Source organism: Mesoplodon bidens, assembly GCF_964165515.1.
Source record: "Mesoplodon bidens genome assembly, chromosome: 8".
NCBI classification, from domain to species: domain Eukaryota; kingdom Metazoa; phylum Chordata; class Mammalia; order Artiodactyla; family Ziphiidae; genus Mesoplodon; species Mesoplodon bidens.
In genome coordinates this window covers 85,932,484-86,220,841 of record NC_138165.1, presented here as the reverse complement: position 1 = coordinate 86,220,841, position 288,358 = coordinate 85,932,484, and the positions used below count along the sequence as shown (strand labels likewise).

The following is a 288,358-nucleotide window of genomic DNA, read 5'->3' as shown; positions in this document are numbered from 1 at the left end:
AGAAAGGGACTGAGAAAATATTTGAAGAGATTATAGTTGAAATCTTCCCTAATATGGGAAAGGAAATAGTCAAGTCCAGGAAGCACAGAGAGTCCCATACAGGATAAATCCAAGGAGAAACACGCCAAGACACATAATGATCAAACTATCGAAAATTAACTTCAAAGAAAAAGTATTAAAAGCAGCAAGGGAAAAACAACAAATCACATACAAGGAAATCCCCATAAGGTTAACAGCTGATCTTTCAGCAGAAACTCTGCAAGCCAGAAGGGAGTGGCAAGTCATACTTAAAGTGATGAAAGGGAAAAACCTACAACCAAGATGACTCTACCCAGCAAGGATCTCATTCAAATTTGACAGAGAAATTAAAACCTTTACAGATAAGCAAAAGTGGCGAGAATTCAGCAGCACCAAACCAGCTTTACAACAAATGCTAAAGGAAATTCTCTAGGCAGGAAGCACAAGAGAAGGAAAAGACCTTCAATAACCAACCCAAAACAATTGAGAAAATGGTCATAGGAACATACCTAATGATAACATCCTTAAATGTAAATGAATTAATTGCTCCAACCAAAAGACATAGACTGGCTGAATGGATACAAAGACAAGATCCATATATATGCTGTCAACAAGAGACCCACTTCACACCTAGGGACACATACAGACTGAAAGTGAGGGGATGGAAAGAGATATTCCATGCAAATAGAAATCAAAAGACAGCTGGAGTAGCACTTCTCATTTCAGACAAAATAGACTTTAAAATAAATATTATTACAAAGAAGGACACTGCAAAATGATCAAGGGATCAAAGAAAAAATATAACAATTGTTAATATTTATGCACCCAACATAGGAGCACCTCAATACATAAGGTAAATGCTAACAGCCTTAAAAGGGGAAAACAACAGTAACACAATAATATTAGGGGACTTTAATACCCCACTTTCACCAATGGACAGATCATCCAAAATGAAAATAAACAAGGAAACACAAGCTTTAAATGATACATTAAACAAGACGGACTTAATATTTATAGGACATTGCAACCAAAAACAACAGAATACACTTTCTTCTCCAATGCAGATGGAACATTCTCCAGAATAGATCATATCTTGGGTCACAAATCAAGCCTTGGTAAATTTAAGAAAATTGAAATTGTATCAAGTTTCTTTTCTGATCAAACGCTATGAGACTAGATATCAATTACTGGAAAAAATGTAAAAAATACAAACAAATGGATGCTAAACAATACGCTAGTAAATAACCAAGAGACCACTGAAGAAATCAAAGAGGAAATCAAAAAATACCTAGAAACAAATGACAATGAAAACAGGACTACCCAAAACCTATGGGATGCAGCAAAAGCAGTTCTAAGAGGGAAGTTTATAGCAGTACAATCCTACCTGAAAAAAACAAGAAAAATCTCAAATAAACAACCTAACCTCACATCTAAAGCAATTAGAGAAAGAAAAACAAACAAAAAAAAACCCCCAAAGTTAGCAGAAGGAAAGAAATCATAAATATCAGATCAGAAATAAATGAAAAAGAAATAAAGGAAACAATAGCAAAGACCAGTAAAACTGAAAACTGGTTCTTTGAGAAGATAAACAAAATTGATAAACCATTAGCCAGACTCATCAAGAAAAAAGGGAAAAGACTCAAATCAACAGAATTAGAAATGAGAAAGTAGAAGTAACAACTGACAGTGCAGAAATACAAAGGCTCACAAGAGACTACTACAAGCAACTATATGCCAATAAAATGGACAACCTGGAATAAATGGACAAATTCTTAAAAAAGTACAACCTTCTGAGACTGAATCAGGAAGAAATACAAAATACAAACAGACCAATCACATGCACTGAAAATGAAACAGTGATTAAAAATTTTCCAACAAACAAAAGCCCAGGACCAGATGGCTTCTCAGCAGAATTCTGTCAAACATTTAGAGAAGATCTAACACCTATCCTTCTCAAACTCTTCCAAATATAGCAGAGGGAGGAACACTCCCAAACTCATTCTACGAGGCCACAATCACCCTGATACCAAAACCAGACCAAGATGTCACAAAAAAAAGAAAACTACAGGCCAGTATCACTGAAGGACATAGATGCAAAAATCCTCAAAAAATACTAGCAAACAGAATCCAACAGCACATGAAAAGGTTCGTACACCATAATCAAGTGGGGTTTATCCCAGGAATGCAAGGATTCTTCAATATACAGAAATCAATCAGTGTGATGCACCATATTAACAAACTGAAGGATAAAAACCATATAATCATCTCAATAGATGCAGAAAAAGCTTTCAACAAAATTCAACACCAATTTATTATAAAATCCTTCCAGAAAGTAGGAACAGAGGGAACTTACCACAGCATAATAAAGACCATATATGACAAGGCAACAGTCAACATCATTCTCAGTGGTGAAAAACTGAAACTATTTCCACTTAGATCAGGAGCAAGACAAGGTTGCCCACTCTCTCCACTATTATTCAAAATAGTTTTGGAGGTTTTAGCCACAGCAATCAGAGAAGAAAAAGAAATAAAATAAAATCAGAAAAGAGGAAGGCAAACGGTCACTGTTTGCAGATGACATGATACTATACATAGAGAATCCTAAATATTCTACCAGAAAACTACTAGAGCTTACCAATGAATTTGGTAAAGTAGCAGGATACAAAATAAATGCACAGAAATCTCTTGAATTCCTATACACTAATGATGAAAAATCTGGATGAGAAATTAAGAAACACTCCCATTTACCATTGCAACAAAAAGAATAAAATACGTAGGAATAAACCTACCTAAGGAGACAAAAGACCTGTATTCAGAAAACTATAAGACACTGATGAAAGAAATTAAAGATGATACAAACAGATGGAGAGATATACCATGTTCTTGGATTGGAAGAATCAACATTGTGAAAATGACTATACTATCCGAATCAATCTACAGATTCAATGCAATCCCTGTCAAACTTCCACTGGCATTTTTCACAGAACGAGAACAAAAAATTTCACAATTTGTATGGAAACACAAAAGACCCTGAATAGTGAAAACAATCTTGAGAAAGAGAAACAGAGCTGGAGGAATCAGGCTCCCTGACTTCAGACTTTACTACAAAGCTACAGTAATCAAGACAGTATGGTACTGGTGCAAAAACAGAAATAGATATCAATGGAACCGGATACAAAGCCCAGAGATAAACCCCCACACATATTGTCACCTTATCTTTGATAAAGGAGTCAAGAATATACAATGGAGAAAGGGCAGCCTCTTTAATAAGTGGTGCTGGGGAAACTAGACAGCTACATGTAAAAAAATGAAATTAGAACACTCCCTAACACCATACACAAAAATAAACTCAAAATGGATTAAAGACCTAATGTAAGGCCAGACACTGTCAAGCTCTTAAAGGAAATCATAGGCAGAACACTCTATGACATAAATCACAGCAAAATCCTTTTTGACCCACCTCCTAGAGAAATGGAAACAAAAACAAAAAGAAACAAATGGGTCCTAATGAAACTTCAAAGCTTTTGCACAGCAAAGGAAACCATAAACAAGACTAAAAGACAACCCTCAGAATGGGAGAAAATATTTGCAAATGAAGCAACTGACAAAGGCTTAACCTCCAAAATTTATAAGCAGCTCATGCAACTCAATATCAAAAAACCAAACACCCAATCCTAAAGTGGGCAGACACCTAAATAGACATTTCTCCAAAGATATATATATTGCCAACAAACACATGAAAGAATGCTGAACATCACTAATCATTAGAGAAATGCAAATCAAAACTACAATGAGGTATCACCTCACATCTATCAGAATGGCCATCATCAAAAAATCTACAGAGAAAGAATGCTGGAGTGGGTGTGGAGAAAAGGGAACCGTCTTGCACTGTTGGTGGAATGTAAATTGATACTGCCGCTATGGAAATTAGTATGGAGGTTCCTTAAAAAACTAAAAATAGAACTACCATATGACCCGGCTATCCCATTCCTATGCACATACCCTGAGAAAACCATAATTCAAAAAGAATCATGTATGATAATGTTCATTGTAGCAATATTTACAATAGCCAGGACATGGAAGCAACCTAAGTGTCCATTGACAGATGAATGTATAAAGATGATGTGGCACATATATACAATGGTATATTACTCAGCCATAAAAAGAAATGGAATTGAGTTATTGTGTAGTGAGGTGCATGGACCTAGACTCTGTCATACAGAGTGAAGTAAGTCAGAAAGAGCAAAGCAAATACTGTGTGCTGACACATATGTATGAAACAATAAAAGGTTCTGAGGAACTTTGGGACAGGACAGGAATAAAGACGCGGACATAGAGAATGGACTTGAGGACCCGGGGAGGGGGAAGTGTAAGCTGGGATGAAGTGAGAGAGTGGCATTGACATATATACACTGTCAAATGTAAAATAGGTAGCTAGTGGGAAGCAGCCACATAGAACAGGAAGATCAGCTCCGTGCTTTGTAACCACCTAGAGGGGTGGGATAGGGAGGGTCGGAGGGAGACCCAAGAGGGATGGGATATGGGGATATGTGTATACGTATGGTTGATTCAGTTAGTTATACAGCAGAAACTAACACAACATTGTAAAGAAATTATACTCCAATAAAGATGTTAAAAAAAGAGAATTATCCTAGAACTGTATTATATTTCTTCCCTCAATATAGTTAAATGTTTTATTCACTCAAATAACTTTAGTGGTCCTCCTTTCTCTTAATACTTGCCACTTAGTGTTTTTGTCTGCCTGTCTGTCTCTCTCCTCTCTCTTTCCATATATAAATATCTGTATATACCTATAGCTATATCTAAAGAAATTAACATACTGATTTCTTACAAGGAAGGTGGTTGAGAAAATTAATGAATCAACCTCCTATTAACATATCTCCCGCTAAAGATAGTCATAAATTAACCCAAAGCTTTCTTGTGGGTAGGAAAAACACTTAGGAGTCTCTTGTGAGAGTCCATGCAAGAGATATTGATGAATAGGAGCCTTGTGTTCATGAGGAAAATACAGATAAATGCATGGATTCCAGTTTCGTTGGAAGCTGGCACATGATAAGTTTGTAATAAATAATTATTAAATGAATAAATGAGTAAATGAATGTAGAAATTACTAAAATAAAATCTTTTCCCTCCAGTAGCACATAATCTAATGTTGATGACACATCTACAGAATTATAATCAGAATTATTTTTAAAAATCATTTTTGTTGAGTGACTCGAACAGAATAAGCAAAGGGTTTCACTCAATCCATTAATCCCATATTCTTTTGGAAATATTAATAAATAAATTTTTTTTAATGTTAAAGAGAATCAAGATTAATATGAAGTTTCTACAACGGAGTTCCAATAGATAGGATCTAAGAGTAAAACAGATAGTAAGCATGTCTTAATACTGCAGTATTACTTTATATGTATTTTAACTTCAGTTCTTTTACTATTGCAAAGTGTCTTTTCAAAAAATAGTAATGGATCAAATTACCATGAGCACAGAAATATAAAAGTTAACAAAATAAAGAGTACATAGGGTTATGCTCTTTAGACTTAAAAACATGATAACTTTTATTTTACTATTACTCTGTGTCAGACCCTGGGCCAAGCACTTACTATACATGACATCAGTTAGTAATATTTAATAAATAAATAACACATCATTTAATAAACTTTGACTACTAATTTGAACTATTTTAAAAGTGTAATTTAAATTCTAAGCAAAACTGTTTAACAAATGCTAAATTTTTTATCAGTGAATTTGTCCAAGTGTATATTGATACATAATGTTAAAGAGTTTCATTCCAGAATAATAGTTTTTGAATCATCAGGCAAACACACAAGCATGATTCAAAGGTTGATGAAACTTTAATCCAGTCATTTCCTTTTGTAACATTAAAGCATTTATATTTCTTTACAAGTGCTAGCAAAGATGCTGAGGCAGAAATTTCAAAGTAATTATAAAGTCTAAGTAGAATAGTATGACTCTTCCTTTCCTGATATTTCTTAATATTTGTGGAGTAAGTGAGTGATGAGATTTAAGGAATGATCTATTTTGGTCATGAGCAAAATGGCAGGGGGTGGGGGGGAGAGTAACTTACTGAAGTAAGAATAGCTGCTGTTTTTCTACAAGATTCAGACTGCCATGCAAGTGAACCGCCTAGCACAAAGGCCATTGCAGTAGTCCTCCCTTATCCATGGATTCGCTTTCCATGATTTCAGTTACCCCCGGTAAACCATAGTCTGAAAATGTTGAATGGAAAATTCTAGAAATGAACAATTCATTAATTTTAACTTGCACATCGTTATGAGTAGCTTGATGAAATCTGGTGCTGTCCTGTATGGTATGTGTATCAACCCTTTGTCCGGCATATGACCCCGTTAGTCACTTAGCAGATCTCAGATCATCTGCCATGCTTGTGTTCAGCTAACCTTTATTCTACTTAATAATGGCCTCAAAGCACAAGAATAGTGATGCTGGCAATTCAGATATGCCCAAGAGGAGCCGCAAAGTGCTTCCTTTAAGTGAAAAGGTGAAAGTTCTCTACTTAATAAGGAAAGAAAAAAATCAGACGCTGAGGTTGCTAAGATCTACAGAAAGAATGAATCTTCTAGTTGTGAAATTGTGAAGAAGGAAAAAAGAAATTCTTACTAGTTTTGCTGTTGACCTCAAACTGCAAAAATTACAGTGATGGGGCCTCCCTGGTGGCGCAGTGGTTGAGAGTCCGCCTGCCGATGCAGGGGATACGGGTTCGTGCCCCGGTCTGGGAGGATCCCATATGCCGCGGAGCGGCTGGGCCCGTGAGCCATGGCCGCTGGGCCTGCGCATCCGGAGCCTGTGCTCCGCAACGGGAGAGGCCACAACAGTGAGAGGCCCGCATACCGCAAAAAGAAAAAAAAAAAAAAAAAATTACAGTGATGGTGCATGGTAAGTGATTAATTAAGACAGAAAAGACATTAAATTTGTACAATAAGATATTTTGAGACAGAGAGACCACATTCACATAACTTTTATTACAGTATATTGCTATAATTGTCCTATTTCATTATTAGTTATTACTGTTAATCTCTTACAGGCCTAATTTTTAAATTAAATTATCATAGGTATATATGTATAGGAAAAAGCATAGTACAGTTGACCCTTCAACAACATGGGTTTGAACTGTGCACATCCGCTTATACGTGGGTTTTTTTTTTTCAATAAATATATACTGCAGTACTACATGGTTAGCAGAATCCTTGCTTGGTTGAATCCACGGATGCAGAACCATGGATACGGAGGGTCAACTGTAAGTTTATAGGTGGATTTTCAACTGTGCAGGGGTTGGCGCCCCAGATCCCTGAGTTCAAGGGTCAACTGTATAAATAGGGTTCAGTACAATATGCAGTTTCAGGCATCCACTGGGGGTCTTGGAAAGTATCCCCCATGGATTAGGGGAGACTACTATATTTCAGAGAAATCTGAAATCCTGGCCTCAGACACGGTCAGAGGAGTGCTGGGAAAAGTCTTTCCTATCCCCCAACTCTAAAACAATTTCCCTGCCTTGCTCTGCAGTAGTGTCTGTAAAATCCCAATTGACCATCTTTTGTGGTCAATTTATGGGAGTTATTGGACAATATAGAAAAACTTAGTTTGTTAGCAAGAGAAACAGATTTGGAGTAAGCTGGTTTGCCTTGAATAAGCTGGTTTATTCCCCTGTTGCAAAATGGGAAGAATATCTTCCTCAAAGGTTGTTTTGTGAGAATTCAGTGTGATTATGTAAGTATGTGTGTATTAGAGAAGGCTATGTAGGGTGATGCTAATTCATTTAATGTTTCCCATAGTGGATGGCTCACAGGCTTTGAGAGATGAGAGCACCAGTTGCCTGGTAAGGATTCAGGTAATTCTATGAGTAACACTGCACTGCAGAGAAAAGCAAGCAAGTCACATGTTGATGATTTCAGTGTTTTGCATGAGGCTGGCCATCAGTGAATACATTGAAAGTTTGATAAGCATGTGGTGAGATAGAACTATATTAAATGATATGGAAATTCAGCCCTGTCCTTCAGATTTCAAGATGGCATTGTTCCCAGACAAGTTACTCATTCAGTTCCTAAAAGCTTCAGAGAAAGAGCTTTCTGCCTTAGTAAAGCACCCCAGGGTTTGTTAGCTACAAGGTAGAAATCCTCTTCCAAATATCTCACCGCATTCCTGCTGCAGTTGGTCTGACTGTTCCCTTATTGGAGATGGAAAAATACAGACGGGACGCTCTTAAAAGAAATCCATTATGTATATATATATATATATATCCCCCCAAAAAAGATGATGCTGATGATTTGCTTTGCAAAAACTTAAAAAAAACGTTTTTACATAGAAAATTTATTGTTAAACAAAACACTACCTTTGAACTATTTATAAAATAATCAAGTACCAAAATTAAACAGATAATAAAAATGATTAAATAAAAATACAAATATTGCTGTGGTTGATGGTTTTATAGAATATAGTTCTCCTTTGGGTTCCTAACACTTGCAGTCACCCAAGGCCTAGATTGCTAAAGTCACTTTTGAACCATTTTAATTAGTCTTAGTGAATGGAGACTTTAGAAGATGGGGACAATAAGGAGGGAATGAGGGAGAGGAAGAAGGAAGAAAACAAGGGGACCAGAAGGTCTAGTAAAATTGAAATTCACTTGTGAACTGAAATGTAAAAATCTCGTGGCTAAATTACAGTGAGATATACAGAGAAAATGACTCTGGATAGACTGAAAAATAAGTTTGTTTAAAGAAAACATGAAAAGGGCTTATTTTTACTGCTTATTAAATATTAAACAACATAAATGTTAACAGTGGTTTGCCAACATTTCCAAAGAATGAAATTTAATAAACTTTCTACATTCATTATATGCATTAGTTTCTCCTGGTAATTTCTAACATGATAATAATAATGCTTCATAATAAACTTTTTTTTACCATCTTTATTGGAGTATAATTGCTTTCCAATATACTCTAGGATATTATCATAAATTTTTTTTAATTTTTATTTTATTTTTACTGAAGATTTATTTTTTATATTTTATTTTATTTTTTAAAATTATTTATTTATTTATTTTTAACATCTTTATTGGAGTATAACTGCTTTACAATGGTGTGCTAGTTTCTGCTTTATAACAAAGTGAATCAGCTATACATATATATATATATATATATGTTCACATATCTCATACCTCTTGCATCTCCCTCCCTCCCACAATCCCTATCCCAGCCTTCTAGCTGGTCACAAAGCACAGAGCTGATCTCCCTGTGCTATGTGGCTGCTTCCCACTAGCTATCTATTTTACGTTTGGTAGTATATATAAGTCCATGCCACTCTCTCACTATGTCCCAGCTTACCCTTCCCCCTCCCCATATCCTCAAGTCCATTCTCTATGTCTGTGTCTTTATTCCTGTCCTGCCCCTAGGTCCTTCAGAACGAGCTTTTTTGTTTTTGTTTTTTGTTTTTAGATCCCATATAAATATTTTAGCATATGGTATTTGGTTTTCTATTTCTGACTTACTTCACTCTGTATGACAGACTCTAGGTCCATCCACCTCACTACAAATAACTCAATTTCATTTCGTTTTATGGCTGAGTAATATTCCATTGTATATATGTGCCACATCTTCTTTATCCATTCATCTGTCGATGGACACTTAGGTTGCTTCCATGTCCTGGTTATTGTAAATAGAGCTGCAGTGAACATTGTGCTACATGACTCTTTTTGAATTATGGTTTTCTCAGGGTAAATGCCCAATAGTGGGATTGCTGGGTTTATGGTAGTTCTATTTTTAATTTTTGAGGAACCTCCATACTGTTCTCCATAATGGCTGTATCAGTTTACATTCCCACAAACAGTGCAAGAGGGTTCCCTTTTCTCCACACCCTCTCCAGCATTTATTGTTTGTAAATTTTTTGATGATGTCCATTCTGATCGGTGTGAGGTGACACCTCATTGTACTTTTGATTTGCATTTCTCTAATGATTAGTGACGTTCAGCATTCTTTCATGTGTTTGTTGGCAATCTGTATATCTTCTTTGGAGAAATGTCTATTTAGGTGTCCACCCATTTTTGGATTGGGTTGTTTGGATTTTTGATATTGAGTTGCATGAGCTGCTTGTAAATTTTGGAGGTTAATCCTTTGTCAGTTGCTTCATTTGCAAATATTTTCTCCCATTCTGAGGGTTGTCTTTTGGTCTTGTTTATGGTTTCCTTTGCTGTGCAAAAGCTTTGAAGTTTCATTAGGACCCATTTGTTTCTTTTTGTTTTTGTTTCCATTTCTCTAGGCAGTGGGTCAAAAAGGATCTTGCTGTGATTCATATCATAGAGTGTTCTGCCTATGATATCCTCAAAGAGTTTGATAGTGTCTGGCCTTACATTTAGGTCTTTAATCCATTTTGAGTTTATTTTTGTGTTTAGTGTTAGGGAGTATTCTAATTCCATTCTTTTACATGTAGCTGTCTAGTTTCCCCAGCACCACTTATTAAAGAGGCTGTCTTTTCTCCATTGTATATTCTTGACCCTTTATCAAAGATAAGGTGACCACATGTGCATGGGTTTATCTCTGGGCATCCTTTCCTGTTCCATTGATCTATCTTTCTGTTTTTGTGCCAGTATCATACTGTCTTGATTACTGTAGCTTTGTAGTATAGTCTGAAGTCAGGGAGCCTGATTCCTCCAGCTCCGTTTTTCTTTCTCAAAATTGCTTTCGCTATTCAGGGTCTTTTGTGTTTCCATACAAATTGTGAAATTTTTTGTTCTAGTTCTGAGAAAAATGCCATTGATAGCTTGATAGGGATTGCATTGAATTTGTAGATTGCTTTGGGTAATAGAGTCATTTTCACAATGTTGATTCTTCCAATCCAAGAACTTGGTATATCTCTCCATCTGTTTGTATCATCTTTAATTTCTTTCATCAGTGTCTTATAGCTTTCTGCATACAGGTCTTTTGTCTCCTTAGGTAGGTTTATTCCTAGGTATTTTATTCTTTTTGTTTCAGTGGTCAGTGGGAGTGTTTCCTTAATTTCTCTTTCAGATTTTTCATCATTAGTATATAGAGATGCCAGAGACTTCTGTGCATTAATTTTGTATCCTGCTACTTTACAAAATTCATTGTTTAGCTCTGGTAGTTTTCTGGTAGCATCTTTAGGATTCTTTATGTATAGTATCATGTTATCTACAAACAGTGACAGCTTTACTTCTTCTTTTCCGATTTGGATTTCTTTTATTTCTTTTTCTTCTCTGATTGCTGTGGCTAAAACTTCCAAAACTATGTTGAATAATAGTGGTGAGAGTGGACAACCTTGTCTTGTTTCTGATCTTAGTGGAAATGGTTTCAGTTTTCACCATTGAGAATGTTGATGGCTATGCGTTTGTCATATATGACCTTTATTATGTTGGAGTAAGTTTCCTCTATGCCTACATTCTGGAGGGTTTTTATTGTAAATGGGTGTTGAATATTGTTGAAAGCTTTTTCTGCATCTATTTAGATGACTATATTTTTTTTTATCCTTCAGTTTGTTAATATCATGCATCACATTGATTGATTTGTGTATATCAAAGAATCTTTGCATTCCTGGGATAAACCCCACTTGATTACGGTGTATGATCCTTCACATGTGCTGTTGGATTCTGTTTGTTAGTATTTTGTTGAGGACTTTTGCATCTATGTTCTTCAGTGATATTGGCCTCTAGTTTTCTTTTTTGTGACATATTTGTCTGATTTTGGTATCAGGGTGATAGTGGCCTCGTAGAATGAGTTTGGCAGTGTTTCTCCCTCTGCTATATTTTGGAAGAGTTTGAGAAGGAAAGGTGTTAGCTCTTCTCTACATGTTTGATAGAATTCGCCTCTGAAGGCATCTGGTCCTGGGCTTTTGTTCGCTCCTGGGAAGATTTTTAATCACAGTCTCAATTTCAGTGCTTGTATTTGGTCTTTTTATATTTTCTGTTTCTTCCTGGTTCAGTCTCAGAAGGTTGTGCATTTCTAAGAATTTGTCCATTTCTTCCAGGTTGTCCATTTTATTGGCATAGAGTTGCCTGTAGTAATCTCTCACGATCCTTTGTTTTTATGCAGTGTCAGTTGTTACTTCTCCTTTTTCATTTCTAATTCTATTGATTTGAGTCTTCTTCCTTTTTTTCTTGCTGAGTCTGTCTAATGGTTTATCAATTTGACTTATCTTCTCAAAGAACCAGCTTTTAGTTTTATTGATCTTTGCTCTTGTGTCCTTCATTTCTTTTTCATTTATTTCTCATCTGATCTTTAGGATTTCTTTCCTTCTGCTAACTTTGGGGTGTTTTATTCTTCTTTCTCTAATTGCTTTAGGTGTAAGGTTAGGTTGTTTCTTAGAGATGTTTCTTGTTTCTTGAGGTAGGATTGTATTGCTATAAACTTCCCTCTTAGAATTCCTTTTGCTGCATCCCATAGGTTTTGAGTCATCTTGTTTTCTTTGTCATTTGCTTCTAGGTATTTTTTGATTTCCTCTTTCATTTCTTTATTGACCTCTTGGTTATTTAGTAGTGTATTTAGTATTTAGTAGTAGCCTTCATGTGTTTATGTTTTTTTCAGATTTTTTCTGTAATTGATATCTAGTCTCATAGCTTTGTGGGTGGAAACAATGCTTGATACAATTTCAGTGTCTTAAATTTACCAGTGCTTGATTTGTGACCCAAGATATGATCTATCCTGGAGCATGTTCCATGAGCACCTGAGAAGGAAGTGTATTCTGTTGTTTTTGGATGGAATGTCCTATAAATATCAATTAAGTCCCCCTTGTTTAATGTATCACTTAAAGCTTGTGTTTCCTTCTTTATTTTCATTTTGGATGATCTTTCCATTGGTGAAACTGGGGTGTTAAAAGTCCCCTACTATGATTGTGTTACTGTCAATTTCCCCTTTTATGGCTGTTAGCATTTACCTTATGTATTGAGGTGCTCCTTTGTTGGGTGCATTAAATATTTACACTTGTTATATCTTCTTCTTGGATTGTTCCCTTGATCATTATGTAGTGTCCTTCTTTGTCTCTCTAATAGTCTTTATTTTAAGGCCTATTTTGTCTGATATGAGAATTGCTACTCTAGCTTTCTTTTGGTTTCCATTTGCATGGAATATCATTTTCCATCCCCTCACTTTCAGTCTGTATGTGTCCCTAGGTCTGAAGTGGGTCTGTTGTAGACAGCATATATATGGGTCTTGTTTTTGTATCCATTTTTCTAGTCTATGTCTTTTGGTTGGAGCATTTAATCCATTTGCATTTAAGGTAATTATCCATATGTATGTTCCTATTTCCATTTTTTAAATTGTTTTGGGTTTGTTATTGTAGGTCTTTTCCTTCTCTTGTGTTTCCTGACTAGAGACCTTCCTTTAGCATTTGTTGTAAAGCTGGTTTGGTGGTGCTGAATTCTCTTAGCTTTTGCTTGTCTGTAAATGTTTTAATTTCTCCATCAAATCTGAGTGAGATCCTTGCTGGGTAAAGAAATCTTGGTTGTAGGTTTTTCCCTTTGTCACTTTAAATATGACCTGCCACTCCCTCCTGGCTTGCAGAGTTTCTGCTGAAGATCAGCTCTTAAGCTATGGGGATTCCCTTGTATGTTATTGGTTGGTTTTTGCTTGCTGCTTTTCATATTTTTCTTTGTGTTTAATTTTTGATAGTTTGATTAATATGTGTCTTGGTGTGTTTCTCCTTGGATTTATCCTGTATGGGACTCTGCGCTTCCTGGACTTGATGACTATTTCCTTTCTCATATTAGGGAAGTTTTCAACTAGAATGTCTTCAAATATTTTCTCAGTCCCTTTCTTTTTCTCTTCTTCTTCTGGAACCCCTATAATTTGAATGTTGGTGCATTTAATGTTGTCCCAGAGGTCTCTGAGACTGTCATCGCTTCTTTTCATTCTTTTTTCTTTATTGTGTTCTACAGCAGTTATTTCCACTATTTTATCTTCCATGTCACTTATCCATTCTTCTGCCTCAGTTATTCTGCTATTGATTCCTTCTAGAGAATTTTTAATTTCATTTATTGTGTTGTTCATCATTGTTTATTTGCTCTTTAGTTCTTCTAGGTCCTTGTTAAACTTTTCTTGTATTTTCTCCATTCTATTGCCAAGACTTTGGATCATCTTTGCTATCATTACTCTGAATTCTTTTTCTGGTAGACTGCTTATTTCCTCTTCATTAGTTTGGCCTGGTGGCTTTTTACCTTGCTTCTTCATCTGCTGTGTGTTTCTCTTTTTTCTCATTTTACTTAACTTACTATGTTTGGGGTCTCCTTTTCACAGGCTGCAAGTTCATAGTTCCTGTTGTTTTTGGTGTCTGCTGCCAGTGGCTAAGGTTGCTTCAGTGGGTTGCGTAGGCTTCCTGGTGTAGGGGACTAGTGCATGTGTTCTGGTGGGTGAGGCTGGATCTTGTATTTCTGGTGGGCAGGACTTCATCTGGTGGTGTGTTTTGGGGTATCTGTGACCTTATTATGATTTTAGGCAGCCTCTCTGCTAATGGGTGTGGTAGTGTTCCTGTCTTGCTAGTTGCTTGGCACAGGGTGTCCAGCACTGTAGTTTGCTGGTCCTGGAGTAGAACTGGGTCTTAGCGTTAAGATGAAGATCTCTGGGTGAGCTTTCCCGTTTGATATTACTTGGGGCAGGAGGTCTCTGGTGGACCAATGTCCTGAACTCGGCTCTCCCACCTCAGAGGCACAGGTCTGACACACAGCCAGAGCACCAAGACCCTGTCAGTCACACGGCTTTTGGGAAGTCTGAGGTCTTCTGCCAGCATTCAGTAGGTGTTCTGTAGGAGTTGTTCCACGTGTAGATGTATTTCTGATGTATTTGTGGGGAAGAAGGTGATCTCCACATCTTACTCCTCTGCTATCTTGAAGGTCTCTGGACACATTCTTGAACAACTGTTCAGGGCATGCCATCTTACAGGACAGCCATAGAGACTTCTGAGTTCACCCCAGCCTGACCAGAAGAGAAACCATAAGCTTCATTCAGAGTCCTTTGGGTAGGAAGCTCCTTCCTGTGCTCCTTCCTGCACCAGGAGAAAAGTGTGCCCCTGTGCCGATGCTCTTCCACCTGGGCCCAGAGGTAGAAGTCCAAGTCAAATGGAGAAGAACAGCCTCACTGAGCAACCAGGAGTGTCACCTGTACCCAAGGTGATCTCAGCAGCAGCAGCAAGTACCTGTGGTGGATTTTCAGGCAGAACTCCATAATAGACTTTTGTTATTATTAGGCTAGAGTGTGTTAGGCAATTAAGCAATGAAATGCTTACTTTGGAGGCAAATAAACATGTGGGCAACTACACTACTATCAATTAAATGAGCACTTTAGTGCACTGAATGGTACCCTAACGAATGGTTCTGAAATGATAAAGTAATAATAGCTAATATTTATTTAGTGCTTATGATATGTCAGGCACTGTTAAGTGCTTTACAAGTATTGGCTTATTTATTTCTCACAACTCTGTGATAGAAGTACCATTTTTATTCGTATTTTATGTATGTGGAAACTGAGGTTGAAGAGGGTATGGAAGTTGCCTGCAGTCACAGAGCCAGGAAGGGACTGATCCAGCAATGGAAGCCAAATTGTCCGCTCCCAAAGGCCTATCCTCACTGGGCAACACCTTCTCAAATGGTGATTAAAGTCAGTGATGTGAGCAAATGAGCACAGAAGTTCAGAGTTAATGTCATTCCTGCTACATAAAGTTAGAGGATGCACTAGGACACTCTAACCTTCTAACATTTGTCAAAGGAGATTATGAATATGCAGTGATTAGCACTGAAAAGAGCTACATTTTGTAACATGATGAATTACAAAAGCTGATCCTCCTAAATCCCATCAGAGAGGTCTGTACAGGATAAAAACATATCTTTTAGCTTGTTTCAAAATGAAAATATTATACAATGCACAAAAAAATTGTGGTACAGTACTGACCAGTTTCTTAGGACTTCAACTTTGCTCTTATTTGTTCATTTTCTGAGAGAGGAATAAGTTTATATAGAAGTCTTATATGACAGCACATGGCATCACATTTTTCAGTTGATAACTTGAAGATACTTTGAAGTAATCCAGTTCAATCCTGTCATTTTAAAGAAGAAGAACCGAAGACTCAAATATTAATATCAAGCTGTAAGCAGGAGTGATTAAAAACTAGGCCTTTTGAATCCTTGTATTGAATATTTCCAGACAGCTTGCATAAATAGAACCACTGGAGGCAGAATGAATCCATTCCCCAACTCCCATTTCCACCTGCTTTGTACCCTGAATACTCAATTAGCTCTAAGAAAGCAAAATGAAGAGAAAAGCTTTGGGATGGGATTTTATTCCTCTCAAGATGTGTCAGAAAGTCATGAAATCTGGAAAAGAATTACCCCCTCCTGCTGGGCAAGGGATAATCTTTGCTATTGTGGATATGGTGGTCTGACATGACTAGTGGTTCCCTGGGGCTATTTGATATTTCTTAAATAAAGAGTCTTTGGATTGCCTTGCCAAGGATAGGTTGCCATGGAAACAGTGAAGTCAGCGGTTGCAGCCCTTAGTAAAAGATTTCATCTATTTGCGTACCTAGCTGGTGCAAAACATAGCTGGTGCAGATTTTCAAACAGCAGCCTTGCTTCTAGAGCATGTGACACTGACCGTTAACTCTGATTCAGGACGTCATACGTTAAATGTCATTCTGCAAACAATGATGCTAAAGCAGTCTGGAGAAAAATACCATAAGGATTGCCAGGCTGACAGTAGTCTCGCAATAGAACTTGAAGTGGCAAAGCCTGGGTTATAAAGCCTGCAAAGCATCGTTAGCTCCCTGTCCCTTGCCCCAACTCTCCACCCTAGCAAAATCATCCATGAGTATCTCTTTTCCATGTCAGTGATGGAGGGTAAAGAAGAAACAACGTGAGGGAGGAAGGGAGAGTGGGGAGGAAAGAAGGCAGTAGAGACAGAAAGAAGAGATGGGTCCAGGATGACTTGCAAAATTGAAATGCACAATAACAAATGCGAACAAGGAAGGGACCAGTGTGAATTCTTAGGCACTGCTGGTGGTAACCTTTTTGGAAAAAAATTAACACTCTTAGTAGATTTGAAAATGTACATAGTTGATGACCCTGCAGTTGCACTCCTTGGAACAGAGTCTCAAGGCATCCTCACACATGTGCAGCAGAACAGTGAAGAATGTTCCTGGCATCCCTGGGTGTAATAGCAAAAATGCTGGAGACTTTACAGAATTCTCTACACACATCAGCATGGATGATTCTCACAACCTAATGTTGAGTGAAGAAGTAAGCCATACAAGGATAAACGCAGTAAGAAAGTAAAATATTCACCAACTAAACAGTAGGTCATTTAAGGAAGCATACACAAGTGACACAGTTATAAAGAAGAATGAGAGAATTATTAACACAAAATCCAGCATTGCATTTATGTTTGGAGAGGAAAGAGGAACATTTTGGTTGGGAGAATAGCATGAGTACTATGAATATTCTCTTGCTTTTAAAAATTTTTTTTAAAACTATGTATATCTCTATAGACACTTAAAATTACTTTTAAAATACTAAAAATTGAAAAATAGAAATTCACTTACCATCTTATATCATTTTAGTCATTATTTTTATCTTTCTCAACAAAGAACATTATAGATGGACATTGTTATTATCAAACATAATAATAGCTTTTACATAGAATTCTATAATTTATGAAGACTGTTCCCAACACTTTAAGGTGGATTTGATTATCTCTGAATCACAACCAAATAATAGAGGCTCAGATGTGACATATACAAGGAAACAGAGCTAGAAAAGGAATAAAGTGAAACTCTGGTCTTGTGACTCAGTAGCCTGATAATCATTCTACTGTAATCGTACCAAAACCTCACACCCATTCTTGCTGTCCTCCTTACGCGGTACACTCTTTGATTAGAATCTTTTGACTGTTGTCTGTACCTCAAACTCCACGCTCTTATTGCTCACAATTCCTTTAAAATCTTGTATTCTCTCACATGCCCAAGTCTTTGCACATCTTTGTACATTTCCTCGGCTTGTGGTGCTCTGTCAAATCACAACTCCCTCCAGCCCTCTTAGCTTGCTCATTCTTATTCATCCTTCACTTCTGAGCTTAGATGTCATTCAGTCCAGGGCACCTGAGTCCCCAGAATCAAGTTAGATGTCTCATAGTATCCGTGACAGCAATTTTTTTCTAATTACTAGTTTGTATCATCTACTACATTGTAAATCCCTTGAAAAGAAGGGTTGTGTCTTGTTTACTGTCTTATTCCCAGCACCTGGATCAATGTATCTGTTGGCTGTTTTCACAATGAGACTACAAAACAAAGCACTTCAAAACTCAGTGTCTTAAAGAGACAATTGTTTATTCCTGCTTGTGCATTTGCAGGTCTGCAGGGGTTTGGCTAGTCTGGGTTTGGCTCCAAGATGTGGATTGAATCCACCTCTGCTTCACATGGCTCTTTAATCTTCCCTGGACCTGTGCACTAGCTCGATTATGCTCTACTCATAGCTATTGCAGAAAGGCAATAGAATGTGCAAGCATATTTGAGTCCTGTCTGCTAGTATTCTTTGGGATAATCACATGATGAAGCCCAAAGTCAATGGCAGGAAAGGACACTCTGCCATTAGTAAAGGGAACTTCAATGGCATGTGGAAAAGAGGATGGATATAAGGAAGCATGAAAAATCAGGTCTAATAATTCAAGATATCACACCCAGTGCATGGCATACACAGGAGGGCTTTTAGATGTCAGTGTATGGCTTTGTTGATCGCTTGCTTTCTCTTTCATGGGCCCCTTCCCCAATCACAGAGTCCTTTCTGTCTCACTCTGCCTCTTCAACCAGTATCTAACTGCACCTTTATTTACTTCTCCCCAAAACTATTTCCTACGAAAGCATGTCCTCTTGTTCAGCTTTGTGCACTTTCATGGAAGACTAGGTCATCAAAATGCCTCAGAATCCAGGATAATGGATTTTAATAGCTTAGGTAGGTGATGGGAAAGATTTGGCGGATCCAGTAACCTTGCCTGAAACTCCTTAAATTCTTCATCAGGTCCCAGGAATATGCTTTATGGATAGTAGAGCTGAGCCACCAACATTCCCTTACCTCTGTCTCTTAGGGCACCTGTTATTTTATCACTATTGTGAATGTCACTCGTTTCCTCCTTAATAGTAAAGAATTTTCTATCTTTCTATACATCCTTTCTTGTTCAAATGGATAAAGAGGAACTGGGAGAGGAAGGAATAAGTAATGAGTGTTTTTAAAATGCAATCTATATTTAGTCTCTGCCTCAAATATATTTTATTTGGGAATAGAAGATGTTTTATAGGTTTTTAGGAGCCAGCATAAATATATAAAAGTCATTTTATAGCATTCATAAAACCTTTTACTATCTTCTATGTGAATAGCATAGTGTATATGTAGAACTGAAACGAAGTTTAATTATGGAATTTTAGTGAAAAACTTGAAAGTAAAGGCAGTAGCAATAATTTTACCCTATATTCATCATCATTCATTCAGTAATGCTTTTGTTAGGAAAGCTTTTTACATTACTGGAAAAAAATTACAAGTCTGTAAACTGTTTTCTTGACATCATATTATTGGGATATAATCAAGTTTTATTTGTTTCTGTTCAACAGTTAATAGAAAACAAAAAAAAAAGATTTAATTTAAAACCTTACCTTGGCATCACATACTGAGAAATGTATGAATGTAATGTGAATGTGAGCCTAAGTGTTTTGATTATTTGATTTGTAGTGTTCTCTGTGATTTTAAACAAGCCTGCAAGTTGTTTGGTCCTTTCCCCATTGAGATCTGTTTATGGAGACTGCAAACTTATTACAAGAGGTCCCGGAATTTCTGAAGTGTGATCAGCACTAGTGTAATGACTTTAGCTTAGATATTTGCCACTTAAGAAAGGGTAACTAATTTTTCTGTTTAATATGTATTTTAATTTGATTGTGAACCCTAAACTATGTGGAAGTATCAATATCATATTAAACTGTTTTTTGTTTTTTTTTTTGTGGTACACGGGCCTCTCACTGCTGTGGCCTCTCTCATTGCGGAGCACAGGCTCCGGATGTGCAGGCTCAGCGGCCATGGTTCACGGGCCCAGCCACACCATGGCATGTGGGATCTTGCCGGACCGGGGCATGAACCCGTGTCCCCTGCATTGGCAGGTGGACTCTCAACCACTGCGCCACCAGGGAAGCCCCATATTCAACTCTTGAGAGATGGCCTCTTCTAAAGATGAAAGCCAGCTCACCTTGTATTGTGGATTCCAATTAATTTGGAACTTCTGGGTCCTAACTGTGTGTGAATTTGTCATAAATAGGCCACCATTTCTAACAAAGCAGCAGGTTCTTTGTCATTTTTGAACATTAAGGATTAAAGCAAAGAATAATATGACTCTGTGACTAATATTTTACTTTTGCAATATTGAGGTCTCTAACATTAGTCTCATGGCATTTAGCTATGTGTTTATTTTAATGCTAAAAAAGCTTAATTAAGCTATTCATGTCACATCTCTTACTTTCTTCCATAATTATGTTTATGAAAAAAAAAAGTAATCCGAGCTATAAGCTTCTAGTTCCCAGGTAGTTGAGCTCAGAGTTGTGTTTGACTTGTGAGACAATAATAAGACCTTGAAGAAAAAACAAACAAATAATACAACCCCTTAAAAATGGGAAATATTAAAAAATAGGTATTTTCTACATATTCAGGATCATTTGCTAGGGAACTCTGCTGCTTTCCTTATCCCAAAGCAAGGAGGTTGTCTAATCTTAGAAAAGTTCTCTTACAGTATGAAACTCTCTGACTCAGTGGTTATGACTCAGCATGCTTGACAGCCAGGTCTAGCCTTGAAGCATCAGATGCAATTTACTGGAAGCTGTTGTCAAATCTATTTACAAAGCCAAGCAGAAAAAGTTTCATCAGGAACTCAATTGTACTGTCTTGGGTATCTATAGAAGCTCCTTTATCTGCAGCGAGGCAATAGAAATTACATGGAAGAGGGTGAACGGTGTACCTGTGGCAGTACACTGAAAAAGAGAACAATGAGTTTTATTGCTTTTCTCATTCCTCCACTTCCGACACATGAACATTAAAAAAAATTACAAAACGCGTGCATGCGTGCACCTGTGGAAGAAGGGGGAGTATGAGAAGGGAGGAAAGACAGAAGGTTGCCGTTTCAATGAAGACATTTCAATGAAGGCAAGGTGTCAGAATAAAGCCTTTGGGGAAGAGATTATAAGAGCTAGAAGAACTGGTTTGTTTCTCCACTGGTGAGGTGAAGAAAGAGTGTGAGAGTGAGAAGAGCATCAGAGAGAAGAGATTTGGAGAAAGGTATAGGAGAGGTGTACTGTACTTCTCCAGTCCACCCTCCTCATTATGGGGGTTGGTGGTACTTGACTCCTCTTCTCATGCAATTGGATGCCCCTAAGTTATTTGCCTGTGAAATTTGGGGATGAGTCTTTAATTAGGGAACTGGTGACTATTTTTTGACTGGAGTTTGTGGAATAACAGAATTTGGGGGCAAAGAAAGAAGAGGGCTAGAATGGTATTTCTAAGAGAGAAAGGGCAGAGCCCATCCCCATGTCCCATTTGGGAGTGACAGTCATTTCTAAATTTCTCATATAGGCTGAGAGAAAGCCAGAGAACCTAGTTTGAATCAGGAGCCAGATCACTAGTTCCCCAAGAAATTGCTCAGTCATGTAAGAATACTCTTCAACAGTTTGTGAGGTAGATGGTTGTAGTTAGGCATACAAAGATCAAGTGGTAGACAGACTGGGACTTCAGACTCCCATGGGTCTATACATCTGTCAACAGCTGGTCGTCCTCGACACCTGGCTGAGAAGCAGACAAGGTGGAGAGAAGGTGGTGGTACACCAACTCAATCCTCACAACCCTAACTTCTGCCAGCTCACTGGGTGGCTTAAACAATAAAAAATCATTCTGTTACAGTTCTGGAGGCTAGAAGTCCTAGATCAGGGTGCCAGTATGGTCAAGTTCTGGTGAGGGTCACTTCCTGGCTTGCCATCTTCTTGCTGTGTGCTCACGTGGCCTTTCCTTGATATGCGTGCTTGGAAAGAGAAAGACCTCTCTTTCTTTCTCTTCTTATAAAGTGGCTTTAGAAGATTTTATCAGATTAGGACTCCACCCTCATGACCTCATTTAACCTTAATTACCTCCTAAAAGCCCCATCTCCAGATACAGTCACATTGGGGGTTCAGGTTTCAACATATGAGTGTGGAGTGGAGTACATAATTCAGTTCCCAGCAATACTATTCTCCAGCCAATTACAATATTATTTAGGTTTTAAGAGGTGCCTGCTGAACTTTTCATAATTAATCAATCTGAGATCATGGGGCAGGTGTTTTAAGCATCCAACTTTTAGTTACCTCAAATGATTTTTAGGATTAAAAGAGATGAGTATCATCAGAAACTGTTGAAGAATTAAAATAATGAAAAGTATTGATAGAACCAAAGAGGGAAGGCCATAATCCTGACTAACATGCCCCTTCTGGATACACATCCTTGAAATCTGAGCTTAGAATGAGAGGTCAGAAGCAGAGGACACTCAGTTTTATGTGATGAGTCTTGTTTTCATTCATTCTACTTCCTTCTTTTAAGAACTCAAAGTTGTAAATCTTTTATTTTATTATTATTATTATTATTATTATTATTATTATTATTATCAGCGAACCACATGGCTTATGGGATCTTAGTTCCCTGACCAGGGATTGAACCTGCAACCCCTGCACTGGAATCACAGAGTCCTAAACACTGGACTGCCAGGGAATTCCCAAAGCTGTAAATCTTATATGTCTCATTTTAGCAAGAAGGCCTCATTTATTTTGGCATAAGGAACTTGATAAAGAGAAGTGATTCTTTTTTTTTTTTTTTTTTTTTTTTTTTTGGTACGCGGGCCTCTCACTGTTGTGGCCTCTCCCATTGCGGAGCACAGGCTCCAGACGCGCAGGTTCAGTGGCCATGGCTCATGGGCCCAGCCACTCCGCGGCATGTGGGATCTTCCTGGACCGGGGCATGAACCTGTGTCCTCTGCATCGGCAGGCGGACTCTCAACCACTGCGCCACCAGGGAAGCCCGAGAAGTGATTCTTAAAAGGAAGCAAGAGAAGCTCCAGGTACCACACAGAGATCAGATTAGAGAGTGAATTGGCCTTTTATAAATATTAAGAGCCACAGTAACTGCTCTAGTACAGCTCCTAGGTTTTGTTTTGCAATGTCCTGCCTCAATGTTCCACTGTGTAAGCTCCCATTACAGAGCTACAGACCTTATTGACTCATTACTGGGGTCAGTCAGGTGTGGAATGGGTTAGGAATTGCTATGATATCCCATTACGTTGCTGTTGTACCCCATTATTCGAGCTAACGCAGGGCAGTGCACTGGATATAATGCTGTTTTTCAGTACAGAAAGAGACAGCTTAATTCAGAGACTGTAACAGCTCTAACAGACCTTTTTTTTAAAAAATAAACTTATTTATTTATTTATTTTTGGCTGTGTTGGGTCTACGTTTCTGTGCAAGGGCTTTCTCTAGTTGCGGCAAGCAGGGGCCACTCTTCATCACGGTGCGCAGGCCTCTCACTGTCACGGCCTCTCTTGTTGTGGAGCACAGGCTCCAGACGTGCAGGCTCAGTAGTTGTGGCTCACGGGCCCAGCTGCTCCGCGGCATGTGGGATCTTCCCGGACCAGGGCTCGAACCCGTGTCCCCTGCATTGGCAGGCAGATTCTCAACCACTGCGCCACCAGGGAAGCTCTAACAGGCCATTTTAAACAGACTTTTAACATGGAGAATATTCTAAAAATCAAGGCACCTATACAAACAAATGAAGAAGTCTCAGCTCCTACACACTTGCTATCTACAAATGCTAAGACAGTTCCAGTATTCAAGTTCAAATGCTGAGAGAGTGGTAAGGAGATTCCTGTGGTCATAGTGACCATTTTGAAGAACAGTGCCGTTGAGATCAACCTGCGGATTTCATTTCACTACAGGTTCAGGAGAAGAAGTCCCTTTGTTCTTGGTCAGGGTTGTCCAGGACCTGACACCAGACCTCTTAATTCCCTGGGCGATTGAGCCAGGCCACATGGCAGGGTCCACAGTTCTCTTATTCCTGACTCAACCTCTCAGGCTACTTTCCTGAAATTTGGTTTACTATTCCCTTATGGTAACACTACCCACAATTCTATCTCCCTTCAATGCAGAGTCTTAAAGTGCACTGGGAAGCCCTTAGAACTGTAAAAATCCAGGGCAAAGGCAGCAGGCAATCCCATTTGGGTATAAGGGTATAGAACATTAATTGAAATTAGATTCTTTTTACATTAAAAATAATACAGCTATTTTGGAAAAATTAGCGGCTGTTTTGTACATATTGGGTATTATGGTAACTAAATATTTACATTCATTTTAGTACTACTCACACTTGAAATTAAATGTTTGTTTGGGAACTTATTTGTTTCATGACTGTCTTCCTCAGAGATGGTTAAGTCCTTGAAGGAAAGAATCTAGTCTCTCTTGACTGTCATGTCATCCCTAGACTTAGTAGGGATGATACATAATAGATTATCCATAAATTATGGTTGTAAAAATGGGCAAGCCCATGGTTTCCCTAACCATGGTGATTTGGTGACAAAGACTATTTTAGCCCCTTTTCTCATCTTTCTGCTACTGCTGTTTAGTGTCATTCAGGTTGGCTACTACTTTTACTTCTTTGCAAGTGCAGCTTGAGTGTATCTAAGTGTATTCTTGTGACCTAGGGCAGGGTCCATCAGGAAGTGGCATACTCATGTTTCATAGAGCCTCTTTAGATACTTAAATAATGATGACATCAGAGGAAGCCACAGGGTATAAATGGGGGATCACTAGACTGGAAGCCAAAGGTATCTTAGTTTGCTAAACTATTTTAGGATGCTATTTAATTTCTCTGAACCTCAGTTTCCTCCTTGAAAAGAGATGGAACGAAACACCTATTATATTTGTTTTTTGTTTGTTTGTTTTGTTTTTTTAATCTGAAATGGGAAAACAGTCTGGCATATAGTACACATTCAATTCATGTTAAATCTGATTTCCACAAATCTAAGCAGTTGTCAGTTACAGTTTATATGCAAAAGATAACAAGTGGCCTTCTCCAATCCTGACCTCAAGAGCAAGTTCCCCAGCCTTTCAGTTGGACCACTTATTGCTTAACTACCTCCCTGCTCCCACAACTACAGTGCACTGTCATGACGTATTTGCCCTTAGACTATCGTAGCAGCTTATAACCTTGGGAATGCTTAAGTCACCTTGCAGAAGTCTTAGTAGAAATAGCAAAATGTGAAGTAAATAATCTGCAAGGTGTGGGTGCTAGGAAGTCTGTAATCTAAGGACGTAAAGGACTTTAGAATTCCCTAACTTTCTGCTCAGACTATCCTTCTTAATCCAGAAAACTTACAGAAACCACCCTATAAGATTTCTAGGTCATGGTATGCAAGATTTTTCAGAGAGAACTGAGTACCTGTCGTCCTCAAGCTTCCACAGGGGTAACTAGGTAGCGAACCATGGGCAGAAGCCAGAAGGATACAATTACAGAAATCACAAGAAAATAACCATGATATCTTTTAAAATATCGGTCTTTCAAATATCATTAAGACAAAACATCTTTCTCAATTATAAAAAAGCAGATAAGGGAGATTCTGGAATTCTCTAATTTGACCATTGTCCCTTCTGCAATCCCTAAGGATTTATTAGTTTTCACATCTTGAACTACGAAACAGAATAAAAGGATGGTGACAGGTGGACTCACATGGTGCCTTTTAAGTGAATTAGTCATTTTGATTGTATAGAGTATAGCAATATCCCTCAAAATTTGTTCATACCACCAGGATTCAAGTGTTGTTCAAAGCATTTTCTCTTCGGTGAACTATTGCCATAGGCCAGCAGCCCCCAACCTTTTTGGCACCAGGGACTGGTTTCGTGGAAGACAGTTTTTCCACGGAAGGTGGGGTGGGGAGGTGGAGGGTGGGAATGGTTCAGGCTGTAATGGGAGGGATGGGAAGAGGCAGATGAAGCTTCAGCTCTCCTGCTGCACACCGCCTGCTGTGTGGCCCGGTTCCTAACAGGCCACTGACTGCTAGCAGTCCGCGGCTGGCAGAGGGGGGTTATGGGCCCCTGCCATAGGCTGTTAAAAGTTCCAGTGATTTTCAGTTGCAGAATACGCACCCCACATTCATTTTCAGTAGATGCCTGGTTGCTTGAGGTCTGCTATATAATGCCTTCATTTTAGGTCCTTCGTTAATTGTTTTATTTTCCTTCACTATTTTTTCTACTAACTGCTATTTAGCCTTAATTAAGGAGATTGAGAACCTGCCCACCACCTTCTTCTACTGCAGCTGGCCTTATGGCTGTCCTTTTTTTTTTTTGCGGTACGTGGGCCTCTCACTGCTGTGGCCTCTCCCGCTGCGGAGCACAGGCTCCAGATGCACAGGCCCAGCAGCCACGGCACACGGGCCCAGCCGCTCCGCGGCACACGGGATCCTCCCAGACCGGGGCACGAACCCACATCCCTTGCATTGGCAGGCGGACTCTCAACCACTGCGCCACCAGGGAAGCCCTGGCTGTCCTTTGAATAATAGTCATTAACATCTGTGCAAAGTGATTTTTATTCACAGAGTCCTGAGGCATTAATTAGTGTCATAACAACCCTAAGAGGTAAGTAATTATAATTTTCACACTTTTTACACAGGAGAAACTGAGACACAGCTGGGTTAAGTCATATGCCCAAACTCATGCATAAGAAGGTGGAGAATAGACCAGGACCTGAGGTACACAAGAGCTTCCCTATGCCTGACACTGGTGAGCAATCTAGACAGATTGCATACAGCATCACACTGCAGAGTCTCCTGGATGGGTAAAAAATCTTGTTTTGATTCTTATAATGGGGACCTTGAGTAGAATCTCATAAGGATGGAAAGTTTCTGAGACATCAAACTAGAAAATAAACATAGGTTTTCCCCATGGGGAACTCTAGGGGAAATATGCAGTCCCCTTATGAAGACATGTGACATGCATTGAAGGTACATATGATGCTAGTCAGCCATCCCTTTTTCTGTTATTGTCATTGCATCTAATGTCTTCGCGAACATTACTCTTCCCCAAGACTTCTACCTCAAACTCTAATGTAGCACTGAGGAGAAAAAACATCACTGTCCTACATTTCTATATCAAACCTCAAACCATAATGGATTTTAATACAAGAGTATTAAAAATAGACTATTTCAATATTATTTGGCTGATCTGTGAGTTAATAGCTTCCCATATGATGCATAAGGTTTGGGCATGATCCCATTAATAACAGTGGGTATCTCTTTGGCCAAGCCTAATTTTGAAGCTAACATTTATTGATAAGACTTAGGGGGGTTGCCATTTTGTGTGCACGTGCTTGAATATTTGCTCAATAATCAGAGGCATAATTTCTTAAAAGCATTCTATTTTTCATTATTTTGTAGCTTATTTTTAACATTCTTCTATTTTATATAAGATAAAATGAAAATTATATATTTGTCTTCTCCAAATTTTTGCCCCTAGAGCAAGAATTGTTCATTTAAAACAAAAAGGGAAAGGCTTTTGGAAAATTATGGAGTGATGAACTGGCGTCTCTAGATGCTTTTATGGAACCACAAACTTAGGAGCAATTCATATCCTTCCTGACTCCTCACACTGTTCCCTTCTGTCTGAAGTAAGGCAGAAATGAGAACCCATAGGCTGCACCTGACTAGTTCCCTCTGCAGATCCATTGGTCAGTCAGTCTTGGTCTGAGTTTAATTTAGGAGAGAAGTAAATATGATTGTGTACATTTGACTTAACCCTAGACTCCAAGTTAAGAGGTAGGCACTATTGTCACTTTAGATAGGAGTATCTTCAGATAAAACACTGAGTTGTGTGATTTCTAAACCTATACTCAGTCCATTTGGTAATGCAGCAATCCAGAGAGCTGGGTTATATACTATTCTATACTACCTTATCCCCCAAATAATCTAAGAATGACTTGGGGAGGAAAAGCTTGGCACACTTTGAGAAGCCACTAGGAAGGAAAGCCATCAATTATATTTAAAGGCACCGAGTGTTGTTAATTCTGCTCTAAAATAAGAATGAAACTGCCACCATCTCTTCATTTTCAGTGCAACAACTTAATCCTGGTCTTCCTTCCCTTCAGTTTATTCTCTTTATTGTTCAAATTAATGAATGTAACGAGTACTTACTGACAGAAAATCTAAAATGCAATAGATCATGTCATTCACTCCCCTATGTAAACTTCCTTAGCTTTAAATTTTAGATTTAAAATTCCATAGGTGGGATAAAGACTATTCATCATGTGGTTTCTGTACGTTCTGCAATTTTCTACTGAAACCTTGGGGTTCATTCAGACTTACTGCACTGCTGTGATTTTATTTGTCTGAAAGAGGCATTATGTACCTTGATATGTAATGTTTCTCTTATAAGAATGGCCGTCTCCTGTTTGTCTGCTAAGTGAGATCTTACTCCTTGAGAGACTCCATTAAAGTTATTTTAGGAACAAATTTCCAACAACTCCTACCCACCCACAAACAACAGTCAGTGTTCCTACTCCTGTGCTTCAACTGTGCTTTGAACAAATCTCTCTTCACACATATCACCCTGTACTGTAATCACATTACATGCAGAAATGATTTCTTTTTCTCCTTCACTTGTAATGCACATAATAAGGGCTCAATAACTATTTATTGAACTATCATTTCATCTGCCCTATGCCATTTTCCCTCTATAAATAATAGTGTTGTATTGTTTCAAGAATGTCCTGTTTTATTAGATACTTTATTTAACCAAGTCTCAGTTGTGTCATGGAAAAAAAACCTGTGAAAATTATAATTATTCACTTCATAAGGATATTATGTAGATTAATTAGTAGACTCAAAGTGCTCAGAAAATGTAGGACTTATTGTTTAGGTGTTAAGTTCTATTATCTAAGATCAGCAGTGAGGCTTTCTAAATGTCAGGAGTAAAGTTTGAGAACCTGCTGCCACAGAAAATCTGTAAGAAGGTGCAAGCTAGGTGTGAAGTTTCTCTTTAACTAATTTTGGTTCTGAAATGTCTCATTGTTGGCTGGAAATTGCGCTTATAAGAATAAGATTAAGGGGGAAGTGGAGTGTTCGGTGTTCTGTAGACGGATGTGTGGCTGTGTATTTATAGGCATATATATGTTATATATATACCACGGGTACACAAATATATATGCTATAGGTGTACAAAATCATGATGCACATATCATATATGTAAATATTCTATACACACACATACGCAGAGAGTGAGGGGAGAGAGGGTAAGAGAAGAGTGAGTTAGCTAGTTAGTTATTCCTGGTAAAGCCACTGCGGTTGAGGTTAAGGAAGGCTCTCTGGGTTACACTTCCAATTTATGAGCGTTGGAATTTTGTGTCCTTTCAGGTGGCAGTATGTATCCTCATGGCTTCAGAACCAACTATACACTAATCAGTTCATGGGTGCTCAGGGAAATCTTCATTACTGAATTTGCGATTTATTGGTAAAAACAGACATAGGTACACTTAACTAAAATTTCTATAAAGCTTGAAGACCTGTAAAGTTCTTTCATATATATTTGTGATAAAGCCCTGTTTTCTGACATTATCAGGTTCAATGATTGGTTGGTTAGTTGAAAAAAATATCATTTCATTGAGGAAGCTTAAAAATAATACATACTTTATTTTTATTTAAGTGGTTCTAAAATTAATATCAATTTGTCAATATTTTTATGTTGTGCCAGGTCTTTTCCTTTATTCTGGATTCCCTGCTTTGAATTTCATCTTCTTGCCTAATCCACATATAAAATTCATCATATACAATTTTCAGATTTGGTTTCCTTAAAGAGGAGGGAGAATTTAAAGATATTTGTGAAGACAGTAGAGTACAAATTTCTTTGACATATTTTATGTTTTTCCCTTTAAATTTTTAGTTTTCTTGATATACCTGAATTGATAAAGATTTTTGATAGATTTACATTTATGGAGTCCTTCCAAAGCATTCAACTTAGTTTTTATAGAAATGACTCTCCTTTTACATGTATATTTACATTAATTTATATAATGATTGAAATATGTAGTTACCATACACACCTAAGTTGTAAATACCTAAGTCCATATTCCATGAATTTTTGTCCAGAACTTTTCATTCACTGAATACATATATTTTTCTTAAATGCTTACTAGTGCCAGACACTGTGCACTATTTATGTTTCCATAAGAATGTATGCTTCTCATTCTGCATGTGACATTTGCTATGAAAATTAATTCAATATTGATGTTATTGTCATAGCTGTCAGGGCCTATGGAGAACCCCCAGACTCTCTCACACCTTGTGGCTTATGGACTTATGAGTCTGACAAAGTATACAAAGGGACAGATTCAAGTGAGTAGAATTACATGGGTAGATGCTAAATGTAAGGATGCTAATTCATGTATGTGTAAACATGAGAGGTCCAAATCATTGAGCACCTGTGAAAGTATTTCAACCTTTGAACCATCTGCCTGGACTCAGGTAGCTCTCATTCTTCTAAATGAAGAGCATCTCCACCCATTCCACTCTTTAGCACCCTCCATCTTGACATATACTACTCCAAAAATTTTGAGAAAGACCATAAATTCTTCCGTAGTAACACAGTCTGCCAGATGACTGCTTTTTGTCCATAATTTATACTGTACTTGTCATTATTGTACAACATTTTATTACCAGTCAGATCAATTAAAAAGTAATTTGTTTCAGATAGTAATACATTTTCTACCATCTTCATGATGTATAAAGAAAAAAGGAATACAGAATAGTAATGTGTCCTGCCAAGACTTTCAAACAAACAAGCAAACAAAAAAAAGATGGTGTTAGATTGTTTATGGCTATGTCTTGAGGTGGAAGAAGGATTAGCAGTCTTCTCTGACAAATGCTTGTATTTCTTTGCAGCAGGACTGTTTTCCTTCTTAATAAGGGCAACAGTTAGGTCCATAGAGTTTGCTTTACTCTATAGTTGCTTTGTCTTCACAATAGACTAAGATAATTGATGTTTCACTTTTTAAAAAGCACACCCTATAGTAGTTGCAACACTTGTCTGGAATACTCAGCTCTAATGTTTTTAATATAATGTTATACTCATAGATGAGGCTACAGGAAGTTCAGAAATACATGTTATAAATGTGGTTTTTGCTCTGATTCAAGAAAGAAGTGTCTCAGGAAATTAATTGCTAGAAAAATGTTCTAGCCACGACTTGTTGTCAACATGAAGCCATAGCTCTGGTTCATGAGTCTATAATGCCATTGTTATCAATAAGACTTCTGGTTTCAGTACCAGTTGTTGGTTTCATTCCAGCGCCATGAGTCAATGAGCTGAGGTGGCTTTGCCTCAGCCAACAGGTGTAAGAGGTGAGAATTCATGACAAAGCTCCAATCAGATAAGAAGCAGTCTAACCAACTAGTGATGCCAAGTCACCTGAGAATGCTGCTCTTGTCTGGAATTAGAACTACTTTATTATGATTAACATATAAACCCGTTTGAAGATTTGAATTTTACTCTAGGCAACAAGAAGAACAAAAATTTTCTTGTTAAATGCTTGAAATACAGTTTCAAATACATAAGCTGGTCTCCTCTTGAGGACTGGTATTTTACATGACCGATTGAGATATTCTTTTCTCTTATGTATGCAAGATCCAGGGGTTGCATGAAGCTTTATTGAATATTGAAAGCCACAGAGTACTTAGGCATACACGAACCTTCAGCAAAATTGCAAAGGGATGAAGCTAGTGTTTGGGCTTTACTATCTCTCTTTTTCTGTGATCCTTTTATTGCACCCCTCTCTTGGTTTCTAATAAGTCAGTGGTGGGGTGGAAAGATCACTGAGCTTGGAGTTAGAGGAGTTAAGTTCTCATCTCACCACTCAAAATAACAATTAGACTTACCCTAGTAGAGCATATGTAACAAAAATAGCAAACCCTTATATAGTCAGTCAAATACTGTTTTAAGTGAATTCAAGCATTAACTCATTTAATCCTTAAAACCACGCATGATGTAGGTACTATTCTTATCCCCATTTTATAGATGGAGGAACTGAGACAGAGTGGATAAATAACTTGCCCATGTTCACATAGCTAGTAGTAGCTGGAGCTTGGTATGGATTCAGGGAGTCTTGCTCATTGTTTTCATTTTGTGAGTTGGACTCTGCAAACCTCTCCTCTCCCCATCCACTAGTTCTAATAAAAAATGAACTACTTGTAGTTCAACAACATGCCATCCTGTTCTTACAAATGTATGCCTTTAAACATACTGTGACTTCTCTCTGGAATGTCCTTGTCCCCCTGTCTACCAAGTAAACACCTTTGTCTTTCAATTCCCAGTTCAGATATCACTCTTTTCTCCAACTCAGATAAAGTTAACCTATCCCTTGTGTGTGTGTATAATATGTGTATTTAATTGAAAATATATTAAATTTTAAAAAATTTTGAAGTTTTTTAAGAAATGTATACAATATGGTACAAATAAATTTATGGGAAGAAGCATTCAAAAGATAAGTAAGAAATTAGAATAAAAATAAAGCACAGCCAAATGCAGGAATACAAGGTATCTTATTTTAAAATATTTAATAGCATAGCTAAAGTTGGCTGCAAATACAGTTCTAAGCTTCTAAGTAGCCAGAGTGAGAAAGAGATTTTTGAGATGCAGAATATCCATAGGATACATTTTTTAAAAGCCAGATGCTTAAGAACTATATAACTTTATATCATTCTGAAAGAAATTTCTGCCAACAGTCTTCATAAATAAGCTATTGGCTGATATACTAATAAATATTTTCAACTGCATTCAGGATTGCTATTCAGCGAGTATGCATTAGTATGGCCATCCTGGTTATTAAAATGCTGAAGTACTTCCTTACTGATTGGTAAATAGACATTGCCTTGAATGCCTTTTCTCCATCCCTCAGTATTCTCTGCTCATCTGCATCATCCAGCAACCAGAGATGAAATTTGGCAAAGCAGGATGCTTTAAGAACTGCTCCAGCACTCTGGAGGTGTTCCTCCTGGTGGGCCAGTGTCCATGCCTCACAGGTTGTTAAAATATGTTGGCTATCATCTCTCAATTAAAACAATACACCTCCTCAGACTTAGAAACTCCATTCCCTACATTACATAGCCACTTGGATTTCTTACGGATTCCTCAGTGTTAACACGTCATAAATCAAGTTTCAAGAAGTTGAATAAATGAGTAGATACAATATTGAGTTTTATGTTTTCCCTAATAGTTTTCTCAACTCAATGATCTAATGCCAAAGTACAATTTAGTAAAAGAAAATCTAAGAGGACTGAAGAATTTATACTTCTGGATGAACAGAATAACTACTCATACTAACAATACTCCAAATAAAATTATTTATCACAGTCACAATTTTAATGAGAGTTAGCAACAGGGTGCTCCAGGGTTTCATTTTTGGTGAGACCTGCAAGGCAGCTATTTTGTGTTGCTAACTAAAGACAGATCCACAGGCTTTGATAATGTGCCAGATTGAGGAGCAGAATCAAAATTTTCCGTGAAACTAAAGAAGCCAGTCAGAACAGTTGTCTGGAGAGATGGCCCCTCCATCTCAGCACAGAGGTGGCAGAGGATTTTTCCACAGAAAATAGTTGTGGGGCCATGCCAAATATGACAAAATGGGCCCCAGAGCCCATTTATACACCAAAATCATGGCCAGGTTATGCGGCCAGGAGAAATTAACAAAGCATATAAATTAAATCTTCTGGTGATCATTTTTTCTTAATTTTCAATTAACTTTATTGAGATATAATTGACATACAATAAAATGAACCCATTTTAAATGTATGATTTGATAAGTTTTGAAAAATGTAATTATCCATGGAAGCCATCCCAGATCAAATTATGAAATATTTTCATCATCCTCCAAAGTTCCCTCCTCTCTCCTTTCAGTCAATATGTTACTCCTACCACCAGCCCCAGGCAATCACTTATGTGCTTTCTGCCATCATAGCTTAGTTTTTCTTATTCTAAACTTTCACAGTGATAGAATTACTTGATAGTTACTTTTTGACGACTGTCTCATTTGCTCAGCATAAAGTTTGCGACAGTGATCCTTGCTGTAGCTGTTTTCAATGGTGAATAATATTCCATTGTATAAATGTCACAACATGTTTATTCACTCAACTGTTCATGGATGTTAGGGTTGTTTCTAGTTTTGTTTTTTTTTTAATAGAATTAAGAGCAATGCTGCTGTGAACATTTGTTTATAAACCTTTCTGTGAGCATATTTTATATTTGCTTTTGGATTTCATTTTAACTTTTTTGGAAAAAAATTAGACTTACAGAATAATTGCAATAGTATGAAGAATTTTCATTTACTCTTCACTCTAATTCCCCTAATGTTAACATTTTACATAACAGTGGTAAAATTATCAAAACTAACAAGTAAATATTGGCACAAAACTAGAGACTTTGTTCAAAGTTCCCCAGTTTTTCTACTAATGTACTTCTTGTGTTCCAGAACTCAATCCAGTACACTGCATTGCATTTAGTTGTCATGTCTCCTGAGTTTCCTCCAACCTAAGGCAGTTTCTCAGTCTTTCCTTGACTTTCCAGTCAGGTGTAGAATGTACCTCAGTTGGATTCATTTGATGTTTTCTAATGATTAGAATGAGAATATGAATTTTGAGGAAGAAAATCACAGAGGAGATGTGCCCGTTTTAGTGTGTTGTATCAGAGCTAAGTGATATCAATATGTCTTACAACTGGTGATGTTAATCTTGGTCGTCAGTTCAGGTGGTCCCTGTCAGATTTCTCCATGATAAAACCACTATCCTTCTCTTCCTATACTCTGTGTTATTTATTCATCTATTTATCTATGTGTATAGATTTAAATATACATATATGTATTAAAATATATACCTTAAAATAAGATGAACTCTTATATATATTCCAATTCCAAGCCACCCTCACAGGATTCATTCTAACATGCCCCTTGTGCATAGTTGTAACTTTACATTGCTGAGTAGAATTCTCTAACAGTGAGGAACTCTCATCATTTACAGTATACTTACTTATTTGTTTAGTTCCAGTACACATATAAAATAATTCCAGATTGCTGACATGTACCTCTGTAAGAAACAGACTTACCATTTAGAGTACAGTGTTTTGTACAATTCTTTTTTTGTCTCTATAACTAGAGTATCAAGTCAAAACACTATTACTAAGTTACTTTAGTCAGCTTCCTTCTTTCCATAGCACCATTGCCAGTCACAGCTCTGCTATGTACTAGTTCTGGGGCAATGGAAAAATTACCTGACTTCTTTGCCTTAAGTTTGTCATCTATAAAATGGAGAATGTAATGGTAAGGATGTTCTTTATTGTGAGTAGATGCCTGGCACATAATATTTGCTAGATAAGTATTTGCTATTATTATTGCCTATTAGTCATTATCAAGGCAATAAATTGACTTGCAATTATGACACACATACCTGCATTATAATCTAGTTTTGTCTTTTTCCTCTTTAGGTTGTGAGCTTTTTGAGAATAGGAATTAGGTCTTTATTTCTTTACACATGTGTCTTGCATGATAAGTTCTCAAAACATATTTGTTGATGTTATTGAGTACTAAGTACATGCTATATATTAATAAAACCAAATAATATGATATGGTAAGTGCATATTAATGTGCTAATAAATAACTGTTTAGTATCTTTTCCTAGTCACAAGTTTGTGTTTTTGACATAATCTTTCCTGAAAAAGACCTATTCACATATGCACATATTTCTCTTTTAGAAACTGATAGAATGGTGTCTAAAATTCCCTCTATTTGATCTATCCTTTGGGTTAACAGTTTATTTAAACTACTTTGGAGGGAAGATCCAACATAATCTGTCATAAGAGCTAATGAGATTTCTTTCATCTTTCTATTTCAAAAGAAAAGATTTGACCAAGATGGCACAAAAGGAAGAGGAATCAGGGAATGTGAAGGTAAGAACAAGAATATTGCCGTTACTCTGAAACAAGGATGAATATTTAGCAAGGATTAAAATGTAAACATTCAATCATGATTTCTCTCTAGGGGGAAGCTATAACATTTGCTTTCATAATGACAAATTTTATTCTTCTGGTAGTAATCTCTTCTGATTGTTGTGTTCCCTTTAATTCCCACAAGTATTTTGCATGGAAAAGCATTACAGAGATATAGGGGAAATTTTTATCTGCCTTTATTTTAAATTTATAATTAGGAACTCTTTTGCTAGAAAAATGTCAGATATAAATGAAATAAATACATGTTTCATATTCTTTTATTAAACATCTGGGGAATGTGGAGAAATCATGTTTTAGAGAATCAGGAAGTAAATATTACCCTTAATATAATAATTTGGAATCATACAAAATTAATTAAATAAGTAAATACCTTTGAAATGGTTAACTTGGTGCTTTAGCAATAATAGCACTTGACAATGTTTAAACAGCTAACAAAGAGGGAATTTAATTTGCCTAAAAAATATTATTTTACCAAAATGATTAGTATAATTTCTGGTATCTGGGAAATTTTTATAATGTAATATCAGAAAAGAAAAGAAAAGAGTCATCCAGAAGCTTTAGACAGGTACGTTTTAACAACTTCGAATAAATTGGAGGTCAGATTAACCTCCTTGTCTCAAAAATTCTCTGATCTGTTCTGCAATGACTGTCAGGTTTAACTGTCAGATTTCTCAGTGTCAAAACAAACTTCAGCTTTATCTACTTGTAGGTTTACTTTTCTTGGGTTGGTTCTGTAAGGCAGTTGACTATTGCTTTACAAGAAGATATCTAAATATGGTAATGCTGCTAGGGATGACTATTTACCTCATTTATAGCTAATATGTACCTCATAGATCTAGGGCCATTTCTTCTGCTTTTACCAAATCTTTTTGTTTCATAAATGCCAGATGTGGGTTAAAATGGAGTTTAGAAAAATGAAACAAGAAAGAGGAAAATGTTTTGCTTCCCATTGTTTATATGTACAAATCTACTACACACACGTATATTTTTAAGGAATGATGTGGCTTAACCTACGAAAACATGGGTAAGTTTGTTGCTCCAGCCCAATGGATGTTTGAGTCCAGATGGAGACTCTACATTATTTAAGCAGACTTGGCAACAGTTCTCTGAACAATAGCTACCTGAACTGGACTGGTGTGTTCATTCTCCCAGAAAAAAAGTCCCGTAGAATCTTAATCACTTCCAGTGAATCTATAGCTAAGAGTCTCAGGAGAAAGAATTGTTCTGCTTCAATAGAAGCAGAAAAAATATTTATATTGCTTTGAAAGAAGCTGTTTCTATTTTTCAAAATTTATTGCTTTTCAAATTATGAAAGCAATAATGTTCATTGTAATAAATCCCAACAATATAGAATAAAATGTTACCAAGCTTCATCCCTTTCCTACCAGTCTTCCCCTCCTCAGGGATGATCATTGTTGGGTATCTTTTAAGATTTTAGTGCATGCAAACATTCTCAACATGTGTACATTCCTACGTATGTTAAATGGACTATATCATGTATAACCATCCAGCCTATCACATAGAGATCTACCCATTCTTCAACAATGCTGCAGAATATCTCATTATGGGACATACCATTGTTTACTCCACAGCTCCCTTATTGTCAGTTCCATAGGTTGTTTCATTTTCTGTTTTCCTTAACAAATCGTGCAGTCATAAATACTTCTATGTAGAAATATTTCTAAATTTTTACTTTATTTTTGTAGGAATTTTAGAAGTAAAATCATTGCTACAAAGGGTTGTGTGTAATATCTTGATAGATAATAGAAAATTGTTTACAAAAATGAAATTGTGTTCTTTGATATCCCCACCAAGTTAGGCATGATTCTCTATACTTTCACAAATGCTGGTATTTTTTAAAAATTTTATTTTGTACATTTAAATTTTTCATTACTTGGAATTTGTTGCATGTATAGTGTGAGGTAAGACTCAAATATAGCTTTTTCCCAAATGAATATCAAGACCCAGAATCATTTATGCATTGAGTATCCTTTCTCTGGCACTTTTATTATGAACTATATTCTCAAGTGTAATCCATATGTTGGTTAAAGATCTTAGTTGCCCAGGAACCCGTCACCAGAATTTGAAAATTGTGGGATCTGCTGAGCTTGACAGCTAATGGTGTGCTGAGAATTGTCCCTCTAAAGAGGCCTTTCCATTCCTTTGGGAGACTCTGGGCAAACAGCAAATCTACTTGGGCTCGTCTCTGCATAAAAGAAATTTGTTTCCAGATGTTATATAGCTCAGAGAATAATCAAGTTGCTGAAAAAAACAAATTAGAATCAAGTTTCTGGGATGCTTCTTGAACCCCTGTCTGGCACAATCAGCCCAGAAAGCAGCCACATCAGCTACCAGTCAAGCTACCAAAAATGGCATCCTGTTTATTCACATAGGTCAGATCTCACATAGGTGTGTTTTATTGCAGGAAGCTGGCCCACATGCCTGTCCTCTAGGTCCAAAGAAGGCTTGAAATACCAGATTCATTAAATCTAAGATGCTATCAATTGTAAGATACATGATTATTTTATGTACCACTAATAAAAACAAAACACTGACCACTAAACTCTGACATAATGTTTTCACTTAGAATATTTATTTTATGATTATTGAAAAGGAGAATATTTTAAATTTATTTAGACAGATTTTTATTGCATGTTCTTATGCATACATTAAAAAGGAAATTATAGGCAGAATGATTTGGTTAAGCAATTCTAAAACTTCAATGAAGGAGTCATCCTCCAAATATTGCTAATTTCAAACAGGGAAATAGAGGCAATGACAGATTCCCTAATTATTTTTCTGAGAATATAAATAGAAGCCTCAAGGGAGATTAGGAGGCACACCACTCTATCCAAAGTCACAACTGAAAATAGGATTCCACCCAAGTGGGGAAAGGGGCAAAAGGTTCCCTCTTCTTTGCTCCTATGTTTCCAATCATTCTATTAGAAAAGACTTACATTGTGGCAATATTCCATTAAGTGGCATTAACAAAAATTGTTCTGTTCAGAATATAGAAAGAGTGTTTACCATACTTTGGAGACACAACCATGAGTCCAGTTTAGGATCACCATTCCTAAGAGGGCTGCCCTCTCTGACTCAGCTAACACTCTGAAACAGAAAGTACAGAACTTCACATTTATAATCTCTTTGTGAAATAATACTATTAGACAAAAAAAGAGCTTGTCATAGATATGAAAAAAAGTTTGCAGAATATATGTATGCTAATAAAAAGAAAATGCTCCAGAAAGAAATCCATCAAATAAATAGCAGTGAATACCTCTGAGGATGATACCGAGAGGAGGGAAAGTTGGTGAGGGTTTGATTAGAGACCTTCACTTTTTACTTTTCAGTTTCTGTTTAGGTTTTTTTAACAATGAAAAAGAATGCATGCAATCCTTTATGTAGCTAAAATATTGATTAACCCTTCTATAAGGATATAGATTAATATTATCAAGATATTAGCTGGGTCATTCCTGCCCAATGAAATCTAGGTAGGATTGCCATAAAACTCCAGCTCCATGGCTTAAGGAATCCCTAATCTCCAGATTCCAGGAATTTACTCTTTCATGGACCTTTGTGCTTCTTCCTCCATCCTTATGTGCTGTATGTATTGTAGTAGGTGGGCTGAGACATATAGCTTGACAATCCCTAGGTTCCCTCTTAAATATCCATATGAAAGCTCTGAAGGCAATGCAGACCTTTATGAAGACTTTACGTGGGGAGTGAGGGAGGACTAGACACCACACAATCTAAACATGCTTATTTACACTTCTGTTTTCCAAAGTTGCTTTTCACTGCTTTCCTGCTCCAATTTACCCTTTCTCCTTTCTCCGTCCACACAGCTCGGAGGCTCCTTGGATTTTCTGTCTCCCTTCCAAATTTTCAATTCCTATCCTTCTATTTGCCTTAGTTATTTAGCTCCTACTGCCAATTTTCACACAAAAACATTTCAAGGTGCTCTACAGAACACAGCAATGACTTTATTATTGTGAGTGCCAATTATTATTATCTGTCATTGTTATACCTTCCTCCCTTGAAAGAAAAAAAAATATTTGTAATTCTTAAACTGTTTCCAATTCAAGGCTTGTTGTCTTTCCTTGTGCTTGGAGTTTTCTTGCCTGGTGCTTTCTACCTAACACAGGGAGTATCTTTCACCTTCTTCTCCAAGGTGAAAGAAACTTCTCCATTCACCACCTATTCACCACTCTGGCCTCTACTCCAACTGGTTCAGGAAAGGGCTTTGCTTCTCATTATTTCTGCATCTGGGCTGGGTCGTACTTGCATGAACTCAAGTTCCCCAGTTGCTTCCAGTCCTAAGAAGATGGTTCAATTTTGTTCTGTGGGGGATGCTGAAGTCATTTTCCTGTCTTCCTCATCCCAAATTTTCTCCATGTACTATGATAATTTATGGAGACACTCAGTGCTCTCAGACACAGTGTGCTTCCCTAAAATATTCTGCACCAAATTGCCTCTTCTGTGACTTACCACAACCAAACCAGATTTTTCAAACTGAGTTCAATGGCACCTACTTTTATGGCTCATTGGAATCATCTTTGATTTGAAAGTATATGCAAAGGACTCTTCAGATAAACATGACCTACAGTTGTGCAAAAAGAATCCTGGACTAAAACCAAATGTTAATCAGTACTGGAATAAATATGTGCATGTTTCAAGGCATATACGTTGGGATATGGAGTGGGATGAAGTGATGAAGAATCAATGATTGAGAGGTGTCTGCAGCCACCTGAATGAATCTCATGATAAAAATACTGAGTGGAAAACAACTTACATATGAATGCTGGTAGTATAATTCCATTTTTATGAAATTCAAAGGCACATAGGTTCAAACAAAAAACAAAACATAAATACAGGTGGTAAGCCTATAAATAAAAGTAGGAGGATGATAACCCCCAAATTCAGGATACTGTTTGTTTCTGAAAAGAGGTACAGGAATGGAGAGGCACAGTCATGGCACTTCAGAGACATTTGTAATAATATACTTCTTAAACTTGATGGTAGTCGTGCAGAGGTTTTTGCATCATTATTTTTTATGCCTTATATAAAGTTATACATATTTTGTATATGTTTCCAAGCCCAATATTTAAAATAATAACTAAAAGCTCTTGTGCTCTATTAGTCTAATTTGAGATTGGTTTTAGTTTTTGAAACATGTTGTTTGGAATATGTTTGGGGACTAAGGTTCACTACGTCTCAGAGGTAACTAAAGAAACAGGGTTGAGAGAAGTGCTAGATACTGGAGCAAGAAACTAAGTTTCCTGCCATTTCTGGTGAAATAACCTGTTTCTGTAAACCTGTTTTTCTGTAATTTTAGAAAGAGAAACTATTTTGTTAGCTAAATATGTTAGTTGCAGACTGGTACAACAGATTAATGAGGTACCTTGACCCTGAGAAATCCGTAAGAGATTAGGCACACGTAGATGAGAACATTGAATGAAAACACCCAGGAGACTGAACCGCAAGAAGAATTAGATGAATGTCACGAGATAACGTCAGGTAGAATTTCCTCCTGGAGTTTCCTGTGAAGTGGGAAGTAGATTTTTACAATGTCTTCCTCAGTTTTCTAGGGCAATCTAGCCTGATAATTAAGAACAAGTGTTTGAGGAGAAACTGGCAACTAAAGAAAGAAGCTGAGAACACAGCTATGCAACCTTAAAACAAGTTTCCAGATCTCTCTCAGGAGAGGCACCTTTATACTAACACGTGCTCCTGTGATTGCCCGAGAAGCATCAACCAGCAGCAACTAAGTGCTGCTCCCCAGAAATGGCATGTCCCTTTTACTCCCACTCCAGTCGCCAAAGCAAGTCCAGTGGTAATACCTAACTGTAAGGGGGGGGGGAGATGCAATTCACCAGAAGTAGAGAAGTATTTGCACATACACACGCAGTAATAACATCTATTACCCAGACCAGGCACCAAAAGCGTTTCATTTTGCATTTTAATTTATCGATGTGTAAATGTTTCTACAAGAAAAAAAGGAAAACATTATATCCAAAAACTAATCAGTTTTCAGCAAAAACACTAACTGTAAACCTAGAAACTATTAAGATATCTCTTGTCAAATCTGTCTGCCTTCATCTCCTCATTAGAAGAGATGAAATTAATGTAAAACTGACCAGTAAAGGGAAAATGCTCATTCATTATATGAACATTTATCACACAGCTTACAGGGAGGACCCTGCACAGCATATAGAAAAACAGAGTTTTTGCCCTTTCAAGAGCTTCCTCTTGGAGCAAAAGATAAACTCCCATACATCATTTCAACAGACTCTACATAGATCACAGGCTGCTTGGGTTAAAAAAAAATAAGGAAAATATGTTAGAAAAGAGAAAAATGTGTGAGAAACGGCAGAATATTATTTAAAACAGAACAAGAGATTAATTTTGAACAATTTTGCCTAACTACTTCGCCATCTTTTCTGTAGTTAGGCATGTTAATCAGTTTTTCAAAATTAAAGTTTTCAATTTCATAAATGAAAATTGTGGCTCTCATACTGCTGTGACAAAAATTAGGGGAACATTTAGCTGGAAGGGACATTAGAATCTGTCTTACGCTTCTCTCTGCTTTTGAGAAATCCACCTTAGAACAAAGTCAGATGTATTCTAAAGTCGCATTTTGTATGTTTATTTTTACTAGCCATTTTTTTTTCCTTCAGATCTTAAATGCCCTTGGGTATAAAGAAGGTGAAATGTCCTTCCACTAAATCAGTGATTCTCAAAGGTCTGCATGCTTAAGATCCAAGTAGAGTGGTTGTTTTAAAAAAAAATCCTTAGTCCTGGGCTTCCCTGGTGGCGCAGTGGTTGAGAGTCCGCCTGCCGTTGCAGGGGACAGGGGTTCATGCCCTGGTCCGGGAAGATCCCACATGCCGCGGAGCGGCTGGGCCCGTGAGCCATGGCCGCTGAGCCTGCGCATCCGGAGCCTGTGCTCCGCAACGGGAGAGGCCACAACAGTGAGAGGCCCGCGTACTACCAAAAAAAAAAAAAAAAAAAATCCTTATTCCTGGATGATATTGCTAGAGATACTGATTCAGTAAATCTCAGACAGGGTTCAGCAGGCTCCGTTTTAAAGCAGAGCCCCTGTTGGTTCTGATATCGGAATCTGAATACCACCCTTTGAGAACCACTGTTATGAAGTGATCAACACAGATCAATCCATTCAAGTATTTTTTCAAAACCTGCTGTGAGAAACCAGGAGACTGGCTGGGTACCATCCATGGTGCCACTCCAAGGAAGTTGTGTGTGTTTTATAGCACTGATTCTCTATGGAATCATTGACATTTTCTATCCTCTGACCTCCATCAAACTACTAGTGAGTTCCATCATGAACAAGACACTAATTTAGTCCCTGTGGAGAGGCAAGATAAATAAGACATTGGCAAGGACCTCAAGGAGCTTACAGGTTTTTAGGGGAGTAAAGCCAGGAAGACCAGGTACAAAGCAGAAATAGATGGAGGTGGCATTTGGTGCAAGGAGGTGGCATTTGGCTGGGTCTTGAAGGAGGAGTAACATTTTAACAGGAGTCTAAGTGGATCAAATACACTCTCGTTAGTGGGAACACTATGGACCCAGGCTTAGGCAGAGAGATGTGCAATTGTATGTTATATGAGGAGGTGGCTAGTGATCCAGGTTAACTAGAATGCAGTGATGTGACGATTTTCTCAATGATTTATTTGCAGTCTAAACATTTTTAAGGGAATAATTTTGTGCATGCGGGAGAGGAGGGCAGGGTAAAGGAGAGAGGGAAAAACAGCTGACATTATTCCTCCTGATAGTAACCATAATAAACTCTGTAAAATTTAATCATATTTAATTCTCAGGTTAATCCTTTAGTGAAAGGACAAGGGAGTAAAATTATGTAAAAGCAGACAGCAGGAGGGAGGGAGGAGAAGGGAGAGAAGCAGAACGGAATGAGAGCTAGATGGCTGCAGTGTGCTGTGAAAGAACATTACCCCATCTCTGGGGTTGCTGTGATTCTGTCTGATTAAGATTGGCATAAAAAAAGCTACTTAGGAGCTGGCAGCCACACAGAGGAAGGCAAAAGAGATAGACCTGATTTTAAAACACAGTCGGCTCAAAAAGCTCCCAAGAAATGACTCAATATACTCAAGCAAGTGTAATATGTGATTTGCGTAAGAATAGTATACATAAACAGCATTTCTATTTGTGATAATAGGTCAAGTTCAAGAACAATACTTTGCTCCTAATTAGAATGACTCTTAGAGAAATAAATATCAGTTTGCCTGAGGAATTTATTCCGTCCTATACATGTTTATTCCATTGTATGCCCCATCTCTAATAAGAAATGTAATTATGATGCATCACTCTTATTTTTAATTTATTTTTGACACTATTTTTTAAAGGATTTCTGAAATCAGAAAATGAATTACTTTTCCTTTTGCCAAGAATAGGCTGCATTGCAGTAGGTCCTAGAGAAACCTACTTACAATGCTTTGATCAGAAGGAAGGTTTCCCAAATTGCAATAACGAGCTCTGCGAAATAGAAAATAAATTTGAATTGCTATTTTTTGTGAAGACAATATCTCTGAATGGAGATAACATAATTTTACACATAAAATTATTAATATAATTAATAATTAATTGATCTGTGCCATGTCATCAAATTGGAGTCTAGAATAAGTTAAGTTTGCTTTTAAGTTCCATTAATTATCTAGAGTTCTTCCAGTTTAAGATATGGTAAACAAAATTCCAACTTTTGAGGTTTTCTAAAAATGTCTTCATATTTGATAGAACGCATTATTCTCTACCCAAAAAAACAAAAAAGAATGAGATTTTTTCAAAGCATTTAAATTGCAATTTAACAAAAAAATCAATTTCCACATAACTTCTAGGAATCTATGTACTTCATAAAGCAAGGCAATCTTTAACATGGTAGCAGATATAAAGGGAGAAGATGGGAATGTCAGATGTATGTATATATAATAGCATGAGGTTGCAGGGATGCAGGAGCAGCATTTATCCTGAACAGATAATGTGGGTAGACTGAAATGCTCTAGCAATGGGGATGCACCCATTTTGAACAACTTGTATAGGAAAGTGGGAAAAGTACCAGAGCAATCTGTCTACATTAAACAAATTGCTTGGCTTTGAACCAGTCACCGAACTTCTCTGGACCTCACTTTATTCATCTGCATTATTAATGGAGTTGGACCAGATGCTTGTTATTGGAAGCTTTAAAAATGCAGAATACTGGGTTCCACCCAAATCTACTGAAACAGAATTCGTATTTAACATGAACTATGGGTGCTTCCTGTGTACATCAGGTTTGAAAAGCACTGTCCTAGATGGTCTTTATGTTACCCTAAGTTGTACTTTTCTTTGAGGCTCTCTCTCTTCTCTACAAGTTCTCCCTTCTGCAAGGAAGGCAACAGGCTTTGGAAAAAGGTCAATGTTTTCCTGAGTTTGGGAGTCAGACAAACCTGGGTTGGAATCCTGGCTCAGCAGTTAGTTCCTTTGTGACTCTGGATAAAACTGACTTCACTTTACTTAATCACAGTTTTCCTAAACTGTGATTGAGTAAATAACACTGTGATTAAGTAAATATCTTCAATATTGCATATTAATGCGTTCATCACACGTTTTGTGTTTATTAATATTTGTCAAGTCTCTGACACATATTTGAGGCTTAATAACTGGTAGCTGTAATTACTGCTACTATTCTTATTATTTTTACAACCCTGAATTTCCCTCCTTAACTCGTGTTAACTAAGGGATAAATCTAGCTAATAATGCCTTAAGGATTAATCTCTCCATCTCTTTCTGTGCTTCCTTTCGAAAGATTCTAAGAGGCTATTGGTCATGGAAGGACATTGTCAATATGGCCTGCAGCTCACCTCTCTTCTCAGTTGCCTCTGGACTGTGACTAGATTCTGGATAAGCATCCACATCCTATCATCTACACTAGAATTATAGGGAAGAGTGATGATTCAATCCTATGATCAAATGCTTGTCTCTGTGGCAGACCCTAGACCCACTTCCTCTACTGTTCATGAGGAAGTAAGAAGTTTCCTGTCCTAGAAAGATTGCTGAACTCTGAGTTAAAGCTTGAAAAATATCTACCATCAGGTATTGTTATGTTCTAGATGAGCTGAAAGTAGAGTCCAAATATCCTCAGTGCTTGCCACATACACAGCCGCTTTTGGAAGAAATTGGCCTAGCCGGGTCTCTCACCATTTTGGTAGCCATTGCTACCAAGGGGAAGTAACCAGCCACTGACCTGGCCATATCCAGTTTTATCTTGACTGTTGCCTGACCCCAGAGCAGGCTGGTTCCTAACATTTGGCATCCTGTGTCAAGAAAACAAATGGAAACCCACATACCATTATCTCCAAAGTATTTGAAGTTATAAATTGAAACTTAGCATTATTTTGATGTCTAGAATTTTTAAGTAAAATTTAAAATTTTAAGTACATTTAAAATTTTCTTTTATAAAGAAAATAATTATCTAGAGTTCTAGTGTTCAGTATCTTACGAGTTACCAATGAAAAGACTAGTATTACACTTCATCTCTCTTTCTCATTATTTACTATATATATTAAGTTATTTAATGTCACAAAATATTCTTCAGTAGCCTTTTGCAACTGTTGAAAATACCCCACTAATTTGTGAATTTCTACAAACAGATATAAAAGGAAGTAATAAAATGGACCATCATTATTCCTGGGAAACAATATTTAACAACGTAAGAATCAGAAACATGATATCTGAGAAGAATGTTGCCACATTACTTAATTAGTTTTTTCAGTTACTTAAGGGCTTAAACTGCTCAAACTTCTCCCACACTCTGAAGCATTATATTTTTCCAACATAGCCAGCATAGTAAAACCCATAAACTTTCATGAAATTTGTGTGCATGTTTTTCTTTTGATAGCATAGAGCAAAAGATGTTGAGAAGCTTTTTTCTGGAGCTTGAAGGGTGTTCATCAAAAGAGAGGATGCTCAGGTTACAGGTCATCTGCCTCAAGAAGACATCCTTGTGCTCTTCAACACACTCATTATTTTGCAAAAGCATGATGTGCGGAGCCCTCTAAATAGAGTGTGGAAGTCCCTTTTGCTTGGGTTTAAGGACAGTAGGTTTCTGATCACACCAAGATAGTTGGCTAAAACTGCCTAATAGAACTACAACACACCAAATGATATCCAAGCCATCCCAAGCAAACTCTTCCGTTTGGAAAATGGGTGGTTTGTGTGGCCATAATTTCTGTCTTGAGAATTGTCAAGCAAATTTTCTGTGTGCTTATGACTCCTCTATAGCATGGAATAAGACTCCCCTATATCATGGAATCTGGATAATTGAACCTGAGTTAATGTGTTGCATAAATTGATTTCTGCTCCTACCTCATGCACCATCATCTTTGCAATAAATATACATAATAATGGATAAGCTGGGATTTTTATTTCTTGAGATTCTGGATGGCCTAAATAGCAGGTCTAATACACATTCTTTATAAATAACTTCACTTTAATGACACGTTATCTTGTACAAGCCATTAATATCCCAGAGCTTCAATGATCTATTAATATAAAATGAGGAAAATTATATCTGTCACTGAAGGATGCTTCAAGGACTAAATATGTTCATATGCTTAAAAGGTGCTCAGTTAATTAAATATGAATGTAAGGCAGACATGAAAGCACCCAAAATGTCCATCAACAGAGGAATGGATAGAGAAGATGTGGTACATATATACAATGGAATATTACTCAGCCATGAAAAGGAACAAAATTGGGTCATTTGTAGAGACGAGGATGGACATAGAGACTGACATACAGAGTGAAGTAAGTCAGAGCAAAACAAATATCGTATATTAATGTATATATGTGGAATCTGGGAAAATGGTATAGATGAACTTATCTGCAAAGCAGAAATAGAGACAAAGATGTAGAGAACAAACGTATGGATACCAAGAGGGGGAGTGGGGGGTTGGGATGGATTGCAAGACTGGGATTAACATATATACACTACTATGTATAAAACAGATAACTAATGAGAACAGACTGTATAACACAGGGAACTCTACTCAATTCTGTGTGGTGACCTAAATGGGAAGGAAATCCAAGGAAGAGGGGATATATGTATAAGTGTGGCTGATTCACTTTGCTGTACAACAGAAACTAACACAACATTGTAAAACAACTATACCCCAATAAAAAAATAAATTTTATATATATATATATATATATATATATATATATATATATATATGGCAAAAAAAAGACAAGACCAAAACCCAGAAATACTTTTGCCAGTAATGCATTTACATTTCATGGTAAGGCCATTGAGGTATTATTTCCTTTTTGCCATAGTGTTGTTGTTGTTGTTGTCAAATACCTCTGAGAGTCACTTCGATGCAGGTAGTTAGTGCACTTAACTCGAGAGCCACTGGTTCCCTACACTGAAAAAGGTTGAGGAAAGAGACACCAGGGAGCTGCAGCTGGTTGTTGAGTCAGGCTTCTACCTGAGTGAGGACTGCCATGTTCGGATAAGCCTGCAGATCTTCCTGGCTCAGACAGAGGAAATGAGCTTTTAGTCAGCAGGAGCCCGAGGGCATGAGTAAAATGTCATTTGCTACATTTCTGAGATGTATTGCATAGAAAACAACTGAAACATTGATTGTCTCCAGCTGCTGCTTACTCCAGTTTTGTTTGTACTTTACTAGTCTAATCATTGGTGGACATTATTGCTCCTACCCAAACTCTCATGCTTAGATTTCCTTAAAGCTACTCTTGTGTTGTGACTTTTGAGGTTTCCTAGAAACATGTTGTGGTATATGTATGGTTCAGAGTTACTTTGCAGAGTTGATATACAATATCTAACATTGGATAACAATGGGAAATACAGCATAAAAGCATTCAAATGCATGTATTTAAATATGATTTTCTAATTGTTTAAATGTTTTGTGTTTTGTAGTTCGTCTGTTTTCTAAAAGGATTTGGAATAACTAGTGGTACTGATATGCATCCAAAATAAACACTTGAAATAAAAATTTTAAATTCAGACCAAGATCCATGGGAAAAGAGAGTGAATGCTGAATCAGAAAGGATTAGGTAGCTACTCTTACTGCATTCAAAATTTAAATCTGTGTCCCAAAATCTAAGAGGAGAAAGTGTTCACATTGAATGAAATAACTATCACACTCCTCACATGAGAAGAAAATGTCCAAATTTACCTGGAGACACAAAACTACTAAATATGTATCCTGTCCTCCAGTAGACTGCATGCTCCTTGTATCGTTTGTCTTTCTAAGCCTAACACTCAGCACGAAGCCTGGCTCATAGTAGACCCTCACAGATGTTTGTAAAATAAATTAATTTACTGCATGGATTCTTGTATCATGGTAAATATGAAACATAATAAAAATGTAGTCAACGTTTTGCAAGAGATTCTAAATATAAAATTGGAGCCTAGTTCTTGTAGAGATTTTTCTGTGCAAGGTTATTCTTAGTTTAATTTTGTTTTCAACTTTGTTCCTTACCCTAGTCCTGCCATAGTATTTGTTGATTTATCCTGGATATATAGATATCCTTATATAATATGCAATTTTTTTGCATTTATGTATTTTCAATATATATAAATGGTATATTGCTATAGAGCTTATTATTCTCAATTTTTTTTCATTTGACACCAGGCAAGTTGCTGTATTTGTGTTAATTAGATTTAATTGCAGAGTATTTCATGGTGCTTAATCATCCCATTTTGTCTGTACATTTGCTTATCAGACATCAAGATTGTCTCTGACCCCTGTTGCCTCAGAAACAAACACAGGTCAGCCTGAACAGTTTTTTCTCTGGGGTACATTCCTAAAGCTGGATCACTGAGTCATAGTCTGCCTGGGTTTGGCATCATCAATATGCCAGATTGTTCTTTAAATAACTGTTTTACTTCTACCTGCTGGGCAGGTAGAAGTAAAACAGTTATTTCCCTACCTACTTTCCAACATTTGATATACTCTGATTTCAAACTTATGCTGATTTGATGTATTTACAGTATTATTTTAATATGCATTTCTCTAATTACTGATGAAGCTGAGTATTACTTTACATACTTGTTCACAATCAAATTTCCCATTTTGTCTTTCTAAAATGTCCTTTGATCATTTCTTCTATCAATTCATTTCTTGTTGATTTTTAGGAATTCCTTCTATATTCTATGTATTAATCCTCATTGAGTTTTAGATGTTACAAATGTCTTTTCCCAGTCTGTCATTAGTTAACTTTGTTTATGGTTTAATTCACTGATCAGACATTCCTTTTTTTCTTTTTTTTTTTTTAATTTTTATTTTTTTGCGGTACGCGGGCCTCTCACTGTTGTGGTCTCTCCCGTTGCGGAGCACAGCCTCCGGACACGCAGGCTCAGCGGCCATGGTTCACGGGCTCAGCCACTTCGCGGCACGTGGGATCCTCCCAGACCGGGGCACGAACCCGTGTCCCCTGCATCGGCAGGCGGACTCCCAACCACTGCGCCACCCGGGAAGCCCAGACATTCTTAATATTGATGTGGAGGACTTCCCTGGTGGCACAGTGGTTGAGTGTCCACCTGCCGATGCAGGGAGCACGGGTTCGATCCCTGGTCCAGGAAGATCCCACATGCCATAGAGCAGCTGAGCCCGTGGGCCACAGCTCCTGAGCCCATGTGCCACAACTGCTGAGGCCTGTGCGCCTGGTGCCCGTGCTCCACAGTGGGAGAGGCCACTGCAAGGAAAAGCCCACGCACCGCAGCGAAGAGTAGCCCCTGCGTGCCACAGCTGGAGAGGGCCCGCACGCAGCAACGAAGACCCAAAGCAGCCAAAAATATATTTTTTTAAAAAATTGATGTGTTAAAATCTAGTTATTTTGGCCTTATGGTTTGTATTTTGGGGGTAGTAAGAAGTCCTTTTTCACCTCAAAGTTCCCAAAATAACAATCTATACTTTCTTCTGTAAGCATTTTACTTTTATTTTCATGTATGTTTAAAACTCCTATCAGTTTCTATCACACCTTTGTATTTTTTTAAATTTTATTTTATATTATTTATAGGACACGCCAACATCAGAAATAATGTCATATATTCCTTTCCTTATTTTTGGTCTATCTTTGTGTACTGGAAAGTAGGCTCCATGAAAAAGAACTTTGTCGGTTTTGTTCTCCACTTTATTTCCAGTGCCCAGAACATGCCTGGCACAGTTTCTACATAAATTCATTATTAAAATGTTCCACTTCAACATTAAAAAATGACCCCCAGATAACACAAATTTTAGCTCTACAATAGTTTAATCAAATATGGCATTTTTAGGGATTCCCTGGTGGCGCAGTGGTTGAGAGTCCGCCTGCCGATGCAGGGGACGCGGGTTCGTGCCCCGATCCGGGAAGATCCCACATGCTGCGGAGCAGCTGAGCCCATGAGCCATGGCCTCTGGGCCAGTGCATCCGGAGCCTGTGCTCCGCAACGGGAGAGACCATGACAGTGGGAGGCCCGCGTACCACAAAAAAAAAAAAAAAAAAAGACATTTTTAGAAACATTTAATCAGCAGGTTAAGTTTCTTAAGGCTTCTTAATTTGTGGATACTAAACAAAGACATCACCATAGAGAAGAATGTTTATTTTTATATATGTGGAGCTCATTAATTTAATGAATTTACCAAGTTGTTTAAATATATTCAAAATGGAGGTATGAAGATAGCTTCTTTTATGCTACTTAGGATTGGAATTTTATCTGTCAAATTACCCTTGTGAATTCTGGCTATCATGTAAGGTATGGCGACAACTGAAAAAAAACGTAATTAATAACCTCGGATCTATACACAGATTATACAAAAATGCATCCTGAATCTGGGATTCAGATTTGTTGGATAATTGCATCAGGTAATGTTGGCGCCCCATTCCCAGCCCCTAATGCCTTGGTACATTTCTGTACCTTCCTTCCCTGCCTGCTTCCCCAGACACCTTTTCACTCCTTGGCTTTCAGTATGTTTTCAATAGCCAGACCTAAGGCTCTCCTTCAGCCCACTGCCTTAGGCCTAGATTATGTGGCCCAGCACTCCACGTGGGAATATTATATTTCAGTTCCCTCATCCCTGCTGGGGACATCTCTGAGGAGCACCTCCTACTCCAGGGTTCCTCTGCAGGATCAGTGGGAACGACCCTCGAGACCGCGCCTTCATCTCTAGCATGACTCACTCTCGGGGAGCACTTCCTGAATAAATTACTTGCACACAGATCCTCTTTGTAAGATCAACCCAATCTAGCACAATAATTGATGAACTCTAAAAGACTCTTAAGCCTTCTCTCTTGGAGCTGATACAGAACAATAAAGTTTAGGTATACCTCAACTCGATTTGTTTTTCTGAGTTGAGGAACCCAATCTTCCAGTGTTAAAAAGAAAGTATGTTTAGAAATTTTAAGAAATATAGCAAACTCGTTTGTATTTTTTTTTTTTTTTAATTCTGAAGATAGGACAGGTTTCTCTTTCACTTCATCCCAGGAGAAACATGACCAAAGAGCAAAGAGCTAATTAAAAGAAATGGATATGATAAGAGTAATTCTGCAGTGGAAGAGACTCTGTCTTAGAACTTTTAACATCCTAGATAATTAATGGAATGTTTTAAAATAGATCCTGATCCTGGATTCTACCTAGGAAAACAATTAAATCTATAAACTGTAGGCAAATCATCCTAAAGATGTGAATTCTTCTGAACTGACCCAGCAGGCATATGGTTTCTCTCACCAAAACTTTGCCAGAGGCAAAAGGGTTTCCAAATCTGCTTTTTTATTGACCTCAGGAGCTGTCATCAAGCTTCATTATATCCAATTTAGTTTCCTCTGGTACACTGTTATAATTAAAATTTTTTGAACAGGTGTATTTATATGGTTCAAAACAAGTCCCACATTTCTGTTATAATTGGCCTGTTCCCCACCTTCATTCCCACAGATAATCACTATTATCAGTATATTATGTATTCTTCTAGAGTTTCTTTATGTAAATATAAATATGATTTCTTATCCTTTCCAGTGCCCTGGTGCCCAGGTATAGAGCAGTTCAACTGGGTTGCAGCCTAGATGGCAACCTAGGTTGCAACAATAGATGTTGCTATGAGGTTGTAGAGATAGCTCTTCCAAGAGTGCTGATCAGGATGCTGAGAGTTCTTTAGACCTCAACCTCATCTTCCTGATCAATTTCTCTTGCGATAGTAACAACAGCGGAATATTTGTATGGGCATCTTTTGTCAGACTCTGCTGTACAGGAAACCAACCTAAAATTCTGTGGCTTAACATAGCCAATGTTTGTTATTTTCATGCATCATCCACATGATTATTCTGTGGTCAGCTGGCAATTTGGCTGGATTGCCTAGAATAGCTTCATTCATATGTCTGGTCATTGGTTAGATGTTAGCTGGAGTGATGGTGAGGACATCTCTCATCTTTAGTAGGCTAGCCAACACTGTTCACATGGTAGTGGTCACAGGGAGGACCAAAAATGTCGAAGAGTTAATTTCCCTTAATGCCTCTCAACTACTTTACATGTTTTTCTTTGTATGAGTGTTGTATGTTAATTGCAAATTTTATTCCTCATTTATATTTTTGTTAATATTACTGTCAACAATAACATAATGACATTAACATCTACTTTTTCATATTTACTAGCAATTTATTGTGGAATTAATAGTCAATATTTAGAAATTTCTTGGATGAGTATAAAAAATAAAATGCATCAATCAATTTTCAATTTATTGAATATGATATATATCTGTAAGACCTGCTTAGTTATTTTTTATTTGGATTCTCTGTTTTAGATCTACTTTTTTGCCCACAGAGATGAGAGTGTCACCGACTATTGTTTTTATATATTACCATTTACATTTCTTGCAGTTTTATTTTAATGATCTGTAATTTGATGTATAAATATTATTGACAGGTAGTTAATGTCTCATTTATGATGATAAAATATCTTTATTTTTCTCAGTTCAGGATTGTTGCCTTGAACTCAAGCTTATAAGTCCCCATTTACATTATTTTAATAATAGTTTTTCCAAACTTAGTGAGAGTTTGGTAATTCATACTTTTTCATAATTCAGACAAAAATTGAGCTAAATTTATATTTAGTTAATGAATTATTTTTTCATAGACCATTTAAATTATTTACCAAATTACAAATTTATTAAATTATTAATCAAATTCATCAAATTATTTATCAAATTACAAGGATTAATCTTCCAAAATTTTAAGAGAATATTTTTTTTTAGTATTTTGGAAGTTATATTTTATTTGCGAATGGATGTTTAAACAGCTACACTCTGCACTTGCCCTAAGAATATTTTCTTCTTTGAAAGTGAATCTTGGGGCCAAAGATTTTGCTAGAAACCATATAAAATAGTTCAAATATTAGAGTAGTGACACATATTAATGATTTTTGTCCTCCCTGCAACAAGCACCACACAAAAACTGCTAATATACTACTTACAAATCAATAATATCTATTCAGTTATATAACCATTATTTTCTCAGCCCTTATTCTGTGCACTTAACATTGTGCTAAGCATTTCTGCACATTATCTAGTTTAATCCTCACAGTGTTATGTGAAGCAAGTATTTTTATTTTTATTTACAAATGAGAGGATTGAGGCTCAGAGATGTAAAGTGACTTCTCATGGTCACACAGCTAATAAGTGGCAGAAATAGGATTTGGATCCAGGTCAGTTTGATGCCAAAGAACATGCACTTCATCAGCTTTGCTCCTACATTTAATAAACCCTTCCTAGGAAACAACCTGAGTGCATAAAAAGATGTTAGCTTAATAAGTAAGAAATGTATTTACAGAAAACAATATAACAGTATTTAAGTATATGATTTGGGGTTTTTGCTAGCTCAGGTAGACAGGTCTTTTGGCTAGGGCGAACTAATGATGTTTCACTATTAGCATTTTTGTATTATTACATTATTACATTACTGGGCACTGAATGATTTTAGAGCTTGAAGTGCATCCCGATCTTCTAAAAATGTTGATTTTCTCTAAAAATAAAAAGTAATGATCTAAAACAGTTTGCAAAGTTTTCAATATAACTACATTATGCAAATATATGATTTGGGGGCCAAACTGAAAACTCTGCTGTGAAAGACTTAGAAGATACTCAAATCTCTAGGAGAGGAAGTGGTAGCGCTGGCTTTCAGTGACCGCCCTCCCCCAATCCACAGGCAGTGCACAGGGCAAGGGGGGGTTTTCCTTCCAAGGTGTCGTATGAGAAGCACTGAATTCTGCGGTCTGGGCCACTGGTGCCCTCTGCAGGACAGATGGATGCTCTACAGCCCTAAAAAGTTCTCCTAGCAATGGAAGCGTTGAGTCAAATTGCCTTCTACAGTGGTGTTCTTTGGCTGTTCGTTGACTAGATATTAGCTGGGGTGATGGCGATGACATGTCTCTAATCCTTCAGCAGGCTAGCCTGGGCTGTTCACATGGTAGTGGTCATAGGGAGAATTGAAAATTTCAAAGAATATGTTTTCCTAATGACCCTCAATTGCTTTTAAATTTTTTTCCTGCATACATGTGTTATATAACTATAATGCAACACTCATATAACAACTTTTTAAGTTGTTCGGTTAAGTCAGGATGATGATTTTTTTAAAAAAGGGAGTGGAGACACAGAGCTGGAGATGACAAGAGTAGACTTTTCTTTAAAATGTACATTAAAGGTTTTGCGAGGCTGTGTGGCATACTGCAAAGAACACTGTCTGAAATGAGAGGACAGTGAGCAGATCCTGGCTTTCTCATTCACTGGCTCATGACTTTGAATGTGTTATTGAACATCTCTGAGCTTTACTTTTCTTATATTTGAATATCTTCCTTATTGGTTTATTATAAGAATTAAATAAGTTCTGTAAAGTACATGGCATTCAGGACCTCTGAAAGCATTTATTATTACTTGATCTATTAAGTTTTAAAATTTTATGTGAGAAGCAAGCTAGGGTGAGGATGGAAGGGTTGGGGGTTGCGGAAGAAAGTAGGCAACATGGAGGAAGGCTCTACATAGTCGTCACTGAAAATATATCTCAGTAAATACATCATATATAAAAAATAGAAGAAAGGACACAAAATATAAACACATGTTTCAAGTATAATAAAAAAAAGCCATGTAAGGTCATTATTATGCACACTTTTTCTAAATTAGAAACCTAATTTAGGTTTGGCTCAGGGTCAGACTTTAACAATTGGTTATTTACAAGCTTTTTCTTGACGATTTTCTGACAAAGACTAATTTGGAATTCCCTGACTTTGGTAAAGAGACAATCTCTGGCTTTGTCCTCTTATCTGTTGTATGGAGAATAACAGCATCCTAACTCCACTAAGCCTTTTGTTTTGTTTTTTAGGCTAAATATGAAATTTGTATAAAAACACCTAAGACTTATTATCCTGAGCATAGTTATAAGTTCTTCACATATAATAACTTATTTGACTCTCACAACAATCTTCCAACGAAGGGACTGTTACTTTCCTCATTTTTGAAAAGAGGAAACCAAAGTAGAAAGAATTTTAATAAATTGCCAAAGTTGACACAATTTATGTGTTGGACCCAAATCCATCTTAGGCAAACTGGTTCTGGTTATCTGTGTGCTTTCCTGTATATTCAACCTTGAAAGGTTTTTATAAAATGCTATTTAAGTTAAGGCATTTTTATTAGGATTAATATTAATCAGGTCATTATTTCTCACACTCAACTAAACTGCTTCATATTGCCAAACTTTCTAAAATTACATAATTGTTAGTATCAGTCTAGAATGAGTGGCAATTCTAGCTGAGGCGATTTTTTTCTTCTTACCTGATGACAGCTGATTTTAAGGGTACTTAATGACTGTTTTTGCTTAGAACTTCCTGTACCTGGCACCTTTAGCTAACTCAATTCAATAAAGGCTTAATAAGGTACTTTATTTTTAGTTGGCCTGACTCTTGCCCTGTGCTTGCTATACTTTAAGCTTTTCATACTCTTCAAAGACAGAGCAGGGAGGAGCTGGAGGATTTTTACTGAGCAAATTTCAAAATATTAGACCAAGCTTATAGCTAATTCAGTTTTCCTTTTCCAACAAGAGATTCTTATTTTTAAAAAAGAGTTCTCTTTTAAACTCTCTTAAATGAATAATTTATTTAGCAATATTTTATTTCATCATATTGCAGTTAAATTTTTGCCAGAGCTATTGGTAACTCTAAGTTGTCATTTTTATTTTTCAAAACTTAAAATATAAGTTTGAACTAATTTACCCAAGAGAAAATATAAAATAACTTACACATATAAAATCATAATTTTCTATTCATGACAATAAGTAACAAGGCGCAGTGAAATATTTCTGTGTGTTTGGACACTTTTTTTCATCTGTAGAATTACAAAGGACATTATACAATGTGTTACTTCACTAACATACCTGAGGTTATATGAAAATGAGGGTTTTGTTAGTCTGCCAACACTATGGGCTTTAAATTTTGAAAAGTAAAGACTGCAAGCCTAGACTAAAACTCCTTTTCAACTGATGCTTCATAAGGAAATTAAAATTCTAAATCTGTTATAATTTTTCTCTAATATTATTACCTATAAAGTCTTATTGAGGTTGCATTTTCAGATTTAATGCTTTTTCACATTATAAATTGATAAAAACTCAAAGCAGGAGGAGACCCAAACTCAACCAACAAACTACAATCAGGTAAATGAAGGCATTGAGAGTTTAAATGCCTTCCTCAAATAGGTGCACAACTAATTACTGGCAGCCTTGGTGATATTTAAGAAATTTTTAATATGTTGTAGTTTCATTTTCATTCAGGTCAAAATATTTAAATTTTTTCTTATACCTTGTTTGACATCTGTTTATTTAGAAATATTATTTAATTTGTAAACATTTGGGAATTTTGCAGATATCTTTCCTTTGTTGGTTTGTGATTTAATTCCACTTTGGTCAGAGGAAATACTTTGCATGATTTCATTTCCTTCCAATATACTGAGAGTTTATTTATGGCACAGAATATAATCTATTTTAGTAAGAGTTCTTTGTACACTTCAAGAGAGCACATTTTTTGCTCTTGTTGGAAGTCACCCACTGAGGGTGTTGCTGAACTTGCTGAGAAGCTGCTGTGCAGCCTGCAGAACTTTCTGGGAAGATGTCCATGGGTGTGTCATGGAAACTCACTGGGAGTGAGCTCATCTGGGTGTCCCACTCGCCAGCTGAACACTGTAGAAGCAAGAAGGAAAAAAAATAATGCACACCAGAACCGGAAAGAGAAGGCCCTTCCTCCTTCTGCTGTGTCCATGAGGGTCCCTCTACTGGCAAAACTTACCATCTTGCCAGCTGGAAAGAGAGAAATATTTATAAGATTCAGCTCCAGTATCACAAGCAAGACAATCAAGAATGGATTTGGAGCTCAGAAGCAATAACTTGATAACTGGCACACTTATAACCCTCGCTAACTTGTATTAAAATAGATCTTATTTTCTCTATTACATTGTATCAATAACAAATAGATTAGGAATTAAAATCTTTGGAATAGCCACAAAATAAATAGTATCATAGTTCTTGTAATTTTCATTTTAATTTTCAATGAAATAAAATTAAGCTGTCTTATAAATAAATGGATTTCTCAGTAGATGGTGCTATTTGCCTTATATTTTAATTTTTCCCAGACAGCTTAGCAATATTTGTATTTCCCTTTATTTAACTGATATATACCTTTAAAAAGTTACAGAATACAACTTATATTTAAGCAGTTTACAAAAATACGTAAAACTTAAGTCACCTTTGATAAACTAGGCCCACTTTCGCAGAGCAATAAAAAAATGCAAAACAGTGAAGTTTTCAGACAAGTACACATTCTGACAGCCATTGTTACTAGTTCTTAATTCTAAGTTCCTCAGTATAAAAAAATAAAGTAAAATTGATGGATAATACTAAAAATCACTCACAATACCTTTGTTGAATTGATTTTCAGGTGAGTGATGTCAGGAAAGTGGATGGAGCACTGAAAACAACTTTCTCCAATATACTTACCTAATGGAACATGTGAGTTTTAGTATAATAGAAGCAATTCAATTGTAGAAATAGAAAACGGTGTTGCCTGGAGTTTTGACGAAGGGTAAGTAGTCAACTGACTGCTAAAGATGAGAGTCGGACATATTGCTAATGATGGGAATTGAAAATGTTTTACCACTGAAAGGAAATAAGAATGGGATTGAGAAGTAAGTCATATGTAAACTTTCATCAGCTTAAAAACTTCAAAGATAAATACTTTATTGAATACTATATTTGTATTTTACTCAAAATACATAGTTTCTCATATTAGGAAAAGGTATAACATTTTGCTTTGGAGAGTGCATACAATTTATGTGCTAAAAGTTGATTTTAAGATTTGACTGATAAGGTTTTGCAAAAACCTGTGGACTCAGAATACTGTGATACATTATTCTTTCTGACAGCATTGTCCTAGTTATTTTGGGAGGGTTTTCAGTGGAACATATTTGATTGTTTGTCCTCCAGTTTACAAACACTCAATTTGTGTATAAGTAACCTTTACATATAAACTTGTGCCTCTACAACACTTCACTTCTACTTGAGTCTTCCACTTGAGTCTCTGTTATTGTTGCTGTGAGAATTGTGGAAACAAATCAATTGTGTGTTTTCTTTTCTTCTTCCATTTCCTTTCATTCCTAAATATTTTTCCAGAGCAATTTAGTCCTAAAGCTTTAGGTAGGGCAGAGAAGTGCAGGGAGGGGCGAAGGAAAGAGAGAGACAGAGACAGAGACAGAGGGAGAGAGAGAGAGAGAGACTGAAGAATACGAGGCTGTCTGCCTTGAAGGGCAGCTTGGTGCAGAGCCTCATCAAAAACAGAAGGAAGCTGACCTGAGAGGGCACTCAGCTAGTGGTATCAGAGGAGGGTGAGGAGGGCATCTGGGCAGGGAACAGATCTGATGTGGGGAGTCAGAGCCCACTCAGGGTTAGGGAGAAATACATGTTGTGGGAAGGAGGCACAGTATGGAAGTATGAATGTGCTGAGCAGGGTGCCCATGCACATGCAGTGTGGAGTGTCTGAACCTGAGGACCATGGTGAATGGCATCCCCACAGTGGAGTAGCACAACCTTGAGTGTCCAAGCCCAAGTAGAGTGAGGAGGGCATGCACATGGCAGTGGGTGATGGCCTGGTGTGCAGAATCACAGTCTGAAAAACATATATCTGAGCATCTGAAGTAGTCCTGTGAGGGGTATTGGACATCAAAATGGGCATCAGCACACTTGGATTTAAAACAGTAGACTGAATGCACTAAAAATCAAATTTGCACACTAGGATGAAATACTTGCCCTTATTATGATACAAAGTCATCCTATGATGTTAATAATTGTCTTCAGTCACCGGATTTTATGAAGCTCCACATTTTACAGTATCTCAACTCAGGATGTGTCAATGAGAAAGCAAGGGATGTTCTTGGAATAGGTGCCCTGATCTCCTTGGCTTCTTAGACAAACACTGACCAGCATTTCCCACCAGGGGAGTCTAGGACATCCTCATCGGGTCTTAGCATGTTGAAAAATTATGGAACGTCCCACAGACTTCTTCCTGTTTGCCCTTACTGGTAAGTAAGACAGAGGGGCCATTTGTCTACCTAACAAGATACATTGGAATGCACTTAACCCTTAAATGAGCACCCTTAGCTGTTCGTGGTTTGGGAATCACCGATATCCCACTCACGTTTCTACACCTCAAATATAAAAATTCAAATATATAATAGTGGTTTCAGGACCAACTTTACTCTCTTATCCTACTATTGAACAGAATCCTCTGCCCTACCAAACTCCCAAGGAGAGTCTGATTTTTCTGAATGGATATCCCTTATGACAGAAAACTCATTACTCATCAGATTTCCCATTCTGTTTTCAGTTAGAATGATGTGTTTTGCCTTGAAACAAAACTGTCTCCCTGTATCTTTGGCCCATCAGAACTTATTCTGACCTTACAGCCACATGAAATGAAGTGTAACTCATGTTTCCCAAGACAGCCGTTCAGACACTTAAAGCCGCACTCCCTGCCCTAATACCATATCTTCTTCACAATAACCAGCCCCGGTTCCTTCTGCAGCTCATTGGATGGAATGGTTTTCTGATCTCATATACCTATTTGAAATTTATTCTTCTTAACACGTTCCCATTTTTCCTATTCCTCCTGACCTACATGTGCAGAACTGAACATGATACCCCAAATAATTTCATCCCCACAATTTTGGTATTGATGTAAGTAATTTCATATTTCTGTCTATGAAAATTAGCTCTGCTTACTATCTTTGCAATTTTTCTGTAAATCTAAAACTGTTCTAAATAAAAAGTTCAATTAAAATTTCCTGATTTTTAAATAAAAATATTACTACTTAAATATTTAATTCAATATATTAAACATGTACACACTCATATACCTAAATGCACCTTCATTTTTTTATAGAAAAATTCTAAAATTCCACTACTAAACTTACTGTGGAAGTTTAGTAAGTCATTTAATTTTAGAAGACAAGTTTCCTTATCCAGAAAATAAAAATTTGAATTAGGTATTCTCTAACTTTTATAAATTTTTAAATTCAAAGCATGGGACTTCTTTTACACATTATTTTCAGTAGAATTTAGAAGTTAGATCAAAGCATTCCAGATTCTCAGTAACGGTACTTCAATAAACTTTTCTGACAGTTTCTGTAGTATTCCACGAGATGGTGCAATGATACTACAAGAATATATTCACAAAGCTTGTCGCTAATCATCCCTATATTTCATCTGTTAAGTTGCATCTATTCTTTCAAAAACTACTGGAGAAAATAAACATAATAATCAATCTAACAAAGAACGTAACTTGTGCTAAAATCCACTATTTAAATCAGAGGTGGGCAAACTTTCAGAAAGGGCCAGATAATAAATATATTAGGATGCGTTATATTGTAGCCTCTATTGCAATTACTCAAATATGCCATTGTAGCACAAAAGCAGCCATAGACAATTCATGAATAAATGTGTGTGGCTTTGTGCCATTAAAACTTTATTTACAAAAGCAAGTGGCTGGCTCATGGGCCAGGAGTTTGATAACTCCTGATATAAATCACAGATGAAATTGAGCCACCCTTTTTGTTGCTTAGCAAAATGGCTCCCATATATGGAAGGCAAGGAGACTGAAAAAAGAGGCAGACCACTCCAGATTGGTAGGTGACAGGTTTAATAAGCAAAGGAACTTACATAGGCTTGTCTTGGGTGGCTGCAAGATGAATAGATCTCCTCACCTGCCTACCAGAATCTTATAAGTTTATGGAGAGAGCATAACTGGGTTCAGTCATGCATTCAGTCCATATGGTCTCAACAGCACCTTACTTTCTTAAGGCTACGTCCATGGAATAGTTCCCACTGTGAGAATGGTGGGCGGAATATACATCCCAAAGACAGGGGAGAGGGTGAGGAGCCTCTGGTTGCCCAGGTCCAGCTCTCAGGTGAACCAGCAGTCATGTCCTCTAGATGAGCTCCCCAACAATTTATTAGTGACCATGTTTACTGAGCCAAAATTGGTACTTCTAGAGGTGGACAGACTCCAGGGTGGCTCCTCCCTGATCCTTCTGGCGTTTATGCTTTTTGATGATTCCCTCCCCTTGAGTGAGGGCAGAAGATGAGACTTCCTTTTAACCCATAGAATATTGCAAAGGTGATGCGATGTCACTCCTGTATTTATGTTTTATTACATAAGACTCCATCTTGCTAGTAGACTTGCTCTGGAGACTCTCCTTGCTGGTGTGATAAATAAATGGCCATATTGGGGAAGGCTACTTAGAGAGAAGCTGAGGGTCACCTCCAGCAGATAGTCAGTAAGAAACTGCATCCCTTAGTCCTACAGCCACAGTGAGTTTTGCTGGCAAATGAGCTTGAAATTGAGCCCTTCCCCAGTCAAACTTCTAGGGGAGAATTCAGCCATGGCTGACACTTTAATTGCAGTCTTGCAGAGGACTCATTTAGGCTGTGCCTAGACTCTGGACCCACAAAACTATGAGATAAATAATATGTGTTGTTGTAAATTGCTATTAGTTATGCAGCTATAGAAAACTAATCTACCATAGTTTTCAAAACTATGGATGGCTAGACCTCTATACATACTTATTTATCTATATGTATTATATTTATAGTTAAATATTTCTTTACATCTCTGCCCTACATGCAAAATTCATTTGGTTTGACATATACCAATTTATTTATCTATACATATACATATTTACTTATCTATATGTATTATATTTATATTTAAATATTTCTTGACATCTCTGCCCTACTTGCAAAATTCATTTGGTTTGACTGTGGTTTTTGCATTGCTTTAAAGAAGTTATAAGACAAAAGAACAAAACCAGAGAAGACAGGATTTTTAAAAATGGAATTATAGTTTTAAAAGTCTCTACTCTTATGAGAACAGAAAAGACTCATGGAAAAAAACAGTGGTCAATATTTGGTAGGTCATAGCCCAAATCTGGTTCCTGTCATTTTACTTTGGTGAAATGTTCTCAAAGAATTTGAATGCTATCCAACTGGCATCTTTGCATTGTTATTACATGCCTGAAAGCCTTTGAGTTTGAATTCCATGATGCAGACAAAAAAGGAAAACAAAAACAAACAAACACAAAACAAAAAAATAGGAATGAAGAAAAGAAGGAAGGAAGCATTGTCAGTAAAATATCACATCTAGCTCAAAATGAGTTGCCTTCTTTGAGAGACAGAAGAGGTCTCAGGGAAAGCAGTGCAAGTATAAATGTTGATGCATCTTAAGGTAAAGGATTCTGTTCTGTAATCCTCATGCTGAACTTAGGGAAGTAGAAAAACAAACAAACAAACAAAAAAAACCCAAGATTTGAAAACTGCAGGGATCCCACAGCTGATTTCCTTCCCTGAGACATCAGTGTCCATTTAACCTCTTCTCTCATGACCACACAAGTACAGAGTGTCATTTTCTGGGACTCTGAAAGCTGTGCTTTAGAGTCATGAGATTTCTGCTGTGTTGTTGCCATGCGGGTAGTGTTGATGTCTTTTCTATGACCATTTTTAAAGGTTAATGAAATTGGTGCTGGGTAAAGCCCACTGTGTCACAGGAGTTTTATTTTTAACCTACTTCCAAGAGTACTGCTGCTGGTTGAGCAAACTGGGAATTATACTGACTGTTCGGAAATGAAAAATAACAGAACAGAGGAGTCTGGACTTCAGTGTCATGTAAAACCAATGAATAAAAAACTTCCAAAACAAGGAAATAGATAAAAAAGGAGTCAAGTATATATCTCTATCCTAATGTTTCCTTTAAAAATGAGAGTATTTCCTGGTGCTCTGAGGCCACAGATGCTGCTCACTTTAAGTAGTGACTACACACTCCCCATAGAAAGTATGAGCAGAATGGAAATTCTCTCGTCTTCACAAAGGTTCTTCTGACATCTTTGGCATGATCATTTGAGAATGTTTCCTAATTTATACTGTAATGTTCTATCTAGAAAAACAGTGTGGATGCTTTTTACTTGAAGAATTTCAAAAAAGAATTATCTTTGTCTTTAAAAATAAGCTACACATATTATAGTTATTTGTGGTTTCCAAAACTCCATCATATATTTTTATCAGTATTTGAGCAACCATAATTCTTTTGCTGTTAGAAACAAAAATGTTTCATAATCCCTGATTTATAGCAAATACTAACTACTCTGATGCATTATTGTAAAAATAACATCCACACTTACGGGTATCATTCAAATGCTGATTTTTATCTCTAAGCTGCTATTACTCACAGAGAGTCAGTGAGAAATGTGTTTTCTTTGGATTTTGCAGAAGTTATGAAAGATTTATACTAGGCATTTGAGTTTTTGACCAATGTCATCCATTTAAAGAAAAATACTTATTCTTTTGTGCTGTGGAGTCAAGACATTATCAATATTGTACAATTACTCTGTGCATATATTTTTTGCTTTTTGCTTTTGGTTTTCATTTTCTTCTTTGGTAAACTTGAAGTAGGGTAAAAGGTAGCTGCTTTAGAGAATGCCAAATTCTAGACGAGGACATTTAAGAGAAGTGAGATTTATTTTCCTCCCTGTAGAGCTGGTAGGCTCTTTATAGTTCCATGTGACAGAGTGGATGGCCATCAATGGATCATTGTAGAGCAATGGTTGTCTTCACGTTGTAGTACCTTGGCCCAAGCTTTCTACATTGACAATTTCCTTTTCTTCAGAAAACAGCATTATAATAACCTACTGTCTAAGGGAAATGGAGGTGGATGATGAAACGCTACTTCTCCATTAAATTGTGGGTAATAATAGCATCTGAAACTTTGTCGCTCATTGCCTAGATAGACTAACTAGCAAAAATGAAGTATGCATACATATATGTATTTTTTCTTATTCTGGATTTTTATTTTTTTCTGTTCATAGACAGATGGAAATTTAGAAAGTCACTGGAATTATCTGCATCAGGCAATGTAATTTGATATCATGCTGTTACTATCTGTAAAAGATGACTGCACATAATTGGATAATTGGAATGTGGAGATTTTTTTCAAAAGCAGTAGCATCTATTCACATTGAATCACTGAGCTGGATTGTTTCAAGGAATTTAGAAGTGCAAAGAACAATCAGTTTCAGAATTTGTTTGCATTAAATATGAGTCAGGTGATTCAGTTTATCTCACAAGTGATGGGACTTATGCAAAATAATGAGAGGTTCAATAATTCAGTCAGGGTTTACGCTCAAATTAACCCTCAGCAGTCCTAAAATGGTTACAACTATCCATAATGCATTTTCTGTGTGATTGTGACTCCTAAGGTCCTAAAGTAACACAAATTAATACTACAGACACTGTGGGGTCATAGAATCTCAGAAGATGTGCCATCCTTCAAGTTGTGAGTATGACTTTTCAGTCAATACTGACTTAGAGAAGGAGGCAGGCTTTCACAGAGATCTCATCAACTTCAAAGTTGCCACAGGCTTACTGTCATCTTCTAACTGTTCTTTATTCTTCCTAATGCTATTGGTCAACCGGTCAACCATCTCTTTTTCTGTAACCACAGGGAGACAAAGAAAGAAACCATTACCCAAAGAGCTTACAACCTGTGGGACTTAGGGAGTGAGGTGTGGTGTTCTGGAGGCTCCTACAAAATCTACTCCAAGAATATAGTAGTAGTGGTAAAGTGATCCAAATACATACATAGTTATTTAAAGCATGGGAGGAATGTACCTACATTTTATTAAGTTATCCTCTTTTGAAGAGTTTCTTGCAAAGGCCATAGAGTAAGTAGGAAATTGGGATTTGAACCTAGACAGAGTCAGAGTGTGTGCTCTTAACCACCAGGGTGAAGTGTGTCTTCTGACACACTACAGAGTTAAACCCATTGACCATCAGCCCACATAGCTTCTCAAGATCCCTTGTAGATGAAACACTCCAGAATCTCTTTCCAAACCCAGAGGTGTGTGATACAAAGGATGCAGGTTTTTGCACTAATTTCCAAGTCCAGAACTAGGTCATAGTAAACAGTTGATCCAGAGAATAATGTATCCCTCACTGAGTAGAATGTTAAACATTGATTGGTGATACTCTTTGAATGCAACTTAGTTCAAATAATTGCAGGGTAAGAATAGAAATAGTAATGAAGGAATTCTCTCCTTGAAGTCAGTGGAAAATTGAAAGATTCAATTTACTTCAATTTTAATTCTATTTTTTCCTCTTAATAAATAATAGTGGAAGTATTTGAGGAAGGAGCATTAAATATACTATGTTATGTATATTTAATTGGAAATAGAATTTTCAACTTATTATGCACACTGTATGTGATATGCATAGAGAAGATAAAAATGTAAGTTCCTCCCATAGGTGGTAAAATTGCAGGCCTTATATATCACATGCTGAGTGCTGTATGAATACCAATAATACTTCCTTGTCTTCTGTCCCCACATATGAAATCAACAAGGGGCCCAAATATGTTGGGAGTGTGTCACTTAATACTAGTTGGGATTTCAAGTTCTTAGCTGAGAAGTATTAATGAAATCAACTTCCATCATTTTCCAGGAAACTCAGCATTGTACACTCCACAGAGCAGCTTATCCATATGTGAGGAAATGATTTTTGCTGTTATACTTTGATGGAACTGTTACCACCTAAGAAGGGCCTTATGAAGGGACTAGAACAAGTGCTTAAATGCTGACAGATGGGTTAAACACAGACTATGTCATCTAAAACAAACATTTATTATTCTTATGAATAATGAAGAAACTTGATATATAGGCATGTGTGGGGGTAGGGGTTTGCATATGAAAATCTAGACACACTGACTGAGATAGCATTTTATGTGAAAAAACACTAAATGTCCTATAAACACAATAACTCATGATAAATCTTTCTCCTTTTTAACTTTGAATTTTCTGTAACCTTATATGTAAGGTGTGTCTCTTTTTTTTTTTTTTTTTTTTTTCCGGTATGCGGGCCTCTCACTATTGTGGCCTCTCCCATTGCGGGGCACAGGCTCCGGACTCGCAGGCTCAGCAGCCATGGCTCACAGGCCCAGTCACTCCGCAGCATGTGGGATCTTCCCAGACCGGGGCACGAACCCGTCTCCCCTGCATCGGCAGGCGGACACTTAACCACTGCGCCACCAGGGAAGCCCGTAAGGTGTGTCTCTTTTATGCAGTGTCTTTGTTTGCTTTTCAATCCAGCCTGAAATATTTCTTCTCAATTGAAATGTTTAGTCTATTTACAGCTAGTATAACGAGCTTATATCTACGTCTTATTGTTTGTTTTCTATCTGTTACACCCACTCTATATACATTTCTTTCTCCCTTCTTCCACCTCTTTTTGATTAGCTTTTTTGTTGTTGTTATTTCCACTCCATGAACTTCTTAGTTTTACATCCTGATTCTTCTTTTAGTGATTACCTTGGATATTATAATATGCATTCTAGCCTTGTTAAAATTTAATATAAATTAAATTTACCATTTACCACTTCCCTCAAAATTAAAGAACTTTAAAATAGTTTAACTTAACTTGCCTCTCTCTTGCCCTTTGAAAACCATTTGGACATTTTTACATATATTTCAAACCGTCAAAATATTACTATTGTTGCTTTGTACAGGCAATATTTGCTTTATATTTATTATACATTTACTCTTTTTGGCTCTTCATTTTTTCCTGAATCCCTGTGCTTCCATCTGAACATCTAAATTCATTTTCTTTATGGCTGAAGAACTCTTTTTAGTAAAACCTGCTGCTTCTGATTTCTATTATCTTGTTTTTCTGACAGTATCTTTATTTCATGTTGAAGGATATTTTTTCCTCTGTATCTAATTCTAAACTGAATGTTATTTTGTTTTAGTTGCATTTTAAAGATGTCATTTTATTTTACTTATTTAATTTTTTGGCTTCCATTGATTCTAGTGAGATATTATCTTTTGGTCTCATTGTTGCATCTTTGGAAGTAATGTGAAAGATTTTCTTTTGTATTTGGTTTACAGTAGTTTTACTTATTTTTACTATGACATTCTTAGATATGACTTGCTTTGCATTTGTCATGCTTGGAGTTCAGCGTGCTTCTTGAATCTGTGACTTTCATCCTTGGAAATATGAAATATTGCTTTTACCTCATTTTTTTTCTCTTCCCTATTAGTCCTATTCACCATTTCCTACAATGCTCTTATGATCTTTGGTGTGTTTTCCATACCTTTTACTTTCTATACTTCACTCTGTATATTTTCTCTCTTCCAGTTCAAGTAAGGTACTGTTAAATATATGTATTAAGTTCCTAATTTTAATTAGTTGTAGCTTTTAGCTCTAGACATTTCACTTAATTTTTTTAATTAGTGATTTTATTGTATGTAAATTATACCTCAGCAAAGGTGATTTTGTTTTGTCTTGTTGTTTTTCCTATTTTTAATTAATTTTTTTAAAATTTAATAAATTTTTAAATGTTATACTCCATTTATAGTTATTACAAAATATTGGCTATATCCCCCATGTTGTACAATACATCCTTGTAGCCTCGTTTGTACGTCCCACTCCCTCACCCCTATATTGCCCCTCCCCACCCCCCCACGAGAAACCACTAGTTTGTTCTCTGTATCTGAGTCTGCTTCTTTTTTTGATATATTCACCAGTTTGTTGTATTTTTTAGATTCCACATATAAGTGATATCATACAGTATTTGTTCTTCTCTGACTTATTTCACTTAGCATAATGCCTTCCAAGTCCATCCATGTTGCTACAAATGGCAAAATTTTGTTCTTTTTTATGGCTGAGTAGTATCCCATTATACATATATCCACATCTTCTTTTTCCATTCATCTGTTGATGAACACTTAGGTTGCTTCCATATCTTGGCTATTGTAAATAATGCTGCTGTGAACATTGGGGTGCGTGTATCTTTTTGAATAGTGTTTTTGTTACTTTCAGATATATACCCAGGAGTGGAATTGCTGGGTCATATGGTGGTTCTATTTTTAGTGTTTTGAAAACCTCCATGCTGTTTTCCACAGTGGCTGCACCAATTTACATCCCCACCAAAGTGTAGGAGGGTTCCCTTTTCTCCACATCCTCGCCAACATTTGTTATTTGTGTTCTTTTTGATGACAGACATTCTGACAGGTGTGAGGTGATATCTCATTGTAGTTTTGAGTTGTGGTTTATAATTTGATTTTATATTTTCTGGCTCTGTGCTCAAATTCTCCATTTTGTCATTTAAATTCTTGAAAATACTAGTCAAAGTTAGTATGGGGTCCATGTGTAATAACCCCAATATCTAGATGTCACATGGGTCTGTTTTGGTTGTCTGTTTTTATCTCAGGTTTTGTTCAACTTAAATTCTTGTCATTTTTCTTGCCTGGAGAGTTTTGATTGAATGATTGGTATTATGTGTGAAAATTTTAGAGGTAATTTGAGGCTGGTGATGATGTTATCTCTTTATGGAGAAGGTTTATAATTATTTCTGGCAATTAACTATGGTAGGCCCAGGGATGCCATCAGAACCTGAGGTGTTTCCAGAGATCCTCCTCCTCCAGGGGTCCTAAACATACCCAGGAGGTTTCTAAAGGCTCTGCTTGCCTTCTAAGCTAATGCTTTTGAAACAGCAAATGTTTTGAGTATAAAGGTAGTGGTGTCATATAATTTTATAAAGAATGTTTTGTTCATATTTTCTAATTGTTTTTTTCTGTGATGGCAGAACTTAAATAAGCTATTCTGTCATTATCTGAAATAAATACCTATTTTTAATATATTGAGACATGCTTCAATTTCCTCAAGGTCAGTGTTATCCTTTTTTATTTTTGCTGTATTAAATCTATAAATGTGAACTTGGCTTTAATTTTAATATTGGTGCCATTTTTTGTCAGTTTTTTTCCAGTAATAAAGCAGTATTCTACTTATACTGATTAAAAATGAAATAGATTGCATCCCATTTTGTAATTAGGCCAGTTTAAAGTATACAATAATTATTTATAAAATATCTTTATGAAGTTGTGAAACATGTTTTTTATCCTTCAACCCAGGAAAATATTTCAATTAGCTGCCTCTTTTTATTTTTCTCTGAGCTTTCATATGTTTCAGTCATAAGTATTTGTTTTTATTATCTAAACTTCATTTCTAGAACCTGGCATTTTAAAAATATTTGCCCCTTTTCTTGACATTCTACTCCATTTTGTGCTCCAAAGATTTGCTTTTTTGTACTATGTTAATTTTATTGGTGTTAATTTTTAATAATCCTCACTTATCTCAGTTTTGTCCTATTTCATCTCATCCCTTTTTCCTGTTTTAAGCAGGAAAATATTTTAAATACTTTAATATTTTTCAATTCTGTATTTTGTCAACTCATCTATGATGACATATTGTTTTCTCCTTTTTTCTGTAGATGACGAATTGTACACGCCTTTGACAATAACAATACTATATGGATGTATGTATGTATTACCAAGCATTTCTGTTTTTAATTTTGGATATTGCTACCCACATATATTAATTCTTAGGAACATTGTTTTCAAAATCCAGACTCTTAGCAATATATATAAACTTTTCCTTCTCAGAGATAAGAGAAAGTTAAGGTAGTGGCAGGTTTAGTTATCTGTCTTCATTCTTTATTTCTCAATAGCCATATATGGCATCTTCGCCTTTGCCATAGCCTCATGGCAAACATGAGGTAGACCTTTCCCATCCCATTAATGTAGATCTTGGTCACATGACTTCTTTTTGGCCAGTGGGATGTCAGGGGGTATGATACAAGCAGAGCATTGAAAAGTGCTTGATCTCTTGCATTTCTGTCATTGACAAGAGAAAATCATATTGTGCATAGCTCGTAGGCCTCTGAAGAACGAAAGGTACATGGAGTAGACATCTGCAGTCTGAATGCAAGCCCTCTTGATGTTCTCTGAAAGCAGCTAAGCTCTCAGAACTTGTGAATAAGAAATAAATACTTCCTGTCATACACTGCTGAGTTTTGGGGTTGTTTGATATGCACAGTTTTGTGGAAACAGCTTACTGATACACATCTATAAATAATTTGTTAGTATTTACTGGTTTTAAAATAACTGATAATAAAGTAACTCTTCATTCTTTCTTTATTCTTTATTATGATTCGCAACTTCAGGACAGAGACTTAGGGGAAATATAATTCTAAGTAAATTCCAAATCAATTCTTCTTGGTTCTAAATTGGTTCATTTGTCTGTATTTCTTAGATTTTTTTTCTCTCTTCTGTTGATTTGGACTTATATATATCATGTTTTTCTTAGAAAAGCTCTGCAAAGTAATTTTCAATGTAATGTCTTTGAACCTGACAAGTAATATATTCAGCAGAATACAAGGGAAAGGTATTTTATCATACTGAATGACTCATTTGGCAGTTTCTTATCCTACCATTGATTATTTTCCAAAATAAGTCCTTATATTTTTTTAAAAGAATAATTTCCAGTTCCATAGTAATCACACTAGTTAGAATTTTCCAAGCAGGTATATTCTTAGAATTTATTTTATAACAGTACAATAATCTGAAACTCATGGCACACACTGTTGCACCTTAAGTATTTTTGATCCTTAAAATGAACAGTTCAGTGCATTATCTGCTGAGAAATAGTATTATAATAACCACAAGAATCATTAGAACATAGCTAATTTGCTACCATGGGGTGGTTTCAGTACATACAAAAAATTGAATTCTAAATAATAAGAGCAAGACCACAATGTTAAAGTGTTGGCTAGGTAATTTTTTGAATCATAGAATTTGAGACCTAATTCTTTTTCAAGACACATGCAGATTCCCATTTATAAGCTCATCACATTGAAATGTTATTTTTTCAGATCTTTAGGATACCTCAGTATCCCTCAGTCTCTACACACAGTCTGACTTTGATAATCCTTTGGTTGTCCTAAAGCAACTCAATATTTACTCATAGGGCTAATAAAGCAAGTAATCCTAAGTGGGACTGAATGAGAGAAAGAGATAAAAACCACTCTAAATTGGTTTGCTCTAAACTGAAAACAGTGAGATGACTTGTGAATGCTTTATTCTCCTCTACTTAACCCAGGCTCGGGTTATTCTCTTTGGAGGAACACACTCTGAACCACACCTCAATATCTTCATCAGGTAAATCTTCTCATAAGAAGTAACATAATTATTTTTGTGAAACATCTAACAGTCCCACACAGACGTAAATGCTTTGCCACTCTGCTTCCCTTCCTGTTAGCTACTCTACTGTTTATTAATTGGCTCTGTGTTACTCTTTCCCTTAGATAGTGAACTCTTTGAGAGCAGAGAGCATGACTCATGCTAATATAATGTTGGGAACTTTGTTGATCCCCAAAATATATCTGTAGAATTAAAGGATAATCTCAGACAGAGAACTAAGAACAGAATCTAGTTTTTCCCTTCTTTTACTCTTGACATTGGGAAACTAAATTACACATCTTAATTGAAAATCTTTTCTTAACCACATATATTAGTGTTAAAACAGTTACTATTTTTTACTTCTAGTTTATTTGATATTAAGTTGACATAGAAAACAAAAATTTGGCTTTGTTGTTTGGGCACATGAATGTCTCATGTACACTTAACAATTTTTAGAATTATCTGGGGGACCTGCAGGTACAGGTTTTCCCCATTTACTGAGCTATCTAATTGAATCAAAATACTGTTTTTCAGTGAACTAAAATTAGGTTGTCTTTTAAAACATTTTCAAAACCACAGTATGCAATATCATTTTCCCACTTCCCTATCTCTTTATAAACTTTTCTAAACTTTTTTCTTAGGAATTTCTAGTTCCCACTTGCTCCCACATGGTTTTCATGCTTTGTCAAAAATCATCCTAATTTCTGTTCCTCTCAGCAGTTTGAGTTATTTTGGTTGACATAAACTATTACTTACTCCTTTCTGTGGAAAATTTAAGTGCTGTTTGATACTGAATAGCAGTAAACTGAAGGCGGCAAGGAACAGTAGCTTTTCTGCAACAATCCTTTTTTATGACAGATATCCTTCAACTAGTTCCACATTAAATAATTACAGTATGCAACAGTGAGAACTGGAAAGAGTTAAAAAATATTACACGGAAACTGTCCCTGCACAGGTAACCGGAGATGGACTGTTGAGGCCATCAGCTGACAGGAGATGGAGTGATGCAAAGCCTCACGTTAATACTTTAGGAAGCCTCAGAATTAAGCTAATCGATATACTTAAAATTTTATTTTTGGCAACTGTGAAAGTTGAAGAAGTCTAGTAGTTCTATGTCAGACTTTTCTTAAGGAAAACTAATATTTATGAACTTACTCATAAGAAAGAATTGTCCATTCTCTTACAAGTCAGTAAGCTGCTAACAGATTCTTATAAGGGACTGATGTGCTGTTGATGGTGAGAGCGACTGTTTCTGGAGGTTCTGTTTACCGTTATGGCTGCAACTCAGTATGTATTTATATGGCATCATGGTCCTTTACAAAGAGAAGTGTGGGTTTGGGTGATATTAGGAGACAGTTGGTTAATACAGCACATAATGGAAAGAAACTTCACTGAAGAAATATATTTACATATTTTTAGACATTGATATATGTTCCAGTAACCTGTGAATAAATCACTGGGACAAGTATGGAACAAATGGCACTGACATTCCAGTGCTCATGAGGTGCTATGTCTGGACATGTTTGCTGTAACTCCACATGAGTCATCACACACTTCTGAACCACTTCATGTCACAAGCAGAGTATGCTACTTTCTCTAATCACACTGAAATTTGCCCTTTTAAATCTTTTAATGCATTAGTGATTTGGGAGTACATGATAAAATCCAGGTGATTTAGTCTTTTCAGAGAAAAAGAAGAATTTGATAGTTCTTCTCTTAAGAAACGTACTCAAGTGAAAAGAGTCTCATTTAAAGGAAAGGATTTAACTGACTTTTTAAAAATATAATTGCTTGTTTCTTTAGTTTTGTGTTCAGGTAATGATGGGAATCATTTAACAGCCAAAACTGCAAAGAAAAGAAAGGTGCTGATTTTTGATTTTTGAGGTGTATTCTTTTGTTCAATCAAGTAATTTTACCATATGAGAAGAAATGAGCTATAGATTCTGAAGACACAAACTGAGGATTTAACATCAGAGGACAATGCAAAGTTAATTTACCTGACTGCCCTTCAAAAGAAACTTTTAAACTAGTCTTAGCAGATTAAGTAGCGTTATATCACAACAATTTATCTTACTGTAAGTAAGTATTAAATTTACCCAGGTACTGGGAACTTTAAAAAAGGCTCCATCTTTACATAACCATTTAATTATTTTCATAATTATTTAACTACAATTTTTGAGAAAGCATAAGATGTTATTTTGGGTATTCAGTTCACTGAAAGGATGTATGAAATATGTGAGCTTATTTTTTCAATGTTATATTGAACTGATATATGCTAAGGCTTACAAAATGCTAACCTATTGGATATAACTTCTTAAAACAAATCATTTTTTTACTTATTCTTGTTTAAAACTTGGTGACATCATGAACTCGTTGGGGGAGCTGGCCATCTGTCATTATCACTCTTATGAAACTGACTTGAGACACTTAGCAACAATGAGACATTTCTCTACGAGAATTCTAGATCCTGTAACCAGTTACAATTACTTTCCTTTTTCATATTTGCCTTAAAAGTTTGCAGATAGAAGTTGGAAATTTACAGGGAATTTGTACTCCTGTTTTTTATCCTTCTAAATTCTTCTGTCATTCTCCTGCATTTATGAAGTGCATGGGAGTTGGCTTCTAGAGGATGGTAATTTTGGACACAGACATAATTCTTTTTTTAAAAACTTTTATATTGGAGTACAGCTGATGAACAATGTTGTGTTAGTTTCAGGTGTACAGCAAAGTGAATCAGTTATACATATACATGTATCTGTTCTTTTTCAAATTCTTTTCCCATTTAGGTTATTACACAATATTGAGCAGAGTTCCCTGGGCTATACAGAGTTCCCTGTGCTATATCTCTTTTGGTTATCTATTTTAAATATAGCAGTATGTACATGTCAATCCCAAACTCCCAATCTATCCCTCCCTCAATACTTCACCCCTGGTAACCATAAATTTGTTCTCTAAGTCTGTGAGTCTGTTTCTGTTTTGAAAATGATTTCATTTTTTTTTTAGATTCCGCATATAAGTGATATCATATGACATTTGTCTTTCTCTTTCTGGTTTACTTCACTTAGTATGATCAACTCCAAGTCCATCCATGTCACTGCAAATGGCATTATTTCATTCTTTTTAATGACTAATATTCCACTGTATATATGTACCACATCTTCTTTATCCATTCATCTGTCAATGGACATTTAGGTTGTTTTCATGTCTTGGCTATTTTAAACAGCACTGCAATGAACATTGGGGTGCATGTATCCTTTCAAACCATGTTTTTCTCCAGTTATATCCCAGGAGTGGGGTTGCTGGATCATATGGTAGCTCTATTCTTAGTTTTTTAAGGAACCTCCATACTCTTCTTCATGTGGCTGTACCAATTTACATCCCCACCAACAGTGTAGTAGTGTTCCCTTTTCTCCACACCCTCTCCAGCATTTATTGTTTGTAGACTTTTTGATGATGGCCATTATGACTGGTGTGAGGTGATATCTCATTGTAGTTTTGATTTGCGTTTCTCTAATAATTAGCAATGTTGAGCATCTTTTCATGTGCCTCTTGGCCATCTGTATGTCTTCTTTGGAGAAATGTCTATTTAGGTCTTCTGCCCATTTTTTTGACTGGGTTAGATGTTTTTATGATATTCAGTTGCATGTGCAGTTTGTAAATTTTGGCGACTAATCCCTTGTCTGTTGCACTGTTTGCAACTTTTTTCCCCCATTCTATGGGTTGTCTTTTCATTTTGTTTATGGTTTCCTGTGCTGTGCAAAAGCTTTTGAGTTTAGTTAGGTCCCATTTGTTTATTTATGTTTTTATTTTCATTACTCTAGGAGATGGCTCAAAAAAGATATTGCTGCAATTTATGTCAGAGTGTTCTGCATATGTTTTCCTCTAAGAGTTTTATAGTATCTGGTCTTACGTTTAGGTCTTTAATCCATTTGAGTTTATTTTTGTGTATGGTGTTAAAGATGTTACAATTTCATTTTTTTACATGTAGCTGTCCAGTTTTCCCAGCATCATTTATTGAAGAGACTTTTTCTCCACTGTAGAGTCTTGCCTCCTTTGTTACATATTAATTGACCATAGGTGCATGGGTTTATTTCTGGGCTTCCTATCCTGTTCCATTGACCTATATTTCTGTTTTTGTGCCAGTACCATACAGTTTTGATGACTGTAGCTTTGTAGCAGAGTCTGAAGTCAGGGAGTCTGATTCCTCCAGCTCTGTTTTTTTTTTCCTCAAGATTGCTTTGGCTATTTGGAGATTGATCACATGCTAGGCTACAAAGTGAGCTTCCGTAAATTTAAGAATATTGAAATCATATCAAGCATTTTTTCTGACCACAACACTATGAGAATAGAAATAAACTGCAAGAAAAAAACTGTAAAAAACACAAACATGTGGAGGCTAAACAATATGCTACTAAACAACCAATGGATCACTGAAGAAATCAAAGAGGAAATCAAAAAAATACCTAGAGACAAATGAAAATGAAAGCATGACAATTCAAAACCTATGGGACATGGCAAAAGCAGTTCTAAGATGGAAGTTTATAGTAATACAATCTTACCTCAGGAAACAATAAAAATCACAAATAAACAACCTACCTTACACCTAAAGCAACTAGAGAAAGAAGAACAAACAAAACCCAAAGTTAAGAGAAGGAAAGTAATCATAAAGATCAGAGCAGAAATAAATGATATAGAAACCAAAAAAACAATAGAAAAGACCAATGAAGGTAATAGCTGATTCTTTGAAAAGATAAACAAAATTGATAAACCTTTAACCAGACTCATCAAGAAAAAAAAAAGGGAGAGGGTTCAAATCAATAAAATTGTAAATGAAAAAGTTGAAGTTACAATGGACACCACCGAAATACAATGGACACCACAGAAGTACAAAGGATCATAAGAGACTACTACAAGCAACTATATGTCAATTAAATGGACAACCCAGAAGAAATGGACAAATTCTTAGAAAGGTACAATCTCCTGAGACTGAACCAGGCAGAAATAGAAAATATGAACAGACCAATCACAATACTGAAATTGAAACTGTGATTTAAAAACTCCCAACAAACAAAGTCCAGGACCTGATGACTTCAAAGGCAAATTCTATCAAACATTTAGAGAAGAGCTAACACCTATCCTTCTGAAACTATTCCAAAAAATTGCAGGGGAAGGAATACTCCCACACTCATTCATGAGGCCACCATCACCCTGATACCCAAACCAGACAAAGATACCACACAAAAAAAGAAAATTAAAGGCCAATATCACCAATGAACATAAATGCAAAAATCCTCAACAAAATACTAGCAATCCGAATCCAACAATACATTAAAAGGATCATACACCATGATCAAATGGGATTTATCCTAGGTATGCAAGGATTTTTCAATATCCACAAATCAATCAGTGTGATACACCACATCAACAAACTGAAGAATAAAAACCAAATGATCATCTCAGTAGATGCAGAAAAAGCTTTTGACAAAACTCAACACCAATTTATGATTAAAAAAAAAACTCTCCAGAAAGTGGGCATAGAGGGAACATACATCCACAGACATTACTCTTTGCTCACCTAACTAGTTAATCCCAGCTTCTCAGCCCTCTCTTGCCTTTAGAAGGCTGTTGTAGTCTTGGAGGCATCACCATCAGCCAGCTGCCATTTACCCTCCCAGGAAAATAGCTAAAGCATATTTAGCTGTCTTCTTCCCTGAAATTGAAACTCATGGGCCAATTGCACATATACTGAATCTTGAGATGCATGTCCCAAGTATTAAAGGATGAGGCCAGAGTGTGGTTCAAACTACATTCATATTTTTTACACATATCATTAGCTTAAACCATGTACTTAGACCTTAGCTTCCTTGGACCCCTCCTGATTAGCCCAGGAAATTGAATGTATAAGGCTATTCATGTCCTTTCTTTTGCTTCCCTGGTGTAGTCTGAACTTGCCTATGTCTTTACATTTGTCTGATATCTGAATCTTAACTTTGGCTTTGTGTAATGGTGACATATTCTATTTCTAAAAGAATTATCCCTTTTATCATAATCAGTAGCTTTCACATTGGCCTGTATGTTTTACTTTCCTCTTGCCCTCACCTATTTGTAATCTTCATGACCCTGTCTAAACCGTGACTGAAATAACCACGTGGCACAGACTTTCCAGAATCATTTGATTTACACTATGTGTCCTATCATCAGTCCATGTGGCAGAAAATGTTTGCCCACTTTTGATTTAGAAAACAGTGTCTAAGTTTGGTCATATCCTACTGTTAGATACCTCATAGGAAGTGAAAGGAATGTCATATTAGCCTCAGTCTGAATGATCATGTATTCCAAATTAGGGTGTCTTACGGAAACGTTAAATATTTGTGTACTAAAGACTCTCATATTTGAATACCTGTAGATATAAAACAGCTTAGTAGTTTTATCTGCTGTAGCATTTTGTAGGCGATAATATATTTAATATTCCATTTTAATATAGGGTTCTTAGATGTGTAAGAGATGACTCAAGAAATATACTGTTCTTTTTAGGTTCTTCATATGATAAATATGACTTGAAAGATCTAGGTACTTGTTTTTCTTATTTTCTCACTTCCTATTAGTTCTTCCTCTCAGTCAAATTTGTTTTCTGCTTCCATCACTTTACCAAAGCTACTTTTGTTAAAATTACCAATGTATTAACTTGCTAAGACTGCCATAACAATAAGTACCACAGACCGACTGGCTTAAACAGTAGAAGTTTATTTTCTCACAGTCCTGGAGGCTAAATGTCTGAATTCAAGGTGTCGACCGGGTTGGTTCCTTCTGAAGCCTCTCTCTTCAGTTTGAAGATGGTCATCTTCTCCCTATGTCTTCACATTTTCTCTCCTTAATGTATGTTTGTGTCCAAATTTCCTTTTTTTATAAGGACAGCAGTCATATGGAATTAGATTAAGATTCACCTAATGATCTCATTTTAACTAAATTACCTATTTAAAAATTCTATCTCCAGATATAGTCCGTGGCTAAACATATGGCCATCTACAAACCAAAGAGATTATGGTGTGTATTAGCTATTCACCATTTTATGAAATAGTTTAATTGAAAAAAAAAACTTACAAGATTGACCCTCTCTTCCTTCCCACAAAAAGAAAATTGCAGGAATTTTCAGATAACATTTTGCAGAATGTAGGAAATCTAGTTAATCCTGAGTGCATTATGTTTCCAAATTCATTTGTTCTGAAGATGTATTTCACAGAACATCTTTTAAAGTTCTACCTGGGATCATCTCCACCAGCAAAAAATGACAACTCGCTGAAGGCTCAGATGATGGTGAGCCTTTTTTAGCAATGAAGTATTTTTAAATTAAGGTATGTTTTTTCTTAGACATGATGCTATTGCACATTTAATAGACTATAGTGTAATGTATAATGTAAGGATTGGGTCATTAGTCCTTTTCTGACTTGATATTAAGAGAAAAGGAGGTTTAAAAGGCAAGCTCCCACTTTCACTGTAACAGTGAGAGTAGGAGCATTCAGAGGCATGTTTCTGGCAGACAGGACTGTGGTGGGAAGGGCAAGAGAGCAGAGTGAAGACTCAACCCTGACCTGGGAATGGAGGCTGCTGTGGTGCAAATCCTGCTTATGCAAATTATAATTTGAGACTAAACAAGACCTCTATGTGATTCTCTAAAACAAATATTCCATAATTCAGGAAGGGTCAGAAATATCACAAAAATCAGCAGCCATATTCATCTTGAGTGAGATCTCTGAGCCAGGCAAGTGCCCTCAGCTGGGGGTGAAAAAAGGGGAAAGCACACCTGGTACCACTCGTATGATTTCCTTGTCCACAAAATCTCACCCAGTTCTTCACTATTTTCTTTTTTCTCTTTTTAAAATGCTGGATGGTAGGATTTAAGCCAAGCTGAGGGTAAGAATGATTTGAATGAGGTACTCCAGAGACTGTCCAGTGTGACCCTGATTGGTTCATCCAAGTCCATGAATCTGAACCAGGAATGTTGAGTCCTGTGGTCAAAGCTGGGAGATGAGTAAATAAACTCCTGTCCTTCGTTAGGAATAAAAGATGTTTTATTCAACAAAACAGCATTCATATTCTCTCAACTTTCTAAGCTTTCAATGAGAGAGTAGTTCCAAAGGGCATAAGAAAACTTGAAACATAAAATACAAAGCAAAGAAAACACCCTTGCCCACATTTATTGAGTAAAAACCTTACTCTTTCAAGGTTGTCATTCCGTTACCTTTTATAAACTTATCCTTATTATAATAATTTGACCAGGATGAAGTATTTTGACTGAGATCAATTTATTATCCTCCATTCCTGTTGAGAAGAAAAAAAAAAACCCTAAAACTGAAATACAACTTCAAAGTCACTGAAGTCTCTCTTAACCACAGTAGAAAGATTACATTAAAGCCAGAAGCATTTTTTCATCTGTGTCAAAGATGTGATTATTGGATTGTTTGAGCAAGATATTAAACCAAATGAAATTCTGCTCAAGTGTCAACGCACAAGCTCTACAGATTTTTTTTTTTTTTTTTTTTTTGGACAATGGAGACACATTGCAGGTTGACAGCAAATAGAAAAGATAGGTTTTGAAATCGTGTTAGTTTGGTGAGGTCTCTCCTACCAATTCCTCCATCAAAATGTGCTATCCCATTATTAAGAACTTCCACTCTGCTTTTATGGACTTCATATTCATTGTATTCCTGTTCTAGATGATATGAATTCTGTTCAGATAAGAACTCTTATCTTTACTCCATTATCTAGACTATCTCAAAAGAATCAAAGTATTTCTGCAGCCTATTTTTATGAGACCATTGAAGCCAATTCTTCAACCTGCCTCTCCATTACAATCCCTCTAGCAATTTAACATTTTCATAACAATTTTGAACGATTATTTTCAAATGTTACATATTTTATTGGGTTAATGTCATTCATTTTCTAATTAGTAGAAAATCTTTAGTATTGGCATGTAAATTTATAAGGATCCATTAGGTCATTCATATTTAATGGACTTTTTCCAATAATCATATCTACTTTCTTTCCACTTAAGATTCTGTTAATCAATCTGTTCTCTCACCTACTTACCCCCTAAAAAGCCACAAAAATCTTTTGACATGTTCAATTACAAGGAGCTATTTTGAAAAAGCTCTATGTATGTTGATAGTTTTAACTTATGTTTTTGCCTGAAGTGAATAAAAATAAATACAGATAAATTAAAATATTCATACAAAATAGTTTATCTTATAGTCATAAAAATTCTTGAGAAGTTCACTTGGTCTTTTTCTTCTGTCTTCACTGTAGCCACTTATTAAGCCATTTTAATGTATTTATTAGATTCATCCATGTAGTCCATGTGATTTATACTTTAAGAGAAGTATTTTTCCCCAAAACTTAGCAAACTAAGAATGGAAGAAAAACTTCCTTAAAGTAATAAATGGTATCTGTTCCTATAATCAACTTTTGTGTAAACAAACCACCTCAAAACTAGTGGCTTTAAAAACAATTTATTATTATCTCTCATGTTACTTTGGGTTGACTGGGACCAGGTGGAAAGTTGTCACTTGGAGTTTTGTGGCTGAAGGACTGAACTTCATAGTCATGAAAGATGGTTCACTCACAGGCTGGCAGTTGATGCTGATGTTCGCTGAGAGGTACCCGGGCCTTTTACCCAGAGAGCCTACACATGGCCTTTTCATCTTGCTTGAGTTTCTCACAGTATGGCCATTCCTGGGTAGCTGTAATTCTTACATGGCTGCTCAGTGGTCTCAGAGTGAAAGTTCCGAGAGACAAGAGGTAGAAGCTGCTAATCTATAAGGGTCCAGGCCAAGGAACCTGATGTTTTCTACTATTCAAAGTTTCACAAATCCCATCCAAATTAAACAGGAGGGGATTTAGAACCCATCTCTTAATGGGAAGAGGATGTAGGAATGTGAGGCAGTCTTTAATCCACCATAGCATTTAAGAAAAATCTATGACACACAAAAAAAACATTTAGAAGTAGTTTAGTTAAATTCAAAAATAAGTCAAAAATTCTCTCAACAGTATTATTGCTAATAATTAGTTAGGAGGTCCTAACTAATGCAATAAGCAAAGGGAATTAAATATGAGACATAAATATTGAAAAGAAAAATACTGCCATATTTTACAGGCCAAAAAATCATTTCCCTAGAAAATAAAAAACTTGAAAATTCAAACCAATGTTAAAATTCATAAAGATGATAAAATAGAATATTGACATACAAAATAGTCTGCTTTTATAACATTTGCAAAATCCAGTTTAGAAATTTAAGGGGAAGAGACACACGATAACAAAAGAAAAGAAAAGAAAAGAAGAAAAACCAAAAAAATCCCAAGGCTACAAAATACTTAGTAAAATGCATAACAGGAAATTTCTAAGAACTTTATTCAAAGGCATGAAAGAAAATGAATGGAGATTTATGATATTACTGGAGTACAGTACTGGAGTACTGTTTTTACTCAAACTAGTCTATAATACAATGCAATCCTAATGAGTAACTTAACAGCATTTTAATTAAATTTATGATGTTTAGATAATTTTTGTAAAATTTGATGTTTATTTTAAAATGCATCAAATGAAAAAGGCAATAATAGCCATAAAAGTTTTTTAAGTTTATGGATGCTTACTTATATCTAAATATTCCAAGGTCTATATAAGTATGACATTGTTTTATGAATGCAGAAAAAAGGGAAAACAATGAAGAATTAAAAAATAAAAGAACAAAAAAGCTGACTTATGCACATATGGAAATGTAACACATAGCAATCAGTGGTAATAAGTGAGACTATTCAATAAACAAATCTCAAACAGATTTGAGTATTAAATATGAAAAAGCTGATTAGAAATGAGTGTGGGAAAATATATTTGTTAAACGAACAAAAAAAGTAGGAACTCATATGGTCATAGATGACAAATAATTAAAATCTTGGTTCACATAGAATCCAAGGTCAAAGTTAAATGACAATTATTAGAGTAAATGAAATTAGTTACATAGTATGTAATAGACAAATTGTTAATATTCTGAATACATAGTAATTTTAATATAAACACAAAATCTCAAACTCTTAATTTATCCCTCCCCACCCTTCCCCCTTTGGTAATGGTGTTTGTTTTAGTCTGTGAGTCTATTTCTGTCTTGTAAATAAACAGAAATTGTATCATTTTTTAAGATTCCACATATAAGTGATATCATATGATATTTGTCTTTTTCTGTCTGATTTACAGACAGAGAAATTACAAGTTTGGGATTAACATGTATACACTACTATATATAAAATAAATAAACAAGAAGGACCAACTGTAAAGCACAGGGAACTACATTCAATATCTTTTAATGACCTATAATGGAAAAGAATCTGAAAAAGAATATATATATGTGTGTGTATATGTATAACTGAATCACTTTGCTGTATACCTGAAGCTAATGCAACATTGTAAATCAACTATACTATAAAAAATATCAACACAAAATCACATTTGAATGTAGGGTCTTCTAAATAGAAGAAACATAAATAGCCAATAAGCTTATAAAGATTTTTGCTGCCATTTAGACATATATATTAAATCAATAATACAAATAAGTACAAAACATTCTATTTTCCTTAGAGACTAAATATCTTCAAATGCTGATAAATATCTTATTATGACATCATGAGGAAAGTTACTCTCATACACTGTCAGTGGGATTATAAATCAACCCAAGTCCTTTTTTGATAATGACAATTACTATTTTTTGGCCATGCCAAGCAGCATGCGGTATCTTAATTCCCCTACCAAGGATTGAACCCGTGCCTCCCTGCAGTGGAAGTGCAGAGTCTTAACCACTGGACCACCAGGGAAGTCCCAATAATGACTACTGGAATTAAAAATCTACATATTGTTTGAGTCAGCAAGTGGATTTTTTGTGTCTTTCCTAGAAAGATAAGTTGGAGAGTCAATATCCTTAGAAGTATAGAAAATTTGAGGAAAAAAATGCTATTGGTAGGGAAATTGGTGAGTAAATTATAGTCCATTCACACTATGAAATACTATGAAGCAGTTAAAAATGCTTAACTAGGGCTTCCCTGGTGGTGCAGTGGTTGAGAGTCTGCCTGCCGATGCAGGGGACACGGGTTTGTGCCCCGGTCCGGGAAGATCCCACATGCCGCAGAGCAGCTGGGCCTGTGAACCATGGCCGCTGAGCCTGCGCATCCGGAGCCTGTGCTCCGCAACGGAAGAGGTCACAACAGTGAGAGGCCCGTGTACCGCAAAAAAAAAAAAAAAAATGCTTAGCTAAATTCTTATAATATGATGTGAAACATGAAAGATGTAGACTGATACATAAAATTGGTCTCTTTTGGTTTTAAAGGTAACACTTTCAATTTAATAAAAAGAAAAGGAAGAAAGGGAGGAAGAAGGAGAGGAAGGGAGGGAAGGAAGTAGGGAGGGAGCTGTGGAAGAAGGAAGAGGTGAAGGAGAGAGAAAGAGAGAGATTAGATGAGAGAACTGGAAATTCAAAAAGCATAATTGAATTTCCCAAAATTACAGTGAAATGAAAGAACTGAAACTTCAAGCACAACTTCCTTCATATGCAGTATCTCTCCACCATATACCAATGAGTCAATTGAAAGGAAATAAGAACGGGCATAGCCTACATCAGTAGCATCTGGGAAAGGGCATGATACATCCAGTGGAACTACAGGGTTAGTCCTGGCTTTGGATCCCAACTCTGCCTCTCACTGTGTGTTCTCATAAATGTCACTTGCAATTCTCTGCATCTTGCCTTAACCTACCCCAATTTGATCATGCTCAATATTTAGTTCGTTTGTCTGTTGTTTGTTTGTATTTAATCATTTTCCCCTATTGTATTAGAAAAAACCTGCCCAAAAGTTTAAACTGAGTGGTACTTAGTTAACCTCCCTCCCCAACACTGCCAACTCTCTAAGAAGTAATAATGAAAGTTCAGTCCAAATTTTGCTATACTTACAAGGATTAATTCAGTAAATATTTATTAGCAATCAGGTATACCATGTGTATGATTTATTCTGCAAGCCAATGAAACACATATCTTACTATTTATCCTGAAATATATAAATTATGAACACTTTTGCACTGTCTCTGTTTCCTCATGTTTAAAAGAGTAATATTAGTATGCGCCTCAGAATATTAAAATGAATTCACACTAAATAAGATACACTTTGTGAATTGGAAAGCACCATTCAAATATTATTGGTATTATACAACATGAACTTTACCTCATGTCTTGCTATTCTTAAATCAAAATCAGAAAATATTTCTCATTTTTATTACTCCAGAGTCATATTTTTGTCTTCCCAAACCTTCTAAGGCTACCCTACACCTTTTATTTTATTTTTTCCATTTAAAATATTGCAACAATCCCTTCAACAAATGTGTGGGAACAAAATCAATCTCACCTTAGTTCAAATGTTAATTCAACCCTAAGACCTTATTTGATACCATCCAACATGATGTTTTCTTATATTTAATGAAACTACAGCCTTTGCCAAAGAGATTATCTGGACTTTGCTCTAAGGGCAAGTTTTCTTTGCTTTTAGTGATTTCTGCCTTTCTCAAGACTTCAAGGCAAACAAAATATAAAATAACTCATCTAAAGTCCTTCCTTCTTTAATCTTCTCATTTTATTTTTATTTAAAACAAAAAATTGGATATGCTGAATTTTATAAATGTAACCTTTAGGTTATCCTACACAATTCTTTTTGAATTTTATAATTCCCTACTGATACTGCTTAAACACAATCCTTTCGCTATTCCTTCATATCCAGTTATCTATTATTAAAGAAATAACTCTCTTATTCTTCCATCTACTAAAAATATTGTCATTTTGTAAAGACCTTACAAAAAAAATCCAACCAATAGGAAGATTAAACCCAGCCTCATCAAGGTAAATAGACAAGCATCAAATTAAAATTTGCACTAAAATTGTTAAATTTGTCTTATTTCTCATCCCTTTGTCATGGAATTGCTTGTATTTGTTTTCTCTTATATATCACCTGATAGCTGAAGTATTTCCTATTTTTCTTCACTAGCTTTTCCCCCATTCTTCAGCATAACTGCTTAAAATAAACACCTTCTTCCTACATCATACTTGTTGTATGAAGGAAGTCAACCTGAGATGGGATTTTTATTTTTATTTGAAGTAAGTTTAATCACAGTTCATATTCTCTGGGGGGGAAAAGTCTCAGAAAAGACTAGCTTCTTTTAAAACAATCTCACTCAGTTGTATGGCAGTAAATCTAATAACTGTCAGGACAAAATGTCTTACTACATAAACTTCAAAATTTCAGATTAAGCACTTTTCCTTATGAAATATATTGCTCATAATTTTTCTATAACATTGGTTTATTAAGGTTTAAAAAGTTATTATCTAAAATTTCTATTATACTTAAAAATCTAAGAAAAAAATATTTCAGCTGGATTTTACAACAGTCCTATAAGATATACTGTTATATAATTTTTATTTTTTCTGTCACTTTAGGGATCTCAAGCCTAGCAAAATTAATAAGTTGTTCAGCATTTTGATCAAGTTAACAACATGGCAGGATTTAAGGTAAAGTTAAACCTTAAACTATGGTATTTGTCTTTCACAACTATAGTGTGTGTGTGTGTATATATATATATATATATATATATATATATATATATATATATATACACACACACACACACACACACAGTTATACATATACAAAGTTATAAACTGATATATATATATGTATGCATATGTTTATGATGAACAAAAAAATAGAGTTAGAGCTCCCAAATGCCAAAGTTAGAAAAACTGGGGTAACAAAGTACACTCTTTTAGATTTTTAAAAACACACACACTATTTTTTCTATCTAATTGTTCTATATATTCTTATGAACATAGAAATCTACTTTCTCATGATATAGATATATCTAACCTCATGATCAGAAGTCACTCTGTGTTATTATGAACACACATGAGAAGGTCCTGATTATTTTATGGAGAAAAAAGATTCCTTTTTTCCTCACAGCTGTATCAATTGGAAGATTATCTTCTGCATATGAAATAAATTTTATTCATTTATTTCATTCTCATATTTAGTCAAAATGTGTTTTTTACTTCTAAGTTTGGCATAGTATTCATGATCTTGATGTTCATGAAATGTGTCTAAATCTGAATTAAATGTTTCCTCACATACTACCTTATTTATCTAGACATTACATAAGATCTTAATTAGAATATTATTATTATAGAGTAAAAGCACTATAGTTATACTCAAAGATTTAAAATACAAAAATTAAAATATTGAAAAATGTCATCAACTGCAAATAAATCAAGATCTTCAACTTCATCACATCAGCCTAAGTCCCCTTTGCCACATGAGATGACATATTCACAGGTCTGGGGAATTAGGACATGGACAAAACTTACCACACTCTTATAAAAAGGTTAGATTTCTCTGAGCATTTTGATGGTTAAGGTTAAGCTTTTTCTTTCAGTTTTGAGGGACTGGGAAAAATATTCATTAGGATACAAATGCATTACCTAAAAATAACTGTTTTAAAGTCATATGTAAAGGAGTTAGATGAAGGATAACTCAAGAAAATAAATAAATAAAATGCCATATTTAAAATTCACATTAAAAGTAGAATTGATTTGACACAACCAAATCATTTATGCAGAGGAGAAATTCTAGGCACTCACCCTGAAATCAGAGTTTTCACTCTGATTTCAAACAGGAAAAGAAAAGAAAAATTTGATACAGAAAATGTACAGATTTCAAGATCAAATAAAGGGGCTTAAACACTGTTGTCATTAATATTAATGTAGTGAGATTAAAAAATCCACAATTAGGGCTTCCCTGGTGGTGCAGTGTTTAAGAATCCGCCTGCCAAGACGGGGGACACAGGTTTGAGCCCTGGCCCAGGAAGATCCCACATGCCGCAGAGCAACTAAGCCCGTGCGCCACAACTATTGAGCCTGTGCTCTAGAGACCGTGAGCCACAACTACTGAGCCTGCGTGCCACAACTACTGAAGCCTACGCACTAGAGCCGGTGCTCTGCAACAAGAGAAGCCACGGCAATGAGAAGCCCGCACACCGTTATGAAGAGTAGCCCCCGCTCGTTGCAACGAAAGAAAGCCCACGCGCAGCAAAGACCCAATGCAGCCAAAAATAAAATAAATAAATGTTTATTTTTTAAAAAAATCTGCAATTACTGTTAAGTCTCTGATTTTGCATTCCAAAATCATGCTCACTAAACATAATAATCTTGTGTAGAGTTTGTGATTTTCAATATCCACATTTAGACTTTTTTCCTAAAAATATATATCACTATTTCAGTTACATGCACACACATATCATGTCTTGACATATGCTGTTCTTACTGTTTCTAATTTCCATCTTCTATATTCAGCAGTGTGCTATACATTTTTTCACATGATTTACAAATATGTGTTCCTTACCTTATCATGCTATTCATACTTTATATCTAGTATAAAGAATAAATGACTGTGTAATTCATATAAAATTAAAAATTACTCTTAATAGGTATATTACTTCTTGGACACAACTATGAAGTCTGAAACTTGACGTAGTCTGAAATATATATACGGTTCATCATATGTAAGAGTTTTATATTTATGTGTTATTTTAGACTCATGGTAAAATAATATTACTATAGCATGAATGTTTTAAATTTTGTTTTACTTTAAATAAAATATTCCCCCCTATTATGTCATCTTTGCAATGGACATTGTTTTTAAATAATCCATTGTGGATCAAAGATCAAAGCTATGATAGAAACTTGAATATAATTTCTATTTGTAGTTGCAAAAGTGCTCACCAAAGGTCATTCAAAAATAATTTGCAATTGCTTCTTCAGCCACCAGTCTTTAAAAGCAAGTTGATTTCACAAAAGGTGAACATTTTTCATGTTTTTTAGTACTGTGCTTTTCCCTGTCCTTCAATCATATGCAACATCTTGTTCAGAAAGAATGACTTGTGATTTGAATAAAATACCATGTTTTATAATGATAAGGTTCTGGTGAGAAAAGAAGAAAAAATGTTAACAGGTAATAACTCCCCCCAAAATCCATTTAAACAAGACATGACTCAGCCCAGTGTGGAGTGGCGTGCTATGCTGCTTCTTGCTAGCTTGCTTCACCACCTCCCCAGGAAGGTGAACAATTACAGTTAGAAAAAGTGAACATAAAATTATTGTGGGGAAAAGTTAGATTCATAGTTGTGTAAAAATTCTTTAAGCCTCTGTCAAAGTGGTATGTTTCCTTAAAGTGAACAAAGGAAACCATAGGGCTTATGGCTTTAAATAGTTCTTTTACTTCTACAAAGCTACTTCAGACCTTTCAATCTATACAGAAATTCTGTAAACAAGTAGACTATTCTTATACAGGCTCAATTCAGCAAATATTTTCCAGAGATAGTTACTGAAATAAAAGTTCAAAGGGCTGTTAATTTTTTGTTTATAAACATTGAGAGCTGGTATGTTTAATGGTCAAATAAGTTTAAGAAACAATGAATTAAATGAAGTCAATTAGCTGTATTATGAACCCCAAGAGTGGGAAAAGTATATCTATCTATTTCTGTACCTTTCATCACAAATGTCTTAGAATATGCTCCTCTCTCAAATTCTTAAGATGTTTCATATTGCTAATGTGAACCTTTTATTTTTTATTTTTATTTATTTTTGTGGTACGCGGGCCTCTCACTGTTGTGGCCTCTCCCGTTGCGGAGCACAGGCTCCGGACGCGCAGGCTCAGCAGCCATGGCTCACAGGCCCAGCCACTCCACGGCATGTGGGATCTTCCCGGACCGGGGCACAAACCCGTGTCCCCTGAACCGGCAGGCGGACTCTAAACCACTGCGCCACCAGGGAAGCCCAACCTTTTATTTTTGTGCATTTTAAATCTACACAAATGTCACTAGGACAGAAAAGTCTAAGAATCACATTTCCTTGGAAATGTTAGTTAACATTAAATGACATGAAAGTTGTCAGTGAACTATGTCTTGACAGTCTGTCCTACTCTAAAGTGTAATGGCATTACACAAGAGATACTGAAGTTTTTAAAGTAAATATTTTGAGCAGAACAGTGCATTCTTTTAAAAAGTAGTTATATGAGACAAGACTGCTTAGCTACAAATATTTATGTTGGAGTTTGTAGATGTGATAATGGTATTATTTCTTCTTTGTGTTTGAGATCAACCAAGAGCTATTTGGACAAATAAATTTGGCTTGGGTCTGGGGCCACCCTCCGGCCCCTAATGCTTCCTTCACAGGTGTTCTTTGAGAAATCCCATCCAAAACTCAATTGCAGAACAGATTTACCAGAAAATCATGACGGGAATTACTGCGTTACCTCATACCTACTAGTCCCATTAACCCATACAGAGAATGACAGGACTTCAGATTTGCTGATGAAGAAACACTTGGGTCTTCTCCAGCTCAAACTGCTGGGTAGAAGGTGGAGCAGGGCAGAGCCCACATGATCTTGGAACAGATAACTCCCAAAGGATCTGAGCCAGGCAAAACTCACTTTCTTTTCCCAGCTTCACTAAATAAGTCAAGGAAAATTTTAATCCTCTAAAGATAAATAAATAAATAAATATATATATATATATATATATATATATATATATATATATATAAATAGATTGGGTGATGGGAGAAGAAGGACAGCGGTCTCTTTGTATAACAGTTTAAAATTTTGTGTATTCTTTCAAATATTTGTAAATATCTAGAGTTTTAATTTTAGCCAAAGTGTTTAGATACTCATCTATAATTTTGGATATTAATGAACATCATATCATCTTTTTTATGGAAAAATTGAATAGCTAGCTAGGTATTTTGGTGGAGATCACTTAACAAATGGGGCGGGGGATTCTTGGATACTTGAACTCTGTGGCATATGACGCTGAAGCTACGTTTCACACTGGTTTGAGAAAAATGTTCTACTACAATTAAACTAATGCGTAACACATGAAAACTTTATCTAGAAAGTTGTTTATTAATCATGAGATCAAATTAGGAGATGTGGCAAAACCAACAACTACAGAAATGTGACTATTCTTATGGAGAACACGATTGTCTATGAATAATAAATGTATATGACTCAATACATAAGAAATAAGAATTTTTAGTAAAAGATGGAAGCATTGCAAACATTGAAAATTATTTTAGTAAAGTCTTTATAAAAAAATAAGATGGATATAACACATGCTCTGAAATTTCTTATCTCCACATACAAATTCCTGCTGATTAACCAAGATCAGGTTAATTGACTCCTGATTTAATTACTGGTAGCCAGGGAGTGGATTCATATTGTGTGAACATATGCCTGGGCTTGGGGAGGCGGGGGAGTGTGTGTTGGCTGAGCAGACAATTTTATCTCTGGGTTGTGAGAGTGCAGATGATTTTTGCTCTTCTTCCATTTGTATATGCATTTTTAAATGTTCTTAATAATTAAATGAATAACTAAATTACAAAAAGATTTTAAAATTTAAAATATGATTATTTAAATATCCTCTTTAAATTCAATTAATTTTCTGTACTTTGTTAAAAAAGTATGTTTAGTTCCATGGACTCATGGAACATGCATTTGTATAATTTCTTCAGTGGGTTTATAGCTAAACTGAAATATCTGGCCCTGCTTACATTTTATGATAATCCATATCCTGATGAAATTTCTGGTTGAAGGCAGAAGTCTTACTTTCACTGTGACAGGAGTGCTAATGTGAGACGTGGCAAGTATATTCACAGTGTGAACTTTGTATGCCTTAAACTTCAAACCATGGATACACTTGTTCAGTGACATTTTTGAAGTGTTTGGGTTTAGTCTACTCTGATTTGTTTTTTTCTGGACAATTTTAAGGAACTTTAAGAGAATTCGTTCCAAAGTACTTTGAGAAATTAAGTCACTTTGAGAAATGAATTTCTGCAGTTACTTTAAAATGGAAGTTAGGTAATGAACATATATGTGCTTTCTGCTCAGTTTTGCTGTGAACCTAAAACCACTCTAAAAAATAAATTCTATTTAAAAATGAATAGAATACTAGTAAATAAGAGTTTCAAATTTAGTTGTAATTTCACTGTTTTCCACTGTGGTAACAAATGATGTCTATCTTTGTGAAAATAAGCAAGCCCTTTGACCAAATAAAGAAATATATTTTTCCAAACAGCAGCAAAACACAATGAATTAATTTGTTGTTCTGTTTATAGAGAAAATAAAGTCAAACCAAAGATATCACTTAGAGGATTAGAGTTGTAACTAGGTTAAGCACTTATGTTGGATTTTTGAAACAAGTTTTCCCAATGGAAATAAAAAGTATTTCTTCATCTATTATTACTTCAAATGAGTTTGAAAAATCCAACCACAACTTCCTCCTTAAAACTGAAGTTATCAATCCTTGATTTGCTACAAATCAGATACTATAATTAGGATAGACCTAGCCATGTTAGTTAATTCAGCCTGCAAGAATAGGTGATGAGGGTCCGTGTTCTGTAGGGCCACCAGCTGTAGTGACACATATACTCAGATGCAGCACCATCTTCAGGACAGACCACATTCCTGGGAGCAAGCCACCCTGAACCACACTCCTAGAGTTGCCACCATCTTTGCCTACCAGACTCTCAACTTAATGAATGTACTCATGAATATATGCTTGTAACCTCCAACTTGTTCAACAATGAATGACTCTTTGATTAATAGCTGCATGGCTGGATGTACCACAGTCCTACAACCTAGGAGATGACTCTTATCCAGTAAGAATGCTCTGTGTTGCATAGTGATTAAAGAATCTATTTTGATCCTGTTTCTTGGGACATTTTGAGTTATTGAGAGGGCCGTAGAAGTAAGAACTGTAAGTATAAGCGCAGCATATTGAGGGAGAAGCTGACAAGGAACTAGTTTGTAAGTAGGGTAGAGTCACTAGAGTGGGAAGCATGGGAGAGCTAGCTTCTGAGGGGATGATGAGAGGCCCATAACTCCAGCATTTCTTTTGGTTCATCTAACATGCGATTGTATCTTGAATGGTTACAGTCTTCCAATTCTTCGAAGGTTCAGAACAGTTCCTGGGTTTCCTTAATTTCTGGCATTCAGGTAGCAAATCTCTATCAGGTGAACCTGGTATACCCTGCTCCTTGTTAGACGAAAAATCTTAAAGTTTATGCAATGACAAAAATGAAATAAATAAATTAATGCTACTGCTATAGCACACACTCTAACAGCAAGCCAATCTCACACCATACTATTAACATTTAACTTTATGCTCTTTCTAATGGTGTACAGTCACCAATGATTGTGTGTTTTTGCCAAAATCATATGAGTAGTGTTGAATGCTATTGATTGAAATATCAGTTTTCTTTATGACAGCAGACCTTTTTAAAAAAATTATTACAAAGATAACCAACTAGGAAATCTCAAGAAGGGATTTTAGGATCTCAATTATATTAGAATAGTTATTATTTGAATTAAAGTATAATTTTAAAAAATTCTTCTTTGGAAATTTGAATAAACTTAAGGCAGACAAATATGTCATTTTTTCCATGGACTCTGCGTAATTTAAGATTAAATACTTTTGCAAACCTTCAGCCTATTTGCAGTTAAAATTTCATGTCACCACAAGAATTGCTGAACAGAAACACATATAGAATATGCAAAGTGGTCTTGAAAGTTCCTCTGAGTTTTAGTTGTTTTAGGACTGACATTCCAACGCATCCAGGCAATTAAGTAATAGAAGTAATAAAAGGCAATCCTCATCTGAACCATCTGTATATATTGTGGCTATTCTCAGTGATCCAGTGTGCAGTTTCTGTAGCTCACATTAGTTAGCAGAATTCCTTAACTGTATTCAAGTTTAATAAATATGGGTTCTCTTGTCTGCATTTTATTCCCTTTCCCATCTTCCCTACACCATATACTCCTATTCTCATCCCCTTTCCTGGAAAATGCCTTTAATGTATTGAATGTAGAATATGATCACTTACTGTTTTTAGTGACCTGAGGGCACCCCAGGGGCTTGAGAAAAGTACTATCTCTGTGCACATAGAAGCAAAAATTCAAAATAAAATAGATGAACCCATTCAATTATGCAGATGCATTTTGTCTCCTAGACAAAACCGATACCTTTTTTCAGTAACTAAGATTGACTTGAGCTCTAGAAGAATCTAGATCTATTTTTTATAAAAGATGCCAGAAAGATGTTTTAATTTGATTTAGTTTGTTTATAAATTCAACTTAGGGGATATAGAACTCTATTGTTTTTAGACAGAACTGGTAAATACAGGGATTATGACAATATGTATACTTTCCCTACCTTCTACCACTCTGTGGATTTCAAAGCATTTTGCAAATATGACTTTAATTCACACACCCAGCTCTGTTACACATATGTTTTATTGGGCAAAAACAAAACAGACAATAAAAACACTACAAATATATAAAGGTTAGAAATATGCTGGCATTTTCACTATAGAGTGGGGAGTACTCTAAATTCAAGAATTTCATAAAAACAATGAGAAAATTTTAAAATTCAGGAAAGTGAGAAAACAGTCAATAAAGTATTACTGCCAAAAAATGTTTAAGCTCATCCTTCTTTCTTTTAACTCCTGAATATATGGACTAGTATATTTAGCTAGGTTAAAATCATGGAAATGCTATGCATAACCATAATCCTGACTGCTTCACTGTTTGTATATTTTTTTTTATTGACTCAAGTAGTTTTCAAATATTTACTCGGTAAAAAATAATGTCTCATATATAAAAAACATTTACCAGGGGAAATTTTTATTTGCTCCAATAATGTTAAAAATGTTTCTACTTCCTTTTAAATATTTGCAAGGCTGCAATGCCTTCTTGAGATATATGTCCTCAGCTATGCTCTTTTGAATTCTGTCCAGCGGTTATTGAAAGTTGGAACTTGACATCAAACAGAAAATATTGCCTTATTGCCCTGACAGGTTGCTATTTTGTCTACTGAAATTCTACACATATAAATTTTTTTTAATCCTTTAGAACATTCAAGGTATTTATTCTGAAGTGCTGTCAGCTCTCAAGATGTGAAGTATATTCCATCTTCAATCAGAGATAAAAATACTGGCCTTCTATCAGAATCAAATCGTCTACTTTTTCTGGATATTTATGATATCCATATTATGATTAGAGAGAAAAAGATCTTCATAAACTGGAGATATGGTTAAGGGTATGTTTGCTGGAGCATCCAGAAAGTTATGCTACCTAATTAAGTGAAAAATGAACTTTCATCAACATTTTCCAAAGTAAACATCATGTTTAATGTATTGCACCTGCAATAGTGGCTATGTATTCATTTTTGCTCTTATGACATGTACTTATTAGTTTAAACTGTAGATCATTTGACTTTGAGTAAAGTGCTTATCCTTGGGTGCTAAGCCAGAGTTCAATTCTTACTTACTACCATCAGATAAGCTACCTTAGTTCATTTTTAAAATAAGTAAAGTATAAATAATCACGTCATTGCCTTACATCATTGTTGAGATGTTCACATTGGAGCAGAACAAGAAGAAACCTAAGAGCCTTCAGCATCCTGAGATGACAAAGTTGTGGAATGTTAGAGATTTACTCTAGAGCAAGTTCATGAGAATTCAGAAACACTATAAGCATAATATAAGTAGTTTTTTCAAAGTATCTCAAGTGTTATTATATATTTTTGCTGAAATATTGAGTAAATGTAAAGAAAAAAGTGGCCTATCATTCTTGTATAGATTCCATTCCTCATTTTTACATCAAAGAAAAATCATTAAATAAAAATAATAAGAAAAATATTTAAGTTTTATTGAAATGGTATCATGTCCCAGGATTGATGTCCACAATTCCTTTTTCTCCTTGGTATTTATCTTTTCCTTCTTAAGATAAGCACTTTTATATCTAGGTATGTTTGAATCCATAACAGTGATCAATAAGAAAACCCATCATAGGAAATTGGCCAAAGGATTACACAAATTGGCCAAATTTGGAAATTGGCCAAAAGGATTACCTTTTGAAGTAGTTTTGTTGATGCATAAACTATTTACATCTCTTTGAACTTGAAATATGTTTGGCTTTGTGGCCATTTTTCTGTGATACTTATATATCCTTCCATGAAGTAATTGCCTTGAATATTTAATGAGATGTGATGATGGAACTAATAGTTCTGCTAAAGGAATAAAAATGCTTTCTCAGTGACCAGAAAAATAAAATTGCTTTCAGTAGTGAATCAATATATTTTCACTTTACAAGATAAACAGCAAACTGCAGTTCTGAAGTACCACACTTTCAATGAAGAGGAACTTACCTGAAAAGAGATCACATGCTATTTTCTGTATTACCCATACAAGTCTAAAATTGGGCTCATTTTATTTATCATAAATAAATTGCATGTCAAACAAATGCTGAGAATTTTTGATTGATAATCTCCTAGGCAAAATAAGTCTTGGTAGTACCTATAATGACATAGTGGAAACCTTCAATTCTTTTTCTGAGAGGGGCATTGTTCCTTATATTCAAATAATATTTTGACAGTCTGTAATTCAGAATTAGCCAGTAACTGGAAGGTATAACTTTTTGAACATCAAAACACATAGATTTATGGGAAGCTGATTCCAGTTTATAATATCTGACTCTTCCAAGTAGACCGTGTCTGTCATATGTCTGTCATAGCCTTTACCGTCTAATTCATTCTTCTTAAATCACTGTCCCAATGTGCTGCCCTGACTTCTTCTATAAACCTGCATAAATTAACAAGAACTCCAGTTAAAGGGTTGTGAGAAGTCTGCATTATCCGTCAATCTCTAAATGTATAAATGTACATTATGTATTTGGACTTTAGTAATGGAAAATTGGATTTACCCATTAAACCTTTATTTTTAGTGACATTTGAAAAACAGTTGTCTTTTCCTATAGCAATATTTAAAAAAATATTTTCTCTAAGGAAATAAATATATTTCTCAAAAGAAAATAAATCAACAGGTACACCAATCCTAGGGTCTTTGATATGTGTTACTCTTGATGAAATATCTTTTTAAAATAGACTTTATTTTTTAGAGTAAAATTGAATGAAAGGTACAGAAGTATCCCTCTACCCCAACCATTCACAGCCTCTTCCATTATCACCATCCCCTACCAGAGTGGTACATTTTTTACAATTGATGAAACTACAGTGACACATAATTATCACCCCAAATCCAAAGCTTACATTATGGTTCACTCTTGATGTTGTATATTCTATGGGTTTGGACAAATTTATAATGATATATATCCACCATTACAGTATCATACAGAGGAGTTTCTCTGCCCTAAAAAATCCTCTGTACTCCACCTATTTATCCACACACCCACTCCCTGACCCCTGGCAATCACTGATATTTTTATTGTCTTCACAGTTTTACCTTTTCCAACGTGTTATATGTTTGAATCATACAATATGTAACCTTTTCAGATTGGCTTCTTTCATTTAGTAATATGCATGTTTGTTTCCTCCTTGTCTTTTCATGGCTTGATAGCTCATTTCTTTTTAGCACTGAATAACATTCCATTATTTGAATGTACGACAGTTTGTCCATTCACCTACTGAAGGACATCTTTGTTGCTTCCAAGTTTCAGCATTATGAATAAAGTTGCTGTAAACATTTGTGTGCAAGTTTTTGTGTGGACATAAATTTTCAGCTCATTGGGGTAAATACTAAGGAGTGTGACTGATAGAGCATGTTAAAAGTATGTTTAGTTTTGTAAGAAATTGCTTACTTGTCTTCCAAAGTGGCTATACTAGCAATGAATGAGAATTTCTGTTGCTCTGTCATCACCAGTGTTTGGTGTTGTCAATGTTTTGGATTTTGGCCACTCTGTTAGGTGTGTATGGGTATCTCATTGTTGTTTTAATTTGTATTTCCTTCATGACATATGAAGTGAAGTATCTTTTTTTTTTTTTTTTTTGCGGTATGCGGGCCTCTCACTGCTGTGGCCTCTCCCGTTGCGGAGCACAGGCTCCGGACGCGCAGGCTCAGAGGCCATGGCTCACGGGCCTAGCCGCTCCGCGGCATGTGGGATCCTCCCAGACCGGGCACGAACCCGTGTCCCCTGCATCGACAGGCAGACTCTCAACCACTGTGCCACCAGGGACCCCCGTGAAGTATCTTCTTATATGCTTATTTGCCCATCGTATATCTTCTTTGGTGGGGATATGTTAAGTTCTTTGGCTCATTTTCTTAGTTGGGTTGTTTGTTTTCTTATTGTTGAGTTTTAAGAGGTTTTGTATATTTTGGATAACAGTACTCTATCAGGTGTGTCTGTATCTATTACAAAAGTTTTCTCCAAGTCAGTGACTTGTCTTTTCATTCTCTTGACTTTGTCTTCCACAGAACAAAAATTTTTAATTTTAATGAAGTCCAATTTATCAATTCTTTCTTTCACAGATTGTATCTTTGATGTTACACCTACAAAGTCATTGCCAAAGCCAACATCATCTAGATTTTCTCCAGTGTTATCTTCTATGAGTTTTATAGTGTTGGGCTTTACATTTAAGTTAGTGATCCACTTTGAATAAATTTTTATGAGGGGTGTAAAGTAGGTGTTTAGATTCATTTTTCTTTTTTTGCATGTGGATGCCTAGTTATTCTAGCACTATTTGTTGAAAAGACCATCTTTTCTCCACTGTATTACCTTTGCTCCTTTTTCAAAAATCAGTTGACTAAATACATGAGGGTCTATTTCTGGGATTTCTATTCTATTCTACTGATATATTTGTCTATACTTTCTCCAATACCATCTTGTACACTCTTGATTACTATAGCTTTATAGTATGCCTTGAGGTCAGGTAATATCGGTCCTCCAACTTTGTTCTTCTCCTTCAATACTGTGTTGGCTATTCTGGGTCTTTTGCCTTTCCATATAAACTCTAGAATCAGTTTGTCAATATCCACAAAATAAGTTGCTGAAATTTTTATTAAGATTGCATTGAATCTAGAGATTAAGTTGAAAAGAACTGACATCGTGACAATATTGAGTCTTCCTATCCATGAGCATGAAATATCTCTCCATTTATTTACTTCTTTGATTTCTTCATCAGTGTTTTGTAGTTTTCCTCATATAGATCTTATAAATTTTTGATAGATTTATACCTAAGCATTTCATATTTTAGTTGCTAATGTAGACGGTAGTGTGTTTTTAATTTCAAATTCCACATGTTCATTGGAAACATGTTATATAGGAAAGCAATTGACTTTTGTGTATTAACCTTATATTCTGGAACCCTGCTATACTTACTTACTAGTTCCAGGAAGGTTTTTTTCCCTTCTGATTTTCTATGTAGACAATCATGACATGCAAACAAAGGAGGCACTTAGTTTTTTCTTCCCAATCTGTGTACTTATTATTTCCTTTTTTGGTCTTATTGCATTAGCTGGGACTTCCAGTAAAAAACAGAAAAGGAGTGGTGAGAAGGCACATCCTTTGGGGAAGGTGTGGGATAACTTAAGTTTTACTCTAGAACAGTTCTGTCCAAAAGAAATGTAATATGACCCTTATATATAATTTAAAAAGTAAAAATAGTAGGTAATGTGAATTTTAAGAATATATTTAATTTAACCCAATGTATACAAATAATAATGATATAAAATATATTAATGAGATAGTGAATATTCTTTTTACTTTCATACTATCTTTGAAAGTCAGTAATTTATTTTTACAGTACATCTCAATTTAGATATTACATTTGTATCAGAAATGCATTTTCATCTCTGCAAATTTAGTCAATCTCCTAACTCTTGTTTCAATGTGGTATTATTAATATTGAATTCAAAGCAGTATTGCATAAATTGAAAAGCAACTCTAAATTTATTTATTTATTTATTTATTTATTTTTGGTTAACATTTCAAACATGTATAACCAATGAACATGGCCTAGGTTTTTTTTTTTTATTGGTACTCACTTCAGAAACTTGAATCCACAGATATAAGCAGTATATAACCAGAAAGTTACAAGTAAACACAGATTATACATGCAAATTTCTGTTCACAAAGGTCACATATGCAGTATATGAATTAGAAGCATGCGTCTAAGATTATGGCCAAACTGGTTTTAAAATGCAGAAATGTAAAATTACATCTTGAAAATATGAAGAGATGGTCTACACACTTCAAAAATCAAATGTGCTTATACCAGATGTATGACAGCTACAGGATTCAAGTGACAAGCAATATCGCAAGAAATTAACACTGGTCAAAGAGAATGGGAATATTTTTACATTTCACTGAAAAATACAATGACTACTAGAATACGAAATCTAGCAGGAACTTAGGGAAAAAATTACAAAATCTAAAGCCAATTACTTAGTATTTCTTATTACCTAAACAGCATGACATTAAAAAGAAACTGCACCTGCATTTTAATTACCAATCTCACATTAATCAAGTTCTCAAAAATTGAAACAAAACCAAAAAATGCTTCGAACTGCAAATGAAAAGTCTGCAAGGCTCAGATTAAAATGTGGAATGTTTCAGATGAAAGTAGTAAAAATACAATTGGTTTTGTTCTTTATTGAATGGAATCAAAAGTTTTGACATTTCTTTGAAGCTTGGAACTACTAAATTTCATTTCTCTGAATGTTTCTACGTATCTTTCTTAGTGGTGCAAGTGTCTTAAGTAGCATATGAAGTCAGTCTCTAACAAGTATTTCTGTCTGTTACCATTTTGATAAAACAAAAACAATTCTTCATTAACTTAACCATATATGTATTTTTGCTATAACACTTAACACATGAACAGACGTCTATTATTTTTCCACTATAACAAAAGAGTACAATAGTTTTCTTCTAACTATCTGTATTGTATTTAAAAAAGGTTAACATTTAAAAACAAAGAACCATTATTTTCTTTGAATTCATTAAGCTTCTTGCACATCTTAAGCTTCCTTCTTCTGCCTGCGTTCTTCTGCCAATTTATTCAGAAATTTCTTTAATTTCTGATAATGAGGAAGGCTGCTGTAATGAGTATTCTTTGCAACTTCTTCATTTGTATAAAAGAGTGAACACAGCTTACAGTAAAACCCTGTTTTAGGTATCACATAGTCTATACCAACAGGAACATTGGGCTGATATGGTCCAATTCTATACTCATCTGGGATTGTATAGTCCTCCTTGTTTTCATCACTTTGGCCATCTGCGTTTTCACTTGTATCTTTGTTGGGATCATCAGCATTCTCAGCAGACTCAGCACCTGGTTCTGTATTTTCCTCATTTTAAATTCCATTTTCCAACGCTGCTTCGTTTTCTTGGTCAAGTTCCTCGATCTTGTCCACCTTTTTAAGCTTTTTCTTGGCAGTTGCTGAAGCACTCGCATTTGCATCTTTTTTCACAACTTTGTCTGATGGTTCCTTTTTCCCATCAGATGCCACATCCCCTAAATTAGCAAGATCTGTCTCATCTCCCACTGAACTGCCACTTTCTAGCAGTGCTGCTGCTTCTTCTTCATCTACAAGTAGCTCATCTTCAGATTCAAGAAGCATGTTAGGTTCTTGTTCTGCCTGGTCATCCTTTGTATCTTTTTCACCATCTTCTCCTGATTTCTCTTCTTGTTCTTTACCTTCGGTTGTACTTTCAGTCTTCTGGGAACCATCAGTTTTGGATTTCTTATCACTTGGAGATTCTTTGCCATCTGGAGAGTAAGATCTTTTCCGGGACTTATCTTTTTTCAGTAAGTCAATGCCTCTGTTGGGAATCCTGAGTACCAATTTTTTGTATTTTTCAGACAGGTCAACTTTTACACATCTTCCTTGAAACCAAAGGGCCTTTTTCAAACAGTGGTCAACCATTGCCATTGCATCTTCTCTGGTCTCCATCTCAATAAAGGCCTGACTTTTCATCCTCATCAGTATATAATTCTTAATTTTCCCATAAGGCTCAGCAAGCTTGAGGACAGCACTGTCAGAATAGCCAGAATGAGGTAAATTGCTGAGATGTATCACACGTCCAAGTTCTTGTTTTTGATCAAACTTCTGGTCTGGCTTCCCTTCAGGTTTCTTTATTCTTTTATACTTCTGGGATAAATGAACTCTCACTGGCTTGCCAAATACTAATGCTGGTGTGGTTGTATAATAATCCACCGCAGCCTGAGCATCTTCTGTGGTTGCCATTTCAATAAATGCCTCATTAATTTTATTTAGAATCAGATGATTTGAAATAACTCCAAATGGTTCCACCAGCTGTAATAGTTGATATCTCAAGTTTTTCCCTTGCTGGAAATCCATAATGTGAACAACACGGCTAGTTTCCACTCTGCCCTTTTGCATGTGTCTTGGTCCTTGCAGGTTTCCATTTCCAGCACCCAGATTTCCTCTTGGTCCAACTGCCGGTCCCCCAAGATGAAATGAGGGAGGCGGAGGTCCCAGAATTCCTGGTGCTGGGTTTGTAGATTGCTGCAACATGAAGGGATCACCCATTGTGTGTCCTGTATCATTGTCAGGATTCCATTCTGGGTAGATTTCAAGAAGAAGCTGGCATCGACGACTGTGACTTGCTCCATTGATATGTTGACTCCACTCCTTATTAGAATGAACTGGCAAATCACATATAGAGCACAGATGGGGATAACCCTTCGGTAAGATCCATGGAAGTCTTCAATATTGCTACTTGGAGGAGCGCCCCTCTTTTTCTCAAAGAGAGATCTCTCTTGTAAGGGGCCAGGACCACGTCCCATTCTCTCATACTCACTGTCAAATTTATGATAGTTATGCGAGGCCTCACCAAAAAAAGAATCATCCCTACACCTTTCTCCATCTCTTAATCTGTCATCTTCATAATCCATTCTGTCATAATAAACAGATTCTTGAGAACGACTTCCATGGTCATAATCAAGCACTGGGTTGAGACTAGGACCACGATCATCAAAACTATCTCTTCTAAAGTGCCTTTTTTCTTCCCAATCGTCCCTAGGTACTCTGTATGGTGGCTCCCGTGTAGCAGATCTGCCATCTCTACCATAACTCAGTGTAGGGCCTTCTTCAGTTCTCCTCCTTTTAAGCTGTAGAAGGATTTGGGGCAAGTTCTCAGGAGTAATCTTGTCCTCTGGATAACGACTCAGTTCATCTAAGTCTCTAGCAGACAGACCAAAGCTAGCCAAAATGTTACTGGCCTGGTCTGCATCTCCACGGTGTTGAGAAGACAAAGGGAGCGGACCTCTACTTCCAATGTTAAATATAGACTGCAAATTATGGGAAGAAGTACTAGCAGAAGACAGTGCACTATGAGTTCCTTGTTGATTCAATGAAGAACTCATTCCAAGATTCATTAAACTAGCAAGGCGTGCAGTACCCTGGTTCATCCTTCCAAGAGATGCTGGCATACTTAAAGACTGGGTAGCAGCAGCAAGAAGGCCTATTCCTGCTGCAGACAGGTCACGCCCATGACCCTGCGAGTCCCTACCGAGAGATGACTGCTGGAATGACTTGGACATTGTAGAACTATCTCTTGTCTAGTTTACAGATTAAAAAAAAAAATTTAGAAGATGGCCAAAAAGAAAGCTCAAACTAGAAAACTAGGTTAACTTTGCTTCAAAAAATGGTAACGCCAAGAAAAAGGATCAATAAGGACTGTAGAATCTTCTTCAAGCTGAGAACCAGCAGACAACTCTTAAGGAGAGGGAGAGGGCTAAATTTATATATGTATAACAAAGCATTCCTCAAATTCATCTTGTAGATTTTGCAGCAAATTTTCATAATGCTGTTCATTAAAATTAAAACCTTCTGCATATTCAAGTTAGAAAAAGTTTAAAATTATTTTTACTGATTTGTATTGTCCAAAGTTTTAATGTCAACATAAATACCTGTACCTATCTCCCAAGTTAGAAATAAGCTTTTCCTTTCCTTGGAGCTTTGAATTTAGCTTGTTCATAGGCAGTGTGGTAGCAGTGAGAAAAGATAAATTACATCACATTTTTTGTACTTTGAATATTGAATATCTAACAAGCATTTCTTTTGTTTCAAAGAATTTTGTAAAACTATCCTAATACTTAACCAATGAGCATTGGCAAAAAAACAGAAGATCATTAAATAATCTTCTATATCTTTTAGTAGTTTCATAAGCTGGGGATAATTCATACGATTTGCATATATACAGTATACAATTTTAATAACTGTTGCTAACATATTTTGCACAGCTTGCTTCAGAAAAGAAGAATAAATAAAATTTGAGTATGGATCACACAGTGAAATGTTGCAATAAGGGAAACATCAGCGTCTTGTTCTTAAATTTCATTAAATATCTGGAGCATCAACCATCATAATAAAAACTTTTCATATCTAGCTAAAGTACTTCTTTAATAGATATGAGATTAAAAATTACCTGCACCCAAGTTCAGTACTTTAGGCCTCAAATTGACAACATTCTCTGTAAATACTGAAGTCCTGATCTGCTTTGAGAAGGAGGCACTCAGAAAACTTTAGCGCTGTAGAGACTGCTGAGCCCAGAGCCCTGGATGGAGAATGCGCCTGGCCTCGGAAACCTTTAACCACACTGTCCAGATCTCGGTGGCTAGTGGTCAATGCGCGTCTGGACAGGAGGGAACTTTCGGACACTCCCCGACGACCCAGGGCGTCCCTAGAGACAGGGCGTTGGAACCTCGGACAGAGTGGAGGGAGGCACACACTGTGAGAGCTGGGAGTGGTGTCAATAGTGCCCTGAAAACGCCGTGCTTGTGTCCCCTGAGGTACAGGACAACGACTCGGAGGAGGAATGCGAGCGCGTCCCAGCCGCTCCTGCAGCCGCGCGGGGCGCGAGTCAGGGCCGGCACGCCAACAGCTTTCCCCGGAAGTACGGACCAAGCCGCGAGCGGCCGCGCAGCAGGACGGAGACCCGAGACGCGCGGGGCGCCGGCAGCCTGGCCCCGGGCATCCCCGGCGGACGGCCCCAAACCCGACCTCCCAGCTGCACCGCGCTCCCGTTCACAAACTTGCTCCGCATTGGCCAAGTTACGAGTGTGGAGCTTCCCTGGGGCTCCGTGAAGAGCGTCCCTGCCCTCCCTTGGGCTGGTCCAGGCTTAGCTGGAATCCAGGTACTAGCCCATGGCCCACAGTTTCTCTGAGTCTCCGGCCGGGACTCGGCGCCAGGCGCGCTCACGCTAACATATCCACGCACTAACACACCCAGAGGGAGGGAGGGAGGGAGAGAGGGAGAATTGTTAGTGATGGTAGCTGAGAGTGCTGGTTTCCGTAAAGTAAGGGGGAAAAAAAAGTATATATATTATACATATATCAGTTTAGACAATGTGTGGGATTATTTCACAACGGTACCTCTCCGATATGAAAATAACCATTCATCTGCAGATCTATTGAACCAAATAAAATTTAAGATTTGCACTCAGTTTTTTCAATGAGTGAAAAGAAAGAGTGTGTAGTAAGGGACGCTAAAGAAAGTTAGCTCTGTGTATTTCATTTTAGTTACTTTTTATTTTAACCTCTCTGTATGGTAGTGGGCGCGCTGAGACCGTCCAATGAAAGTCTCAGGCGCATGTTTCATTATTGTTTCATATGCTGGTATGATATGAAATAATACAGTACACTTGGCTTTCAAATGACTAGATAAAAGTTCAGTTATTCCCATATCTGATTCCCCGTTAAACTACCTGTCAGTCCTAATAAGTTACTCCTACTAAAGAAAAGCATCTCTAACTTCTTTGGCTTTAACCATTGTGGCCAGAGGTATAAAATAGACTTATTCTAAAGCCAAGCCACTTGTGTTGCATGCATTAGCTAACTATATGAGCAACAGACTGTTGAATGTAATCTCATAATTTATCTTGAATTTTGCCACTGAGTTAGTAGGAAGAATACCAGTACAGAGGAATCTAACTTTAAAGACTTTGGTACTAAATTTACATGACACGTACAAAACATGAGGTCCTTAAACCCTTTCTATCTCATGGGATATGTGGATAAAATGCTTGAAAACACTTCTTGCTTATAAATGGTACAAATGAACTATAACAATGTATGTTCTCCTTCAGAAGTGTCCCAACTTCCTTTTTCTAAGGTAATGGAGAGTTGCTGTTTTGTTGAGCAAAGAGAAAAATCACTACAGGATTATATATACAATATTTTGTATTTATAATCACAATTAACTTCTAGTCTTAACTAACAAAACTGTAGTGGAAAATTATTATTTTTCCCAAAATAACTTCAAACTGGGACTTCCCTGGTGGTCCAGTGTTTAAGACTTTGCCTTCCAACGCAAGGGGTGCAGGTTCGACCCCTGGTCGGGGAGTTAAGATCCCACATGCCTCGCAGCCAAAAAACCAAAATATAAAATAAAAGCAATATTGTAACAGATTCAATAAAGACATTAAAAATGTTCCACATCAAAAAAAATCTTAAAAAAAATAACTTCAAACTGATGAGTATTTATGGCTGTAGCTTGTGAATCATATAAAATGATAATTTATGATAATATGTGAAAGGTGACCAAGTGTTTGGTGCTTCAAAAAAATCTAAATGCTAAATGAAATTGATGTTTACATATAACACTTTTTCTGACCTTCAGTTTCTTCATTTTAAAACATTGCCATTAGGCCAATCTTTCCTCAACTCCACAATTCTCAGGCTACAATTTTGAGTTATGGTTATTATATTTCATTTATTTATCTGAAGATATTATGCTATCTGAATAATACAAGGGTATTCAAATATTTAATGTACATTAAATAGTGATATTAACACAAGATAGATATAGCAGTTTAGGAAAGAGTGAGGTGAGGATGGATGAAGAGGAAGAAAATATGTTCAATTTTAGATGTTTGAGTAGACTCACTGAAGAAGTCTAGGCAGGTTGGATACATTGATACAGAGTTTTGGAAAGAGGACTGGATTTAAGGTGGATTTAAGGTTTAAATTCAATGAGAGTAGCTGAAACTCCAGATGTAAATAAAATTATTTAAGAAGAGCTTAGTGGGAAAAGAAAAGGCCGATTAACCAAATTCGTTCTTTTGGAGAAACATGCAGACTAAAATTTTATTAGATTCATGGTAGATTAGAAACAGTTTTGTATCATCTGTGATAGATGCTCAATACATTTTTAAAGGAGAATGTTTGTACTTCGTCTTTTAAAAAAACATTATCGGCCCAATTTAAATAAGCATTATGGTTGAAATGCAGTAAACTATGGTTGCTATGCAAGCACCCCCTAGCTTCCTCTTACAACAAACTGGTTACCTAAAGCTCTTCCTAAGGAGAAATTCTGGAGCAGCCCCGGGCTCGAACTGATAACAACCACTACTGTAAAGATACATTGAGCTCTTACTATTGGGCTAAGCATGGGGGTAAGCGCTTTACAGTATTTTCACGCTCAGGAGCCTAGTTGTCTGGGTTGGAATCCTAGCTGTGGGGACTCCAGATTTTACTCCTCTGTGCCTTACTTTCCTCGGTTATATTATAAAATGTTGTTTAAAAAATAGTATTTGGTTTACTGGGTTGTTAGAGATTAAATTAATGAATACATTTCCATTGTTTAGGACCATCCCTGGCACATGGTTCAATGCGGCTCAATAAATGTTAGTTTAACATCAACAAAAAACCCGAGGTGGTCAGCACTACCGTTATCTCCAATTTATAGATGAGGGAACTGAAGCTAGTGAGCGATCATGCACTTTCTGAATTCGCAGAATCAGGGGAATGTCTGCTCAGTGGCGGGGTCCGAAATTCCATCACTAATTATATATGCCGGGAACTGTACCAAGACCCCCTCAGTAGATTGGAATATTTTTTCCTTGGTGCATGGGGAAGTTATTATTACATTCATAAAATTCATAATGTAATAAAATTGTGTTCATAAACTGCAATAATCACTATTATTTACAAATGCATTTTCCGCATCCTCTCTGAATTTTACAGGCTGGGCTCAGAGAAGTTAGTCACTGGGAGCAAGGTCACACAGCCAAGACTTGGCAAAGTTTGCCAGGGACTTCCTAAATACACACTCCAAATTCTTACTGAACTCGGTTTAAATCAATTATCTTATTGTAGAAATCTCCTGAGGCCACCTTATCTAAATAGCACCGTCATCATTCTCCATTCCTTTACTCTTAATTTTCTTCCAAGCACTCACTCATCGTTACTTACAGGGTGTATGTTTACTTTTAAATCCTGTCTCCCCTTCAGCTGAGAAAAGGGATTTTTGTCTCTTTTGCTTAGACTGTATCCCCAGCTCTTAGAACACTGCTTGGACATAGTAGGCACTCAAGAAATATCTGTTGAATAACTAAATATAGAAATACCTATAGAAATACCATGGCGATAAGATTTTTGCAAATCAAGGGCAGTCCCAGAGACACAAATACAATTTAATTCAACCACATCATCAGTGCTTTTCACATGTAACAAATTTCTTTCTCCTTTATCTTTGGTAACTCACTAACATTTTCTTGCTCTTGGGTCCACTGTAGAACAGCTGCTTTTCTTGAAAAAAATCTCTGTGTGAATGAAAGGGGGAAAACCACATCTAATGAAAGAAAAACTGGACAAGAGAATGGCAAATCATCTTGGTATCCCTGCCTCCAAAGTGGTCTTTGGTTAATTCCTCCACACTCAATTTAATTAATCAACTGATGAGATTCAAAGGAGGCCACACCCTTAGGGTAGAGTAGATCAGACCCCTGCCAGAAGAGGAGTAAGTGTACTTTGAAAGAATACAGTCAGTGGTATGACTTGGTCCAACCGTTCTCCTCAGCCAAGAGCCCTTTACAAAGCTTTGTTCACCCTCGGCACTCATTTATGGAGAGCTTACGCCTTATCACTTCAAACAGGTCAAAATGTACCCACAACCCACATTAAATATACTTTTGATGAGATTTTTTTTAATTAATTAATTTATTTTTGGCTGCGTTGGGTCTTTGTTGCCGTACGCGGGCTTTCTCTAGTTGCGGCGAGCAGGGGCTACTCTTCTTTGCGGTGTGCGGGCTTCTCACTGTGGTGTTTTCTCTTGTTGAGGAGCAGCCAGGCTCTAGGCAGGCAGGCTTCAGTAGTTGTGGCTTGCAGGCTCTGGAGCGCAGGCTCAGTAGTTGTGACGCATGGGCCTAGTTGCTCTGCAGCATGAGGGATCTTCCCAGACCAGGGATCGAACCCGCATTAGCAGGCGGATTCTTAACCACTGCACCACAAGGGAAGTCACTGATGAGATTTAACTGAGCTGCCTGACTAATTGACAAAATGTTACATTTGGTCCATTTCATTAAATTCCTTTACTAATATCAATTTTGTAAATTTCTTTTGGTTATATGGAACTACATTCCCTGCTGTACCCACCTCCCCAATATTTTTGTAAGCCCTTGAAAAGCCTTTTGTGCTATACCTATGGTGAATGAAGCATCCCTTTCCAAGCTCCTCCTCTGTAGCAATTTTGGGGCTCTCACACATAGGATTTTATACCTTTGTCATTCTGAAACCCACCGTACCCTCACACCTCCACCAAACACATACATTTAGTAGATCTCCTACCTTATTTCCTTTTGCTAAAATTTCCTAATTGGGAGACTGAAGAAGCTCTGCCTGTCCACTGAAGGGGACTTGGACTACTACCCAGGCTCCAGAAGTTAGAGTGAGGCCAGCCCACACGGAAAAAATAAAAAATAAAATAAATAAAATAAAAAAACATTATCCTCTTAATCCCATTTGAAATTTAAGTTTCTAATCGTTTTTAGTCTTGTCTTTAAACAGGTAATTGTGTTCCAAGGAAAAGGGATGTCTAAAGCCAAGTACAGATGATAGAGCTCACATGGATAAAGACACATGAGAGCAATAGTTGTGTGTTTCTGGTAAAGCATTTTTTCACAACATTCAAAAATGCCACTCTTTTAACTGATATTCAGAGCAAGCTAAGTGTTGTGCTTAACAATTGTACTATTGGCTGATGGGGTATAAGAGGCCCATATAAAGAAAATTATCTTTCAAGGGAAGACATACAGCAAACACAATGGCCAAGGTTATGGCCTATAATTTTAGACAATTGAATTTGAGTCTGGTCAAGCTACAGGCCAGTGGTGAATTAGTATAGCAGTATGTCGTTCAACATCTCGAAAACTCAATTCTTATTCTGTAAAGTGATGATGGCAAGAGGAGACGTTATTGGAATGTTGGGAGGATTACATGAAACAACCCAAGAAAAGCATTTACCCTAGTCAGTGCTTAGTATACAGTAATTCCCCTGAAAGTATAGAAAGTGTTAGTCATCATTAATCACCACCATTTCATTTCTGTTCTATGTACTAATTGTTTATAACCATAGTAGAAGAATTCTCTTGTTCTCAGTATTGATGAGGCATCCAGTATTTGTGTGTTAAAAAAAAAAAAGGAAAGAAATCTCTTTCTTCTCAATAGGTATATTGCTTATTTCCTTTTCCCCCCAATCTTACTGCATTGGTAGGATTCCAGTACAATGCTGAAAGGTAGTGGTGACCACAAGTGTTAAGTCTTCTTTTAGTGGTAAGATTCCTAAAGTTGTATCATTATATATATTTAGCATAACTTTTTGGTAGGTATAATACCATTTATAAGCTTGATACCTTGACTACATGTCAGAAAAGGTTTGAATTATTACAAGAGATATAAATTTGAATTTAAAATTTACAAAATTTAAAGTTACAAAAAATGTAATTTATTTTGAACATAGGTAAATAAGTTATATTGAGATCCTGTTCCAGATCTTGCTGAAGGCAAGAACTGATTCTTCATAACTTGCTCACTCTGACGGGCACCTAGTAGATGCTCATCAGATGTTAGATGATGTCTGTATGACTATAGCTATAAAAGCCATTATACATTTCAACTTGACAGTTCTCAGCCAACAGGTCAGACTTTTTTTAAAGTTTTTCATTTTATTTTTTATTCTGCTTTATAACAAATTTAATCAGTTATACATATACATATATTCCCATATCCCCTCCCTTTTGCGTCTCCCTCCCACCCTCCCTATCCCACCCCTCCAGGCGGTCACAAAGCACCGAGCTGATTTCCCTGTGCTATGCGGCTGCTTCCCACTAGCTATCTACCTTACGTTTGGTAGTGTATATATGTCCATGCCACTCTTTCGCTTTGTCACAGCTTACCCTTCCCCCTCCCCATATCCTCAAGTCCATTCTCTAGTAGGTCTGTGTCTTTATTCCTGTCTTACCCCTATGTTCTTCATGACATTTTTTTTCTTAAATTCCATATATATGTGTCAGCATACAGTATTTGTCTTTCTCTTTCTGACTTACTTCACTCTGTATGACAGACTCTAGGTCCATCCACCTCATTACAAATAGCTCAATTTCGTTTCTTTTTATAGCTGAGTAATATTCCATTGTATATATGTGCCACATCTTCTTTACCCATTCATCCGATGATGGACACTTAGGGTGTTTCCATCTCTGGGCTATTGTAAATAGGGCTGCTATGAACATTTTGGTACATGACTCTTTTTGAATTATGGTTTTCTCAGGGTGTATGCCCAGTAGTGGGATTGCTGGGTCATATGGTAGTTCTATTTGTAGTTTTTTAAGGAACCTCCATACCGTTCTCCATAATGGCTGTACCAATTCACATTCCCACCAGCAGTGCAAGAGTGTCCCCTTTTTCCACACCCTGTCCAGCACTTATTGTTTCTAGATTTTTTGATGATGGCCATTCTGACTGGCGTGAGATGATATCTCATTGTAGTTTTGATTTGCATTTCTCTAATGAGTAAAGATGTTGAGCATCCTTTCATGTGTTTGTTGGCAGTCTGTATATCTTCTGTGGAGAAATGTCTATTTAGGTCTTCTGCCCATTTTTGGATTGGGTTGTTTGTTTTTTTATTATTGAGCTGCATGAGCTGCTTATAAATTTTGGAGATTAATCCTTTGTCAGTTGCTTCATTTGAAAATATTTTCTCCCATTCTGAGGGTTGTCTTTTGGTCTTGTTCATGGTTTCCTTTGCTTTGCAAAAGCTTTTTAAGTTTCATTAGGACCCATGTGTTTATTCTTGTCTTTATTTCCATTTCTCTGGGAGGTGGGTAGAAGAGGATCTTGCTGTGATTTATGTCATAGAGTGTTCTGCCTATGTTTTCCTCTAAGAGTTTGATAGTGTCTGGCCTTACATTTAGGTCTTTAATCCATTTTGAGCTTATTTTTGTGTATGGTGTTAGGGAGTGATCTAATCCCATACTTTTACATGTCCCTGTCCAGTTTTCCCAGCACCACTTATTGAAGAGACTGTCCTTTCTCCACTGTACATTCCTGCCTCCTTTATCAAAGATAAGGTGAACATATGTGCATGGGGTTATCTCTGAGCTTTCTATCCTCTTCCATTGATCTATCTTTCTGTTTTTGTGCCAGTACCATACTGTCTTGATTACTGTAGCTTTGTAGTATAGTCTGAAGTCAGGGAGCCTGATTCCTCCAGCTCCGTTTTTCGTTCTCAAGATTGCTTTGGCTATTCGGGGTCTTTTGTGTTTCCATACAAATTGTGACATTTTTTGTTCTAGTTCTGTGAAAAATGCAAGTGGTAGTTTGACAGGGATTGCATTGAATCTGTAGATTGCTTTGGGTAGTAGAGTCATTTTCACAATGTTAATTCTTCCAATCCAAGAACATGGTACATCTCTCTATCTATTTGTATCATCTTTAATTTCTTTCATCAGTGTCTTATAATTTTCTGCATACAGGTCTTTTGTCTCCCTAGGTAGGTTTATTCCTAGATATTTTATTCTTTTTGTTGCAATGGTAAATGGGAGTGTTTCCTTGATTTCACTTTCAGATTTTTCATCATTAGTATATAGGAATGCCAGAGATTTCTGTGCATTAATTTTGTATCCTGCTACTTTACCAAATTCATTGATTAGCTCTAGTAGTTTTCTGATAGCATCTTTAGAATTCTCTATGTATAGTATCATGTCATCTGCAACCAGTGACAGCTTTACTTCTTCTTTTCTGATTTGGATTCCTTTTATTTCCTTTTCTTCTCTGATTACTGTGGCTAAAACTTCCAAAACTATGTTGAATAAGAGTGGTGAGACTGGGCAACCTTGTCTTGTTCCTAATCTTAGTGGAAATGGTTTCAGTTTTTCACCATTGAGGACGATGTTGGCTGTGGGTTTGTCATATATGGCCTTTATGATGTTGAGGAAAGTTCCCTCTATGCCTACTTTCTGCAGGGTTTTTATCATAAATGGGTGTTGCATTTTGTTGAAAGCTTTCTCTGCATCTATTGAGATGATCATATGGTTTTTCTCCTTCAATTTGTTAATATGGTGTATCACGTTGATTGATTTGCATATATTGAAGAATCCTTGCATTCCTGGGATAAACCCCACTTGATCATGGTGTATGATCCTTTTAATGTGCTGTTGGATTCTGTTTGCTAGTATTTTGTTGAGGATTTTTGCATCTATGTTCATCAGTGATATTGGCCTGTAGTTTTCTTTCTTTGTGACATCCTTGTCTGGTTTTGGTATCAAGGTGATGGTGGCCTCGTAGAATGAGTTTGGGAGTGTTCCTCCCTCTGCTATATTTTGGAAGAGTTTGAGAAGGATAGGTGTTAGTTCTTCTCTAAATGCTGGATAGAATTCGCCTGTGAAGCCATCTGGTCCTGGGCTTTTGTTTGTTGGAAGATTTTAAATCACAGTTTCAATTTCAGTGCTTGTGATTGGTCTGTTCATATTTTCCATTTCTTCCTGATTCAGTCTTGGCAGGTTGTGCCTTTCTAAGAATTTGTCCATTTCTTCCAGGTTGTCCATTTTATTGGCATAGAGTTGCTTGTAGTAATCTCTCATGATCTTTTGTATTTCTGCAGTGTCCGTTGTTACTTCTCCTTTTTCATTTCTAATTCTATTGATTTGAGTCTTCTCCCTTTTTTTCTTGATGAGTCTGGCTAATGGTTTATCAATTTTGTTTATCTTCTCAAAGAACCAGCTTTTAGTTTTATTGATCTTTGCTATCGTTTCCTTCATTTCTTTTTCATTTATTTCTGATCTGATTTTTATGATTTCTTTCCTTCTGCTAACTTTGGAATGTTTTTGTTCTTCTTTCTCTAATTGCTTTAGGTGCAAGGTTAGGTTGTTTATTTGAGATGTTTCCTGTTTCTTAAGGTAGGATTGTATTGCTCTAAACTTCCCTCTTAGAACTGCTTTTGCTGCATCCCATAGGTTTTGGGTCGTCGGGTCTCCATTGTCATTTGTTTCTAGGTATTTTTTTATTTCCTCTTTGATTTCTTCAGTGATCACTTCGTTATTGAGTAGTGTATTGTTTAGCCTCCATGTGTTTGTATTTTTTACAGATCTTTTCCTGTAGTTGATATCTAGTCTCATAGCATTGTGGTCAGAAAAGATACTTGATACAATTTCAATTTTCTTAAATTTACCAAGGCTTGATTTGTGACCCAAGATATGATCTACCTTGGAGAATGTTCCATGAGCACTTGAGAAAAATGTGTATTCTGTTGTTTTTGGATGGAATGTCCTATGAATATCAATTAAGTCCATCTTGTTTAATGTATCATTTAAAGCTTGTGTTTCCTTATTTATTTTCATTTTGGATGATCTGTCCATTGTTGAAAGTGGGGTGTTAAAGTCCCCTACTATGATTGTGTTACTGTCAATTTCCCCTTTTATGGCTGTTAGTATTTTCCTTATGTATTGAGGTGCTCCTATGTTGGGTGCATAAATATTTACAATTGTTATATCTTCTTCTTGGATCGATCCCTTGATCATTATGTAGTGTCCTTCTTTGTCTCTTCTAGTAGTCTTTATTTTAAAGTCTATTTTGTCTGATATAAGAATTGCTACTCCAGCTTTCTTTTGATTTCCATTTGCATGGAATATCTTTTTCCATCCCCTTACTTTCAGTCTGTATGTGTCTCTAGGTCTGAAGCGGGTTTCTTGTAGACAGCATTTATATGGGTCTTGTTTTTGTATCCATTCAGCCAATCTATGTCTTTTGGTGGGAGCATTTAGTCCATTTACATTTAAGGTAATTATTGATATGTATGTTCCTATTCCCATTTTCTCAATTGTTTTGGTTTCGTTATTGTAGGCCTTTGACTTCTGCTGTTTTTCTTGCCTAGAGAAGTTCCTTTAGCATTTGTTGTAAAGCTTGTTTGGTGGTGCTGAACCCTCTCAGCTTTTGCTTGTCTGTAAAGGTTTTAATTTCTCCATCAAATCTGAATGAGATCCTTGCTGGGTAGAGTAATCTTGGTTGCAGGTTTTTCTCCTTCATCACTTTAATTATGTCCTGCCACTCCCTTCTGGCTTGTAGAATTTCTGCTGAGAGATCAGCTGTTATCCTGATGGGGATTCCCTTGTGTGTTATTTATTGTTTTTGCCTTGCTGCTTTTAATATGATTTCTTTGTTTTTAATTTTTGACAGTTTGATTAATGTGTCTTGGCATATTTCTCCTTGGATTTATTCTCTATGGGACTCTCTGTGCCTCCTGGACTTGATTAACTATTTCCTTTCCCATATTAGGGAAGTTTTCAACTATAATCTCTTCAAATATTTTCTCAGTCCCTTTCTTTTTCTCTTCTTCTTCTGGAACCCCTATAATTCGAATGTTGGTGCGTTTAATGTCGTCCCAGAGGTCTCTGAGACTGTCCTCTGTTCTTTTCATTCTTTTTTCTTTATTTTGCTCTGCAGCAGTTATTTCCACTATTTTATCTTCCACCTCACTTATCCGTTCTTCTGCCTCAGTTATTCTGCTATTGATCCCATCTATAGTATTTTTCATGTCATTTATTGTGTTTTTAATCGATGCTTGATTCATCTTTAGTTCTTCTAGGTCCTTGTTAACTGTTTCTTGCATTTTGTCTATTCTATTTCCAAGATTTTGGATCATCTTTAATGTCATTATTCTGAATTCTTTTTTCAGGTAGACTGCCTATTTCCTCTTCATTTGTTAGGTCTGGTGGGTTTTTATCTTGCTCCTTCTCCTGCTGTGTGTTTTTCTGTCTTCTCATTTTGCTTATGTTACTGTGTTTGGGGTCTCCTTTTTGAAGCCTGCAGGTTCGTAGTTCCCGTTGTTTTTGGTGTCTGTCCCCAGTGGCTAAGGTTGGTTCAGTGGGTTGTGTAGGCTTCCTGGTGGAGGGGACTAGTGCCTGTGTTCTCGTGGATGAGGCTAGATCTTGTCTTTCTGGTGGGCAGGTCCACGTCTGGTGGTGTGTTTTGGGGTGTCTGTGGACTTTTTATGATTTTAGGCAGCCTCTCTGGTAATGTGTGGTGTTGTGTTCCTGTCTTGCTATTTGTTTGGTATAGGGTGTCCAGCACTGTAGCTTGCTGGTCGTTGAGTGAAGCTGGGTGCTGGTGTTGAGATGGAGATTTCTGGAAGATTTTTGCCTTTTGATATTATGTGGAGCTGGGAGGTCTCTTGTGGGCCAGTGTCCTGAAGTTGGCTCTCCCACCTCAGAGGCACAGCACTGACTCCTGGCTCCTCAATTTGGGATGATTCGTTGTCTATTCATGTATTCCACAGATGCAGGGTACATCAAGTTGATTGCGGAGCTTTAATCCCCTGCTTCTGAGGCTGCTGGGAGAGATTTCCCTTTCTCTTCTTTGTTCTCACAGCTCCCGGGTCTCAGCTTTGGATTTGGCCCCGCCTCTGCGTGTAAGTCGCCGGAAGGCGTCTGTTCTTCGCTCAGACAGGACAGGGTTAAAGGAGCAGCTGCTTCGGGGACTCTGGCTCACTCAGGCCGGAGGGGAGGGAGGGGCACGGGATGCGGGGCGAGCCTGCAGTGGCAGAGGCCGGTGTGACGTTGCACCAGCCGAGGTGCACCGTGCGTTCTCCCAGGGAAGCCGTCCCTGGATCCCGGGACCCCAGCAATGACGGGCTGCACAGGCTCCCGGAAGGGCGGCGTGGACAGTGACCTGCGCTCGCACACAGGCCTCTTGGAGGCGGCAGCAGCAGCCCCAGCGTCCCACGCCCGTCTCTGGGGTCCGCGCTTTTAGCCCGGCTCGCGCCCGTCTCTGGAGCTCCTTTAAGCAGCGCTCTTAATCCCCTCTCCTCGCGCACCAGGAAACCAAGAGGGAAGAAAATGTCTCTTGCCTCTTCGTCTGCTCCAGAGTTTTCCCAGACTCCCTCCCGGCTAGCTGTGGCGCATTAGCCCCCTTCAGGCTGAGTTCTCGCCGCCAGCCCCGGTCCTCTCCCTGCGCTCTGACCGAAGCCCAAGCCTCAGCTTCCAGCGCCGCCCGCCCCAGCAGGCGAGCAGACAAGCCTCTCAGTCTGTTGAGTGCCAGTCGGCACTGATCCTCTGTGCGGGAATCTCTCCGCTTTGCCCTACCCAGGTACGTGGGGAGTTTCTTGCCTTTTGGGAGGTCTGAGGTCTTCTGCCAGCGTTCAGTAGGTGTTCTGTAGGAGTTGTTCCACGTGTAGCTGTATTTCTGGTGTATCTGTGGGGAGGAAGGTGATCTCCGCATCTTACTCTTATGCCATCTTCCCCGGAAGTCCAGGTCAGACATTTTTGATAAAGATTGGTGGCGCATTGATTGAGAGTCTGCCTGCTGATGCAGGGGACACGGGTTCGTGCCCTGGTCCGGCAAGATCCCACATGCCGCGGAGCGGCTGGGCCCATGAACCATGGCCGCTGAGCCTGCGCGTCTGGAGCCTGTGCTCCGCAACGGGAGAGCCCACAACAGTGAGAGGCCCGTGTACCGCAAAAAAAAAAAAAAAAAAAAAAAAATATATATATATGGTTGGATTGGTTCTTTTTCCTATAACAGAGAGTTTTTAAGTTACTTGTATTTACCATGTATTTGGACCAATTGAGTGGGTGTGATATGTATATAAGCTTGCCTATTTTTCTGCCTATCCTAAAAGAGAATGTGGTTTCTACAGTTTCAGAAAGATATTCACACATAGTATGAGTTTCAAACTGTAACTTCTGGTCTCATCACATATTCTGGCAGTTCATTTCCTGCATGAGTAAAATCTGCAAGGCACAAAAGTCCTTAATAGCCTTTGGTTGTCATGTACACAAAACTTCAGTGAGTTTTTTTTTTTTTTATATTGAATAACATTACCTAGAACTATCTGAAAGCCTAAAGAAATCTCAAGTGAAAACAATACTTGCAAAATTCTCTGGTTCTTTTTCTGGAGGCTAAAACATGTCTTCTAAATCAGCTCCAAGTACATCGGATCACACCATTAGGCAGCAGATTGGTAATATTAGTCATGGCATTTTCTTTGTAGGCCTGTTGCCTTTGGGACCACACATGGAAGCTGTTATATAGTTACTTGTATCACAAATGCTTGAGACTGTGTTATTCCTCCTAAGTTACCTGGCGGCCATAACCTTGCCTTGACCATCTACCTTCTGCCATGGTGCCCATAGAGAGCATTTTGCCACATATTTGTTGAAAGAGTGAACTCAATAGTCCTTGCTGATGTACAGTAGAATTTGGTCTGGAATGTTGGTAAACATGGGTAAAGATTTCTCTCACTTAAAATTCTTTTTTCTTAGGTCTTCTCATTTTCAAACTAACATGTTTTACTGAGATGCCGAGCAGTATATAGATTATAAATGTCCAATGATTAAGATGAGGCCTTTACCCCAAAGGAACTTAGGGGAGGACACAGGTGAATTGACAATAATGCAATGATGTGCCCTTTGCCACCACCCTTACTTCAGTGTTTCCCTGTACTATCTATGACTTTTCTTTGTCTTTTGGGGGTTTTGCCCTGCCTCTGTAAGTAAGCCACCATTTAATTGAGTAAATAGTTGAAAGCATTTCAGTAATGAAAAAAAAAATTGTATCATCCATGATAAGATGCATAATCTCTTTTTGTCTATGCATTTTTTCACACACACACACACACACACACACACACTGTATTTTATTTTTACAAGAGACAAATAAACTGACACTAAGCATTGTAAATGGATGACCACAACAAAAGCAACAATGATTGCAATTACCAAACATGAAACACACTCATACTATGTCATAATATTAACATTCAGTCCAGTAATCCTCCATCTATGCAGTTTTGTTGTTGTTGTTTGTTTGTTTGTTTGTTTTTTGCGGTAGGCGGGCCTCTCACTGTTGTGGTCTCTCCCGTTGCGGAGCACAGGCTCCGGACGCGCAGGCCCAGCGGCCATGGCTCACGGGCCCAGCCGCTCTGTGGCATGTGGGATCTTCCCAGACCGGGGCACGAACCCGTGTCCCCTGCATCGGCAGGCAGACTCTCAACAACTGCGCCACCAGTGAAGCCCCATCTATGCAGTTTAAAAAAAACAACAACATTATTTTGGATTCCTCTTACCAAAATCCCTTAAGACATATAATGATCAATAATATTATAGCTGTTTTGCAGAAATCTTTGAGTAATTCATAATGAATCTAGTTTCAAATTTTCTTCCAATGATGTGATTTATTGGTTTTACTAGAGAAGTTGTTTGAACGTCTTTTCTTCATTTGTTACACACATGGACCAAAACAATTAAAATTTTAAGCTTCATATAGCTAGATAAATTCTCAGAATTATGTTACACTGTGTTGGTATGTGAAGCTATTTTACTTACTTTGATTTTACTGAACTTAATAAATTTGAATGGAAAATAAGTTACACTCTTGCAGAATAAAAATATTTATCTTACCTGAGTTGTCTGCTAAATTAAAGGCAAATATTGAAAAATGAATGCTTTTACATTTCTCTTTATTATAAAACATGATGAATGTAAAAGTAAAGGTGAATACTAAAGATATGTATTTTCTTTTTCTTCAACCAGTTGCATTCTTATTTTTCCCTGCCCCAGGCTCATTATCCTTGTAAATAAGGAAATTTAACTCTTAATTCTCTTTTCTCTTGAATCTTTATAATTTTCTTTATATAAAAAGATTTGGTCTTCTTTCTCCATTTTTATTGAAAGTGGTATCTTACCACTATCATAATAACCAACCCAATTTCCCCTCTGTTAGAAGAGACACCAATGTGCATGCCATCACATGAAAGTATTCATCCTGAGAATATCATGCAGCCACTACTTTATTGCCAAGCATCAAACTAGAATATTAAACTAGAGTATTTTCATATGCATATTTTGTCAGAAACCAGAAGGCCCAAGGATTCCAGTTTATTACCTATCAAAAAAAAACCCAATTTCTATCTTAAGTAAATAAATATTATGGGAAGTATAAGTATTTATGTTGAGGACCCTGCCCTCAAAAAGACAAGCAGTTTCATATTTTTCTTTATCTTGTGTTTTCCTTCCTGATGATTTGTGTCATAACAGCAATTTTGAATTTGTAGGGTCTATTGTTTACAAAACACTTAATAGCTAAAATTATACTTAACTTTTTGATGCAATAAAATCTTAAAATTATAAATCTGCTAAATGAACTAAAGATTCCTTCCACCTATGCTTTTTATGTGCTACTATTTATTCCTAGTGTTTACTGTCAATGTCTTTTAGCCTAATTGCAATGAGATAGACTACAAACCATAGAGAGCCATGGGGCATCTCAGAAAGAGAATGTCAGAAAAGACTTACAGGGTTTGAGGTTTGGTTAGGTAATTTTGTTTTGAATTTAGTACTATTTTATTCAAGTTGTTATAATGTTATTACTAACACTTGATGATCAAACTGTCCCCAGTTTGGCCAGTGGGGATCCTTTCAAGCTGACTTCTCTGTCCTTTTAATGTGTTGTCATCTTTCTTTGAGCACATTCTTGCTTTCTGGTGAAAAAAATAAATTCTGGGCTCATTTTGTAGTTTTTCTGGTAAAGATGTAGAATCATCTGTTTTTTCAAGGATCCATGTTTGTTTGTTTTTAAATACATAATGATGTTTTTAAACCAAGAACTGGACATTATGCCTACTCATTGCTGTTGAGCTGTCCTTTAGAAGTTGCAAGCCTTCAAAATAGTTCCAAAATAGTTATATCAGACAGATTCTGACAGTGCAATCATCTAGGAAGAAAATTTATAATATCACTGACTTTGTAATAGCACTGACAGACCCTCACCTTTTAGCTATTTTAACACATTCAGGGATCAGAAATGCACATCTATATTATTCCCATTGTACATTGGAGAGTTTTTCTTATGTTAATTGGAAGTCTCCTCATTACCACTTCTATCCTTTTGATCTCTACTACTTGGTCCTCAATCACTTTCTAAAGTAAAAAATACTTTATTTCCCATCATGCCTTCTTTAACAATTCATATTTTTGTTAAGACGTGAGTTTATGTTTGTGCGTCTATTATACATATGGAATTATCTGCTAGCAAAATTTTTCCTTGTTCATGAGATAAAATTACATGTGAAATATCTGAATTTTGTGGTGTTCCGAAAGGAAAACTGACTTTTAGTGCTCCAGCATCTAAAATATATCTGAAATATAATATTCTAGTAGATAATCTTTTTTCCTATTAAATTACTTTAACATTAAATCTCTATATTATATCATCCAATTTTTGTGTGTAAAACCTGTCTCTTCTGATCTCCCTGTGCTGTGAGGCTGCTTCCTACTGGCTATCTATTTTGCGTTTGGTGGTGTATTTGTGTCCATGCCATTCTCTCGCTTTGTCGCAGCTTGCCTTCCCCCTCCCCGTGTCCTCGGTCCATTCTCTAGTGGGTCTGTGTCTTTGTTCCCGTCTTACCCCTAGGTTCTTCAGGACCTTTTTTTTTTCTTGGATTCCATGTATATGTGTTAGCATGCGGTGTTTGTTTTTCTCTTTCTGACTTGCTTCACTCTGTGTGACAGGCTCTGGGTCCATCCACCTCGCTGCAGATAGCTCAGTTTCGTTTCTTTTTGTGGCTGGGTGGTGTTCTATTGTATATATGTGCCATATCTTTTTTGTCCATTCATCCAGTGATGGACACGTAGGTTGCTTCCATGTCCTGGCTGTTGTGAGTGGAGCTGCGGTGAACATTTTGGTGCGTGGCTCTTCTTGAATTGTGGTTCTCTCGGGGTGTATGCCCAGTGGTTGGATTGCTGGGTCATGTGGTGGTTCTATTTTTAGTTTTTTAGGGAACCTCCATGCTGTTCTCCATGGTGGCTCTATCGGTTTACATTCCCACCGGCAGTGCAGGAGTGTTCCCTTTTCTCCACACTCTCTCCAGCATTTGTTGTTTCTGGGTTTTTTGATCATGGCCGTTCTGGCTGGTGTGGGATGATGTCTTATCATGGTTTTGATTTGCATTTCTCTAATGATTGGTGATGTTGAGCATTCTTTCATGTGTTTGTTGGAGATCTGTGTATCTTCTTTGGAGAGGTGTCTGTTTGGGTCTTCTGCCCATTTTTGGATTGGGTTGTTTGTTTTTTTGTTATTGAGCTGCTTGTAAATTTTGGAGATTGGTCATTTGTCGGTTGCTTCATTTGCAGGTATTTTCTCCCATTCTGAGGGTTGTCTTTTGTTTGTGGTTTCCTTTGCTGTGCAAAAGCTAATATCCTTATCCACGGGGTCTCTGCTATGTGTCACATAAAAGAGAATGAAAAGACAAGACAACTCCCCTCCAGGAAGCTAACAGTCTGCATAAGGAAAAGTTGGTATAAACAATCCTAAGAGATAAACTGTTTAGTGAAGCTCCTGGTTAGGTTAGATGAGTAATTACTTTGATGAAGAAAATAAAATACAACAGGAATTTTGAAATGTTCTTGATCCTGGGAGATGAGAAAAGTGCCGGGGTAGGGAAGCAAACCTCAGTTACATATGAAATGTTGTGTCTGAAGGGTTTACTAAAAGTTTACTTGTGGGATGAGTTAGAAAAAGTGATGCCAAATATTCAATTGGAAATTGTTTGCTCCTCTCTTCTAGAATAATCTTTAGTTATTTTCAAACCTGTAGTAAAAAATCTGTTATCCAAACAACTTTGTATCAGTGGTGCTTTGACGAATGAGGAGAAATGCAAGTGTCTACCCTTGGGACAATGTGAGTGAGGTAGTCAAGATCACAGCTTCAGGAGGTGAGATAGCAAGTGGGTTTGATAATTGAATGAGAAGTAAGAATCGAGAGCAGGACATAAATCACCCTCAAAGTATTTGTAAATATGGTCTTTCTCCCACACACATAATGGAAGCTTGAGCATTTTGTTTGGATATTAAAGGGTGAGATCAGCATGCTGAAGATTGAAGACCAGTGAGTTAAAAATGCAATTTACAAGTTGCTCAAATACTTGCATTACATAGTGAAGAAAGGATGTGTTTGTGTGTGAGACGAGTGTGTGTGTGTGTGTGAATGTGTGTCAGGGAGGGGGGGCGTGGCATGGTGGAGTGAGTGAATGGAGGGAGACAATAGCCCGGGAGAGAAATAGAGTGTTTGAGATTCATGTGTAGAGGGTGGAAGAAAAAATAAACTGTAATTTGTGCTGTACTTCCTCCTTAATTTATCAAAGGTATCTTTGGAAAAATTTGTCAGAACTTTTTTTTCATAGAATTGATTTTTTTCCACCTAAAAAAGGAAAAAAAAATCTGTCTCTTCTGAATCATTGAGCATGAAAACATCTTGTCAACAAAACCAGGAGTTCCATGTGGGCAGTAGTAAGATGTGTGTTTCAGTGGAAAACTTTTTGTGTCAAAAACACTATGTTCAGTAGTAGTAGACTCTGAAATGTTTATTGATTGATTCATAGTTTGGCTATAGTTTTAGATTGATACTGTTTATTGATCAGTTTTAAACTGCAAGTTAATACAAGCTGAGAATGATTAGGAGACCTGATTTCTCTTGCATTTATTAGCTGTGGTACCTTCTCAGGCTGAGTTAGAGTATAATGAGGATAATGTCCTTATCTTGTAACTAAGGTTGTGAGTCTGCATGTTGCCAGGTAACACCATCTCTGAAAGCATTTTGTAAACTTCAGGTTCTAGATAAATATTAGGGGTTGGTCAGGGAATCACTAATTGGTAAGATCTGGTTGTTCTATATAAATGGAAAAGAAAACCTTGATAGCATGTCTCCGGCTATTCGTGGCTAACAGCTGTGAGCTGTTAACCATCAGTACTCCCAAAAGTTAGGGGAATGAGTCTTCTGTCCTAAAAGGGATATTCCTATAAATTCTTGGGACAATAATTGTTGTGGTTTTAGGCTGAAAGTGTGGAAATTATTTATTATAAATTCCACCTTTTATCTCGGTAAGTCACAAGTGAGTCACAGTTAAGTCCTGAGTGTGAGAGGGCTTCCTCTATCACCAAAATTTGGTGGCTGTACTTCATTTTAATGACAACAAAGGTAACTTTTTGTTTACATTATGCTTAGAAAACTCTTATAATTTGCTCTGTTGCTCTAGGATTAAAATTCTGACTATTTTGAAAAATAAAATTATTTTATAAATAATTTCAGAAATAGTTCACCCCAGTTTGGAGGAATTTAAAAAGCTGGAAAACAGGGCTTCCCTGGTGGCGCAGTGGTTGAGAGTCCGCCTGCCAATGCAGGGGACATGGGTTCGTACCCCGGTACGGGAAGATCCCACGTGCCGCGGAGCAGCTGGGCCCGTGAGCCATGGCCGCTGAGCCTGCGCATCCAGAGCCTGTGCTCCACAAAGGGAGAGGCCACAAGACTGAGAGGCCCGTGTACTGCAAAAAAAAAAAAAAAAAAAAAAAAAAAGCTGGAAAACAAAGATTATAAGGAACCTGACCATGAAACACCTGGGATGATGATCAGGCATATAGGTACAGATTGTTGACGGTGATTGGTTTTCTGTCTCTTCTGCTAGATTCTGAGTTCTTTCAGAGCGTGGGACATGCCTTATTCATCTTTCACCAATCAGGGCAATAGAGTAAATGAGGTAAGTGCCAGGCGAGATGCGTGTACAAAGTGCTATGGGAATATGGAAGTGAAGTTTGATTCAGCCTCATGAGAAGTCAAGGAGGTTTTATAGGAGTGATGATTCCTGAGCAAAATTTAGTGTTGACATTTCCCAGGTGGAAAAATCTCAGCAGAACAACAAGAGAGATTCACAGTATTACTGGTCAAACAGGTGTTAATTTGGAAAGACACAAGGTCAGGAGACTATGTCATATGTTTGGGGAATAGTTAGTACTGAGGTACCAGTTTTCTTAACAAGACCTGGGCATAAAATTCTTTGAGTCCTTTGCTTTCTTGGCTTTGTCCTTGAACACAGAGCCACCTGCCAGCTGAAGCCAGAAGGCTGTTTTCAGTCAGTACACTCCTGAGTTATTTCAGCAGGCAGCCGTGCCTTTTCACAGAACTAGGTTGCCAAGATATGGATGGGTGTGAAAACAGTGTTGAGGGGGGACCAGATGTATGCCAACCAAGTCAGTCCCCCAGAGCTGGATGGTGATGTCAGCAGAAAGGTCTGTCTCAATGAATGAGTAGACAGGCGATGACCAATGCATATATTTAAAGCCTGACACAACAAGTTACTATATTCACTATTTCCCTACATTGATCCAAACTGGCTCTACACTTGTACTTCTGTGAGCCTTTCACACCATATGTCCCGATGTTCCATTTAGCCTAGTTTTTAGGTACTAGTATCAGGCAGTAGGAACAAGCAAAGTCAAGTTTTATTTAGAGAAGAGCCTCCAGAGGTATTTAGAAATTCATAAAAGAGGAGAGTATACAGTTTTCTATTTAGGGTAATGTTGAGTAGGACTTGAAATTTTCTGCAAGTACAGTTAATGCTGTTTTCCTTTGACTGAATTGAATTGAATTTTAATGTGGTGAGTATCCTCCTGGTGCCCAGCCCAGCCCAGGTGGTGTTACAGGAGGCACCCAAGTAGTTATGATTCAGGAGGAAAATGAGCTCATCCCAGGGAATAATGGCAAACGAATTGGGAGAATATTATAATTAAAGCTAAGTTTATGCCCATTGGGATCATGCCTTTCACTGCATGGGTGCTTATTCATGGAGGCTGCCACCAATGAAATGAACCCATCAGGACTGCCTTAAAATTCCCCTCAGCTTGACCAAAGTTTAGATAGACTTCTTCTTGCCTGTAGGTCCTGACCTTCCTTTCCTTAGAACATTTACTTTAAGAAACTCATAATTCTTTCTTTGCCATTTTGAGATATAAATCTTTTTTTTTTTTTTTTTTTTTTGTAGTACGCGGGCCTCTCACTGTTGTGGCCTCTCCTGTTGCAGAGCACAGGCTCCGGACGCGCAGGCCCAGCGACCACGGCTCACGGGCCCAGTTGCTCCACAGCATGTGGGATCTTCCCGGACTGGGGCATGAACCCGTGTCCCCTTCATCAGCAGGCGGACTCTCAACCACTGCGCCACCAGGGAAGCCCGAGATATAAATCTTTAAAAAAAAAAAAAAAAAAAACTCTTGCCAGTTTTACAACCCAGGACTTCCTTTCTCAAAGACCTGGAAGCCTTCTCTTTGAAATGTGATCATCAAGGACAATAGCGCCCCTATCTCCCAGTCTCTGTGGGAGGGTAGGAGCCTCACTTCAATGGCCAAGAAGAAAGAGGTGGGTCCAAACTGGACCCTTGCCAGCGATTCTGTGCTCCTCTTGAGCTTCTGTAGGATTAGAAGATAGTGATGTGATCAGGAAAATGGAGGATATGTTCCTAACAGAAACTTATTGTGGAAGTGTAATTCTTATAGACTTGCTTTTTTTTGCACTCAATTTTCATATGCAGGGATAAATAAACCAAGTCAAGAGGTGTTCTCTAGACTTGCCAGACAGACAATGTAAAATGGGAAGCTGAATCCATTTCTTATTCTCAATCCAATGTGTTTTTTTCTCACTCACATTTCTTGTTTTGAAAAGGAAGAAAATAAGAAACTGTTGGAGAAAAGGCTAGAGGGAAGGATATTGAAATCATCCCAGTTGAGAAACCCAGGTTATCAGGACTTCAGTGATTCAAAGATGAAGGGAGATATTTGAGAAATGGAGTAAGAAAGAGGAATCCGGATTTAGCCGTGTATTAGATAAAAAGTAAAACTGACAAAATAGCCAGCACATGTTGGGTTTAGGAGGTGAGAAAGATAATAAGGGTCCTCCAAAACACAAGAATATATATAGAATATATGTGATGTATAAGTTGCCTCCCTTGGGGATTTATTACAAATTTTTGGTGTTGGTTAAAAAATGGACAAAAGTGATCTATAGGCAATTTGAGATACAATGCTTGCTGGTTAGAGAATATATGGAGAAGGAAAAAGAAAAAAAAAAGCAAAAAACCAACAACAGCAAACAAAACAAAAAAATGTAGGATTGACAAATTAAATGTCCTAGAGAATAAATACTCATCAAAAATAATTGGAGGGGCTTCCCTGGTGGAGCAGTGGTTGAGAGTCTGCCTGCCAATGCAGGGGACACGGGTTCGAGCCCTGGTCTGGGGGGATCCCACATGCCGCGGAGCAACTGGGCCCGTGAGCCACAACTACTGAGCCTGCGCATCTGGAGCCTGTGCTCCGCAACGAGAGAGGCCGCGATAGTGAGGCCTGCGCACCGCAATGAAGAGTGGCCTCCGCTTGCCACAACTAGAGAAAGCCCTCGCACAGAAACGAAGACCCAACACATCAAAAATAAATAAATTAAAAAAAAAAAATAATAATAATAATTGGAGAGGGCTTCCCTGGTGGCGCAGTTGTTGGGAGTTCGCCTGCCGATGCAGGGGACACGGGTTCGTGCCCTGGTCTGGGAAGATCCCACATGCCGTGGAGCGGCTGGGCCCATGAGCCATGGCCGCTGAGCCTGAGCTCCACAATGGGAGAGGCCACAACAGTGAGAGGCCCACGTACCGCAAAAAAAAAAAAAAAAAAAAAAAAAAAGGAGAACCAAGAAAAGAAACAATGGAATATGTACCCAAGAAAACCAAACAAAAAAGCCAAAAAGCTGCCTGTGAATACATAGGTAGTTAATTTGTACTGACCAACAGCCAATCTGAGATAATAGTGCTCATCTCTTGCAGGCAGCCAAGAGGATCACCAGAGCGACTGAAGGTCTCTAAGATTGACAGCATGAACTAATGCATTACATTATTTTGCCATTTCTCTGGAAGGGAAAAAAGGCTACAGAAAGAGTCACATGTGTGTTGAAGAGAAGGGGCACAGAAAATGTAGACCATGACAGTGATGCTCAGAGAGGAAAACTTTAAAAGTCCACTACTTTACAGGGCCCTGGGATAACAGAAGGACACAGAGTATCTGCAGGATGAATAATGCAGAATCAGAACAAATGAAAGGGGAAGTCACAGAAGACAGTATATTTTCAGAGACGGTCTATGGTAATAATTAAAAGATTATTAATCAGGCATATGTATAATCAAGCACATGTATAATCAAAAAATACATAGCATTTGGACGTTGGATACTGGAAGAGGCTCAGTTCTGGTGGAAATATGAACTGTGTAGCCCACCTGCAGAGCTGTGTGGCAGCATTAGTCACATTAAGAATAATTATATCTTAAAACAAATATCTTATTCCTAGCTACTTAAGGTAGGTGGGTAGAGTTGGATAGGATTGAGAAATAGAAATAGAAGTGAACAAGTATGTAAAATAAGGGGACTTTGCAGACTGATGACATTAGTGGGCCATGAACTGAGCACCGGAATAAACTTTCCAATGAGAGAGAATTTGAGAGCAATGTAAAACACAGTCAGTTCTGTGACATACAGTGCAGTAACTTTCCAGGCAAACAAACTACACTGACTCCAAACCACTCCAACATATGTCGATATTTTCCATTCCCTGGGATTCAATAGGTCTCTTCTTAGCCCACTAACCTCTAGGGCTTCTCCAAGTATATAAGTGAGAACACTGTTTAGATGGTCTTTGGTAGTATTGTAAGGCAGTATCTGCCTGTCTCCATAGTTACACTCTAAGCAGATTAATTTTTATAGATCTGATGTCAAGACAGTGAAATTACTGGAACTTTTTGGCAGTACTTAATGGCAGATCTCAGTAAGTAGGTTTTTGCTATTTCATGGGAGAGAAAAGAATAAAGGCAAAACTAATATCATATAACATGCATAAGAAAAATGATGATCTTTTTGTGCCTCCCGGCCAAGAACTGACAGGATTAAAGAGAAAAGCATAAACACAACACATGTTTTAGATTAATTGTAATGGTAAAAATCAGCACATCTCATGACTTTCTGGTTTGAATAATGGATGATACTTCCAGAATTTTTTTTTAAAGATTGTCTAACCAATAGTCTCCTGTTGTTCTAATTCAAGACTTCTTCAGCACTGATTTTTTAGGTGCCTAGTATGAATGAAAAGAACTTGATAATGTTTCTGCATCAGTAATTTACTTTTTCTACAATGAATACTCCTTAAAATTATCCAGAGACATTTTTGACATAGTTCCAGATAAATCAGATGGATGAATTATAATGTGGTTGGAAAAAGTCTCCTAATATAATGGTGAACTTAAAAAGGAAATTTCAGATCAATGTGCATTATTTAGTCCCATTTTTGTAAAAACCTGTGTTTACAGGTTCTTAAAATTTTAGAAAGTATATAAAACAAAATGCAAAGAGTGGTTATATCTGGATAGTTTTTTTGATTGTATATATTTTGTAATTTTTTCTTTTGTAAAACCTGGGTTATTTATATAAATTTTTTAAATTTAAAAATGTTAAAATTTCCTTTTCAGAAAATAAAAGGCAAGACATTTTATCCTATTTGTTTTGTGAGTGTTGCTGTCTTACTATGATTTTATTTTCCTGGTTAGTAATGAGTACAAGCATATCGTTTCCTTTATGGCCATTTGTTTCTTTTTTTAATTTTTATTTTTGGCTGCGTTGTGTCTTCATTGCTGCGTGCAGGCTTCCTCTAGTTGTGGCGAGCGGGGACTACTTTTCGTTGCGGTGCACAGGCTTCTCATTGCGGTGGCTTCTCATTTTGTGGAGCTCGGGCTCTAGAGCACAGGCTCAGTAGTTGTCACGCACGGGCTTAGTTGCTCCATGGCATGTGGGATCTTCACAGACCAGGGCTCAAACCTGTGTCCCCTGCATTGGCAGGCGGATTCTTAACGACTGCGCCACCAGGGAAGTCCCTGTTTCTTTGTTTTTAATTTTGTGATGAACCTCTTCAAATATAACCCATTTCTCTATTGAGATTTCCCCCTCCTTATTTGTAAGCTTATTTATATTTTCTCAATTTTATTTTATTTATTTTTTTTCTCAATTTTAGATAGGCCCTTATACTATCTTTTGTACAATTTCCTTATGCCATCTTTTCAATTTATTTATTTTTAATTTTTAAAAAATTTGTTGTCAACAGAATTCACTTTTTTAGGCATACAGTTCTATGAGTTTTAAATATGTGTAGATTTTCATAACTACCACCACAATACAGAACAATTCTAACATCCCAATGAATTCCCATTTGCTGTCCTTTTGTATTCAGACTCTTCTCCCATCTCTGACCCTTGATAACAACTGATCTGTTTTCTGTACTTATATTTTTAGCTTTTCCAAAATGTGATATAAATGGAATCACCCTGTATGCCACTTTTTTGAGACTGTTTTTTTATTTGGCCTAATACATTTAAGACTCATCAGTGTTGTGTATATCAATAGTTCATTCCTTTTTTTAATTGCTGAGCAGTATTCCATTGTATGGACATATCACAGTGTGTTGACCTAGTCACGAGTTGAAGGACATTTAGGTTGTTTCTGATTACTGGTGATTGCAAATAATGATCCTGTATTCATGCACAGTTTATGTGAACATGTATTCAATTCTCTAGGATAAACAGAATTAGAATTGCTGGGTCATATAGTGAATGTGTGTTTAACTGTTAAATAAACTCTTAATTCTTTTGATGAAAATAAGTATGTAAATATGAATTTTAGACTTTTTACAATTGTTCTTTTGTGTGTGTCTTGTTTAATAAATTCTTTTCTTCCCTCAAGAGAAGAGGGATATCATGGAGAGTTTTCACCTACATTATTATCTAAAAGCTTTACAGCTTTTCTCTTCTCATTTAGATCTTTAAACCACCTGGAATTGAGGCACAAATATTCAGGGTCTTGATCTGTTTAAATACTCTGGCATAATAATAGGCTAATGTTTTGGTTTTATTTTTCAACTTTTTCCCCTATAACTGTAATGTTTCTTTCTAATGTTAAACTATTTTAATGGGAAAACAAAGTCAAAACAAATTGGAATGAATTTCACAATATTATTGTCATCAAATTGAATTGAATGCAGAAATTCTTACGTCTTGTTTTTTTTTTCTTTGCTTTTAGCATGAATGAAATGATAATAAACACAGATCTCAAAATATGCAGCAAATGCATGATGTTTTCTATTTTCATTTTTCCCAAGAAAAAATAGCATTAATAAAACATTAGACAAATAAGAAAATCATCAGGAATAGAAAAGTATGACTTGATTGAGATTTAAACCAAAACCATGCAATATCAAGTTGCTTTATCATTGCTCTTCAAAGAATTACCCTATATGAGCTTGGTTAGTGTAATGGAATCTTTCCTAGTATATGCTATAGATTTTTTTCACAAAACATTTTTCTGGCCTTATTCAGTGTATAAATAGGAAAATAATAATCTGAGGCTCTTTCCAGGAAACATATTGAGCGCCATTTCTGATATCTTCCTACCTAAATCAAATGAAAGCCACCTTATCTTGAGCTTGCTTTTAGGGTCTGTACTACTTCTCGAATATATACTTCATAGATTGAGCCTTTTGACCTTCAATAATGACTTTATTCTGTGGATGACAGCTGCCAGAAACAAACAAACAATCAATCAAACAAAACCTCACAGACAGAAAGATCTGCTATCCCTGTAGGGATAGGTAGCAAAAATGACCTCCTCACCAAGAAATGCTGTGTGAGTTTAAATTGCCTTGGGGAGTATTAGGACACAAGTTGGTAAAAAATGGTTTAGTTCTTAGCGTTCACTGGAAATGGTTGCTCCCTCTTGGCCTCACTGCTCTCTTTTCTGATTTTTCCTCTTTCCTTCCTGCAATCAAGTTAAGCTGACAATATTTAACTTTTTATTTTGAAATGTTAGTTTAAAATTTTAAGTACAATTTATCAATGTTTTTCCTTTTATGAACCCTGCTTTTGGTGCTGTATCTAAGAAATCTTGGTCTAACCCAAGGCCTCAAATATTTTTCTTTTTGTAGACTATGGTTTATTTTTTGACTCTCTAATCTGTTCTATTGAGCTACCTTCATGCAAATACCATACTGTCTTGATTACAGTAGCTTTTGAAATTAGGTGTTTTAGTCCTCCAACTTAGTTCTTTTTCAAAGTTATTTTGGCTCATTTAGGTTCTTTGAGTTTTCATATGAATTTTAGAATCAGTTTGTTAATTTCCACAAAAAAGCTTCCTGGGATTGTGATCCAGATTGCATTGAATCTACAGATCAATTTAAGTAAAGTAGACATCTTAAAAATATTTAATGGCACAATCCTGAACAAGGTATATCTCTCCATTTATTTATGTCTTCTTTAATTTCTCTCAGCAATGGTTTCCAATTTTAAGTGTTCAGACATAATACAGGCCTTGAACATATTCTTTCAGATTTATCTCCAGGCATTTTATGTGTTCCTATGAGTGATTTTGCTTTTTCAAAATTTCAATTTCTGATTGTCCATTTCTAGTTGATAGGGTCACAATAGATCTTCATATACATTGATCTTTATGTTTCATATTGATTTGGGGAGTTTTAAGGTGTTTGTTAACACACTTTCTTCTTTAATATCAGTAACACTCAAATGCCAAAAAGAGTATTTCCTAACTTTTGCCTAACTATTAAGGATTTTCTTTTTGTCTTTTGTTTTCAGCAACTTGAATGTGACATACCCGTGTGTGTGTGTGTATGTGAGTATGTGTGCATTTACTCTACTTTTTGTTCTCTGAGTTTCTTACATGTGTGGTTCAATGACTGTTGTTATTTCCAGACAACTCACACCTATTATTTCTTCAAATATTTCATATGTCCTGTACTATCTCTCATCTCCTGAGAATTCAATTATATGTATATTAAAACATTTGATATTTTCCTACAGCTCTTGATTGTTTCATTCTGTTTTGGTCAGGCTTTTTTAATCTTTGTATCTGAGTATGAGCTATTTCTTTTGACCTGTCTTCAAGTTCACTCTTTCCTTGGCTTTGCTGATTCTACTGATGAGCCCATTTCAGGCATCTTTCATCTCTCTTACAAGTTTTTGTTTTATTGATAGCATCTTCACTTGATTCATTCTTTTTTTTCCTTTTTATTGAAGTATAGTTGATTTATAATATTGTGTTAGATTTTGGTGTACAGCAAAGTGATTCAATTATATATTTTTTTTTTTCAGATTTCTTTCCATTATAGGTTATTACAAGATATTGACTATAGTTCCCTTATTGTTTATCTATTTTATATATAGTAGTGTGTATCTGTTAATCCCAAACTCCTAATTTATCCCTCCCCCCCTTTCATCTTTGGTGACCATAAATTTGTTTTCTATGTCTGTGAACCTGTTTCTATTTTGTAAATAAGTTCATTTGTATCATTTTTTTTAGATTCCACATAGAAGTGATATTGTATGGTATTTATCTTTCTCTGTCTGTCTTACTTCGCTTAGTATGATAATCTCTAGGTCCATCCATGTTGCTGCAAATGGCATTCTTTCTTTCTTTTTATAGCTGAGTAATATTCCATTGTGTATATATATATACCACATCTTCTTTATCCATTCATCTGTCAATGGACTTTCAGGTTGCTTCCATGTCTTAACTATTGTAAGTAGTGCCACTGTGAACATTGGGGTGCATGTATCTTTTCTAATTAGAGTTTCCTCCAGATATATGCCCAGGAGTGGGATTGTTGGGTTATATGGTAACTCTATTTTTAGTTTTTTAAGAACCCCGCTTGATTCATTCTTTTTGTTCCATCTCTTTGCTGAAATTACCCATCTGATCTGGCACGTTATCTACCCTTTCTATTAGAACATTTACCATATACATAATAATTATTTAAATTCTTCAGATAATTCCAACATCTGTGCCTTATCTGAGTCTGGTCTGCTGATTAATTTTCTCTTGGCAAAGAATTAGTTTTCTTGCATTTTTCCTATGTCATGTAGAATAGTGGAGTAAGGTAAATTTTTTGCTTGGAAATGGGAATATCTTTCTTTCTGCTAGGCATTTAGTGTGAGATTACATTAATCTAGTTGCACTGTGATTGTCATTTCTTTTCACTACTCTTATCCTCAGTGCAGGGGACATTTGGCAGTATCTGGAGACTTTTTTTTTTTTTTTTTTTTTTTTTGCGGTATGCGGGCCTCTCACTGTAGTGGCCTCTCCTGTTGCAGAGCACAGGCTCTGGACGCGCAGGCTCAGTGGCCATGGCTCACAGGCCTAGCTGCTCCGCGGCATGTGGGATCCTCCTGGACCGGGGCACGAACCCGTGTCCCCTGCATCGGCAGGCAGACTCTCAACCACTGCTCCACCAAGGAAGCCCTGGAGACATTTTTGTTGATCACAGCTGGGCAGTGCTCCTAGTATCTAGTGAGCAGAGGCCAGAGATGGTGTTAACTATCCTTCGGTACTGAGTACAGCCACCACAACAAAGGTTAATCTACCTCAAAATATCACTAATGTCAAAACTGAGAAACTGCCCTGGAGGTAGAGGAATTTTTATGTTTGTTTATTTCTGCTCCTTTCCCCCAGCAGCAATGGGTTTTCAGCAGTTCCTTAAGAGCTATAGTTTTATTATTGTGGTTTGTTTGTTTTTTCTTCTAATCTTGCCCCCCACCTTAGATTAATGCTTTTGGTCCATAAAAGCAACTAAGGTGAGGATTCCGAGTGTTTCCTATCGTTCTGTAGCACCTGCTTCTCCAGAACTGTGCCACTGCAGGTGAAGAGTGCAGAAGACAAAGCTGGCAATAGTGATGGAACCCCTCCCCCTATCTAGAGCCTCCAGGGCTTCACATTTTCTTGCCAGTCTGCATTCAGCCCCCACTAATTCATCAACAGTTCTATCTGAATGTATACCATGTTTGGCTGGCTGGGCCTCATGTGAGCAGGTGGTCCCAGCCTGTCCAGTGTTTCCCTGCAGGCCCCTGTCTCTGGCTAGTTAGGTGTTATGCTTCCTCAGCTCACTGCTGGGTTTAAGTACACTCATGAACTTGTAATTAGTCTGAATTTATCTTTGTTGTGAGGATAAGGAGCAATATTCTTTCTAGTTCTCTAAATTCCCAAGCAAAAAATGGAAATTATACCATACATTTTTGCAATAAAATTAACCATCAAGAAACATGTGTTTCTGAAACAGGTAACCCACCTCAATTTTTTTTTTTAATTTTATTTGTTTATTTATTTATTTATGGCTGTGTTGGCTCTTCATTTCTGTGCAGGGGCTTTCTCTAGTTGCGGCAAGCAGGGGCCACTCCTCATCGCGTTGCATGGGCCTCTCACTGTCGCGGCCTCTCTTGTTGCGGAGCACAGGCTCCAGAAGCGCAGGCTCAGTAATTGTGGCTCACGGGGCCAGTTGCTCCGCGGCATGTGGGATCTTCCCAGACCAGGGCTCGAACCCGTGTCCCCTGCATTGGCAGGCAGACTCTCAACCACTGTGCCACCAGGGAAGCCCCCCACCTCAAATTTTTCAGCTTGTTTTTGACATAAAAACATTTCGTATGACAACCTATCTCCTGCGTTTGTTTTTTCATCATTTGTTTGAGTAAATAAGTAAATTAATCCAAACTTAATTTAAAATAATATTCTCTATGTGGAGAACAGATTTGTGGGGGGAGGGGGATGGGAGAGGGATGGACTAGGAGTTTGGGGTTAGTAGATGCAAAAGATTACATTTAGAATGGATAAACAACAAAGTCCTACTGCATAGCACAGGGAACTATATTAAATATCCTAGGATAAACCATAATGGAAAAGAACATAAAAAAGAATGTATATATGTGTATAACTGAGTACAGCAGAAATTAACATTGTAAATCAACTATACTTCAATAAAAAATAAATTTAAAAAATTAAAAATAAAATAATGTCCTCTATGTTGAAATTTCACTCAATATTTATATCTACTTAAGAGAAATAATAAAATAAAAATACAGTTATGCCTTTGTTGTTGCTTTGACTTGTTTTTAAATTTTACAATGTGAAAATTGATCTATTAATATCTACCAAATCTACCCTTTTATGCATTTCATTTATCACTTTTGAGACTGCACATATCACCATGCCTATAACTTAGGAGTAGCTTAAAACCTGATGGCTAGGGAAATGGCTCTTTGAGAAATGTGCAGAGTATCAGAAATTTCCCTATTTCTGTGGTTGAAAAAAAGGAGTAGTGTGGAAGTGGGATACCCCATAACAGAGATGCCTATAAAAGTCATGAAACATTCTCTGGATAAGTTTCTTCTTTTTTCCTCTTCTCCCCTCTCCTTCCTCCCCCACGTCTTTTCTCCTTGTTTCACTTTTCCCAAAGACTTGACTGAAATATTTTGATCTTTCCTTCTTCATAATGAAAAGTAATTTCTTTCCACTTCTTTCATTATTTCAAAGTCGTTAATAATTCTTTTTAATGTATTTAAACATGAAATTGAAGGCTATGTGGTATTAATTATATTTGTTCAACTGAGGCCCCTTAAACCTGAGTTTCTCTGTGTGGGAAGAACTCACTGACAGAAGGGGAGAATGATGAATCACTGTGGGAAGACTGAAACTTGTCTAAATCTATCAAAATGTCATGACCAAATTAAGGTTTAATTAAAAGCTAAAAAAAAAATCACCTGATGTTGAATCCCAATTGTTTCAGAAAATAACTCCTTGCAATATTAGAATTTAGTATTTGAGTATCTTTCTATTCCTTGTGTCACAAATTTGATTTTCAACTGTAATGGATGCTTGCCTTTTTCAAAACTAGAATGCTGGAAATATCTGACGTTTCATTCTTAGAAATTTACTGTGTTATTGAGCTCTAATGGAATTCTCTTGAGTCAACTGGTCAATAATAATTCACTGAATGTTCTCTGGGTAAGATTAGAGCACTTACAGCATGGTAGTAGCCCTGCCATGAACACTGTTTTTTCTCCTTCTGCCTCACTCTGTTCTCACACAAATTACAAAGTAGCAGGGTGGAGAAACTAAAAGACCATAAGATGTTCATCAGACTGCAGATCTCAGCAGGGACCATGCATCATTATATTTGTATCAATAAAGTACTAAATAAAATGTTTTAAAAAATCCAAGAAGTACAAGAAGTGCTAAAAAAAAAGACAAGTATAATATTTAGCAATGTTCTTCATTTTTGCAAAGGGATTGGATTTTGGTTTTTAAATATAAATTTATTTATTTATTTACTTTTGGCTGCATTGGGTCTTCGTTGCTGTGCATGGGCTTTCTCTAGTTGCAGCGAGCAGGGGCTACTCTTTGTTGTGGTGCGCGGCTTCTCATTGCAGTGGCTTCTCTTGTTGTGGAGCACGGGCTCTAGGCACGCGGGCTTCAGTAGTTGTGGCACTCAGGCTCAATAGTTGTGGCGCACGGGCTTAGTTGCTCCACGGCATGTGGGGTCTTCCCAGACCATGGCTCGAACCCATGTCCCCTGCATCGGCAGGCAGATTCTTAACCACTGCACCCCCAGAGAAGTCCCAGGATTGGGTTTTAATAGGGTTCACGGTATCTTCATATGATTTGGGCATATCCAACATAACAATAATATTTGACACAGTCTTGAAATGTTTCCTTCATCTGGCTTTCAAGATAACATCCCCAGCTGGTTTTCTTCCATCTTTTTCCCCCACCCTTCTCTCCACTCTTTCGCAGTGTCCTTTGCCAGCTTCCTCTCATCTCCTTTCCTCTATGCCTTGGCGAAGACAAGGAGGTAGTCCAGGATATCTTCTCTTTCATATTCACATGAACTTCCCTCCTGAACTCTAGATGCTTGGAAGGAACTGACTGTTTAACATCTCCACTTAGATGTTTAATACACATCTTGAAACTAACATCTCCCAAACCGAGCAGTCTTCTCCTATCATTTAATGACAACATTATTCTTCTCATACAGTGTAGGCTTACCGGAGCCCCAGCCTTGCTCTGATGAAAGCAGGGATTTTTTTCCATTTGTTGGCTGATGCATCCAACTATATGTGCTGGCATATAGTAAATGTAAAATAAATATTTGCTGGCTGGATGTATCTCTGAAACCTAATAATATCAGAAAACCCAATAAGTCCCAATTAGTATCTGCTGATCAGTATTGGAGCTTAATAACAAGCTCATCTCCAATGACCTACGTAAGTTCATTAAGTTTTTTATAGTATGTTTTTATAATATGTCAATTAATGACACATTGTTTATTAAATTTTGTGCATTTATTATGTGCCAGACACTGTTTTAGACACTGTAGAATACCGGTAAGCAAGACTGACAAAATTCAAGGTGTTTACGTTCTGTTGAGGTAAATAATACTAGAATTTTTAAAAAGAGATAATTTTAGATAGTGTAGTGAAAAGATTAGGAGTGTAATTTGACTAGAGGAGTGAGCAATGTTCTTTGAGAAACATCTATATTGTAGAAAATGTGGATTTGAAGGGGAAACTATGCTGACCCACAGTATTTAATGCATCCTACTTAGATAACTGGCTGAGGGAGAAGTTGGCAGGGTAAATCTGATGGAGAAGAGGGGAGGTAATGGTCAACTGATGGGCCCTCTGAGGCCTCAGAGTTTTTTCTGTTACCCATTTAAATCCCTGAGCACTGAAAACTGAAATAAAGCAAGCTCCTCAGATGAAAGAAAGTGTTTTAAAAATTAGGACCCAAACCCACACTGTCAACTGCCCAAGCTCACACCTCACAAATAAATCTTCCCATTCAAAGAAAAGAAAGTCAAAAGAAATATGTGGAATCTCTAAGAACATCTCTGAAGAAACTGAAGCAAAGGCTAGTGAAGACGAAGTATCACAAGAATTACTGGAGATAAAGGGGAAGGCATTGGACAAATAATTCTCCATAGTCCCAAATGAAATATTGACCATATCAACCATCTAGAAAAATCTCACTAAAGGTATACAACATAATGATTTGATATTTATATGCATTGTGAAATGATCACTACAGTAAGTCTAGTAAACATCAGTCAGTTTACGTAGTTATACAATTTTTTCTTGGGATGAGAACTTTTAAGATCTATTCTGTTAGTAACTTTCAAATATGCAATATAGTATAATTAACTACATTCACCATGCTGTACATTACATCTCCATGACCTATTTATTTTATAACTGGAAATTTGTACCTTTGACCCCTTTCACCCATTTTTCCCACCTCCCCATCTCCCTCCTCTGGAAACTACCAGTTTGTTCTCTGTATCTATGAGCTTGTTTTTTTTGTTTTGCTTTTGTTTTTCTTCTGTTTTGTTTACATTCCATATACAAGTGAAATCATACAATATTTATGTTTCTCCCTCTGACTTACTAAACTTAGCATAATGTTCTCAAGGTCCACCCATGTTGTCACAAATGACAAGATTTCATTCTTTGTTGTGGCTGAATAATATTCCATTGTATATCTATATATCACATTTGCTATATCCATTCATCCATAGATGGACTCTTAGGTTGTTTCCATATCTTGTTTCCATATATTATAAATAATGCTGCAATGAACATAGGAGTGTCTATATTATTTCGTGTTAGTGTTTTTGTTTTCTTCAGATAAATATGCAGAAGTAGAATTGCTGGATCGTATGTTAGTTCTATTTTTAGTTTTTTGAGGAACCTCTGTACTGTTCTCCACAGTAGCTTCACCAATTTACATTCCCACCAACAATGCACAAAAGTTCCTTTTCTTTCCACATTCAAAATTCAGGAACATTTTCTTTCACTTTTTTTTTTTACCAAAAATAGAATGAAAAAAATGACTACAAATAGAAAACATTTCTCTTAATCTACCCTATTTTCAGGGTAAATATACTTGTTTGAAAACAGTACAAATGATTTAAAAAATGATTACTCATAATTGAAGGATTTCAGACTTTTTCTTCTGCTCTTTTCTATCTTGTTTGATGTTATACAGTCTTATATAATATGTGTATCATAGATTTTAAAAAGTTTAAACTCAAAAACCTTAAACAACTCTAGTTAAAACTATAATTTTATTTTTTGAAAAAATTAAGGAGGAAATAACTAACACACTTTTAAAGACACAGATATGTAAACAGTGATTATCTCTAACAAAATATAAGCAGTGATTAACTCTTGGTGGGATTTTGTAATTTTGATTTCTTATTTATGCTTCCCTTTGTTTCCTCCAATTTCCATAACAGACATACGATATTTGAAATTAAAATGCATATGTATTAAAATGAAATGTTACCTTCAAACACACACACACATATAATACACATAACATAAAACCAACGCATAAGTTCTAGTCCAAATATCAAAGATCCCTAGGTTGTAGATATGTACAAAAAAGAATGGTGTGAAAAAAGTATTTCATATAAAATTCAAACCACAGCATTAGAGCTTTTGTTACGTTTTGATTTGATTTGTTTTATTTATATCTTCATTTTACTTGCAATGTCTTTATCATTTTTATTGAAGTTGGATTATAGGAAAAAAGAAAGGAGAGAAATGGGGAAACTATAAAAAGTGAAATGACTCAGGGAATAGAAAGTGAAAGAAAGGTATTAGCAGATAAGGGAAAAATAAATGAATCATGGAGCTTACCCATCCATGTCTCTCGTTTTGCATCAGGATTTGATAAAGCAAAGACAAACAGTTGTCATGAGTTAGGTATTTTTATTTAAAAACCCATTGGTCCATAAATGAACCTCTATTAGACATTCTATTTAAGTTAAGATAATGAGGATGATAAATATATGTGTCAACACCCAACATCCTGCTATCCATACGGTTCCATGAAGGACCCATATTCTAACAAAACTGACTCTACCAAACTAGTACAACTCAAGTCTCCATTTCAGTGGCTGAGTATCTTAACATGAATAGACTCATTGATTCATTTTTCATGTACCAGGCACTGTTCAACAGAAAAGGGAATCATCAGTGAACAAACAAGGTTTATGTCCTTATGGAGCTTAATTTTAGTGGGTGAAGACAGGCTATAATAAATAAACAGTTTAGAATATGTTAGAGGGAGACAATTTCTACAGGTTAAAAAAAAGAAGTAATGGTGACCAGTCATGCTGGGGCAGGAGGTGAGTTGGAGTATGAAATGCAGATTGCAGTATCAAACGGGATGTTCAGAAAGTGATATTTGAGTAGATTTGAAGGTTACAAAATTGCTAGTCAAGAAATCTGGAGAAGAACTTACCAGAGTTACAGCTAAAGAAAAAGCTCTAAAGTAAGAGCGTGCTGGCTTCCTCCATGTAACTGATTCAGAGTAAAATAATGGGAGAATAGGAGACAAGGAGGCTAGAGAGATAACAGAGAGTCAGGTTATGTAGGGACTTGTAAGCCATATTAAGGACTTAAGCTTTTACTTTGATTGAATGGAAATACTTAGCCAGAGTTTTAGCAGAAAACTAACATCATATGATTTATGTTAAAAAGGATCACGCTGGCTGCTGTGTATAAAATAGACTGTAGAAGGAAAAGGTAGAAGCGGAGAAGCTTATTATGAAACTATTGTAGTGATCCAGACAAAAAGCAACGGTAGGCTCAGTCCTGTGTGCAAGTATCAGAGCTAAGGAGAATTGATGTGATTATTTGATATACATTGAAAAAAAAAGCTGAAAGGTGAGCTACATATAGAATAGTAAAAGAAGAATAGTCAGCCATAACCCAAGATTTGTTGGTTTTGATTTTTTTTTTAATTTTGAGTAACAGGAAGGATGAGGGATATAAATTGAGAACCAGGTTTTGAAGGAGAGAGTAGCATGATTTGGCAGCCTGAAAGGGGACAGATATTTCAGGTAGTTAACAAGTGAAATAGCTCAAATCATTGATCAGAGTATTAGGTGAGGCTTAAGTGGACACAGCAGTTTTTTTAAAGGACCAATTTGTCACTGCATGGCAACTCACACTATACCCGGTTTTAAATTTATTTATACTCTACTTCTAAAATTGAAGTAAAACTGAATACCTAAAAAGCAGACACTATGAAAACAATGAAAAAGACAGGAATCAAGTTTTTTAAAAGAATAGTCAATAATGGAGGTAATAACCAAATTTTCTGCCACAAATACTTAAATTGTCCCAAGACTGCTGCTGTGAGCAGTTTTGCCACGTGCTTTCTCTAGCTCAGTTATTGGCCCCTCCTTTGTTTTGCCTGCTTGCTAATAAACCTTTATGTTTAGCCAAATTTTATGTCCTTTCCACATGGTAGACATGGGGTTAGGAAGAGGCTGGACATGGTTTCCTTTTAATTCCAGTCACCACCAGAGGCCAGCAGTACTTCCCTGAACATTGTTAATCAGCCCAATTGTAAAGTGAGTGCCCAACAGACACAGCGAATTGAAACAACATATAGACAAATAGAGTTGAAAGTTTGGCATTTTCTTCTGAAGGCTTAGTGACTGCCCTTTCTGTTGGTTACCCAGCTGATCTCTTTGTTTCTTCCTGTCATCATGTGAGGTCAACAGCTGCAAAGCAACCTCTACACTTTTCAAGTTGATTTTAAGAAAAACCAAACCATGGTCCCAAACTAGATATAGGTCCTCATTCCTAGAAATGTAATTCATTTTGTGAAGAGATAGGAGGAAGACAAAAGTGTAGGTCTCAGAGAGTTGGGATGTTAAGGCGCTGACGGTGTAAAAGTGGGGGAATAGGGCTTCCCTGGTGGTGCAGTGGTTGAGAGTCCGCCTGCTGATGCAGGGAACACGGGTTCGTGCCCCGGTCCGGGAAGATCCCACATGCCATGGAGCGGCTGGGCCCGTGAGCCACAGCCGCTGAGCCTGTGCATCCGGAGCCTGTGCTCTGCAACGGGAGAGGCCACAACAGTGAGAGACCCACGTACCACAAAAAAAAAAAAAAAAAAAGTGAGGGAATAAAACCCACTACCCACTGAAACAAAGACCAACACTCTCAGAGACATTTTTGAGCCCCTACTCTGTAAGAGCGAACTCATTTAGATACCAGAGAGACCAAACGTCTGAAACATAGCTCAGAGCCTTTAAGGGAGATAACAGAAATGTTAACAGGAACACAAAAAATGAGAAGTTAAAGGTTTGAGAGACCAAACAGAGAAAACTTTTAGGATTATATTTGCCTTTCTTTGTCCCTTTCAACTAGAGAGCATTGTATTTCCTCTGGGGAACAGAGATGACAGTAAAGACTTCATTTGATTTGAGCTATTAAAAAGGACAGAGCTGATTAAAATGAGGGTTTGAGTTGCCAAAAAGCTCTCTTCAACCCTCAACTCCTCCCAGCCTGTTTTAGAGCACTCTGTTCTTTCTGTCCTATTTTCCATCAGTATTTCTTCATACAAATAATAGGCTGAGCTCTAAATATAATTTTAAAATAAATGAGTGAGAGGTCAGGGGATAAAAAACTGATTGTCAACCAACAGGTTGTGTCTTTTCCCTGAGAAATCACTCTTGCAAGGAAGAACAACAACAACAACAAAATAGGCCCTTTTAAAAATCACAATTTGAGGTAAGAAATGTTTCCATTTAACTTTGGTTGGAATGAGCTCTGACTTGTTTGTACTGTCTGGGGTCAAATTCCATACATTTTAAATTTAATAGCACATCCCTGTGACTACATTACCTTGCTTTTTAATACAATTTTATTTTCTGGACTTGAGTATTTGGAACCAGAAACTTAAAGGGTTGTGTTGCTAAGAGACCAAGTCTTAGGTTGAAAGACAACGAGGATTCTCTTCACACATCTGTTGCTGACTATGTAGGACATTGTGGAAACCACTTATACCTTATGCACATCCACTTGTTCAAAAACATTATCTTTTTATCAACTTTTCTGCTAAAGGATCAAATATAAAATCCTACTGTAGAGCAGGGAATTAAAGAAAGTTATTAGTAAGAAGAAATAAATTGGTTTTAAAAATTCTAAGGTTATTTTATCTGTGGCATTGTGAGCCACATACCCTGAAGCCTTCCTCTGTGTTTTAGTTTAACAGCTTTATTAAGATATAATTCACATACTACCCAATAACTCACTGACCCCTAGGCAACCACCAATACACTTTCTGTCTTTATAGATTTGTCTGTTCTGGAAATTTCCTATTAATTGACTCATACAATATATGATCCTTAGTGACTAGCTTCTTTTGCTTAGCAAAAGGTTCATCCATGTTGTCACATGTACTTCATTTATTTTTATTGTTGAACAATATTCCATTGTATGAATATATCATATTTTTTCTATCCATTCATCACCGAAATATTGGGTCGTTTCCATCTTAGGTTAGTATGAACAATGTTGTTATGGACGTTTGTTTGCAAGTTTTTATGTGGACATATCTTTTCATTTCTCATGGGTAAATATCTAGCATTGGAATTACCAGATAACATGGTAAATCTAAGTTTACCTATTAGAGAAACTGCCAGACTGTTTTCCAAAGCCACTGTACTATTTACATTCCTATAGGCCTTGTATGAGAGTTCCAATTTCTCCACATCCTGTCCAACACTTGTTATTATCTGTTTTTTTTGTTGGTTTGTTGGTTTGTTTGTTTTGTGGTACGCGGGCCTCTCACTGTTGTGGCCTCTCCCGTCGCGGAGCACAGGCTCTGGACGTGCAAGCTCAGCAGCCATGGCTCACGGGCCCAGCCGCTCCACGGCATGTGGGATCTTCCCAGACCGGGGCACGAACCCACGTCCCCTGCATCGGCAGGCGGACTCTCAACCACTACGCCATCAGGGAAGCCCCTGTTTTTTAATTTTATTTTATTATAGCCACCCCAGTGGATGTGAAGTGTTATCTCATGGGGGTTTTGGTTTGCATTTCCCTGATGGCTGATAATGTTGAGCATCTTTTTGTATTTTCTTTGGAGAAATTCTATTCAGATCCTTTCACTCATTTTAAATTCATTTCTGTGTCTTTTTAGTCTTGAGTTGCAATAGTTACTCTGTGTTTTTACAAGTATCCAAGTCCTGTTACTCCTGATACAGTTGATTTTACTTGATGAAAGTATCCACTTGCTCCCAGAAAGCCACCTTCTCTTGCCTATGCCTTTTCCAGCAAAAGTTCCTCAATTTGTAAACCAAGGTTTTCACTGTAAATTTAAGCTGAGGTTTCAGTCTAAGCAAAAATGTATTTCTAGAGATGAATGAACTCACTTTATATTGTCAGAAAATAAAAGCTGTTTAGCCTGTTACACTTCCCTTATTTGCAGTAGATGCTGCAGAGCTTGGAGACCATTACTTCACTGCCCCAAAGTGCTTTTGAGAACTTTAGTTGAGATCTGCTCAACTAAAGTGCGTTTTGTTTATTTGAAATGCGATTTGGTTTGTTTTAGACATAAATGCCTCTTTCCCTGTATACTTTAATCTCTAAATCGTCTCAATCCCTTTCAGAAACAGACATGACAAATCTTTGATATAAAAATGCTGGGAGATGTGGAAAATGTACTTAAAGTTCTTATCTTTTAAAGAAAAAAGTCACTTTTTCTTCCCTTTGTGCCATAGATAATGAGCAGTAACCTTGAGACTGAAGTCTAAAACTACCTGTGGTGTATTAAATCATAAAGGTCTAAGTGTCTTCACCAACAAAAAGGAAGCCGTAAAGTCTTTCTGAATGTGAGAAGGTTGAGAGTAGAGGGAGATTCTGAATTGATGAAAGTGAGATACAGTAAATTCTATCATTTATAGTGACCTGGGACTGCCTTTCTTCCCATTACCTACTTTTGTTATGTGGAGGTATCACATAGTGTCCATTCTTTTCCTGCCCCATAGGTAAGGCCTAGGGGGCCTTCAGATTAGATACAGATTTTTTTTTCAGATAGACACCCTTCCTTTCCTTTCAACAATCATGTATTTAATACCATCTCTTCCAGTTCCCACTTTCCTCACCAAGTTATTTTGGATTATTAGTTTATTCTGCAATTCTACCACTCAGGAATATTTTCATTTTTAAAGAATATTCTTAAAAAGGAAAGAGCTTTCATAACCATAAGAATGCATTTCTCCCAGTGGTCTAGTATTCTTCCTGGAAAATGTTTGTTGATTTATTAAACATTTTTATATTCTTCTGAAGATGGTAGTGTAGCCTTAAAAAAATATGCACAACATGAGAGTTGTGACTTAAGTTTTATTTGGGGCAAAATGAGGACTATAGCCCTGGAGAAAGCATCTCAGATAGCTCTGAGAATCTGCTCCAAAGAGGTAGGGGGGAAGGTCAGTATATATGTGATTCTGGTGAAGGGGGAATACATAAAATCAAGCACACATTTTTTGCAGTTTTCTGCTAGTCACAAGGAGCAGATGTCACAAGGAAGGATTTTAGTGCTTTTCTAGATATGAGGAAATACAAGAACTGGGCTCATAAAATGGGCTTCTGAAAATTTCTAACTATCTGAAGACCTGTTCTGCCAGTTTTTCCCAGAGCACAGAGTGCCTCATCTCTGTTCTCCACCCTGAACTCCTTTCAGGGGGTGTTGAAAGTCAGCAGCTGCAGAAGCTTATGATTTAATCCTTGTAGAGGTAGATGGCAAGAGCCAATGGCAAGTGCCAATTTGTAGTTGACAATAGCAAGTATGTTTTGTGGTCCCACTCAAATCAGAGGGAAAATATTCTGCAATTGTTTGCATACATAAGTTTTTCTTAACCTCAATTTTTTAATCAAAAGCTGTGTTGCCCAATTTAATCACTCACCTAATTTGTCCCCCTTAGTCATCAGTACTGATGAATAAGTCAGTTCTACATTCAACAGGAAATTTATTATCTTGGACAACTATCAAAAAAGAAATGTCAAATGTTATAGCAGAGTTTCAAAAAAAAAATTCCAAAAATACTTCTGAACCATAGAAATGTAAATAACTTCCCAGTAGGACTATTTGAAAAATCCAGCATTAATATCAGTGTAACTATTTTAAAAAATATGTCATGTTATTATACAAATAAAAGTTTTTACAGGTATCAACTTTTGTTATTTTCCTAACATAGAACATGGACTATTTGTGGTTGGCCTGAGACAAGTGGAAACACAGCACAGTGGTTATGAACAAGATGATCTCTTATTTTCTCCAGATTGTCTCATGGCCTCTTGGAAAACAAAGTGCCTCTTGGAAACCAATCTGCTATGCTCTCTGCTTGAATTGAGTAAAGGAAGGAACTCTAGGAGAGGTTCTCCACTGGCTGTAAATTTTAAAAGCGAAAAGATATGTTGCCCATTTCTTCACATTGGTTTATGTTCCTGATTGAAGATTTATTTATTTTTAAGGAATGGGCTTCTGGCCTTTTCAAATCTTGCAAACTTTTTGAAAAATGACTGCCATCATTAGACTGTCGATCACAGGCTCAAAAAGTGAAAACTCAACCAGAAATATATCAAAACTATTATGTTTTAAAGGCTTAACTTTCATGTAAGATGCTTTCAGTTGCAAGGAACAAAGAATTCAATCTAAAATGGCATAAGAAAAAAGGGGAATCATTGGTTTAGTGTAGACACCAGAGCTTGGTTCATTCTCATTCATATCCAGTGAGGAATCGAAAGAAAGTTCAGTTCCCCAAAAATTTCAGTTTGCAGACTGAAGCTCTTTGACCATAATGGGCTGGACTTGATTACGTGCCCAAATCCATTCCTCCTAGTGTCTGGGATTTGGAAAAATATAACTGGATTAAACTCATGAGGGCCTTCTCAGGAGCTTAAGATAGAAGCGGTTTTTCCCTTTCTCAGATACAATGCTTTGGGCTCCATGTAATAGAAACTCCACCTCAAATTAGCTTAAACTATATTTAGTATCTCCCATAGTAGGAAGTTCAGAGAGGGAAATCTCCAAGTATGGTTAAAATAAGACTCCAGCTTCTCTGCAGTTTCCTTGGCTCTGCTTGTCTCCATGCATTGGCTTTCTTAAGATGGGATAGTTTCTGGACTTTTCAAGTACTATAAACCTACCCATGAAGTTTCAAGACAGCTAAAATAGCCACTCGGATGACCCAGCAGGACAAAGAAAAAGGTTTTACTCCAAAAATAGAATAACATTAACTCAAGATTTAGTATGTTTGCACCAGTTCAGGTCATATGTCAACTTTCATCTGGTATCAGTCACCAGGAGAATACCATGATCTGTCTGGCTGAAAGCTGAGTTCCGTCATTGGATAGGCAGGCAGGATTATCACAATTGGTCTAGGGCTAGTAACCACTTTTGAGCTGGAGGTGGGATCACCTTCCCTGAGAATCACAGAGCACGTGGAGAAGGCTGAACACTTGAACAGGGTTCACATTTTGTAAGGAGGAGGAAGGAGATAATAGAGGAGGATATTCAGCCATCAGTGGTCAGGACACACCCACATTCAGAAAGGAAGAGACAGTAGTTGATGAGGAATACAGAGATAAATTATTCTTGTGACAATGCTGTTTTCTTCTTCTAACATTTGACTGATAATATGCATAAAACTTGCCTGAATAAAATATGGTAACTCAGGAGTACCACTCTAGAAACAATCAGATTTCAATTACAAAAAATATTCAGAGGGACCACCACTTACCTGGTTTCAGTTCTGGATAGAATTTGAGGACCCTGATGATGTTCAGTGATTTTTTTTGTTTAGAGTTCCAAAAACTCCTGAATAAATTTCCAAGTCCTCTGCATTCAGTCAACACTGATGCCCAGAGAGAGACCAACTCCTTTCACTGGATAAGCATTCTTTTATTCGTAACTTATTTCCTGGTTCCTAAAAGAGAAATTTCCATTTCACACTAGCCCTTGTGCATCACAATGCATTGACTGGCAATAATACCATCTGCAGCAAAGGAGACAAAACAACTCAGAAGTTTGTTTCTCAGATCAGAGCAGATTTCATTTCAGCCATCACCACCCTCTTCCTGGGCCCCTCCCTTTCTCCATTGATCAGCTTCCTTTCTGAACAAAGGAAGAACAGGACCAGGATAAGTGAAACTTTATAAATGGATGATAAATCCTGATTGTACTTTGAGAATACTTTACAGGCTGAAATAACTTACTAATGGAGTTAAAATAGGAAGACATTGTGCGTAATCCTATCAATATGTAATAGAGACATACTGGAATTCAGAGAACCAAGATTTTCTGTTCTAAGTTTTTTTTTTTTTATTATTTTGTTATTTAGTGATGGCAACTCATCAGGTAAAACCAATCCAATAGTGGAAAGATTAGATTGTTATATTTCTTAAATCTAATATAGTCAGCTATTAATCTCAAATACAGTCCTTTTAAATTAAGAAAAGAATGAAAATCAAACTAGCATTTATTACATGCTAGCTACTTGACTAGACGGTTTGTCTCACTTTTCTCAATATCCTCACTTGACTGATGAGTAAATGGAAGGCTCTGAAATCCATGATTTACCTAATGCCTTCAACATAGCAAATGTCCCACTGTGAACCACCAGGTAGACAGAGCAATCGATTTCAATGAGGAAAAGACACATACTGTTACTAAACACCCAGTCTGGCTCTGTGCAAGGCAAATCCATACAATATCTCACTTCCTCCATTTAGCAGACAAAAAAATCATGACTCTGAAAGGTTTATGATATGCCCAAAGCCACAGGTCTGTGCATGGAGGAGCAAGAAGCTCAAGTCAGGGGCTTCTGACCCCAAGGTCATTCTCACTTCACTATATCATGTGACAACTTGTGCTGAAGCACAGCAGACTAATATTGAGGTATTCTTCCAAGAGCTGAGCTGTTAGTAGTTGGGAATACCAGTTTTAACAGATATAAAACACATAGGCACAATTAAAGACAAAGACATAGGAAAGGCGTAGCTTTTCACATCAGTTGAGGGATGTGTGATGTCCTCTCCTCCACTAATGGCTGTTCTGAGGACAGCATGTCTGTAGTCAGAGTTTCTGAAAAGGTAGTTTTGAAAATGCTTCACTGCCTTCCTTTTTCGCGAAGTTGAAATATAAACTACAAAATAGTAAATAAACTCTGAATCTTGCTGACAAATCTACTCGTTCTGCATGCTCCTTTTTCCCTCTCTAATTTGATATTATAATCGATTTGGCTGACGTCTGACATAAACTTGTGAGTGAACATAATCCATACATATATATCACAAGTGAGCCTCTTGTGTGAAATGTACATTGCTTGTCACGTTGAGCTATTATTAATGTATATTTGTTAGGAATCAAATATTTCAGTTTCTCTTTTCCCATTTAATTATTAAGTATGACATTCAGCTCCTCTATTGTCTAGGGTAAAGGGTTTATCATGAAATCAATCAGTGCACATAACTCTTGCGAAAGTAACTCTTTACCTCTGAAGTGCCATAGACAATTTATCACCTCATTATTTAGTCTTTTATCAAAATTCTAGTTTCCTTGACTGGAGAACTCCTTCGGTCAGTCAACCTGACAACATCTTTCTCTATGGCTACAAATGTGGCAGGGTAAAAATAATTGCATGTCAGAACAAACATCCTGGAAACTTTCCATTGGCCTCATCTTGTTAAAAAAAAAAAGTACTTGAACTGAGTGTTGAAAACCAGCACCTGATTTAAAACAGAAAAAATTTCCCTTTTTGATATGTCTTTTTCTTTGCCTTTAATCTATTAGCATTTTGTTCACAAAGAACAGCATACAATATTCAGGTTTTCTGCTGCACATGTTAATAAATAGTTCATGGATTATCCAAATTCTCTAGGTTTTATTTTTCAAATTCCACAAAACGCTACTCTCATAGAGCTATTTGACAAATATTTTTAAGTGTTTCTGCAAAATATCAAGACTTGCATCCTGAAGGGAAAATCTCTCCCTTTGAATTACTCTATAACTGAAATTCGGGACTTTACTGTCATCCCATATTTGGAGCAAGAATTTATTCTTTGTACCTAGCAAAAGCCCATGGATGCATCAGGACTATTAATAAGGCAGGAAGCATCCCTCTTATTTTATTATCCTTCCACCAGGACCATATATACATCCTTTAAATTTCAGGGATTATCAAATTGAACTCCATTTTATCTGATTTGTTTTAATAGTTGAAAAAGTAGAGTAAACACATAGATGGAAAAGAAAGTCCCTGTGTATGAATGAGATCTGGTGTCCTCTTGTTGAACATTTGCAATCTGAACTCTATGCACAACACCCTACATAACCTTTTTAAAAAAGAATTGTACAGCCTGTATTCAGCTGTAATTCCTCTTGACATTCCAGCATTGGATGACAGTGGCTTCCAGAACATTCAACTATTCTTTCTCACTTTCCATTGTACTTATCATTTTTTATCTCTTCAGCAGTTTCCTGTCTTTTTCTCATCATTACATCTCTTAAAAAATCTGGTTGTTCTAAATACTAGCATGTGATCTTGCTCAACAATGGTTAATGTATTGATTTGGCCAGAGTTGTTAAAGAGTCAAAGATGAATATTTTTAGCCAGTTATTTTTCAAGCTCTTTATAAAATCTATAACAATGACAACAGTGTTTGAAAAGTTAGGGGAGGGAAACATGGCAGCTTCCAGAATGAAAATGCTATAAATGAAGGGCCATCCCTGGACAGGGAGAGGGAGAGGAGGGAAAATTAGCTGAGGAAAGAAGGGACTTGTATCAGTAGAAGGGTGGGTAACTCACATGTGTTGTTGAAACTTCAAATTCAGTGTAGTTAGTGGAACACCCATATGGTGAGACAAGATGGGGACCCACTCCCCCACTGCCTCAGTCAGTGATAGGTGAAAATTATAATTTCACTGAGTATCTCCTCATAAGACAATGGATGTTCAATGACTAGGTAATACTTAAACATGTTCTCTGCCACCTCCTAATTTTTAGGATTTCATATAAATCAAGTTTCAGACTGAGCTGTATCTGCATACAAATTACAACTCACCTTTTTAGCCTGGGGGTCCGATCAATAGAATTATAAAAAGAGGCATAAATGTAATCTTAATTTTTCTAGTAACCAAATTAAAATAGTTAAAAGAAACAAGTAAAATCAACTTTAATAACATATTTTATTAAACCTAATATATCCAATATATTATCAGTTCAACATTAAATTAATTTGAAAAATATTCAGATATTTTGCTTTCTACTTTTCATACTAAGTCTTTGAAATCTGGTGTGTATTTTACACTTATGACACGTCTTCATTTGGACTTAGCCAAATGAAATCTAGCCAAATAGAGTCATGTGTTAGTGACTACTGTATTAGCACAGATCTAAATGTCCTTAGGGCTTCTTCAAATATTTTGTAATGTGCATGTGTGTTAGGGAAGTAATATGTTAAATAATCTGACTACTTTACTCCTTTAATATTTGGGATTTCGGGAACAACTTATTTCTTAGCTGCTAGATATGTATATATTTTCAAGTAGAAAATAATTTGCAGTGGTTCTTTCCTAATCATGGGCATTCAGCTCACCAAGAACTTATTTCAACAAGAGGTTGCCATTTTCACAATTAAGTCAAACCCCTAAGCTGGGAAGTAATTTGTATTTTCTCAATTATGTCTAAACATCTGAAATCGAGAAGTCTAGTATTTTCAATTAAAGAAAATCTGGTAGGGTAATAGAATACCTACTTAGATTTCATTTGATAAACTTCATCTTCCTGCAAAGAAATTTTGAATTCAATTAAATGATTAGTTCCCACATTACCTTTTTCTTTCTTGGTGCTATGATTACTATCAAATGTTGATTCGTGAGCTAGAGGTAATAAAAATTGATCCAAGTCTGGTGACAGTATCAGCATAGCCAATAGTAGATTTAAGAACTTTGCATGATTGTATGTTATTTTCCTGATCACGTACCTTATGTCTTTACTTCTCTCCCACTGTGCTCATTTTTATCAGTGCACACTACCTGAATGCTTTGTACCTCCCTTAAGTAGAATGTTTGGAAGAGTCCTTTGGGCTGTTCATTAAGGTGGCACTTGATTCTTATACTTGTGCTCTGGATATGCATATATTCGTAAATCTATTCAGGCAGTCACATGTATTCACACCGAAGATGTGTCAGACACATCTGTCTCTATCTAACTCTGTCTCCCTCTGCAATTTCACTTAACCATCTTACTGAATGCAAACTCCAAAAGGGAATTCTCCTAAGAAAAGGGTACTAAAAAGGTGACCAGCTGTTTCACCAGCAAGCTTACAGAACAGTTTCCTAGAAACTATTATATGATATGCAAAGCTAAAATGTGTAAGTGATTTTAAAATAATAACTCATTTAATCCACACCACAAACTTATGAAATGAAGAGTACTACTACACCGAGTTTTACAAATTAGGAAACTGAGGCACAGAAATGCTAAGTAACTTCCCGACCACCTAAAGCTAGTAAGTGGATGTGGACCCAGGCATTCTGGCTCCAGAGCCTGTCCTCTCAACTGCTACCCCACACCACCCTTTCCACTGACACTTGTAAGAAAATCCACATTATTCCCAGTTTTATTTTTGCTGAGCCCTTCCAAGGAGTCTGAAAGGAAAAGAGGACCACGTTACTGCATCAAACACACAGGAAATATTTTATTAGCTTTCAGGAAAAAGGGATAGAGTAAAATTATTTCAATAGAAATCCACGGCCCTCCTCAAGGAACCCACTCTGGCATCCAGGGCCCCCCAGTCGTGGTAGTGCCTGTAGTCCCCCGGCCTCAGTAGGTACTGCCGCCCCCGGTAGTTGGGCATCTCATAGAGGACCCACCAGCCCTCCAGCACGTGAAGGGAGCGGATCTCATTGAAGTGGAAGCGGTCGCGGAGCGAGGAGCAGTCTTCTGTGAGCTCCGCCATCTGGCCTCGGTAGTCCTCTCGCTCGTACATCCTCAGCCGGTGGGAGCTGGTCTGGGTTCAGCAATCAGCAGATGGGAAGAGTCAGAAAACCTAGGCTTTAGCAACCAATCACTCACACCGCTGGGGGAATGGGCATTTTTTTGGTAATCTTTTCTATATCAAAGATGACAAATTAAAAATACAGCCAACACCAGAGCCACTGCGTACAGCTGGGTAGATTGTACACTGCAAAACTGAAGAGGGGGCCATTCACATAGATCAAGATATGCATGGTGCTCCATAGTTTTCTAGGGCCACAACCTACATGAATCATATTTAGTACTTACTCAGTACCATTCTTAAGTAACAATTTTTATATATAATTTTTGCTCTCTCCTTTATAGACTTACAGTGGTCTGGAACTCCCCTTGGCAGATATAAAAATAATTAGATATTAAAATAAAAAGGCAAATATATCCCTGGCAAAAGGCATTATTTTAGAACTCCATAGCATTAAAAGAGGCTGGGAAGAGAGGAAGTCGAATTGCTTTCCCCGAAGTGAAGCACAGATGGTGGCAGTCCAGCCCAGGCAACTCCTTAATCCCTTCCTTTCTGCTTTGAATCCTGCTATTCTAAAATCCTGAAAAGCAAGAGTCATCGTAAAGATTAGGTTTCATTTCTCACCTCTAATATATGGTCTGGCAAAACACTTTCAGGTAATTAATAAAAATAGAAGCTCAAGATCATGAAGGAGGCCTGTCTAGATCAACAGATTATAAAACCTTTAGAAAAACGTAAGGGCAGTCTGTCAGTCCTGGGAAAATCCTCTCTGTCTCTTCCTGAGCACTTGTTCTTTTATCTTCTTGTTCCTTCCCAGCAGGTACCCACTCAATTCCTTCTTCCTTCTTCCACCATTAAATCCTCGTTAGGAAAGGTTCTCATAAGCAATTCATTCTGAGGTATAAAAAACTGCTAATAAGATATCTTCCATGGTTTGCAAAAGACTCACATGTGCGTTATCTAATTTAATCTTCACAACAGCCTGACACACATGGAGCAACCATTCTAAGTCTTTTCTTCTTTTAAGAGAAACTAATGACTAGAGCTTTCAGGCTGTAATCAGAGTCAGGGATGGAAAGTAAAAGCCCAGATTTCCAGGCTCCTAAGGCCAGTCTGGGTCCTAGCAAGGCTTTCAACCCTCTGAGGGGGTTTCAAATTTCCCCAGAGTGGTACATTTTCCACAGGACTCTGTCATAGGCAAATTAAAGCCTCCCTAACTGTGGAATTCCAGGCTGCTCGGGCTTTACTTGGGTAGCAGTGGGTTTTGCAGGTGCTACTGGAAACACATTGTTGGTTATTTGTTTTGCCTAATCAAAAAGCAGGACTTGAGGGACCCATGATATTCATAATGGTTAATATTTGGAGGAGGGGTAGTTTGCCAGGTGCTGGGCAATCTCCTTTTGACCTCATCACAGCTCGATGAACCAACTGCCCTTATTAACCCTGCTTTACAGATGAGGAAGGAGAGAAGTAGCCCAGTAACTAGCCTAAAGGCACCTGGGTGGGAGAAGTTCACCTGTTGCTTATTCCTCAGCGGTGGCACAGACGCTCTAAACTAATGCCGGGTACCACTTTTGCCCAGTAGAGGTGAGTTTAATTTTAGCAAAGGAGAATACAATTTCAATTAAGAGCATTGCATCACTCAATTTTTCAGTGGAAAGAAAGCTTAACGATATTAATAAAAGGAAAGAGAACCCGGTTAGAGCCAGCAAAAGAAGGCCACCGCCCTGAAGCCTGACCACTGCGTCTGGAGCACTGGTGTGACCCGAGGGCACGGCAGGCCCAGGGGAACCGGACTCACGTGGGGGATGAGGCGGCAGGAGCGGACGGAGTCGTTGAGGCCCATCCACTGCTGGTAGTCGGGGTAGTCGCCGCGCCGCAGGAAGTACTGGCAGCCTGAGTAGTTGGGCTGCTCGTAGAGCATCCAACAGCCGCTGTCCACCCGGATGGAGTTGCAGCGGCCGAAGCAGGGCTGCAGGTTGGAGTGGTCGCTGCTGCACTCATAGTGGCGGCCCTGGAAGCCCCGGTCCTCGTAGAAGGTGATCTGCAAGGAAGGGAAGGACAGGGCTCAGAGGCCTGGCCTCCAGCCCGGCTGCGGGCCCCTCCCGCCGGCGCGGGGCTCACCTTCCCCATGGCTGCTGGATGCGGGGATGCGAGTTCAGTGCGGTGGGGCGGGCGCGCGGGTCTATATAGCAGGAGGGCTGCTGCGTTAGCAGGAACGACACAAAAGGGGCCCCCGGGTGAGGAGGATTTCCTCTCTCTCTTCTATATAATGAGGGCGGGAGTGGGCAGGGGACTTATTGTATGTTTTCTCTTAGACTCTCCAGAGCTTTCGAACTGATGACCCGCGTAAAACTGTCACTTGGTGCCTCTGGGGCCTTTAAATGAAGCCTATTCAGGAGATTGGAAGTGAGCAAAAGCGCCTAACGGGGTTAATGCTTGTGATGAAATATTTTTTAACCTTTTTGAATTTCGAAATGATCTCTTTTTTGAGGAACAACACCGGGTAGTGGCCGGGTCAGAGGTCAGGATGGGCTCCAGCGGGAGGCGTTTAGATGAGAGAGCGTTTCCTTGGTGTGAGGATGTGGGACGTGGGAGGCACTTGCCTTCTCCGCAGGACGTCTGAAGGAGGATGGGATTCTCCTCTAAGAGAACGTCCTACCAGCCTCCCCGCTGATGGGCGGGTGCAGCAGACAACACACCGGAGGAAAGATGATGGGGGTTGGAGCCCGAGGAAGCCCTGTTTAAGCACCTGGCTCGGCTCTGCTGCCTGCAGACTGGACCAGGGCCGCCTCCAGACCCAGCTGCTGCTTCCGGCCCACCGGCAGGAAGCCCGCAACTTTGGAGTTCATGAGGGGACCCATGGGTGGTTGTTAGTCACAGGTAAATTTCTATTTAATATTTTTGCTCAGTGCTAAGCTTATTTGTTTGGATCTAGCTACTGACAAATGCACGTCAACCTGAAGGTGCAACAAACTTTTAAAGGCCACCATTTTGCAAAGCTTCTGCCTTCTCTCCCTTCCCCAGCCCTGGGCAAACCCTGAGCACTCGCTAGTTAAGGCTCTGACTCCAGGGACTGCAGGCTTCCTCCCGGCCCTCAAAGTCCCCCTTTCCTCCCCTCACCCCCAGCAGCTCCTGGTGCCCTACTCTCTTTAGAGCAGGCTTTCTCAAGTTCTACGGTGACATTTCGGGCTGAAAAACTCTCTCTTGTGGGGGGCTGTTCTGTACATTGTAGGATATTTAACAACAACCTGTCCACTACCCACTAGGTGCCAGCAGCACCTGCTTCCTTCCTCCCCAAGTTATGATAACCAAAAGTGTGTTCAGATATTTCCAGAAGCCTCCATGGGGGACAAAATCAATCCCTGTTGAAAACCACTGATCTAAAAGTGCTGGCTGTATACCTGGCATTCTCACCAGCAGTTACCCCACTGCATTAATGAGATCATTTGCAGGCTGTGTTTGTGGAACTGCAGAAATTCCTCAGAGACGCTCTGGGGCCACTCAAAGAGCAAGGAGGAGGGAAAAAGGGAGTGTGCCTATCTTATCCCCTACTTTAACCAGAGCGTTTTCACTTGTACCTGTTTTATATAAAACCTTGTTTGAAAACAGGGTTTTATCATTAGATGATGATAATTAAAAAAAATAAATTTGAAGACCATTGGTTTAAAGTATTGTGATTCTCATAATGCCCTTCAAAATACAAATATTTTACCTACTAACCACAGTACGTAATGAAATTGTGTTCCCTTTACAGATCAGTGTAGAGAAGTTTCCCAGGACAGCTCGCTAATTTCTTGTGAAAAGATCTTGAGAGAACAAAACACAGCCCTGATAAATCCTGATGTGACAGAGTCTGGAAACATTGGATCATGGCACTAGGCCAAAGAGAAAAAGAATGAGATGGATATCGCATGGAAAGTTCTGGATGACCAGAGAGTAGCCTGTGTACAGTGCACTGGGGAAGCGGGGCCGTGAAGAGCTGGCAAAGAGAATGCATTAAAACTGGGCTTTGACAAATTCACAAATTCACAATCTGGTCTAGAAGCTGCAGTTTGGGGCTCTAATCTTCATCTGAAGATTAACGTAGGGTTTTATTGGTTTGTTTGTTGTTTAGATCATTGAGGATTAGTACAGTTATTCATGATCCTTTTTTAATTTCACCATTGCCCTCAATCTTCTAACCTGCTGAGTTTAGTGCTGAGTAGATTTCTTCTTAAGTAAAACTTTTCAGGAGACTGAAAATGGATAGCATCAATTTATATGAGTTAGGAAATCATGGGGAAAGATTTTAGTACTGTATGAACAGAAAAAGACAAGTAGTATAGAGACACTGGGCACAGAGTTTAGCTAGAATATAGTCTGTTCTTATCCTGTGTACTCCAAATGTGCTACTAAGGCATTTAAGATTTTCTTCGAAGCTCTTGGGGAAAAACAACAACAACAGTCTTTTAGAAAATAATGCAGGGTAAAGTGGGGAATTGAAGGACTGTCAAATAAAGCATGTAATACTAAGTATGTTGGCAAGAAAATGTGAAAAACTTGAATCATCAGAGTCTGTCTTCTAAAGGTTTTCCCAAAATGATGTGGCAAACTTTCTTCCACTTGACTTATTATTTGAACATTTTGATCGATGTTTATTCTCCCAAGATATGTGTATCAAATAATGAATTTCCTAGTAATTGTATTCTTTCTTGAAGTATTTTTAAGGCATCCTGAGAATAAAATATTATTACTTAAAGCCAACAAATTATATTTTTACTCTAAATCATATACTATACCGTGAAGTTCTGCAACTGAGTTTGTTTCAATCAAAAGCAGCTGCAATTCCCTAACACTGGTCCCAGAAAGGTACCAAGGTTCTCAAGGGAGCTAAGTATATACATACAAAGCATTATTAGCCTGAGATATTAATCAGCTGAAGCAAAGGAAACTCTTTCCATCACAGTTGTCTTCTATCAAGGCCTTACAAACCAGCTGCCTATTTAGTGTGAGAATATTTGCTTTTTAAAAAAATATCTTTATTGGAGTATAATTGCTTTACAATGGTGTGTTAGTTTCTGCTTTATAACAAAGTGAATCCGCTATACACATACGTATATCCCCATGTCTCCTCCCTCTTGCTTCTCCCCCCTACCTTCCCTATCCCACCCCTCTAGCTGGTCACAAAGTACCTGATCTCCCCGTGCTATGCGGCTGCTTCCCACTAGCTATCTATTTTACACTTAGTAGTATTTATAAGTCCATGCCACTCTCTCACTTCATCACAGCTTACCCTTCAACCTCCCCATGTCCTCAACTCCATTCTCTACGTCTGTGTCATTATTCCTGTCCTGCCCCTAGGTTCTTCAGAACCTTTTTTTTTTTTTTTTAAGATTCCGTATATATGTGTTAGCATACAGTATTTGTTTTTCTGTTTCTGACTTACTTCACTCTGTATGACAGACTATAGGTCCATCTACCTCACTACAAATAACTCAATTCCATTTCTTCTTATGGCTGAGTTATATTCCATTGTATATATGTGCCACACCTTCTTTATCCATTCTTCTGTCAATGGACACTTAGGTTGCTTCCATGCCCTGGCTATTGTAAATTGAGCTGCAGTGAACATTGTGGTACATGACTCTTTTTGAATTATGGTTTTCTCAGGGTATATTCCCAGTAGTGGGATTGCTGGGTCATATGGTAGTTCTATTTTTAGGTTTTTTTTTTTTATGCGGGCCTCTCACTGTTGTGGCCTCTCCCATTGCGGAGCACAGGCTCCAGACGCGCAGGCTCAGCTGCCATGGCTCACGGGTCCAGCCGCTCCGCGGCATGTGGGATCCTCCCGGACCGGGGCACGAACCCGTGTCCCTTGCATCGGCAGGCAGACTCTCAACCACTGCACCACCAGGGAAGCCCTATTTTTAGTTTTTTAAGGAACCTCCATACTGTTCTCCATAGTGGCTGTATCAATTTATATTCCCACGAGCAGTGCAGGACGGTTCCCTTTTCTCCACACCCTCTCCAGCATTTAGAATATTTGCTTTGAATAAACTTATAGTATTCATGCTAAGAGCAAAAAATAATTTGAAGGCAATTCATGCTTGATCAGTTTGTGAGAGCAGCTGTGAAATACAGACTGTAAAAATCATGTATAAAATATCTGCCCTTTATGTCAGCATGCTAAGATAGATGCTAAAAATGAAATAAAGTTTCCATAGTCAAGGCAATAAGAAGAAGAAAGAAGAAGTACATTGCATCATATGGATTTTAAGTTATTCAAATTCTACATACATCTGTGATAAAAAATATATTTACTAGAGCAATTTCCCCCATGGTCCAGTGGTTAAGACTCCACCTTCCAATGCAGGGAGCATGGGATCAAGTCCTGGTTGGGGAACTAAGACCCCATGTGCTGCATGTTGCTGGCCAAAAATTAAAAATATATATTATGTGTATATATATATATATATATATATATATATATATATATAATATATTATTATTAAGTTTAACGGATAAATTTACTCTTCCCTCCTATGAGATATATATATATATATATATATATATATATATATATATATATATATATATATATATATATATATATACCGGAAAAGAATTCTACCCCAAAAGGGCAGAGGAGAAAATAAAGTTAAAATTAAAGTGTAAGATTAAGAGAAGAAAAAGAAATAAAAGGAATCCAAATTGGAAAACAAGAAGTAAAGTTGTCACTGTTTGTAGATGACATGATACTATACATAGAGAGTCCTAAAGATGCTACCAGAAAACTACTAGAGCTAATCAAGGAATTTGGTAAAGTAGCAGGATACAAAATTAATGCACAGAAATCTCTTGCATTCCTATACACTAATGATGAAATGTCTGAAAGTGAAATTAAGGAAACACTTCCATTTACCACTGCAACAAAAAGAATAAAATACTTAGGAATAAACCTACCTAGGGGGACAAAAGACCTGTATGCAGGAAACTATAAGACACTGATGAAAGAAATCAAAGATGATACAAACAGATGGAGAGATATACTATGTTCTTGGATTAGAAGAATCAACATTGTGAAAATGACTCTACTACCCAAAGGAATCTACAGATTCAGTGCAATCCCTATGAAACTACCACTGGCATTTTTCACAGAACTAGAACAAAAAATTTCACAATTTGTATGGAAACACAAAAGACCCCAAATAGCCAAAGCGATCTTGAGAAAGAAAAACGGAGCCGGAGTAATCAGGCGCCCTGACTTCACACTATACTACAAATCTACAGTAATCAAGACAGTATGGTACTGGCACAAAAACAGAAATATACATTAATGGAACAGGACAGAAAGCCCAGAGATAAACCCAAGCACATATGGTCACCTTATTTTTGATAAAGGAGGTAAGAATATACAATGGAGAAAACACAGCCTCTTCAATCAGTCGTGCTGGGAAAACTGGACAGCTACATGTAAAAGAATGAAAGTAGAACACTCCCTAACACCATACACAAAAATAAACTCAAAATGGATTAAAGGCCTAAATGTAAGGCCAGAAACTATCAAACTCTTAGAGGAAAACATAGGCAGAACACTCTATGACATAAATCACAGCAAAATCCTTTTTGACCCACCTCCTAGAGAAATGGAAATAAAAACAAAAATAAACAAATGGGACCTAGTGAAACTTAAGGGTTTTGCACAGCAAAGCAGACCATAAACAAAATGAAAAGGCAACCCTCAGAATGGGAGAAGGTATTTGCAAATGAAGCAACTGACAAAGGATTAATCTCCAAAATTTACAAGCAGCTCATGCAGCTCAATATCAAAAGAAACCCAAACAATCCAACTCAAAAATGGGCAGAAGACGTAAATAGACATTTCTCCAAAGAAGATATACAGATTGCCATCAAACACATGAAAGAATGCTCAACATCATTCATCATTAGAGAAATGCAAATCAAAACTACAATGAGATATCTTCTCACACCTGTCAGAATGGCCATCATCAAAAAATCTGCCAACAATAAATGCTGGAGAGGGTGCAGAGAAAAGGGAACCCTCTTGCACTGTTGGTAGGAATGTAAATTGATACAGCCACTCTGGAGAACAGTATGGAGGTTCTTTAAAAAACTAAAAATAGAATTACCGTACTACCCAGCAATTTCATTACTGGGCATATACCCCGAGAAAACCATAATTCAAAAAGAGTCATGTACCGCAATGTTCATTGCAGCTCTATTTACAATAGCCAGGACATGGAAGCAACCTAAGTGTCCATTGCCGATGAATGGATAAAGAAGATGTGACACATATATACAATGGAATATTACTCAGCCATAAAAAGAAACGAAATTGAGTTATTTGTTGTGAGGTGGATGGACCTAGATTCTGTCATACAGAGTGAAGTAAGTCTGAAACAGAAAAACAAATACTGTATGCAAACACATATATATGGAAAAAAAATGGTCATGAAGATCCTAGGGGCAGGATGGGAATAAAGACCCTGACCTACTAGAGATTGGGCTTGAGGACATGGGGAGGGGGAAGGGTAAGCTGGGACAAAGTAAGAGAGTGGCATGGACATATATACACTACCAAATGTAAAATAGATAGCTAGTGGGAAGCAGCCGCATAGCACAGGGTGATCTGCTCAGTGCTTTGTGACCACCTAGAGGGTTGGGATAGGGAGGGTATGAGGGAAGGAGACGCAAGAGGGAAGAGATATGGGGATATGTATAGCTGATTCACTTTGTTATAAAGCAGAAACTAACACACCATTGTAAAGAAACAGTACTCCAATAAAGATGTTAAAAAAATAAAATAAAAAAATAAAAATCATTCATCTGACCTTAAAAAAACAAAATAAATAAAAGTGTAAGGTTATTTTTTTCTATGTTAAATTGCTAAATTATTTTTTCCAAAAGGATTAAAGCAGAATATATTTTAAATATCCTATGTCAAATAATTTAATAAAACCAAGAAAAAAGATATTAAAAATAGGGAGCGAAATAGGTGAATTTTTTATTGGAAAATTTTAGCCGTTATCTTTCTTTACCAAATAGTCACAAACAGTTAAACCAGGAATTCTAGCAGACTTCTGAAAAAGAAGTCATCTTAAAATATTAAGGCCTAAGCAAAATAAAAACATAAGCCAAGAAACACTGCAAAGAAATCATGATTCATGTTTCACCTTTCATTTCTTTGTGCTATTTTCACTCATGTCCTAAAAAGCATCATCCTTTTGACAAAATATAAATAAGAAAGTCTAATCATATTATAGCCTAGAGAAAATTTTTGTCAATTGTTTATTCCTTTTTTCTCTAAGAGCTTTTTGTAAGAGCTTTTTGTATGTCATAATTAAATAAATAGTTATGTAAATCAACCTAGACAAAATGAAATCTACATTTTTTTCTGAGAAAGAAAATGAAAAAATACTAATATAATTGGCCTAGATATCAAAAAATAGCAGAAATTTTTCATTTATAATAGGAAAATTTTTAAAAAATTGGCTGCCACAACAGAAAAGAATAATACTGAATTCTAACATTAAACAATATTGCTTACTAGAACACTGCAACAGAATATATGATAATGTATTTTAAAACATTTGAGTTGTGATATATAATAATATGATATATGATGAAAATACATTTAGTATTATAATTAGCTCTACATTAGTAAATAACTCACAAAACCTCTCTGTTTTACTTTTTCTACAAAATAAGGGTGTTCAGTTTAGAGATATCAGAAGCTTTAAAGGTTATCTTTGTCACATAAAATTCTATTCATCACTAAAAAAAGAGAAACAAGTGTCAGCTAGTACAAAAATAGCCAGACAGGTTTTATGATCCTTTTTTTTAAACTGAAAATTAGGATACGAAAAGAGTACATTGTATTTTCTGTTGTTCTGTCAGATTATTATTTAGTTTAACAGATAAATTAACTCTTCCCTCATATGCAAATTACCTTAACAGAGAACTACTGCATCTTAGAGAAATTTATTTCAGACTCCTATCATCTTAGTGCTGAGACAATCAAATTACCTTGTCTTAGAGAACAAGAACATAAAGCAGCGGCTAAAATAATTGAATGATTCTTCTGACAGTCCCACCCTAGTTATTATCTAATTTCTAAAATTCTTCTCAGTCTTCTTCCTATTAAACTGCTTCCATTAGAACAAAGTATACCTCATCTATCCAAACTTGAATTAAATCGCCATGATTATAAAACCTGCCTCAAAAGAGGAGCTAAACTTTATCCTTTTACTATTATGATTTGGAAAGAAAAGTTTATTCTTACCAAACATTTGTACTACTGTCCTAGGTGTTTGGAATAATTATTGCACAAAATAGGTGGAGATCCCCACCCTCTTGAATTTTATTCTAGCCGGTGAAGATGGATGTTAAAAGTAGACAAAATAGCTAAATTATAATTCTAATGTAATAAGTCATGTGAAAGCTAGAAAAAGAAGGTTTTCCCACAGTGGATGGTGAGATCATGAACTAATATTGGCCCTATGGGAGCTCCTAGAATCATTTAACCTGCTTCTTTCTAGTATTTATTTCTCTACATTTGATTCAGCATTATGAAATAGTCTTACTTTTTCCTTTTCAAATAACTATTTACTAGTGTAACAATCAACCCTCCTTCCTTACTAACCTTATCCAATGAAGAAGAATGTCATGTCATGTCGTGTTCGTTCAATATATGTCCATTCACAAAACGTATCTTTTGAATCTTCCTTTACCAAATTCTAAATTAATATTGTTTATTGACAGGACTTATTGTGAAAATGAAAAAAAAGCAATAAGACTTAATATACAATAACTGTTCTAGACTTTCTTATAGTGTCCAATTCTTCATGAAAAGCATATTTTGTTTAAGTTGGCCAAATGTATGTCACTCTACAAAGCATGTTAATGTGTTAAATAGTAAGACTAAACATATACACTGATAGCTAGTATGATTTTGGAGTAGTTCATGACTTTGGAATGCTAAGGAATCAATGAGCTTTTTATTTCTAACTCCTCTGTTGACTCTTTAAAAAATAAATAACAAATTCATGAATTTCAAAATGTTACTTTAAGAGCAACAGGAAATTCTTTAGTAGATCAAAAGCTAAATATGCTGGTTAATTAAAATGTTTGTAAAACTGGAAAACAAATCCATGGAAAGCTTATTATTTCCTTTGTAAGTGCACAAAATATCACAAAATAACAGTGGGAGCAATCAGTTTAAAAAGTTTATGATGATGAGATTGAGAAAAAACAGAACAGTCAACAGATGGCCCCAGATAAGCTCAAATAGACACTTGTTAAAATCCTCCATGAAATACCTCCATTGGCTGGGCTATCAAACACTAAAAGTTTTCTAGGAAAACAGAGAATATGGCAATCCATTCTGCATTTCTAACTTACATAATTTTGGAAGAACTTTAACTGTGGTTGGTAATAGAATGATGTCCTATTGTAGAATTTGAGCATCTCCAAATAGATTTTATGCAATTGTCTCCTTCTGTGGGTTATCAAATCAATATATACTTGTCATCCTATGTTTATTTTCTGGGTGGATATCTAAACTCCCTTGTTGATCTGTTAAGAGAGAGCAAGATTGAATATTTGCTGGTTTATGTCTAAGTGTGGTTATGCCTATTACAAGGAAAGAGAGTTAATAACATTCATGGATATTTTAGAAAACATTGATACATTTAATTTGACTCTTCCTTGAGCTGTTCCTTGGCAGTAGTTCAATTAACATATTAAAGAAATATTATCCTTTCAAAAATATAATTTTACACTTAAATCTTTTAAATGTCAACCTCCCACACAACGATAGTTACTTATTGTTCCATTGTCTTTTCACCCAGTATTAATTATTTATTTTTAAAATTTATTTGTTCTGGGTGAAAACGTTGTACAGATCATAACCTATAATTTTTAAATTGAAAATATAAAAGTAGAATTCATGATTTTTGTTTTTATCCAAAGTTGCTTCTCCTTGTCAAGCTTAATTGAAAATCTAATAAGAATAAGGGAAAATAAAGTTAACTAAAAGACAGGGACAAAATGCTATGAAGGTAAACCTTCAGATTACCTGCAGTTATGCACATAATTTCTGATTAAGGTAGGGTACTGTTGAAATCGATTAGAAAACATTATTCTCATTCTTGATTTAGTTGTTTTCCTTGAAAAACTGTCAAAAATATTATTCATGTAAGTTTGGAAAATATGTTTGCCACCTATGAAAAGCACATATTGAATAGCTGAAGAAGTTAATTATGTTTTGCTTCTCTTGACTTGTGAAAAATAGGTCGGGCCTCTCAGTTATCCTGACTCACCTAAAAAGTTGATCTTCCTGGGCATATGCATGGCCTCGTAGCACAGTGGCTGGGAGGAGAGAGGTCTTCGTGGGCAGCCCAGTACTTCAAAGTTGTATGGGTCCCCCAGAATAGGGTCAAATTCAGACCTGTTTTTGTAAATAAAGTTTTGTAAAGACGTTTATGTGACTAAACTTTTACAGGTACTTTCATTTGTTTCCATATTGCCTTTGGCTGCTTTCATCCCACTGTGGCATAGTTGCAACAGAGATCATGTGGCCACAAAGCCTAAAATATTGGGTTGGCCCCTTAGAGAAAAAGTTTGAAGACTCCTGATCTGGGGTGAGAAATTTCACTGAGTGTTTTGTTGGTTTGTTGGTTTGTTTTTGTTTTCCCTTGGGACATGCCATAATGCTTCATTTTTCATTATATAAAGGACATGTTCTTAGAAAAACAGGATTCATGGTAATTTAGCACAATTTTTTTAAAAAGCATAGCTTTACAGGTAGGTGGAACATCACCACATGAGAGCACCATTCTTAATAACCTTAGTAGCTGTAATATTCTGAGTAATTTTTTTAGTCTCTCTGAACTTCAGTTACCTGATCTATAAAATGAGACTAACAAAAACTGCTTTGCAGGTCTTTTGTGAAGATGAAATGAGATCATCTGTGAACAGGCTAGAAGGAGCCTTGTGGGGAGTGAACACATGTTAATCCCCCCTCACCTGTTCCAGATGCACCAAAGGCCCCCAGAATCCAAATCCGACAAATTCTCATTTTTTGATGGCACAGGCTTTTGTGTGTGTGTTTCTGTGTGTGTGTGTGAATTTCTAAATTTTTGCAATTTCTAAGTGACACAGAGATAAAGATCCTTTCCCACAGCATGATTGGCAGGCCCTAATGAGCTGGTGGGGGAAGGGGAGTACTAGTATTTCTGGAAATGTTTGCGGGGGGGGAAATGGGGGCAGGGTGGAGGAGGGTGGAAAAGTCATTTCTTCAGGGCCTAACTTGATTAATAAGGTGATGAGTTGGAGATCATATGGGGGTGGATTTCTCTGCTTTCTCTTTGCTTCCTGAGGATTCTGGATTTCCTGGGTTATTGTTCTTTTTTTATTAAGGAATATATTTTGTATATACTACTGGCAAATGATCACCACACTGTCTAGTTAACATCTGTAACCATACATAGTTACAATTGTTTTTTTCTTGTGAGTGGTGTGAAACTGCTGAGCATGTACTCTCCCATGTCTCCTTGGTGCAGCCCACCCTGCACTCCACCAGCTTCACACTTATGGCTGTGACTGCAACCTGGCTGTGGGCATGAACCAGAAGACTTTGCTCTGAACAAGAACCCAAGTTAGCCTAGAAAAACCTAGTCAGCTGTCTCTGCATACAAGGCTCTGGGCTAGTCTGGGAGGATGGGATTAAAATGAGCAGAAAATGGAGATGACATTCATATAAAATACTAGAGTAGAATAGATGATGATAATCAAAACATTTCTGCAGATATGAATATCTGCAACAATACACACACAAAGAAAACTGAATATATTACTCAAATCTAAATTAAATATTGACAAAGAAATTGCAGATATAAAAAATTGAATAAAAAATTTTTAACCTGGGACATAAATGAACCAAATTTTCATTTTCTTTTTGTTAATAGTTATGTTCAACTTTTAAGAGTTGGGAAAGAGATATAAATCTCAGGTAAGTTTCTCCAGGAAGGAAACTTTTAGCAGCTGTGTCCTGCTTCATTAATCCCCCCAATGAAGCCAACTTTTCTGTTTCACAGAACAGTTAAGTATGGGTCATTTCCCAGAAAGCTTATTTAGATTCTAATACAACCAGGACTGAGCTGGAATTTCTGCCCAGGAACTAAAGAAGCTGTAGAAAGTCTTCTGTTCTGAGCTGGGCATTACCCTTCAGCAAAAATTGATCGGACCAAACTTACTAAAGAACCATCAGACTGGTAAAGCAATGGTTGAAGGGCTTAAAAACTTCTAGGATGCAGAAAAAGACAGCAATGCAGGGACATCATAGTTGTGTTGAAATGTGTTAAGAAATGTCACTGTTAGGCACGTTCTGAAGTGTAGAACTGACAACATGAGTGGATGTTAGCTCATAGTAGAACTTTTAATAAGGCTGCCCAGAGCTGGTGTGACATACTTTATGAGGGAGTGAGTTATTTTTCAGTAGAGATAAATCAACATGCTATATTTTAACAATCAGCATGAGAGGATAGATGGGATTTAAGTGTCTGATGAATGGTTGGACTACATGACCTTTAAGAAGTCTTTCTACTCTGAGATGCTAGGATTCCAAAAATAGTTAATTAACCCAAGGAAACCTTTGAACTGCTCTGTAATGGTTCCTCAGGAAGGAGGGAATTAACCCCTAAAGATATCTAAATCCAGAAATCTGCACAGATACAAGCTTATAATGAACAATTGGAATCAAGTAAAGGAACTAAGGCAGTTCTATTGTGTCCAGAATTTGGAGTAATTCAATTCATAGAATAAGGTTCTCTGTGAGCAGAATACTCTGAGAATTATGAAGTGGGAGTGAAGGTTGGAAATTAGGGAGAAACAATTAAAAGGACCACGACTACACGTCTGCTCAGTGAAGAGTGTAATGTCACGATTCCAGGCCAGAAAGTGACTTTGGTGACTCTAAAGCTTCAGAAAGATTTTGTTCTCCCCCAATTAACAGTCTCCATCCCATGCTCCCCATCTTTGCATGTAAAGGTCAAATACGATTCTGTTCATCAAAAGAACAAAAACGTACATATGTGCTAAAAATTGAGATTCTTTTTTAGATTTTTCTAATTGTAAAACTCTATAACTTCATCAAAGTTGAATTATTCTTGCGTGTGTATGTGTCTCTGTGTGTGTCCCTTTTTAGTGGCTTCCCTAAGCACTTATGATTCCTTGAGGTTTTTTGGGAGAAAGGAAAAATACTAATTATTTAAAAATAATTTTAAAAAATATTCTGTGCATCAGTCTACTTTTCCTGACTTCTGTAAAAATAAAGCTTATCTCACTGCAAGGGATGAAAACTCAGGTCTACAGTGGTCAAGCATGAAACATCAAGTGGGCAGCTGCCTGCACTACAAAGCACCTGCCTAGTGACATTGCCTTTCAATCAGTGTGCAGGTCTGTAGGACCAAACAAAACACCTCAGAAGGCTGGTTGACCTAAGAGTCATTGGTTTGCAACAAAAAGGTTTCTAATGTTTAGTTCTTCTTAGAAATAAAACGAGGACATGCCTAGCAAGAAAAATTGGTTAAGGCTCACAAAGGTGGACAAGTAGCAAAAACTCCTCAACAAAAATGGTGAGAATTGAAAGCCTAAATGAGCTAGTGTTGCTTTTCCCAGTTAGCTCTTCCACCAGTTCATGGTCATGTACTCTAGTCTGTATGGTGATGGTCTTGCAGCTGAAGGGATAGGGTGATTGGTAGAAGGGAGAGTTCCACACGTGAGGTTCTCACTTTTACAGACGCTGCTGGAACCCAAAGAGCTTAAGTGACATGTGCCAGGAGAACCAGGTCTAGAACCCAGTTACCATGTGTCTCAGAGTAGCTTATTATTTGGTATTAGGGACTGGAATATAAATTGCTCTTCCTTTTGTTTCTATGAAGAAGAATCTCACTTTAGGTGAGTGTCTATGATAATCAGTCATTGGTTTGGGTCTTCTCCTTTTTGGTCACCTTCTTCCTTACTGGCCAGTTGCTTGGAATTAGAACTTTATTAGGTCTATCAACAACAGGACCAGGACAGATAAGAACCAGGTGACAATTTTGGCGAATGCCGAAAAACAGGTAGATTGCCTTTTGTTTTGTCTTAACTTTTTCATAATTGCTTTAGATTCATTAGAGAAATATCATACCACTGACATTTCAGCCAGTTACAGGAGACCTCTGGCAATGCCTTCAGCCCCTTCTGTGGTCTTTTAGTCAAATTCTATTCAATCTAATTCCTGTTAAGATTTTCAGCAGTATTAAATTTACCTCAGGCATGTTCCCCATTATCTTTGTTGCCTTAATGAATAACGTTTTTTCACAGAAACTGACTTAACTAAATGTTATTCTTTATTTTCTTTATTAGTTGCAGAATTGCAAGATACATCAAAAATACTTTATGACTTACTGTCCCCATTTAATTGAGCTAATTCTTCCTCTAATTCATAATGAAAGTGTGTTTTAGTGTCATTATGAATATTGACTAGATTTCCCATACTATATATCAGTAAGTTGTATTATGAGATTTGTGCCTAAAACTTTTAGGTACTAAGATCTCAAAGCATGTAAATTTTCTAATACAGCTTTAGCCATTATTTAGGTCTGTTATCTCTGGTTGCCACCGTTCATGCATTAGTTCTCCTCTGAAGAATTTAATTCTCTGAGAATTTACATTATGCTTATTTCTAACATGTAAAATGAGAATTGTAAATGTGTTTTGATTTAATTAAGCTCTACAGCATTTTGATCAAATTTGTTGAATTAAAATAGCTATAGATCTTCAAATGTGGATTCAGGATGATTTTATAAAAATTTCTTTACCCCAAAAACTTCTCGGCACCTAAAATTCTTCTATCCCCAACCAGCTAATCCATGGAAGAAGCCAGGATAGCCTCAGAACCAACTACCCATATTAGACTCAAAATATATCAGGCAAAAATCCTCAAATGTGGGGGAATATTTTTAAAATGTGTTCCATTAAAAACAATAAAACACTGTTTCTATTAGTGATGTGGTCAATGGCCATACTTGTGCTGAGAAAGATAATTTTTAGGAATAAAACTAGCAAATCAGAGATTGAAGGCCACAGTGTGACCTGCACACATTCAGCAAGATGCTCAGCAGGTGGGAATTTGTGGTTCCTTGCTGTGTGGCTCAGGGCTGGGACAGCCTTAACTCAGTGGAATATATTTGAGCTATTTGCGGTAATCTCTATGTCTGCTTTCCTCTCCAGACCCTACACAATCATGTGGGTTTCATGGATCATCAAAGCAACATGCTTAATTTCGTCCACATATTTTAACAAAATGTTTGGTGCCTCTCCAAATTATAAGTAAAATTAATCCGTATGTTACTTTGTTGAGCTATTGTTTGACATTCAAATGGAGAGCATTCAAAATTCAACATTTTTGAGCTGAAAGATATCTTAAACGTAATCTAATCCAGCCCCAGCATTTCATTAAGGAGAAACCGAAAGCCCAGGTGATGTAACTTTTCCATTTTCTCACCGCTAGTGTGTGACAGAACCAGGAATACTGATCAACATTACTTCATTCTCTCTTTGGTTGGTTTGTGACAAATCATGCAGACTCAGGCATGAACCCTGCCCTTTTGGATATCACTATTTAAGAAAAGAAAACAAGAGTAGCCACTCTGCAGATATATTATTTAGTCACATGCCCTACACAATTTTTTTATTATTATAGCTTCTTCAGTGCAGTATTGCCAGGGACTTATTCCTCTTTTCCTTCCCTCCTGAAAAACATCAGAAATGCAAGAAATATGTTGTTGCCATAAAGTATATGAGGCATAATTCTCAAAAAAATACATATCTTAAATATCAAATGTGTAAACTTCATAGGAATCCTATGGCTGTCATGAGAATATGACTTGCAGACCACCAACTACTGAAACAGTCATTGACCATCGGCCCAGCTGCTACACTGAAATACATCACTACCTTCTGATGACTGACAGCAGCAGAGGTACTCAGGCAGGCCCATTGATAGAGACATGGGACTCATCTGATGACTGAATTTGGCTCATGGAATCCCTGATGGCCTTGTTGGACCTTCCTTAGATTTCACCACAGTGTAGAGGGCTACATGCTAGTGTGCAGTACTTCCTCCCATCCTGCCCTCTTCATTTCCTTCACTCCAGTTCACACTTGCACACAGTCTGACAGCTCTCCCAGTCCTTTCTCAGCACCTTCTCTATCTTCTTTCCCATAGGAATTTCCTCCAGTAAAATCTTTACACATATAACTCTCTGGACTGGAGAGTTTAAGAATCCTCCAGGGTTGCCAGAAAAAGGCTATTCAACCCCATTGCTGTTGTTCAACCTCTTAGTTCTTCTTTTTCTTTCTACATTTTTACCTCTGTTGACCAGATAGCAACTTCTGTCCCATTGGCTTCAGTCCAATAGCCATCCTGTCCACATCGAACATACCTCTGCAGTATATACACCATTAGATTTCAATTTTACTACACAAATCTGTTTACCTAGTGGGGCTCCGTAGGTTATCCATCTGCCTCCAGGATAGGATTAGAAGGCTTTTAATAGCAGCAGAAGGAAATACTTTTAGTATGTTCTAAAGTAGCAGTTATCTTTAGCCATAATTTAGAAAAGCAACATCATTTGGTAAATAGGAACTTTAAACAGATCCATCTCCATAGACCTTCTGGATTCGAAATTATAATAAAAATCTTTAAAGTCAAATAATACACAAGCAGAGTACACTGTACAGAGCTCAGAAGCATTAAAAATATTGTATGAATACAAAGGTCTATTATTTACTGAATAACAGTAATAAGAATGAGTCTCAAAGAGTAAGAAATGTATTACAATTAGGGCCCGTTGGGCGGCTACCCCGAGATGGCCACTAGAGGAACCACTGGGGAAATAACATCACTGGAGTCCAGAAAAAAAAATAGAAGTGAGAAGTAATGAGCAGACTGTGCAATATCAGAACAAACACAGTGGGAAAATAATAGCACTCATATCTAGTGCCCTAAGTTATTACTTGGAAAAAGGGAAAATGAAAGGCTCATCTGTGAGATTAAAGGAGGTGCTTAATGTTAACATCCTGCTATCAAAGCATGGGGGAAATCACCTCTGTAATTCCGACTTTCTGTCTGATACTGAAAACATTAATGGCATCCAGTCCCTTTGCACTGCCTTTCGTGTGAGATGCTCTGTATTTTAAAGATTATTAAAGCTATAGGATAATTACTGAATCTGAATTAAAAGAAGCAAAGTAGTTATGAATGGAAGGAAATGATTCCATGCAGTCATCAATTCCAAAATCTATTCAACTTTACAGTGAAGGGAAGGACATTCTTCCCTTTTCACAGGCACTTGGATTTTCCACTGGCCTGGCTTCGACTCTCATTTACTCATTAACCAGATTCAATTTATGGGAGCTCCAGCTACACCAGTTTTCTTTTCAGAAAAATCTCCTTAGAAATAGTGTGGATATTTTTTAGGTGTGATTTTCTATGGAGGTAAAAGCTAGTATGGGTCAAAAATATAAGTAATAATAACAACAAAATGATACAGCTGCACACTGCTTTAAAGTATTTATTTGTATTTATTCTTGTATTCTTCACAATGACCCTTTAAGATATTATTCTTATGCCCATTTTATAGAAGTAAAATTGACACATAGGGAGGTGAAGGAATTTAATCATAATCACACAAAATCACATCCTATGTGGCATTCACAAAATGTAGTCAAACTGAGCAATTTGATTCTGAATCTTGCACTCTTTCCTCTGGGACCCTAAAGTTCATGCTTTCTCAGCACTGGCACTTCTCAAAATAGCCCTTTGCTCTACATTATTTCTCAAGCTCTCTTTCCAAGGTCTGCTTCCCACCTGCTCTCAAATACTCTGTTCTCTTCACTTCTAAAAAAATATTCATTTGAATCCACCACCTGTATGTGGGCTGGTCTGTACTACCCTCTTTCCTTCAAGTGTATAACTCGCTGAAGATGTTCTCTTTACCTGATATGTCCACCCTCCCCCTATGCCATCTCTTTCTTAACAGACCCTGCCTATGCCATCCCTGAATCTCCCCATACACACCTAAATAGCTTCTTCTGTCTGAAACTACATGTGACCTCCTGCTAACCAAATCCAGGGGATTTGTCCTTGAGTTAACTCCCAACAGCATCTGACACTATGCCCTTCTCATTACTTGATTCTTCATCTGGAAGTTATATCATAAGCTATTCTCTCCTAGATTTGTTTCTTTTCTAATTTTAGTTTTTCTGTTTCCTTTTCTGTTTTCTCACTGTGAGTATTTTCAAATGCTCTCTCCTTTGTTCTGGGTATTTCTCTCTATAGTTTCTCTTTCTCTTCATGTTCTGACTTGGTCTTCCCAAAATCTACATCTCCATAAGGTGTGACTAAATCACTTACAAAGCAACTAAATGAGGAATTTTGGGTAAGGACTGAGCATCATATACTTTAAAATCTACCCAAGTGATTGGAATGTACAGGCAGAGTTGAGAAACACTGACAGAGGTCTACCGCTTGAGATTTTAAATCAATTTTATTTATTTATTTGTTTAAATTTATTTATTTATTTATTTGTGACTGTGCTGGGTCTTCACTGCTGCGTGCAGACTTTCTCTCGTTGTGGTGAGTGGGGGCTACTCTTCATTGCGGTGTGCAGACTTCTCATTGCAGTGGCTTCTCGTGTTGCAGAGCACAGGCTCTAGGTGTGCAGGCTTCAGTAGTTGTGGTAGGCGGGCTCATTAGCTGTGGCTTGTGGGTTCTAGAGCACAGGCTCAGTAGTTGTGGCACATGGGCTTAGTTGCTCCACAGCATGTGAGATCTTCCCGGACCAGGGCACAAACCTGTGTCCCCTGCATTGTCAGGTGGATTCTTAACCACTGCGCCACTAGGGAACTCCCATAAATTTTATTGTTAAGGGAAAAAGTCATTACATAATTTACAGTGTAATCACCTATTATAACAAGCAGTAGGGCATAGGGAGAAAGAGCTTCTGGGGGAGGCAATGGTTCTTGTTGTTAAAGGTTCTTCCCATGTATAAGCCACAGCATTCATTATTTTAGTTCAGTAAATGGATTAGATCATCATCCAATGAACAGGGTAACTCTTGTATACCATGTTACCAGAGATAGGAAAAATAATCTTTTTACTTGATTTCCATGGACATAGACTCCAGAATATATGCTCTGCTGAAAATTAGGGGAGATGAGTGTGTTTGGCAATGCCCAATAGAAACAGTTGTAAAGAGAATGTTAGATAAAATATATCATTATATATCTTTTGGCCCATCCTATAATCATGTTTCATTGCTTTCTAAAGACTTTCACTTATCTCGTTTGAGAGCCTCCTTCCTTTGGCTTCAACCATCTTTCCCACTTTATATTTCTGGGCTATTTAGCCCTGAAATCTCTTCTCAGCTACAAGCCCAATATTGCATTCTAAAAAATTCTGCTATGTCCTGCCACAGGAAAACAGCAATAGCCAAAAATAAATAAACTGGAAGATGCTTTGAAATTTTCATATTGTCTCACCAGTGCCTGTAAGAAACAGACTTATATTATCCATTAATACAAATCATGGGATAGCCTTTAGAATATAAAAGGAGTCACAGTCAAGTTTGGTTTAAAAAACTAATTTTTCTCTGACTTACAAAGATTTGTTTTTAATTATAGATATAGAAAATGTTAATAATCTTTATCTCTAGGTAAGGCAGTAAGGATTTTTATGCTTCATTACATTTTCATCTATTTTTTGAATATTTTACAATAAATGTATGTAAATTTTATAACCAGAAAAACCATGACTGTGAAAAACACTGTAGTCCTATTTTTTCAACTGTACTTCATTTCTCTATTTCCAAATTACTGCAGGATACTTCCACAAGAGTGATCAGAATTAATGAATCCCCCTGACCTTTCAGATCAGCCCCCTTTCCTAGTACTTCATTGTAGTCTCCTTTAAATTTTAATTTTTCTCCCTTTCATCTTTCATTCATGGCACCTGTCCATTTACCCATTCAATAGGGATATATTGAACTTCTCTCAGAGGTGGGAAAGCTGAGTTCAAGACATTGGACCACCAGAGGCCTCCCACCCCAAGTAATATCAATCAGTGAGAGCTCTCAAAGAGATCTCCATCTCAATGCTAAGACCCAGCTCCACTCAATGAACAGCAAGCTCCAGTGCCAGACACCCCATGCCAAACAACTAGCAAGACATGAACACAACCCCACCCATTAGCAGAGATGCTGCCTAAAATCATGATAAGTTCACAGACAAACGAAAAGAAACCACCGGATGTGGTCTTGCCCACCAGAAAGACAAGATCCAACCTCATCCACCAGAACACAGGCACCAGTCCCCTCCACCAGGAAGCCTACACAACCCACTGAACCAATCTTACCCACTGGGGGCAGACACCAAAAACAATGGGAACTACAAACCTGCAGCCTGTGAAAAGGAGACTCCAAACACAGTAAGTTAAGCAAAATGAGAAAACAGAGAAATATGCATCAGATGAAGGAGCAAAGTAAAACCTCACCAGACCTAACAAATGAATAGGAAATAGGCAGTCTACCTAAAAAAGAATTCAGAGTAATGATAGTAAAGGTGATCCAAAATCTTGGAACTAGAATGGAGAAAATACAAGAAACGTTTAACAAGGAACTAGAAGAACTAAAGAGCAAACAAATGACGATGAACAACACAATAAATGAAATTAAAAATTCTCTAGAGGAATCAATAGCAGAATATCTGAGGAAGAAGAACGGATGAGTGACCTAGAAGATAAAATAGTGGAAATAACTACTGCAGAGCAGAATACAGAAAAAAGAATGAAAAGAATCAAGGACACACTCAGAGACCTCTGGGACAACATTAGACACACCAACATTCGAATTTTAGGGGTCCCAGAAGAAGAAGAGAAAAAAAAATAGGGACTGAGAAAATATTTGAAGAGATTATAGTTGAAAACTTACCTAATATGGGAAAGGAAGTAGTCAATCAAGTCCAGGACGTGCAGAGTCCCATACAGGAAAAATCCAAGGAAAAACATGCTAAGACACATATTTATCAAACTATCAAAAGTTAAATACAAAGAAAAAATATTAAAAGCACCAAGGGAAAGGCAACAATAACATACAAGGGAATCCCCATAAGGTTAACAGCTGATCTTTCAGCAGAAACTCTGCAAGCCAGAAGGAAGTAGCAAGATATATTTAAAGTGATGAAAGGGAAAATGCTACAACCAAGATTACTCTACCCAGCAAGGATCTCATTCAGATTCAATGAAAAAATTAAAAACTGTACAGACAAGCAAAAGCTAAGAGAATTCAGCGCCACCAAACTGGCTTTACAACAAATGCTAAAGGAACTTCTCTAGGCAGGAAACACAAGAGAAGGAAGAGACCTACAAAAACAAACACAAAACAATTAAGAAAATGGTAATAGGAACATACATATTGATAATTATCTTAAACGTAAATGGATTAAATGCTCCAACCAAAAGACATAGATTGGCTGAATGGGTACAAAAACAAGACCCGTATATATGTTGTCTACAAGAGACCCACTTCAGACCTAGGGACACATACAGACTGAAAGTGAGGGGATGGAGAAAGATATACCATGCAAATGGAAATCAAAAGAAAGCTGGAGTAGCAATTCTCATATCAGACAAAATAGACTTTAAAATAAAACTATTACAAGTGACAAAGAAGGACACTACATAATGATCAGGGATCAATCCAAGAAGAAGATATAACAATTGTTAATATTTATGCACCCAACATAGGAGCACCTCAATACATAAGGAAAACACTAACAGCCATAAAAGGGGACATTGACAGTAACACAATAATAGTAGGGGTGTTTAACATCCCACTTTCACCAATGGACAGATTATCAAAAATGAAAATAAATAACAAAAAACAAGCTTTAAATGACACATTAAACAGGATGTACTTAATTGACATATAAAGGACAGTCCATCCAAAAACCACAGAATACACTTTCTTCTCAAGTGCTCATGGAACATTTTCAAATGTTCCACACAGATCATATTTGGGTCACAAATCAAGCCTTGGTAAATTTAAGAAAATTGAAATTGTATCAAGTATCTTTTCTGACAACAATGCTATGAGACTAGATATCAATTACAGGAAAAAAATGTAAAAAATACAAACACATGGAGACTAAAAAATACACTACTAAATAACCAAGAGATCACTGAAGTAATCAAAGAGGAAATCATAAAATACCTAGAAACAAATGACAATGAAAACACGATGACCCAAAACCTATGAGATGCAGCAAAAGCAGTTTTAACAGGGAAGTATATAGCAACACAATCCTACCTCAAGATACAAGAAATATTTCAAACAAACAACCTAACCTTAGACCTAAAGCAATTTGTGAAAGAAGAACAAAAAAACCTACAAAGTTAGCAGAAGGAAAGAAATCATAAAGATCTGATCAGAAATAAATGAAAAAGAAATGAAGGAAACAACAGCAAAGATCAATAAAACTAAAAGCAGGTTCTTGGAGAAGATAAACAAAATTGATAAACCATTAGCTAGACTCATCAAGAAAAAAGGCAGAAGACTCAAATCAACAGAATTAGAAATGAAAAAGGAGAAGTAAAAACTGACACTGCAGAAATACAAAGAATCATGAGAGATTACTACAAACAACTCTATGCCAATAAAATGGACAACCTGGAAGAAATGGACAAATTCTTAGAAAAGCACAACCTTCTGAGACTGAACCAGGAAGAAATAGAAAATATAAACAGAGCAATCACAAGCACTGAAATTGAGACTGTGGTTAAAAATCTTCCAACAAACAAAAGCCCAGGACCAGATGGCTTCAGAGGTGAATTCTATCAAACATTTAGAGAAGAGCTAACACCTATCCTTCTCAAACTCTTCCAAAATATAGCAGAGGGAGAAACACTCCCAAACTCATTCTACGAGGCCACCATCACCCTGCTACCAAAACCACACAAAGATGACACAAAGAAAGAAAACTACAGGCCAATATCACTGATGAATATAGATTCAAAAATCCTCAACAAAATACTAGCAAACTGAATCCAACAGCACAATAAAAGGATCATACATCATAATGAAGTGGGGTTTATCCCAGGAATGCAAGGATTCTTCAATATATGCAAATCAATCAATATGATATACCATATTAACAAATTGAGGATAAAAACCATGAAATCATCTTAAAGATGCAGAAAAAGCTTTTGACAAAATTCAACACCCATTTATGAAAAACCCTCCAGAATGTAGGCACACAGGGAACTTACCTCAACATAATAAAGGCCATATATGACAAACCCACAGCCAACATCATTCTCAATGATGAAAAATTGAAACCATTTCCACTAAGAACAGTAACAAGACAATTTCACCGCTAATATTCAACATAGTTTTGGAAGTTTTAGCCACAGCAATCAGAGAAGAAAATAAATAAAACGAATACAAATCAGAAAAGAAAAATTTAAACTGTCACTGTTTGCAGATGACATGATACTATACATAGAGAATCCTAAAGATACTACCAGAAAAGTACTAGAGCTAATCAATGAATTTGGTAAAGTAGCAGGATACAAAATTAATGCACAGAAGTCTCTTGCATTCCTATACTCTAATGATGAAAAATCTGAAAGAGAAATTAAGGAAACACTCCCATTTACCACTGCAAGAAAAAGAATAAATACCTTGGAATAAACCTACCTAAGGAGACAAAAGACCTGTATGCAGAAAACTATAAGACACTGATGTAAGAAATTAAAGATGATACAAATAGATGGAGAGATATACCATGTTCTTGGATTGGAAGAATCAACATTTTGAAAATTACTATACTTACCAAAGCAATCTACAGATTCAGTGCAATCCTTATCAATCTACCAATGGCATTTTTCACAGCACTAGAACAAAATATTTCACAATTTGCATGGAAATACAAAAGACCCCGTATAGCCAAAGCAATTTTGAGAAATAAAAATGGAGTTGGAGGAATCAGGCTCCCTGACTTCACACTATACTACAAAGCTACAGTAATCAAGACAGTATGGTACAGGCACAAAAACAGAAATATAGATAAATGAAACAGGATAGAAAGCCCAGAGATAAACCCACACTCATATGGTCACCTTATCTTTGATAAAGAAGGTAAGAATATACAATGGAGAAAAGAGGACCTCTTCAGTAAGTGGTGCTGGGAAAACTGGACAGCTACATGTAAAAGAATGAAATTAGAACACTCCCTAACACCATACACAAAAATAAACTCAAAATGGATTAAAAATCTAAATGTAAGGCCAGACACTGTAAAATTCTTAACAGGAAAACATAGGCAAAACACTCTATGACATAAATCACGGCAAGATCCTTTTTGACCTACCTCCTAGAGAAATGGAAATAAAAAAAAAAAAACCCAATGGGACCTAATGAAGCTTAAAAACTTTTGCACAGCAAAGGAAACCATAAACAAGATGAAATGACAATCCTCAGAATGGGAGAAAATATTTACAAGTGAAGCAACTGACAAAGGATTAACATCCAAAATTTACAAGTAGCTCATGCAGCTCAATATAAAAAAAACAAGCAACCCAATCAAAAAATGGGCAGAAGACCTAAATAGACATTTCTCCAGAGAAGATATACAGAGTGCTAACAAACACATCAAAGGATGCTCAACATCATTAATCATTAGAGAAATGCAAATTAAAACTACAATGAGGTATCACCTCACACTGGTCAGAATGGCCATTATCAAAATATCTAGAAACAGTAAATGCTGGAGAGGGTGTGGAGAAAAGGGAACCCTCTTGCACTGTTGGTGGGAATGTAAATTGATACAGGCACTATGGAGAATAGTATGGAGGCTCCTTAAAAAACTAAAAATAGAATTACCATACGATCTAGCAATCCCACTACTGGGCATATACCCCGAGAAAGCCATAATTCTAAAAGAGTCATGTACCACAATTTTTATGGCAGAACTATTTACAATAGCAAGGGCATGGAAGGAACCTAAGTGTCCATCTACAGATGAATGGATAAAGAAGATGTGGCAATATACACAATGTAATATTCCTCAGCCATAAAAAGAAACAAAATTGAGTTATTTGTAGTCCAGTGAATGGACCTAGAGTATGTCATACAGAGTGAAATAAGTCAGAAAGAGCAAAACAAATACTGTTTGCTAACATATATATATGAAATCTAAAAAAAAAAAAAATGGTACTGAAGAACCTTGGGGCAAGACAAGAATAAAGACACAGACGTAGAGAATGGACTTTAGGACGGGGGAAGGGGAAGAGTAAACTGGGAAGAAGTGAGAGAGTGGCATGGACATATATACACTACCAAATGTAAAATAGATAGCTAGTGGGAAGCAGCCGCATAGCACAGGGAGATCAGCTCTGTGCTTTGTGACCACCTAGAGGGGTGGGATAGGGAGGGTGGGAGGGAGGGAGGGAGACGCAAGAGGGAAGAGATATGGGGATATATGTATATGTATAGCTGATTCACTTTGTTATAAAGCAGAAACTAACACACTATTGTAAAGCAATTATACTCCAATAAAGATGTTTTAAAAAAAAAAGTCACCTGTCTGAATTGATATTAATATCAATGTGAAAAATCTGCAAAATCTTAGTATACATTATTGTGCCTTAAGTATTTTGTACTTGAAAGTGTAGTATTTATGTGCTATTTCTATAAACAATAATTATCTGCTGACAAAGATTACCCGGGTTACTTCAAGATTTCATAGCATACATCGAGTTCTCTATGACAGTCATTTTAACAGTGTAAGAACCTTTTTTTAAATAATAATGAGAGCAGGATGACTACGGTATGGCATTTTGAGTCCTAACTCATAAAGGATTTGTAATTTAATATTCCTCCAAGGTATATATCTATAGAGTGCATTTATATACTTCTGTTCATATTGTAATTATGCTGTAAGCTCAGATTTTGGGGATTCTTGTCATCCCTTAGACTGCATTACACTCATCTGATTAGTTAATATTTCTATTTTTCTTAGGAACACCAAATCTTTAATTAAAGGAGTAATAGGGTGATCAATATTAAGTGGAACTGGAATAGGATATGTAACAAAAATATTCTATTTTCTATGTTTACATTTTCTATGTTTAAAACATCTGCACATCTTGTATTATCTGTTGGGAAGATCATTCTCATTCTCAACTCCAATCTTATTTAAAAAAAAAGAGAGAACAAGGAAAGAAGATAGAAAGAAAGGAGAGAGGGAGGGTGGGAGGAAGGAAGAAAACCCTTAGATTATAAGCAGGAGTGCAGACATTATTATCTTTGTGCGGTCCTCTCTGACCAGCCTGCACAAATGCAAACATAAGTGTTCTGTCTTCTATACTCCCACAAACTATTTCACTTTACCCTTTACCACATTGTATGGAAACCACTGTTTGCATTCAACTTTCTACTGATTGAGCTGTTTGAGAGCAGAAAGCATGTGTTTTCTCCAAGACCTCTAATAAATATGATGGTGACATTTGTTAATACCAAATGAATAGCTTTGAGATGAAAGAATGAACTTAGACTGAAAACTATCAAGGGACTCTAACTAAACTTTTTGGAGAATCTTTAGACAAACAAATTTAAAGAAATTAAATTCTTGTCTCTGCCTTTTAACATTGATTTTGAAAGAGTTAAACATTTTTATTCCAAGTTTATCTGGAATGAAAAGGTGAACATTTGGCTTTGTTGTTGCAATACTTGGATTTCCGACATAGACTCAAGCTTTCAGAATGACTTGGAGAATTGCAAATATATTTTCCCCCATCATCTCTTGAGCTACAAAATTGAATTAAAAGTACAATTGAATATAATGAAGATATGTAGTCTTGCCAGTCATTTCCAAAACTTTAGTAGTAGCTTATAGCTTTTACATCCTCATCTTTCTTTCTGTGATTCCTTTATTTGTAATGTTTCTTCCCCACCAGATCACACAGGGTATCCTCAAAACATCTTGCTTTCTGCTTCTCTTTGAAGGTTGGGTTTTTCTTTTTTTATTTAAGTTTATTTAAGTTGATTGTTTCTAACATTTCTACATAAAATGTTATATGACAAGGGGTCACAATAAACTGAAAGTGGCAGGAGGAACGAGATTTCCCAAAACACTTTATTTTACCATAGACACTGAATTAAATCCATACTAAGTAATTCCGAGGGCAACTACCCAGGTAAAGAGGGACAAACATGACACTGTACCTGTGTCTCCAGAACCCAGAATTGAAGACAACTTGCCTTGGATATTAGTTTAATAGAAGTAAACATTAGGTGGAAAGAGTCTAACAGAGAAGAAGGACTCAATGAGACTAATTGAGAAGCCACATATTTAGGCTAATTAATGGGCTAGGTATTTTATTGCTGGTAAGTGTTAAAGAAGAAGATTCCTAGTTTTCTGATTAGAGAATTTTTGAGAAAAAGTTGATGTTTACAAACTTTCTCATCAGAAAACACTGTTCATTCCCTTGTATTCAATAAATTGCTCACAGATTGTGACTAGAGATTCTTAGAGTTGTTAAAAACCAAGTCACTGCTATCATGGTGGGAACAGATGTCTCTGGGCTGAGAACAATTTCTGCACTTGCAGGTGGTGTTCATATTTGTGGCAACAGGAAGTGTGTGAAGGATGATGATACAGGAGACAGAAGATTCACATGACAAATAATCAAAAGTGATGCCTAATAATAAGTGTGTTTACACATTTTTAGACAGTGATGTTTGCTCCAAAAATCCGAGAATAAGTCAATCATCAAGACTAAGCAGGTAATGAGCTTGATACACAGATTCAAATGCTTTTGAGGTATTGCTTATGGATCATGAATTTCCTTTAACCCTAAATAGATATTTATTACTTGCTACTGAACTGCCAAATGTCATAAGCAGGTGGATTATGCTAGTGAGTCACATTATGCACACCTGTGAATGTGTCTCTGAAAAATATGTTAGCTTATCATTTTGAGGTGAATAGGATTTCTAAGTGTGTGAGTAAAAGATAAAGCCTGGATGATTAGTCTTTAGAGAAAAGATGAGGATAAAGTGATTGGTATAATCTCAGAAACCTTTTTAGAAGAAAATAATCGATTTAAGGAAGAGAATTTAAATAATTTATTTCTTGTAATTAATTCTTCCTTTACCTTTGTGTTTGAATGATGATCATTTTGTATCTTCTAATTTCTTTAGCAGGCAAAAGGTAAATTGAAAGCTGTTTATTTTTTTCTTTTTAAATGTTGGGATTAATGCTTTTAGAAAAACAAACGCTATTATCAGCTTAAATTTTTCATATTTTGTCATAAATTTGTCTTAAGGAAATGATATTTCTGGCAAAATTGAGTTACAAAACAAACAGAAGTAATGAGGATTTGATTCAGAGGTAAATGCATGATTCATTTAACTCCTCAATAATTAACTTCAATTTAACCATATTATGTGGATAGTAGCAGAGTGTAGAAGTCAATCAGATAACCTTAGTTATTTTACTTTGGGAACAGTTTTATTTTGACTTTATCTGTTGCTAACAACACTTTTATTACATTCATGACTGCTCAACTTCAATTTAAGAGAAAATATAACATAAAAGTTTTGATACAAAAGATCTATGAAATACAAAGGTGTCTTGTCAGTGCTTCATCTAAGAAAGTTTTGTTAAATACCAGCAAGGTGGAAAATGAAATTACCTCTTAAAGTCGTCTACCTTTATATCATTTAATAATTGATTACATTTTTCATTAACCCAGTGAAGAAGAAACAGGCCATCTGCACTTATAAACATAAAACAAACTTGGCAAGTCCTCAAGGAAAAAGAAAGTCTTGCCTTTTAATTTGTGATTTTATATTCTATTTTTGTGAAATTATATTTTTTAAAAAAAACCTTTAGGGAATGTCACCAAGATGGTTGACATAGGAGGCTGCTGAATTTCCCTTCTCACAGATGCACCGAATATACGGCTACACACAAACCAATTCCCTCTGACAGAAATCCAGAGACTAGCTGAGTAACTCCTGGGTATCAAGCAAATGAGAAACTACCCACATCAAAACTGGTAGGAGGGCTTCCCCGGTGGTGCAGTGGTTGAGAGTCCGCCTGCCGATGCAGGGGACGCGGGTTTGTGCCCCGGTCCGGGAGGATCCCACATACCGCAGAGTGGCTGGGCCCATGAGCCATGGCCGCTGAGCCTGCGCGTCCGGAGCCTGTGCTCCACAACGGGAGAGGCCACAACAGTGAGAGGCCCGCATACCATAAATAAATAAATAAATAAATAAATACTGGTAGGAAAGGCTGTGACACACTCTCGCTGTAAACCTCACTCACGGCTCAGTGCCTTACAACCTGGAGGGAACCCCAGCTCACAGCTTCTCCCTGAGAAGCTGAAGGTTTGGACCACACCTAAGGCACCCCAACTTTAAAGGCTGCTACCTGAGGGACAGGGCCCCAGATCTCCTGGGTGTGTTCCCAAGTCCCACAGAACTATAGCAAACAAAGACGCAGTTGTTAAACAGACCCCCAAGCACTCTCCTCAGCTATCTCCCTTCCAGTGCCCCCCAACTCTTAACCCCTCACCCCCCCTTGACCCCCACCTCAGTGCAGAAGGAACAGCAAGAGCACCCATCTCCCAGTTTTTTTCCTGGAGGAATTTATCTGCTCTCCTATCTTCTAATCAGCCTGCATTTTAGAGCTGACTAGACTCCTCCCAAGAGCCTGCAAAAACTGTTGGGCAATTCCCCCTCCTTTCTCCCTTTGGCTGACTCTAATGATATAACCAAGTAGCCAGAACTCCTGGGAAAGTTTGTCCACACCACTAGCACACCAAATTTTATGTCTGCCACCCCAGGGAAGGGCCCCCAAATCACCAACTCTGAGAGCCAGTGGGGCTTGTATTCATGAGTCCGAAGGACTATAGCAAAGAAACAGTTTTTCAACAGGCACACAAGCACTCTGCACAGCTACACACCCAGGTTGAGCCCAGAAAGAGCAGGCAAAAATCACTTATCTCCCAGTTTCTCTCTCAAAGGATTTTGACCGCCTTTCCCAGCTATTGCCAGAGGATCCAGCTTCTAATTAACCTGCATCTAGGTGCTGACTGTTGTCCTTCTGAGAGCCTACAAGAGCCAGTGGGCACTTCCACAGCTGTCTTCCCTGACTCACTCCAACATTAAAACCAAATCTCCAGCTTCAACCTGGAAGGAACTTGTCCACACATCTAGCACCCTAACTTTTGTGGTTTCCGCCAGAGGGAAGGACCCTCAAATTACCTAGCTCTGATAGCCAATGAGGCTCAGCATACATGAATCCAACAGAATCATATCAAACAAAAAGGAGCTTTCAAATGGGTACACAAGCACCTTCTGCAGCTGTCCCCACGGCCCAGGGCAGAGGGAGAAAGTGAAAATGTTCGTCTCCCAGTTTCTCCTTGGAAGGAATTTGACTACATACTTTACTAGCTGCTGCCTGAAATTCTGGTGTCTCATCAGCCTGCATGTAGGAGCTGACCAGGATTCTCCCAGGATCCTGATAGAGCTAGTGAACGACAAGCTCCACTAAGCCCCCAAGCCCACTCCAACAGTAAAACCACATCTCCAGCTTCTCCCTGAAGCAGATTGCTAGCACCCCAACTGTGACAGCTGCCACTTCGTTCTGGTTGCTGATGTGGCTTGGCATTTACGAGTCCCTGGGGACCATGCAAAATAAAAAGGTGGCTCTATCTAAGTGCACAAGCACTCTGAGCAACACTTCCCTCTGGCTCATCACAGAGTGAATAAGCAAAAACACCCAGCTCTCAGGTTTGGTCTGTCCCCTGTGAGGGACTAGACTGCATATCTAACATCCTGACTTTCCCAGCTGCTGCCTGAAGGTCGGGCTCCCTCCCCCACAACATCCTATTGATGTAACTTTATTTTTGATAATATTTGTTTTGTGAATGATTTGATAAATCTTATCTTTCAGAGAACTTTGAATTTGACTAGTTGTAAGCCATTTTGTCATTCTTTGATCAATATACCACTTCCATTTCTATATGGAGGAATTTCCCAGTTATGTGTTTAGACCATGTGAATGTGTCCTGAATTGCTGCTTGCACTCAGATACATCTTTTCCCACTTCTAGGCTCTCCATTTATCACAAGGGCTGGATGTTTGGGAACTACATTTCCCAGAATCCCTTTCCAGCAGAGTTCTGCCTATATTTAAACAATAAGGCATTACACAAAATTTAGAAAGTTGAAAGAACACAGAAGCTCTTTTTTCTCTTCCAGCAGCAATGAGCTTCAGGAGACACTGTTTTAAGAGCATCATCTAAGAATTCCACCACAAATTGCCTACCCAAATAGTCAGGCAGCTGCCATTCTGGACCCTAAAACATATTGGTACATCTTGAATGTCTGAAGGATAGAAGGAAAATGTGAAACTGGAGGTGGTGCCCCTTACTCTCTAATCTCATGCTCTCCAGTCGTTTTCTAAGCACCTAAATTCCTGTCCTAAACACTATCCTATCTGAAATACCTAGATTCAGTACCCCTTTGTTGACTATAAACTGACTGATACAAAGGAATTCCCCACTTTGCCTTGTAGAAGTACTGTAGGCAAATCCTACTTTTCCTTACCATTTTAGACAGGGCTTAAGCACCTTAACTAGCCTAGTCTCATCTCCTTCCTGGGAGGCAAAGATAAAGAAGCAGTATCCATCAGTTGATGTGGTATCCAGGCTAACCATTTACTGATAGGTTTCTAAATGAAAAGTATTGCTGTGTTTTTAAAACTTTTTATATCTACCCAAGTTTGGCCAACTTTCCAAGCCTGGTTTTCTACTCTATTATCAATGTTATATATTTCTAATACATTTCCATTTTTTTTTTCCTAAGAAAATCAGGACCAGTTTCTGTTGCTTGCAGCCAAATTTGCTGATGATACAAAAGGAGAAAAAGAAGTCAAATCAATAGATCCATTTATTTATTTATTTATTTACTTACTTATTTATTTATTCATTTATTTATTTATGGCTGCGTTGGGTCTTCGTTGCTGCCCGCGGGCTTTCTCTGGTTGCGGAGAGCAGGGGCTACTCTTGGTTGCAGTGCACGGGCTTCTCATGGCGGTGGCTTTTCTTGTTGCAGAGCACAGGCTCTAGGCACGCAGGCTTCAGTAGCTGTGGCACGTGGGCTCAGTAATTGTGGCTTGCAGGCTCTAGAGCGCAGGCTCAGTAGTTGTGGCACATAGGCTTAGTTGCTCCGTGGCATGTGGGATCTTCCCCGACCAAGGGTCTAACCCGGGACCCCTGCATTGGCAGGCGGATTCTTAACCCCTGCGCCACCAGGGAAGCCCAGATCCATTGTTAATTTTGGAATTCCTTGCAGCAGACGTTAATTTGGAAGTATTGTGCTCAGGGGAACTGAAATATGAAAGTGGTTTGTTCCATAAATGGTTTTTGTAAATTACATCATATGAATATGGGCTTACTATCTACCCTGCTTATATGAAAGGTGGTCTGTTTCCAAGACATTAACATCATAATGTCAATGTTACTTTTTCTCCTAGAGTGAGGAAAACCACAGGTCTTTAGAATCTAGCCTGGGAATATTATTAAAGGATAACAGGCAAACCTATTTTGGATGACAATAGTAAATCTTGTGTGATTGATTTATTTTAAAGTAAGTTTTCAAAGCACTGGAAAGTAGATGATGAAATATGTCATTTAAAAGTTCTCTAATTCAAACTTCACAATATTACTCAATATGTTTGCTTTTGACTTTTAATTCAGAACCCACCTATTACTTAATGATGATAGGCAGTTTTGAAAAATGCTTTTCAGAGTTTCAGAGTTAATTGGCTATATTTTTACTTCTGTTATTAAAACATGCTATTTATGTTTTTAATATTTCCTTAAAGAAATCGCACCAATTTCTTTCCATGCTTATTGTAAGCTATATAATTTAAAATGTTACTTTTCTTTTGAGATTTTAAAACTTTCTCAAACTGAATTCCCTATAACTATAATATAATGCCACTTAGACTTTGTCTTACTTCAAAGTAGGACAAAAATCATTCTTAATGAAATCTTCTTTGTATTACCATGTCTTCATTTAAGTTTGTTTGATTTTTATTTTTCTAATTATCAATCTAATAACTTCTTTCATGTTTCTTGGGTTTATTCTTCCATTTTTAGCATTTCTTCAGTTAATCTTTTAATCCACTGAATACACAACTTTTCTTATTCTCCCTATGCATGCTATTGTTTTTGTTTCAAGTTCAACACCTTTTGGTTTACAGAGAGCTGTAGCTAAACTTCCCCCCGCCCACAAACGCATAGGAAACTATGCTGATGTCACTTTTTCTGTTTGTCTTTAAGTAATGCTACATTTTATCCAGCCCCATTTTTATTGAAGAAACTTTAAAAACTTACTTGTGTCAAGGAATAATGGTATACAGCTAACTATCTATGTTTCTGATTGACATGGGCACAGAATTATAATATGTTTAGCTTTGTGATTTTAAATCCAGGCAGATGAAGAAACAAATCAGTGAGCTCTAGACTTTACACTGCTTTTCCATATTTAACCTTTATATTTTGTTTAAAAATCTTACATTTTTTATATTTATTTTTATAAAAGAACACTGAGTGTGTTTCTGAATTTGCAGCTTTCATTAAGAAAAATTGAAACTGACCCACGTGCTTCACATTATACACTGGACAGGGTTTGCAAATAGATTCCTATATATCATGAAGCAGGACATTAACACTTAACTAGAAAATGGATGGTAGTCAGGAGTCACATGGAAACTTCAAGATGACAAATGCTCAGCCAATCAATATACAAAATTATGCATTCAGTAGATCTTTAGCTTTAGATAGAAAAAAACACAGACTAGAATAAAGAAATTGATAAGTAATTAGCAGTTGTGCTTAAATTATGAAAATATGGATAATATGTGACCTTTGCTTTTCATGTCTTATTTTATTTTTTCAAGTTATTGAATAGTCTGTATTACCTTACACAGGAATTAGCAGGGGAAAGGGAAAGAAAGGAAAGTTTCACAGTGCTCAGAATGCTGGTGGAATAGATAACATTATTAGTCAGGTGTCAGGCAAGGATTGGAAAAACAGGCAAGTATAAGAGGTAAGAAATAAACAGGAGAGCAGGAACTAGAATAAGAAGGATTTGGAGAAGTTGGAGGTCTGGCATCTTCCCAGACTGATCATTTATTCAGAACTCCTAAATCAAGCCTATTTGGTCCCTAATATAATTCCTGTCCATTTAGAAACTGTATTGAGACACAGACAAGCTTGTGTCTAAGCTGGCTGCACTGTTTTGTGCAGAAGGAGGAAACTGTGATACGAACATGGAGATTTCCACTATTGAGATATAGGCTGCAGACATGACCCTGAAGTGTGGGCTACAGTGGTAATTTCGACGAAACTGCAGGAAAAAGTCAGTGCAAAGAGAAGTCCATGATATCATGTTTGAGATACTAAAGAGATTTACCAAATGTCCCCAATCTTTTTTTTTTTTTTTGCATTACACGGGCCTCTCACTGTTGTGGCCTCTCCCGTTGTGGAGCACAGGCTCCGGATGCGCAGGCTCAGCGGCCATGCTCATGGGCCTAGCCTCTCCGCGGCATGTGGGATCTTCCCGGACCGGGGCACGAACCCGTGTCCCCTGCATCGGCAGGCGGACTCTCAACCACTGCGCCACCAGGGAAGCCCGTCCCCAATCTTATCTGTTTGAATTCTGCTCTTTCCTCCTATACACTCCCCACCCACTGCTCACCTGTTTACTAACCTCTCATTGTTCTTTTCTCCCCCTAGTTTTATTGAGATATAATTGACATATATCATTGTGTAAGTCTAAGGTGTATAACATGGTGATCTGATATATGTATATATTGTGAAATGATTACCACAATAAGATTCGTTACCACATCCATCACCTCATATAGTTTTTGTTTGTTTGTTTTTGGTGGTAAGAACATTTAAGATCTACTCTGGTAGCGACATTCAACTATACAATACAGTGTTGTTAACCATAGTCACCATGCTGTATATTAGATCCCAGAATTTACTCATGTTGTAAGTAAAAGTTTGTACCTTTGACCAACAGCTCCTCCATTTCCTCCACACCCTAGCCCCTGGCAATGACCAATCTTCTCTTTGTTTTATGATTTCAGCATTTATTCACAATAGCCAAGACATGGAAACACCCGGAGTGTCCGTCGACAGATGGAGGGATAAGATATTTATATAAATAAAGTGGTTAATGCTTAGTGGTTAAGTAACATCAGTGCCTTCAGAGTCAGGATATGATCTAGGACTCAAACATAGGAAATTTCCATCCAGGGACCACACTAACCATTATGCCACTAACCACTGTGTCATCTTACCTCCTACCCATTTTCCTTATCTCCTTTGCTGAGCTTCTCCACAGTTTGAACCTAAGTGCACAGATACTCCTACATCGTGGCAGCAGTTCTTATTGTAATACATGTTAAAGAGCCTCTGGTGGAAATTTTATAGCATCAGAATCTCATCTTCATGATTGATGATGTTGTTGCTTAATTGTCTCATTTTCCAGGGTCACTGAATGTTGTCAGGCTCTATCTGCAGGAATCTGTTTGCTAAAAGGCTCAGCAAAGAACTTTATATACTGCTGCTGCATCAACATAGAACTGAAAAGAACATACAATTTTAGAGTTTTCACTTTTAAATCTTTATGTAATTAGCTTGATACATAAAATTTATATTTGGACATTGTCCTAATAACTTTCTGTAAGAAAAACTAATTGCATTCTGAGAGATCAATTACATAAGCCTTAAATAACTAACTTACCATGGTGAAAACCACTTATTTCATTTTCCCATAGTCATTTTTTTACTTTATATAAAATGCACTTAGCTCTTAATGACAACACTTTTACTTCTTTCTATGGTAATTCGCATATATTACTTAATTTTTCACATGCCATTTTAATGAGCGCTGCAGATCTCATTCCCAGATAAGAAGAAAGCATTATTATATGAAAATAGGAAAATATAAGTGAACCTAAACAAAAACACAGTTTCTGGGCTCAGTGTCAGGGAACATGGAATAGGCAAAATTTTCCCTATTCTTCCTATTAAATACAGCTAACAATCATGGACATTATACATAAAACAAACATAAGAAGACTCTGAAAGGTTAAAAACAAGAAGACAGACCATCTAGGGACCTAAAAACCTAAATGGCATGCTGGTGAGTTCCATGGGTTTTCTTTTTGCCTTGTGTATCCCAGCCCAAGTACTACAGAAGCTGGCAGCATGGAATTGCCGATGGGCTCTGACAAAAAAAAAGTCTCAAGAAAAGAAAAGCCTGGGTTCCCTAGAAAAGAACCAGGAAAAGGGCAGCCTAGAAAGACAGAAAACTTTCAAACACAAAGAAAAACTACAGCCCCACACCCACCTCCACCAGCAAAGGCTGAGAGGAGAGACTAGACTTCCACCCTTGCTAGGCTTTGCTGAGGTGCCTTAATCCCCGAACAAAATGGTACCAGTCAGAGAGGATAAAGTAGGAAGCCAGGTGGTAAGCAGGCCTCCCTAACTCCCATGGCATCAGTGGAAGGAAGGAAGGAAGGCAGGCAGACAGGAAGGCAGACCTGAATAAATATAGAGTTTCTCTAGAATATACTAACCACAGCTTAATTTCTTAGTTTCACTGCTGGTCCTCAGTTATTTTCTGGTTTTAAAAAATGATGCTTAATTGACATGTGTGTGTGAGGGAGAATGAATATATATGTATGCAAATTCTAAGAAAAAAATCATAAATATGATGCACACATCTTGCTGATTTTTTTCTAATCAAGGTTCATTAAGCAGAAAGAAAAACTGTATACAAAAGAAGCTATTTCTGACCAAAACATATTCATTTATATATGAATATGAATAAACTACTAATTTGAAATTTCCATACTTTAATTATCTAATCAAATTTATATATGTTACTGTAGCATTCTCTAATTTTGCATAATAAAAATTTTATTTCATCCTATTGGACAAAAATACTCTATATCTAAAATTTTACCATCTATCTATCTATCTATCATCTGTCTATCTATAAATTTGATGGTTTTTAGGAAGACAAAAAATATATTCAGAATAAGATGTTTCCTGTTAGATTATTGTAAATATAATTGTGCAATTTCATGAGAATTTTCATGACTCTTTCTAATAGTGAACGTATAATGTAATATAATATATATCAATGTAATATACATCCATTGTAATAACAGGATTCACTTTGTCTGTATTTACTATAGCTATGGACTGAATTGTGTCTCCCTAAAATTCATGTATGAAAGCCCTAATCCCCAATGTGATGGTATTAGGAGGTAGGCCCCTTGCAAGGTGACTAAGTTTAGATGAGGTCATGAAGATGGGGCCCTCTTGATGGAATTAGGGCCTTTAAAAGAGAGACACCAGAGTGCTCTCTTTCTGTTTCTCTCCCTCTCCCTTTCTCTATCTATTTCTATTTCTATCTCTCCAATCCAGGAAAAGACCTCTTACCAGAAACTGAATTGGCTCACCTTCAGACAATGAGAACACAAATTTCTGTTACTTAAGCCACACAGCCTGTGATATTTTGTCACAGTATCCCGAGCAGACTAAGACATTTATCATTAATCTTATGTCCACCAATTTTTTTCTTCCTTGTTTTCTAAATTAACTACTTCCTCATCTGCGCTCCTTATTACTCTCATTTCTGTCTCTGGATGAATATTTCTCTAAAAGTTAGTGTTTAGGAAGTATAATTAAAAACATATCTTCTTTCAGCCCTCTATAAATGTAGAAGAAAGAAAAACAGTTTCATTATTGAAAAAGCATTAAACCAGAATGTGAGGCACATCGCAGGCAGCCCACTAAAGAGGCTGTAGAGTCAGAAATCTCACCTTTTTACAGCCAAGCAGTTACAACCCATTACACACATGCTCTCAAGAGAAACGACAGATAACCCTCAAGAAACAGGACTTGACAGCATCCTTTGTCACACATAGTTCATCCTAAATTTACCTGCTAACTGTGATGACCTTCTGTGTTGGTTAATTGGCTTTATTCAAAGGAAAAATAAACGTGTCACGTCTTTATGACAGAAAGTAGTTTTGCAACTTGGAGCAAGGTGCCCACTGATGTGAGGCTCCTACCTTCCCACAAAGACTGGGAGACAGGGGTGTTGTCTTCCTTGATGATTACATTTCAAAGACACAGTTTCCAGATTCTTGAGAAAGACATTCCTGGTTTGAAAAGCTGCTAAGAGGCTTATGTGGTTTTTAAAATGACTCAGATATTTTTCAAAGAGACAGAGAAAGAACTTAAAATGACCACGTTTTCTAAAGTAAATGCATGATGAAAAAGGAGTAAGAAAAGCTCTGTCCTTATTTTCAACAGGGATAATTAAGCCTGTCATTTTTTTTTTTTTTCAGTACGCGGGCCTCTCACTGTTGTGGCCTCTCCCGTTGTGGAGCACAGGCTCCGGACGCGCAGGCTCAGCGGCCATGGCTCACGGGCCCACCCGCTCCGTGGCATGTGGGATCTTCCCGGACTGGGGCACGAACCCGTGTCCCCTGCATCGGCAGGCGGACTCTCAACCACTGCGCCACCAGGGAAGCCCAAGCCTGTCATTTTTAATTTGTATTTGGTTATATAGTAGCCTCTATCTTTTTTTTCACCTTCAGTTTCTCCAGCTTTATTTGCCCTTACTCCTCAGCATGTTTAAGTTCCATGCTTAAACTCATGAACAAAACACAAAAAAGAAGGAGAAAGTCTTCTTCCTCAATCTGCCCCTAAACCATTCATTCCCTCTTTCACCAAGGATGTTTAATTTAGAAAACTTGCACAATTTAATAGTCTAGATGCATAATAATTACTTTGTAGAGTTGAAAAGTAATTTTTCTCAAGTCAGGTTTACAGGAATATTTAACCTACAATAAAATTCATACTCTTTAGATATACCTTTATATGAATTTTGGTAAGCACATGTAGTTGTGTAACCACTACCAAAATCGAGCTATAAGACGCTTCCATCACTACAAAGCCTTCCCTCTTTTCCACTTTTAGTCAATCTCCTTAATATAAGCAACAGTGTTTCCTGATTCTGTCCAGTGGCTTACGGTTTTAACTCTGTAAGAAAGAAAAGAGGGGACGGGATGGGTTGGTGCTTCTCAGCATCCCTCGGTCCTCCTGCCAGCCCCAGTCTTCCTCTTAAGGACCATGGACAATGGTCCTTAAATAAGATTTTCTCTTCTTTTTTTTTTTTTTTTTTTTTTTTGTGGTACGCGGGCCTCTCATTGTTGTGGCCTCTCCCGTTGCGGAGCACAGTCTCTGGACATGCATGCTCAGCGGCCACGGCTCATGGGCCTAGCCGCTCCGCGGCATGTGGGATCCTCCCGGACTGGGGCACAAACCTGCATCCCCTGCATCGGCAGGTGGACTCTCAACCACTGCGCCACCAGGGAAGCCAAGATTTTCTCTTCTTGTTTGGGCCACCCAGGGGTCCTATTCTATTATGTCACATTAGCCCACACTCAGCCTTTAGCCATGTATTAACTTTATATGTTTTCTGCTTATCTACTAATATGCCTGCTGGAAATTTTTTCTCCAGTTTCGCCACAGGGCAGGGAATTTGCTTAGCTCCTCATTCAGCGGTCCCAGAACCTCCGCTTAGCATCAGCTTTTATATATTCTGCTCACACATCAATCCATCAATGCTTTATCAACTAAGCATTTCTGTCTGTTATATATCAAGAAATGTTGTAGACTACCAAGACACAGCTGTGCTAAATAGACAGTTTTCCAGTTCTCATGAAACTTGTGGAAGGAAAATTAATTAATTAATTTCTGGTAACAATAAGTGCATTGAAGAAAGTAAACCAGAATGACTTGCTATGATTATGATTACAATTGATACTACAGAGAATGACAGGAGGAACATGTATGTTTCCATATGACACAGTGTTTAAAATAGTCCTACCAAAGGTACATTTGTTCTTTTATAGGTATTTTAGGTATCCTTTTGCTTAACATCAATTTATTCTGTTTTCTGAACAGGCTACAAACTTTTCTCACTTGCAGGACTCTTATCTTCTTTTTCTTTTATAATTCCTTGAGCAGGCAATTCTTTCTGTGATGTGTCTTTAAACACATAGTTTCTTTTAATAAACATTATCTGATTTAGTGATATTTTTAACTAATTTTATTTATTAAAATAAACAACTTTGGAGAGGAGTGAAGATGGCAGATTAGAAGGATGCAGAATTAACGTCTCTGCACAACTAGGGCACCTACCAGGCACCGGTGGGGGACCATGGACACCAAAGGGGATGGGAGGAACCCCCAGCGACTGGGTAGGGTGTGGGGAGTGGTGGGGAGCGAGGGAGGAGGAGAAGTGGAGGCGGGATGGGACTGGTGCCCCTGAGGGGCAGCTGGGGAAGGGGAAGGGATCCCACACCTGAAGGGGGAAATTTGGGAACCACGGAGAGCAGAGGATCAAAAGAGAGCATGGCCAGGCTCCCTTCCCCACTTGGACCCCCAGGAACCTGCTGAGATCTCCAGCCTGATCCTCTGCCCACTGAGGCCCCCTCCAGCCATGTGGATCCTGAGGGAGTGGGAAGGAGGGAAGGGGGAGCAAAAGTAAAGGTCAGACATCCGGGACCGGCACCCCTGAGGAGCAGCTGGGGGTGGGGAACAGTTCCACACCCAGCAGGACCCACCCACAGTTAGGGGTCCAGGGGCAACGGGGGAGACCCTGGGAGAGACATGGGGGGATGCGGAGGAATGGAAGGGAATGCAGCCAGTGACTTCCCTGTCCACTTAGGCACCAGGGACCCTGTTGGGCTCCTGGGCCTAAACCTCTGCCTTCGGAACCACTCTCCTGCTGTGCAGAGCCCAAGCCCCACCCCTACACCCCACCCAGGACCCCACCTCTACACTCAGAGACCCCCTCACGGACCCCCTCCAACCATGCTGGGCCTAAACCTCACCCAGACACCCTCACTCAGGGCCCTACCTCCAAACTCGGAACTCCACATTCCAGAGGCAGCCCTTTGGATATGCTGCCTCTCCACTTCCAAGGGGGGGGGTCCTAAGCAGAGGCCCCGCCTCTGCCTAAGTTCCACTTCCGCCTAAACTCCACCCCCCCATAGCCAAGGTGTATTTTTTTTTCTTTTTTCCTGTTTTAGATTGGGGTTCTGTTTTGCCTTGTTGATTAATTGTTGATTCATTTATATTTTTATTTTTTCTAATCTCTAAGTTTTCAAATTTTATTTTATTCTTTATACTTTGTTGTTCTTCTGCTCCTTTTGGCTTGTTCCACTTTTTTTTTTTTTCTTTCTGTTGTGGTTTTGTTTTACCTTAGTTCAGTTGTTGCATTTATGTTTTTATTTTTCCTAATATATTTTTATCTTACTAACTTTATTTTGTTTTTTATTCTTTGTTATTGTACTGCTCCTTTTTTCTTTTCTTTCACTCTTTTTTTTTTTTTTTTTGGCTCACCACGTGGCTTGCAGGATCTTAGTTCCCAGGCTGGAGGTCAGGCCTGAGCTCCTGTGGTGGGAGCTCCAGATCCAAACCACTGGACTAAGAGAGAACTTCAGACCCCAGGGAATATTAGTCAGAATAAGGCCTCCCAGAAGTCCCCAACTGCCTGCAAACTACAGTTCTGGATGCCTCAGGCCAAATAACCAGTAAAACAGGAATACAGCCCCACACATCAAAAAAAAAAAAAATGTTACAGATGAAGAAGCAAGATAGAAACCTACAAGACCAAATAAATGAGGATGAAATAAGCAACCTACCTGAAAAGAAATTCAGAGCAATGATAGAAAAGATGATCCAAAATCTCAGAAACAGAATGGAGAAAATACAAAAAACATTTAACAAGGACCTAGAAAAACTACAGAGCAAACAAACAGTGATGAACAACACAATAACTGAAATTAAAAATACTCTAGAAGGAATCAATAACAGAATAACTGAGGCAGAAGAACGGATAAGTGACCTGGAAGATAAAACAGTGGAAATAATTACCATAGAGCAGAATAAAGAAAAGAGAATGAAAAGAATTGAGGATAGTCTCAGAGACATCTGGGACAACATTAAATACACCAACATTCGAATGATAGGGTTCCCAGAAGAAGAGGAGAAAAAGAAAGGGCCTGAGAAAATATTTGAAAAGATTATAGTTGAAAACTTCCCTAACACGGAAAAGGAAATAGTCAATCAAATCCAGAAAGTGCAGAGAATCCCATACAGGATAAACCCAAAGAGAAACACGTCGAGACACATACTTATCAGACTATCAAAAATTAAATACAAAGAAAAAATATTAAAAGCAGTAGGGGAAAAGCAACAAATAACATACAAGGGAATCCCCATAAGGTTAACAGCTGATCTTTCAGCAAAAACCCTGCAGGCCAGAGGGAGTGGCAGGACATATTTAAAATGATGAAAGGGAAAAACCTACAACCAAGATTACTCTACCAAGTAAGGATCTCATTCAGATTTTATGGAGAAATCAAAAGCTTTATAGACAAACAAAAACTAAGAGAATTCAACACTACCATACCAGCTTTACAACAAATGCTAAAGGAACTTTTCTAAAGCGGGAAACACAAGAGAAGAAAAAGAACTACAAAAACACACCCAATGAATTAAGAAAATAGTAATAGGAACATACACATTGATAATCACCTTGAATGTAAATGGATTAAATGCTCCAACCAAAAGGCACAGAGTGGCTGAATGTATATGAAAACAAGACCCTCCATGTGCTGTCTACAAGAAATCCACTTCAGATTAGGGACACAAGCAGACTGAAAGTGAGGGGATGGAAAAAGATATGTCATGCAAATGGAAATCACAAGAAAGCTGGAGTAGCAATACTCATATCAGATAAAATAGATTTTAAAATAAAGACTGTTACAAGACATAAGGAAGGGCACTACATAATAATCAAGAGATCAATCCAAGAAGAAAACATAACAATTATAAATATTTATGCACCCAACAGATGAGCACCTCAATATATAAGGCAAATGCTAACAGCAATAAAAGGGGAAATCGACAGTAATGCAATAATAATGGGGGACTTTAACACCCCACTTACACCAATAGACAGATCATCCAGACAGAAAATAAATAAGGAAACACAAGCTTTAAATGACACAATAGAACAGATAGAATTAATTGATATTTTTAGGACATTCCACCCAAAAGCAGAAGAATACACTTTCTTCTCAAGTGCACATGGAACGTTCTCCAGAATAGATCACACCTTGGATCACAAGTCAAGCCCTGAAACATTTAAGAAAATTGCAATCATATCAATCATCTTTTCCAATGACAATGCTATGAGATGAGATATCAATTACATGAAAAAATCTGTAAAAAATACAAACACATGGAGGTTACTACTAAATGCTAAATACATTACTAAATAACCAAGAGATCACTGAAGAAATCGAAGAGGAAATCAAAAAATATCTAGAAGCAAATGACAATGAAAACATAATGACCCCAAACCTGTGGGATACAGCAAAAGTAGTTGTAAGAGGGAAGTTTATAGCAATACAATCCTACCTCAAGAAACAAGAAATATCTCAAAAAAGCAACCTAACATTACACCTAAAGCAATTAGAGAAAGAAGAACAAAAAAACTTCAAAGTTAGCAGAAGGAAAGAAATCATAAAGATCAGATCAGAAATAAATGAAAAAGAAATGAAGGAAATGACAGAAAAGATCAAAAAAACTAAAAGCTGGTTCTTTGAGAAGATAAACAAAATTGATAGACCACTAGCCAGTCTCATCAAGAAAAGAAGGGAGAAGACTCAAATCAATAGAATTAGAAATGAAAAAGGAGAAGTAACAACTGACACTGCAGTAATACAAAGGATCATGAGAGATTACTACAAGCAACTCTATGCCAATAAAATGAACAACCTGGAAGAAATGGACACATTCTTAGAAAAGCAAAACCTTCCAAGACTGAACCAGGAAGAAATAGAAAATATAAACATACCAATCACAAGCATTGAAATTTAAACTGTGATTAAAATCTTCCAACAAAGAAAAGCCCAGGACCTATTGGCTTCACAGGAGAATTCTATCAAACATTTAGAGAAGAGCTAATACCTATCTTTCTCAAACTCTTCCAAAATATAGCAGAGGGAGGAACACTCCCAAACCCATTCTACAAGGCCACCATCACCCTGATACCAAAATTAGACAAAGATGTCATAAAGAGAGAAAACTACAAGCCAATATCAATGATGAACATAGATGTAAAAATCTTCAACAAAATACTAGCAAGAAGAATCCAACAGCACATGAAAAGGATCATACACCATGATGAAGTGGGGTTTATCCCAGGAATGCAAGGATTCTTCAATATAGGCAAATCAATCAATGTGATACACCATAATAACAAATTGAAGAATAAAAACCGTGTGATCATCTCAATAGATGCAGAAGAAGCTTTCAACAAAATTCAACACTGATTTATGATAAAACCCTGCCAGAAAGTAGGCATAGAGGGAACTTACCTCAACATAATAAAGGCCATATATGACAAACCCACAGCCAGCATTGTTCTCAATGGTGAAAAATTGAAACCATTTCCTCTAAGATCAGGAGCAAGACAAGGTTGTCCACTCTCACCACTATTATTCAACATAGTTGGAAGTTTCAGCCACAGCAGTCAGAGAAGAAAAAGAAATAAAAGGAATCCAAATTAGAAAAGAAGAAGTAAAGCTGTTACTGTTTGCAGATGACATGATACTATACACAGAGTATCCTAAAGTTTCTACCAGAAAACTACTAGAGCTAATCAATGAATTTGGTAAAGTAGCAGGATACAAAATTAATGCACAGACATCTCTGGCATTCCTATACACTAATGATGAAAAATCTGAAAGTGAAATCAAGAAAACACACCCATTTACCACTGCAACAAAAAGAATAAAATATCTAGGAATAAACCTACCTAAGGAGACAAAAGACCTGTATGCAGAAAATTATAAGACGCTGATGAAAGAAATTAAAGATGATACCAATAGATGAAGAGATATACCACGTTCTTGGATTGGAAGAATCAACATTGTGAAAATGACTCTACTACTCAAAGCAATCTACAGATTCAATGCAATCCCTATCAAACTACCACTGGCATTTTTCACAGAACTAGAACAAAAAATTTCACAATTTGTATGGAAACACAAAAGACCCCGAATAGCCAAAGCAACCTGGAGAAAGAAAAACGGAGCTGGAGGAATCAGGCTCCCTGACTTCAGACTATCCTACAAAGCTACAGTAATCAAGACAGTATGGTACTGGCACAAAAACAGAAAGATAGATCAATGGAACAGGATGGAAAGCCCAGAGATAAACCCACGCACATATGGTCATCTTATATTTGATAAAGGAGGAAGGAATGTACAGTGAAGAAAGGACAGCCTCTTCAATAAGTGGTGCTGGGAAAACTGGACAGGGACATGTAAAAGTATGAGATTAGATCACTCCCTAACACCATACACAAAAATAAACTCAAAATGGATTAATGATTTAAATGTAAGGCCAGAAACTATCAAAGTCCTAGAGCAAAACATAGGCAGAACACTCTATGACATAAATCACAGCAAGATCCTTTCTGACCCACATCCTAGAGAAATGGAAATAAAAACAAAAATAAACAGATGGGACCTAATGAAACTTCAAAGCTTTTGCACAGCAAAGGAAACCATAAACAAGACCAAAAGACAACCCTCAGAATGGGAGAAAATATTTGAAAATGAAGCAACTGAGAAAGGATTAATCTCCAAAATTTACAAGCAGCTCATGCAGCTCAATAACAAAAAAACAAACAACCCAATCGAAAAATGGGCAGAAGACCTAAATAGACATTTCTCCACAGAAGATATACAGATTGCCAACAAACATATGAAAGTATGCTCAACATCATTAATCATTAGAGAAATGCAAATCAAAACTACAATGAGATATCATCTCTCACCGGTCAGAATGGCCATCATCAAAAAATTAAGAAACAATAAATGCTGGAGAGGGTGTGGAAAAAAGGGAAAACTCTTGCACTGCTGGTGGGAATGTGAATTGGTACAGCCACTATGGAGAACAGTATGGAGGTTCCTTAAAAAACTACAAATAGAACTACCGTACGACCTACGAACCCCACTACTGGGCATATACCCTGAGAAAACCATAATTCAAAAAGAGTCATGTGCCAAAATGTTCATTGCAGCTCTATTTACAATAGCCAGGAGATGAAAGCAACCTAAGTGTCCATCATCGGATGAATGGATAAAGAAGATGTGGCACATATATACAATGGAATATTACTCAGCTATAAAAAGAAATGAAATTGAGTTATTTGTAGTGAGGTGGATGGACCTAGAGTCTGTCATACAGAGTGAAGTAAGTTAGAATGAGAAAAGCAAATACCGTATGCTAACACATATATATGGAATCTAAGAAAAAAAAATGTCATGAAGAACCTAGGGATAAGACGGGAATAAAGTTACAGACCTACTAGAAAATGGACTTGAGGACATGGGGAGGGGGAAGGGTAAGCTGGGACAAAGTGAGAGAGCGGCATGGACATATATACACTACCAAACATAAAATAGATAGCTAGTGGGTAGCAGCCGCATAGCACAGGGAGATCAGCTCGGTGCTTTGTGACCACCTAGAGGGGTGGGATAGGGAGGGTGGGAGGGAGGGAGACGCAAGAGGGAAGAGATATGGGAACATATGTATACGTATAACTGATTCACTTTGTTATATAGCAGAAACTAACACACCATTGTAAAGCAATTATACTCCAATAAAGATGTTAAAAAAAATCTACTGTAAAATATTCTTTGTTACTGTGTTCTTGGAATAATTATGGTAGATGTTTATTTTTTCCTTATTTCTTGATGACAAATTTATTGCCTTTTTAATTTGTGTGCTTGTGTTTTTCAATATCTAAATAAACTTTAGCCTGTAGTCTGCACTTCTATTTCGTTTCCTGAAAAAAGCTATGATATTTAGAGAGGCTTGCTTTACATGTGCCTATGTAATATTAAAATATGAAAGTATCACACTTAAATAAGACTATTCACTCAATATATTCTTTTTTGTAATTCACAGGATGTTTAAAATTTCCTACCCATGCCTCTGACAGAAAGATGCTGCTCCAAAGGATACCAGCGTCCGCAGCTCAAAGAAGAAAAGTAGGAATATAAACAGATTTCTACTAAAAGTCTTATTTTGCTTAGATCTTGATATCTCTCAGCTCTTGGGTAGTGTTTTGCTAGACACAGGTGTTTTTGGTCTGTTTTTTGTTTTTAATTCTTACTTGAACTATTAATGATTCAATGGAGCTTGTTAATGTTTAGAAAATTTCTAATAACCTACTATAGCTGTTTTTCCTCTGCGTTTTGTTTGTACTTTCCTATTTTTCTTTAAAATTACATGAAATCTAATAGTTTAAATTTATTACTGTGTGATATCTTTAAAAATAACTTAATAGCTATAAAAGAAAACACATGAACTTAATTTAATTTTTGGTTTTTCTTCATTTCACCCCTCTTTATCAGAATCCCTCTCCTTTATACTTCCTTTACAGATGTAGTCCACACTTTGGAAAATTTGATGTGCTTGTAATGCAGTCCTTCTATTTGACTTCTCTGTTTCAGTGCTTAACAATTCAATTTTATTTTTATTATCTTTTTTAGCATGCTGCTACAAATGGGATTTTATATAATTATTGCTTACTGTATAATATGCATTTCATAATATCATTGACAGATGAAGTCAAAAAGTGAATGGCCCTCGTATGATTTCCTGCTTTGAATATGTGTGCTACAAACTTCAAAAATAAGCACAGTTCTATTTACATTTGCAAAATAATTTGTACTTCCTTTATAGGAGAGGTTTCTATGTGGATGATAAGAGGTATTCTCTCTGCTGCAGCTTATTAATTTCCATACTAATAATAACACTTTGCCTTTATGTGTCGTATTTCTGTTGGGAACTTCAGTACTTTCCTGTGACTGGTGTCAGGGAATTACAGCTGCCTGTATCTAGGAACACTTCAATTACTTAATTATAGATGATTTTGTGTAGGGCATCATATATTTTATGCTCGGCATGCTTTAAGAACTCTTCAATAAGGAATATAGTTACTAAAAAATGTATTGTTTGAATCTTGGGCATAAACAGCTTCAGTGTTAATCAAATAGATTGAAGTAATAAAACAATATCTGCTACTTATTGATTAGAGAATTAAGTTTGTCACATTCTTTGAGAAAACATGCTAAAAACCTTTAGCTGAAAGTAATTGGGGGTCTCAGTTGTTTATTTTCTCTGTCAAGTCACTTAGGAATATGTTCATTTTCTTAACTTTTTGCAGGTCTCCATTTACATCATTTTACATCATTGTCTTTTAAAATGCCTCCCAACTCAATCATAAGCTTGACTATCAAAAAGGCCTTAGGGAGCAAAAATAGATTTTGTGCCTGTTAAACTCTGTAAAATGATTCATTCTATCTGTCTTTATAGGTCAGCATGAAAAGTAAAAGAATTTCATCAAGATTTTTCTACTTCATAAAAGGATTGATGCTGTCTATTTTTAATTTCATGGAAACCTATATTCAGCTAAAAACTTTGCATATTATAAGCTTGATGTTACGTTCAGAAATGAAAAGCATCATGGATAGCTAAAATAATCTATAGTGAGAGGAAAAGTCTTAAGCACATTCTCAAATATCACTAAAAGAATCGTTAAAAAAAAAAACTTGAAAATATAGTCCAAAATGAAGTCATCATCTACAACCAATTGTAAATTTGTAAAAGCCTATTTGCAGCATATTCTTTCTCCAATACCTTCAGAATCCCTGACCCTGGTGTTCTATATCCTTAGCTGAAATCTGGTTGCCAGGATCTTCAATGGGGGTGCCCCAGCCATTCTTGATGGTTTTAGAATTATGCCATGAGCCAAATGTTTTCCAATTTCTGCACATCAAAATGTCTCATCTGGGGCCTTCCCTGGTGGACCAGTGGTTAAGACCTCATGCTTCCAATGCAGATGGCACAAGTTAGATCCCTGGTGGGAAACTAAGATCCCGCATGCCTGTGCCGTGTGGCCAAAAAAAAAAAAAAAGCTCTCATATGCTTAATTTTCGAAATAGCTGTCTTCTTGTTTGTAAATGGTATGCCAACTAGATAAACTTGTTTTCTAGTTAGAAACTAGTATATCTAGTCTTGATTTATTTTTTTAGATGTTCATTTCTCTCTATATTGTGGTTTACAGGAAATACATTTATATTTAAAGGTGATTAGTGTCTGCACAATACATTAACCTAATGGTTTCCAAATTTTTCTTTTAACAAAATATTATTTTTAGCCACTTTCAAAGAAAATCCTATGTTTCCTCTACTATATAAAGCAGGTAAAAGTACTCTACTCTGGAGCATAGAGGGCAGTGACAACTCCTCTCTCTGACTCTTGCTGTCTGAGATGACAGAGGCACTTTTGAGAAACTCTAGAGTTCTACAGAAAACAGTTGTTCAATCTTCCTTGAGTTTCTCCATGGTTGTAGGGATGGAGGAAATCTGTATGGGGAAGGTGCTGATAAACTCATCCAAGCATCAAGAAAGACCAGCCAAGTGAATTACACAGGAAAAGGAGAATCTAGATTTAGAAAATGGGAGTCTAGGTTTAGAAAAAAAAATTGGCAATTCTTTAGATGTGTATATCACTGACCCTGAAGAATTCCATTTTCATTATCAAAAAGTGGTCATGAATGTTCATTGAGTTTATGGTGTTATTCAAGTTTGCTTTGACACCTAAAGGGCCTTTGAAACAGGTTTGTTGCAAGTGTTTAATGAGCTTGATTAAAAAAACAAAAATAAAACAATTGCAAACTGGAAAACAAAAATGAAAACAGTATTCAAACCATCTCCTTAATTTAATGTATTAACTAACGTGGGGGAATTTTAGAAATAGACAGACAACCTCTTTTAAAGTACACATTGAGCACATGCCATGACTATAAAGATGAATAAGATGAACATATATGTGATTATTTCATGAAGAGCCTGAACCTAAATAATTACACACAGATATTTTCTGAAATGATTTCCTCATTTAAATCCTCAAAAAGATTGTAAACTAAAGAACTTGTTGGAGTAAAATTTGATTAATAAAATCAGCATTAAAAGAGTGCTGATCCCTACATCTTGGAAAATTATTAAACGCCTCCTTATTTTTCTATTTCTACACCTCTTCCCATTGTCTACTGCATTGGTAAAACCTTACCATGAAGAACTGATTAAAAATTTAAAAACAACTTAATTTTGCTTAACATACAATTTGTCACTTAGTTTAAAAGAAAGTAAAAATATAAAAGGAGTTAGAAGACAAAGCAAAATCAGAGTGTTACTAGAAACTTTGAAATCTCCTCAAGTATTCATGAGAGAATATCTGGATTTCATTTTTCTTTCTTTTCTTTTTTTTTTTTGCTTTTGCTGTTTATAGCTGAATGCCATCCTTAGAATAACACAGCTGCCAGCTATTTTGAAGAATGAAAAGTGAAAGCAGGACGCATTAGAGAGATGTACCAATGTTGCTCTGAGGCAACAGTGCTGATGTGTTTATGAGCCCAGGCCTCTATAAAAAGTGTTGGATGTTAATAATCTTACTAACCCTACAAGAGTTTTCTAGTTTCTTTTCTATACTAATACTCCACAATTTCCCCAGAGATAGTTAACATATAAAACTTGGTTCCATTTTAGTTTTACATATGGTGGCTTCCAAGAAACTAGTCTATAAGCTTGCTCTAAAAATCTTATGGTTATATCCTGTGTATTATTTTTTTAATAAGCTTAAAAAAAATTTTTTTTTGGAAATTAAGTGGAACTTCCAAGTGAAATTGAATCAGAAGATAGAGTTGATACTAGTGGCTTAGAATAGAGTCCCTAGTGCATGGTAGGGCCTGGTGTCTGTTAACTGGTTGAATAATATGTTAATATATACGTTTTCCAAGGATTAGGTGTATAAAAGCAAGTATAACATAAAGAAGTCACCCAGACATCTTTCAAGTTGACAGTTACAGAGCAACCAGTTATTGCATACTGATAAAAATGAACATAATTATAAAGAAAAAGACATGTTAAAAGAAAAATGCAAAAATGCTGAGTTGTAAGCTCATTACTGGGAGTGTTAAAATTGTTCCTCACAAGGATAAAGGTTGACAACTTTTACAATATGTAGGGCACATAATCAATGTTTGATAAAGATCACAACACAGAGGAAGAAAATAATAGGGAGTAGATCATTATCTGAATTTAATATCTCTTTGGGGAAGACAGAATAAGGACTTGGTGAGCTGAATGGCCATGATCAAGAAGAACTATTGTAAACTATTTTTCTTCTTTGTATTGGCTAAATGGAAACAATACTTGCTTAAAAGAATGGAAACCTGAAGGCGTTTAAAAAGAAACCAGATTGTTTATGCTTACAAGTCTCCTCCCACCACACACAAGTACACGTACCACCTCCACACATACACCAACAGGTGCAAAGGGGCTCTGAAAATATTTCAAGTTGAAAGCAGAACATAAATTTACTTTTAGATGCAGTGCCACCTTCCAGCATTGTGGTTCCAAATACTTCAGACTGAAAAGTGACTCATGAGACCCAGAAAATTAGGGACAGGGCACGTGCTTGAGTAGTTTTTATATAGTTATGTTTGTCCTTATTAAATTTCCATTCCTATTACTCATTGCCGCCCCTACTTCCTCGAAGTGTTTGTTTCAAACTACATAACAAGATCACATAATTGCAGCTTGGATCCTAAGAGGGAGAGAGTCAATTAAACTGGCACATTCCCCAGATACCATGATTGTTATGGGGGAGGAGTGGGTGCCCAAGCTGTCACACTGAATGTCTGCCAACTTAGCTACACTGGAGTGAGGACCCTGCATGCTGCAGGCACAGACTCCTGCTTCGGGTCCTACTCTTCCTATCCCATGATTATCCCTCTATTGTAGCAGTTTTTTATTCTGGACATGAACATAAGCATTCACATGTTTATCTCTTCAAATATTTTTAACTCCCTGATATGGAGATCATGTTTTAAACACATCTGTATCCTCTGAAAGGATTAGCAGAGTATGTCTGATGCAGAGCAGGCCCAGTGAAGGTGTGGTGATTGGATAGTGACTGAATGAGTGAATGAATGCAGTGAAAGAATAGTGACTGGATAAGAGAGGGAGAGAAGGAGTGTGTTGGGACAGGAGAGTTACATTTAGAATACCCTTTTCTGCAGACAGTGTCTTGACTTAATTAAGATCGTAGTAGAGGTTATTAGCAAATGCCTCCTGAGCCCAGAAAGATAAGGCGAATGTGCAAAATTTCTGGGAGTAAACCCATTAGTAAACCAGCAGGGAGTGTTGGGCCTGTGACACACACCATCTAAAAGCATTCTAACACAAAAAATTTATATATATATATATATATATATATATATATATATGTGTGTGTGTGTGTGTGTGTGTGTATAGGCACACACACACACACATATATATATAACCTTTAGCTAAATCTGAAGGCAGGCCGCTTTGTCACGTTAAGGATGAACTCTAATGATAGATATTTTGAGCAAAGGAGTAGCCCCTGGGATCCGTGTTACTGGAGGATGCCTTTTACTGTCTATTATTTTGTCTATGGAATGCCCATAACTATTGCTGAGCTAAAGTGGCAGGGCTTATATTGCATTTAATTTTATTTTTCCATCTTCGGTAGAAATAAGAGAGGAGGAGAAACTACTCCCGCATTATTTATTTATTTGTTTGTTTTTGCGGTACACGTGCCTCTCAGTGTTGTGGCCTCTCCCGTTGCGGAGCACAGACTCCAGACGCGCAGGCTCAGCGGCCATGGCTCACGGGCCCAGCCGCTCCGCGGCATGTGGGATCTTCCCGGACAGGGGCACGAACCCGTGTTCCCTGCATCAGCAGGCGGACTCTCAACCACTGCGCCACCAGGGAAGCCCCCTAGTCCTGCATTTTAAAAACATATTTACTATTGAAAATATCAAGCATGTACAAAAATAAAGAGAAGAGTTTAATAAACTTTCAATATCTCCACCACCCAACTTCAAAAATTTTCAACTCATGGCCACCTACTCCCAACAGGGGTATTTTAACACAAACCCTATATATTATACAATTGTACCTATAAATATTTCATATACATAAATATATATGTATGCATATATGTAAACATAAACTACAGTGCTATTGTTACATCTAAAATTTAATAATTTCTTAATATTATTAAATATATAATCCCTATTTGAATTTCCCTGATAGTTTTGGAGAAGCTTTCTATACTTCATTTGTTTAAATCAGAATCCAAATAAGGTTTACAAATTACATTTGTTTGAATTGCCCCTTAAATATATTTTATTCTATAAGCTACCCCTCTTTCTTATTTTTTCCAATTTATTTGTTGAAGTTATTAAGTAATGTGTCTGGAAATTTTGGTCTGGTTTCGCTTTTTGCATTCTTATAGTGTAATTTAATATTCTTCTCTGCCATTTCTAACCTGACATTTAAAGGATAATTGATACGATTCAGGTTTAATTATTTTTAAGTGAGATTCTTGGGCTTCCCTGGTGGTGCAGTCGTTAAGAATCCTCCTGCCAATGCAGGGGACACAGGTTCGAGCCCTGGTCCAGGAAGAACCCACATGCCGTGGAGCAACTAAGCCCATGCACCACAACTACTGAGGCTCCGTGCTGCAGCTACTGAAGCCCATACGCCTAGAGCCCATGCTCCACAACGAGAGAAGCCACTGCAATGAGAAGTCTGCACACTGCAACGAAGAGTAACCCCCACTTTCCACAACTAGAGAAAGCCTGCGTGCAACAACGAAGACCCAACACAGACATAAATGAATGAATGAATGAATGTGTGAATTAATGAATGAAGTAAGCTTCTTATCAATGTTCACAGCTACTGATTTGAGCATGATTTCTTCAACTTTTTAACAGATAGGATTTAAACATCTGAATTTTTTTGAATTTTATTTGTTTAGTTTTTATACAGCAGGTTCTTATTAGTTATCTATTTTATACATATTAGTGCATATCTGTTAACCAACATCTCCCAATTCATCCCACCACATCACCTCCTCGACCCACTTTCCCCCCTTGGTATCCATACATTTGTTCTCTACATCTGTGTATCTATTTCTGCCTTGCAAACTGGTTCATCTGTACCATTTTTCTAGATTGCACATATATGCTTTAATATACAATACTTGTTTTTCTCTTTCTGACTTACTTCACTCTGTATGACAGTCTCTAAGTCCATCCACGTCTCTACAAATGACCCAATTTAGTTCCTTTTTATGGTTGAGTAATATTCCACTGTATATATGTACCACTTCTTCCTTATCCATTCATCTGTCAATGGGCATTTAGGTTGTTTTCATGACCTGGCTATTGTAAATAGTGCTGCAATGAACATTGGGGTGCATGTGTCTTTTTGAATTATGGTTTCCTCAGGATATATGCCCAGTAGTGGGATTGCTGGATCATATGGTAATTCTATTTTTAGTTTTTTAAGGAACCTCCATACTGTTCTCCCTAGTGGCTGTATCAATTTACATTCCCACCAACAGTGCAAGAGGGTTCCCTTTTCTCCACACCCTCTCCAGCATTTGTTGTTTGTAGATTTTTTTGATGATGCCCATTCTGACTGGTGTGAGGTGATACCTCATTGTAGTTTTGATTTGCATTTCTCTAATAATTAGTGTTGTTGAGCAGCTTTTCATGTGCCTCTTGGTCATCTGTATGTCTTCCTTGAAGAACTGTCTATTTAGGTCTTCTGCCCATTTTTTAATTGGGTTGTTTGTTTTTTTAATATTGAGCTGCATGAGCTGTTTATATATTTTGGAGATTAATCCTTTGTTTGTTGACTCATTTGCAAATATTTTCTCCCATTCTGAGGGTTGTCTTTTCATCTTGTTTATAGTTTCCCTTGCTGTGCCAAAGCTTTTAAGTTTCATTAGGTCCCATTTTTTTGTTTTTGTTTTTATTCTCATTATTCTAGGAGGTGGGTCCAAAAGGATCTTGCTGTGATTTATGTCATAGACTGCTCTTCCTATGTTTTCCTCTAAGAGTTTTATAGTGTCTAGTCTTACATTTAGGTCTTTAATCCATTTTGAGTTTGTTTTTTGTGTATTGTGTTAGGGAGTGTTCTAATTTCATTCTTTTACATGTAGCTGTCCATTTTTCCAGCACCACTTACTGAGGAGATGGTCTTTTCTCCATTGTATATCCTTGCCTCCTTTATCATGATTAGTTGACCATAGGTGCATGGGTTTATCTCTGGGCTTTCTATCCTGTTCCATTGATCTATATTTCTCTTTTTGTGCCAGTACCATATTGTCTTGATTACTGTAGCTTTGTAGTATAGTCTGAAGTCAGGGAGTCTGATTCCTCCAGCTCTGTTTTTTTCCCTCAAGATTGCTTTGGCTATTAGGGGTCTTTTGTGTTTCCATGCAAATTTTAAGATTTTTTGTTCTATTTCTGTAAAAAATGCCATTGGTAATTTGATATGGATTGCATTGAATCTGTAGATTTCTTTGGGTAGTATAGTCATTTTCACAACATTGGTACTTCCAATCCAAGAACATGGTATATCTCTCCATCTTTTTGTATCATCTTTGATTTCTTTCATCAGTGTCTTATAGTTTTCTGCATATAGGTTTTTGTCTCCTTAGGTAGGTTTATTCCTAGGTATTTTACTCTTTTTGTTGCAGTGGTAAATGAGAGTGTTTCCTTAATTTCTCTTTCAGATTTTTCAACATTAGTGTATAGGAATGCCAGAGATTTCTGTGCATTAATTTTGTATCCTGCTACTTTACCAAATTCATTGATTAGCTCTAGTAGTTTTCTGGTGGCATCTTTAGGATTCTCAATGTATAGTATCATGTCATCTGCAAACAATGACAGCTTTACTTCTTCTTTTCCGTTTTGGATTCCTTTTATTTCTTTTTCTTCTCTGATTGCCATGTCTAGGACTTGCAAAACTATGTTGAATAAGAGTGCCGAGAGTGGACATCCTTGTCTTCTTCCTGATCTTAGAGGAAATACTTTCAGTTTTTCACCATTGAGAATGATGTTTGCTGTGGCTTTGTTGTATATGGCCTCTATTATGTTGAGGTAGGCTCCCTCTATGCCCACTTTCTGTAGAGTTTTTTTTTTTTTTCATAACTGGGTGTTGAATTTTGTCAAAAGCTTTTTCTGCATCTATTGAGATGATCATATGGTTTTTATTCTTCAATTTGTTAATATGGTGTATCACATTGATTGATTTTGGTATATTGAAGAATCCTTGCATCCCTGGGATAAATCCCACTTGATCATGGTGTATGACCCTTCTAATGTGTTGTTGGATTCTGTTTGCTAGTATTTTGTTGAGGATTTTTGCATCTATATTCATCAGTGATATTAGTTTGTATTTTCTTTTTTTTTTGTAGTATATTTGTCTGGTTTTGGTATCAGGGTGATGGCAGCCTCTTAGGATGAGTTTAGGAGTGTTCCTTCATCTGCAATTTTTTGGAAGACTTTGAGAAGGATGGGTGTTAGCTCTTCTCTAAATGTTTGATAGAAATCGTCTGTGAAGCCATCTGGCCCTGGACTTTTGTTTGTTGGAAGATTTTTAATCACAGTTTCAATTCCATTACTTGTGATTAGTTTGTCCATATTTTCTATTTCTTCTTGGTTCAGTCTTGGAAGGTTATACCTTTCTAAGAATTTGTCCATTTCTTACAGCTTGTCAATTTTATTGGCATAGAGTTGCTTGTAGTAGTCTCTTAGGATGCTTTGTATTTCTGTGGTGTCCATTGTAACTTCTCCTTTTTCATTTCTAATTTTATTGATTTGAGTCCTCTCTCTCTTTTTCTTGATGAGTCTGGCTAAAGGTTTGTCCATTTTGTTTATCTTCTCAAAGAACCAGCTTTTAGTTTTATTTCTGTTTACCATTGTTTCCTTTGTTTCTATTTTATTTATTTTTGCTCTGATCTTTATGATTTCTTTCCTTCTACTAACTTTGTGTTTTGCTCAGTCCTCTTTCTCTAGTCCCTTTAGGTGTAAGGTTAGATTGTTTATTTAAGATTTTTCTTGTTTCTTGAGGTAGGATCGTATTGTTATAAACTGCTTTTGCTGCATCCCATAGGTTTTGCATCATCATGTTTTTGTTGTCATTTGTCTGTAGGTATTTTTTGATTTCCTTTTTTATTTCTTCAGTGATCTTTTGGTTATTTAGTAATGTATTGTTTAGCCTCCATGTGTTTGTGTTTTTTACATTTTCTTCCCTGTAATTTCTTTCTAATCTCATAGCATTTTGGTCAGAAAAGAGGCTTGATATGATTTCAATTTTCTTAAATTTACCAAGTCTTGATTTGTGACCCAAGATGTGATCTATCCTGAAGAATGTTCCATGTGCACTTGAGAAGAAAGTGTAATCTGCTCTTTTTGGATGGAATGTCCTATAAATATCAATTAAATCTCTCTGGTCCATTGTGTCATTTAAAGCTTTTGTTTCATTATTAATTTTCTGTCTGGATGGTCTGACCATTGGTGTAAATGAGGTGTTAAAGTCCCCCACTATTATTGTGTTACTGCTGATTTCCTCTTTTATAGCTGTTAGCATTTGCCTTGTATTGAGGTGCTCCTATGTTGGATGCATATATATTTACAATTGTTGTATCTTCTTCTTGGATTGATCCCTTGATCATTATGTAGTGTCCTTCCTTGTCTCTTGTAACATTCTTTGTTTTAAAGTCTATTCTATCTGATATGAGTAATGTTACTCCAGCTTTCTTCTGATTTCCATTTGCATGGAATATCGATTTCCATCTCCTCACTTTCAGTCTGTATGTGTCACTAGGTCTGAAGTGGGTCTCTTGTAGACAGCACATATGGGGGTCTTGTTTTTGTATCCATTCAGCAAGCTTGTGTCTTTTGGTTGGGTCATTGAATCCATTTACATTTAAGGTAATTATCGATATGTATGTTCCTATTACCATTTTTTAATTGTTTTGTGTTTGTTTTTGTAGGTCCTTTTCTTCTCTTGTGTTTCCTACTTAGAGAAGTTCCTTTAGCATTTGTTGTAGAGCTGGTTTGGTGGTGCTGAATTCTCTTAGCTTTTGCTTGTCTGTAAAACTTTTGATTTCTCCATCAAATCTGAATGAGATCCTTGCCGGGTAGAGTAATCTTTGTTGTAGGTTCTTCCCTTTCATCACTTTAAGTTTATCATGCCACTCCCTTCTGGCTTGTAGAGTTTCTGCTGAGAAATCAGCTGTTAACATTATGGGAGTTCCCTTGTATGTTATTTGTCATTTTTCCCTTGTTGCTTTTAATAAATTTTCTTTGTCTTTAATTTTTGTCAGTTTGATTACTATTTGTCTTGGCATGTTTCTCCTTGGGTTTATCCTGCCTGGGACTCTCTGCACTTCCTGGACTTGGATGGCTATTTCCTTTCCCATGTTAGGAAAGTTTTCACTATAATCTCTTCAAATATTTTCTCAGTCCCTTTTTCTCTCTCTTCTCTTTCTGGGACCCCTATAATGCAAATGTTGGTGTGTTTAATGTTGTCCCAGAGGTCTCTTAGGCTGTCCTCATTTCTTTTCATTCTTGTTTCTTTATTCTGTTCTGCAGCAGAGAATTCCACCATTCTGTCTTCCAGGTCACTTATCCGTTTTTCTACCTGAGTTATTCTGCTATTGATTCCTTCTAGTGTATTTTTCATTTCAGTTATTGTATTGTTCACCTTTGTTTTTTTCTTTAATTCTTCTAGGTGCTTGTTCTTTAATTCTTCTAGGTCTTTGTTAAACATATCTTGCATCTTCTCGAACTTTGCCTCCATTCTTTTTCCGAGGTCCTGGATCATCTTCTCTAACATTATTCTGAATTCTTTATCTGGAAGGTTGCCTATCTCCTCTTCATTTAGTTGTTTTTCTGGAGTTTTATCTTGTTCCTTCATCTGGTGCATAGTCCTCTGCCTTTTCATTTTGTCTATCTTTTTGTGAATGTGGTTTATGTTCCATGGGCTGCAGGACTGTAGTTCTTCTTGCTTCTGCTCCATGTGAATTTTTAAGAAAAAAAATATATTATGTACTCATACTGATATTTCCACTTCAAATTTAGAGTTAAGATGAGTCTCCTGGAGGCAGCATATAGCTGCTTTGTTTTTTAAATCTTTCCAGCCACCTGTGTCTTTTGATTGGTGAATTCAATCCATTTTCTTTTGGGGAATTATTAATAAATGAGGACTTAGTACTGACATTTTATCTTTTGTTTTCTTGCTGCTCCACATCACCATTGTTTTTTTTTTCCTTCTGTTTAGGTCTGACATTTTAGTTTTGTGGTTTTCTCTGATGTTTTTCTCAGTTTCCTTTCTTTTTTTGTAGTTTGGATCTCTGTTCCTGTTTTGTGGTTGCAATGAGTTTTGGATAAAATGTCTCATAGATAAAATATTCTTTTTCTGCTGATAGCATTTTATCTTCATTTGCCTCTATGGCAAATGTGTGTGTCATTTTCCTCTTCCACCTTTGTGCTTTTGTTGTCTCGACTTATCCCATTTTATTTTGAGTTTGTTATCAAACTGAAAAATCTGTAGTTATTTTTCCTGCTTTATTTCCTGTTTAGACTTTATGATATAATTAAGTGTTTAACAAACTGTTCTGATATAAATTTGCAGTATTCTGATTCTATTTATCACCTTACTCAAAATTTTGTGTACTTCTGCCTTTTTGTTTCAGGTAGCAGAGCTCCTTTCAACATTTTCAACATTTATTTTTCTCAGAAAACCTTTATATTTATCCTTCATATCTGAAGGATAACTTTTCTGGATAGAATATTCTTATTGACAGTTTTTATCTTTCAGTATTTTGAGTATGTAATTCCACTCTCTCCTGGCCTGTATAGTTTCTGCTGAGACATCTGCTGATAGCCTAATGGAGATTCCTTTGTAAGTTACAGTCCTTTTTTCTCTGGCTGCCTTTAAAATTGTCTCTTTGCCACTGACTTTTTTTTAATTTAATTTTATTTTTTTATATAGCAGGTTCTTATTAGTTATCTATTTTATACATATTAGTTTACATATATGTCAATCTTAATTTCCCAATTCATCCCACACCCAACCCCACCCCCCTTTCCCCCCTAGTGTCCATATGTTTGTTCTCTACGTCTGTGTCTCTATTTCTGCCTTGCAGACTTGTTCATCTGTACTGTTTTTCTAGATTCCACATATATGCATTAACATATGATATTACAATGGAATATTAGCCATAAAAAGGAACAAAATTGGGTCATTTGTAGAGATGTGGATGGACCTAGAGACTGTGATACAGAGTGAAGCATGTCATTGTTTTTTGACCGTTTTAATGTAATGTGTATTGGAGAAGGTCTTTTGGGTTGAGATAATTATATGTTCTTTTAGCTTCATGGATTTGTGTAATCTTTTCTATCCCCAGGTTGGTAGTTAGAGGCCTTTCTTTTGTTTTTCAGTAGGTGGCGCTATAACACAAGTTTTGGGTTTCCCTTATTGCGCTGCCTCTGGCTATATTTGAGAACCTGCAGTTTGCCCCCACCATCACCGCCGCTGGAAAGGTCGCCTGGTGCCCTCCTTGTCACTGCTTGTGCCTCTAGGGTTGCTGGTGCCTTGTTGCTGTCCCTGTCACTGCTGTAGCTGGTGTCGCTGCATGGGGCACCAGAATGGTAGGCACCTCTGCTGCATCTGGGGTCACCTTTGTTTGCTGGTACCACCAACATGGGGGGAGGGGGTGGGTAGTGGGGAGAGCCAGGATTTCAGGCACCTCCACTGTGTTCAGGGTTGAGGAGTTCATGGGAGCTGCTGCTGCAGGTGGGTGGGGGGGGGGACGGCTGGAGTCACACATGCCTCTGAAGCTAGAGGGAGGCCCAGGCCCCACTGCCAATGCTGCTCCGTTCCCTATGGCCACCATCACCACTGCGGCCAGGAGGCCAGATTTGTATGCATTGCCTCTCCTGCTAGTACTGTGTTTTCTTGGTCTGTGGTCTCAGCTATGGAGGCAGGAAGGCCATGATTGCAAGCACCACCTCTGTTGTTTCCTCAGTTCCACTTCCCCTATGTGTTCCAGTCCACCACTTTTAGATGTCCAGATGTGGGAACTCTTCAGCATCCTGGTGTGCTGGGAAGAGGAACCTCTGATGAGTTATAGGTGTTTTACTGGTTGTAGATTGAAAGGGAAAGACAAAGGGAGCATCTCATGTCTTCATGATGCTGATATCACTCTTCTCTTCATAGTTTTAATCATCTCTACAATTTTGATGTCATGAAAAAGGCTACATTTATCTGTAATCAATACGTGGGAATTTCCAACAGACGTAAACCCAATATTGTATTATGCTGACTTAGTTAACTTGCACAAATTTGATCTAACCAGTAAATTCCTTGGGATTTTGCTGTGCAATTCACTGAACTATTTTACTAAGAGCTTATGGATACTGATTAATTTACTTAAAAAAAACATTTTTTCTAGCTAATAGAGGAGTTGAATGGTAAAATTAAATAATTGGAATGAGATTAACTAAATTTTTTTGACTCTTCAGATATAGTATTCTGAAAAGCAACCTTACTGATAATAATGTGCCATCTTCAGCTTAAATTTAACATAGCACGTTTCATAAAAGTGTGTAGTTTGTGGTACACATATGTCAGTTATGCTCACTCATAAAATAATGTAAGGAATCATCCCAGGATGGTTTCTTTTTTTTTGGCCGCACCACACAACATGTGGTATCTTAGTTCCCCTACCAGGGATCGAACTCGTGCCCCCTGCAATGGAAGCACGTAGTCTTAACCACTGGACCATCAAGAAAGTCCCATAGAATGCTTTCTATTGTTTTAAATAAACTAAATGAATGAACAACTTCTTAGGTGCTCACTTTTAATTTAAGAAAGTATCTGGAAAGATACAATAATGGGAATAATAAACAAATACATGCAAACAAAGTGTGTTAACTATTTATCTGGCTTTACAAAGGATGAATAGTGGTAGAGGGTGTTGATCATTGGCAAATCCATAAATGAATATTCTGAATCACTTGCTCCAAAAATATCAACTCTGACACATATGTTGTTAATAAGTACCCAAATGTTCCGAAATTGTTTTATCTCTTATCATGCCACGTATGAACCTCTGGTTACCTGCCTGACTCCTGAAGGGCAGTTAAATGGATTCAGTAATTGTTTCTTGAGCTGAAATAAACTGAAAAGTACCTTAACTATTAGCATAAGTAATACATTCTACCTTAAAACCCTTGTTAATAGAAAAATACTCACCCAAATTTTGAATATTGCTGTCAAAAACAAGATATCCAATTAGCATGTACTTAAGAAATTAAAGATTATAATCTTTCTTATATTATTTACATGGTATGAAAAACGGCCACTCAAAGGTGTTCATGGGCTTCCCTGGTGGCGCAGTGGTTGAGAGTCTGCCTGCCGATGCAGGGGACACGTGTTCGTGCCCCGGTCCGCGAAGATCCCACATGCCATGGAGCGGCTGGGCCTGAAAGCCATGGTCGCTGAGCCTGCACGCCCGGAGCCTGTGCTCCGCATCGGGAGAGGCCACAACAGTGAGAGGCCCGTGTACCACACACACACAAAAAAAAGATGTTCATATCCTAATCCCTGAGATGTATGGATATGTTACTTTACATGGCAAAAGGGACTTTGAAGATAGGATTGAATTAACGATCTTCAGACGGGGAGATTACACTAGATTATCTGGGTGGGCTTAATGTAATCACAAGTCCTTATAAGGGTGAGGCAGGAGGGTCAGAGAAGGAGATGGGATGATGGAAGCAAAGGTCAGAGTGTTGCAAGAATGAGGGCCACTCAAGGAAGCAGTCATCCTCTGCGAACTGGAAAAGACAAGGAAATGAATTATCTGCTAGAGCCTTCAGAAGGAACATAGCCCTAGGAACACCTTGATTTTAGGACTGTGACCTCCAGACTATAAAATGACAAATTTTTGTTTTTTTAAGCCACTGGGTTTGTGGTAATTTGTTACAGCAGCAGCAGCAAATTAATAGGCTGCTTAAAGCAGAGCAAATTAACACAGCACAAGAAAACAAAATCTGGTAAGTTATTTTTAAATTGATTTTATCCTAAAAATTGACCTGACTTGGTTAACAATTAAGGCATAAAGAAGAAGAAAACTGAAAGGTGTATGGATTCACCGGCAGGATATGACTTTCTTTACATTTGTGCTAATGAAAGCTGTGGAACATTCCTAGACCTACACTGCTCTCCGTGTACTCATTGGTGGCAAAAGAAGGACATCAGAAGTCCTCAGGCTATGTCCTCACACATGCCTGTCTCACACCTATCTCTTTCATTGTTTTCATGGTTTTTCTGCTTTTGCATACAATAAAAGGGATAACCAAGTTACTAATATTTGAGGCCCACTAGCAATATCTAAACTGTAGTTTTGATTGTCCTAAGTCAAATTTTTGCAATTTTTCCCAGCTTATTGAAAATTTAGGTCATGAAGAGCTGGGTTGGAAGCCTTCCTTTTATACTCATGACCATGTATATTGCCTTTATCATTTAACCCTCCTAAACCTTAGCATCCTCATCTGTAATATGGGAAAGGAGAGCTATTGTATGCTTGATAGAAAGTAGTTCAAAATATGTGTTCAGTAATGTAGAGGGATTCTTTTCCTTTCATCATTGAAATCAATTGCCCTATTATCCCATTAATTTAAAGCTCTGAACCTTACTGTAGTAAAAGCATTAGAATATTTACCTCAGCTTGCTAGTGTAGAAAACTGGATACAAAAATAAGTATCTGTTTAACCTTAAGAAGTTTCCTTAAGAATTTTGAGCCTCACTTCTCTCATCAGTAATATGGAGATGATGAGAAATGTGAAAATATGATGAGTCCTTTCTGGCGTATCATAGATGTTCAATAAATGTTATTTTATTTTCTTCTCCTTATTTAAAATAATTTATTTTAAAATTATGGAAGCATATATTACTTTGAAAGGACAAAGGAATACTAAATATTGTGGTTTGTTTCACTAATGAACAGCCATCACTATCTAACAAAATAAAGAAAAAAATATCTTAGAACAGATATTTTTGGTTCTTTGAATTCTGATAATGACCATGGCAGATTGACAGGATTTTGCCCAATGTATTCCCACTTTAAATTCGTAAGCAACTTATTTCACAGTTTATCAAATACAGTCATTAAAAAAATCCTAATATTCACTTAGGAATAATCCTAGCATTCACCTACAATATTTAATCTATGCTAGCCCTGTTCATCCCCCTTTCCCTGACAAATATAATAAGCAGAACAGGAGATGGGATGATGATCTGAACTGAAACCCGGTCTGATCTGAAAAACAAATTCTTGGCTTGGTTTATTTCCTCTGATAAATTCTGACCAATCCTATAACATCTCCACATTGAAACTAATCTTAAATACTTGAGCCCAGACACCAAAACCTCCTAAATAGTTAGTTACTACAAATAAGAGAAACATAATAGGCTGTAGAGCTTTTATTTTTGGTCAAAAATAAGACATATTCATACTTAGAGATAGACTTTTTTTTATCATGAGTCTCAAGCAAGAGTTTGATATAAGGTCCTTGTTTACAAAGGAAGAACACTGAGCTATGTATAAATAGCCTGGTGAACATGGAATGAAGAAAGTGTTAGGCAATCAAATAAAACACTATGCAGTGACTTAAAATACTAAGACAGAAACATGATTCAAAGACAAAAGAACATGTCTGTGTATTTTGATTGAATTTATTTTTTTATTTTTGATTCTTTCTTTAATTTTTGTTTCTTTCTTTTATTTATTTATTTTTTATACAGCAGGCTCTTATTGGTTATCCATTTTATACATATTAGTGTATATATGTCAATCCCAATCTCCCAATTCATCACACTGCCACCAGCCCCCTCCCCTTGATTGCATTGCTAAGACATAATGAGCTTGAGTTGGTGGTTAATCAAACACAGCATTTTTCTAGCTAGCCACTTTATCTTATTCTTTGTTCTCCAATTACTTCTTAAATTTGATCGTTTGATCATGAGGCTGAAAAAGAAGAACTTCATTACTAATGAATGGAGATATAGAACATACAAGTGACTTGCACATGGACTGCTTGTGGTTAGATGAGGGCACAGTCAGATTTTCTAATTTCCAATGTAGGACTTGGTCCTTTAGCAACACTTACTTTCTGGGCACTGGTTCAAATCTCCAGCTCCTTTTCTAGGAGTAATATTACTTTTAGACGCACAGTCCTTGATACCAAATTAAGATTTGTCAAGCAAAGTTTTACAAGATCCCCTTACCAGATGCAAAAGAGATTAAAAAACAAAAATTGCTTTTGGCATTCCTTGACAAAGAAACAAGGATTATCAATGTCTTTTCTCCTCCCAACACCCACCCAAAGAAGCCTTTTTTGGGAATGGAAACCTATTAAATATGTAAGAGAGAACCAGAGATTGAGAGGGGAAGACTAGTTAAGAGCACAGTCCCAACAGCTCTGGAGGATTTGGACCTGATGTAACAGTTTAAAAAAGAAAGACAGATATATAATAGTGTTTGGCAACTATATAAAACCACCAATATATGTATATTAATTTATTTTAATATTTGATTACATATAAATATTTAAATATTGATAAATACATAAATATTCCAGACATAGTAATTTATCAAATAGTTTTTGATATCTGATGCTCAGTAGTATTAGAAATATATATTACCCATGAGTATCCTGGTCTGATGTAAGATTGAAATTATTGATCTTTTTTCTATATAAGGTCCTTTATTCGTTATATCAGATAGATATAGTCTTTGCTGCCCTTAATTATATTTAAGTTATAAAAAATTAGTCTTATAGGATATTAATCTAAAATTTCTTTATTTTTAGCATCAGAAGAATAGTATAATATTATATAATTTCCTTATTGTTATGCCAGTTGCTCACAGTTTGTTCCCACTAATTTAACCCCACCCCCAAGTAGAATGTAAGCTCTATGAGGGAGGTATTATATTTGTTGTCATTGTTCACTTATCTAACCCAAGTGCCTTGAAGAGTATCTGACAAGAAGAAAAACTCAATGATATTCATTGAATCATCTGATGAGTCATATATGATAAGAATAATGTGGCAAAATTTTTGTGTGACAGCAAATCACTTATGCTTTTACACAAAGGAGAGTTAAACGGTGACAGCTCACTACAGTCAAAATGTGTGCTCTGAATGATAGTGCGTGAATGGCTTGGCAATTTTCATTTGACATGGCAACTGTCTTTGCCAATGTCTTTTAACTGTAGTATATAAAATGCCTCAAGTAGGCTTATCTAAGAACCAATGTGTTTTTGTTTGTATGTTTGTTTGTTTGTTTTGTGGTATGCGGGTCTCTCACTATTGTGGCCTCTCCCGTTGCGGAGCACAGGTTCCGGACACGCAGGCTCAGCGGCCATGGCTCACGGGCCTAGCCGCACTGCGGCATGTGGGATCTTCCCGGACCGGGGCACGAACCCGTGTCCCTTGCATCGGCAGGCAGACTCTCAACCACTGCGCCACCAGGGAAGCCCGAACCAATGTGTTTTTAAATCTTAAGTCTTACTCATGACTCCTTTGGTCTTTGTCACCTTTTTCAAAATCATGATACAAACCAAGTAAAATGGGATGGGATGATTCAGCTCCATGATTCATCCATTTTTTTCCTCTCTGTCTCTGTTAATCTTTTTTTCCCCCTCTTGGACTTACTCTACCATAATTTATTTTTACTTTTATACTTTCCCTTATTTCTCTCCCTGTCTTTTCCTTTTCTCTAATAATCTAAAATTCTGTCAAGTTTTTTTATTATCATAATTCTTTTTTTTAATTATTATTATTTTTTAAATTTTTATTTTACTTTTGGCTGTGTTGGGTCTTTGTTGCTGCACATGGGCTTTCTCAGGTGCAGTGAGCGGGGGCTACTCTTCATTGTGGTGTACGGGCTTCTCATTGTGGTGGCTTCTTTTGTTGTGGAGCATGGGCTCTAGGCACACGGGCTTCAGTAGTTGTGGCACACGGGCTTAGTTGCTCCGCGGCATGTGGGATCTTCCTGGACCAGGGCTCGAACCCATGTCCCCTGCATTGGCATGTGGATTCTTAACCACTGTGCCACTAGGGAAGCCGCTGTCCAGTTTTCAAACAAAATGAAGAAATAAATTAAACATAAAACATTGTGTACTGTGTTTCATCCAAAATTCTTATTTTTATATATATAATTACCTTTCAGTATAAACTATAAATTATTTATCTTTGTGATGGAAGCCATCTTTCATATATACGTATGTGTCTGTACACCTTTTTTTTCTCAAAAATCAGACAAGCTTATTATAAAAATTGAGAAAATATAGAAGAGTACTAAGAACTCAAAAATTTCACTACTCAAGAACCACCATTATTAAAAAGCGATTACAGAATCTCAGTTTTAGGACATGTTAAGCCTAAAATATCTATTAGACATTTAATAGAAATATCAAATATGTAGTAATATGTATCAATTTCGAGTTCAGGAAAGAAGTTCAATTTGGAAATGTATGCTTGAGAATCATCAACATATAAATGGTATTTAAAACCATGAGACTAGATGAGATCATCAAAGGAGAGAGCATAGATGGAAAGATATCAGATGTAAAGACTGAGCCTGGAGATACTTCAGTGTTAAAAGATCAGGGAGACAGGAGGAAACAGCAAGGGAGACTGGAGAGTGAAAAGAGAACAGAGGGGGAGGACAACAAAGAGAAGTGGTGTCCCGGAAATCAAGTGAAGGAAGTCACTTCATGGGGTGGTCAATGGTGTTGAATGCTGCTGTATCCTCTGTGATTTGTAGATACAGTAACCCTCATTATAATCTACCTGAATTGTGAAATAATAAATATTATTAACATTACTCAAAATTGTGTTGAGCACTACTTAGCGTCAGGGATATGGTGGATCGATGCAATTATGTATCCTGTTCACAAAGGACTTGCAGTCTGATAATGATCTCCTGTTCTTTGGAGATTCTTCCTCTTGTGTGGAATGAATGAGAGACAAGAACGATGAGCATCACTCCAGTAAGAATCCCACAGTATGAGTATCTTCATCTTCTCCAAAGAATATTCAATAATTTACATATCTGACATTGATGTCAGATAGTTCAAGATTTTCAATAGAGGCAATTATTCTAAGTGAAATTTAAATCTGTATCATCAAGATTATTGTGAGACTAAGGTTATGAAAATTAATAGTGCAGAGTCTTTCCTTTAAAATTTCTTAACATTTAACATCAAGTAAATGTTTAGTTTTTAATTAGAGGTTAAATTGTTTCATGACTTTTTGATAGTTTTAGAAAATCTTCAAGCCTTCTATGAAGGTTTTATACTTCATACTTTCTATACTTTAAACATTAGGTTGTGCAGACGTAGAGAATGGACTTGAGGACATGGCGGGTGGGGGAAGGGTAAGCTGGGACGAAGTGAGAGAGTGGCATGGACATATATACACTACCAAATGTAAAATAGCTAGCTAATGGGAAGCAGCCCCATAGCACAGGGAGATCAGCTCAGTGCTTTGTGACCACCTAGAGGGGTGGGATAGGGAGGGTGGGAGGGAGACGCAAGAGGGAGGGGATATGGAGATATATGTATACATGTAGCTGATTCACTTTGTTATACAGCAGAAACTAACACACCATTGTAAAGCAACAATACTCCAATAAAGATGTTAAAAAACAAACAAACAACAACAAAAAATTGTGCTGTTCCCACAGAGAGGATTTTGCCATAGGGATCTCACTTGAACAAGTATAATTAATATCACAGCCTTCAAGTTTATACTTAAACACATTTAAAATAATTATTAAAACCTTTGAAATGATGAAAATATTGGATGGGAATTTCTTTAGAAAAGACACTGAACTGTCTCAGCTCCAACTCTAGGGAAAGTGAAAGAAGAAGGAGAGGAGAGGAGATAATTTGAGAGGGGAGGGAGAAGGAGGAAGGAAAAGAGTAGAAAAGGAAAAACCTATTTGGAGAATATATGATAGCTGGAGCTTCTGTCTATAGTCCTTGATTCTCTTCCTCCCTCAGTTACTCTCAAATAGCACATTTAGAATATTCTAGATGACCTTGTGATTCATGATTTTCCATTTCCTTGGAAAACAGAAGTAAGATAAATGAGAAGGAAAATTCTTCTTTCTTCACAGTTCAATTATGTTCATTGTTTAAATAACATCTTTATTATCACACATTTTTCAGCAAACTGCTCTAATTATAATACTGACACAGTTAAAAAGATTAACACAAAACACAGATCACTCAGCGTGGAAAATCATAGACCAGTCTTCAAGTTTTAAAGCTACTCGTTACATTTTTTTAAACATCTTTCTTGGAGTATAATTGCTTTACAATGGTGTGTTAGTTTCTGCTGTATAACAAAGTGAATCAGCTATATGTATACATACATCCCCATATCTCCTCCCTCTTGCATCTCCCTCCCATCCTCCATATCCCACCCCTCTAGGTGGACACAAAGCACTGAGCTGATCTCCCTGTGCTAGGAGGCTGCTTCCCACTAGCTATCTATTTTACATTTGGTAGTGTGTGTATGTCAATGCCACTCTCTCACTTCATCTCAGCTTACCCTTCCCCCTCCCCGTGTCCTCAAGTCCATTCTCTACCTCTGTGTCTTTATTCCTGTCCTGCCACTAGGTTCATCAGAACTTTTTTTTTCTTTTAGATTCCATATATATGTGTTAGCATATGGTATCTTATAATGTTCAATAAATATGGTGGAAGCATTTATACCCACATCAGACAGTGGCTTTGCAATTTCAAATGTACTATTATGAGCATTTTAAAGGTGATTTAAGTACATAACATACATACAAAATTGCATTTATATCATAAAGTGAACATGTACAGATCTCTTACACATATATCAACATCATTCAGAGACCAAACAGAACATTACCAGTATCCCATGCCCCCTTCTATCTACTAACTTGCCCTCTAGGGCAAAAAACACTCTCCTGATTTTAAAACCATAGATTAGTTATGTGTTTTTGCAGTTTATATTAGTGTGATCATAGTTTATTAAATGATTTCATTTCTGGCTTCCTTCACTCAACACAGTGATCTTGAGACTGATTCCATGTTTTTGTACTTAGATCATTCTCTCTCAGAGATGTATAGCAATGAATGCTAAAATACTATACAGCTGTACAGCATTTCATTGTGTGACTATACCACAATTTATTCATTCATTCTACAAAGATGAGCACTGGGATTGTTTCCAGTTTGGGGATCTTATGAAAAATAATACTATGACATTCTAATAAATGTGTTTGTAAAACTATGTACATACATTCATGTTGGGTATCCCTAAGAGTGGAATTTTCTGATCCATAGGTTAAGCATAAGTTCAGTATGTATAAGCATATAGTAAATACAGCAAAATTGCAGCAATTTACAACCCTCAGAGAAGATATGAGATTTAAGGATGCTGCTGTACATACTCAGCAATACTTGGTATTTTAAAAAATATTTTTCATTTTTGTCATTCAGATGAGTATGTGGTTGGAGCTCACTGAGATTTTAATTTGCCTTTCTCTGATGACTGAGAAAAGTTGCACATGCTTTTATAAATTCATAGGCCACTTCAGTATCTATTATAAAATGCCTGTATCAGACCATAAGATATTTTAGCTTTTTTTATGGGGATGTCTTTTTATTAATAAAATTGTAGTTGTTATGTACATATGCTTGGTTAGAGTTCTTTGTCCTTATATGTAGTACCAATATTTCACACTGTGCTTTTAGATTATTATGTTGTGGAATTTAAAAACAATTCAAAGCAATAACAAAGTTTTCTTCTTTCACTATATTTTTCTCTTTAATAAATAAATATTAAGTGATATATGTTCATAGAAAACACTATTTAAAATTAAATTTGTGTGATTTAAAAAATTTTCATCATTATTAGCAATAATCATTCAAATTAATTACCAAAGAGCATATTCAGGAAATAGTTTGTCATTTGAAGTATTTCAGTTTCAATAACAAATTATGGATTTTGTTGTTTAGCTCAGAAACGTATATTCTGTGATAATAAAGTTTATTAATGTATAGTGTATATGTCCCTTCAAAACACTGCTGTCACTAGGAGACGCCCCCCCCCCCCGAAATGATGACCTCATTATCAATTCCACTGCCCACTTGGAGGATAACTCATGCCTTTTACAAGCTGACTGAATTCTGATCTTATTTCCTAGTCCTCTATTCCAGCCTGGTGACCTGTACAGAGCTCACCTGACTAGGGCTATTTCCCTTCGTAGAGCACCTTTCCTTTTCTCTGTGATTCTTCCAATTATTTTGCTTATTTGATTTGTATTGATCTTCAAGGCAGATTCTTGTCTGATCATCATCTCTGTGAAACTTTAATTGTATTTGTAATTGACCTTCATTCATCACTCCATTCTGCAAATAACACCTTCAGGTTTCTCTTTTTTTTTCATTTAAAAAACAAAATATTGGAAGGAGCTTCAAGATGGCGGAAGAGTAAGACGCGGAGATCACCTTCCTCCCCACAAATACATCAGAAATACATCTACATGTGAAACAACTCCTACAGAACACCTACTGAATGCTGGCAGAAGACCTCAGACCTCCCAAAAGGCAAGAAACTCCCCAAGTACGTGGGTAGAGCAAAAGAAAAAAGAAAAAACAGAGACAAAAGGATAGGGATGGGACCTGCACCAGTGGGAGGGAGCCGTGAAGGAGGAAAGGTTTCCACACACTAGGAGCCCCTTCGCGGGAGGAGACTGTGGGTGGAGGAGGGGGAAGTTTAGGGGCCGCGGAGGAGAGCGCAGCCACAGGGGTGCGGAGGGCAAAGCAGAGAGATTCCCGCACAGAGTATCGGTGCCGACCAGCACTCAGCAGCCCAGGAGGCTTGTCTGCTCACCCGCCGGGGCAGGAGGGCCTGGGAGCTGAGGCTCGGGCTTCGGGGGTCAGACCCCAGGGAGAGGACTAGGGTTGGCTGCATGAACACAGCCTGAAGGGGGCTAATGCGCCACGGATAGCCAGGAAGGAGTCCGGGAAAAAGTATGGACCTGCCGAAGAGGCAAAAGACTTTTCTTGCCTCTTTGTTTGCTGGGGCATGAGGAGAGGGGATTAAGAGCGCTGCTTAAAGGAGCTCCAGAGACAGGCGCGAGCCACGGAAATCAGCGCGGACCCCAGAGACGGGAATAAGACTCTAAGGCCGCTGCTGCCGCCACCAAGGAGCCTGTGTGCAAGCAGGTCACTATCCACACCGCCCCTCCCAGGAGCCTGTGCAGCCCGCCACTGCCAGGGTCCCAGGATCCAGGGACAACTTCCCCAGGAGAACGCAGGGCACGCCTCAGGCTGGTTCAACGTCACACTGGCCTCTGCCACAAACTCGCCCCGCATCCGTACCCCTTCCTCCCCCCGGCCTGAGTGAATCACAGCCCCCAAATCAGCGGCTCCTTTAACCCCGTCCTGTCTGAGTGAAGAACAGACGCCCACAGGCGACCTACACACAGAGGCAGATCCAAATCCAAAGATGAACCCCGGGAGCTGTGCGAACAAAGAAGAGAAAGGAAAATCTCTCCCAGCAGCCTCAGGAGCAGCGGATTAAATCTCCATAATCAACTTGATGTACCCTGCAGCTGTGCAATACCTGACTAGACAACGAGTCATCCCAAATTGAGGAGGTGGACTTTGGGAGCAACGATATATATATATATATATATATATATGTTTCCCCCTTTTCTCTTTTTGTGAGTGTGTATGTGTATGCTTCTGTGTGTGGTTTTCTCTGTATAGCTTTGCTTTTACCAAGCAAAGGGTTCTGTCTGTCTTTTTAAATTTTTTTATTACTTTAAAAGAAATATTTTTTTCTTAATAATTATTTTTTATTTTAATAACTTTATTTTATTTTACCTTCTTTCTTTCTTTCTTTTCCCCTTTTATTCTGAGCCATGTGAAGGACAGGCTCTTGGTGCTCGAGCCAAGTGTCAGGGCTGTGCCACTGAGATGGGAGAGCCAAGTTTAGGACACTGGTCCACAAGAGACCTCCCAGCTCCACGTAATATCAAACGGTGAAAATCTCCCAGAGATCTCCATCTCAATGCCAAGACCCAGCTCCACTGAACGACCAGCAAGCTACAGTGCTGGACACCATATGCCAAACAACTACCAAGATGGGAATACAACCCCACCCCTTAGCAGACAGGCTGCCTAAAATCATAATAAGGCCCAAATAAGGCCCAAAACACACCACCAGACGTGGACCTGCCCACCAGAAAGACAAGATCAAGCCTCATCCACCAGAACACAGGCACTAGTTGCCTCCACCAGGAAGCGTACACAACCAACTGAACGAAACTTAACCACTGGGGGCAGACACCAAAAACAATGGAAACTATGAACGTGCAGCCTGTGAAAAGGAGACCCCAAACACAGTAAGTTAAGCAAAATGAGAAGACAGAGAAACACACAGCAGATGAAGGAGCAAGGGAAAAACATACCAGACCTAAAAAAATGAAGAGGAAATAGGCAGTCTACATGAAAAAGAATTCAGAATAATGATGGTAAAGATGATCCAAAATCTTGGGAACAGAATGGAGAAAACACAAGAAAAGTTTAACAAAGACCTACAAAAACTAAAGGGCAAGCAAACAGAGATGAACAACACAATAAATGAAATAAAAAATTCTCTAGAAGGGATCAGTAGCAGAATAACTGAGGCAGAAGAATACATAAGTGACCTGGAAGATAAAATAGTGGAAATAACTACTGCAGAGCAGAATAAAGAAAAAAGAATGAAAAGAATTGAGGACACTCTCAGAGACCTCTGGGACAACATTAAATGCACCAACATTTGAATTATAGGGGTCCCAGAGAAGAAGAGAAAAAGAAAGGGACTGAGAAAATATTTGAAGAGATTATAGTTGAAAACTTCCCTAACATGGGAAAGGAAATAGTTAATCAAGTCCAGGAAACACAGAGAGTCCCATACAGGATAAATCCCAGGAGAAACACACCAAGGCACATATTAATCAAACTATCAAAAATTAAATACAAAGAAAAAATATTAAAAGCAGCAAGGGAAAAACAACAAGTAACACGTAAGGGAATCCCCATAAGGTTAACAGGTGATCTTTCAGTTGAAACTCTGTAAGCCAGAAGGAGGGGGCAGGACATATTTCAAGTGGTGAAAGAGAAAACCTACAACCAAGATTACTCCACCCAGCAAGGATCTCATTCAGATTTGACAGAGAAATCAAAAGCTTTACAGACAAGCAAAAGCTGAGAATTCAGCACCACCAAAACAGCTTTACAACAAATGCTAAAGGAACTTCTCTAGGCAGGAGACACAAGGGAAGGAAAAGACTTACAATAATAAACCCAGAACAATTAAGAAAATGGTAATAGGAACATACATATCAATAATTTCCTTAAATGTAAATGGATTAAATGAACCAACCAAAAGACATAGACTGGCTGAATGGATACAAAAACAAGACCCGTATATATGCTGTCTACAAGAGACCCACTTCAGACCTAGGGACACATACAGACTGAAATGGGGGGAAGGAAAAAGTTATTCCATGCAAATGGAAATCAGAAGAAAGCTGGAATAGCAATTCTCATATCAGACAAAATAGACTTTAAAACAAAGACTATTATAAGAGAAAAAGAAGGACACTACATAATGTTCAAGGGATCAATCCAAGAAGAAGATATAACAATTGTAAATATTTCTGCACCCAACATACGAGCACCTCAATACATAAGGCAAATACTAACAACCATAAAAGGGGAAATCAGCAGTAACACAATCAAAGTAGGGGACTTGAACAACCCACTTTCACCAATGGACAGATCATCCAAAATGAAAATAAATAAGGAAACATAAGCTTTAAATGATACATTAAACAAGATGGATTTAATTGATATCTATAGGATATTCCATCCAGAAAAAACAGAATACACATTCTTCTCAAGTGCTCATGGAACATTCTCCAGGATAGATCATATCTTGGGTCACAAATCAAGCCTTGGTAAATTTAAGAAAATTGAAATCATATCAAGTATCTTTTCTGATCACAATGCTATGAGACTAGATATCAATTACAGGAGAAAATCTGTAAGAAATAAAAACACATGCAGGCTAAATAACACACTACTTAATAACCAAGAGATCACTGAAGAAATCAAAGAGGAAATCAAAAAATACATAGAAACAAATGACCATGAAAACACAGTGACCCAAAACCTATGGGATGCAGCAAAAGCAGTTCTAAGAGGGAAGTTTATAGCTATACAAGCCTACCTTAAGAAACAAGAAACATCTCAAATAAACAACCTCACCTTATACCTAAAGCAATTAGAGAAAGAAGAACAAAAAAACCCCAAAGTTAGCAGAAGGAAAGAAATCATAAAGATCAGATCAGAAATAAATGAAAAAGAAATGAAGGAAATGACAGCAAAAATCAATAAAACTAAAAGCTGGTTCTTTGAGAAGATAAACAAAATTGAAAAGCATTAGCCAGACTTATCAAGAAAAAAAGGGAGAAGACTCAAATCAATAAAATTAGAAATGAAAAAGGAGAAGTAACAACGGACACTGCAGAAATACAAAGGATCATGAGAGATTACTACAAGCAACTATATGCCAATAAAATGGACAACCTGGAAGAAATAGACAAATTTTTAGAAATGCACAACCTTCTGAGACTGAAGCAGGAAGAAATAGAAAATATGAACAGACCAATCACAAGCACTGAAATTGAAACTGTGATTTAAAATCTTCCAACAAACAAAAGCCCAGGACCAGATGGTTTCACAGGTGAATTCTATCAAACATTTAGAGACGAGCTAACACCTATCCTTCTCAAACTATTCCAAAACATAGCAGAGGGAGGAACACTCCCAAACTCATTCTACGAGGCCACAATCACTCTGATACCAAAACCAGACAAAGATGTCACAAAGAAAGAAAACTACAGGCCAATGTCACTGATGAATATAGATGCAAAAATCCTCAACAAAATACTAGCAAACAGAATCCAACAGCACATGAAAAGGATCATACATTATGATCAAGTGGGGTTTATCCCAGGAATGCAAGGATTCTTCAATGTACACAAATCAATCAATGTGATACACCATATTATAAATTGAAGGAGAAAAACAACATGATCATCTCAATAAATGCAGAGAAAGCTTTTGACAAAATTCAACACCCATTTATGATAAAAACGCTCCAGAAAGTAGGCATAGAGGAAACTTTCCTCAACATAATAAAGGCCATATGTGACAAACCCACAGCCAACATCGTCCTCAATAGTGAAAAACTGAAACCATTTCCACTAAGATCAGGAACAAGACAAGGTTGCCCACTCTCACCACTATTATTCAACATAGTTTTGGAAGTTTTAGTCACAGCAATCAGAGAAGAAAATGAAATAAGGAATCCAAATTGGAAAAGAAGTAAAGCTGTCACTGTTTGCAGATGACATGATACTATACATAGAGAATCCTAAAAGTGCTACCAGACAAATACTAGAGCTAATCAATGAATTTGGTAAAGTAGCAGGATACAAAATTAATGCACATAAATCTCTTGCATTCCTATACACTAATGATGAAAAATCTGAAAGTAAAATTAAGGAAACACTCCCATTTACCATTGCAACAAAAAGAATAAAATACCTAGGAATAAACCTACCTAAGGAGACAAAAGACCTGTATGCAGAAAACTATGACACTGATGAAAGAAATTAAAGATGATACAAAGAGATGGAGAGATATACCATGTTCTTGGATTGGAAGAATCAACATTGTCGAAATGACTCTACTACCCAAAGCAATCTACAGATTCAACGCAATCCCTATCAAACGACCACTGGCAGTTTTCACAGAACTAGAACGAAAAATTTCACAATTTGTATGGAAACACAAAAGACCCCGAATAGCCAAAGCAATCTTGAGAAAGAAAAACAGAGCTGGAGGAATCAGGCTCCCTGACTTCAGACTATACTACAAAGCTACAGTAATCAAGACAGTATGGTACTGGAACAAAAATAGAAATAGAGATCAATGGAACAGGATCGAAAGTCCAGAGTTAAACCCACACACATATGGTCACCTTATCTTTGATAAAGGAAGCAAGAATATACAATGGAGAAAAGACAGCCTCTTCAATAAGTGGTGCTGGGAAAACTGGACAGCTACATGTAAAAGAATGAAACTAGAACACTCCCTAACACCATACACAAAAATAAGCTCAAAATGGATTAAAGACCTAAATTAAGGCCAGACATCATCAAACTTTAGAGGAAGAACACTTTATGACAGAACACTTTATGACATTAATCACAGCAAGATCCTTTTTGACCCACCTCCTAAAGAAATGGAAATAAAAACAATAATAAACAAATGGGACCTAATGAAACTTCAAAGCTTTTGCACAGCAAAAGAAACCATAAACAAGACGAAAAGACCACTCTCAGAATGGGAGAAAATATTTGCAAATGAATCAACTGATAAAGGATTAATCTCAAAAACATACAAGAAGCTCATGCAGCTCAATATCAAAAAAACAAACAACCCAATCCAAAAATGGGCAGAAGACCTAAATAGACATTTCTCCAAAGATATACAGATTGCCAAAAAACACATGAAAGAATGCTCAACATCATTAATCATTAGAGAAATGCAAATCAAAACTACAATGAGATATCATCTCAAACCAGTCAGAATGGCCATCATCAAAAAATCTGCCAACAATAAATGTTTGAGAGGGTGTGGAGAAAAGGGAACCCTCTTGCACTGTTGGTGGGAATGTAAATTGATACAGCCACTCTGAGAACAGTATGCAGGTTCCTTAAAAAACTAAAGATAGAACTACCATATGACCCAGCAATCCCACTACTGGGCATATACCGAGAGAAAACCATAATTGAAAAAGGGTCATGTACCAAAATATTCATTGAAGCTCTCTTTACAATAGCCAGGACATGGAAGCAACCTAAATGTCCATCAACAGATGAATGGATAAAGAAGATGTGGCACATATATACAATAGAATATTACTCAGCCATAAAAAGGAATGAAACTGAGTTATTTGTAGTGGGGTGGATTGACCTAGAGACTGTCATACAGAGTAAAGTAAGTCAGAAAGAGAAAAACAAATACTGTATGCTAACACATGTATATGGAATCAAAAAAAAAAAAGGAAATGGTTAAAAGAATCTAGGGGCAAGACGGGAATAAAGATGCAAACCTACTAGAGAATGGACTTGAGGATATGGGGAGGGGGAAGGGTAATCTGGGACAAAGTGAGAGAGTGGCATGGACATATATACAGTACCTATCGTAAAATAGATCGCTAGTGGGAAACAGCCGCATAGCACAGGGAGATTAGCTCGGTACTTTGTGAACACTTAAAGGGGTGGGATAGGGAGGGTGGGAGGGAGGGATATGCAAGAGGGAAGAGATATGGGGACACATGTATATGTATAACTGATTCACTTTGTTATAAATCAGAAACTGACACACCATTGTAAAGCAATTATACTCTAATAAAGGTGTTTTTTAAAAAAACAATATATTGAAAAATAATAAAATACTAAAATTATTCATATTTTCACGATCCCAACCCAGTGTATTTCATGGTTTTACCTATTACCTCCTTCCTGGACACAATTTTTTATAGATACCATCATTTTTTATACATACTGTATTAATTTCATTACTTTCTTAAGACATCATATTGTAAACACATTTCTAGATCTTCCACATATAACCTTTATTGGTGCCATGATATTTTATCATGTTAATATAACATGGAGTATAACACAACTTTGCCAATGCTGGACCCTCTGTTTTTTGTTGATTTTTTTGTTCTTTGTTTTTCCACACTTTCATTCATATATTGTGTCTGAGTTTTTAGTTCAGTTTTTAGATTAGTTCAGGCTAAAATAGAAAAGTCTGTTCTTAAAGTTTGAATATTAACCGCTATTGAAACAGAGACTATCTAAAAAAATGTTGAACTTTTGAAACAAATTGAATAACCTCTTTACAACTGTACAATACAGAATGTGGTTTCTAAAATAAGTTCTTATTGAATTCCCATGGAATAAAGATGATCAAAGATCATTCTACCTGCTATGCTACTGGATGGTTCTGAGTTTTTTTAATCCATAAGGTGTGTGAATATCTTTGTGTATGTGTGTGTGGTCATGGTGATTTTGGTGAAGGGGTGAATGACAATCAATGCTGATACACTAAATAATTCTATGTTGCAATTATTTCAAAAGTGGAGCCAGGAAATGAGCACAGGGAGTGATCTAAGTTATGTAAGGGTATTATAGTACTCTAAAGTGAAAGTGTTTGCTTGCAGCTGAAACTACCATTAAGTACTTGTAGCACTTCAAATGATTTTCCTTGACTGTCTTCTCTCTCCACCTCCTAATATCCTCATCATGGAAATACATTTCTAGTCTGAGTTCCTTTGAATGTTGGAAACAACAGTAATGTTGTGTAGCAGTGTCACACATCATGAGCAGGACTTTCATCTTTTACAGCTGATCTTTCATCTATACACACACACACAAATAATTGCAACATGAAACTGAAATAGAGCCATTGAGTCTGTGAGTATAGCTCAGACTAGGAGAAATAGGTGTCACAGGTGAGATAGATCCAGAAAAAAGAAATGTGGTTTTGGACTTTTTCCTCTCCCTCTCTGGGACCTAAAAGGACAACTATTTCCAGTGGACACAGAGTGAGGTAAGCCATTTCCCATTAGCTCATTTTCTCATGACCTGACCTTATCCAACCAAATTCAAACAGCATTTCTTTATTGAGGAGGATTAGGAGGATGTTTCCATTCTTATCATTAAACAGAGCTACAGAATTTAATGGACCTGTATGTTTTACACTGAGGACCACTGAGACCAACAAAACAGAGGGTTAACATGAAGAACTAAGAGCCTGGTCCTGAAGGTTATAACTGGACATAAAGCATGTCATAGAACACAGGTTCAAGATAAGACCAATATGGTTTTACACAGCAAAACAGGGTGTTTTGATGGGGGGGGGGTAACACGTGGATCAGCATTTACCTGTGTGTGATGAGGAGAGAGCCCAGTGATGTGCTTCACAAGAAAAAAGATGTGTAATAAGTGTTTTTGGTGAACATCATATACTAAGTCCCATTCTTAGAGTAGAGTCAAAATGTACCTTTAGTGTTTGAGAAGCTTTCCTAGTAAAGAAATTTTTAAATTTAATTTATCACCGATGCAACTTCTTTTTTTTCCAAAAACCATCTTACATTTTGTGTAACTAGAATTTTGTGAAACATTTTGAGAAATGCTGTTGTAGATAGTTAGGGGTAGAATGCAAAGCCATGCTTGAACTAGGTGAAGATCTCTAAGAGAGCTTAAATTTTTCAATTACATACTGCACACATTTCCTTTATTCCATATGTTAAAAGTACACTGAGACATACCTCTCAGAAATTTGGAGTTCAGTTATCTAGATACTTTAATACTGTTTTTAAAAACTCCATTGACATAATTCCCAGGTACGGCTCTGTTTTGTTGTTAAGATGTTTCCAAAATGAGAGACTGGATGGGTATTACAATTTTATTTATCTGCCGAAATTTCCTAAGTGATTAAAACTATGTGCTCTGTTTATGGACAAATTTGGTTATTGAAGATTTTTTATTTTGCAAAGGATTCCCTGGAGAAATCCATAACCTCTATTTCAAGTATTCAGGAAACTGGAGGTGAGCTTATAATAATAATTTAAATATAATCCAAATTGAAAATTGATGAGGGGAGATGGAGCTGGAAAAAAATGGAGCATTAAGTCAAAAGAACCAAACAAATACGATGTTAGGTTGATACTCTGCATATTTGTACAGGGCTTCTCACTCAATGAGCAGGGAGTCTCAGGGCAATGCGTAACTAACATATGTTGTATGTTTACATATATATGATATCTATGTCCAATATCAACATAATGGTGAAAACAAGCCTCTCAATTATTTCTGAAATCAAGCTAACTCTAACCTTGTCTTCCAATGGAACTCTCTATATCAACTGGAAAGTAAATATTTATTCTGTTTCCTTCTCCATTAACAAACAAAAACAAACTTTTAATCAAAATGTCTGTTAGTTCTTATGTTCTGTTGAAGGAAAGGCCCTAGAGAAGTTACCACTAATCCATGCAAACTAATGAGTTTTCGAGTCATCAAAGTGGATCCAGGACTGTGGTAGAGATGGGAGGACTAAATTTTACTGCAGAATAACAACAAGGCAGACTTATTTGGTGCTGTAATAGCACATATTTTTATTGGCAGGACACTGATGCAGATTTAATCAGAGATGAAGATATAGATTCTTGACCTCACACTGGAAGTATCTAAGAAACAAGCCTATGAACATGGAAATAAAGAAATTGAGCTTTGCAGACATGAAGAATAAAGAACAAACTATGAAAAATTCAGTTTAATTGAAAGAAGCTCATTGAGGGTAAGCCTTTGAAGGGCAAGGGTATGGAATTTTCATTTACATGAGTTTTAAATCAGTCCACTTCATTCTTTGCATATTTTCTGTCTGCTGTTTTTTTTTTTATTAATTTTATTGTTCATGATTTGATATATTACTTATTGGAAAAATTCCAATAAAAGACTCTTTGCTTCTGCTCTGTTTGAAAAACTTGATTTTAGATGCATTAGAGTCCCTGACCCACCACAAACAACCAAACTGAAAACATTTGATAGGATTTCAGCATTAAACTAGTTTCATTTTGATGGCATCAAATTTATTTCATTTTGTCAGATATACTAGATTTCTCTTTAAAGCAACATTAATGTAAGAATAGAACACTAAAATGATATAGAAAAAATAGTCGTACATTTTGAAAGTGTAACATTTGCATACATTATTTCCATGATATTGGAAATAGATTTGACTTTGAAGTAAGCTGTGCACACATAGTTCACTTAAAACAAAATATCTCTCAATGTGTTTATTTTCCCCTAAAATGTATTAGAGCCACTTTTCTTAGAATACTAATTAGGAATAAGAATATTGCAAAAAATGCATTCGGTGATGAATTCTTCGTACTGCACACTGTCTGCTCACCATACTGATTTGGTGATCATAATTATAGATTTTATGAGATTACTACAATGTAATAGGAAGGAGCACAGTCTCTAAAAATTATATAGACCAAGGCATCTTTCTCACTAAGCGTGTCTCTGCCAGAGATGTAACTTCCTTTCTATCAGAAATGGGGCTGAACAGACCATGCTGCAAGAGGGATTTCTTTTTATTTAAGCATAGTCTCTATTCTCCTACCCACCTATGTAGCCTCATTATCTGAAAGGTCACTAAACATCTCTGTGATATTTCCTTTTGGCTTCCTAAAAAGTGCTTTTAGTTTTACCATGTTTAAATGCAATTTTGGTTAATCAGAAATTGTCATTCTCTCTGGTTAGCCAAACATCAGAGAAGGAGAGTTTGGAGAAGGTAAAGTGAAAGAGGAAGATCAATTTAATAGTTGATTCATTTTCATGATTTTGGGCTGTGATGACCTAGGGTTGACCTATATAACTTTTCAAGATAGTTTCTAATCCAGCCCAGCCAATATAAATAACTTTGTTAAGTAGACTTCATTTGCTGTATGAGCAGGATGACTTAACAGGCCACAGTTTACATCTCTCTGGTGACTTCTGTCAGAAACATGAGGTTTTGTGCCAAAGGATACTTTCATTTTTGGTAGCCCATCTTCTCTCTTGGTCTTCATTATCTTCTCCTCTCCTTTACCAGACCCACTCAGCATTGCACATGTGGGCTGGAACCACACTTCAGGCAGTCCAGCTGATGGACAAGAAAGACAGCATTGAAGTGAGAAGAAAATGAAATACATGCTTTGAGTTTGTAAAAATTTAAATCAAATTATAATCCAATCAACCTTTTTTCAAATCAAGTATTTCAAAATAAGGATGACGCTCTCACTGGTAAAATGTATATGTCTTTTAGACTGGTCATAATGCACCTAGTGTAGATGCCTCAAAAGGACAGACGTACCAGAAATATACAGAGTTTCAAGCCCCCTCTGTAGAAGTTTGCTCTCATGGCCACTCTACCCACCAATTCTGGTGCTTACTGAGCTACAGTGAGCACCTAGAACATGAAATTCTCCTGAGTCTCAGTTGGCCTCTTGTTCATGATGGGCAACAGGACACTACACAGCTGGCTGCTGGAGTAGACACAGGTGGTGTAGCTCAGGGCATTGCAATGGAACAGTGAGTGTCTGATATCTCACTGTGCTTGTGGATTGCGGAGACCACCAAGACTCTGCCAGATGTTGGTCTTCTCAGGCCAAGGAAGCCTGAATAATGCAGTGCCCACCCAGAGCTGAGGAAGCACTAGAATCACTTTAGAGTGGAGAGGATGAAGCTGGACAAGTATAAGATGAGCCTGATTTTTCCATTTTCATACTGTTCTTGTCTATGAAGTTTAAAAAACTCACAGAATGGGTTGGCAAGTGTTTTGGTTATCTATTGCTGCATCTAAACAAACAAATAAACAAAAAGTCCAAAGTTTTCTTGCTTAAAACAACAATAAGAGGATTCCTTCTTTCAGGAAGATAAAGTAGACATCATTTCCCCTTTTCCTCCCATGAAGTAAAACAAACATAAGCCTTTGAAGATTAAAGATTAAAGGCAGAAAAGCTAGGAATTGGGGGTCCAAAAGAAAGACACGGTGAGGAGTTCATGAGGTTTTTGTTTTTCTTCTCATGTATCTGAGGCTGAGGCTGGCTGAAGAAGCCAGCCAACTGGAAGCAACCAACAGTCACAGAAAGAATGCCTCAACAAAGCCCTGCTTTCTCTAGCCAGAGAATCGGGAAAGGGGGAACAAAGCTTTAGCAGGACTGCCACAGAAAAGAGAGAAGACAAAAATCTCTAATACCAGGAATGAAAGAGGGAATATCAAATAGACCCAGCAGACATCAGAAGGATAATAAGGAAACTCTACAAACAACTATATACACATATTTTACAAGTTAGACAAATGGATAATTTTTGAAAACACAAATTAACACACTCAGCATGAAGTAATTCAAATAGTCCAATAACTATTGAGGAAATTTAATTTATAATTTTTAAAAACTCTCCCCCAGAAAGAAATCTTCAGGTTCAGATGGTTCTGGTAGAAAATTATATCACCAATGTAAAAAATTAACACCAATTCTATAAAATCTCTTCTAGAAAATATAAGAGGATAGAGCTCATTTCACTTTATGAAGCTAGTATTACCCTGATACCAAAATCAGATGAAGACAATACAACAAAGGGAACTACAGACTAATATTCCTCATGGATATAGATGCAAAAATCCTTAAAATATGTTAGCAAATTGAATTTGGAATATATATAAAAATTATATATGTTGACCTGGTAGAGTTTATTGAAAGGATGCAAGTGTTTCAATAGTCAGAAATCAATCAATGCAATCCACCATATCAACAGACTAAAGAAGAAAAATTACATGATCATATCAGTTAATATAAAAAAAGCCTTTGACAAAATTCAACACTCATTTATGATAAAAACTTTCAGAGAAATAAAAATAAAGGGGAACTTCTTAAACTTGATAAATAGCATCTGCAAAAAAAAAAGAAAACATAGCTAACATAATATGTAATAGCAGAAGACTGAATGGTTTTTCCTTAAGATTGAGAAAAAGTTAAGAATGTTTACAATCACTAGTCTTATTCAGCTTAGTACTAGATATTCTTGCCAGAGCAATAAGGCAAGAAAAGGAAATAAATGGCATACATATTGGAAAGGAAATAATAAAATTGTCCCTAGTTATATGGACATATACATAAGAGATAAATAAATAAATAAATTATGAGATTAATCATTGGATTGAACTTTCCATTTAGGACACTTGTCTTTTCCATTTGCAGAAAATTCTCATCATCTATCTCATCTCTTCCATTTTTGTTTCTCCACCATTTTCTCAATTCTGTTCTTCTCTAATTCTTATTAGAAAGATCTTGGAGTATCTAAATCTCTTTTAAATGCCTGAAAATAGTGCAGACATTTTTTCTCATTTATCTGGATGCTTTTTAGTCAACACCTCAATTCTGTTTTCCAACTTAATTGTTTTTCATGTCTGTGAAAACTAAAGTTTATCTTGGTTGTGTCTTATTTTTTTATTTAAATGACTAAATTTTTATTGCCAAAATTTCTTTTTTATTATTTTTATATCTACTAGTACTTATTTGAATTTTACTCACTGTTGTTTTTTTTTTTTAATTTCTGATACACAGTAGTTGAGAATCCAGTTTCTGAAGCCAGATTGCATGGGTTTGAATTTGAGCTCCACTACTTACTTAACTATGTTAGGCCAGGCAGATCACTTAAACTTCCCTCTCTTAGTTTTTCCATTGTTAAATGGAAATTGTTCTCTTAAGGTTTTTGTAAAAAATATTGAGTTGTTAAATGTAAAGCTTTTAGAACAATGTCTGGCATGTAAAAATGTCCTCATAAATGTTGGCAATATTATCATTCATTTTTATTAACATCATTTCTTAATTTGTCTCTTCTAGAGTCTAAAAGAAAATTTTCAAACATTTCTCATGTTTTAATTTCAGCCAGACAAAATGCATATTCTGTATATAAATCTCTTGTTGATGTTGTTACCAAAACCTTTTTTCACTTATATGCTTTGGAATTTTCATTTGAAAGTTCATTTTGAGTAGGAAATCTTAATTCCTTTTCTCTCTTCTTCCTTTCATTTCTTACATCTCATGTTCATCACTATCCTGCAATCAAGTCCTATTCCATAGCTTATTATTCTATATTGTAAACAGCTCACACACAAAAAAGTTGAGTGACATTTTGATATAGCTTTGTTCCTTCATTTCTCATCTTAGCTACATGTTTAAAGTTAAAAACAAAAGTCAATTCTACTTATCAGGCTTTCTTCCACGTTCAGCCCCTTCCCACTCCATTCCCAGAGCCAAACATTTACATCTCCTAGGAGAAAAATCTTGGTTATAGGTTCAGCTGTCAATCTCATGATTCTATGCTTCTCTCAGAGGCTCAGAAAGAAATTTAGTATACCCTGTTTTACCCTTGTTTGGCTCTTGGAAAAACACTTCAGGAGGTTTATTTTACCTCTAATTATAAAAGAAATGTGGGTGTAACAGAACTACAGTGGAACTCCCATCTAAGGCAGAGAATGCAGAATTCCATCCTCACCCCCAAGTACCTTGGCAAAGAACTTCCCAGAATATGTTAGAAACTCTACAGAAAACTGAAGACAGAAAAATGAAGGTCAGAAAAACAGGGTAAGGAGGAAATTTTTGTTTTTGTTTATTTGCTATAAAGCAAACATGTTTTTCTTTAAAGTTACTCTATAAAAGTTAAAACATGGTAAAAGAATTACTTACTGTATCAATATAGTTATAGCATTCTTTAACATGAAATTCATTATTTCATTATTATTACTACAATATTCTTTCCAACTCCTTTAAAAATCCACTTATTGTGTCCCTAGTGTGTAATATAGCACATTACTGCTCAATAATGGAAGCCACACACTCTGAATTTTGGTCCAGTTAATATTCGCATTGGGACAATATTTTCCTCTTGAAATTAAGCAAAGTGTTTCCTTACCCATTTTGCAAATATGTTTTGTAGTCACAAGTAAAATACGCATCATTAAAAAGGAAATTATTTTGATTGATTTTTTACCTTGTTTATATAAATCTAGAACTACCTGTTTTTTAACTCTGAAAAGAACAAAAATTGATTTTATAATCATAGTCAATTTTATAAAAATTGGTTTTATAAAAAGGACATAATCTCCTATCAAGACATAGGAAGAGCTTGAACAATTCCATTTTGGATGTTCTTCATCTCTAATCCTCTGAACATTAGCTTTATCTTGTAATTGACTTTTAGTGCTTCTGGCCAAGCAGACCCTGTTGAATAAAATCTAAAAGTGCTCTGTTTTATAGATCATTTGGAAAGTAGTATGATCTTGTTGCTTTTTCCTGAACACAAACTGAAGTGCCTCCTTTCCTCTGCAATCACTGCTTTGCCTGGAGAATGGCTTCTGTGAAAACACTGCAGGAAAGAGTCTGGCTTCAGAGCTATGGCTCCTGTAAATTCTGAAAAGGACCTATGTGTTCCTTAATTGCCCTGCAACATACTCTTATAATATATACTGAGCATCTTATAAATGTGATATCTAAGGCTAAAATATTTGACATAATACTTTCTTGCCAGATAAATGGCTTGAGAGAAAGGTAACAGCTTCTTATTAGTGCTGGGAAATAATGAGATTTTCAATCCTCTCTATCGATTTATGTTGGAAAGGAACATGATATATTTCTCAGTCATTCTCTAAAGATTAAAAATCTAACCTTAACCCTAGTTTGAAATCAGTGGAAGTGATTTTTTTTTCAGAGACCCAAATCTAAGACTTTTGCAGATCTGACTTTGTTGTCCCTTCCCAGGGTTATAAGTCAGTAGCAGGGATTCAGAGACACAGACATTTTTTCTTCATACAACTCAATGATCTTACAGGCATTTTCCCCCTAAGAACAAGAATGAGAGGAGCTCACTCTTAGTCTCCTCCACATGGGCAAAGAGGCTTTGGCTACACACAGTGGCTCTGTCACTGGAATGTGAACTCCATGAAGGCAGAACATATTTTTAGTTTGTTTACTGCTGGATCCCCATTGCCCATAACAGTGCCTACTGCAAAGTTCAATAAATATTTATTGAAGAAATAAATAAATTTATCCATCCATCCATTCATTTTATTTATTTATTTATTTATTTTTGACTGCGTTGGGTCTTTGTTGCTGTGCGCAGGCTTTCTCTAGCTGTGGTGAGAGGGGTCTACTCTTCACTGTGGTGCACAGGCTTCTCACTGCTGTAGCTTCTCTTGTTGTGGAGCACGGGCTCTAGACACACGGGCTTCAGTGGTTGTGGCATGTGGGCTCAGTAGTTGTGGAGCACGGGCTTAGTTGCTCTGCAGCATGTGGGATCTTCCTGGACCAGGGTTCGAACCTGTGTCCCCTGCATTGGCAGGCATATTCTTAACCACTGAGCCACCAGGGAAGTCCCCATCCATTCATTTTTAATTCATTTAATCTCTTTAGATACCGACAGATATTTAGTGATTTAGATAGTGTCATTACTATGATTTCATACATGAATTTCATGTAGGAATGTCTTGCTCTGGATGACTGAGAAAGCATATCCTGAGAAGGAACCTTACTTGATAATATTTGAATGGAAAGAGCAATTCCAGGATGGAAAGGTGAGGGGAAAGAAGGAATGAGTCAAGAAAAGTAAATATGAGGGCAATCTTACTGAACAGATTACATCTTTATAACAAGTGCATTTTGTTCTCAGTGTCAGGTGACATCTTCCCAAGATATCTTTGGGGAAAAGGGAGGAGAATTTGTCCACTGACTTCCTCCTCTCCCCTGTCTCTCATTAGTCCAAGCTAAATCTTCCACACTTTCTGGTAGAGTTACCTGACCTCTCCAAAGAGGTGTTTGAGAAGCAATGGTCCTGAAGACCTGACCCAGCCAGTGTACAGAGGTAGTGATTACCCCACCAGTGGGCACTGTGTGGGTAGCTGTAGTGGCACACTGGCTCCTGATCTTAGGCAAAACACAAACTATTTCTCAAACATCTCCATCCAGAAAACTGGACAAGTGTACCTGTCTAGATTGAGCATAAAATGAATTTGCTACTACTAGTAATCCAAATCCCAGTCCAAGTATTCTACAAGGTATGAGTGGCTGAACTGGGACTTGAAACTTAGGTGTTTGGTTACATATCTACCTTGTTACACATGAAGTTTTCTCCTCATCTATTTCTAGTTTTAAGTATATATATTTAAGTCAAGAGGGAACTGTGCAAAAAAAAAGGGAGAAAGTAGGATTGAAGTCATATTAAGTACACACACACACACACACACACACACACATATACAGAGCAGTGTTTTTGAAGTCTACTTTTTCTCAGAAGTTCTTCTCAGGTTCGTTAATCAGTAATGCATCTTCAGACAAACAATTAAAATTTAATCTGAGGAATCGGGTTCATCTGCTTTTATGTTTAATATATTGCCATGTTTTCTTTTTAAACACATTTCGCTACTAAAAAAAAAAGTTTGGGGAAGAATAAAATTGAAGACACCATCGACTGTAAGTCTGTTATTTACTCACTGAAATCATGTATATGTATAATTGACACTTTGGAATAAACAGAAAACTTTTCTGTTCATTAAACTATAAGGGGTTCTGAGGAATCAGAAGACGCCCAGAGTTTATAGCTAATTTACTCTCCTTCAACTTCTGATTATAGCATTTATATAGCATTAGGATCTAATTTGATCATGAATCATAATGCACCTGGGGACAGTTGTGAACATATTCTGAGCTCTTTGCTACCAGTGGGTGGAGTAGATGATAGTTATAGGTGCCCTAGGACACTGCCAAGATAAGAATCAATAAAATTTAAAAAGTAATGATTAAGACGCAGTTTGTAATAGCTACTTCAGAGCTCTTCCTAAAGACCAAAAAATGTGTTGGGACAGTGATGCTTACCATTTACATAACAGGAGATCATCTAATCAGACTAAGAACTAACTCACTAAGGTCTAGAGTCTTTTCGTGGCACAGGACTGCATACAGCTACCAGGAGGAAATGCTTGAGTTTTACTCTGTTAAAGCCACCCTCTGGAGCTGCTGTTTCATTTCTGATACTACTTATGCTCATTCTAGTAATGGGACAACATATGAGAATTCCCTAACCTTTTTGTCTCAGCCCCTTTCTTACCACCATCCAAAAAATTTTATCTTTACTTGCCAATTTTTACATCCAAAGCTTATTTTTTCTAAAAGTTTTATCATTTTAGTTTTTATATCTAGTTCTATGATCTCTTTGAGTTAACTTTTATCAATGGTGAGAGGTAACATGTAGATATCCAGTTTTTCCAGTACCAGTTATTGAAAAGATTATCTTTTCCCATGTGTCAAAATTACATTAGCACATTTCTGGAAAATAAACTGGCCATATATAAGTGGCCTATTTCTAAACTTGCACTTCTGTTCCATTAACCAAAATCCTTATGCCAGTACACTGTACCTTTGAAATCAAGTAATGGAAGTTTCCAACTTTCTTTTGCCTTTTAACAATTGTTTTGTTTAATCTAGAACTGTGGTGCTGTCATACAAATTTTACAATTGGCTAACAACATTCATAAAAAATAAATGAAAAAATTTACTGGGAGTTGCAATTTTTTGTAAGATGATGTAGCCTCATTTCTCTCTGATGAGTACAACTAAAACCCTTGGACATAATACAACACGTAATCATAAAATTACTCTGAAAGGTAGAAAGGCATACTAACTAGGGACCCCAGGACTTCAGGTGGAGCTGCCTATTGCCTGGGCAGGACACTTAATAGGCTCTCTTCATGCCCACAGCCCCTGTAGATGTTCAACAATCATTAGATTAAGCCAGTACATAATGTCCAGGGATGAATGGAATCATACAATCTCTAAGACTCCCTCCAACCAGAAGGCAGAGCTGTGCTCATACAGTCCTTGTGTCTGCAGCCACATGCAGTAGGGTGATGGAGGGGTGTAGTTTTTTCTGTGGTGTTCAGCTGGACCAAAGCCTGCGCCATCAAAATGTCTATCCTGCAGGACCTCCTTCTCTCTTGGTCCCCTGCCCAGAAACAGCAGGCTTATCCTGCTTTGTTTTCATTTTATTTCTGTCTGTGCCTGTTAGTGCTTTAGGGTTGTGCACTTCTTCTGTGCCAAGAGCAGGACAGATAGAAGACAAAACAAAAACAAAAAACAGGGGCTTACCACTGAATTTCTCCTTGAACGCCCGAAGTTTCTTGACAGTCTACTTTCTTATCTCTCCCTTTTAGAGTCTTCTGCAGTTTGCCTCATTCATCTTTACCATGATTTTAAGTATCATAAGACCTCCACAGTTAATTTCTAGTAATTCAAATTGATAAATCTGATTTGAGATACTTTATGCACAGAAAAAGAAGCCTTTCCTTGATTGTAATCAGAATTTATGTATGTATGAACATATTTGAATTTAAAGTTTGGAATCAGGAAAATGACCTTAGTTTATTGTAAGGATAGGTCATTTTATATTCGTAGAGGTTTTTCTCTCTCGCTCACTTCCCAGGGATAAATTATTTCCCAAGTTGTGAGGTCCTAATGACATAGTTATGCTATGAATGATTTTTCCCTTAGATAAAATTTTAAGGATTTTTCAGTGTAATGACTACATGCAAAAGGATAAATAAATAACTTGTATAATATTATTTTGAATGCTTTAGCTAAATATTTTGGCTATATCTTGTCTCAGCTATGAAAAATTTTTAATTTACAGCAACTATTGAGGAAAAATATTTCTTTGTTTTGGGGAGAATTCTAATTTTGTAAGTTAGTCTTAACATGATTTTTGTTCTGTTTTCTTTTATTTAAATTTTTTCATGTATTTGTTATTTTATCATAATAATTTGCCTCAAAGATGAGACCAGACCAGTGTCTATATATCTTAATGGGTAGAAAAATCTGTGTAGAAAAGTCTGTGCCCTTTTCATAACAATAACTTTTTTAATATAATCAATTTAAATATTTACCCTATAGCAGCAATCTTAAACAATCACAAACTGTACTGCGTATGAGTATACTTATTGTGGGGCATGTCCCTCTAAATATAGTTATCCCATGTCCCTTTTTTTTCACTCTAAGTATCTTACAGTTTTGTCAGTTATACCTCAATAAAACTGAAAAACATTGACAACGATAGTATTTAAAAAATCATCATGAAATACTTCTAACTCCACAGAAAAGTGTAACAAATAAACAGGCCTTTGACACCTGATTTTAAGAGATGTCAGTATTTCTCCAAATGTGCTTTAGATCTGTTTTAAAAGTAAATAAAACCTTATATATACTGTTGAAGCCTGCATTTGCACATTCCCTATCACATTTGCTCCCTCTCCAGTGAAGCTGAGATGGGTCCTCCATGCACAAACAACATTGATCTTGTGTTTTTTAAATTAATAGTAAACTCAATTTCAGTTGAATTTACTATTATCAATAGTACTCTCATTATGATTCATATAGATCTAATAAGGTTTCTTAGCTGAGATTTAAGTTCTAGCTCTTCTTCAAATCTGTCAACTCCCTGGTCTACTCCCCAGATCATGTTCTTGAAGGAGCACTCCCCATGCAGCACAGCAGTTGCATCGATAAGGAGCAGGGTGACCTGTGGTGGCTGGTACAGGCAATACAGGCATGGCTTCCTGGAACTGCCCTAAGACCCAGCTGCTCAGTCTCCTTTTTAATGCCATTGATCATTATCAGAGACCCCAGCTCCTTTACTCTCCTGTCATCATGGTCACTATGTCCTTATTGTTCTCAGCATGAAAGTCACAGATAAGGGCATGCAGACATGGTTCATGGTGCAATGTAAATGAAGAGAACATATTAAATTAATAGTTTTAGATAAAATTAATCATGGGGAGAGAAAAGGTAAAAGTGAGACCTCTACCTCCATAAAAAAGCAGAAATTTAGTAAACCCGATGAAAGGAAATACATAGTTCTGTGTTTCCAGTGAAAACAACTAGGCTAATAACTACAATATGATTATTTTCAGGCTCCTTTCAGCTTGATCCTACTTTATTTTTATTTTGACCCTAATCTAAAGTAAAACAGTATAAATTCCCTCATAAATGTTCAGTTTCAGTTAATAATACTCAAAAAAGAACCATCATGGGAGGGAGCTAAACATAATTAAAACAAGGATCTTTCACATTTCCTATCCATACTTCTTAAAGAAAAATGAGAAGTTTTATTGATTTCTTTTTTAATAGGCTGTTGAAATGTATATCCTAGGTGTATTCAAGGGCAAATAGAATCAAGAAGTAAAGCTTAGAGCTAACATAAATATCTTTGAATTTTAGAGTTAGCATAAATATCTTTGGAATTGTTAAAAAAAACCCACAAATATTACAGAAAATCTCTGATAACCTAGCAAATAGGTTATTTCTTTCTGTGTCCAAAGACAACATTGTCTACCCCCAAGTCACAAAAATATTTTATTGTATTTTTTTCTGAAAGGTTTATAGGTTTAGCTTTAACTTTTACATCTCTAATCCATCCCAAATTCGTTTTCGTGAGGTAGAGGATGAGGATCATTTTTTAAATGGATATTCAGTTAGTCCAGCAACATTTGTTGAAAGTTTTCCTTTCCCCACTAGATTACACTGGTTCTTTGTTGAGAATCAGCTGAGGGTATAATAGCATTTTTTTTAAAATCCCCACAGAAATATTCTTCCCAAGAAGAATAAAGTTAACCATGAACAGAAATGCCCCAAACTGCTATTTCCCTAGCATAAGCCCATCTATCATCCACCCACACCTACATATATAAACAAGTATAAATTATTTGTAATGATGATAATAATACACCATGGCTACTAAAAACACTAGCTTTCCTAAAGGAACTTGGTTAGAAGGAGCTTACCTTCTCAAGGAAGTCATTTTTAAGACTTGCATACCTACCCTCAAGATGTCTCCTCTCTTCATTTAGATCTCCCCCATCCAATACAGACAGAAGTGTCATATTCATATTTTATTTCTAGTATATATTATATATAACATCTCATATTTCTTTTACTATGGCATATATTTTTGGGCATTGATGTTATTATCTACTTATCTTTCTCCCATACTTTGCCTTTGAACTTCCTTGGGCAATCATTTTATTTTGCAGACCTTGCTCCTCATTTCTACTCCTATATCACTGTGCTTGAAATGCAAGTGTTTAATAAAAAATAAAAAACTATTTAGGTACAATCATTTGAGCTCAGCTTTAATACCACCAGTTACCAGAAGAAAACCCTATTATTGAAATACTTTACATTCAGCTGAAAACATTTTAAATGATAACACATAAATAATGTTTTCTCAGTGTACTGTTCTATTAAAATAATGTGGGTCACCTGGTGAAACCAAGCTGCAGCCTAGACCGAGTGAGTCAGAATTTCTGGCAGTGGAGACTGACAGTACCAAATTCTGGAATTACAGATTAAAAATAAATTTGAAGCTAGTCAATAGAAACATTTCAGTTCACAACTTCTATCATATTTATACTTGAACACGTTCATTTTTGTTTCCTTTAATGCAGATGGAGCCATTTCACTGGAATAAATCTTTCAGGAACAAATTCATTCTGTTAACTACAGCTTTAAATATATATTTTTCCCTAAAGAATATGAATAGTTAATTATAAGGAAGTTTAGTCTGCCTGTGATAATTATATATAATTTATTAATTCATTTTCAAAACAATATATTTTATATTGTTTTATATTTCTGTACTGTGACATTAAAATGACAGTTTACTTGAAGCAGATAGGACATTTTCATATTTGGCAGCAGTTACCTCCAAATAAAATGTTTCAAACTTGTAAGTACGCATGTACAAAGATGTGAATATGGAATTGATAAGGTACGGGAAAATAATGGACAGATTTGACCAACTCAGGATAGGTGAAGTCTTTTAAACTTAGCAACACCTTAGATTTTGTACAAGGGAAATAGATAAGGGAAATCAAAATGATGCATTATGAGGATCTTTCCTCTGCAGAAAGTCTCAGCTTTCGCTAGAATCAGTTTATGTCCTCAGGAAAAATGTCTAATGATTGATGACTCAGTTTGAAAGGATTCTGCCCTCTCTGGAATTTTAGTTCATCTAGTCTTCACTTCTTCTACTTTATTCTAGTGCCTTTCAAAATATTTCTGTAATTCATCCAGCTTACTTTTAGTTGTTGCACTGGGAACTTTGGCCAGTCACAACCTATTGTACCCTGCCTGGAAATGGCTGTAAGCCCTAAAATTCTACGGTCCACCTATGGTGAGGAGAAGATTGTAAAAGCTTTAGAAGAACAACTTTGTTGAATTAGATCTCATTCACAATGTAGGGTGTGGCTCAAAAACAGTTATGTTGACTTCCTCAGAAAAGCGACAATGTAGACCTGCCATCCTTTTGTCTATTAGGCACTTTTTTTTTTTCTCTTCCATTTTAACTACACATCAGTTTATTGGGAATATTGCCACATGGTTTGATTACTACATAGAAACAAAAGCCAGTATCATGGAGATTTCATAAAAGTCGATCATTGTAATGAATAAAACTGGGGGGCTGGGCTTCCCTGGTGGCGCAGTGGTTGAGAGTCCGCCTGCCGATGCAGGGGACACGGGTTCGTGCCTCTATCCCGGAAGATCCCACATGCCGCGCAGCGGCTGGGCCCGCGAGCCATGGCCGCGGAGCCTGTGTGTCCGGAGCCTGTGCTCCGCAACGGGAGAGGCCACAGCAGTGAGAGGCCCGTGTACAGAAAAAAAAAAAAAAAAAAAAAAAAAAACTATGGGGTATAAACAGCAACCAAATTTTAAAAATTAAACAAACTGCACTATATTCCATATTTTTATATCATTTGATACTCTATGTTTTATGTGATAAAGATTTTGAGAATTTGGATTAGATAGTATCATAATTTATAGGCTTTTATAAATAACATGAGAGATTCTCACTATATTCAAGAAGTTAAATAACAATTTCTAAATTGTTTCTAAAGTGAATAATTTCTAAGTATGAAAACACCTTGGTACTGAATACACCAAAGTTCTGTGGGATGGTACTTTGATTTCTCAGTATTATATTATTTCTCCATCCTACCAGTCATTACTTCTCAGTGATTATAGAATCTGGGTGAGAACAAATTTCTAAACCATTTACTTCTGCCTGTCTTATGTGATACTGGGTAAAAAAAGTTTGTTGTATCAAATCTGTTCTATATATAGATAACACCACACATACACAATCTCTTTTTAAAAAGATATTAATACATTACTAGATTATTTAGGTATCGTTTCATTACCCAACTATTCTAGAATTTATCACTCCATTCCTCTCTTTGATATTCAAAGAACAGAGTGCCAGGCGACTGTGCTCTTCTACTTTGTTACTTCAAAGTTTCTCTTATCTGTAAACTGAGATTCTTAGGAAATTTTATTCAGAAGCACTAAGCACTTTATTGAACTACTGCTGAACCATAATCACTGAGCTTTAATTGCTGAGTGATTAAGGACAAGGCCATTTCTAGCAGGGGCAACAAAAGTGTGGGAAGATCATTGAGAATACAAGAATAGCTGCCTAGATTATTCATAGTACTGCATTTTCATCTTTTAGAGATGAAAGCATTTTATGTGCTAATCAAGAATCATTCATCCACCTGGACCCAAGACTTTCTCTTTGACAATTTTTCTTTAACAATTTCCTGATACTGGTTTGGGGTTCAACCCAAACTTACTGACTCATGACTGACCCCCTTTTTAAAAATGGCAACTATTGCAAATGGCAAAATTCCCAGTTAGTCCTACAGTTAATTTTTTTCTTCCCTCATTTTATTGTCAACTCATACATATACGATTATCAGCTGCATCAACTTCAGAGTGTTCTCTTCCAAGCTTTCCTTTCTGAGAAGGCTATGAAGGTAGGCGACCTGAGGATGTAATTCACCTTTCGGCACTATTACAGCCCTACCTCCACACCTCAAGAGGATTTGGTGAAATACTGCTTTCTGCCTAGACTCATTGCATCTGTAGGTGGATCCAAAACATCTTTCAATATCACACAGCCAGTTGTCTCACTTCTCACACTTACATTAGTATTTTTCATTGAAATTCATGTTTTCCCCCTCCATGTAACACACCTGAATTTTTAACGTCTTAAATGCAAACTGGATAAAACTAATGAAAAGCCAAAATAATCAGGATGCAAAATGTTTGATGAATTTCAAATTTCTCTAAAGGCTAGGTTTCAACCTCATATGTAGAGAGTGCTAATTTATATAATCATAGGTTAGTGGAACATTGCTATAAAATAGTGGCTTAGAAACCTGAATGTTATGATAGGGCATTTTAAGCACTTTATTGAACTACTGTTGAATTATAGCCACTGAGCTTTAAATTGCTGAACAGTTAAGAACAAAGCAATTTCCATCAGTGACTACATCAGCATGGGTATATCATTGAAAACACATTAATATCTGCCTAGATTATTCATAGTACTATATTATCATCATTTAGAGATGAGAGCATTCTATGTGCTAATCAAGAGCCATTTGGCCACCTGGACCCATGCTTTCCTACTTTTTTTCCTCTACTCTGTTGTTTTTTTGATAGATTTCATGTAACATTTACTCAGGATACAGAAGAGCATGAGCTGCAGAACAAAGACAACAGCTGCCTAAGTGTTCATGCCTAGACCAGGGATGCCCTCTAGGTGTCCTCTAGGTGTCATTCAGGGACTAACCTGTGATCCAAAAACCTATTCCAGGTGATCTTAGGAGCTGGGGTCTCATTATGTTCATTTTCACTCTAGGACAGTAGTTGTAATTTTTAATTCTGGCTTAAGTATATAATCTACATAAAAACTCACTAATTAGAGAAGCTATCTTGAATTAACATATTGAAAGACAGGATGTATCCAACAGCAGTTGGTCAAAATGTAACAATTTCAGTGGAAAAAGTACCCACAACTGATTCTTAATGTTTCATTCACTAGTGCTTTCTAAGGAATTAGGGCACTAGCTAGCAAGGGTTAATGTGTGCTCTGCAAAAGTGACTTCTGTGTGTTTTCCATCCTCTCCTTTTCCAAATGGAGATGGCACACACTTGCCTATTCTTTCATCATCAGTGTGTTGAGGGCACATAATTTGACTTTTAGTTAGAGCATATTACTTAGCTTCTTGTTAGAAATCAGTTCCATGATGGCAGGTATCTCTGTCTTTTTGTGTCTCTAATATATCCAGAGAACCTAGAACAGTGCCTGGCACATAACTGATGCTCAATAAACATTAGTTCGATGAATGAATGAATGGTGAAAAAGACTGTAACTCACCAAGAGATTTAGGACTCCAAGGTAGATGTAGCACCTGAATGAGAAGTTAGAGTAGTCTCCCTAATGAAAGATACGCATGTGTATAGAAGAAGTTGCCTTCTCATCTTTAATCCCCACTTCTTCTTTGCTAAGAGAACTCTGATGTTGCTTGGGGCAGCAAGGTGCCTACCTAAACACACACTGTCCCAGTTTCCTTTGGAGTGGGGAGTCAGATAAAAAGGGAAAGAATTGGACCTTTCTTTCCAACTATAATGGGTAACAAAAGGAGTTTGGTACAGATTTCAGCCTGATATTTGTACTTCTGATCTGACATTGGCAGTTGCCTAAAATCATGCTTCTTTTTATATAAGAAAAATAAGCACTTACTGCACCAATGAAGTTGAGGGTTTTTTTTAACTTGCACATGAATTCGTTTCTAAAACATATCATCAGTACACCTCTTTTCCACTCGTTCACTTTTAATTTTCCCTTGATATACTCTAATTTGGACTCTGACTCCAGATATTAATAAAACCACTTATTTCTCTTAATCTTGCTCTAACATAAAACATTTTAACCTTTGCTTATCCCTTATAATTTTCTCCATGTTGGGTTTATTGACACCACTAACCTGCCTTCCTACTAATCAGCATCCTCCTTTTAATCTCCTTCATGAGTCTCATCAATATTGGTACTCTCCAGGATTCTATACTCAGTTTTCTCTATTTCTCACTTTATTATTGTCTCTTCAAATATACTAGCAGGGTTTCGAATAGCATCTACATGCTGATAACTTTTATTTTTAATTAAAAAGTCATTGAGTATAACAACCCACAAGCATGCAGAACATAATGTAAATCCTAAATTTAATGAGTCATCAAAAAGTAGAAACTTAACAATCACCACTCAGATCAACAAATACAGTATCAGAGCACTTCAATATCTCTATCAGTCTCTGTGGCCCCAAAAGTAACAACTATCCTGATTCAATGACCATTGATTTGATGAATTTTGTCTGTTCTTAATTCATATAAATTGTGTCACAGAATGAAATTTTTGTGTCTGACTTTTTTTCCTCAACATAATGTCTGTGAGAATTCATCCACGCTGCTCTGTGTATCAGTGGGTTTCTTTCTCCTTATTGCCGTATTTTATTTCTTGGTGTGAACATATCACAATTTGTTTATCGATTCTATCCATGGACATTTTGATCATTTCCAGTTTTTTGGCTATTATAAATCATGCTACTATGGACATTCTAGTATATGCCTTTTCATGCAAATATGTACTTATTTTTTGGATGTGATCCTCTAAGTGGAATTGCTGGTATGACTGAGGAGGACCCCCTCCAAGTCCTCCTCCTATCTCTTGTGTGTAGAAAAACTTTAGCCTCCTAGGCCTTCCCCAAGTTCTAAAGAACAAATTTAATCAGAGAAATAAGAAAATGCAGAGATAAAGGAAAACAGTCAAACAGGGCAAAATAATAATAGTTTAGCCATTAAACAAAATCAAGGACTTTAAGTCCTCCTCAAGGGCTATAGATAATATCCTGAGCCATATACTTCAACTGTTTTGCATATTCTGAAAACCCCACACCAGGTGGAAGAAGTTAACTATATCCTGACTACAAGCACATAGACCCCAGACTAGTTGGAACCAGAAGGTTGATGATATGTTGACTCCCGATTACCTCACCATCAACCAGTCAGAATAATGTCCACAAGCTGATCATGAACCCCACTGAAGCAGGGGCCTCAGTCCTAAAGCTGCAAAGGGATGAATTCTTCTAACCATCTGGGGAAGCCTGGAGGTAGCTCTTTTCCAGCAGTGTCCCAGATGAGAATACAACCCTAGCTCACATCTTGACTTCAGGTAGTGAGACCCTGAAGAAGAGAATCCAGCTAAGGGTACTCAGACTCCTGACTCAAGGAAACCTATGAGATAATAAATGTGTGTTGTTTTAAGCCATTACATTTGCAGTAATTTGTTACACATCAATAGAAAACTTACCCTCCCTCCACCCAAATCCTTGTATTATGAAATACTTGACCTTACTTCAGTAGATAGCCCCGTATTTGTCCTTCACCAGAGGCATGGAGTGGTTCCTGGTGGTACTCTGTTTTGTTTTCCCATGTAGATAGGATTGGTGGGTGTTACATTGGAAATTTAAACTTAATTTTACAAAAACAATGACACATTCTTGAGCACTAAAAGTCAATATTCGTTCACTGACCTAAGAAAATGACTGTGACAAAAACTAGTGCTGCTCACCAAACAACAGATGTGTTTCTCCAGATTTCTCACCCTCTGCCAGGGGCCAAGTGACTATTCCATGCCATTTATTTACATATGAGCAGAAATGATGTGTTCACTTCTGTATTGGGGAAGTGGAAAGCCTCTGAATGATGTCAATTCCTTTTTTCCTTGCAATGACAACTGCTGTGGCCACATGTTCCAGATGGCACAGCTAAAGATGATGAAAGCTTCCTTCAGCCCGTGTCCTGGAGATGCCTTGGGAGAAGAGCCCCTGATGACCAGTATGGTAGATCTAGCATGATGGAGAGATAAAGATTTATTGTCATAACTCACTGGGATTTGGAGGTTGTTTACACAGCACAATCTAGCCTATCTTTATTAGTTTAAATGCTCTCACATTAAGTTTAACACACAGGATAAAATATTGTTTTACACAGAGAAAAGAACTAAAACACAAAGAGAGAGGTTGGACTATATGTTAAAATGTCAATAGTGGGTATTTCTGGTTGGTGAGCTGGATGTTGAGAGTATGAGTGATCGCTGATTTCATTTTCATATGACAAAATTTTCCAAAATATCTATGGTGATGAGGTTCAGGGCAGGTTGTGACAAAATATGCCAAAAGTGGCATACTGATCATTTTGAATTAAAAGTACTTAAGAAACAGTCAGTGCAAGAAGGACACTCTGAACCTCCCTTGTCCCCCCTGAAAGCAGAAAATAAATCTCCCACATGAAAGATACCCTGCCTATGCCAGGAGGTAGAGAGATGTCCTTATTGCCAGAGATGGGGTCCCCGTACACACAAAATTAAATTGGTTTTTCTCCTGTAAGTGGTATCATTTCAATTTAATTATTGGATCAGCCAGAAGAACTGAGAAGGGTCAAGGAAAATTCTTCCTCTCCAACAGTGGCAAACACAGGCATACACACACACACACACACACACACACACACACACACATTATTATCTAAAAAATAAAGGTTATTAACTGGAATCACCAATGATATACCTTAAATGTTTTTCTACTTAAAGTTTTCTTTATATGTTTCCCTAAGTACTAAGTTCTACCAACCTCCAAGATAACATGCAAATCCACACCAAAATAAAATGTGTGATATTACTATTAATGTCAAATCTTGTCTATTTTTGAGGCTTTCAGATATAAAATAAAGGAATAATAAATAGTAATAGGAATAATAGTAATAAGAAGGGAATAATAGAGGAGAACATCAGTATGATAAAATTGTCTTACTTGTGGAAACAAAGCTGAAAGCTCTTGCTCTTTTCTTTTTCCTGTGCAAGACTCTGAAACACAGGAAGGTTAATGAAATCTACAAAAGAATGTAGCAACTGGTTAGAGGTGTAATTTCTGACAATTTAAAAAATTCTGAAGTCTTCAGATTTCACCACAGATGGATAAAAATCTGAAAGGTACTTTTTAAAGTATTTGAAATAGCTACCTTTGTTTCATTCTAGATATAGTTAATATTTCCTGTCCAAATTCTCTGCAATTGAAAGGTCTTGATCATCGAGAAAGGGAGCCAAAGGATAGGGGGTAATGAGTTCTGACCTTGGGCAGCCTCTCATCCATCAAGCGGTCAGTTTTTAATTAGTAGGTATTTTTTTGCCATTTCATGAAAACAATTCCCATCCTTAGTTTAAAATTGGAGAAATCCTACGTAATACAATATAAAATTTCTATAAAAAATAAATTGTCTAATGGAACACTCTAACTAGCCAAAAATTTCCCATGCCCAGAAAATGGGTCAGACAAGTATGAATCTTTTCTGTGTCCTTCTCAAATGAAAAAACCAAATGAGTTTTGTCTTGAACCTGTGCTTTGGGACCTGCCTTCCTTTCTGAACACAATCACAGACACACACACACACACACACACACATTCAATCAGTCACTCACTTGTTCATTCATACATTGTATGGATAAAAATACCAATAACTTGAGAGTAGCAAAAAGGTGTTTTTGACCTTCTTTACTCTACAAGCAGTTAACAAGAAACTGGACTTACTTTATAGCCAATTGTGCTGGATTGAACCATGTATATAATGGATGATTCAGATTATTTGGGGGTTTTGCTGGTGTTTTAAGACATTCTGTCCTTCAGTGTTACTAACAGTCCAGTCCTAGAAAGAGGATTCTACTTTTGATTGAACTAAATTCTGATTTATGAAACAATCCATCAGAGCACTTTCTTTGATTCCGTTAGCACAATTAATGTTCCAAGTTAGCAAGGAATCAAATGTTGACCTGGCATTACCGCATAACCCTCTCAGCCTCATAGATTTGGTTTAAGAAGCAAAAGGTATTTCCAATACCAAAAGGTATTGCTATTTTACTCTTTACTCTTATGGAGTAAAGAAATCGAGTACTCATATTCTTCCATTGGTACGGCCCTTCATGCAACATTAATGCAAAGGAAAAATCCTGACTTTCTGAATTAGCTGATGACTACCACAGCACGTGGGTTGTCTCCTGGGAGAAATTCTAAGTGTGTTTATTTGCTGTCTGGTCCAGTGCTAGCTCTACCATAGTCTTACCCATATAAATGGCACAGTTTACCCATCCTCCTCTTCTCTCCAACCTAGAATTCTGATGTCATTATCTATCCTTTTTGTGTTACTGGTGAAAGAACCAAGTCACTTCCCTAATTGTTCAATTTTTACTATAGAATATCCAATCTTGAACAGAGGGTCTCTGTTGTAGAATAAATAAAAATTGAACTGTTTAGCAGAACTTAAAATAATATTTTCCTTATATTCTATATAAACATTGTAGTTAATGAGACCCCTCAGCAGCTGGAAAGACAACAATTGATGGGAATTCTGACACAATGGACTGCTGTCTTTGGCTCAATATTTCAATGGTAAAAATGGAGTGAAGAATGTGGTACAAGATATTCTTTCCACTAATTGGTTACTGATTTTATTTAGTTGTTAAAAGAGGAACAATATAGTGACACAATGCTATTCCATTAAAGTTAAAATAAATTTTTTAAAACTTGATTCCAGCAGAGGTGGACAAACAGGGCATTTAAAGAGCTAATTAAATATCCTTACTTGCAGGGCCAGAGCAAATATTTTCAGTGCATTTTGGTTCTTCTGTGAGAAAATGAGTCTCTGTGAAACAATTGCTTTTCCCCAAAGACCCATTCATTTTCTTTTTATTTGCATTGAGTGCTTTTACATTGTTTATCCACAAATAGCATGATGGGCTTAGGAGATTCTGCCAATATCAAAGTTTTATAACCTGATGAGAGAGATCTGCTGATTACACACCTTAGAACTATCAAGGGGTCTGTGGGTAGTTGGGGCTGCTGTTCATAGTACTAATCTCCCTAGATGTAGAATCACTAGTGTTCTGCTGCTGAGCACAAATTTGTACTCTGATTGATGTATCCTGTCTAACAAATAGGCAAGGAAGAGTGCCTCATAAATGAGATATGTTATTCAGTGGGTGCCCTCCCTGCTGCACACTGTGAAGGAAGGCAGGTTGTTTTGATAACCTTCTAACTCAGAGATTCTTCAAACCCAGACTCATCTGGGACCTGGGCATATTAATCCAGAAGGTCAGGGCACATGTCAAGTATTGCTATTTTTCTATGTGCTCCAGGTAGTTCTGATGTCAGGCAGGGCTGAGAATGCTTGCACTGAATAATGCCCATGGAAGGAGAACAACTAGACAAGGAGAACTGTGAGATCAGGGTCACTTGGCCTGACTCCAGGGCTCAGTTGTGCCTGGAGAGAGGGGCCCTCCAGACAGTGGAGGCTCCAGAGGCACCCAGCTTTCCAGGTTCCACAGCAAAGATGGGCACTAACAGGAACAGTAGGCACCAGTATGGCTTTAGAGATGTTGGACTACAGTGGCCTTGGCATGGCCATCTGGGTTCTGGACATAAGCGAGCACCAGGAACAGTGATATTAGTGCTACATACTTTCTTCTACACCATGCTTAATATTGCTTTGCAAATAATTTCATTAAGATTTTAATCCCACAGCTTGCAATTTATTACTTAAGAATGTCTTCACCTAAAATAGGTTGCATTTTAAGTGAAATACATGATTTAAGATAAAAGATTTAAATTGAAAAACATTATAAAGATGAGATGCAAGAAAAAATCATAGAAATTACTAGATTAATAAAAAACAAAAGATTACTCAGACATAAAGAAAGGGAAAACTTGTAAGTTAAAGCAAGAAACACTTCATTAATGATTCATCTTCTGAGACACAATCAAGTAGGAAAAAAATTAACTTTATATGTATAAAAGGCACAGGAAATTCATTCTGAGAAAAGGAGTTTTAAAATCTTGAGAAACGTAAAAATATTTTTGAGTATATAGCACAAAATAAACAGGTAAATAAATCAGTTAGGTTTCCTTTCTGTAAAGAAACTTTAGAAAAAATTATTTAAATATGTCAAAGAACAGGAAAAAATAATTGCTACTTAATTACAAAAATTGAAAAACATACATACATAATAACTGTTTCTTTTATCATTTACTAGTGCATGGGTACTGAATGAAAAATCTAAGCAAAACATTTATTGAAAATTACTAGGGAATTGGAATAAGAAATATTTTTAAAACGCACATTGTATCACCATAGCTCTTCACTTAGTAATGCATAATTATATCTTTGGCAAGCATTTTGCAATAAACCAATTGCTAGAGCACTTACTTGTCATCAAAGTTAGGTTTACCAGTACTGCTTAAAATAGTCCCATAAGCTAAACTGTAGTTTAACTGGACTAAATTTAACTGATAGTTAAATTTGATAGTTTCCACCCTTCTAAGATATTAACTGACACCAACAATATGGCTTTAGTGTTTTAGAAACAGTCTCTACCTCTTATATAAAGGCATAGAAGATAAAATGCCCTCATTCAAGTGATGTAATGTTAAGAAGCCAGAAAATGTTGTGAATTTAGCAAGTTTACCTTCTTTATATTTATTCCTTCCCCAGCCACAATACTTTTTTTTCATTGTTCCTCATCTTCATTTTTCCCCTCTTTATTAAGCTACAATTGACATATAACATTGTGTACCTTTAAGGTGTACAATGTGTTGATTTGATACACATATATTGCAAAATGATTACCATCAGAGCATTAGCTAACACCTCCATCATGTCATGTAATTACCCTCTCTTGTTTTTCTTGAGTACATTTAAGGTCAATTCTCTTAGCATTGTTTGGTAGCTATCGATGTATAAGTACTAAACATCTTCTGTCAAATTTATCACTAAATATTTCATATTTACTAATGCTGTTGTCATTGGGATTGCTATTTTCATTTCTACTTGTCAGGGAGGAATAAATTTTCCTCCAACTTTCTAAGTTCTTCTGACATGAAACCATTAATGGGAGAAAATCAAACAAAACTTTATTATCATGTACACATGGGAGAGACCCAGGATAACTGAATAACTGGCCAAAATGCACTGGCCGAATCATTCACCTTAAATATCTTCAGCTAAAGACAAAAGAGGATGGTTGGGGTAGTGGTTTAGGACTTCAAAGGTGAGGAAGGCAACTGACATGGAAAATTGAAAATCAAATATTTGGTGAGCAAATGTTTGCTGGACATACAGCATGGCACTAAATGGCAATGTTAAGGGACCAAGAACTGTCTTCCTACTTCTCCATTCCTTCAGCAGCCTCCTGGGAACCAATTAGAAAAAAACACTTTCAGGAAGTCTGACTCAGTGTACTTAGGAAAAAGGAGAAGGAGAAGGGGAGAGAGGAACAGGCAGAGAAAACAACGGTTTGTGAATAAATGAAATATGGTAATAGGATTTCTATACTCTTCACTTTTTCTATATGGGGCTTGATCAATTGGTAGCCTCAGTGCATAATATTATCTCATATTTAAGGAACAATATTGGGGCTGGAGTGAAAAAAAGAAAAGTCAGCTCATTTGGGAGGGTGTGTGAAATGCTGTTGATTATCTCTGCCTTTTCTGGTCTGAAAGGTGAAGTTATCACTTTGCCTTTAATAGGCATCATGCTATTTTTAAAAATCAATAACAGGTGTCAATATGGTTCCACGTCTTTGGGGGAGAAGGAAGAGTGATTGTATAGACAGTACATCCACTTATGGGCACTGTAGCAACAGTTTTATTTCAAAGCAGAAAGTTACTCATAAAAGAATTTTCTTTGCAGTGTGTAGGAGAGTAAAGAAAAATTTGAGCAGCTTGAATCTGATTCATATATATCTGAGTTTTCTGAGTCATTTGGTAAAGGAGTCTAGACAATATTGTTTTTATAGGGAGGGCTGAGGAGCTTGAAAAAAAATCACCCATAGGGAAGCAGTAGCTAGCCCATAAAGAAACCAGAGGGGAGATGCTGTTATGAAAGTTGTGCCTGACCAGGGCACTGGGAGTTGCCTCAAGTGACCTCAAGGGACTTAGGTCTGGATCCAATGGAGTGCAAAGATGCTGTGAGTGAAAAGGAGCCAGACTTTCATTAAAAACTCTCTTAGGCCTTGTGCTGCTGGTAGCCATGTCAGAGTTATCCTATTGACAGAATGTGGTGGAACCCAGAAAAGAGCCTGATGACTGGCTGTAGAACTCAAAAAGCCTGGCTACTGCAAAGATCCTCAGAAATGATTGGGAAATGATTGGTAGAGGTGGAAGACTATAAGAAAGTCAGCTCTGAGCAAGATGAATTATTATTTAAATTAGCCTATTATAAATAGGTTAATTATAATTAATTAACCTATTATTTAAATTATTTCCTATTATAATAGGAAAGAAGGCAGGACCTCTGTGTATAGATGCAGGTGGGTGGGAGATGTGACAGTGGGAGTCTGAAGAAGCTCTCTTCAGCTTGCTTCCATTTCCCTTGGAAGATAGGATATTAGGTTATCCTTGGAAAGGGGATTGAGGTGCTGGAGGAATGAGAAGAGAGGAAAAGTCACTCATGGGAGAATAAGAATAAGTCAGGAAAATGTCATCTGATTCCTGGGTAGCACTAAGGACCCACTTGAGGTTAGTGATCCGGAATGAAAAGTGAGCCTGCCGGCAGGTTGTAACTCTTCCCACCAACTCTGGGCTTTGCTGTGCCCTTACTGATGGAGGACTGAAAGGGGTAGTTCCCAGAAGCACATGGGACTTGGGGACCTCTCTTCATACCTAGTAGGATCCTATAGTAGGGAATCCTGTTTGCAGGCATTGATCAGCACCTCAAGGATATCACGGCCAAAGTCTCTGCAATTCTTTTGATTGGTTTCAATAAGGTTGTTATTCTTCCAGCCCTCATGTCTGAGTTCTAAGTAAGAGGAATGAAAAAGGCAAATGGTAGCAATGACTGTCCACCAATTAAGAACAAAAAGAAGTAATTAATGAGAAAGATATCCATTGCAACACTCATTCAATAAGCATTTACTGAATACCTATGTGTGTCAGTCAAGTTGGGTATAAGGATCCAAAGGAGAACATGACACGCACGGTGTCTACTCCCACAGAGCTTCTACTCCACCAGAGAGACACAGAAAATGAGCAAACTAAACAGATACAGGTGACCCTTAAATAACGTGGGCTTGAACTGTGTGGATCCACTCATACACAGAGTGTTTTCAATAAATATAGTACCTTATTTTCATTTTACATAACCCTGAGGCTAGATTATAAATGTGTACTATAGAATATATATGAATGCAAAGTATTTCTGATCCATCTTCCTGATGGCTATTTCTCATCATCTCTCTGTTAGGTCAAGTGTCTAGCAATGGCTGTAGTTTTGTCACAGGTTCTGCTCCCATTGTTGTTCCAGATCTTTGCCAACAACCTCAGCTGTTAACTCTGTTAACACTTCCTCCCTGACTTCCTCCCACGTTTGGAATAGTAGTAGTTTCCTGATATTACCAAATGTTGGGTTACCTTACTACATCTTGATTGGCTTTTCACATTTTCCAATGTTGTCATAACTATTTCCTCATATTAAATTCTCTCTATTGAAGTATCTGGTTGGGTTCTGTTTTCTTGATTGAAACATGAATGAAACACAATTTGCTGAGGAGAAATCTATCATATAAAGAACTGGTTCCCAGAAGAGAAAGTCCCATAGGAGCTAGTCACTTCAGGAAACCACTAAGGTGGGGGAACTAGTAGTGCTAATAGTTTATGAAGAGAGACTACATGGTTGGATTTATTTTCAACACATTTTAGGAAGTCTGCCTGAAATAAAAGAAGGCAGAAGGAGCACATTCCTTTTGAAATGTGGTTTCTGTCCTCAAAAATTCAGAACTATTACTGAGAAACACTCAATAATTGGGCAATACTGGGCTGGAGACATTTGTAGTGAGCACCTACACCTCACGTGGCTAAAACGAAGGTGAGGCGAGTGAGGCACATTTTTGGGAGAAGAATGTAAAGGGGCACCAAAAAATCAGTAAGCAAGCTCAATAATATTAATGCAAAAATCCACAATAAAGAAAATACCAAATTTTAATGAAGGCAAGGTCCAACCCTATACTTAGATGACTCATCTCACCCACTTCATTCCATCCCAGCTCAATTGGATGAGAAGATACTGGGAATGTTGGAACACAAGAAGAGGTGTTCCTGCAAAGTCAGAGTTGAAGGTGTTGAAGTGATGCCCAGACCTGTTTGAAGGTATTGTCCAAATGCTGGTGGTTCTCCAGGAAATTAGAGGTGGCACACCATGGGGGTTTCAGTCCTCTAAGGAGGGATGATGCTCAGCTGGTGGCGGTAACTTGAGGGGGCATTAAGAGACAGTTTCTGGCACTATGTGGGGAATAATTTTAGAAACTAGAAACTGGAGCCAGTTTTATTTATCAGGGTAAAGAGATTATTCTGGGGAAGAGTGATAGGAAGAAGAAGCAAAACAGAAATAAGAGTGTCTTTTCTCCCTTCTCCGGTCTTCAAGCCCCTTTCAATAATTCTAATTAGTATATTCCAGCTGGAGACATCTGAAAAATTAGAAATATGGTTTTTAGAGTCCTGGATCCAGCATCATAAAGCAGCATATAGAAAGGTAGGTTTGGAGAGGAGAATCAATAATTTAATGACTAACACTTTGAGCTTGGCAGTGTGTGCTGATTTCATCAATGGAATGTGGGTGGAAATGGCATATCAAAATGAATTTCTTCTCCTTCCTGGCAAAGCCACATATAGTTGTTATGGACTAATTGAGAAAAACTTTAGCAAGGCTGAATTATTAAAAATGTGATAATTTTATTGAAGTCAGTGATGCTCATTGATGTTTATTCATTGCTTTTTTTAAAAAAAGTATTCCCTTTTTAGATTCAAAGTGCAAAGATGAAAATTTGATGAAAATATTTGTCTATCTACCTATCTATCTAATCTCAGCTTCTCACACCCAGCTGCCCTGAAAGCAGTGATTGCTATTTTTCTACCTCTCTTGGGGAAGAAATAAATAATGTGAAGAAATGATGCTGCTCATTGCTCAGGGATTTTCAACAAGGTGAGAGCTGGATTTGTCTGGGAATAACTAAGAAAGTCTTTCTTTCTGCAGGTTCCAAGTACAGTCAATTTAATGAACCAAATCAGTGATTTACTAAGGAGACTTATAAACATAGACTTTATTGTGATAGCAGAGGTAGTTTGTTTTTTAAAACTGAAAAGTCAGGAGACATGATGAGTATGTTCTTTTAGATAAGCCTTTCCAAATCCCAGAGCTCTAAAATGAGCCATTTTCTGATACATGTTAGGCAATGTCATTTTAAATTAAATTGTTGGCTTCTGTGCCTACCTTTCAGTGAAAAAAACCCACCAGTCCCTAATAGGTTTTCTGTGAGAGGCAAAGCAATACCAGGAAGGTCCTCAGGAGTTTTTTCCAAACATAACAAATGCCAAAACAAAACAGTGATCGAGTAACTTCTATAAGGGCTTGTGACATTATTTGCTTTTCTTAGATTGTGCTCTTTCGGTAAGGAAGCAAAATTCACATCGTTTTTATTTTGTGATGGCCAGAGGGGCTGGAAAACAGATCATTGAGTTGACACAGTATTTCCTAGAATATGTTCTACATTTAAACAGTAAGACAGCTCAGTTCTGCAGATAGTATACGACCTTTGTGGCCGGAGTTCAAATGAGGGTAAACAAAAGCAATTCTCCTTCTTAGCTCATGAAGATGCAATGATTACTGTTGCAGGCAGAATAGAAGATCATAGCAACCGGATGGTTTCACTTGGTTTTATTCTCTTATTCTTTTGAAAAGAACAAAAGGCCTTCCACAGTACCTACCACATCTAGCTACTCTCAAATCCATAAGGATAAATAACCCCAGTGATCAGGAAAAAAAGATAATATTTTGTGCAAATAACAATGAAGAAACTCTCAAATAAATTCCTGCAGCACTACATATACATTAATGAAGAAGAGGCAAGAAACAGAGGAATCTAAAAAACTTTTCTCTGAAAATCGCGTACCAGAGGCCAGGGCAGCTCACGTGAGCCTATAAGGTCAGTGGGTTAGACACATAGAGGACTACCCAGATGATGAGAGAAGGGCCGGGAAGCAGCACGGCCCAGCTCAGTGTTCAACTCTGTTCATGGATTCATCCTTGTGGCCAAAAGTACCCAGGCCTTTAACAAAATTCAAAATCAGAAAGGACAAATGTTTTCCTCTCTGCATCACTTTATTTTCTGATTTTTATAATTTATGTCAGAGGAATCAATAAAATGATTTCTATAATTTATGCAAAGAGGAATAGATAAGATGATTTTTTTTTCCAGGCAAGGCATGATCTTGAGAAAACTTGCCATATGTCAGCCAGGTGGCTGGAGTTAATTTTAGATGTGGCACTTTGGTCAGAACCTCAGAGCCATGCTGACATTTGAGAGGATGTGTAGATCTTAGAGGACAGGAAGCCAGCTCTCCCTCAATGTTACCAGTCGCTGGTGTCTGAGGCAGTAAACCACTGTATGCTTTTCACCTCACTGGTAGATTAGAAACTGCATCATCTTTACCTGTAGGAATTAATAAGGAGCATAAATCAAGTCACTCTTTGGAGAATGCTACTATTATACCAGCAGATCCCAAAGAGCTCCAAAGGAATTGTCAGGTTTGGTGAAGATTTTCTACTTCACACACACACAAAAAAAATATGGGCTTGTTGCAAATCTATTTAATTTATCTAAGTGCCCAAGACCTTCAAATATTGACCCACCACAGAGAAGAACCCATGAAACTATTTTGGAGGGTTTCAGCACTTCAAAGATATGGAAACTTTGGTTTTGTTATTTGGGCCTTTATTAAAGAAATTTGAGATATTGTTCCTTATAAGGCTGTTTCCCTGTAATCTTTAGGGAATAGTGCAATTAGAGTGTGAGAGTGGGTAAAAAATGAGAGAATGAATGAGGGGAAAAGAGGGACAAATCTTGGTGGGTAAAATAGGGAAGTGTTGTCTGACATTTTCGTCTGATGAAAGTCTCCTTTTTTCCTTTTCTGACTTTCTCTCCTTTTGAACATGAAATTAAACAAAAACAAAAACAAAAACTTTATCTCTTTCCTTAATTGACCTACTGAAGATAAAATTTGCTTCCCTTAAAAACGACCTCTTGTAGGGAAATATAAATTAAACTTTCAGTGGTTTGGAACAATTAACTCACCACTTGGAAGATAAATTATATGCCTGCCTGACCAAAAAACATGCCTTTTGATCTGAGGAGCAAGATATGTAAAGTTTGAGTCTGCCTAAATGTGATGACAAGCGAGATTTCTCTCAGGCAAAAAAATATAGAAAAAAAACAAGTGCAAGAATAAAAATACACTCAGAATACTTTTCTTCCAATCAGAGAACAGAGAAAACCACATAAACGATTACTTGTTGAAATACATTTTGTTTTCCCTGACAGTTAATACCAAATAAAATCAACCAGGGGAGAGAAAATAAGAAAAGTTTTAATAAAGTGAAAATATGACAATAGCACGGGTTAAAATAATATTTTGTTTTCACAAATAGATGCTGTATTAGCATGTAGGGCTACTGTAACAAGATGCTACAAACTAAGTGGTTTAAACAACAGAAAGTTATTGTCTCACAGTTCTTGAAATTAGAAGCCCAAGAACAAGGTGTCAGCAGGGTTGTTTTCTTCTGAATGCTATGAGGGCAAAACTGTCCCATGCCTACCTCCTAGTCCCTGGTAATCTTCAGGATTTCTTGACTAGTAGACGCAACACTCCTATCTCTGCCTCCATCTTCACATGGTGTTCTCCCTATGTGTGTGTCTGCCACTGAGTCCAAATTTCCCCTTTAATAACAACACCAATCATATTATATTAGAGCTCACCCTAATGGCTTCATTTTAACTTGTCTGCCAAGACCCTATTTCCAAGTGAGTACTTTCACAGGTACTGAGAGTTAGGACTTCAACATCTTTTGAGAGAATGTAATTCAACCAAGAAGACATATTACTGCTTATTCATAGTGAAACACTCACTCTAAGAGTCAAGCAATTTGCCAATTTAACTAATTTATTAATTTTTAATTATGCCTTTAACAGACCTTCAGATGGTCAGGGAGAGAACCCTGAGTGATAAGAAGGTTTTGCAATAGAAAACCCTTCAGCGTTTGATTATTGAGAGATGTGTGTGTTTCTCTGTGCTTGATTAAAGACCTGTAAGTTGACAGTTTTTCTCTTCAGGCAGTGGCATCAAAGAGGATTGTGAGCTCTTAGAGACCACAAGCTCCAACACAGACAGCAGGCATATTATGTAGCCTGATGTGTTCAATAGAGGACGGGGAGACCACTACAGCTTGGAGAATGATTGAGTCTTTAAGTCATCTGCATTACATAATAAAAACTGATGAAAGGGGCACAGAAACATTTATTTTCAGGGTCCAACTCCTTAGACTCTTTGAGGGGGTAAAAAAAAAAAAAGTGTTCTTCTGTTGTTTCAGCTCTTTCTCCAGGAAGAAAATACTGAACATTTTACAAACTATAGATGAATCAAAAAATAGATTGTCTCTGAAGACTGTCAGTAGACCTCTGTGCTCCTGACAGGTGAGATAGACTTTTGTCACCATCCTCCAACAGGAAACTATCCCCAGGTTTTGTCTACGACATTCATCTTCAAAATGTAGTCTCTGGACCAACAGCATCATTATCACCTGGGAACTTGTTAGAAATACAAATTATTGGGCCCAACCCCAGACCTAGTAAATCAAAACCTCTGAGAGTGAGGCTGGTTTTAACAAGCTTTCAGGAGATTCTGAAGCTCCCTCAAGCTTGAGAACCATTAGTCTTCACTGAAGTGAATGTATTGCTGGCCAATATAATTGAAACAAAAACTATCAGATTTTCGGTCATAATCTGTAGTTAGGGTTTACTTTAAACTGTATGTTTGCAGTTATTGGCTATCCTTGTTCTTCTGAAATATTTCTTTGCTAATAAAATTTTAGAACTGTTTTCTGATATAAAAGCAATAAGTGCCAGAATATTTTAGTGTCACATGTTTAAACTAGGGGGGAGAGAACACTCTCAAATGAAACCATTCCTGAGAACGATTTCAGACATATCATCAGTCTTGTTCATCTCATTCAGATTAGAGAAATCTTCTCATAGGATTGCAGAACTGATTTGCTCTGAGTGTCTTGCTTTAAAGTTTTATTTTAAACACAAATGCCATCCCAGACCTGCTGAATCAGAATCTTTGTTGTTAAGGGTCCAGGTAGTGTATAATCAAAAACATCCTCAGATGATCCCACTGAACACATGTTATAAACCATACAATAAACTTTGCAAATTTTATCCTTGACATCCTTTGAGGGGTGATTATTTTTAACATGAAGACATCTGGTCCACCATAACCACCTGAGAAAGTAATTAACCATTTTTAAATAAATAAGCCCATTTTTTATACCTCATGGAGACTGCCACATGGAGAAAGAGGAGTCCCAGCAGAAGGCACTGGGAAGGAGCCTAATCTAGCCTAATCTAGAGGGCTTAACCACATCGTGAATGTAATAGCTCCCATTGAGTACCTACCATATGCCAGAGGCTCAATTTACATTATCTTAATAAATATTTTCTCTTATACTTCCAACAACCCTAAAAGATGATTACTATTAGCCCCATTTTTAGACTAGGAAACTGAAAAGTAAGTGATGTGTCCAATACTGCAAAGCTAGTAAGTGGAAGAGCTGAATTTGAAGTTGGATCTCTCTCAAGTTTGGCTATTATTTCTCTACTGCTGCCAGTCACAGAAGTGGCAGGCATTGGGAATTTAATACAGATGTGTAGAGTGTTTCAACAAGACAATCTGACAAAATATAACAACAGGAAATCCAGGGGCAAGCAGATGGCACCAGTGACACAGGTCAGGAGGCAGCACATGCTGGATGCAACCAAACACCCAACAATAGAAGGACAATGAAAAATAAAAGTGACTTAACATTTGTTGAACTTTTTACTATGTACTAGGCTCTATTCAGACACTTTACCTGTTTTAACTTATTTAATCCTTGTAACAAATCTATACGGTAAATATTATTCTCCTCTCAGTTTTACAGAGATGTTAAGGAGCTTGTGCAAGGTCACTGAGATTTGACCCAGGCACTGTGGTTTCAGATAATAGTCTTAGCCATTATGGAAGTTAGGATGTATCATGTTGATGATAGTACCACATGGTAATGTATATAAGAATTATAAACGTAGACTACACTAAAAAGTGTGTGTGGATAATATTACATACCAATTAAAAACTATTGAATAATTTGTTCGAGTGCATGCTACAATAAGTATAAGACATTTAACATGTATTTTATACTATACATAGAGAATCCTAAAGATGTTACCAGAAAACTGCTAGAACTAATCAATGAATTTGGTAAAGTAGCAGGATACAAAATTAATGCACAGAAATCTCTTGCATTCCTATACACTAATGATGAAAAATCTGAAAGTAAAATTAAGGAAACACTCCCATTTACCACTGCAACAAAAAGAATAAAATATCTAGGAATGAACCTACCTAAGGAGGCAAAAGACCTGTATGCAGAAAACTATGACACTGATGAAAGAAATTAAAGATGATACAAAGAGATGGAGAGATATACCATGTTCTTGGATTGGAAGAATCAACATTGCCAAAATGACCCTACTACCCAAAGCAATCTACAGATTCAATGCAATCCCTATCAAACTACCACTGGCATTTTTCACAGAACTAGAATAAAAAAATTCACACTTTGTATGGAAACACAAAAGACCCCGAATAGCCAAAGCAATCTTGAGAAAGCAAAATGAAGCTGGAGGAATCAGGCTCCCTGACTTCAGACTATACTACAAATCTACAGTAATCAAGACAGTATGGTACTGGCACAAAAATAGAAATAGAGATCAATGGAACAGGATAGAAAGCCCAGAGTTAAACCCACGCACATATGGTAACCTTATCTTTGATAAAGGAGGCAAGAATATAAAATGGAGAAAACACAGCCTCTTCAATAAGTCATGCTGGGAAAACTGGACAGCTACTTGTAAATGAATGAAATTAGAACATTCCCTGACACCACACACAAAAATAAACTCAAAATGGATTAAAGACCTAAATGTAAGGCCAGACACTATCAAACTCTTAGAGGAAAACATAGGCAGAACACTCTATGACATAAATCACAGCAAGATCCTTTTTGACCCACCTCCTAAAGAAATGGAAATAAAAATAAACAAATGGGACCTAATGAAACTTTAAAGCTTTTACACAGCAAAGGAAACCATAAACAAGACCAAAAGACAACGCTCAGAATGGGAGAAAATATTTGCAAATGAAGCAACTGACAAAAGATTAATCTCCAAAATTTACAAGCAACTAATGCAGCTCAATATCAAAAAAAAAAAAAACTGACTCCCAAAATGGGCAGAAGACCTAAATAGACATTTCTCCAAAGAAGATATACAGATTGCCAACAAACACATGAAAGAATGCTCAACATCACTAATCATTACAGAAATGCAAATCAAAACTACAATGAGATATCATCTCACACCAGTCAGAATGGCCATCATCAAAAAATCTGCCAACAATAAATGCTGGAGAGGGTGTGGAGAAAAGGGAACCCTCTTGCACTGTTTGTGCAAATGTAAATTGATACAGCCACTAAGGACAACAGTATGGAGGGTCCTTAAAAAAAAACTACAAATAGAACTACCATATGACCCAGCAATCCCACTACTGGGCATATACCCTGAGAAAACCATAATTCAAAAAGAGTCATGTACCACAATGTTCATTGCAGCTCTATTTACAATAACCAGGACATGGAAGCAACCTAAGTGTCCATTGACAGATGAAAGGATAAAGAAAATGTGGCACATATATACAATGGAATATTACTCAGCCATAAAAAGAAACGAAACTGAGTTATTTGTAGTGAAGTGGATGGACCTAGAGTGTGTCATACAGAGTGAAGTAAGTCAGAAAGAGAAAAACAAATACTGTATGCTAACACATGTATATGGAATCTAAAAAAAAAGGGGGGTCATGAAGAACATAGGGGCAGCACGGGAATAAAGTTACAGACCTACTAGAGAATGGACTTGAGGACACGGGGAGGGGGAAGGGTAAGCTGGGAGGAAGTGAGAGATTGGCATGGGCATATATACACTACCAAATGTAAAATAGGTAGCTAGTGGGAAGCAGCCGCATAGCACAGGGAGATCAGCTTGGTGCTTTGTGACCACCTAGAGGGGTGGGATAAGGAGGGTGGGAAGGAGGGAGATGCAAGAGGGAAGAGATATGGGGATATATATATATGTATGTATAGCTGATTCACTTTGTTATAAAGCAGAAACTAACACACAATTGTAAAGCAATTATACTCAAATAAAGAGGTTTTTTTTTAAAAAAGCATTATATTTAAAGGGTAGTCTTTCAAAGGGCTCTTTTAACTATCATTTTTTGTGTAAGAAATTAACCAAAATTTAGCAGCTTTTAACAACAAACATTTATCATCTCATATTTTCTGTGGATGAGGAATCTTGACCTGACTCATCTGGGTTCTCTGGCTTTGGGCTTTTCACAAGGTTGCCATCAAGATATTGGACAGGGTTTCAGTCATCTCAAGGCTCCATTCAGGCAGGACCTGTTTTTAAGTTCAGTCATGTGGCTCTTGAGTGGCCTCCGGTCCTCACTCACTGTTAGTCAGAGACATCAATTCCTTGCTATTTGGGATAGGAGTGCTGACAACATGGCTACTTGCCCAAGAGAGAGAGAGAGAGAGAGAGAGAGAGAGACCATAGTCTTTTTGTGACCTAATCTCAAAAGTGACATGCATATCACTTTCACCATATTCTATTTGTGTGTCACTAGGTCCAGCCGACTCTCAAGGGGAGGGGATTACATGAGAATTACCTGATTACAATAGCTGGTGTTTACTGTGGGCCAATTTAGATGTTTCCTACCACAAGCATAGATGTGTTTTGTTATTTCTAGCTTTTCAAGAACATCTTTTTTCGAGCCATTTTTGGGCATATTTCCCAAAATTTAATACTTTAAGCAAAGCTTTTGAATAGTTTTGAAGTTCTCGGAAATAAAACTAATATATACTGGTATATGATTTACAGCACTCCATAGTTGAAACACAGTTCACTTGTGTTACCTCACTTGGTGCTTGGAAGAGGTTTTTAATTGCAGATTCACACAAATTTTTCTTAAAGTCATGATGCCTCCCTTGTTACTTATTATGGGACCACTTAAAGAGGAAAATATAAGATTACATAGATTGACCCAACACTGAGCCCAGGGTCTTTTACAACAGGAGAAATAAAGATGAAGCTCAAGGAGTAGGAGGGAGAAAAAGTAATTTGGGAGAATAGACACGTTTATGAATTCCAATCAGCCTGGTGGAGATATCTTATAGTCTCCTGGAAATACAGAACTGAAGCTGAGAGGTGAGAACTGAAGAGCTTTTTCTTACTTTATAATTTTGATTATAAAAGTAACATACATTCATTGAAAACCTTTCAGACTATTTTTAAAAGCATAAAGAATAAAAATCTTATAGTCACACAGTCTAGAGATATAAGCTGTTAATATTTCCTAAGGCTCGTCATAGAAATATATATTTGTGTATGCCAAAAAAAGTGGTGTGCAAAGTCTGACGGTGATTCTGTCTTCTAAAGGGTGCCAGCTGATTCACATTAGTAGTAGGAGTGGGTGGGTAAATCTCTTCAGTTAGAGAGACTGGTAAGGTAGGAGTAGGAAAAGATGAAAATATCTACATGTCTGCCAGTTCTGTGCCATTGAAGGGTAGGGTCCGGGGTCAAGGGCACACCACTCTGCAGGGAACATTAGAATGTTTACACAGGCAAAAGTAGTTCCTGGAACTGAGAAGAGGCTGAGACTTTAATATGCTTTGTATCATAAAGTGAGAGGAATTGAGCTTGACCAGGGATCATAAGAAAGGGGTACCCAAAATAGAGAAGTTTTACAGATCAAAGGAAGACTGAAGGACTTTCAAGGACATGTATATGCATATTCATTTTTTCTTTATTTCACTGATATTCTATTTCCTTTAATCTTCAGTAAAAAATGGATGTGATTGTATATGTGTGATTGAAAAGGGATCTCTTCCATATCTCAATTGACATGATATAGAACAGGGATACCATGAAGAACAAAAAGAACTAACACTTTGCAAATTTAAATTAAAAATCAAGTCTATGGAGCTAGAAGCTTAAAGAACTAGGATTCGAAGGCACAATATCTCTTCCCAAAGACTCTCTTTTTAAAAACCATATTGTTTTTTTTTTATTCTATACTACTGCTCCACTGATCCACCACGGAGATTTATATCTGGGTAAATTGAAGCGAAAACATTCAGAGGAGGCAAAACTATTAAGAGAAGAACCCACAGTGAAGCATTTGGAAATATCCACAGTAAAGAGATGGTCAAAGAAATGGACAAAAAAATAACCAAAAAAATTGAGTATTGCATAAATGACTGGATGAAGAGTTTCAAGGATTGGAAAGTCAATAGTGTCAAGAGTTATCAGGGTTTACACAAATGAAGATAACAACAAATCCCTTGAATCTGGCAAGAAGGAGGACAGATAATCTTAGAAAGAAATAAATATGCAAGGAGGGAGGATGCAAGCTGAGAGCAAGCAAAACCTAGATTGAGGTTAAGAAGAAGACAAATGAATAAGGAGTGAAGGTAATAAGTGAATATTTGATAAGGAAGAGGATATCCCCATGGCAGTCTCAAAATAACTCCCTGTAAGTTAATTAGTAATTATGGGGGTAAGGGGAGTAGTAAACTTACTGCAGATAAATCTGGAGTACATCAACAAATGATCCAAGTTAACCTTACCTAATGGGATACCATTTTTATAAAGACTGAATGACTTACAAACTATAATTATTCAGATTTTAGTATTTGGTAGTCACTTTCTTTCAAATGAATGGAGTGAGCCAATCACCTCAAGGAAAATATAATATTTGCTGCCAGTGATAAAATTAGAACATTGGGGGCTTCCCTGGTGGCGCAGTGGTTGAGAGTCCGCCTGCTGATGCAGGGGACACGGGTTGGTGTCCCGGTCCGGGAAGATCCCACATGCCACAGAGCAGCTGGGCCCTTGAGCCATGGCCGCTGAGGCTGAGCGTCCGGAGCCTGTGCTCCGCAACGGGAGAGGCCACAACAGTGAGAGGCCCGTGTACCTCAAAAAAAAAAAAAAATTACAACATTGAAGCAAAAATTAGAAATTCAGGAAAATTGCATCTACCACCATAATTTTGATAGCTTCCCAGTCCTGAAGAACTTCTTGATGAGATGGTGTTAATATTAAATAAATGTAATTTTTGATATTGATAATGAAATTTGATATTTGGAAGATCTGCATAACCCCAGTAACCAATATTTTCCAAAATTACCAATGCCTGATGTTTCAAAATCTTGCATGGTTCAGTGATATGGTTTCAGATTTCACATTGAAACTAATCTTTAGGTAACTACTTCTTATTCAGATTTGACATAGTATCAAAGACAAATATCCACACTTATCTGAAAATCTGTTGAAATGCAACGCAGTTTTAAAGCTCATCAGTTTTAATTTCTCATACAGTAAACAGTGATAGATATAACCCACATGAACAAAATCTCTTTGGCCTCCTCAATAATCTTTAAGAGAATAAAGTCATCCTGAAACTGAAAAAGATATGTTGATTTTATTGGTGTGGTCATTTGATTCAACTCTGAGGATACTTGCTGAGAAATTTTTAATCTAAATTGCTATAGTTGATTCTGAGGCTTTTCTGTCTTTTTCCATTGACTGCCAATGAATTGACTGGCAACAGAAGGGTTGCTATTTTCATGGAGTATTTTAGAGATGAGTTGTAAAAATGTGTAATTACATTCTGAATTTACATTTGAAAATCTGTAGCTTTGAAATTCATCAAATTTGATCAGAACTTATCATGCCAAAATTGATTGAATCAAAACACATTTACAATTTTTGTTTTATATTTTTGCTAAAAGAAGCTGTTCCACATTAGGTTAAAATGTCATTTCTAAATGTCCAGCCTTTAGTAACAATCATAATGTAACTACCTCAGTGAATTCATTTCTGCAGAGAAGGACCGATGGGTGATAAGCAACTATTAGCAATGACATAACTAAATGATGGTAAAACTTTTGTTCTTTTTTATAAAAAAAAAAAAGCTATTTCACAATAGTAATAGGTTTATGGGCACCAATTTCATAATGCAGTTCACCAGTACAGCAAAATGCTAATCAATATTCATCATTGCAAATTAGAAAAATAAAACAACTTGTATAACGAGTTAGAAGAAGAAAAAGCTAAGATTAAAGGGACCCTAAGCAATTTTTTAAAGGCTCCTTATTTCTCCTATCATGATATTCTACAAATTAGAATGGAAGTGAAAAGATGTCATTTAGTCAGATGTGAAGTTCACCTTTTACAAATATGGAAATGAAGATGTGTGTAATAAAGTTAAGAGAAATTTAACACTTCTGAAAATCTTACCACGAAATACACTGAATGTTTGGTAGTTAGGCTAAGAGGGCATTGTCAGAGGTCACCTGAGTGTGATTAACCATAAATATATTTATTTTTCTCTCACAGTATAGTACCTAGGTGAGTGTTTCTTGATGGTGGGCCACCACTGTCCCAGGCTGACTCTTAAGGATCGAGATCTTTTCCACTTTGTTATCACTTGGTGCTCAAAACTTTCTTGCCTCTGTTGAATAACAGCTCATCAGATCACCACAGAGTTTTTTATTCTGTAGTAACCATTGATATAAGTGCGCTATCTGCCTGGTAGAATTCACCTACATCATTCAGTGTCATCTCGTCCATTCTTCTGTAAATGGTTTCTTTATCCAAATCCTAAATTATTCTCTCCTCATATTTTCTCTATCCTTCTTGTATTGTTCAAACTACCATATAATTTTCTCCTTAGCAGAGTATTTCAAATAGTTAAAAGACATAAATGCATTTTACACATGAAAATCATCCTAACTTTGTTTGATTTCAATTTCTGAAATCAGAAATCCCATTCAACTTTATAATTCTTTTCCAAAAATAGATGAAAAAACAGGCCAAAGAGTAATTGTCCTTTTTAAAAGAATAAACATTTAAAACACATCTTTATACATATATATTTCCCTCCTCTGATTTTTCAGAATCTCCTAAACTATATGTGCCCCAACATCATTGTCCCAGTGCTCTATTGAATAATTTCCACAAATCCTTTTGCCAATGTTTACAGCTGTTTACATTACAGTTTACATTAAGAAGCAGCAAGAGGAGTTTCTCACCAGCAGCTAAAATTCAATGTAACCTCAATAAAAGGGAGAGGAAAAACGACTGGTGATCTCAGATTGTAATACTAATTGAGACGTAGGGAGACTAAATATAGATGGGGACAAAACAGAATAGTGCAGGCAGAAGAAGGCTGGCTGGAGTCCCAGACAGTAATAGAGATCATTAGTGCTCACCACATGCATGCCGTCTCCTCTTCCTGGGCACACCGCTGGACCCATGCTCCTCAAAGTGTGGTGCCTTGACAAGGTGTTACTCTATAAACTGTTATTAATCTGTGATGTTGTAAGGAGCTAAGACTAGTATATAAATTGACTGCATCAGTAAGCACACAGCTAACTTCAGCTAATATTTTTTCCCTAGAAAAACTTTCTCGATGAAGGAAGCAATGTGTTGGTTTATATTCTTATTTAAATATCAAGGATTTAACAGAACAGTTACTTTGAGCAGCACTGTAGGAGAAAACATTCTCCAAATTCTCAGATCTTGTTGAGGACAACTGACAGGTTCTCACTAACGTAATGTGAGCAGAAATAACATGAGTCAACTCCCAAACAGGATATTTGTAGTGGCCACTTGGTTGTGCCACCCGATCTCCTTCTTCAGGATTGAAATACTCATCCTCCAGCCACTGTCGGTGCTGACAGCTCACAGCCCACTCCCAATGATTGATTTTGCCTAAAGAGAGCTGATTTCCTTGCTCCTCCCCACCCACAGGGTGACACTGACTTCTTGGGTTACATTTATATTCAATGACTTATCAACTTATGCATATAAAGTCCTGGACTCTACCCTAAATTTTGGACAATTCTGAGAGGCCATCTCAGCTCCAGAGTTCCCTGTGGGTCAGCTGAGGCCTTTGTTTTGACTACATCACAGCTCAGCTTCTCTCTCTGCCCAAGCAGGCTTCTTTCATTCTTTTACAGGTTTGATTCTAAGAGCACTCCCCCAAAATCTTCCTGAACACAAATCTTCATCCCAGAGAGTGTTTCCCAAGGAACCCACCCTGCCATAATGATGAAAAGCAGATCTGACCTCTTCTAACTCTTTCTCTTCTCTGGGCTGACAGTCTTCTGGAGGAGATTTCATTGGAGACCTTAGAAGGTGGAGGAGTCATATGATGAGTCCTTGGTCCCTAAAGGATGCCCTAGAGCCTGAGCCTACTAATCAACAAATATCGGACCAGGATACGACAAAATTTGCCATTTATTTGTTAAGGACCTGAGATTCATTGTTATGTGTTAAAACAGTTAATCCACACAGATTAATATAAAACATAGATTATTGACTCATTTGTAACTAAATATTAAGTAGACTTTTAATCTTAGCCCCAAACTAGTATGTTTTCCCTCCATTTTTTTTGCCAGTCAGTTGGGACTACTGACAAAAAGAGTATTTATTTAATTTTGTCAAGTGATCTTTCCTTTTCATCTTTACTTTTAACTTTTCAGTTGGATAATGGTAATTCTTGAAGATATTATCCAACTTTGTTTAAAGAAATATGAGCAGGCAAAAAAAATCAAAACTTTCTTTTGGAAATTTGAAGGGATTATGCAATTTTCTAATGGAACACCTCATACACAAATCACATGCAAAAGTAGTACACTTGAGTACATGGTCTCAACATTAGACTTGAAAGCAATTATAAACCTATTACAGTCTAGATAGGCAAGGCAAGTTGACATACAATTAAACTGTGCTAATATCCCAAGCTAATGTTTTTCTGATGAAATGGTGACTTGGATAAATTATTCTCTATCACTAAGAAAGGACTAAAGACATAGTTCCATGAAAAATCATACATGGCAAATAAGAGTAGACTATGATTTAAAAAAAGGAAGCTGTATGCTTTAGTCAAAGAGTACGGAGTTATACACTATGGGCATGTGCTTTTTGTTGACTCACTAAAAGAAGGTACTAATATACACTCTAAGGAGTAATTAAACTTTATAAAGAACTGTGAATGGTCTGAGAGTTACAATTTTATGGATATTGATAGAAGACATGAGTTTCCTGGGTCAGAAAAAAAAAGAACAGTTTATTACTCATAGCTATAATAGAAGCCAAATTATCAGCATTTTTTGCACTGATTTCTTGAGTCTAATTGTCACATAGCAAAATGAAGAATGCCAGATGGCACCTGCACACACAATAGATTACATTATGTAAGAGGAACCCAAAGCTTAGGGAACCCAAATTGTTTAAAGTGGACAGTAAGAATGCCTGCCCTTTTCTCCAGAGAGAGATATACTCTCTACTTTCCAAGGCTGTGATCAAACCTTCTCTTGGTTCCAGAGGAGAAACTGTCTCTATCCTCCAAGGCAGTTCACTAAACAAACATCCTTGAAAGATAGTCTAGAACAAAGGGCAGTCAGGGCAATTGCTCAAAAGCTACACAGAAACTCAAGGGACCTGTGGAGAATTGTCTCTCAAAAATCCTAAGAGAAATCCTTTTCTATGCTTGCACATAAAAGTACAAAACTAGTGTTTTCTGTATCAGTGTTTTACATGCTTATATAAAAAATACAGAAAAGTATAAAGAAGAAAATATCAATGCTTTATTTTTCATATTGTGCTTAACATTTGCTAAAATCATCCTTTGATTTTATATCTTGATCCTTTAGAGTACAGAATATATTCCTTGAGAGCTATGAAGATTTGCAAGGTTTTCCAAATGTTCTAAATTTTTCTTTAATTCCTTTTATGCCAATCCAGTCTCCTTTGGGATTTTCCTCTCAGATTCTACCCTTGTGTAGAGCATTTTACCCTTCTGTTTTCCGTCCCTCTGTTACCGATTGATTCAACCATATCTGTGTTTTGTGCCTGGAGGAGGACTTCATCTGTCATGATGAGTACCCAATTAGGCCATGTTTATTGTCTTGCTGCTGTTACTTTTCCCCCTGATGCAAGTCACAGTGATTGTTTAATGGACCAGAAAACATCTGATGTTAACACAGGACCTCTGGGCTCTTGGATTCCTGTGAATGTCTCTGAGGTTCTTTCATTTGGTTTCTGCTGTGGAGCTGACACTATGAAATTAATGGGCTGACCTAACTGAGGCCACTAATGAGCTGTTCTTCTCTCATGAAAGAACGTTTTGTCCAATATCTACACATACTGAGTGCAGCATCAGAGAGGTTCATTTTTCTAACTTCTTTGCTTTATGATAGCATGGAGTGTCCTGAGAATTATTAAAAGCTTCATCATAGAAACACAGGCATGTCATCTGCCTGGCTTCTGTGAGCATTTGAATTTGAGACTATTTAAAAGACAGTAATGAGAAAGAGATGGGAAATTGCTAACCTGTACATTTTGACCTATCAATCACAGTAGTTATGGAACCAAACCCGAGCTAACAGCAGATATTCTTCTCTTAGGAAGAGTTGGGGTAGAAGTGATCAATTTAATGGATGCAAAGATTGTGGGGCATGAGAATATATATTTTACTCAATAAGTCAATAAAGATAATTGACTAGTACCTGTTATATTAAGAGTTGGGAGAGATACAAAGTAGAATGATCCTTTCATTTTAATAGTGTTTAACCTGTGAGGAGAAAAGGGATATAGAGGTGTGAAAAGTTATGCAGAAAATAGGACAAAATAAAATAGATAGTAAGGGAAGAAAATATATGTCATAGGGAATAGCAGAAAGTGATCAGTTACCAACTGGTAAGGATTTAAGTGTTTCAGTGTTCATGAGAGAGAGAGCTTCAGGCTGGGGGTGATCAGAGAAAGTATCTCATTTGTGCATGGCAGCTGGTTGTCTGTCAATGTTGAGAATGTGTCCCAAATGAAAAGACATTGAAAAGAAGAAAAACTACAGTAATTGTCTTTGCTTAGTCTTTTCCCTGGATATGTAGAATTAAACAGGAACCAAAGTACATTTGAAAGTCATTGCCAATTTTAGCCCAGAAAGAAAGTAATTATATGAAAGCTATTATTCAAATAATCCAGAAAATATTAGAATGCCCATCAGACTACATAAGTGGAAACTCATTCACATAGAAAAGAATAGTTTTAGAAATCCAGTATTCAGTGTTGTAATCAGTATATGATATATTAGACACAGCATTGGAGAAATGGGATCTCAGAGATGATTAAGAGTAATAATGTTAGAGTTGAAACATGTGTGATTTAGAGTGATTTTGATGCAAAAGCTATGTTACTGGGACCATCAGTGAGACTCTACAATAGTGGGTTTTTTTGGTCAAAGATGTTTTTGACATTCTAAAGGAAGCTTTGCTCCCTCTCTCTCTTTCCATATCTCCAAGTTCATGCACACAACGTTTTCATTCAATTTGGGGTATCCATTTTTCCCTGAAACTCAAGCACATACTCAGAATTAAGGAACCCTGTTATAAAGATCTGTTAAGCTACCATCTATCACCACATATCCACACTGACTAACATATGTCAGCAGTCCTGCTTCACAAAATGAAAGGGGAGGTGGGGCATGTCCTGAACACCTTGGTCAGCTTCTATTTATGAAAGGCTTTATTGTTAAGCTACTTACAGACTTATTCTGTCTTCTAGAAGAAAGAGGAGAAATACTTCTCAGGCAACACTAATAAAAATGCTCAGGTGAAGTGAGAGAGTAGCATGGACATATATACACAACCAAATGTAAAATGGATGGCTAGTGGGAAGCTGTTGCATAGCACAGGGAGATTAGCTCAATACTTTGTGATGACCTAGAGGGGTGGGCTAGGGAGGGTGGGAGGGAGGCTCAAGAGGGAAGGGATATGGGGATATATGTATACGTGTAGCTGATTCACTTTGTTGTACAGCAGAAACTAACACAATATTGTAAAGCAATTATACTCCAGTAAAGATATTTTTTTTAAATGCTCAGCTCTGCCACCCTTGAGCTACACTTTCATATCTGATGCCCAAACTTGTCCATTGTAGTTTTCACTAATTGCTGCAATTACTTAAAACTTCAGTAACCATCAGAGAGGATACCTTGAGATGAGCAATATTGGACCTTTATATTTTTACTATTTATATGAGTACCATGCTCAGATCAAGATATTCTGTTTGAATACTTTCGATTTCAGTGCTGACCAAACCCAAACTGAGTTTTTAAACAGTTAACAACTCTTCTTGCCATGTGTTCTGGAATGGGTAGGGTCTCTACATTCTATTTATCTTTCTCTTTGTACTTTCTTTTTTATGTTCTGGTCACTTGGTTTTCAGACCTCAACAATGTGAAAAGTTTGCAATGTACTTGCCCATGAAAAATCTTGCACCTAGGTTTCTATGACTCATTAAACCTTTTCTTCAGTCTAGAAATTCTGTGTGACTTTCTTCTTAATATAGAGCATGAATTGATGGCATTGTGACTTTGCTGAGCCTACCCATCCCATTTTTCACATCCTCCTCCCTTTAGGGGCCTTCTTTATTTTCAGAGATCCTGGGATCTAATGCTGCAATATACTACCCATAATGAAGAAGAACAGTGGGATAAACCCAACCCATTGTAGAATAAGAAATTTAACTTTTTATACCAGCTTAAATACTTACTAGCTGTTCACCCATAAGAATCTATCTTAAACTCACTATACCTCATCTTCAATATAGGGATTATAATAACTACTCTGGGAAATTTACTGCTGGGCTTCTTGTTCTTTGTTCCCCATATAAGAATTTTGGAAGTCACCAATCTATCCTAACAAGTAAAAAGCTAAACAGACCGAAAAATCCACAACTCTTCTTTAATCCATAAGAAAGGGAAGGACACAGGGCAAACCACTGCCCCCAAACTGGAGAGACAGACAGATGAATACAGCAAGTCACAGCTTACTGGAGCAAAAACTTACTGGTGGAAACTGCCACAGAAACCAGTACCGGAGGAGAAAAAACTGACCCAGACTTAGCAAATCGCTGGAGGCTTCGTGTTGACAATTCTGAGAGTTAAAAACCCTAGGGGGACCCAATCTTAGATAGGGGCCCCATAAAACTGTGAGACTTACCTCCAGAAGCTCAATCGGATTCCCACAATAAATATTGGAGAAAAATCCCCTTGGACTTCCTCCAGTAAGGAACTTAGGAACAACTTTGAAGTACCCCAGAGGATTCTGTTCTTCTCAATGGGGCCCACCCACAGGGGAACCTGCTTAACCGGAGCCTATCCTGTGGGGGGAATCATCAGAGCCTAACTGACCTGTAGGAAGAGAAATACTCAACTCCAGCTGGATCTACTCATCTTGTCCCACCAAAGAGGGAGAGAAAAAAGCCGAGAAACACTTGTGAACACAGTCCAGAGGCATAGGCTCACCAAAAGATTGAGACCTAATCATAGGACCTTAGAACACTTTCTCTCCCCCCACACCTCACTAAAGGCCTATTTACAGCAATTACTTTTACCCAGTGTATCATGTCTCGCTATCAAGAAAAAATTACAAGGCATACCAAAAGGAAAAAAACACAATCTTAAGAGACAAAGCAAGCATTAGAACCAGACACAGCAGGGATGTAGGAATTATCAGACCAGGAATTTAAAACAACGATGATTATTATGCTAAGAGCTCTAATAGACAAAGTAGACAGCATGCAAGAACAGATGGGCAATGTAAGCAAAGAGATGGAAATCTTAAAAAGGAACCAAAAAAGAATGCTAGAGATTTAAAAAAAAAAAAACCCTGTAACAGAAATGAAGAATGCCTTTGATGGGCTAATTGTAGACTGGACATGGCTGAGGAAAGAATCTCTGAGCTTGAGGATTTCTCAATAGAATCCTTGAAAATCAAAGAGCAAAGAGAACAAAGATTGGGGGAAAAAATATAAATGAATATTCAAGGGCTGTGGGACAACTACAAAAGGTGTAACATACATAGAATGAGAATACTTGAAAAAGAAGAAAGAGAAAAAGGAACAGAAGAAATATTTAAAACAATAATGACTGAGAATTTCCCCAAATTAATGTCAGACACCAAACCACAAATCCAGGAAGCTCAGAGAACACTGAGCAGGAGAAATGCCAAAGAGCTACACAACATGTCATTTTTAAAGTACAGAAAATCAAAGATAAGAAACTTATTGTTGAGTAAAAAGATAATGGTAGTAGAAGTTCTTTGAAAAAAATACTGTGAAATTTAAGGGCTTCCTATTGTTATTTATAACAACAACAATAATAATAAAATCTTTGATACTAGAATATTTGGTTCATAAATTCTGGAACAAGATCAATCGGGTCTCTTTCTCTGCTTTTGATTATGATAGTGATGATAATTAAAATAACTTTGTCTTTTAAAGATTATTTATTTTTGTATTTATATATTTATTAAACATATATATAAGTACCTGCTAAGTGTCAGCCCTGCTAAGTACACTGGGCTAAACATTCATAATACAGAGATGAATAGACAGATTTCCTACTTTGAAGATATTCTTGGCCTAGTGAAGAAGACACATGGGTTAGCAGATTTAATACAGTGGGGTAGAAGTATATGCAGATATCATAGATGCACAGAGAGTTGCAAGAAGGCTCCAGCCTAGAGTTCACTGCACCAATCACAGCAACTCTTTCTCTACCTGGTTGCTATGACATCAATTGTCCAACTTGGAGACACTGTGTGCTCACAGTTTGGAGTAAAATTTTATTCATCAAGGAAGAAGGCATAGTTTAAGGGTAATAGACTGGGAGTTTCTAAAGACATACATTAGTTTTGCCAGTCCAACATTTCCTTTTCCATTCTTTTGGTAAGATTCCCTCTTTCATGAGAGCATTTTAGGCAGTCAGGGTGGTCTGATTGTGTCCTCCACCATAGAGTGGGCACATGATTCAATCCACACCAAACAGAATCTTATTTTGTGTTTTCCACCAGAGCTGTCAGAGTAGAAGCTCTTTCTTCCCTGAAGTTACTAAATGGCTAATGTATAAGCCTGGAGCTCTGAGAGTCTCCTCAGTCACCAGGGGAGTACCTGTCAGAGAAAGACATCAACACAGACAGAGCAAATGAAGACATATAGACTTGATGACATTGTTTGAACCCTAAGATCCAGCCATACCTGAATTGGTGCATCCTTTGGGATTTCTACTTGTATGAGTTAATATATTTCTTTCTTTGCTTAATCTGATTTAAATTAGGTTTTGATCACTTGCAAATGAGAGTTATTAATACAATCCAAAAGGTAGCTATGAGTCTTCCATTATTTCTTCCTTCCAGAAAGTTAGCGGGCAGAGAAAGCTGAAATGGTCCTGCTCTGCAATGTGTCTATGATAAATCAGAAATTACCAATCCAATGGAAAAGTCATTACTAGTTTTATGCTATGACTTTCTTAATATAGTCATTTTCTTCTTCATTTTGTCTATCTACTGCATGTACCCTATAGCGAATTGAGCTTGTTATTGATTCTGTAGGCAGAAAGTAGAAAATCCTATTCTAGTCAATGTTGACAAGACTGACTCTCCTTCCAGCACACAGGCCACCTGTTCAATATGATGCTTTACTCCCCATCTTTGACTTGGCTGGGCAGCGAGAGGGGTGGGGAATCATGATTTTATACTGTTGGATACACAGACACAGATTTAGAAAGTTGAAGATAGAAATGGAGAGAATTTGGTTTCCATGGAGTTAAGCAGAATTATTCCGTTGTAAGTGACATGGCTTCCTTTGCATCAAAAGTGCATCATACTGATGGATACTTTTAAATGCAAATACTTTCTGTGCTAGGGGAAAGCAAACATATTGAAACAAATATCTTCATGTGTTTTAATAATGAAATGTGAAAAAGGAAATCCTCTACGTCTCTAGAAATAGTCTTGAAAGGAGGTTTGAGTGGCAGCAATGGCCAAGTGGTTAAGATATTGAACTTGAAAAGAGGTTTGACAATTCTGCCTTGAGCACTCAATTAAGCGTGAGCTATAAAATAGAAGCTTGTTAAACATTAAATATCATTGTTATCAATATATAACATTGTTATCAATATATAAAAATTATTATCCAAAGCCATAAGCCAAAGTTATTCAACTCTTTATTGACAAAGCAAAAAGTATCTGAGTGTAATGGCAAATAAAGATGGATCAAAGAGATTAAAAGGAGAAAATCATTCTTGTTATTGTCCTGCTATCCCAGAAATTTTGAAAAGTGGAGTAAAGTGAAATAAGAATAAATTCTTAGTTTGGACAGAACCATTCTTGTTGTCTGGACATAGATTATTATAATTTTCTTCATGATAAAAAAATATGAAGAAATGAGACAGAAGTGGTAAGAGTCATGCATAAAATCCTAGGCAGATATGGAAATGTCTATTACCAGTCTATTCACAGTGGGAGACAGGAGTCAAATACTACCAGGTGTGCAGGTGCAGAATTGAAAAACTGTGGTTGCATGTATTTTAAATTCAACAAAAATTTAAGTTAATAAACATCAGAGCTCTGTGAATTGAAGACTTGAATACAGTTTCACAGAAAAAAAAATGAAGTGAATTGTTTATTAATTAAGTTTCAATATGCTGAAGAG

The 288,358-nt window shown here is 36.9% G+C and overlaps 1 protein-coding gene and 1 pseudogene across 2 annotated transcripts; both read right to left on the bottom strand.

Moving 5' to 3' along the window:
* Positions 1-101,309: 101,309 nt before the first annotated feature.
* On the bottom strand, positions 101,310-103,367 carry LOC308622038 (matrin-3-like; annotated as a pseudogene). Its single transcript has one exon. The product of its transcript is annotated as a matrin-3-like (transcript).
* A 50,898-nt stretch (positions 103,368-154,265) lies between these two features.
* Positions 154,266-156,450, bottom strand: LOC308621908 (gamma-crystallin F-like; the record flags this gene model as incomplete). Its single annotated transcript, XM_081242762.1, has 2 exons — positions 154,266-154,538; positions 156,328-156,450. 2 exons carry the CDS (start codon positions 156,448-156,450, stop codon positions 154,266-154,268), a joined length of 396 nt encoding a protein of 131 aa, XP_081098888.1.
* Between the last annotated feature and the right edge of the window lie 131,908 nt (positions 156,451-288,358).